Source organism: Marmota monax, unplaced genomic scaffold (assembly GCF_021218885.2).
Source record: "Marmota monax isolate L192 unplaced genomic scaffold, Marmota_monax_Labrador192_F-V1.1 WCK01_AAM20220418_F8-fsc00285, whole genome shotgun sequence".
NCBI lineage: Eukaryota > Metazoa > Chordata > Mammalia > Rodentia > Sciuridae > Marmota > Marmota monax.
The window spans coordinates 1,278,781-1,560,304 of record NW_026695045.1 but is presented as its reverse complement, the minus strand read 5'-3'; the positions used below and the strand labels follow the sequence as shown (position 1 = coordinate 1,560,304).

At 43.5% G+C, this 281,524-nt stretch overlaps 13 protein-coding genes, 1 long non-coding RNA gene and 1 pseudogene across 33 annotated transcripts in view; 6 read left to right on the top strand and 9 right to left on the bottom strand.

Moving 5' to 3' along the window:
• Map3k3 (mitogen-activated protein kinase kinase kinase 3) overlaps positions 1-57,516 on the top strand; it is a 73,906-nt gene extending 16,390 nt beyond the window's left edge. For all 3 annotated transcript variants that reach the window (XM_046427715.2, XM_058573720.1, XM_046427714.2), the window contains exons 4-17: positions 9,294-9,334; positions 14,311-14,410; positions 18,837-18,950; positions 24,513-24,633; positions 40,686-40,819; positions 46,753-46,826; positions 49,401-49,468; positions 49,661-49,753; positions 50,359-50,550; positions 51,078-51,226; positions 51,854-51,985; positions 52,482-52,611; positions 52,976-53,153; positions 54,829-57,516. In XM_046427715.2, coding sequence (XP_046283671.1) covers positions 9,294-9,334; positions 14,311-14,410; positions 18,837-18,950; positions 24,513-24,633; positions 40,686-40,819; positions 46,753-46,826; positions 49,401-49,468; positions 49,661-49,753; positions 50,359-50,550; positions 51,078-51,226; positions 51,854-51,985; positions 52,482-52,611; positions 52,976-53,153; positions 54,829-55,057 — 1,755 coding nt within the window. In that variant the 3' untranslated portion in view covers positions 55,058-57,516. The remainder of the gene's footprint in view (positions 1-9,293; positions 9,335-14,310; positions 14,411-18,836; positions 18,951-24,512; positions 24,634-40,685; positions 40,820-46,752; positions 46,827-49,400; positions 49,469-49,660; positions 49,754-50,358; positions 50,551-51,077; positions 51,227-51,853; positions 51,986-52,481; positions 52,612-52,975; positions 53,154-54,828) is intronic.
• Positions 29,271-29,950, bottom strand: LOC124081517 (interleukin-6-like). Its single transcript, XM_046427717.2, has one exon. It carries the CDS (start codon positions 29,948-29,950, stop codon positions 29,327-29,329), a length of 624 nt encoding a protein of 207 aa, XP_046283673.1. The 3' UTR covers positions 29,271-29,326.
• A 1,415-nt stretch (positions 57,517-58,931) lies between the features above and the next one.
• Positions 58,932-61,168, bottom strand: Limd2 (LIM domain containing 2). Of its 3 annotated transcripts, none has more exons than XM_046427718.2 (5): positions 61,059-61,168; positions 60,236-60,330; positions 60,056-60,100; positions 59,837-59,976; positions 58,932-59,759 (listed from the first exon to the last, which is right to left on the bottom strand). In XM_046427718.2, exons 2-5 carry the CDS (start codon positions 60,275-60,277, stop codon positions 59,600-59,602), a joined length of 387 nt encoding a protein of 128 aa, XP_046283674.1. In that variant the 5' UTR covers positions 60,278-60,330; positions 61,059-61,168; the 3' UTR covers positions 58,932-59,599. The 3 variants fall into 3 exon arrangements, with proteins under 3 accessions (XP_046283674.1, XP_046283675.1, XP_046283676.1); XM_046427719.2 differs by having other exon boundaries at positions 60,997-61,127; XM_046427720.2 differs by lacking the exon at positions 61,059-61,168 and adding an exon at positions 60,875-60,892.
• Positions 61,169-64,862: 3,694 nt separating this feature from the next.
• On the bottom strand, positions 64,863-96,660 carry Strada (STE20 related adaptor alpha). Of its 9 annotated transcripts, none has more exons than XM_046427748.2 (13): positions 96,531-96,658; positions 88,383-88,457; positions 86,702-86,759; positions 83,625-83,653; positions 76,474-76,576; positions 75,829-75,950; positions 74,196-74,304; positions 73,955-74,078; positions 70,635-70,806; positions 69,996-70,100; positions 66,282-66,523; positions 65,817-65,859; positions 64,863-65,546 (listed from the first exon to the last, which is right to left on the bottom strand). In XM_046427748.2, exons 2-13 carry the CDS (start codon positions 88,416-88,418, stop codon positions 65,394-65,396), a joined length of 1,296 nt encoding a protein of 431 aa, XP_046283704.1. In that variant the 5' UTR covers positions 88,419-88,457; positions 96,531-96,658; the 3' UTR covers positions 64,863-65,393. The 9 variants fall into 9 exon arrangements, with proteins under 9 accessions (XP_046283704.1, XP_046283706.1, XP_046283705.1 ...); XM_046427750.2 differs by having other exon boundaries at positions 88,407-88,457; XM_046427749.2 differs by lacking the exon at positions 96,531-96,658 and adding an exon at positions 96,244-96,466.
• Positions 96,661-102,073: 5,413 nt separating this feature from the next.
• On the bottom strand, positions 102,074-129,243 carry Ccdc47 (coiled-coil domain containing 47). The gene is made up of 13 exons (XM_046427730.2): positions 128,996-129,243; positions 122,777-123,045; positions 121,880-121,987; positions 120,849-121,023; positions 117,359-117,480; positions 117,062-117,127; positions 112,281-112,382; positions 111,977-112,087; positions 110,603-110,688; positions 106,994-107,052; positions 106,601-106,710; positions 106,206-106,373; positions 102,074-102,624 (listed from the first exon to the last, which is right to left on the bottom strand). The coding sequence occupies exons 2-13, from the start codon at positions 123,038-123,040 to the stop codon at positions 102,544-102,546; spliced, it is 1,452 nt and encodes a 483-aa protein (XP_046283686.1). The 5' UTR covers positions 123,041-123,045; positions 128,996-129,243; the 3' UTR covers positions 102,074-102,543.
• Positions 124,409-125,402, top strand: LOC124081524 (proliferating cell nuclear antigen-like; annotated as a pseudogene).
• Positions 129,244-129,335: 92 nt separating the features above from the next.
• Positions 129,336-173,258, top strand: Ddx42 (DEAD-box helicase 42). 4 transcript variants are annotated; one of them, XM_046427723.2, is made up of 18 exons: positions 129,336-129,754; positions 140,659-140,891; positions 143,533-143,683; positions 150,700-150,761; positions 152,662-152,698; positions 153,524-153,673; positions 157,253-157,357; positions 158,971-159,090; positions 160,060-160,236; positions 160,753-160,881; positions 161,520-161,619; positions 162,178-162,225; positions 162,970-163,067; positions 165,077-165,353; positions 166,759-166,985; positions 168,375-168,485; positions 170,214-170,315; positions 171,645-173,258. In XM_046427723.2, the coding sequence occupies exons 2-18, from the start codon at positions 140,671-140,673 to the stop codon at positions 172,329-172,331; spliced, it is 2,802 nt and encodes a 933-aa protein (XP_046283679.1). In that variant the 5' UTR covers positions 129,336-129,754; positions 140,659-140,670; the 3' UTR covers positions 172,332-173,258. The 4 variants fall into 4 exon arrangements, with proteins under 4 accessions (XP_046283679.1, XP_046283678.1, XP_046283677.2 ...); XM_046427722.2 differs by lacking the exon at positions 129,336-129,754 and adding an exon at positions 129,769-129,926; XM_046427721.2 differs by lacking the exon at positions 129,336-129,754 and adding an exon at positions 136,303-136,367.
• Positions 173,259-173,380: 122 nt separating this feature from the next.
• Ftsj3 (FtsJ RNA 2'-O-methyltransferase 3) lies at positions 173,381-180,934 on the bottom strand. 3 transcript variants are annotated; one of them, XM_046427728.2, is made up of 21 exons: positions 180,686-180,934; positions 180,510-180,602; positions 180,236-180,341; positions 179,848-179,894; positions 179,666-179,745; positions 179,139-179,238; positions 178,851-179,045; positions 178,423-178,538; positions 178,209-178,313; positions 178,024-178,124; positions 177,712-177,792; positions 177,473-177,622; positions 177,224-177,359; positions 175,512-175,693; positions 175,268-175,391; positions 174,909-175,186; positions 174,583-174,668; positions 174,401-174,500; positions 174,113-174,296; positions 173,939-174,033; positions 173,381-173,848 (listed from the first exon to the last, which is right to left on the bottom strand). In XM_046427728.2, the coding sequence occupies exons 2-21, from the start codon at positions 180,574-180,576 to the stop codon at positions 173,656-173,658; spliced, it is 2,526 nt and encodes an 841-aa protein (XP_046283684.1). In that variant the 5' UTR covers positions 180,577-180,602; positions 180,686-180,934; the 3' UTR covers positions 173,381-173,655. The 3 variants fall into 3 exon arrangements, with proteins under 3 accessions (XP_046283684.1, XP_046283683.1, XP_046283682.1); XM_046427727.2 differs by having other exon boundaries at positions 180,701-180,934; XM_046427726.1 differs by lacking the exon at positions 180,686-180,934 and having other exon boundaries at positions 180,510-180,679.
• Positions 180,935-181,019: 85 nt separating this feature from the next.
• On the top strand, positions 181,020-186,244 carry Psmc5 (proteasome 26S subunit, ATPase 5). Of its 2 annotated transcripts, none has more exons than XM_046427731.1 (12): positions 181,020-181,147; positions 181,696-181,767; positions 183,635-183,704; positions 184,021-184,118; positions 184,453-184,509; positions 184,585-184,815; positions 185,040-185,166; positions 185,254-185,444; positions 185,541-185,639; positions 185,724-185,834; positions 185,944-186,030; positions 186,143-186,244. In XM_046427731.1, exons 1-12 carry the CDS (start codon positions 181,124-181,126, stop codon positions 186,194-186,196), a joined length of 1,221 nt encoding a protein of 406 aa, XP_046283687.1. In that variant the 5' UTR covers positions 181,020-181,123; the 3' UTR covers positions 186,197-186,244. The 2 variants fall into 2 exon arrangements, with proteins under 2 accessions (XP_046283687.1, XP_046283688.1); XM_046427732.2 differs by lacking the exon at positions 181,020-181,147 and adding an exon at positions 181,370-181,508.
• Positions 186,245-186,315: 71 nt separating this feature from the next.
• Positions 186,316-196,697, bottom strand: Smarcd2 (SWI/SNF related, matrix associated, actin dependent regulator of chromatin, subfamily d, member 2). Its single transcript, XM_046427729.2, has 13 exons — positions 196,199-196,697; positions 191,683-191,867; positions 191,447-191,489; positions 191,188-191,310; positions 189,453-189,608; positions 188,916-189,011; positions 188,682-188,783; positions 188,380-188,541; positions 188,126-188,223; positions 187,826-187,961; positions 187,546-187,668; positions 187,349-187,450; positions 186,316-187,275 (listed from the first exon to the last, which is right to left on the bottom strand). Exons 1-13 carry the CDS (start codon positions 196,412-196,414, stop codon positions 187,222-187,224), a joined length of 1,596 nt encoding a protein of 531 aa, XP_046283685.1. The 5' UTR covers positions 196,415-196,697; the 3' UTR covers positions 186,316-187,221.
• A 12,452-nt stretch (positions 196,698-209,149) lies between these two features.
• LOC124081535 (intercellular adhesion molecule 5) lies at positions 209,150-220,845 on the top strand. Of its 2 annotated transcripts, none has more exons than XM_046427745.2 (8): positions 209,150-209,353; positions 213,633-213,708; positions 215,671-215,937; positions 216,782-217,102; positions 217,348-217,626; positions 218,355-218,624; positions 219,275-219,517; positions 219,835-220,845. In XM_046427745.2, the coding sequence occupies exons 1-8, from the start codon at positions 209,351-209,353 to the stop codon at positions 220,041-220,043; spliced, it is 1,668 nt and encodes a 555-aa protein (XP_046283701.1). In that variant the 5' UTR covers positions 209,150-209,350; the 3' UTR covers positions 220,044-220,845. The 2 variants fall into 2 exon arrangements, with proteins under 2 accessions (XP_046283701.1, XP_046283702.1); XM_046427746.2 differs by having other exon boundaries at positions 209,159-209,270.
• Positions 220,846-235,684: 14,839 nt separating this feature from the next.
• Positions 235,685-239,583, bottom strand: LOC124081546 (somatotropin). The gene is made up of 6 exons (XM_046427772.1): positions 239,497-239,583; positions 238,140-238,339; positions 236,817-237,006; positions 236,500-236,616; positions 236,199-236,360; positions 235,685-235,917 (listed from the first exon to the last, which is right to left on the bottom strand). The coding sequence occupies exons 1-6, from the start codon at positions 239,581-239,583 to the stop codon at positions 235,717-235,719; spliced, it is 957 nt and encodes a 318-aa protein (XP_046283728.1). The 3' UTR covers positions 235,685-235,716.
• Positions 239,584-245,560: 5,977 nt separating this feature from the next.
• Positions 245,561-248,764, bottom strand: Cd79b (CD79b molecule). Its single transcript, XM_046427743.2, has 6 exons — positions 248,626-248,764; positions 248,112-248,162; positions 246,923-247,237; positions 246,567-246,685; positions 246,226-246,267; positions 245,561-246,120 (listed from the first exon to the last, which is right to left on the bottom strand). Exons 1-6 carry the CDS (start codon positions 248,690-248,692, stop codon positions 246,022-246,024), a joined length of 693 nt encoding a protein of 230 aa, XP_046283699.1. The 5' UTR covers positions 248,693-248,764; the 3' UTR covers positions 245,561-246,021.
• A 3,592-nt stretch (positions 248,765-252,356) lies between these two features.
• Positions 252,357-281,022, bottom strand: Scn4a (sodium voltage-gated channel alpha subunit 4). Its single transcript, XM_046427742.2, has 24 exons — positions 280,750-281,022; positions 280,544-280,662; positions 280,329-280,418; positions 279,907-280,035; positions 279,397-279,488; positions 277,576-277,908; positions 276,581-276,644; positions 276,219-276,360; positions 274,924-275,133; positions 274,184-274,337; positions 272,104-272,342; positions 270,255-270,428; positions 269,122-269,478; positions 264,087-264,575; positions 262,079-262,214; positions 261,432-261,586; positions 260,741-260,914; positions 260,136-260,258; positions 258,639-258,917; positions 258,322-258,375; positions 257,979-258,116; positions 257,436-257,540; positions 256,577-256,847; positions 252,357-255,699 (listed from the first exon to the last, which is right to left on the bottom strand). The coding sequence occupies exons 1-24, from the start codon at positions 281,020-281,022 to the stop codon at positions 254,423-254,425; spliced, it is 5,577 nt and encodes a 1,858-aa protein (XP_046283698.1). The 3' UTR covers positions 252,357-254,422.
• Positions 263,895-265,353, top strand: LOC124081534 (uncharacterized). Its single transcript, XR_006848070.2, has 3 exons — positions 263,895-264,143; positions 264,282-264,566; positions 264,666-265,353. It is a non-coding gene; the product is annotated as an uncharacterized LOC124081534 (long non-coding RNA).
• Positions 281,023-281,524: the final 502 nt, after the last annotated feature.

Below are 281,524 nucleotides of genomic sequence, written 5' to 3'. Positions count from 1 at the left end.
GGCTGGCCAGTTTGAAAATAAGACATAGCAGCACACAGCCTGGTGTGTTTTTTTTTTGTTGTTGTTGTTATAAGGTTGGTTTATAATCATCTCTTCCGCTGATCTCTTCTGACTTTTCTGAGTTACATATACAAATAAAATTTTTATTTTTGTTGCCCTTTTTCATTTATTTACAATCTCTGGCAAAATAAGGACTTCAGTTCCAAAGATGGGGGAAGCCATCAAAGGTATTCAGCAAATACAGGAAGAGGGAGCAATACAGAATCAGAGAGAGGATAAGACAAATAATGACTAACCGAGATCTTTGCCAGAACAAACTAGTTCACAAACCTTTGTTTAATAAACAGTGATTTTTTTTTTCTGGATTCTCAAGAGTTTTTTTGGATTACATGTTCACATATCAGTCCAGACTTTGAGAAATTTGCGTCTTCGTAAATTTGGTGTTACCGGTGACATCCATTGCCCCTGCTGCTTCCTGAATCTGTAGCTCAACTTTGAGGCCTGCCCTGTCCCTTTTCAGAGTGTGACCCTCACTGTTACCCTTACTGATTAACTGGTGAACAGGGGACTTGAATTTCCTAAACCTGAATCGTTATACTAATTTTCTTCCTTTTTTGGGGGGGGGTTGTTTGTGGGGGGATACTGGGGATTTAACCCAGGGTTGATTTACCCCCCTGAGCTACCTCTCCAGTCCCTTTTATTTTTTTATTTTGAGGCAGTCTCACTAAGTTGCTGAGGGTTTCACTGAGTTGCTAAGTCTGCCCTCCAAACTCTTCCCAGTGCCTCTCGAGTTACTGGGTAATAGTTATGCACTACTCTGCCAGCTCCAGAACATTTTTTCTCAGCTATGGCACCTCTATTAAATTTAACATATGAGTATAGTCCAGCTTCCTAAACACATAAAAGAAATGTAAGTTATAGTCCCTGAACCCTAGGATTTATGCATTCTTACTGGGAAATGAAGAATAAGAAGAAAGGCAGGAAGGAAGGAAGGCAGGAAGGCAGGCAGGCAAGAAGGAAGGAGAGCAAGCTGGAAGGAAGGAAGGCAGAAAGGAAGGCAGGCAAGAAGGAAGGAAGGCAGGCAAGAAGGAAGGAAGGCAGACAGGAAGGAGGGAAAACTACTGTAGTGTATGACTGTACCTAATCAATTATATGGTCCCAAAAATGAGTGCTATGGGAAACCAGGAAAGTGAAAGGTGTAAACTTGAGCCAGAAGAGCTATGGAGTCATTTCATATGGAGGTGGCACTTGAACCAGTCTGCAAAGGTTGTGTAACAGTTAGGTGGAAAGAAGGAAGAGTGGCACTCTAGGTCAGGAAACAGTTTGTTAGAGGCTAGAGGAAGGAATAAATATGGCAAATTTCAGAAAATAGAGTGAGCATTGACTGGCTTGAGGGGAGTTCCTTAGAGAACAAATAATATGCAGTGGTTAGGTAAACAGAATGAGTGTAAATCCCAGAGGATTTCAAATGGTGGTGGAGGATTTAAACTTTATTTCATAGTTGTGGGTATCACTGACTATTATTTGAACAAGGAAGGGACACCATGAAAGATAGTTGGGGCCAGGTATGATGGCACATGCCTGTAATCTCAGTGTCTTGGGAGGCTGAGGTGGGAGGATGGTGAGTTCAAAACTTAGTGTGGCCCTAAGCAACTTAGTGAAACCTTGTCTCTAAGTAAAATACATAAAGGGCTGGAGATGTGGCTCAGGTTAAGCACACCTGGGTTCAATTACTGGTACAAACAGAAGATACTTGGAACTGTAGAGGAAATGTAGAATGGGTAAGAAGTGGGGAACTGAGAAGCACAGAGGTAGCCTTCAGAATCCAGTATCAAGAGGTGACGTCAGAAAGAATGGGAAACAGAATCTCTTATCAAAGTCTTTTTTTTTTTAAGAGAGAGAGAGAATTTTTTAAAATATTTATATTTTTTTAATATTTATTTTTTAGTTTTCGGTGGACACAACATCTTTGTATGTGGTGCTGAGGATCGAACCCTGGTCGCACGCATGCCAGGCGAGTGCGCACCGCTTGAGCCACATCCCCAGCCCTCTTATCAAAGTCTTTTGAAGGGAGAAATTGGAAATTGCTATCTGTCTGTGAGCAGGGAAAGGAAGGAAAGGCTCAAATAGAACCCAGGTTTAGCTGAGAGAACAGAAGTACCAACTGAGAAATAGTGATACTGAGAAGGGAGATTCATTTAAGAGGGTAGTTGATGTAGACATATGTGGCTAGGTTAAGTGTGAGATTGCAGTGGGGAGAAAAACTGAGAGAATGTGATGGGTGGGTGTGTGTGTGCATGTGTGTGTGTGTGTGTGTGCTTGCACATGTGCGCTAATTTTTGCAGGTCTACAGTATCTTTTTTTTTTAATATTTATTTTTTAGGTGTAGATGGATACAACACAATACCTTTATGTGGTGCTGAGGATCGAACCCAGGCCCCGCCTGTTCTAGGGGAGCGCTCTACCGCTGAGCCACAATCCCAGCCCCTACAGTATCTTTTTTTAATAATTACTTTTTAATTGTAGTTGGACACAATACTTTTATTTATTTATTTTTAGTGGTGCTGAGGATCAAACTCAGGGCCTTACACAGTGCTAGGTGGATACTCTGTTGCTGAGCCACAACCCCAGCCCCTCCACAGTATCTTATCTGCAATTCTGAAATGCGGAGAGTTCTGCAAACTGAAGGGTTTTTGTTTTTTAATTTCAAGCAAACTCATTTGGGAACAAAACTTGCCTGAGTAGATGCAGGGCTATTTATAATTTTTCTCTATTCCACTTATTATGAATATTCATATTTTTCACTGCAAAAATTAGAATAACTTAGATAAATAGTTTGTATTGTGTAACAAATGAACTATGAATCTCAGTGACTTAACATAATATGGCCAGTATGAGGAGGGAGAGGAAAGTGTTCCCCACAGTAACTTAGCAATTTGAGTTGAGAGGGTCCCTGCTGTCTTGGGATGTTAGACTGCCAGGAAAGAGTATAGAACTCAATTCTGTTTCTAGCTCTTGGTCAGAAATAGGCACAGTGTCCTAAACTAACTTTAGGAAATGCACAAGAATGTAGGAAATACTTAAGAGCATTCTGCCTCTCCAGTGGGAGTGCTGCCCGCCACTGACCCAGGGATGGGGGAGGTATCATGTGGTATGCAGAGTACACACCATATTAGTTCTCTAAGTCCTAAATGTGCATTTGGAAACACTTTGGCTGCAAGGATTTTGGCTAAAGGATAGTGGACCTTTCTTAGTTCTTAAGTATCAGGTACTATTTTAATTTGTATAATTGTATAATTTAATTCTTTTGATAAATCTACATAAAAATACATGCTCTCATGATTCTTACTTTTCAGATGAAGAAATTGAGTCACAGAGAGGTTAAGTAATAAGTTAAAGGTCATACAAACTAGAGCCAGCATTTAAAGCAGGTGGTTTGACTCCACTGCTACATTTTAATAACTGCATATCTGCCTCAAATACATGGTAGGCAAATAAAGCTTTGATTCACAGATTGGGGCTGGACATAGAGATTTGAGAGTCTTTTATTTATAGGTTGACTTGATGAAATTTATCCCTACTGAGAAGAAAGTTGAGTAAAGAGGGAGAAAGCCAGAAACTGAAGATTTGAAGATTCATGGTCACATGGTGAGAGGGGTGAGAGAGGGCACGAAGAAGAGGAAACAGCAAAGAAGCAGAAGTAGTTAGTGTGTTAGGGGTTAGAGTGGTAGCAGGTTCCCAGAGGAAGAGTTGGCCACCAATGTAAAATACCCCAGAGAGGTTAAGGAGAATGGTTGGCAGGAAGGAATTGAACTAAGTTACCTTTATCTGAACCTTCTTTATCCATATTGTCAGCCTGACAGGAGAAACAGATTTAGGAATTTGGCAGATTTGGGTACACCATGTCATACATGGAAACCTGCATCTTGCTCTGGGATGGCTGTGGTATCATTAGACAAGGAATCTTTGTTTACACTATTTGCTAGTCACAGCCTTGGTTAGGCTGGAGTAGGAGTGATTTGTGGTTTGGAGCAAAAGTTTAATTCTCTCTCTCACTCTTTATTTTTGTACCAGGGATTGAACCCCAGGGACAATTAACCACTGAGCCACATCTCCAGCCCTTTTTTATATTTTATTTAGAGACAGAGTCTCACTGAGTTGCTTATGACCTCACTAACTTACTGAGGCTGACTTTGAACTCATGATCCTCCTGCTTCAGCCTCTTGAGCTCCTGGATTACAGGCATGCAACATCATGCTGGGCTTAATTCCCTTTCTAACTAACCTCATGTAGAAGCAATGCCCAAGTTATGACCCATAATGAAATAAATTTAGTTCCTTCAGTCCTATAAAGGAACTGAAGAGGTTCTTTCATATGTATGTCTAAATATATTGTTGTTCCAGTTTAAGCATGAGAGCTATTATTATGTCTTTTTTAAACTATCATCTTGTAAAATGAAAAAAAGAAGTAGATAAAAATCAACAAAAAACCTGAGGAAATCTGAATGAACTGTGAACTTAGTTAATACACGAATATTCGTTAATTAACTGTAACAAAAGGAAATGTGCCATACTAGCATAAAATGTTATTAAGGAAAGCTTAATGTGGGGGGAGAGGAATATATGGGAAGTCTGCTTTATCTGCTCAATTTTTCTGTAGATCTAAAACTGTTTAAAAACATCTATTCATTAAAAAATAATAATAATGAGAGCTACATCAAGGTATGCCAGGCTATAGGCAGAATTGGTGTAAGGATATGGTAATCCACCTTCAGGGGAAGACAGGTGAGCACTGAGGATACTTCAGAATCCATTGTGGGAATAGAGTGAAGCATGCCAGGGTGGACCATGCTTTGGAGGGATTGAACTCAGGGGCACTCAACCATTGTGCCACATCCCCAGCCATATTTTGCATTTTATTTAGAGACAGGGTCTCACTGAGTTACTTAGTGCCTCACCCTTGCTGAGTCTGTCTTTAACTCGAGATCCTCCCATCTCAGCCTCTCGAGCCGCAGGGATTATAGGTGTGTGCCACTGCACCAGCTTGAAGGTAACTTTTGTTATGGCAGCCCCTTAGCTTTTCAGGGAAGAAGAAAAGAAGACCGTGAAAAAACTGCTATCACTAATATAAATCTTGAATTCATATGGTAACTCCTCCACAGCACTGCTCCATCTTCTGGCTTTTATTTATATGTGTGTGTGTGTGCGTGTGTGTGTGTATGTATGTATATGTATGTGTGTGTGTGTGTATATATATATATATGTGCCCTTGTGTGTGGGGGGGCATGTTTACCTAGAATACAGATCCATAGGAGCAGCCTACCTTCCTGTTCTATCTCCTTTATCTCCATCTACCCATAATCTCAGCCAAAGGCTCCCCTCCTGGTTTCCCAGTTTGCTGCATGATTGTCTCCTGGTTCTGACTCCACTATTATGCCAGATATAGAGTTTTCCATCTCTTTCTTTATAAGTTCCAAAAAGTAAGTCATGTAACTTCCTTTGGTGTTCTTATTTATTTATTTATTCCAGGAGTACCAGTGATTTAACTCAGGAGCGCTTTACCACTGAGCCTCATCCCCAGCGCTTTTTATTTTTTATTTTTGATACAGGATCTTACTAAATTGCTTAGGGCCTTGCTAAATTCTGATCCTCCTGCCTCAGCCTCCTGAGTTGCTGGGATATAGGTGTGTGCCACTAAGCCCAGTGATAGTTTCCTTCCTCAGTACTTGCATTAAAGCCCTGCATCTGTGAGTGAAATAAACATTTACCTATGTGACACTTAAGTTGTAGCATAACATGGTAGTTAAGATAAGAGCTAGTCTTCCACAGATTTTTAAGCAGTGATAACTTGACCTTGGGGAGACTTCCTTAACCTTATTGTAACTCAATGTCTTCTGTAAAGTAGGAATAATAATAATACCTATTGTGCAGATTAGTTTAATAAACATATAATATGCTTAGGACAATATTGGTACATAGAAAATGCTCAAGCCAGGCATAGTGGCACACAAGTATAATACCAGCAATTTGGGAGGTTGTTACGGGAGAATTGCAAGATTGAGACCAGCCTCAGTAATTTAGCGAGACCATCTCAAATAAAAAATAAAAAAGGCTGGGGCTGCAACTCAGTGGCAAAGTGCCTATGGGCTCAATCCTTAAAGTTCAATAAGCTGGGTGAGGTAGCCCCTGCCTATATTCCAGTAACTGGGGGGAGACTGAAGCAGGAGGTTTGCAAATTTGAGACCAACCTCACTGATTTAGCAGACTCTGTCTCAAAATAAAACAAATTTTTTTTTGTACCAGGGATTAAACTTCAGGGGCACTAGACCACTGAGCCACATCCCCAGCCCTATTTTGTATTTTCTTTAGAAACAGGGTCTCACTGAGTTGCTTAGCACCTTGTAGTTGCTGAGGCTGATTTTGAACTTGTGATCCTCCTATTTCAGCCTCCGGATCCACTGGGATTACAGCCATGTGCCACTGTGGCTGCCCACTAAAACAATTTTTAAAAAAAGAAAACAAGAAAATGCTCAATAAATGTTAAAAATTATTGTGTTATTATTAATTGATAAAATGACTTATAGGTTATATGAAAAGAAAACATCAGGGCTGTATGTTTTGGGTTTTTTTTTGTTGTTGTTTGTTTGTTCTTATTTTTGTAGTACTAGGAACTGAACCCAGGGACACTCTCTCACTGAGCTACACCCACATCCCTTTAGTTTGAGACAGGATCTCACCAAATTGTTCAGGCTGGCCTCAAATTTGCAGTTTTTTTGCCTCAGCCTCCAGAGTTGCTAGGATTATGGACATGTGCCACTGTACCTAGCTCAGGGCTATATTTGAAGAGTTATCACATTACAGGCCTTGTCCCTCAAGGGAGCCTTGCTGTCTACTTTTTAGTACATGTACTTTCCAGGAATACTGAGCTATTTGAGCCTCACTTTCCTTGTGTTTAAAATAATGGACTAGAGGATGGTATTCTTATGTTCTAATTTAGTGATATAGTCTGGGTATCCTCTGGGAGGTTCCTAAGACTATTTCAGGGTCAAAACTTTTTATAATACTAGATGTTACTTGCTCTTTTCACCCTTATTCTCTTAAGAATATACAGTGCAGTTTTCCAGAGTAGCTATATATGTCATTGCAACAGAGTGAAAACAAAAACAAACATAAGAATCCAGCTGTCTTAGGTAAGGTGTAAAAGAGATTTGCATTTTCTCAGTATATTTTTTGGAAAATACTATTTTTAAGTAAAAATCTATATTAAGTATTAATATAAATATTATATTGAACAAAAAGTCTATATTTTTTATTTTAATTGCTGTGTGTGTGTGGTACTGGGACTTAAACCCAGGGCCTCACACATGCCAGGCAAGCATTTTACCACTGAGCTACACCCCCAGTCTTAATTGCTACTTTTAAATGAATAAAAGAAATAAGATTGGGGCTGGGGATGTGGCTCAAGCGGTAGCGCACTCGCCTGGCATGCGTGCGGCCCGGGTTCGATCCTCAGCACCACATACAAAGAAAGATGTTGTGTCCGCCGAAAACTAAAAAATAAATATTAAAAAATTCTCTCTCTCTCTCTCTTTCTTAAAAAAAATTAAAAAAAAAAAGAAATAAGATTAAGGCTGGGAATATGGCTCAGTTGGTTGAGTGCTTGCCTTGCATGCACTAGGCCTTGGGTTCTAATCCCCAGCACTGCAAAAAAAAAAAAAAAAAGATGTAAATTTTCTGAGCTTCTAATATGGTAAATGTCAATGGATATAATCCACAGAAACAAAAGTACTTTGGGGTCCTCAATAATTTTTAGGTGTAAATTAGAACCACTGTTTCAGTTGACCTAAAGCATTCTAGCCCCTAAAGGGAGAAAGGAGTTCTTTGTGTACTCTCCTACCTTTCAAGCCTTTTCTGTCATCTTTGATTTCTAAGTATTCTTCATCTTTTTAAATTTATTTTTATGGGTGCATTATAATTATACATAATATTGGGATTTGTTGTTGCATATTCATACATGCACATGATGTCTGTCTTCTTTAGATACTCTGAAGTCCTATTTTTCCCTCCCAAGCCACAATCTATTAATTTGTCTTGTCCATATAATTTTTATTCATTGAGCTTGAATTCTTTCTCTCCTTCATTTGTTATTTGATGGTTTCCTGATGATCAAACTTTCCTTTTCTTCTTTCATTTTTTCCTTCTGTAATATCTTATCCCCGGCCCCCTTTTTTTTAGTTGTAGATGGACACAATACCTTTACTTTATTTATTCACGTATGGTGCTAAGGATCAAACTTAATGACTTACATGTGCTAGGCAAGCACTCTACCACTGAGCCCCAGTCCCAGCCCCACCTTTTCTGTCATTTTTAAAACGCCTTCTGCACTATCTCTTTCTTGATTTATTCTTTAACATTTTCGCACTTATACTTTCCCCTATTTCTGACATTTACACTCAGTTCTGTTCTTCAATCCACTCATCCATTTAGCAAATATTATTAAGCACAAATATTATATGCCACTCCCTTTGTTGGGCACTGGGGATTCAGAAACAAGATAAATGTGATCCTTGCCCTCCCAGAGTTCGCATGCTATCCAGCATAGTTACTTCAGATAGATCTGGGGACAGTTTCTAAGGTAATTTGTATAGGGTCTTACTTTATTCCCACTAGGTTAGCCTTGGTAGAATCATGTGAAATCCATGATAGTAGTAACAGTAGCAACAGCAGATACAAAAACCATTTGTCACATGTCTATTACTTGTCAGTTATTTTACTAACATTATCTCATCTAATTCTCATAGCAACTCTGCAAGATGTGTTTAGCCCTATTCTACAGATAGAAAAACTAAAACTCACAGAGGATAAGTAACTTACCTAAGGTCTATATCTAGAAAGATTGGCATCTAGATTTCTTTTTCTATTTAGTTGCATCAGCCAAGCAGTAAAGGTATCTTGGTCAGGAGGTGATTTGGTAAGAGAAATTCCAGAGCCACTTGTAGAAATAGTGTATGAACCTAGAAAGTTGCTGTTTCAGAGCATGGCAGTTAAGCTGGAACAGCTACCTAGGAATTTTATCCCAAGAGCTTTGTTGCCCCTAAGGTTAGTACTAGAAGTTGTAACTCATTGGAAAGGAATGCCTTTATGGGTAGAAAAATTGGACCAGGAGCCATCAGGTGTTTGCTTAATGGTGATGTTTGCTTAATGTTGCCAAGGACTGCCCAAGGCTTACCTGGGAATGGCTAGAGGAACACAAGTCAGAGACTGCTCTAACCTATCTATCATTCCTTTTGACAGAGTGATGTCAGAATCAAATTTGAGCACAACGGGGAGAGACGGTAAGTTGCCTTCCGATTGATGGTTGTGTTCATGTGTATGTAAGCTATCAGTATTGACTTTGGGAAGCAATACCCTGTCATGTTCTCTGTGGGACCACTGGCTGGAGCATGGGGTTGATTGGGCATAAAGGGGAAAGTTTCACCTACCAATTGAACTTTGTTTCTGATCTTAGAATTGGAATCCATTTCAATTGCTGATGTTCTGTTATATTCTGTTATTGTGAGATCTGCCATTTTATTAGGGGAGGAAATGAGAATTCTGTTTCTACTCCAAGTCATGGCTTCTAGACAACTGGAACTTCCAGACAACTGCCACCTGTGAGCATTAGAGGGAGGTCAGGATGGTCCTGTGACATGATGCCATCCCTATCTTCTGTAGAATTGCCCTGGCTTTGTCTATATTGGGGCCATTGAAAGTTGGGTGAATTGAAAGTTTCTTCATGATGTGTCTTTAGGTCATGGGAAGCTATACTAAGTCCATCAGTTTTAAAAGATTTCAGATCCTTTAAGGGCATAGAAAGAGGGAAGGCTTTCTGTTTTTGTTTTTTTAAGTCTATTCTGAATTTTACCTCATTGGTGAAAATAATGTTACTCAACTCTTCTGTCTTCTCCATTGTCAATATTTTAGTAGTAGTTGTTGTTGTCATTATTGTTATTATTTTGGGGGAAGCCAAGGTAGAAGCTCTCAGTGGAGAAAAAAATGTGACTCCACTTACTTTCTCAGGTTATTTAAGGAAAAACATTTTAAAAACATACAGAACTCTGAGCAATATTTGGAACCCTGTTATGTGTATGCATATGGTCCATGTGTACCTAAGTGTGTCTAAGTGTGCCTTTCAGTATTTATTTCCCACTCTTTCCCATTGCTATTCCTCTTTTTCCCCTTGTTTGAGCATCTGAAGAGGTGAAGAGCATGCCAATGAGAAGATCTTCCTACTTTAAGAGGACCTTAGTACCTCCACACATCCTTCATTCTGGGAATTTTCTGTAGCTGGTACCTTTCAACCCAATTTGACACTAAGTCCAGAGGAGATTGATGGCTGCAGTTCTCCCTTAATAAGATCTAATCACAAGCCTGCAAGGTTGGCGGAGACTACCCGATAGAAACCTCCTAGAAAGTGTGGCCTATGGAGCCAGAGTCCTGTTCTCCCATGTGGATTTCAGGCCTGGAGGAAGGAAGGTCTTCTGAGATGTGTCCCCAGCTGCTCATTCTGCATTCTTCCAAAAACAAGGAAGTTAAATTGCCACTTCATAGTTGCTGCTTTTCACACTTTCTGACCTGACTGGGTTTTGGAGGGATGGCCAAATTTGGTATAGCAGAGAATTTTCAGAAGTAGATATGAAATCAAAAGCTCAGTTGTGTTGGAGCCTAATTATGCAGTTATGCTCTTCTGAATTCCCTGTTCCCAAAGTGGTGTGCAGTTACAGTGAACGGACTTACACTGAAAAAGTGTGTATGTTTGGTTTCAAAGAAGCTGCCAAATTGAAACCACAAATATTTAAGGTGGTCAGGCAGGAATGGCCTTCTGAAGCCCCAAGTGGCAGAATGTTGGTATCAAGGTTTTGAAAACTGTATTCTCTTTTTATTGAGCTGACATTTCCCTGTTTGTGTACTATATGTAGAATCGAAGACTTTATAAAGAGCACGGGGAAGCCAAGTTCAAGCTGCTCTTTGCCAGACAGCTCTAGTTGCATATATTTCATGTCAAGATTTTGTAGAGAAAGTTGTAGGTTTCTTTACTTTTTAAAAGGAATATGGTAGGATCTTTCTAAATGTAGGCCCTTACAGAATTAGAATTTACAGAAAAGAGGAAAAAAGTAGCAACTTTTCCCATTCATTCCTATCAGGTATCCAGGTTGGTCATTGCACTTTCCCTTTGTTTTAGAAGGGTGGGGACCAGACTCCTGACCCTCCTCCAGGCAGAAAAGGAGGAGTCTTTCCCTTTGAAAACCTCAATGGCAGATAACATAGGGTTTGTTGTCGGGATATAGATTCCTGGTTGAAGCACAGGCCTAAAAATGCCTACTAGTGCATGCCATGGCAGCAGCTTGGGCCCTACCAAATCTTAAAAAGTTCTGGTTTCTGATCTTGACCAGACTGTGGGCAGCTTTTAAGGGTTTTTAATTGCTCATTGCCAGACCAGGATTAGGAAGATTTAATCTCTGATCCTTTTCTAGTACTGTGCTATGGATATCTAAGTGGACTTCTGGCATTTTTATACAGAAAGGCTAGCCCCTTTTGACTTATTGCTGAGACCCTGATGAGATGAATACGATTTGATATTAGGAATGACAAGAAAACCATTCTTTCCAAAGGCTACATAAAACTCCTCTATCTAAGATAACATATCTAGCTAGCATCTAGATAGTACCTAACACTGCTTGGGACAGTTGATGTGGGGAGGTACGAATGGATTTTTCCCAGTGAAGACAAATGAATATAGTTGGCAATATAACTTCCAAAAGAAAAATTACGGGGAAAGTATCTTCCTAAAGGGTAGGTTATGGTGTATAGTAATATCCTATCAGAGTTGTCCAGTAGAACTTTCTGCTATAATGGAAATGTTCTGTATCTGTGCTGTCCAATATACTGGCCAATTAGACATGTGTGGCTAGTGAGACTGACAAACCAATTTTAATTTTAATTCAAATACTTTAAATTTGAAGCTGGGTGCGGTGGCACATGCCTATAATCCCAGCAGCTCAGGAGACTGAGGCAGGAGAATTGCAAGTTTAAAGCCAGCCTCAGCAACTTAGTGAGACCCTGTCTCAAAATAAAATATAAAATGGGCTGGGGATGTGGTTCAGAAGTTAAGTACCTCTGGATTCAGAAGTTAAGCACCTGGTACCCCCCTAATTAATTAATTAAAGTAGCCACACATGGCTAATGACTGACATTGAATAACAATTCTAGATGAAGGTTTTTTGTACTGCTCCTTGGAGCCAGTATAGTTCAGAGGAACATTAAAGAAATTTTATCTGGTCATATTTTATTAAACCCAATGGCTTAGATCCATCTTTCCTGTGGCTGATTGCTTCTTCCTCTGGTTATACCACTTCCCACTCTGGGTGAGCAGGGAAGATATGAAAGAGCCACATACTTCTTCCTGTCAGCATAGAGGATGGCAAAAAATGTAGAGTCTGTAACTGAGCCCTGCAGCTCTACCCCTAGTGTGATTTTTGTCCTGAATAAGTGTACTGAGAGATTTTACCAATTACATGGAATATCTTTTCATGTGTGCATTAGCCATTCATAACTCTTCTATAAATTCTTTTTCTATTTTTTGTCTTTTTGATTCTTTGTTAAGTATTTTCTCTAAGTCAATATTTGTTGTTGTTTTTTTAACAAAAAACAAAAAATTTTTGGTTTATTTTGCCATTGCAAGTTTAAATTTTTGTCTTCAAGTCTACCTTCTTCCTTGTTTTCTATATTTTATGTTACACTTAGGAAGGCCTTCCCCACTCTTAAGAATTTTATTTATTTATTTATTTTTAGTTGTTGATAGACCTTTATTTTATTTATTTATATGCAGTGCTGAGAATTGAACCCAGTGCCTCACACATGCCAGGCATGTGCTACTGCTGAGCCACAGCTCCAGCCCCTAAGAATTTTTTTTTGAGATGGGGTCTCACCATATTGCTTAGGCTAGTCTTGAACTGTTGGACCTAAGTTATCTGTGACCCTCCTGCCTCAGCTTCCTGAATACCTGGAACTACAGATGTGTGTTGCTGCACCTGGCCAAGATTTTACTTTTTAGTCCAATATTTTCAGGTGTGGGGGGGGGAAGAGAAATTAATTTTGATGTTCTCTTTTTAATTTTTCTTTTTGCCTATTTCAGTTAGTTTAGAACTTTGTTGGGTTGGACCTATTGGATATCAAAAATGATTGACTGATAGCAGCCCTGTATAATTTAGCCTAATACATTGATTAAAACATTTTACCCTGAAAATATCAAACATACACAAAAGTTGATAGACTATTATACTGAACCCCCATGGTCCTGTCATCCAGCTATAACGTTACCAATATTTTGCCAATATCGTTTTATCTCTCCTACTTTTTAATTTTGCTGGAGTATTTAATAACAAATCATATTTTAATACTTCTTTACTGAAGTTTTTACTCTATTTTATGTTTACAGAACTTGTTGTTTGTACTGACCTAATGAATCTCCCTAGAAAAGCTTCAGTATCAACACTACTTTCATGCCCAGATAGGACACTGGTTAAGACACTGGCATATCAAAAACTTAAGGGAATTTTTATAATTCCATGGTAGGAAATCCTAATTCTGAAAGTAGTCAGTATTGAGATTTCTGTGCCATCTCAAAAATGAACAATGGAAAAGATCTTCCACTTCTTAAGAGTTGAGTCCCTTAGGATTTAAGATCATGTTTTCAGACCTAGTGGTTTGATCTCTGAGTTTTTTTTTTGTTTGTTTGTTTTTTTAAGAGGGGGGGGAGAGAGAGAGAGAGCGAGAGAGAACTTTTAAGTATTTATTTTTAAGTTTTCGGTGGGCACAACATGTTTATTTTTATTTTATGCGGTGCTGAGGATCGAACCCAGCGCCCCGCGCATGCCAGGCAAGTGCGTTACTGCTTGAGCCACATCCCCAGCCCCAATCTCTGAGTTATTTTTAGCTTATTTCCTAACAAGAGTATTTAGAACATAGTTCTTAAGCCCAGTGGCCTGCTGTGATGCTGTCATTGGGAGAAAGGTGCAAGCTAAAGTAGTAGAAGGAAAAACTGAGATTGAGCAAAGGTTGCAAGAGCTATTGTCAGATTTGAGAGATGTTTAGGTGAAGGGTGAAAAGGGAAAGATAAATAAGAAAATAAAAGGAAACAATAGAAAAAAAGCAAACTTAGTGAAAGACAAAAGAGAATCCTATGTTGAGAAGAAAGGGAAAATATGTTCAGGTCATTCTAAAACCTACATTGTAAATATATAGTTAAATCAACCTGCCTGTTCCTTTTCAGAATTATAGCATTCAGCCGGCCTGTGAGGTATGAAGATGTGGAGCACAAGGTGACAACAGTATTTGGCCAACCTCTTGATCTACATTACATGAACAATGAGGTAAGAGAGATGAACCGTGCAGGGACAGGAGAAATAGCTGCTTAAAGAAATTAAAAAAAAAAAAAAAAAAAAGGAAGAGATGCCTACTTTTCTTTCTTTCTTTCTTTCTTTCTTTTTTTGTAAGAGAGAGAGAGAGAATTTTTTTAATATTTATTTTTCAATTTTCGGTGGACACAACATCTTTATTTGTATGTGGTGCGGAGGATCGAACCCAGGCCGCATGCGTGCCAGGCGAGCGCACTACCGCTTGAGCCACATCCCCAGCCCCCCTACTTTTATTTCTTACTGCTTAATTGAGCATTTTTTATATTTTTTAGTTTGTTCCTCTAATATCATCTGCAGGTTTTCATTTTCTGGAGCCCCTTTTCTTAATTCTAACAACTCTGGGATTTCTGGGTTTTTTTTAACTACGTGAGAGATAACATAGTTATTTCCATTCCCCCTACTCATTCAGTGTAGGTAGATCTAATATTTCATGGTGGAACCAGGTATGATACCAGGGCCAGAACTTATTCTGTCTCCTTTACATTTTATAGGTGTATCTTTCTTTTCAGCACAGACTTATCAAAAAATAGAGTATTAACTGAGCATAGTGACACACATCTATAATTCCAATGATGGGAAGCTGAGACAGGAGGATCGCAAGTTCAAAACCAGCCTCAGCAACTAAGACCTTTTCTCAGAATAAAAGGGCTAGGGATGTAGCTTGGAAGTTAAGTGTCCCTGGGATCAATATCCAATATCCAAAAATAAAAGAATTCCAGATGTAGAGTTGGGGATGTCGCACAGTGGAAGAATGCTTGTGTAGCATGTGCAAGGCACTGAATTCAATTTCTAGTACTGGAAAAAAAAAAAAAAGTCCCTAAAAAAAAAATACCACATGTTCCTAAATGTCCCTAAATCTATTTTGAAACTCTTTAGTCAGTTAACAACTGTTTAGAATATTGAGCATTCCCTATTTTAAATGTTTGTATAGATGTTAATTTAAAGCCAAATCTAGATAATTATTTTAGATCATGCATCTAAACTATTTTTTGCTGTCCATACTTTACTAATGTCAATGATCAGGAGTTGACCAATTTATATTTTGTTAATTTAAAATTCCTTGTTTTGGTTGTACTATTGGCCTTCATTGGCAAGCCCCTATGTGAAAGAGATGGAGATAGAAAATGGATCCATCTGGCTATAAGCCTGTGCTTATTCCATTTCAACACAGCTTTAATGCTGCATTCAGGGTGGAAACCTGAGTTACCAGAGTTGAGATTTATTGTAAGCAAGTGAGGATTTTCTCTGGCAGTCTAAGGACCAGCAGCAGTGGGTATACATTGCATAAGACAATAAATAAAGAAATCTTTTTTGTTCTTCAAAAAAATAAATAAATAAAATTCATTTTCTTTCTTTTGTTTTGCTCCTAAACTCTACCCTGTCAGGATTTGAGAATCCCAAGTGAAAAACTCATTGAGGTTTTATTTAATTTATATATATAAGGGGCTGGGGTTGTGGCTCAGCGGTAGAGCTCTCGCCTAGCACGGGCAGAGCCCTGGGTTCGATCCCTGGCACCCCACATAAAAATAAATAAATAAAATCAAGGTATTGTGTCCAAGTACAACTAAAAAATAAATATTAAAAAATTTTATATATACATCATATACATATATATTATATATATCACCCCCACCCCGTTACTGGGGCTTGAACCCAGGTATTCTTTCTTTCTTTTTAATTTTTTAGTTGTAGATGGACACAATACCTTGATTTTATTTATTTATTTATTACCAGTGAGTTATACCCGCAGCTCCTTAAAAAAAAACAAAAACTTTTTTTAGCTGTAGATGGACACATACCTTTATTTTATTTATTTATGTTTTGCTGATGATCAAACCTACTGCCTTGCGTATACTAGGCAAGCACTCTACCACTGAGCTACAACCCAGCCCATCTTTTTCTTAGTAGATTGAAATTGTGTGTCATCATGATTTAGATTTGCTTTATACTAATGACTACTGATGTTGAGCATCTTTTCGTGTGTGTTGGGCCATTTGTTTATCTTGGGACATATATCTGCTCAACTTCTTTGCCCATTTAAAAAAATTGATTGTTGTTTTATTGTTGAATTTTAAGAGTTCTTTGTGTATTCTGTGTACCAGACTCTTACGCATTTGTAAAATTATAGCTGTTTTGAAAGTTAATACCTATTCCAATGATCTCTTTATACTGTCTGCAAACAGTTCTTATTTATTCCTATTTTGACTATCCCCCAGGAAGGAATTATTTTGCAGTATGATATATTTGCAAAACATTCTTCCTTTCTATGAGTAGTTTTGAAATTTTTATTTAAATACTATTCTTGCAGTTGAGTACACCTATAATCCCAGCTACTCTGGAATCTGGGGCAGGAAGATCACAAGTTCAAGGACAGCTTGCCAATTTTGTGAGACCCTGTCTCAAAATAAAAATAGAAAAGGGCTGGGGACGGCTGGGGATGTGGCTCAAGCCGTAGCACGCTTGCCTGGCATGCGTGTGGCCCGGGTTCGATCCTCAGCACCACATATAAACAAAGATGTTGTGTCTGCCGAAAAACTAAAAATAAATAAATAAATATTAAAAAAAAAAAAGAAAAGAAAAGGGCTGGGGATGCTCAGTACACTCACATACACTGTTCTTACTATTTGTTTTTCCCAGTTTAGGATTTGGGGTTCTGTCATCTATCTGTATTTTAAATTGGAAAATGAATAAATTAAATGGACTTTGCTTGATTTTGTTTTTATGACACATGTGTAAGATCTGGCATTTGCTAGTCCTGGGCAAAGCATATTTTTGCATCTAAGTATTCAGTGCCCTCTGCATTTAACAGTGAGTGAGACTTATCTGTATCCTTAAAACCTTCTCTTTAATACTTCAATGGAATGAAAAGAGAGTAGGTAGTTTTCAGGTTCTAGTCACTGAATTTCCCTTTAAACATTAAGATATTAAACATTCAAACTAAATTTGTGCTCTTATTTAAAAAATTTTTTTTAGTTGCAGTCAGACACAATACCTTTATTTTATTTATTTCTATGTGGTGCTGAGGATCAAACTCAGCACCTCTCACATGCTAGGTGAGCGCTCTACCACTAAGCCACAACCTCAGCTCTTGTGCTCTTATTTTAATGAATTTTCATTCTCTTCCATTCCCCCATCCTCCTTATACCTTTCTCTTCCTGCTTGTTCTGTTTTTGTCAGCACAATGGGAGATAGGGTGGGACATGACTCAACTGCTTACTTTGGGTAAAAATATGGGACCTTTAACTGTTTAAGATTTGATGCTTTGGAATAAAGGGTATTTTTAGAGAGGACGCTCTTCTCAGAAAATATCTCAAAAAAAGTACTGAGTCTGAGCATGGTGGCACACACCTGTAATTCCAGCGGCTTGGGAGGCTGAGGCAGGAGGATTGCAAGTTCAAAGCCAGCCTCAGCCACTTAGCAAGGCCCTAAACAGCTTAGTGAGACTAATCTCTAAATAAAATATGAAAAAATGAACTGGGAATGTGGCTCAGTGGTTAAGTGCCACTGGGTTCAATCCCCAATACCAAAAAAAAAAAAAAGAAAGAAAGAAAAAGTACTGAGATGTGCTACAGCATGGATGAACTTAGAAACATTAAGCTAAGTGAAAGAAGATAGATGTAAATGATTGCAAATTTTTGAGTTGAATTGAATATGTATAAATTGCATGATTCCATTTAAATTAAATGTCCAGAAAATCTATAGACACAGAAAGTAGATTAGTAGCTGCCTGGGGCTGGAGGTGGGAAGAGGGAGTGACTGTAAATGGGTACAAGAAATATTTTGGTGTGATGGCAATCTTTTAAAATTTAATTGTGGGCTGGGGTTGTGGCTCAGTGGTAGAGCACTTGCCTAGCATGTGTGAGGCACTGGGTTTGATTCTCAGCACCACATATAAAAAAATAGACAAATAAAGGTCTATCAATAACAAATAAATATATATATATAAAAATTTAATTGTGGTACCAGTTGTGGTGGTGCATACCTGTAATCCCAGCAACTGGGGAGGTTAAGGCAGGAGAATTGCAAGTTCAAAGCCAGTCTTAGCAATTTTGTGACACCCTGTCTCAAAATAAAAAATAAAAAGGCCTGGGTATGCATCTCTCAATGGTAAAGTGCCCCTGGGTTCTATCCCTAGAACCCCTACTCTGGGGAAAAAAAATAATTATGGTAATGGTTGCACAACTCTGAAAAGTTACTAAAAAATATTGAATTGTATACTTGAAGGAAAAAAATTACGATTTCATGTAGATCTTTTAAGACCCATAGTATCCAATGAGATTGTTTTTTTCTCCAAACTTATTTTTAATTTTTATGTTTGCAAATTAAACATTGAAATAGAGTTGTATTTTATGATTTAATTTTTCTGTGTCCCATGTCACAGCTCTCCATCCTGCTGAAAAACCAAGATGATCTTGATAAAGCAATTGACATTTTGGATAGAAGCTCAAGTATGAAAAGCCTTAGGATATTGTTGCTGTCCCAGGACAGAAACCATGTAAGTAGCCTGTGTTATGGGCCAGCAACTGAAGACAAAGCTTGCATTCCTTCAGGCTTACCTTGTTGCTTGACAGAATCTTATATTCCATGGCCTCTGCCAAAGTATGGGCATAACACAGGCCAGCCCACTATTGTTGGTGGCCAGCAAACCTTCTGTGTTTGATTTCATAGAGAGCCAGATTCAGTTTCAAATTTACAACTAATGGTAATTTAGCTAATAGGGTGGGAGGAAGGAAAACACTTTATGATAAAGGAGAAAATTCTTTTCTCTATATTTGTTTTCAATTAGATTTTGCCCCCACCACAAGAGAGTTGATTAGTGTAGAGGTGATGTTTAGTAAAGGTTCTCAAGGACTTGAGACTATCACATCTTGTGAATCCAACTCCCACAGCTCAGCAGTCTGGCCTCTCCCTTGAGACACATCTAGGAAACAAATTTTCCATCTGTGCAATAGAAAAAAAGGCCATGGGCTGGAGGGCTTCTTGTAACTTGCCAGCTGCTGCCCTACCAAGTGGCAGGCAATCTATAGGGGCTGTCAGAAATGGGGAACTACACCATACACTTTTTTCCTGCTGAATTGTCTGAGAGCCTACATTTCATGAGAACACTTGCAGTTAGAATTTGTCTTCTTCACTAATTCCTCTGCCAGATTTCTTCAGATGTGTGTTCCTGAAAGTTTCTTGGCTCTCTTTCCTTGCCTTACACTTGAAGATATGCAACTGTGGACAACTGACACGGCTGCATGAGAACTATGAATGTACTATAGCAGGGTAGAGTTTAGGTGGAATGGTACTCATGACCATCTACTTTCTGAAGAGACTTGTGTAATCGGATGTCTTATTGATTAGGAGGAGACCCAAGAGAATGGGTATGTCCCTGTGCATAAGGAGAGTTCTTTTTGATCCCCAATGTATCTTTTTTTTTTTCTGAATATGTTTTGGGAAAGTATCATTTCATGTTATTATATTTCATTTCTCTGTTCAAGTTACCTCCTCCATATAGCCCTTCTTTATTGCCTATCATGTAAAATCTGAATTTAGTCTAACATCCAGGGTTCAACACTGAATGTCTCTGCTTTTATCTCCCCAGTCTTATCTATCTACATTCTTCATCATACTATAGAGCCCACCATTCTTCCTTTCACCTCTTTGCCAGTTCATTGCTATCATCTTTTATTTTAGGATCCACTTTGATTTACCTGCTATCATGTAGTCAGCATTTCTGACTGAGGCCATTTTGATTATTCTTAATTCCTTTAGTCATTGGATATAATTTGTCCACTGGTCTGTAGGTTGTTCAGTTGTTGCCATCTAGTTGTTGCACAGTTGTAAGTTTTGCCCTACAAGATTATAACTCCCCAAGAACAGGAACTATATCATTGTTTTGGAGCCCTTCCCCACCTATTCACTAAATAAAATGTTAGTGCTTCTTGAATTGTTAGCAAGAGTTAAGCAGAGATCATTTTTAGCAAAATCCTTCCTTACAAAAGAAACTAGAATTGAAGTGTTGTTGAATGATTGCTTGACTGAGGGCTAGCACTCCTGATTGTGATTGTGATCCTCTGATCTCCTAATAAGAAGTCATAAAAACTGGTTCTTTACATCAGCATTCCTGTCACTAAGGGGGTGCACATGGTTTCAGACATTGCCACAACACTCAGAGGTGTTTGAAAGATTTACTCCAAGTGACTTGGGAACTGAAGCAGGAAGATTGCAAGTTTGAGGCCAGCCTGGTTTACTTAGCAAGAACTTGTTTTAAAATTAAAAGGACTGGAGTTGTAGCCTAGTGGTAGAGTGCCCCTGGGTTCAAGCCCCAGTATGGATAAAATGACAACAATAACAACAAAAATTAGTTATTTAATTAAATTATGGTATATCTATTAAAGAGAAATATGTATGCTTATAAATTATAATTATGAAATTATATATTAGTAATGTTTTGAACAGCCAACAATAAAAAATTTAAAAAAAAAATTATATATTAGCATAGAAAAATGTTTGTGATTTAAGTGAAAAAATAAGTTAGAAAATTGAATGACTACCATGAAAACATTAACATAAATATATATACATATGGCCAAAACCTGAAGAGGCATATGCAAAAATAAATAAAAATAATAAATGTGTTATGGTGATTTTAAATTTTATAAAACTTATATTGAATTTATTTTTTAAAATTTTTTTTAGTTCTAGATGAACACAATACCTTTATTTATCTATTTTTTATGTGGTGCTGAGGATGGAACCCAGTGCCTCACACATGTTAGGCAAGTGCTATACCACTGAGCTACAACCCCAGCCCCTTATATTGAATTTATTATGATTTCTGAAAACAAGGTCCTTAGAAAAAGAGGCATCGATGTGGCATTTGTCTTTTTTTTTTGTTACTGGGTATTGCACCCAGCAGCACTTTACCACTGAGCTATACTCCTAGCCCTTTTTATTTTTTTAGTTTGAGATAGATCTTAAAATTACTGTAGTCCTTGGAAAATCTTGCCTGTGCCTCTCTATAGCTGTATATCATTAGTAGTCAGAAAGTATGATGTTACCTATGAGGAAAGCTTGTAAGATAATGTATCATTTTATTCCCCACATCTCAGAAGATAACTGACTAGAAAAAGTCCTAGAGAAGACAGAAATTTCAAAGGGTTGGGATCACTTTTTTATGTGAAAAGTTAAAAAGCTTGAAACTCTTTGGTTAGAAAGACAGTCTAAGCATGAATATAATCTAAAATATCAAAGCGTTTAAGAATATAGATAATGAACACACAGATTTATTCACCTAGGCTCAATTTGGTTGAATGTGCCTGGAATACTGGCAGAACTTGTATAATAGTTGGTAAACATGGCTTTGTATTCTGAAATTATGTAATTTCAAAATGGATTTTTTTTTTTTTTTTTTTTTTGAGATAGGGTCTCGCTAAGTTGCTTAGAACCTTGCTAAGTTGCTGAGGCTGGCCTCAAACTTGTGATCCTCCTGCCTCAGCCTCATGAGCAGAACTAAACCATTAAAGCAGGATGGTATGGATAAGATCCTGTGTGCCATTCCTTACCTTATATTTTCATGCACCAAACTAAAGCAACCTCTCTCCCTCCTGTTTTCCCTCTGCTTAGTTGAATCTACTTGTTCTTTTGTGTCTTATCTCCAAATCTTTTATTGAGATCATTCATGCGTCAACTTTTATAACTTACTTTTCTGCTGATCTCCTATCTTCCATTCACTGTTCATCTTGATGCATCTAGTTTCTTAGTAACTTTTCATATTATTTGTGTCAGCCACAACATACTGCTTCCCATAGAGTCCTTCAGTGAAATTTTCATGGAATGATCAAATACCACCTTCTAGCTGCTGTGTTTAGAATGTTCTGTTACACATGTCACACCTGTGGCTCCTATCACTCTATGACAGTCCCCTGTCATTTTTTTGGTATTGTCCCACCTTCCTCCTTTCTCTTTCCTATTTCTGAATCTTGTTCAAGTTTCTGTAATTCTTTGTAACAACTTCATTTTTGTTTACCATGTCATATTTCTTATTTCTTAAATCAAGGTTTTCAAAACTTGGCTGACTATTATAATCACCTGGAGACATTTAAAAATTATCAGTGCTTGAGCCCCATCCCTAGAGGTTCTTTTGTAGTCGGTCTGAGACATCGTAAATTCCACAGGCAATTCTAATGGGCAGCTAGAGGTGAGTAGCATTATCTGATATTGAAGCAAGCCTCAGCTCCTGAAACCTCACAACTAATAGTGTGGTCTGTGGACAGCAGCATCAGCATCACCTGGAAGGTCATTAGAAATATAGAGTCTGAGCTCTACCACAGACCTACCTACCCAAATCAGAATCTGCACTTTAACAAGGTTCCACGGTTTGTACATATATGTATTAGAGTATGACTATGAAACCTTCACCCAGTCCCTTCACCTGCTTTTCAGCCTGTTGCCAAATTTCAGCCTTTCCTTTCACAAATCTAAGCGTGGGCTGGCATGAACTTTCCTACCTCAACCTTTAAATTTTAAAACAGAAGGTTTAGCGTGGATGTTCTTTGGCACGTTTCAAATTTATACTACGAAGATTCAGTGAAGTCTCACAATGTGTAAAGTCCTTCACCCAAGCAGGTGCACTGGGGGTGCTCATCATGCAGCTCTTCTTTTTCTGACTGCAGAGCTATGGCCCTCCTTTGCCCTTTACAAACCTGCTTTCCCCTGTGTATGGATTTGATTGTTTTTACCTTTCTCTGGGCAGAACTATTGCACTTCAGAGGCTTCAGCAAGAATATTCACTTCCCTTTAGTTTAGACTTCCCCTTAGAGTAAGATAATTTGTCAAGACAGCCCTACATGTGATAAAATCTTGCATAGGGAGACTATAGAGAAGGCTGTTTGGCAGCTGGACATGCCCCTGGGAGCAAAAAAAGGGAAACCTTTTTTTCTGGGGGACAGGATATAGAGATTGTCTAGATCAGACTTTTTTTGTTTTGTTTTTTTTCCTTCTCCTATGGGTAGAGGACATAGAGAAGCAAGTAGAAATGTTGACCTAAATTGTTGATAAATCCTGAGCTCCCATTCAAACTTTCAATAGTGCTTTGCATATATTTGTAATTACACCCTGACATCTCTCACTCACTTCTGCTGTTCGGTTTTAAGCTTTCTCAGTGCAAAGCCCCCCATTATTGCTTTGATTTCTCTCTAGGGCTCCCTTGCTGACTTGACTGGGTTGGCACCTCATGGGGGTAGGTACAGGAAAGCTGCTGACCCTATTCTGAGGTCCTTGACCTCTAGCACAATGGTGCCTCCCATAGTTTTTCCTGGTTGAATGTGATCCTAAGATGATTTATGTGTAAACCTTGGTATTTTGAAGCAACCAAGATGTTTATACCTTAATTTTCAGGGAGTGATTATGATTGGGGAAGGAGCATATTAAGCTACTTTTTAAAGTATCGTTGTTAAGTATTTAGCGATGATAATTTTGTTGGGCAGGGAAGTTACCATCATTCTCTTTTCTGACCCCCTTGCAGCAGGTGATTTGGCTGCTGAAATAATTTCCTGCAATTCTTCCAAAGCTCTCTAGAGAATTTTATGAGAGGGTATTTACAGCTCTCTCTTCTGTTTGGTAGATTTTTACAGGAATGCCTGTTATTCCTCCATGTCTGGGTCATTACCCATTAAACTGGGCACCAGATCTCATTGCTTATTTATCACTGAAGCTGTAATACTACATTGAACAAATAGTGAATTGTCAAAACAGATTGAGGGAAAACCAGGTAGCTCATTTGTTTTAAAAGTATGAACATGGCTGGGTGTAGCAGCACACACCTGTAATCTCAGCGACTTAGGAGGCTGAGGCAAAAGGATCACAAGTTTGAAGCCAGCCTTAGCAACTTAGTGAGACCTTATCTCAAAATAGAAATTAATAAGAGTGCCCTTGGGTTCAGTCCCAAGTATTACCAATAAAAATGTATGAAGGTGGCTGAGAGAGCAGGGAATCCTAGAGAAAAGTCAGGGAGCCTTATAGGCCTGCCTGCTGAGAGATTTAGTTCAGCGTTTTTCCTCTTCTCTTACAGACCAGTTCTTCTCCCCACTCTGGGGTGTCCAGGCAGGTGCGGATCAAGGCTTCCCAGTCTGCAGGGGATATAAATACCGTCTACCAGCCCCCTGAGCCTAGAAGCAGGCACCTCTCTGTCAGTGAGTATCTCACTTCTTTATCCCCCTCCTCTCATTTATTTTATCGGCTCACACTTTAAAAATTCAACAAATATTTGGACAACCCCTGTTGGGTCCCCTCTCACCCTGCAGGAGCTTCTCTTCTCAGTTAAATAATTCCTACTCTTTTAAAAAAATATTTTGTTAGTAGTTAGTAGGCCTTTTTTTTTTTTTAATGTGTTTTTAAACAGTCATCAAGTATGTATCAACTACTACTCTGTGCCAAATAATCCTCTGTGCTTTTATTTATTTATTTAAAATATATATATTTTTAGTTGTTGATAAAGCTTTATTTTATTTATTTATATGTGGTGCTGAGAATCGAACCTAGTGCAATGTGTGCTACCACTGAGCCCCAGCACCAGCCTCTCTGCTTTTATTTGGGGAGGAGGGATGGGAAATGACTAGAATGTTATCCTGATCCTTAAGGATCTAACAAATATAATGATATAATGATCTGATTAAATTTCTTTTAAATATCCCTGAGAAGGTGATCTCCTCAGACATCTGTTTGGAGACTCCAATGGAGTCTACACTCATTTTTGATAATTCTTTCTCCTAAAGGACCAGAGACTTACAAAGTTAGGAGACAGGTCTGAGTTTGAGTTTTGACTTTCTGCTTATAAGTCCTGAAAAGTCCTTATACTTTAAGGAAGTTGCTGGCTAGAAGACTCTTGGAGAATCAAACTAAGTTGTCTGAGAAGGACAGAGTGTTAGCATATACAATTAATTAACTACTGGAAAAGCTATTTGAAGCTGGTGCCAAATTTCCCTAGAAAAGAAGCCTAAATCAGGTCTGTGAATTATACCAAGTAACATAATGTCCCTCTGGATCCCCTTTCCCCAGAGTTTGATTGGAGAGTTCATTTACTGAATTGTGGAGTTGTATCAAGAGGGAGGGAAAACTTGCTGGACATGGGGCTCACACCTATAATCCCAGCAAATCTGGAGGTTGAGCAGGAGGATGGCAAGTTCAAGATCAGTCTGGGCAATTTAATGAGACCCTCAAAATAAAAAACAAGAAGGACTGGGGATGTAGCTCAGTGGCAGAGCATTCCTGGGTTCAATACCTGGTACTATTAAAAAAAAAAAGTGGGAAATCTGGCCTTATCAAATATTTGTGTTATATCTGTTGCCCTAATGTTGAGACCCTGTGCTACTAAGGAACCAAATTTTCCCTTTTCCATATAAGCAGAATTGCATTAAACTGAACTACTCTGAAGATTCAGAGCTAAGCTTGGAGAGGTCTGAGCATTGGTCCTGCTACTAAATCTGTCTGTGAGTAATATGTCTCCTGAGGAAAGAGCAGGAAAAACTGTTGCTGAGGCACTGATTTTGCCTCACTGAGTAATTTCTGGAACTCAAGCAAACACTGATAGTGTTTCCAAATGAATTTCAGATTTCTGTGGATAATTATAGATAATTGGTGGATATGTTTTCAGTATGTTGGTTGAGGAGAGCCACCAAGGAGAACCTATCCAGAGCATCCCTGGAATCTGGGTACCCTGGAGCCTGGAAAACTCTGCCAGCTTGACTTCTTTTCCAGAGACCTTATAGAGATTAAAGGAATGGAGGGCAGCAGCATTGTTCTTTGTAGAACAATGAAGTATGACATGGGGTAGTAATTCAGTCTTCTCCCAAGCATGAGCCTGTGATTAATGTGTAGAGACAGGGGCTAAATGCTGAGCCATTTGGACTTTTTCTCCATGTTGCAGGGGGACATGTATGGAAATTATTTTCCTGGCTAAGAATGCTGAGAATAAGATTTCTATATAGATCCTGTTTCTCTAGAAAATGGACAACACAGACTTACCCCACCTAGATTCTGGCTTCCTTCATTCAGCAAGCATTATGTACCAATTGGTGGGCTGGGTGAATGTGACAGTGGACCATGTACAAAGGCAATGGTAGTAGGAGCACAGAGGAGGAAATCACTGATTCTGCCCAGGAGAGGAAGACTTTCACAGCAAAGGAAACATCTGGGCTTACACACTGTATATAGCGATAGACATTCCAGGCAGGGGAAAGAGTACCTTCTAGGTGTGATCATAAAAGATTGTGGTGGGCTTGAAGAACTCCAGGCACTTTGGAGCATGTGGAGTGGTATAGATGCATCAAGAGAAGGGGGCAGAACCAGAAAATTGTAGAGAGGACTTCTAACTGGGATGACCTGGGAAATGCCTTCTGGGGAGGAGCTTTTTTAGCTAGATTTGAGAGATAATGGAGGATTTCCATAGAAGGATGAGCCGAGAGGGCTTTTAGACTGTGCCTGTGGAGAGCTCACAATCCTTCACATCCAGATGGGTTCATGCATTTGGAGAAAGGATGCCTGGGTTGCTTTCTGGTGGTGCCCTGATTGTACTTAGTTATGCTTCTTTTTTGTTTTTGTTTTTTGTGTGTGAGGTATTGAGGTTTGAGCCAGGATCTTATTATTTTTTTTTAACAGAATGCCTTTATTTTGTTTATTTTTATGTGGTGCTGAGGATTGAATCCAGTGCCTCACACTTGCTAGGCAAGCGCTCTGCCACTGAGCTACAGCCTCAGCCCAAGTCTAGGGTCTTGCATATACTAGACAAGTCCTGTACTACTGAGCTGCACCTTCAATCCTTTTAATTTTGAGATAGGGTCTCACTAAATCGCCTAGACTGGCTAAAAACCTATGAACCTCCTAATTAGCTGTAATTATAGGCATGCACCACTGTGCCTGACATGCGCTTAGTTTTTTTTGGTAGTCAGTGGAAACTGCTGAAAATCTTCGTTCCTCGTACCCTTCACCATTATAATCTTTATCACATTATTATCTTATTTCTGTCCTATTAAACTACATTTTTGTTCATTCATTACCAAAGTATCTGCTATGTGTCAAAAACATGAAAAACAAAAAAGACTTGGGCTTTGTTCCTGAAAACAGACATTTACTTGTCATGATGTGATGAATGTATAATTCCAATATGTGACCAGAAGATGCATAGTACTGTGTGTTTAGATGAGAGATAGAACCTGACCCTGGGGCCTGGAAAGGCTTATACTTCTACCTAAAGCACAAACAAAGGGTTCCAGGCAGAAGGTACTACACATGCAAAAGCCTGATGACTGGAGGGAGTGTAGATTAGAGAAAGGGAAAGAAGTCCTGATAGCTGGAGAGCTAGGAACAGAGGAAGGAGGCCAGAATTTGGCTGAAGAGAGAGGCAGACCCATGTGGACTGTGGTTAAGATGTTAACCCTTTTGTCTAAAGCAGTAGAAAAGGAGTCTTAAGGTGAGGAGGAATGGGTGGTGTTACATATTCAGATTTGTATTTTGATAAGATTGCGCTGGCTGTAGAGTGGAGAACAGATTGGGTCAAGAATGGACCCAAGGGAACCATACTAGGATAATGCAGTAGTCCAGGTAAAAGAAAACAGAAGCTTGCATTAGGCTGATAATAGTAGTGGAGTAGAGGAACAGGAAGATTGGAGACTTCTAGAGGTAAAACTGACAGAACGTGGCATGTCAGTGGTTCTCAAAGTTTGGAATGAGAACCCTGGGAAGCCCTTGATACCCTTTCAGGAGATCTGTAAGGTCAGAATTACTTTCAGAATCATACTAAGACCTGATGCCAATTCTCTCACAAGTCAGCAGTGGAGTTTTCCAGAGGTTATGTGTCTGAGGTGATGTCATCCTTCTGATGACTAATGGAATATGTACTTGTGTATTGTGTTTTTAAAATTTCTGAGTTTGCAGGGTGTGGTAGTGCAGCCTGTAATCCCAGCTGGATCGCAAGTTCGAGGCCAGCCTGGGCAATTTAGTGAGACTCTATTTCTAAAATAAAATAAAAAGGGCTGGGGATGTAGCTCAGTGGTAGAGCATTTGCCTAGCATGAGTGTGGTTCTGGGTTCCATCCCTAGAACCACACACACCAAAGGAAAAAAAAAAAAAAAGAAAACTCTGAGCTTTAATTTCTTTTTTAAAAATATTTATTTTTAGTGATAGGTGGACTCAATATTTTCATTTTGTTTTTATGTGATGTGAGGAACAAACCTGGTACCTCATGCATGCTAGGCAAGCGCTGTGCCTCTGAGCCCCAGCCCCAGCCCCTGAGCTTTAATTTCTAATATGGTAAATATCAGTTGACCTTGTTGGGGCTCTGAAAATGATACCTTGAAGTATGGTGCTTTGGCATGCTGAGTACTTTGACCTGAAGGACATTGGTAGGGCCTCAGAAGCAAAGTGTCTTTCTGACATTTGTTTGCTCTTCTTATATCTTGCTCCCCATTCTCCTCTACAGTAGGCTACAGAAATTGGAATTCTCTTTCCCCCAAGCACATTATGGAATTTGTTTTTTTAAAAATGTATAAATTAGCAATTTTGTTGAGGTAAACTTATACATTCCAAGAAATGATCTGGCTCTGAAGCAGGATATTCAAATTGTCTAGATTTTTATATTATCATTTCAAAACCATTATATAAAATAATATTTCAAGTGGCACTTCATAAAATTATAAATATCAATCACATATAAATTAACGCAGATCTCATATTTAAATTATCAATAAATTAAAAATAATTAAAATAGTGTCCTAACGCTCATATTGTCAGTTCTTCGTAGAGAACAAGATAAGGTAGGCACCCAGTTGATAGGACATGTTTTCTGACCAAAGGAAGGAATACTCATGAACCAATAAGCTTAGATGCCCACTATGCTTTTCGAACAGCTCTCAGGGTGAACTGCAGGAAATCCTCAAAGTTGCTCAAGATGAGTTGCATGGTCATGACCTTCTGCCAATCATTCTGTGACTCCAGTTTTGCCAACAGGTTGATATTTGCAGTTCGGCTAGGGAAGACAATTTTACTGGGATCCTTCACCTCTTGTTTCAAGACCTCAATCAGGGCTTTGGAACTGAACTGCACATGTTCAGCTCTGTCCCTGTTCTTGCTTTCCTGAAACTTGTTCCGGATGTACCTCAGGTAGACCTGAAACTCCAGAAGCCCAGAGGTGATTCGCACAAGGCAGTTGTCCCGATTGTATCCAGTTTGGAAGCATCCATCTTTTTCAGTCATCTTTGGAAGGTTCAGATTGTTTTCGGACACTGTCACATGGCTCTTGATACAGGTCTCATCATTCTTGCACAGTTCTTTTCTCATTTCGAAGACTTCCTTGATGAGGTAGGAAATCTGTCCTGCGGTTTTTTCAGAAGAGGCACGTGTTGGTTTATTTCGAGTGACACTGTTCTCTCCATCTTCTCCTTGAAGTTCTGAGGTGGGGAAGGCAGTAGCCACCACTAGGAGCAGCCCCAAGGAGGCAATTGAGAAGAACTTCATGGCTGTTCCTGGAGGGCAGATGGAACTCTCTTTCTTTCCTGGTGGGCTCAAGAGCTGAATGTACATTATGGAAATTAACCCTTCTCCTTTATAATCAGCCATAAAACCTAAAACTATTCCTTTTCCAGCATGTCTGTGTAAGAGCTGGTCTTGAAGAAATTCTCTGACCTATTTTATCTGATAGTAGATCAGAATACCCTCATTCCAGAACAGGTGATGCCCTATACCACAAAGAGACACCAAGAAGCATCTGAATAGTCAGGGATTTACTGGGTTTCCCTCCTCAGTCTGTTACCATTAGGTACACCCATTTTATCTAATCAAAGTTCTACACTGGGGTTTACTGTGATTGATTCCTAAGTATAACAGTAGACAGTTTTCCCTGGGTCTTTGGATCTTCATTCTGAAGACTTTTGTGTCATATAAAACTTTGGTTAAATAAAATTGCTATGCTTTTCTCTTGTTAACCTGTCTTGTAGACATGTATATCCTTGGTTTTAAAGAGTTTAAGTATTCTAAGACCAAAAGACTTTAGGAAATACTTTGGTATTGGATTAAATTTTCAGATGTTGAAAAAGAAGTAAGTTGCTGACTAAATGGCACCACCTTTCACTAAGGCAGGGATACTGAAAGAGCCTGATTTCAGGTGCTGGGAAGGGGCAGAAGTAATGTTTTAATCATGGTGATATTAAAGTACCTTTAAGACAGCCAAGAGGAGATGTCAAATGGGCAATTAGATATATAAGTCTTAAACTGGGGAGAAAATCAGAGCTGAGAAGGAAAAACAGAAAAGAAATCGTCTGTTTGAAAGTATGATCCCAGAGTGACTAAGCAGACTATAGAATGAGAAGAGAAAGGGGCCTAGGACTGAGCCTTAGGAACCAACACTTAGATCCAGTTAGAGGGAAGAGAGGATGAACCTGCAAGGAACAGAGGAAAGGAATGACTAGAGAAGTGGTGAGGAAATTAGAAGTGTGAGGCATTGGCCTTACGTGGAACCAGCCAGATTGGAAAGGACAGAAGGGTAAGTTAGAGAAACTTGCTTAAGCAGGTACAGTATAAGGCTTTCTAGTAGTAAAGGGAAGCAGGAAGAAAGAGGAGTCAAGGTTATAACATGAAGGACTCTAGGAAAAGTGCTAGCAGTAGAAATGGGGTCCAAAGAGAAGTCACTGGTAAGTAGGCCTTCGCAATTCACCCCCCACCCAGTTCTTCTCCCTTCACCCTCCTTCGTCTTCAACATTAGCACACCTAACTATTCTGTGAGAGGACAATGTACAGGTCATTCAGCTCCCACTGCAAGGTTTCTAAGAAGCACTAGGTATCCCAGTCAATTTTAGACATCTCTATTCCTTACATTTGAAAAAATGGATTCCCTTCTCTTGACTACTCAGATAACATCTTTCAATAATAGTTTTTCAAATGTTTGAAATCAGCTATCTTGTTCGCCCCTTGTTTTTCCTATTATAACACACACCCCTTGAGTTCCACTTTTTAAAAGCCAATCTGTTACACTAGTTCATGCTAAAAACAAACAAAAAACAGGCTGGGTTGTTGGTTCATGCCTGTAATCCCAGCAATTCTGGAGGCTGAGGCATGATAATTGCAGTTCAAAGCCAGCCTCAGCAACTTAGTGAAACCCTGTCTCAAAATAAAATTAAGGGCTGGGGTTGTAGCACAGTGGTAGAGTGCTTGCCTAGCATGTGTGAGGCACTGGGTTCAATCCTCAACACCACATAAAAATAAATAAAATAAAGATCTATCAACAACAACAAAAAATAATAAATAAATTTTATTTATTTTTTTAATTTTTTAATAAATATTGTGTGTGGAGATATTGACAGACAGATGAATGGAATTTCCTTCCCTATGTGAAGATGTCCTTCCTGTCTTTGCATGTGGAAATTCTACCATCTTTGAAGCCAAGCTGAAGCAGCATTCTTCCATGAAGTTGAGTGATGCCCTTAAGCCATGTAGCCAGGCTAGAATTAAAGGACTTGTCCCTGAGTATTCTGACTCCTGTTTTTCATAGTGTATCTCATTAAGTGCCTTTGCTTGTTCATACACCATCTTTCTCTTTTTCTTGTCACTTTATCCCAAGTTGAGGCAAGCCAAACAGCAACCCCTAAAATGAGTGGAGGAAATCGGTCTTTTCAAGAAGTTGGGTAGTTGGGACTGGGGATGTGGCTCAAGCGGTAGCGTGTGCGGCCCGGGTTCTATCCTCAGCACCACATACAAATAAAGATGTTGTGTCCGCTGAAAACTAAAAAATAGATATTAAAAAATTAAAAAAAAAGAAGTTGGGTAGTAACAGAAAAATAGAGGTGGGCTAATAGCTTAGGGAGCAGCTGAAATATTATCAGGCTAGAGATCTGAGCAGTTTGTGAAGGGAGAGTAAAGATGGCTGGAAAGGAGAAAGCCAATGTGAAGAGACTGGGTAAGCTGGATCCTGCAGAGGGTGATCGCAGTCCAGGAAGAATGTAGTGGTGCCTTGGCAAGAAGGAGAAAAGCCTCTGATTCAGAGGGAAGAGGAGGAAATAATCAAGCAAAGGGAGAAAAGGATTGCTGACAGTGTGGGATAACTTATTATAGTGACGGCTGGGCAGTGGAGAGCTAGAGCCCTGTGTGTAGTACCAACTTCCAGTCTTAGGACAGGTTTGAAAGGGTAGAAGTCAAACTGCAAAAGTGGCAGTTATACATATGAAAAGAAAATGGTCAATCTCCTTCACTGCCAAAGGGTTTTTTCTCTTTTTCACTATAAATTCTGCTGCCATAGTAGATGAGACCAGAAACTGGTTGGTGGTGATAGCAAATTAATAAAATGGGGGGCTGAGGTTGTAGCTTAGTGGCAGAGCACTTGCCTAGCATGTGTGAGGCACTGGGTTCTATTCTCAGCACCGCATATAAATAAATGAGTAAAACAAAGGTTCATCAACATCTAAAAAAATAAAAATAAATAAATAAAATGGGAATTTTGAAAGTTGAAACACACAGATGTTCTCAGGGTCTTGTGGGATGAAAATGTTTAGAAGCACTGTTCTGCACAGCATAGTCCAGGGTGAGTATTTGGAGAAATATTGGTTACAATTTCTTTTTTTTTTTGTGTGTGTGTGTGTGGGTGGTTATTGGGGATCAAATCCAGGGACACTTAACCACTGAGCCACACCCTCAGCCCTTTCTTAATTTTATATTTAGAGACAGGGTCTTGCTAAGTTGCTTAGGACTTCATTAAGTGGCTGAGTCTGGCTTTGAACTTGTGATCCTCTTGCCTCAGCCTCCTAAACCACTGGGATTATAGGCATTCTTTACTGCGCCTGGCTGGTTACAATTTTCATTCTTTTTTTTTTTTTTGATACTGGGACTTGAACCCAGGGGCACTTAACCACTGAACCACATCCTAACCAATGAGCCACATCTTTAAAAAAAAAAATCTATTTTTTAGTTGTAGGTGGACACGGTACCTTTATTTTTTATTTTTATGTGGTGCTGAGGATCGAACCCAGGGCCTCACACTCTACCACTGAGCCCCAGCCCCAGTCCTCAGTCCCTTTAAAAATAAATAAATAAACAGATTTTTTTTTTTTTTTGAGTACCAGGGATTGAACCCAGGGACAGTTAACCACTGGGGCACATCCCCAGTCCATTTTTGTATTTTATTTAGAGACAGGGTCTCATTGAGTTGCTTACCATCTCGCCATTGCCGAGACTGGCTTTGAATTAAAAAATCCTCCTGCTTAAGTCTCCTGAGCTGCTGAGATTATTGGTGTGCACCACCATGCCTGGCTTCTTAAAAAAAAAAAAAAAAAAATGAAACAGAGTCTCACTGAGTTGCTTAAGGCCTCTCTGAGGCTGGTCTCGAACTTGAAATCCTCCTGCCTCAGCCTCAAAAGTCACTGAGATTACAGGTGTGCACCACCATGCCTGGCTTGGTTACAATTTCTATTGAGAAAGCAAAAAAACAAAAAAATTTAAAAAATAAGATTTAATTACCCTCCCTATATCATCTATCCCCCAAGAGAAAAAAAAAAAGATTTAGAAATATTTCTTGTACTTGCAATGACCTGATCTACACATTAACACTGACCCAAAGCCCTAGAACTCCCTGTGGAGGCAACTTCCTGACTGCATCAGTTTCCTGGTGAGTGTTCTCCTTTGAAAAGGGCCAGAATCCAAGAGCCTGACTTTCAGCTTAGAGCCCAAGCAAAAGAATCATCCATATCCTACCTGGGCGGGGGGGGGGGGGGTAGTTATCTGATTCTGCTTCTCTGAATAAGGAGGCTAGCAGAGAATAGCATACCCCAGCAAGAATTCAGACAGCTAGCAGCCTAACCCCCGTTTCTTCTCCTTATGTATAGAATGCTTTCAGGGGAAGCTGTGAGACACTCTGGACTGAGGACTACTCCAGTGCCCTTCTGCTTCAGCCAGTGCTAAGATGGGCCCCTTAGTATAAATGACCTGATGAAGCTAGAACAGCAAGATCAGGGTAAAATGTCAGGGAAGCATGGCCTAGAGAACCTGTTCCTCTCCCCCTGCCTGTGCTTGCCTCCTGAGATCTACTGAATGAGCTGTGCTTTGCACAGCAGAGTCTTCTGCCATCCAGCTCACTGTCATTACTGGTAAATATATGACCATCAACAGCACTTAGCCCAATATCCCGGCCTTGTTCAGTTCCCTGTCCCACTTGTTTTCAACTACTTGTTGTGCATCTTGTTGGCTCCCAATTTCTGAAATGAAGATAAAAACAAAACTGAAAATACCCTGAAGCAGTTCTGCCAACTCCTGGTTTTTCCATTCGCTTCCTCTGATAGCCATTGGTTTGGGGAGACTTCCCTTTCCTGCTCCAGGCCGTGGGCCTAATCACAATAGCCCCTGGCGTGTTGCCCATCAGATAATAAGGCTGGCTCTCTGCAGGCCATAGTGTGGATTGGAAAAAGTGAAAGTCTCTGGCTGGAAGTAAAAGCTTAGAAAACCTTTGCTCTTTTCCCTCTCCTGTTTCTTTGCCTTTGTATGGGCTACTTCCATCCCACCTGCAAAACCAGAAGATAGTTCAGAGGAGCTAGTGAAGGAGGGGATAGGTATGAGGAGGATGCTGAATGTTTGATCTCAGGGAGGTCTCACCCCAGACACTCTATAACAGATGGGGAAATTCATCCTGTTTAGGGATAGTTTGGACCAATGTCTGAGATTTCATCAATAAGAGTTTTTCTTTCTCTTTAATCAATCCCTTTCAGGAGATGTTTATTATTTGTTCTAGGTAAAATATATAATATCTTTTCACTCCAGAACACATTGACCAGGATTCAGTTGCACAAAAAAAGTATCCATTTTAGGCAAAAAAGATTTAGTGCACATTCTGCTCATAGAATGGACCATTGGGAGAGTGAAAGAAACAAGCTCTAGGTTCCAATGCACCACAGAGCTTCTCTTTCTTCTATAATTGGAAAGCCACCAGTCCAGAAGCCCTGTGCCTCTTGGTTCTGGTCCATACCACATACATACACAGGGATCCCTGCACTTCTGTGACTGTGTCCAGAAACAGTAGGAATGACAGGAAGCCTCTAAATCTCACACAAGTGTATTTGTTTGGCTGAACCTAAAAGGAGTTTTAGAAATATAACTAGCTAAATAGCTTTTGAAGAGCAGGAAGAGATACTAGACAGAATGGATCTAGAGTGTAACTCATACCTGCTATATAAGTTGAAAGAAATAAATGAGATTCTGCCGAATTCCTACTATGAGGTGGTGTCATATAGGTTACATATGCCACCACATTTATGACTTCCCCTAATCATAGATACTTCTCTCCATTTTTTCAGATGAGAAAATTTAAGATGAGAGTTTAAATCAGTCAGCTAATAGGTTAGCAAAGCCAAGTTCATGTAATCCCAAAGCTTAGGGCTTTCTTTGATACAACTTTCTTACCTTAGGGTTGCCTCTACTACTGACATATGTTACCAACATATGGACTGAATTGCCACAGAACTTGGGGACTACCAAAATGTTATCTACAGCCAAAAGCAAGAATCGGGCACAAATATTAGCAATATTAAATGTTCTGTGTTTTGGGACATGACAAACAAAGCTTAAGAAAACCATCCTTTTTTCATGGTTGCACTGGAATTTTGTGATACAGTGGTGAGGGAAGTGGCCAGGTATTTTGGTCTTTGACATCTGGGCCACTTGGGAAGTGCAGGCATTCTCTTTTACTTGGTCCATATTTCCCCTCCCCTCCACTGGGTCTTTGCCTCTGGGTTCTCTATTTGCCACATGGCATTTTGTATCCCTGACCCCCTCCTCATGAATGATCATGGACAAAATAACTTTGAATCTGAGCTATATAAAACATGGTACTGTGTTTCTCCTGTACTGTCAAGAAATTCCCATACTTGTTGGGCTTTGTGGCACATCCTTTGGTCCCAGTGACTAAGGAGATTGAGGCAGGAGGGTCACGAGTTTGAGACTAGTCTCAGCAATTTAGGGAGGCCCTAAACAACTTACTGAGACCCTGTCTCAAAAAGAGTTGGAGATGTGGCCAGTGGTTAAGTGCCCTGGTTCAATCCCTGTTACCAAAAAAATTATAAAGGAAGCCATACACAATGGCACATGCCTATAATCCCAGTGACTCTGAAGGCTGAGGCAGGAGGATTGCAAGTTCAAGACCATCCTGCCTCAAAAAAAAAAAAAAAAAAAAAATTAAAAGGACTAAGGATATAGCTCAGTGGTAAAATGTCCCTGGGTTCTATCCACAGTTCTGGGAAATAAATAATTTCAAAAAGGGCTGGGAGTGTGGCTTAATGGTAGAGTGCCTGCCTAACATGCATGAGGTCCTGGTTCCATCCTAAGTCTTGTGAAAAAGAAAAGAAATCCCCACACAAGCCTCTCCTGTGCCTTCCAGAAGACTATCACATTTCCCCATGGAAGGGATATCCATCCTCATGGGGGGCAGTTCCAGGAAAAGTTTTGCCTTTTGCTCCTATATTAAGCAGCATGCCTGCCCTTTTTGGAAATGAATGTCTCAAAATTACCTTGGCTGACCTGCATTGAGAGTCACAAAGCCTGTTTTCTAGCCACAATCCCGCTGCTAAGTCATTATATGACTTTGGGCCTCAGGTTCTCCTTCCGTGCAGTGTAGGTGATAGTCATACACCTCTGCTGCAGGGGTGTTGTAAGAGTTAAATGAGAGATAACAGAGTGTTGAGAGAGAAGAGAATTGCCTAGCCTGATTTCATTGCTCTGTTGGTTTCCATTTCAACATCCCTAAATTTATACTCAGAGCTGGTTGAGTTTCTGCTTGGGCTTAAGAAATCATGAACAGATACACTTCATTGGGCTGTTTGAGATCATGTGATAGGAATGGTTCAGGTACTGCTTTACCTCGGAACTGGTGGCCTCTAACCTGTGATGACATGTTGAGTTCCTATTTTTGGAGAAATGTTTCTGGCAGCTGCCGTGGAGTCAGGTGAGGAAGTCAGATTATTGAGGGCCTTATGTTAGCCTTCCTGCCCAATATACATCCTTGGATTGATGCCTCCAAGAAAGAGTTGGAAGTTTTGTTTGTTTGTTGTGTTTTTGGTAAAGGGGATTGAACCCAAGGGTGCTTAATCACTGAGCCACATCCTCTGCCCTTTTTATCTTTTATTTTGAGTCAGGATCTCTCTAAGTTGCTGAGGCTGTCCTTGAACTTGCAATTCTCCTGACTCAGCCTTCTGAGTCGCTGGGATTACAGGTGTGCACCATCACGCCCAGGCTCAATTGGAATTATTATTTTTTCTTTATTTTTTTAGTTGTAGGGGGACACAATAACTTTATTTTATTGATTTATTTTGTTGAGGATTGAACCCAGTGCCTCACACATGCAAGGCAAACACTCTACCACTGAGCTACAACCCCAGACCGGAAGTATTCTTGATGACAAATTTATCAAGTGTCTTCTACATAATTGAATAAGCTATAGGTCTGATCAACTGATATCATATAGAATAATAAAGGAGTCAGTCTCTTGATGAAAGAATTAAGCTTCTTAGATGCTGTCTCAAAGAGCAACCCTCTGCACCATTCTTCTTCCCTTATGAGGGCCCTTGGGATAGTAGAAGGAGCCTCCCTGACTCAGGGAATTTTGTTGAGCCCCAGCAGTTTGTCAGGCCCACTCTCCCCTCCAGGGTGTTCAAAGAGCCTAGCTGGACTTATTAGCATCTTCTGCAGGAGATATACCACCTCTCCTTCCAGAGCACAGTCTGTGCTCCGTATATCCCAAATTTTCCTTCTGAAACTGATTTCTATCAAGAAAGGAGGGAGTTGGCATTGGCTGTTCCCCCACTTTCAGAGTAGAATGAGTTAGATTCTTCCCCAAGTCTCCAGGCTACCATTCTTGTTCTCTGTTCCTTAGCCATTCCCACAGAACATCTTGCCTGCAGCTCCATTTCAGGAAACCTAGTGCTATAGCTCTGAACTAGACTGGAGAAACCGGTCACTGAGGAAAGTAGCCTGCTTCATTGAGGATTTTAACTTCTGCTATTCCCAGTGTCGGAATTGCTGAGTTATGGGGGAGAGGTAAGGAGTATAAGATATGAATATGGGGAAGGATATGGGGAGGGCTGTTTTGATTCCGGTTTTCTATATGACTGGATAAATTTGTTACCTGCTTGGTGATCTTAGAAAAAGAAAAAATTGGGGCTGGGGATGTGGCTCAAGCGGTAGCGCGCTCGCCTGGCATGCATGCGGCCCGGGTTCGATCCTCAGCACCACATACAAACAAAGATGTTGTGTTCGCCGAAAACTAAAAAATAAATATTAAAATTCTCTCTCTCTCTCTCTCTCTCTCTCTCTCTCTCTCTCTCTCTCTCTCTCTCTTTTAAAAAAAAAAAAAAAGAAAAAAAATTGCAAAATTCTAGTCTTGCTTTTGTTTCCTCTGATTATTGAAAGTAGAGAGTCAATCAGAAAAGGCTAGGGGTAGAGAAATCTGATTTCCCAGACTCAAATCCCTTATGACAGAACATTGCTTAATGATTTCTAAAGCATCTCTGTACACTTGTCATTCTATGATATTTGAATGATAAACTGTTCCATCTTACAAGCTGATGTAAGTCCACACACATTGGCTTTGTGTCCTCTCACCTGTAAAATAGGGATGATTTCTGCTTCCTAAAATTATTTATATTTTCCTAAGAAATGTAAAGCTCTCTGAGTTCAGTTGCCTCCTCTGTTAAGTAAAGCAAATGCTTATGTTTCAGGATTATTGCAAGGATTAAATCAAGAAACAAATGTAAAAGTACTATGCAGAGTGCCTGACTCAGAAAATGTTCCCCAAACCTCTGTTATATGGATGTTGAAAATCAAATGAAGTAATTACTATGAATGTCCAACAGAAAGTAAAACATTAAGATAATATGATTATTCATAGTAGTTAGGAAGGATAGAAGTGGTAGATCTGAAATAGGCAGCCCCTTGCTGCTGGCCAGAATGTCAGGGGGCCTTCTTACCTGATACAGATATAGAACAAGTAAGGGGAGCCGCAGACTGGGGGAATAGGGCAGGAGAAGGAGATGCCTAGGTATATCCAGTTACCTTTCCCTGGATCCCAACCCAAAAGTGCTGCTGGGACCTAAACAAAGCTCAAGAGAATTAAGCTGATGTATAGTAGACCACCGTTTTGCTTTCCACAATTTTATTTATCACTAGTCAGTTGCAGTCAGAAAATATTAAATGGGGAATTCAAGAAATATGCAATTTATAAGCTTTAATTTGCACACCATTCTGAGTAATGAAATAAAACCTTGCATTTTTCTGCCTGGGGTATGAATCTTCCCTTTGTTCATATGCTACCTGTTAGTTACTTATAACTATTACATTTTAACATTGCTTGTGTTCCAAATAACCCTTATTTAATAATGGTTCCAAAGTACCAGAGTAGTGACATTGGCAGTTTTGTTAGACTATTATTATAATTGTTCTATTTTATTATTATTATTAACCTCTTACCATGACTGATTATAAGTTGAACTTTATCATGCATATATATACATCTAGGAAAAAAACACGGTATATGTCAGGTTTAGTATTATCCAAGGCATCAGATATCTTACTTGGGGGTCTTAAAATATATGCCCCAACCATATATGAACAGACATATAGGAAACTACTGTATCAATCCTTTTTCTAGGTTCTTTGCAGAATGGGAGGAAATTGTTTTGGTGCTCTATAGGGAGAGAGAGAGGTATGGCATTATAAAGGAATAGTCATATACATGAATAAGAGAAAATACAAAGCTGGTCTGATTGTCAACTCAAAATGATTTTCCAGGGTTTATTCTGGTTCATGTTTTGTTCTAAGGTTCTTAGTTAATGTATGTTCTAGCGTATGCTCCTTTTTTTTTTTTTTTTTGTATTGGGGATTGAACCCGGAGCACTCTACCACCGAGCTACATCCCCAGCCTTTTTTTTTTTTTTTTTAATTTTGAGACAGGGTCTCATCAGGTTGCTGAGGCTAGCCTGGGACTTGCCATCCTCCTGCCTCAGCCTCTCAAGTAGGTGAGATGATGGACATGCACCACCACACCCTGCTTGCTTCCTATTAGGAAGGACTTTGCCTTGAGCAGCTGGAGCATGCTGGGCTTTGGTGCCATAACCCAAGTCACAGCCCTGACCTCTAGGTCTCAGTATCTCAAACTGGTCCCATGCCTGCTCCTCTTGAGCCACAAGTCCTACGCTCTGTTGTTAAAAGCTTTGTTTCTGTGCTTTAGGCTCTCAAAACCCTGGCCGAAGCTCACCTCCCCCTGGCTATGTGCCTGAGCGGCAGCAGCACATTGCCCGACAGGGATCCTACACCAGCATTAACAGTGAAGGAGAATTCATCCCAGAGACCAGCGAGCAGTGCGTGAGTATGGGGGCCCAGGGTATGCCCATGGACTGTGTTAGACCAAGGTTATGACCAGGGGTAGTACTCAGTGGGCACAGTGTAGACCGCAGGGAATTGAATCCCATCCAATAACTCTTTTATAAATCAGGCTTTCCCAAATATTAGTTATTCCTTTCTAGGAGCCAAATATTAATTCTTGCCAAAAATGAAGTTTAAACTACCTACCCTTGGTCTTGGGTGAGTACTTGACAGTTTCCCTCTTCTGCAGTCTTCTCGCAATCCCCTTACATTACACCACTTTGCTATTTATGATGATCTTTGCAATGCCTATCTTCATTTCCGCACAGTTTTTCATTAGCTGTGTTTTAGTTTTGCTATATCTTGATGAAAGGTAGAAAGTAAACTATATCCAAATCACCTTTTAGGATTGATTAAGAGTGACCTTCTGTGAAGATAAATAGCTGTGTTAATTACCTATTACAAAATAACAAATTCCAACAAACTTAAAATCTTTAAATGACATATACTTTTATTGCTTTAGTTTCCTTGGGTCAGTTGTGACTCATTGGTCACCTTGGGGGTTTGTCCACTATGATGGTTTACCCATTTTAATGACTGGCTTTTTAATCTTGGGGCTTACTTGATGAAAATGGCAATGTGACTTAGTGAACTCAGCAAGGGTGAGATCTCTGGCTTCATTCTGGTCTTTTAAATGAGCTTGCTTTAATTACAAAGAGAAAGATCTGCTTTTATAAGTTTCTGGAATTTGGTTTGAGAAGGGGACATTTCTTAAGGGTAAAATGTCCAACAGAAGGGCCAGTACCATCACATGTAGAATTTTACAACAACAATTCCTATAACTTTTCTTTTTTTAAGAAAAGAGACTGTATAGTCTATGAGAAGCCCTTTATACTCTTCTCCCTTCTCTACTCTGCCTGCTAGATAAATTCATGTTTGGAACAGTGACTTGGAATGCCTTTAGCTACAGATTTTTCCTAGGCATTTTACTAACTGCCCCGTTTCTCTAACCATTTTTCTTCTGCACACCTGCTGTTCTTAGAGGTGACTGAGTATGAAATCCCAGAGATTGCCAACAAGCTCCATTGCCTCTGTTTCTGTCTTTCCCCATGGAAAACATAGGAGAATTTGACTCTTATTGATTACAGACTTTTAGAAAGAGGCTGCTGGAAACTGTCAAGGTCCTACCCCCAGTTCCCACCCCTTTAGCCAAAGCAAATTGCTTCTAGTAACAGGCCATTCAAGATAAATCTACTTCACAGGGACCAAAACAACATAGTATATAGTGAAAAAAATATCCCATTGGGACTTTCTTAAAAAGTGAAACTAAGATAAGTTTATTTTGTTTTTTCTTTAATCAGATTTAGGTAACAGTTGCATCTATTTGCTGATTTTTAGAATGAACAAGGCATGATTCATGTTAATTTTTTGGCTTAATTTTTCTGACAGAAGTTAGCTAGCACAATGTAACTTCCTTCACTTCCCCTTTGACTTCTGTAGCACTATCATAACTAGGGTCATTGTTGCAAAAACATTCATGGGACTCAGCAGTTTTTCTCAAGGCCTCTTGAACCTTTGGTGTATTTCTCCATCACACTTGCTGTGTTGTTTTACTCATCCATTTTCTCTTTTCGGTTACTTGATCAAACTTTACCAAATATACACTTGCTGGATTTGGAGCAGTTCTTTCCCACTTTGAGAAATTTTGTATCCTGGCCAAATTTGTAATTTTACTTTGCAGTTAATTTGCCTTGATAGGCAGATTTTTAAAAATCATATATGATAATATGACCTAAAACATTTGAAATTATGGATGGGGATGGACCCTAGTATGAAATGGGAAAAGAGATTTCAGTTGGAAACAAATTATGTAAAATCTTATGTTATTGAATTCTCATAATTCTAATATTTTCTTCCCTGTGTGAAGTTTAACTTTGGAGCTCAGGTAATGCATATAGTCAGTCCTCTACCTCTGTGGATTCCATGTCTATAGATAAGGAACAGATTCAACCAACTGCACAATGAGTATATTCTGTCTGTACTTATTATATATAGACTTTTCTTTCTTTCTTTCTTGGTACTGTGGATAGCTCTATTTTTTTTTTTAATTTTTTATTGTTGGCTGTTCAAAACATTACATAGTTCTTGATATATCATATTTCACAATTTGATTCAAGTGGGTTATGAGCTCCCATTTTTACCCCATATACAGATTGCAGAATCACATCAGTTACACATCCATTGATTTACATATTGCCATACTAGTGTCTGTTGTATTCTGCTGCCTTTCCTATCCTCTACTATCCCCCATCCCCTCCCCTCCCCTCCCTTCCCCTCCCCTCCCCTCCCCTCCCCTCCCCTCCCCTCCCCTCCCCTCCCCTCTTCTCTCTCTGCCCCCTCTACTGACATTCATTTCTCCCCCTTGTATTATTTTTCCCTTTCCCCTCACTTCCTCTTGTATGTACTTTTGTATAACTCTGAGGGTCTCCTTCCATTTCCATGCACTTTCCCTTCTCTCTCCCTTTCCCTCCCACCTCTCATCCCTGTTTAATGTTAATCTTCTTCTCATGCTCTTCGACCCTACTCTGTTCTTAGTTACTCTCCTTATATCAAAGAAGACATTTGGCATTTGTTTTTTAGGGATTGGCTAGCTTCACTTAGCATAATCTGCTCTAATGCCATCCATTTCCCTGTAAATTCTATGATTTTGTCATTTTTTAATGCAGAGTAATACTCCATTGTGTATAAATGCCACATTTTTTTTATCCATTCATCCATTGAAGGGCATCTAGGTTGGTTCCACAGTCTAGCTATTGTGAATTGTGCTGCTATGAACATCAATGTAGCAGTGTCCCTGTAGCATGCTCTTTTTAGGTCTTTAGGGAATAGACCGAGAAGGGGAATAGCTGGGTCAAATGGTGGCTCCATTCCCAGCTTTCCAAGAAATCTCCATACTGCTTTCCAAATTGGCTGCACCAATTTGCATTCCCACCAGCAATGTACAAGTGTACCCTTTTCCCCACATCCTCGCCAGCACTTGTTGTTGTTTGACTTCATAATGGCTGCCAATCTAACTAGAGTGAGATGGTATCTTAGGGTGGTTTTGATTTGCATTTCTCTGACTGCTAGAGATGGTGAGCATTTTTTCATGTACTTGTTGATTGATTGTATGTCCTCCTCTGAGAAGTGTCTGTTCAGGTCCTTGGCCCATTTGTTGATTGGGTTGTTTGTTCTCTTATTGTCTAATTTTTTGAGTTCTTTGTATACTCTGGATATTAGGGCTCTATCTGAAGTGTGAGGAGTAAATTTGTTCCCAGGATGTAGGCTCTCTATTTACCTCTCTTATTGTATCTTTTGCTGAGAAAAAACTTTTTAGTTTGAGTAAGTCCCATTTGTTGATTCTAGTTATTAACTTTTGTGCTATGGGTGTCCTATTGAGGAATTTGGAGCCCGACCCCACAGTATGTAGATCGTAGCCAACTTTTTCTTCTATCAGACGCGTGTCTCTGATTTGATATCAAGCTCCTTGATCCAGTTTGAATTAACTTTTGTGCATGGCGAGAGAAAGGGATTCAGTTTCATTTTGTTGCATATGGATTTCCAATTTTCCCAGCACCATTTGTTGAAGATGCTATCCTTCCTCCATTGCATGCTTTTAGCCCCTTTATCAAATATAAGGTAGTTGTAGTTTTGTGGATTGGTTTCTGTGTCCTCTATTCTGTACCATTGGTCCACCCGCCTGTTTTGGTACCAGTACCATGCTGTTTTTGTTACTATTGCTCTGTAGTATAGTTTGAAGTCTGGTATCGCTATACCGCCTGATTCACACTTCCTGCTTAGCATTGTTTTTGCTATTCTGGGTCTTTTATTTTTCCATATAAATTTCATGATTGCTTTCTCTATTTCTACAAGAAATGCCGTTGGGATTTTGATTGGCATTGCATTAAACCTATAGAGAACTTTTGGTAATATCGCCATTTTGATGATGTTAGTTCTGCCTATCCATGAACAGGGTATATTTTTCCATCTTCTAAGATCTTCTATTTCTCTCTTTAGGGTTCTGTAGTTTTCATTGTATAAGTCTTTCACCTCTTTTGTTAGGTTGATTCCCAAGTATTTTATTTTTTTTGAAGATATTGTGAATGGAGTGGTTGTCCTCATTTCCATTTCAGAGGATTTGTCGCTGATATACAGGAATGCCTTTGATTTATGCGTGTTGATTTTATATCCTGCCACTTTGCTGAATTCATTTATTAGCTCTAATAGTTTCTTTGTAGACCCTTTTGGGTCTGCTAGGTATAGAATCATGTCATCTGCAAATAGTGATAATTTAAGTTCTTCTTTTCCTATTTTGATGCCTTTGATTTCTTTCGTCTGTCTAATTGCTCTGGCCAGTGTTTCGAGAACTATGTTGAACAGAAGTGGTGATAGAGGGCATCCCTGTCTTGTTCCAGATTTTAGAGGGAATGCCTTCAATTTTTCTCCATTCAGAATGATGCTAGCCTGAGGCTTAGCATAGATTGCTTTTACAATATTGAGGTATGTTCCTGTTATCCCTAGTTTTTCTAGAGTTTTGAACATAAAGGGATGCTGTACTTTGTCGAATGCTTTTTCCGCATCTATCGAGATGATCATATGGTTCTTATTTTTAAGTCTATTGATGTGGTGAATAACATTTATTGATTTCCGTATATTGAACCAGCCTTGCATCCCAGGGATGAATCCTACTTGATCATGGTGCACAATTTTTTTGATATGTTTTTGTATCCGAGTGGCCAGAATTTTATTGAGGATTTTTGCATCTAGGTTCATTAGAAATATTGGTCTGTAGTTTTCTTTCTTTGAAGTGTCTTTGTCTGGTTTAGGTATCAGGGTGATGTTGGCCTCGTAGAGACAGGGTCTCACTAAGATGCTAAAGCTGGCCTCAAAATTGCAATCCTCCTGCCTCAGCTTCCCAAGTCACTGGGATTAGAGGCAGGTGCCACTGGGACCAGCATGGACTTTTTTTTTTCTTGTCATTCCCTAAACAATACAGTATAACAATTATTTATGGAGTATTTACATTGTATTAAATATTATACATAACCTAGAGATGATTGAAAGTACATAGGAGTATATATATATGGATAATATGCTAATACTGTGCCATCTTTTGTAAAGGGACTTGAGGATCCTCAGATTTAAAAGGGAACCTGGAACCAATCCCCAGTGGATGTCAGGGAATGACTATACTGTGAAATTGAAGACCCCATAGCCACCTCCGCTCTGTAAAGAGAAAATGAAGGGGAGGACCTTCATGAGATTAGTTGGTGGGGGTGAACTATTGTGAAGGTTTTTTGTAACTGCATTAGACCAGGGTCCAGAGAAATACTTCAGTCTATGTAGACATCTATTAACTCTGTATTGGAACTAGGAGCTGGGAGATTGTATTCTGGTACCAGCTACGCATGGACTAGTTTTATGACTTTAGACAAGTCTCCTAACCTTTCTTTGGCTACAGTGCTCATCTGTGAAATGAAGCAATGCTTGTTTTCATAAATTATGAATTATGGAGTGTAAACAGAAGCATTAGGGTCCCACCCAAACTCACTGGAAGCCTCTGCAGGGTAGTACCATCTCCAGTGCCACGCACCAGTGTTGATAAGCCAAGAAAGTGCCAACTAGAGAAGCTGCGTCTCTGCTTTGCCCTCCTGGCAAGACTCCTTGGGATGCCAGCCAAGCATTTTTCTCCCTCCTGGAAACTTGCCTTTCAGACAACAGGGGAGAATGGTACCTTACTAACCATTCTTCCCACTGTATGGGGAAACAAGGGCACTTTCATATTTAAACAAAAAGACCATGTGCTGGCCTCAACTGGGTGATAAAGCCTGGGTCACCTGGCTGGCTGGGATTAGGGTTGGGACTGTGGTTTTATTGTATGACTTGCCTTACAGATGCTGGATCCCCTGAGCAGTGCTGAAAATTCCTTATCAGGAAGCTGCCAATCCTTGGACAGATCAGCAGACAGGTATGGGGCTGTGGGTAGCTTGAGTGTTATTAGATGGGCTTTTTTTATTTTTTCTTTCTTTTTTTTTTGGGGGGGTGCGGTCCTGGGGATTGAACACAGAGCCACTTAATCACTGAGCCAGCTACATCCCCAGCTCTTTTTTTTTTTTTGTAGTAGCAGATGGACAGAAAACTTTTTATATGTTTAATATCACGCAGTGCTAACGATCGAACCCAGTGCCTGCCTAGGTTTATTTATTTAATATTTTGAGATAGGGATCACTAAGTTTCTTAGGCCCTCGCCAAATTGCTGAAACTGGCCTCAAGTTTGTGGTCCTGCCTCAGCCTCCGAAGTCTCTGGGATTATAGACATGTGCCACCACACCTGACCAATGCATAGGCATTTTTTGAACTGATGGGTTGAGGAAGTAATGTTCGCTAGTGTGCATCTATGATCCAGCCACAGATTGACAGGCCCAGTGTTAGTTTTTTTGTTTTTAATATTTTATTAGATGTTGATGTCCCTTTATTTATTTATATGTGTGCTGAAAATCAAACCCAGTGCCTCACACATGCTAGGCAAACACTCTACCACTGAGCCACAATCCCAGTCCCAGGCCCAGGGTTAAAACAGCATGCATCTAGGGAAGCCCTCTCCTTAGTTTCCCAAACACCTTGAGAATGTTTTGCTTGCATAATAAAATGAATATAACAATAGCCTATAAAATATCAGTTCATTTATTAAGTGCTTGTTGTGTTGTTTTGAGTGCTCTACATGTTTTGATTTGACTCATAATACTTGCTGCTCTTGGGCGTTTGGGGTCTTTATTGTAACCTAGACTGAGAAACAATGGGCTGTTGAAGTTTGGGGGAAAAAACGAGATTTTCATCCATGGGTTTACTTTGATTTTAAATTTTTTTTGTCCAAATATTTCTGGTGGAATAAGAAACAGGGATATGATAATTGGAAAACAACATTCTAGGAGGAAATGTGTTCTCCTTTATATAGAACATGGCTCTTAGAGCTGGCCCCAGCACTGATCCCACTGCTCCATTATCTCAGCCTTGTTTTGGCCACCTCTGACTGGGTTTAGGGTTATGGTTAGAAGCTAAGGAGCAGGGGTTGGGGTTGTGGCTCAGTGGTAGAGTGCTCATCTAGCATGTGTGAGGCACTGGGTTCGATCCTCAGCACCACTTAAAAATAAATAAATAAATAAATAAAAGTAAAGGTATTGTATCCATCTACAACTTAAAAATTTTTCAAAAAAAATGGAGAGCAAGTTTAGTTTTTTTTTTTTTTTTAATTTGTGTATCTGATTAATTGTTTATGTGGGTACTGATCTTCTGACTGTGGCCAAATTTGACCTGAGCACTGATAAGTGTGATCTTCCTCTAGGTGTCATAGAATGTAGTCATAGATACGTGTTGATTCCAATATATATCCTTGATTGGGGCTTGCTTTCCAATCAGGGTAGCAAGAAGGCACAAGTGAAAGTGCTAGGAGTCCTCACTGGTTGAGGGCTCTGCCAGGACAGGGACTGACTCTGACTTTGGACTATCTTCTGAGCTTTGGGATAGGAAGAGAGGACAGAAGGTCTGGGGAAGGTCTTGGGAAGAAGGCGGCAGCCCCCAAGTCACTGTCTTGGAAGTTCTGACCTATGACCCTTTCAAAAGGTACTTGCTTATCAGTCAGGGAAAGGGCTATTCAGGTGGATGCTGGGAAAGATAGCCGAATTTACCTACTTCCCTGGTTTTGGGTATTTCTTCCAACCTTCTTTTTTATTTTGTTTTCTCCTTGTGAATGAAACCCAGTGATCTGAACTGACTTCATTGAGGTCTGGCCTGACCTGAGTTCAGAGCTCTTGTCTTCCCTTTTTGGGAAAGGGCAGACCTGGAGCCAGATAGACCTGTATCCAATCCCAGCTCCAGCAGATATTTCAGTAGCTTCAAATAAGTGCGTTAACTTCTTAGTTCCTCAGTGTCCCTCTCTCTAGAATAGGATAGTAATGACTAATTGAAAGGAAGATGCTTGGTATAACTGCAGGAACACAGACTTTGGAGTCACAGATGTGGATTTGAAGTCTAGCTCTGTTGCTTCCTAGCTGTATCCTTGGGGAAATAAATAAGAATGTTCATACCTAAACCAGTAGGGTGTCTGCGAAGACACATTGCCTACCTTGCAGAGTTATGAGGGTTAAATAAGAAAAAGCTCACTCTCTGTAAACTATGCTGTTGTTATCTTTGTTACTACTTGGGCCAGGGATTCTCTTGCAGCTCTTCACCTGTTACATAGGTGGAGAAAAAGGCCAAGAAGGTAAAGTAAAGGGGTATGCAGCCAAGGTGGAGCTCAGCAGGACTGTCACTTACCACCCAGGGTCCTGTCACATTTGGGCCTCTGACAAGTGAAGGGTGGAGAAAGCAGGGGACTAGACTAAGGAAAGGGCTACTTCCCTCCAGTTCCTCTTTCCACACCTGTGCACATGGGAGGCACTTTGAAGAAGAGATGATTTAGATGCCCTTGACTTCTATTCTGCCTTCTGAGCTGCACTGGAAGTACACTGAGGTCTATTTTGTGATTCCTTTTTGCTCTCTCTAGCCCATCCTTCCGGAAATCAAGAATGTCCCGAGCCCAAAGCTTCCCAGACAACAGACAGGAGTACTCAGGTAAATTCCACAGAGCCTGGGTTAGCAAAGCAGGGGAGTCTTTGTGGGTCCAGAGAGTTCTGAGTTGGGAAGCCAAAACTGTGTAGACAAATTTGCCTGGGCTTACTGCTCTAGGGTCTTGAATGACCTGGGACTTAAGTGGCTCACTCACATTGACCTGCCCAAAACCAGTGACTCCCTTGTTTTACTTAGATCGGGAAACCCAGCTCTATGACAAAGGGGTCAAAGGCGGAACCTATCCCCGGCGCTACCACGTGTCTGTGCACCACAAGGACTACAATGATGGTGAGTGCGCCTCCATGCTGCCCTCTGCTGGCTGCCTCACAAAAGACCATGCTTAATGCTTTGCTTTGGAAAAGCCACCACTAGTGGGTGGGACCTGGGTACTCCAGGATCTGTGTTTTCCATTAATCCTGGGAAATTGTGCCTTAGTCTTGAGTCAAGAGAGACAGAAGATAACCAGACAAGGAGTATTGCATTTTCAAACTAAGTAGCTGCTGCTAGGAACTCCGTCTTTTTGTCCATGGTGTACTCTGGAGTGCCGTCTCTCCAATGACCTTTTCTGCATCAGCAGCAGACACAGCGGAGCTGTGGCAGAGGGGGTCGGAGTAGGATGCTGAGGAGAAAAGAGACTTGTGCTGGGGATTGGCCTTATCAGTCCCTGTCCCCACTCCCTATGGCCATGGCTCCCTGAACTGGCTACTTCTTTATTTCTGCTTTTGTCTTGATTCTCAAGGTGCTTGGGACAGCAGTCTTTCTGGCATGAGTCAAGTGGAAGGGCAGACAGGATAGACCCAAGCCAGTGTTGTCTATCACTTCTAGCTGGTCTGCACATTCTATCTTGTGGCCAGAGGTCTGACTTGCTCTACTCTGGCCCCTTATCTTTTTAGGCAGAAGAACATTTCCCCGAATACGGCGTCATCAAGGCAACCTGTTCACCCTAGTGCCCTCCAGCCGCTCCCTAAGCACAAATGGCGAGAACTTGGGTCTGGCTGTGCAATACCTGGACCCTCGTGGACGACTACGGAGTGCAGACAGCGAGAATGCCCTCTCTGTTCAGGAGAGGAGTGTGCCAACTAAGTGTGAGGAATGTCCCTGGCTAGGAGAAGACTGTCAAGGGTGCTCAGACAAGCTTCAGGGTTGGGAGGACAGCCAGGCCACTAGGGTGTTTAGGCTCAGCATTCTGCTGCTCTGGCCCATCCTTTCCCCACAGGGACATCCTTGGAGAGAGCAGCATACCCTGGATCTTAGGCCTGACTCCACTGCTGTGTAGACAAGCCATTAATCTCCAGCCTTTAGTTTTTCCGTGTTTAAATTGAAAAGCATGCTCTTAGTCCCTGATGTAGTAAGGTATTTGGGAGCTTTGAAAGTCATGCAGAAGAGCATTTGACCATAAGTTTAGCAAGTCCTCTGTTTCCCAGGACTCTGATCTTAAGCTCCCTTTGATGAGGGCTCTGGGTCTACTTCAGATGGGGTACTGAAAGAGGTGATGGTGCTGGGCATGGGGGAACCTAAGCCAGAGGTCTCATGATCAAGTGGCTGGAGAACAAGGAGGGTCTCCATAAACAATGTGCATAATATAACACTCTTTTCCAATGTTCTCTTGTAGCTCCTAGTGCCCCCATCAATTGGCGTCGGGGGAAGCTCCTGGGCCAGGGTGCCTTTGGTAGGGTCTATTTGTGCTATGATGTGGACACAGGACGAGAACTTGCTTCTAAGCAGGTCCAGTTTGACCCGGACAGTCCTGAGACAAGCAAGGTACTGCCTTTCCCATTCTCTGACCTCCAGTTCTCGAGAACTCTTTCAATATAAGTGCCTGTCTTGTACTGCACAGATTAATAGCTCCAGGTGCTACAGGTTGCCTCCCCCCATCACTCTTCCTCCCAAGCTCTCTTGCTATCCACCCTGGTCCTAACTATGGGGTGAAGAGTTGATGGTCCAAGGAGCACCAAGCCCCTCCGGGAGGATCTAAGGCCATCTCATAGTCCCATGCAACCCAAACAGAGGTGATAATCATCGCCAGAAAGGGTACTCCCTGTCCCCACTCCCGAAGTACCTTTCTCCACTTACTTGGGCCAGCTCTAAAGGAGAAATCATGTGACTGACACCTCAATTTGAATAGGCAAATACAATAGCTACCTTAACTAAGCCCCCACAACCCCTCCTTCCTTCTCCCTGTCTGCCTTCCTCCAGGCCTGGGAGTGCCATATCCCAAGGACTGGCCAGCATTGTGGCCAAGGGTCAGACAGCGAACAGGCCTTCTTTTCTCCATACGAAGTTCCCAAGGCAGATCCCTGTGAAGCACAGTCTAGGGCAAGCTGAGTGCATCCCAGGCAGGCACACCCAATCCCCTAAGTGCCTGGGTGACCACTGGCCCTTCCCTAGGAGGTGAGTGCCCTAGAGTGTGAGATCCAGTTGCTGAAGAACTTGCAGCATGAGCGCATTGTGCAGTACTATGGCTGCCTGCGGGACCGTGCCGAGAAGACTCTGACCATCTTCATGGAGTACATGCCAGGGGTATGTGTGCCTTGGACATATGAATCTCTCACAAAAAGGAGCCTGATCTGGGGTGAGGCCTTGGGGAGTCACTCTTGACCTGGGTCTGACCTCCTGGGGCTCCAGAGGTTCAGGGGAGCTAGGTAAGGTTATGGCAGGACCTGGATTCAGGAGAACCGTACCTGTGGCTATAGTAAAGGTGTCAGGTGAGAAATGTCCTAGCCTAGCTTAACCCAAGGTTGGCGCTTGAGGTCTGGTTCTTGTCCAGTAAGCACAGACTTCACCTGAAGCAAAGTTCCCTTCTTCTGCATGTGGGTCATCCATTGCTTGAAGGAAGGATTGTTATTTATGTTTTTCTCCAAGCTGCCTGGCAGCTCCTGTCAAAGTGCCCAGCACATCACAGATGGAGCTTAGATGAATCACTGCTTTGCTACAGTGCCTGGGGCCAGGAAATAGCCTTGCCCCCTCCCACAGCCATCCCCTGAGGGGACTCCCTGTGACTCCTTGTGACTGCTAGGGCTCAGTGAAAGACCAGTTGAAGGCCTATGGAGCTCTGACGGAGAGTGTGACCCGCAAGTATACCCGGCAGATCCTGGAGGGCATGTCCTACCTGCATAGCAACATGATTGTTCACCGGGACATCAAGGGTGAGCAGGGCTTAGGCTGTATGGAGTCTTCAAGTCTACCATTTAGTGACTGGGTGGGCCAACACTGAACCATTTTGAACTTTCTATAAAGTGGGATCCCCAGTTGCTTCCCCAGCCATGTGGGATTAATATGAAGAACAGTTGAACAATTTGGGGAAATACTTTAGTCCAGTGTGAATGCTGACCACGAAGACCTGTGACTTCACACTGTAAGTTTGAGGCTTCCCTTCCCTGTGTGCCCTGTGCAGCTTATGTCGAATTCAGTGTAGCTCCCATCCTCCATAGCTCTCTGTGACCTGGAGGGAGGATGATAGAAAATAGAAGGGGGGGCCAAGGTGGAAGTTTCTGCTCTTCCATGCTTTAGGAGCCAACATCCTCCGAGACTCTGCTGGGAATGTGAAGCTTGGGGACTTTGGGGCCAGCAAACGCCTGCAGACCATTTGCATGTCAGGGACTGGCATGCGTTCAGTCACTGGCACTCCCTACTGGATGAGCCCCGAGGTCATCAGCGGCGAGGGCTATGGAAGGAAAGCAGATGTATGGTGAGTGCTGGGACATACCAGGACTCTGTCTCCCTGCCTGGGCTGTAGTCGCTCTGAATTGGAAATGATTTGGGGAACCTTGCATGTGAAAGGAGGGCCTGCCTTTTGCTAACTGGTGCACCCATGGACTAGGCTCCTTGTATGCAGCGGTGGTGGTGTTTGCAGTAGCACAAATAGGGTGTGTTTTAATTCCAAATAACAAATCTTGTTAGTGCTAGAAATTTAAGCCATGGAAAAAGTATCCTTGGGTTTGCTGAACCCCTTGAGAAGCAGAATCCACTCTGAAGACGTAAATCTGTCTCTAAACAAAAGCAGACTTATGCCCTTTCTCCTAGTGCTCAGATGGACTTGCCTTTGCCTGAGTTTATTTCTATTTTCAGAAAGGACCTAGAAGTCACAAGAACTTTTCTTGAATAGTTATTGTGGTGGGCTTAACAATGTCCCCCCATGTCCTGATCCCTAGAATCAGTAAATGTTACCTTATATGGTAGCAGGTCTTTGCAGCTGTTAACTTTGAGATGGAGGGGTTATCCTGGATTATCCAGGTGGGCCTGGCATACTCACAAGAGTCCTTATAAAAGGGGGTTCAGTTGGTGCAGTGGCACACTCCCATAACTCCAGCTACTGGGGAGGATAAGGCAGAAGGATCAAAAATAGTCTGGGCAATTTAGCAAGATCCTGTATCAAAAACAAACAATAAAAAAAATTTTTTTTAAAGGGCCAGGAAAACCTGGATAACTTGGCGAAACCCCATCTCAAAAACTAAAGGGCTGGGGATGTAGTTTAGTGGTAGAACACTTGCCTAGCATGTGCAAAACTCTGGGTTTGATCCCCAGCACTACAAAAATTAAAAATAAAGACGGAGGCAGGAGGTCAGAGTGGGAAATAGGAAGTGTGACAATGAAAATACAAGGCTGGAGTAAGCCACGCAGGTGCATGAGCCAAGAAACACAGGTGGGGCTAGAGTGTAGCTCATTATAAAATACAGCACATGCTTGGAGAGCACAAGGCTCAGGTTGATCTGAGTGTATACACGCATGCGTGCATGCATTACACACACACACAAAGAAAGAGAAGTGCAGGGGGCCTTCTTTAGAAGCTGGAAAGGTGAGGAAATGAATTCTCCCTTCAAAAGCCTCCAGAAGGAATAAGCCCTGCTAATGAATGCCTTAACTCTAGTCTGGGGAGACTAATTTTAGATTGGTGATCTCCAGAACTGGATGATAATAAGTATGTGTTGTAGTTATGCCACTAAGTTTGTGATAATTTGTTACAGCAGCAATAGGAAATTAATATAATTATCTTGGAGGTTTGGGGTTTTGTGTGTGTATGGTGCTGGGGATGGAACCCAGAATCTCCCATGTGCAAGGCAAGCATTCTAGCACACATTCCCAGCCCACTTGGAGCTCTGTCAGTGCCCAGTGGTTCCTTTTTCTCCAGTCTGAAGAAGTAAGTACCCAGGTGAGTGATTTGTGCAGGTTGATGAGGCCTGTATGGATAAGAGCAAAGAGTGTTTCAAAGTTTTCTGGTCTTGGGATTCAAGGAGTCTCATTCCTCAGCTTAGCACATCCTGCACTTCAGTGTGATCTGAGGAAGGCACCTCCTTTCACAAAGGTGGGTGAGGCAGCTGGGAGCCTAGAACTGGCCAAGGGGTGACGTGAGATTCTCTCTCCAGGAGCCTGGGCTGCACAGTGGTGGAAATGCTGACAGAGAAGCCACCTTGGGCAGAGTATGAAGCTATGGCCGCTATTTTCAAGATTGCCACCCAGCCCACCAACCCTCAGCTGCCTTCCCACATCTCTGAACATGGCCGGGACTTCTTGAGGCGCATTTTTGTGGAGGCTCATCAGAGACCTTCAGCTGAGGAGCTGCTCACACACCACTTTGCACAGCTCGTATACTGAGCTCTTAAGGCTACTGCTGCCAGCTGCCCCGTGCTGCACAGGCGGGGGCTGCTGTGGGGCGCAGTGAAGTTGCTGCTTCTCCCAGACCAGGCTGTGGACCTTGGAGCTGCAATCCAGCCAGCGTTTGTCTGTGCCCCTTCTGCCAATGGGGCTCAGCTAGGATGGGATGGCTGTAGCCTCAAGGACTGGGAGCCCCCCGCCTGCCAGACCCAAGAGCTCCAGTGTCTTAAGCTCAGTGTGGAGGGAAGGGGCTGGGAAAGTGTGTAAGGCAGCTGCGGGCCCTGCCCTTGGGGTTGTCCTGACACTGCCGTTGACTGGGAAGCCTGGGGTGGGGGGTACAGGACTGACTCAAGGGTATGAATAGTGTTATTTTCATTCAGAGTGTTATTTTGTTTCTCCTCCCAATGTCTGGAGATCACCAGGGTGTCTCTGGGCTGGATGAGCCCAATCAAGCCTGAGGTAAAGCCCAGTGTCCCACAAATGAGGGAAGACAGAGGCCCAAGTCAGTTTTGCCAGTCCTAGACTTTACCAAAGATGAATGAAGCAAATGTTATGCTGCCTTATTCAGGGAAGGAGGAACATATCCTGCCTGCCCCCATGACTCTGCACCCCCAAGCAGGAGCCTGAGACATGGCTGCCCCCACTGAGGGGGGAGACCCAGTTTTATCAATGCAATTGTCTCTGTTTTACAAGTTGGAGTCACTCTTATGCTGTATCCAGTTTCTAAACTGGAGACTGTGCCCTCTGGGTTCTGAGTACCCCTGTGTGAGCTTGGGCTTTGGGCTGGATTCTAAAGAGTTGATGGGATGACCTTTGTGCTTCTGGCCTGGCATGTTTCCTCACTGAAGCAGAGAGGAAGGTGGACAACTCAGTGGGCCCAGCAAGGCTGTTCAGGAGAGCCCAGGGGTTGTCTCTGCCTGTCAGTCATGTCCCTGCCAGGCCAAGCCCACTCCATCTAGTAGAAGGGAAAGCCCATGTGCTGCAACCAGCAGTGTCCAAAACCACCAGCTCTGTTCTTCCTTAGCCTTGCCCATCCCTGTGAGGTCTCAGCCTCTTTCCCTTCTTGTTCCTCCCCTGAGGGAGGAATGGCAGTGGGGAGCCAGTATCTCCAAGCAGCTTAGAGTTGGCCATATTTACCTCAGCCTGGGCGCTGGTCCTTTCTTCCGGCCCCTCCCCTCCAAAATGTGCCTATTGCTAGAGCTCCTCCCTCCCAACACCCAGTTTCCTTGGGAGTTATCATAAAAGAAAGAAAGGAAAAAAAAAAAAAAAAGCTAGTGCCCGTGGATGGGCATCTCCAGGGAGCTGGGGATTAGCGCCAGGCAGCTCACTGCCAGCCATGCCCACTACCCCACGGGCACAGAACAAGCCAAAGCCTTCGTTGTATGTTGACGATGCACTTTTATGAATGTAGTTTCTATCGCTGTTTTTAGCCTTTTCACATCATGTAATGTGAGGCCTTGTACTTGTTAATTTATATCTCAGATCATATTTGATGGTTTTTATATATCAATTCTAGACTGTTACAGGTGATGGACGCCTCAAGAGAGAGAAGAGAAAATGAAAGCAGCTGGTTTTGCAGAATGTGTGTTGCACGGTGCCAATTGGGCCTGGGCCCCCTTCCATCCCTTTTCCCCTGGGGCCTCTGTCAGGCCACCTTCTACCCATCACTGCCCTCTGAGGCCAGTGAGCACACATGCTCCTGCCTCTACCTCGGCCCTTGCCCAGGGTGGGGACTGGCCCCTCATCTTGACCAAAGCTGCCAACAGGCAGCTCGGCCTCTCCAGGACTCCATCCTGATGGCTGTAGCACTCCTTGGCCCATACCCTGTCCCCAGTCCCCATTTCCCAAGAGGAAACAGAGCATGGTGCCACTGATGAGACTAAGTGAGACGACTCTGCTACTCTGCATGACCCAGGTTCAGGCTCTTACAGAGCCCTACCCCTGGGGTCTTACCTCACAGGGATTATTTTTAAAATAAAATTTTAAAACTAGCCAACAAACCCTGCACTCCCCCCAAATCAAAAAAGACCGACTTTTGTGCCAAAAACTGTGGACATGCTGGATCAGCATCCTCAGGACCAAGCTGTTGCTTAATTTTAATTTATTTTTTTTATTATTAACTAATCAAGATTAAAAATTCTTGGACTCTAGGATGGCCTGGGCCCCAAAGTTCTGGAGGGCAGTTTCCTTGCAGTCCCAGGCTTGCCATGGCAAGGGGCCATGCTACCATTTTCTTACCATTCCATGGGGTATGTTTGCCTTGGCCAACCCCACACATAAGGGCCAGTTCGCGTGCTGCCACCCTTCTGCCCCTCTTGCCCTCCCAGCTCTGTGTGTCTGAATTGTGGATTGTGCAGAAGAACCTGCAGCCAGTTATTTGACTGTATCTTGACTGAGGGCTTGCAGTGCAAAGCCAGGCCAGTGTCACGCATTACTTACAATAAAAGGGATCATTTATACCAGGGGGGTCCTGTGCGGTGCTTTTGGTTGGGGGAAGTAGGTGTATGCCTGGGAGGGGCTGGGGATGGCACCTAGTAACAAGGTGCCTCAAGCAGGAGAGAACTTGATGCCAAGAGGGGCCTTGGCATGACTTGGTTAGGTACCACTGTTACCTCAGTGTGCCCTCCTTCCTCCACTCCCTCTCCCTTTCTAGGACCTCTCCTGAAAGTGATAAATTAGGGCCAATTTACTGAGGCGCTGTTGGCCTTTCTGACCTAAACATCACCAGTGGCTTAGTTCCTGGGACCCTCATGGCATCTAGTAAGGTCTTCTTTTGAGGCTCCCCTTGGACCCATCCTGCAGGGCATTATCAGAAACCACCTCCAGCATCTCTCCTTGGCTCAGCTGCTGCTGTTGCTTAACTCTGAGCGGAGACTGTCCTTGTCCCCAACAGAGGCCTCACTATAGGAAGTTGGGCTTTCCCTGAGTGAGGCTCTTAACAGCTCCCAGGATCCAGGCCTTGGGTGCTGTTGGCTTACTAAGCATTGTGTCTACTTCCTCAAGGAGCAGTGCTTACCTCAACAGAGCACAGTGGCTCATCTGTCACCAGGAATTGAGACCAATTCCTACACACTGCTTATTAGTAAGTCGAGTTGTATGGGGCAGTGGCAGCAAGTCCTAGAGGTGTCTATCCTCTTGTTCCACCACCTTATCTATCCCACAGGCAGTTTGGAGAAGTCAGGACAGCTGGGTCTGCGCAGGAGAACCCAATCTTCCAAGATTGCCTTGTTTCTCTGCTGTACACTGTCACCTCTCAGTGTGCCTGGGCTCTCAGAACAGCTGACAACCTCTCCTTGGATGACCTGGTAGGGGTAGCTGTGGTTGCCCCACTCCCCAGAACACAGCAATAAGAGGGGCACAAAAATGAGGAGGGACAAAAGGAAACCTTTAGCAACACTTGCCAGGTCTGTGGGTTCCCACCATTCCATGCAGATTTCCAAGGCAAAGGAATAGGATTGGGGAGCTGCACAGCTGGGAACAGCCCATAGAAAGGGGTTAGACAGACTCTGCTGAAGGGTTCTGCCTTGGGCCCTGCCCCCCAGGTGTAGCAAGGCAACCAGATGACATTGATGCTTCTGGTTCTTCTCTTCAGAACAGGGGTGTCGATGTGAGGCCATGGGCTTGGGAAGTCAGCCAACCCAAAGATCAAGGGAGAGTGGAGTTGCAGTTACAGAATCACACTGTTTGACCGTGCGGCATCCTGGCTGAGCAGAGAGCACCCCTTTTCTCAAGCAGTTTGTATTTCCTTGACACTGCTGCCCCTCCATCAAAGCCAGGAGTGCTCTGGGCTAACCCTGAACCCCTTCCCCTCCCTGTGGTCAATGGGCATCCTGTCACAAGAGCCCCCACAACAGGCCACATAATAGAGTCAGGATCTGTTTAAACATGTTTAAAACAGGGTTATCACAACAGTCAGAAGGCAGAAATGAGGGAGAGGAGGGGGCACGGCTGCTGCTGGCCCCCGAAGGTCTCAGAAGCGCTCAGCCTGGCGGGGACTTTAGCTTCATGGTGCAAGGGGGTCCCAGCCCCAAGGCAGTGGGCCCTGCCTTGCCTTCTACTTCCCCATTCCCTCCCCCATCAGCTGCTGTGGCATCCTTGAGGTCCAGCAGGTGACACTCTCACTTTCCTTCCTCCCAGTCTGTGGCTCAGGACCAGGCTAAGGGCAGAGGTAGATGGGGAGACATGGTGGCCAACATGGCCCAGGTGGCAGTAAGGGAGCTTGGGACCCTGAGGGGGGCATGCTGACTCCTTGCTGGAGAAAAGGCACCTAAAAAGGGAAGCTGGGCTTGGCGGCCATGTGGTGAGGTGGGGTGGGCTGAAGGAAGCAGGGTGAGCAAACCCCAATCCTGGTTCCCACCCCTTGACCCCCACTGAAGGAGAAGGAAGGAATCCTGGAGCAGAGCCCTGCCCCGGAACCTTCTGCCTGAGCAAGCCTCCCCCTTCCCACCCTGCCCCCTACTCAAACCCAGAGAATCTTTTTCCCGCCCTTCCCACCGCCCAGTTCCAGGCCCTCCACTGAGGGAGTGGATGGTCAGAGGGGCCTCAGGCTGTCTTGGTGCCGGGGTCCACCTCTTTGTGGGCCCAGAGCTCCTTGTGCTGTTTGCGGCCGAATCCCTCATCGTAGTTGCCTTTGCTCTTAAACAGCTGCTGAAAGTGGGGTTTGCAGTAAAACTCACCATGCAGCGCGGCATAGCTGCCCAGACTGCGGAAGCAGAGCATCAGGGTCAGGCGGGGTCAGGACTAGAGGCAGGGCAAGGGGTGGGCAAGGCAGGGTCGCACCTGAGCTTGGTATGGCAGTGCTTGCAGCAGAAGCAAGAGTTGTGGAAAATGAGCTTGTCTGCCACCAGCCGCTCCATGGGGTACACAGTCTTCTGGCAGGCGGCACAAGTCTCCTTCACCTGGGCCCGCAGGCTGAAGGACTGTTTCGAGGGACGCTCAGCCAGGAGCCTGGCCAGCGCCCACTCCTTCCTCCACCCTCACCCACCCTAAGGGCCCTACCTTGGAGCGCTGCACAACGCTGTTGCCACCGCTGCTTTTGGCTTCCTGAGAGACAGACAGTCAGGGCAGGCTCTGAGGCGGCCCAGCCCAGACCTAGGGGCAATCAAAGAGGGGGCAAAGGGTGCCCGGCAAACACACAGCTCCTCTCCCCTCGCCCCTCCCACCCGGCTGGTCACCTACATGAGAGGGGGTGGCCTGGGCGGCTCCCGCAGCCTGGAACATGGCTTGTCGGAGGTGATGGAGGCCCCAGGCAGAGACGCGGCACCGGCTGGGTTCTGCAAGGGGAAGTCAGTCGATGGGGCCCCACGAGCCTTCTCCAGGCTGCAGGGTGGGGGTGTTTACAGGCAGGGGGCTGGGGGGCTGTGGTTGGGACTTTCCCTAAGTCATTTCCTGTTGCTCTCGGTTTTGCCACTTCCGCCCCTCACCCACCCTCTTGCCTGCCCGTCCCCCACGCTGCTCCCCAAGGGGCAGGGGTCCTGGAGTGGAACCATGTGTGGGAAAAGAACAAAGTTATGGGGCAGCGGCCGGGCACAAAAGGTCCTGCGCAGCCTCCTCGTGCGCTCCGCGGGCTGGGACCCCTCCTGGGGTGAGGGGAGGTCAGGGGAAGGCCGGGCGGACGCGGCCGGGCGAAAACCCGCTGCCCAGCCTGACTCGCGCAGCACGCTGCCCGGCGCGGGGCCCAGGCACCCAGCCCCTGGACAGCGCCCCGGCCCAGGCGCCCGCCCCGCCCCGCCCCGCCGCGCCGCAGCCCCAAGTCGGCCCCGGCACCTTGGACCCAGGGAAACAGACCCCAGACCGGGGAACTCCCGCGGGCCCCACCCTCGCTGGGGAGCGGCCCTGAAGGCAGAAACAAGCCTCGGGGCCGACGGCGAGAGCGAAGCACAGAGTCGCTGGGCGTTGGGACCCCGCGGGCGGAGGCAGAGGCGGCCCCCGTCCCCCACCTCGGCGCCTGGGCCCTAGAGCCGGATGCTGGCCCCTCCCCCAGGGCGCCCGCGCGTCTCACCGGGCCCCGGCCTGGGCCGCGGGGCGGGGGTCGGTCTCCGGGGGCCGCCTCGAGTGGGAGGAAGGTGAGGGCGCGAGCTGCCGCCGCTGCCAGTGGTCCCCAAGCGGCCACCGCCGCCGCCGCCGCCTTATCGCGGCGCCGCCCCCGCCGGCCCCCGCCCCGCGCCCGCCCATTGGCTCCGCCGCGCCCGGAGCCGCCTCCGGGTCCCGGGCGCCGCCGCCGACCCCCCTCTGCGCTTTGTCTTTCTCCGACTCGCCGTTCCCCCGCCTTTGTCTGCCCCCCGCGCCGACCCCACGCAGCCTCTCGGGCTTGCTGGGCTCCAGGGACCGGCCGCCCCGTCTGCCGGCTCTCGACGACGCCGGGCCGTGGGCAGCCGCGCTTGAGGAAAAGACAGAGGTGGGGACCGGAGCTCGAGGTTCCACACCGCCCCTCCTGCGGGGACCAGTGCAGGCTCTGGTTTCAGGACACGACACTACTGGCACAGCCCCTTCGAGCTTGCCTGAGCCTTTCGCTGCCTCAGTTTGCCCGTTGGCCCTCGTGGTCGCAGGTTTCCGGCAGCTCCTGTTCCCGCCCGGCGCAGTGTGGGCCCCGCAGCCTGAGAGACCCCACTGGGGCGACCCCGGAGGCAAGGCAGGGACCCTGGGTTCGGCTCCCGCGCCCCCTCGGGTTGCGGGGTCCTCCCGCCGCCAGGGGCCGCTCCCGCGCCTGCACAGCCCGCGGAGAAAGATGGCAGCGGCACGCGGTCCCGCCAAGCCCCGCCGCGAGGCTGCGAGGCCAGTGTTAGGGGCCGCAGGGAGGGCTCGGGGCAATCGCTGTCAGTGGCCTTGGCTGGCCGCTTGCCACGGAGCTGACCTGCATGAGAGGTCGGGCAGGGTTTCTACCCCAATGCGCCTTCTGCTGCCCGGTAGACAGGGGCGGACAAGGCTGTTGGCCGCAGTTTCCCAGAGCACCCACTGTCCCAGAGCTGGCGTCTTGAAGCCTTTCTGTGGCCCGACTTTGTGGCATTACTAATGTTACTGGCAACCCGACCCAGGGCCCTTGCCTGTTTTCTGGCTGGTTGGATTCGGCTGCAGCCCGCATAAGAAAGAGGCAAAAGAAAAGAAAAAGTGAACTTTATGCAGTTTGACCAAACTGGAAAGAAACAGCTAGATTGCTTCTCTAGCCCATGACACTGAAGCCGCCACAATTTACAACAAAAGCCAGGTGATATGCATATGTAGATTTAGTTGGCCTGAAGAGAGGCAAAACGGGACAAAATACACATATATTTAGTGAACCCGTGCTCAATAGGCCAAGCAGGAGTCTCCCTCTCAGCTTCTTTGGCACCTGTTAGAGTGAGGGTTGCAGCCTTCCCTTTCCATTCTCCTCGAGGAAGTTCGTCTTAATCCAGCGGGTCCTCAATTCAGTCTGTTTCACTAACGTCTGGCCTTCCAAGGATACCAAGGGCAAGTCCTCAGGGAAAGAATCATTCCATCCCACCAGCAAGCAAATCTCTGAGCACCCAAACCTCATTCTGCAAAAGGGAGCTAAGGCCTAAAAGTCTGAGATGACATTCAGGGGAACAAAGTTAGTGCAGGAGCATTGCCTCCTGCAGGTGTGCCCTGCACAGAGCAGGTCTAAAAGTGACAGCCACTTGTGAGTGGAACTTCAGCTGTGCTGGGGTCCCTGTGGACCTCTGCAAAGAGGCTGGGGCTTTCTGGGTCCCAGCGACTCGTTTGGCTTTGCTTGAAACCAGGCTGAAGGCTGTTTCACAAAACACAGCCCTAAACAGCATGTTCCCACACTGTGGCAGGAATAGAACTGGTGGCTCCAGATTGGGCCCACACACTTGTCAGGGAACAGAACAGCTCCCTGCCTGCCGCCTGGCAGGGAAGCAAGGAGCTGCCCAGCCCCCAAACATTTTCCTGGCTGGCTGGATGCACCCACACTGTATTTGGTTTTTCTCTGTCAGTCCTCTGGCTTACCTCTAAGGGAACCTGTGTTTTCCTGGCACTGTGGGCCTGAGGATTCCCTTACAGGTGTGAGAACCCTCCACAACTGCATGTGTCTCTGGGGAAAGTGTCCACACCTGTCATCCAAGGGAGCTGTTTGATACAAGAAAGGTGAAGCCCTCCCAGACACTAGGAGCAGGCTTCTTGGCTACAGAGCACGGTCTGGGAGCCAGCCCTGAGGACCATATTCTGCCCAGGACAATCTGTGGGCTGAGTTGCAGGAAACTATCACAAGATCAGTAGTTCGGTGTTGAGGATGAGCTGACTGCGTGGAGAAGGCAATCTGGAAGGAAAGAAAACTAATATGGTGATATGTTAAGAAAAGGAAATTTAAGGCTGGTTACAATGGCACATGTTTGTAATCTCAGGGACTCAGGAAGCTGAGGCAGGAGGATCATAAGTTCAAGGTCAGCCTCAGCAACTTTAGCAAGACACTGTCTAAAAAACTTTTAAAAGGGCTGGAATGCAGCCCAGTGATAGTGGTAGAATGCCCCTGGGTTCAATCCCTAGTACCAAAAAACAAAACAAGGGAACTTAAGACTCCATGAAAAAATGAACTGGGTAGGGGTTAGGAGAAGGGCTGGAAACAGATGTGATGGAAGCTTCTCACTTGCATTTCAGGTCCTCTACCCCTATCTTCACCTCAGCTCCTGTAAATGCTCAAGGGAAGAAATATAAATGTTTTCTTTAAACTGGTGTTAAAATTTCTCAGGAAGTGGAAAGTAAGGGTGTTTGATAGTTCAGAGCAGGCTCAGGGAAAAGGGAGGGGCACTTCCTTAATCTGACATTTGCAGTGCTTGGGCCAGAGTCTTCATCAGAAAGGACCAGCAAGGCAGAAAGCACTGTGCTGGGGCATGCACAAACACATGCAAATGAATGTGCACATGTCTGTGAAGCACCACAAAGGAGACCAAGGTTGGAATCATCCTTTTGCTCCCATTCACTGGCTGACAAGAATGACAGGGCCAGGAGCAAACGCCTATAACCCAAGCAACCTGGAAGGCTGAGGCAGGAGGATCACAAGTGTTTGGAGTCCAGTCTGGGTAACTCAGTGAGAGAGACCCGTCTCAAAATAAAAAGAGCTGGGATATAGCTCAGTGGTAAAATACCCCTGGGTTTGATCCCCAGTACTGAAAAAAAGAAAAATGACAGGAGTGGGCAGGTCTTGTTCTAAGGTTTCTTGCTCTTTGGACATTAGTACCCATGGTAGGGAGACTCCACAAGTCAGGTTACAAGACAAAACCCTCCACCCTTTCCTGCCAAAGGTGAGCATCTTCTGCCCAGACCCTCAGTGGCCCAGAAGAGGTCCTGCAGAGGGCTAGTCTTTAGCACACAGACCCTTCCAGCTCCAGGTGGTTTGATGGCCACAAGCAAAAATTAATAGTCTTAAAATCTGGGGTATTTAAAAGACTATCTCTTATGGGTTTTAAAAGAAACTGGTCTATCTACCTAGTGAAAGGTGTCCCTTCTATGCTCCCACAATCACTTATAGGCCCATTTTTGGGTGGAATGGGAGAGCCTGAGCCTGGCCATCCTTGGAAGCACAAGTACCAGTAAGCAAGCCTATAGCTTCTGTGAGCTTGCAAACACTAAGCCATTCTCTAAAAGGTTCTCTGAAAATTTTAATTTGTTCTGACAACGAAACTAACACAGCATAAGGATTTTAAGCCTTCAGGCAAGGCAAGACATTATGGCCCTTGGAAGACGCACCAGGGCAGCTGGCAGGTGTTAAGATGGATACTTGGGAAAGGAAAGAGCTGCACAGATGAATTATGGGAAGGTTTAGGAGTCAAGGTCCAAGAGACAAGTGGAATAAGGATGGACTGCCCCAGCTTTATTAACTTGATGCTTAAAAAAGACAGACCCTTCCCTTCAGTTATTAAGGAGAGGCTTCAGAGCAAGGGAAGCAAACTGCTAATGACTTGGCCCTTTATGGACCAATAGGATCTGAGAGCAGAGGAAAAGAATACAATCAGGCTGGCAAGAGAACAAGTGATGGGAAGAGGAGGTGACAGTTCCCTAAGTTGATGAGTCAACTTAGACTTAGACTTCAGCCTCAAGGCCAGAGCAGCTTTTCTTTCTTTTGAGGATGCTGCTTGAGTTCGTAGGACAGGATATGTCAGCTTTCTGACCCTTCCCAATCCCTGGTGCCTGGGATTCCCTTGTTTCAAAAGCAGTGCAGAAATCTCTCCTGGATGCCCTTCTAATCAGTCCATAGCCTGCTCTGCTGACAGAAGGTCCTTTCTACCCAGTCTGTACCCACGAGGGTGGGAATGTGCCAGCCCTCAAGGGCTCCTGGGCCTTGCATGCCCTAGGTTGGAGAACATGCATAGTCTGCAGAGGCTCAGAATTCCCAGTCGTCCACCTCCAGCTCTTCCAGGTTTGTCACCAGGCCAAAGATTCCACTGTGATCTTGAGACTGGCTGCCCTCAAAATTGGTGATGGGCGTGACAGGACGAAGTAATTCAGGCAAAGCCTCTGAGGCACGTCGCTTGATCTGGGGAGAAGAGAACTGGGTGATGGATCCTGCTGCTCAGGCCCCAGGATAACACAGAGCAGGAACAATGGCCCAGTGACAGATGCCCTGTCATAGCCAAAATATGATAGAGAGGAAGGAGCAGTGCCTTTTAGTGGCTTCAGAAACATGGTCATTTCTCTAGTTCAAAAGGAATAGTAGAGAATTCCTGAACACCCCACAGCTAAAGGAATCATGGGCAGTAGAACAACAGGCCAGAAAAAAACAGGAACTGAGGCAGTGCTACTGTACCTGCTTGAAGAAGGAGTGGCTCAGGAGGGCGCTGGCACTTGGCCTGGAGAAGAAGGTGAAGAGATCCACATCACCCATGCCCAGCTCCACCTCCTGTTGCTGACATCCTATCCTCAGGTACCTCTACTTCTTCCCTCAGCTCACCAAAAATGACATCCAGAACTATCCAGGCTGGCTTTTTTAGCAAATTCATGAGCTGATCTCTCTTACTGTTTGGCCCCTCATTCTTCCAGGGAGCCCAAACCCATACAGATTCTTCTTCTTTAATGTTTCAGAACTTTTATTTTTATGTGGTGCTAAGGATTGAATCCAGTGCCCCACACATGCCAGGCAAGCACTCTGCCACTGAGCTACAGCCCCAGCCCCCTTATAGATTCTATGAGAGGTACATCTTTTAAAAGTCTTGCCCCAACTCTGGAGCTCCCTCTGCTACCCCAAAGCCTGGCTCCAAGGCCAGAGGGATACCTTTCATCCGGGTTGCGCTGAAGGCACTGCTCCACAAAATGATGAAAGTGGGGGGAGAAGGTTCGTTGGTAGGGATGGGAAGGTGAGTCGCCATTGGAGGGCCGGGGGTTGCTGGTGGTCAGGCTCTCACTCAGGCCAGGGTTGGCCAAAGAGCGTGAAGGGCTCATGTTCAGTTCCTCAGCAGGGATGGTGCTGGTGTCCAACAGGCAGGGCACTGTACCATTCAGCTTCTCCAGCAGCATCTGGGAAGGACAGAGCCAGGGCCTGGGCTGGAGGGGGCCTTGGAAGACCTAGGAGTCTCTTCATAAATAAACTCTTCCCCATAAGCAAATGATCTTTTGGGAACAGAGAAAAGACGGAAGTGGAATAAGTCTAACTTTTCCAAAGGAATGCTGGCCACTGACTCAGCAGCTCCCCACTACATAGGCTGACAGGAGAAGGAGAGGAGGGGTTGCAAGAAGTGCCCCTACCATTGCTGGAAGGGCCACCACTGCCTCTCTCCCTTTACAAGACATCAAATTTCTTTAACTGTAAAGCCTTCATCTCAGGGTAGAGGTAGCAGCCAGGTCACTTTCTCTGAGGCCAAGCCCATTTGCCATACCCAGGTGAGTCCAACTGGGTCCACAATGCAGAACCGATAGTACCATATCCTGGGTTTTTACAGTGGCAGGCTGCAGAAGCAGTGTGCCGGGGCAGGCCAGGATTGGGTGACTGTTCCAAAGCCTTCAACTCAATACATGTAAAACGAGTCCACTTTGAATACTGCTGTCCTCCTGAACTTCATGTGCTGCCCAAGCCAGAAACCTAGGAATCTCTCTAGGGCTGCACTTGTGTAGTAGCCACTAGCCACATGTAGCTATTAACATTTAAATTAACTTAAATCACGTTTAGAATTTAGCCCCTCAATCTAGTCACATTTTCAATGCTAATAACTGCAGGTGGCTGGTGGTTGCCATACTGAAAAGCGCAGTCATTGCACAAAGTTCTACCTGCATAAATGCTGCTTCTAAATCTGAACCTGAGGGCTGGGGATGTGGCTCAAGCGGTAGCGCGCTCGCCTGGCAAGCGTGTGGCCCGGGTTCAATCCTCAGCACCACATACAAACAAAGATGTTGTGTCCACTGAAAACTAAAAAATAAATATTAAAAAAAATTCTCTCTCTCCCTCTCTGTTTAAAAATAAATAAATAAATCTGAACCTGAGCATTCTTCTGTTACTAAATTATTTTTCTTGGGACTTTACCTACATTCATTCATTTATTGGTACTGGGGATTGAACTCAGGGGCACTCAACCACTGAGCCACATCCCCAGCCCTATTTTGTATTTTTATTTAGCGACAGGGTCTCACTGAGTTGCTTAGCACCTCACTATTGCTGAGGCTGGCTTTGAACTCTGAGTTCTCCCGCCTCAGCCTTCCGAGCTTCTGGGATTACAGGTGTGAGCCACTGTGCCCGGCACTTTACCTACATTTCTACACCCCCCTGACTCATCTACCAGATCGAATCCAGCTGCTAGAATGACCTTTCTAAAATATATGTGTCTGATGTGATTACCCCATACTTAAAATCCTCCAGTAGGGGCTAGGGATGTGGCTCAGTGATAAAGAGTGTTTTTGCCTGGCATGTATGAGGCCCTGGATTCCATTCCCAGAACCACAAACAAACAATCCCTCTAGCAAGTCTCCATATGCTTTGCAATAGGAGCCTAATTATACATTAGAATGGAATACAAAGCTTTTCATGAGATGCCCTTGAGCTTCCCTCGCTTCTTTCTCCAGCCTCATCACCAAGCAGCTTCCCCCACCCCAAAAGCACTTGTACCTTAGCCACTGACAACATTTTGCTGATGTTGTTCATCAGATCCTTTTCTTTCTCTCTTTGGTACTGGGGATTGAACCCAGACCACTTTACCACTGAGCTTCATCCCCAGGTCTTTTATTTTTTATTCTGAGACAGGGTCTTGCTAAATTGCTGAGATTGACCTTGAATTTATAATCCTCCTGCCTCAGCTTCCCAAATCATTGGGATTGCAGGAATGTGGCACTGTGCCTAGAAGATCCTGTTCCTTCCTGACTCTTGAGTCTTAAAGAGTCTGTTTTTGTTCCCATTCTTCACACAGTAAATTGATATTTGCTTTTAAGGCTTGACCCAAATGCCTCCTTCCTCAAAGCCTCCCTGGTCCCCTCCTCTAGAGGGCTCATCTGGTCATTCTTTTTGTGGCTTTTACAGTGCTGGGAATTAAACCCAGGGCCTTCAGCATGCTGGATAAGCTTTCTACTACTGAGTTACACCCCCAACTCTAATATTATTCAACCATATTGCCATGGTAAGTTGTGCAGGTCAATTTTTTGTGGGTAGGGGAGGTAGGGGATTGAAAACAGGGGTGCTTAACCACCAAGCCATAACCCTAGCCCATGTTTTATTTTTTATTTTGAGACAGGGTCTTGCTAAGTTGATTAGGGCCTGGCTAAGTTGCTGAGGCTATCTTTGTACTCTCAATCCTCCTGCATCAGCCTCCTGAGCTGCTGGGATTACGGGCGGGCACCACCATACCTGGCTGTAGGTGAATTTTTAAAGATGAAATAATAATATAAATATTTATTAATTGCTTAAAAATATATGTGTGTATGTATATACATATATTATTATTTTATATAACATATATTATTTTGTGTGTGTATGTGGTAGTGAGGATTAAACTCAAGTCCTCATGCAAGCTAAGCAAGGGCTCTACTACTGAGCTACATCCCCAGCCCTTGGTCTGGCCATTCCTAAGCTTCCCTCTCCCAACAGGGGGAACAGTTCGCAGATGGGAGAGAGAGAGGCTTACTGAGAGTTCATGCCTGCCCCCTCCTCATTCTAGGCCATGCTCCAGGCACTTGGAACCCAGGTAACCCTTGCCCAGATGACTCTTCTAGGTCTACTTTCCTGATTCTGATGGGGTCTGGATCAGCCTCTTCCCTGGGCCTGTCCAACCAGACTGTGGTACAGGCTGTGTATTCTAAGGCCAGAGGGTGGGCCAAAGGGTAGCCATACGTAGGGGCATGAATAGAAGGTGAACTTGCAGAATGGAGGTTCCAAAGGTGTGGGTCAGAAAGGCGGCACCGAACTCTGAAATGTTAGCCAGACACGGAGGTACACACCTATAATCCCAGCAACTCAGGAGGCCGAGACAAGAAAATCACAAGTTTGAGGCCAACCTCAGCAACTTAGCAAGATTCAGCAATTTAGTGATACCCTGTCTTAAAATAAAAAATAAAAAGGACTGGGGAATGCAGCTCAGTGGTAAAGTGCCTCTGGGTTCAATCCCCAGTACTACAAAGCAAAACAAAATTCAGATGTCTAAGAATTCCAAATTAGAAACTGACCTTTCAAGGTAGGAGACAGAAAATAGGTAGAAGATATTTTATAAATTTATAAAAATTGGTTAGCTTGATTTATACATTTTAAATAGACATATGGTAGGTGGGCCTCCATTTGCACTGCTAATTCCAGGCTCCACCTTCACTGGACTGGGCTCCATGACAACAGTATTTATCATGTAGAGAAGGACACGAAGAAGTACACAACCATCCCTGACTTCTTGAAGAAAAGGACCGTGTCTTTTCATCTGAGCTAACATTAATCTATGTCATTTATGTAGCAGGTATTCAGGAAACATTTGTGGAAGGCAGGAAGGTAGGTAAGAAGGGAACGACTGGGCTACAGGCTCACCTGAGTGGCAGGCATATCCTTAAAGGGGACATGGCCATTGGCCAGTTCACAGGCAGTGATTCCCACACTGTAGATATCAGACTTGGCATCGTAACCCTGAAGATTCTAAATCAGAAGAAAAAAGCCACAGATGACTTCATTTGCAATCCCGGTCTTTGTTTAGAAAAAGAAGATTTGAACAAAACTGAGGAGGAAAAGAATGCCTTTCCCACAATCAGAAGCAGCTGCTAATGACTCTCCTTGCCTGTACTGCTGAAGATTAGCTGCTATTTTACAAGGAACAAATGTTTAGTGCTACTATGTAGTACTCTGGAAGGAGCACTGGGGCCATGCTCCTGCTCAGCATAGGGGTCGCAAGAGCACCAAAATGCTCACTCTTCCATAAGGTAGGAAGGATTCCCCAGGGGGAGTTGAAATAGGACCCCAGCAAGTGGGAACAACATCTATCTGCAGTGGGTAGATAATATCCATGTTAATTTGAGTACCAATGCATATCTGGCCAATAGGGACCCCTTCCCTCCAGGATCCCTTTAGCCCACTCAGAAATACAGAGCATCCCACCCCATCCCTGGGAAATTCCTATAGCTTCCTTGGGAAATCATGAATTGATGGGGACTCCTTGGGACCCTATGCACAGACCTGCTGAAGGACTTCTGGGCTGAGCCAAGGGAGGACCTTGATACTGTACTTGGGAAAATCATGAACCACACGCTGCCGCTGCCCATGGCTGATCATGCTGAGGTTGCTGCGTAAACCAGACAAGTAGACCTTCCCGTCCACAGAGATCAGAATGTGGCTGGCTTTAACGCTCCTGGTGGGGAAGGAAAAGACAGATAATGAGCAACAGGAGCGCCTCACACTAAAAACCCTCAGTATTTACACACTACATCTATTCAGCTCACACCCAGGTGTATGTTATACATTTTATATATAAATATGTTTTTATGAAAAACTTCAAACATACAAAAAAAAGAGAAGATAGCATGAACCCATGTACATATCACTTTTTTAAATATTTCTTTTTTAGATGTTGATGGGTCTTTGTTTTATTCATTTATTTCTATGGATGCTGAGAATCGAACCCAGTGCCTCACACATTCTAGGCAAGTGCTCTACCACTGAACCACAACCCCAACCCTTTTTTTTTTTTTTTTTGGTACCAGGGATTGAACCCAGGGGCACTTAACCATTGAGCCACATCCCTAACCATTTTTATATTTTATTTTGAGACAGGGCTAGATTGCTTATAGCCTAGCTAAGTTGCTCAGGGTGGTTTTGAATCTGTGATCCTCCTGCTTCCTCCCCTTGAGTCACTGGGATTACAGGCATGTGCCACCACACCCAGCAATCAGATTTTAAAACTTACTATGTCTTGATCTGTTTTTTTTTTTTTTTTTTAAGTTGAAGATGGACACAATACCTTTATTTTATTTATTTTTATGCGGTGCTGAGGATGGAATCTAGTGCCTCAAATGTGCTAGGCAAGCGCTCTACCACTGAGCCACACCTCCAGCCCTCCTGTTCTGTTTTATGCACATCCCCCTAGCTTCCACTAATAATCTAATCTGTACTTCTTATTTGTAGGGATTCTTTTTTTAAAAAAAATTTTTATTCTTAAGTTTTAGATGGACACAATATCTTTATTTTACATTTATGTGGTGCTGAGGATTGAACCCAGTGCCTTGGGCATGCTAGGCAAGCCCTCTACCACTGAGCCACAACCCAGCCCCTTATAGGCATTCTTGTAAAGTATGCCATTGTTTTGTATGTACATTTTAAATTTACTTGTTTTGTATGTATATTTTAAATTTAAGAATGTTATGCAACTCATTCTTCCTTTCTCAGTGCTATATTTTCAAGACCCACCTGATAGCTCTCTTTATATATCTTACATATCTGATCTTTGCTTCTACTTGCCTCCTTGTGTCCAGGGTGGGAATCTAACACTTTATTCTCATTCTCCCAGTCTCCAGGGAGGGATACTCATACTGCCTCTACTCAGTACAAATATGACCAATGACATTGATACATATGTTCCCTCATGAGGCTATGTGACAGTTTCTTTGGGGCACACACCCCAGAGGCAGTATTAATTGTCTTGGTTCTGTGTACCTGACTGGCTGCATCAATCATCTTCTACTATCTGAAAAGAAGCTTTCAGGTTCCCACTGCACTGGGCTTCACCCAAACTCTGAACCACCACCAGTTTCAAGAGTATAAAGTGATATCTTAGTTTTATTTGCTTTTCTCTGATTGCTAGGCCTCAGTGCTGGCTCTTATGACTGTTTGCTTTTGGGGATTTTCTCTTTTATAAGCTTCATATCCTTTGCCCATTTTCCTATTCTTTGTTGTCCTTTTCTCATTGCTTTGCAAAATTTTCTTATTTCTAAGCTCCTGTGTATCTTAGACAAAGCTAACATCTTCTTCCACTCTGTTACCCATTTCTTCACTTTGTTCATGATATCCTTTATTGAATAGGGAACTGAGTCTTCATATAATCAAATTCATCTATATTTTTGCCTTATGTTTTATGTTTCTAAAACGTTTAAAAGTTGTTTTTAGTCTCAGATCATAAAACTATTTTCTTGCCAGGTGTGGTGGCGCACGCCTGTAATCCAGTGGCTCAGGAGGCTGAGGCAGAAGTTTCCCGAGTTCAAAGCCAGCCACAGCAACTTAGTGAGGCACTAAGTAACTTGGTGAGACCCTGTCTCTAAATAAACTATATATTAAAAAAGGGGGTGGGGATGTGGCTCAATGGTTAAGTGCCCCTGGGTTTAACCCCCTGGTATCAAAAAAAAAAAAAAAAAAAAAAAACCTATTTCTTCACATTGTTTTCTATTTAAGTCTGAGTTTTAAATCTTACATTTAGGGCTTTAATCCACCTGCAGTTCTCTCTGGGTATGAAGATAGATGGAGTTCCAGTTTTATCATCTTTCCTACTATAAACCAGTTTTCCTGACACCACCTATTAAGAAATCTGTCTTTATTGCAGCCACTCATCTTAGGACTGACTTGAAAGCACACTAGAAAGGAAGTAGGGGAGTGGTCCATGTCAGATGTTCTTTCCTCTCACATTAATACTCAGGACCAAGCTGCCCAGTAAACAGAAAACAGTGGCTTCACCACTAACAGGCTAAATGCCACCATCAGTGGCAAGGTCAGACCCAGATCCTTGATTTTATTTTATTTTTGGGTGCTGGGGATTGAACCCAGGGCCTGTGCATGTGAGGCAAGCGCCCTACCAGCTAAGCTGCATCCCCAGCCCCAGATCCTTGATTTTAAACTCTGGCTTCATTAACTCCAGTTAACTTTCAACTGTTTCCCTGAGGGCACATGGTCACAGGTTCTTTTTGCTTGTTTTGTGGACTGGGAATTGAACACAGGGCTACTCTACCACTGAGCTACATCCGCAGCCCTTTTTTATTTTTATATTGAGATGGGTCTTACTATGTTGCTGAGGTTGGCCTCAAACTGGTGAACCTCCTGCCTCAGCCTCCCAAGTTGCTGAAATTACAGGCATGAGCCACAGCACACAGCATTTGCTCTTTATTAATAGAGGATGAAGTCACTTAAGAGTGTATTACCAGGTGCAGTGGTGCATGTGTGTAATCCCAGCAGCTCAGGAGGCAGAGGCAGAAGAATCGCTAGTTCAAAGCCACCCTCAGCAAAACCAAGGTGCTAAGCAACTCAGTGAGATCCTGTCTCTAAATAAAATACAAGATAGGGCTGGGGATGTGGCTCAGTGGTTGAGTGCCCCTGAGTTCAATACCCAGTACCTACCTGCAAAAAGAGCATACCTGTGGGGGCCGGGGTTGTAGTTCAGTGGTACAGCACTTGCCTAGCATGGGTGAGGCACTGGGTTCAATTCTTAGCACCTCATTAAAAATAAATAAATAAATAAAATAAAGTATTGTGTCCATCTACAACTAAAAATATAAAGGAAAAAACAAAGAGTGTACCTGTGCACATAGCCCATATGGTGGATGTAGTCCAGGGCCTTTAGCACCCCCTGCAGGATATAAGCAATTGCTAGTTCATTCATGCCATCCATGAAGTGTGTGCCGATGAGATCCTTTGCAGAACCTGAAGAAAAGAATTGTGGGGAGGAAGCAAAGGGTAACAGAGGAAGATGATGGCACATAAGCAATCTGCCAAAAGAGTTCTTAGAACCCTCTATACCAGGAACCTTTTCCCACTCACCATATGCCATGAATGATGTGACAACCCACAGCTCATTGTCTGCAATAAAGGTAGCTCGATATGGCACGATATTGGGATGGTTGAAGAGTTTAGAGACATGAAGCTCCCCCTGAAAGCAATGGTAAAGCTGAAGTCAAAATCAAGGAGCCCTGAAGAATGATACCCAATGTGAAGGTGGGAGCATGAATAACATGGGAACCTACTTCTTTCTGGGTGTTCTTCTCAGAGTTCTAGGATAAGCCAGTATAGGAGAAGTAGGCCCTGCTGTGCCTGCAGTCTGTTTTGCCTGCTTAGGCCTGAGAGTGGCTCTGTACTGAGCCTCAAGAAATAATCCCCCACCAGACAGGGAAACTACTGTCAACACATTGGAAGGTTCCAGTTAGCCATCTCAGACATGATGAAAATAAACTGCTGATTAAAGATTTAGGAAGCCTGCAAGCAAGCTTAGCTCAACCTCAAAGACCAAGGTACAGAACTCCTCTTGAAGAAAACAAAAACAAATTTTTCTATTATAAATAAAAACCTAGTAACTGATAGAAACAACGTATGACAACTATGAAACATAAGATGTTTTTTCAACAATCTTAAACCAAGGGATCGCTTCCTCAGAAGCAGCTATAGAAGTGTTTAAAAAAAAAAAAGGGGGGGGGGGCTGGGGTTGTAGCTTAGTGGTTGAGCACTTGCCTCGAATGCGTGAGGTGAGGCACTGGGTTCAATCCTCAGCACCACATAAAATAAATAAATTATAAAAACAAACATATAAGTCTAGGGGCTGGTATTGTGGCTCAGCGGTAGAGCGCTCGCCTAGCACAGTCAGGACCTGGGTTCGATCCTCAGCATCACATAAAAATAAAGGCATTGTGTTGTGTCCATCTACACCTAAAAAATAAATATTAAAAAAAAAGAAAAGAATTACACAGTCTAGCAAGCACTAGAACAAAATTAGATGTGTTTTTCTAAAATAACTAAGCTGCTTTACTGGCAGCCTTGCTCCATCCTCAGCCCCACCAACCTACTCTGAACAAATGAACTGAGAATAGAGCACCATCAGTCAAGCTTGGATTCAGGGAAAACATTGAAACATTGCAAACAAAGAAGAGGAAAGGCTGCAAACAAGAACATTGAATATAACACAGAGCAGGCTCCTAATTCCAAGCCATGTTAGCCAAGGAGAGTCTAGGCCCCAGTCAGCTGCTAGACTTGTGGTCTTTCTCAGTTGAACAAGAATGCAACTACTTTCTTCCTAAAAAGGAAGGAACCTAAGGCAAGCAGGATGCTAAGAGCTAGAAGTTAGCCACTGGAAGCAGGGCAAGAAGCTCTGCATTGGAAACAAGACTGCCTGGGTCTGAATGCTGTCTCTGCCACTTACTACTATATATGACTGTGCACCAGTTACTCAGTCTTTTAAATAATGAATGAGCCACAAAGGAATATTTGAAGAAGGGAGCATAAAATACATATAATGGCCAATGCCTAAGATTCTCCATTGAAAGCTTCTTGACTTTTGAAGTCAAGAAGCCATCCATGAAGTGTGTGCTGATGAGATCCTTTGCAGGAACTTTCAGAAGATTGATGTGAGAGATGTCTTACAATTACTATGGAACTTCTAAGAGTCACATTCATTTTTTATTACCTGCAAAAATGTCACCATCTCATTGGAACAAGCTTCTAGGTTAATCCTTCGTACTGTCACATATTCTCCTGTTGGTTTGTATCTTGCCATATTCACTGTCATCAGGTCCTCAAATCCTTTGCCTAAAAGAAAAGAGGAATGCCATAAATAAGAACAGCTTCTAATCTCTTTAATGGAAAAAGAATTTGATTTCAACAAAAAATTTAATTAAAAATTTTCCCTACTGTTACTTTCATGATTGACATTTCTCTTTTTTTCCTTCTAGTTATCAATGGACCTTTATTTTACTTATTTATATGTGATGCTAAGAATCAAACCCAGTGCTTCACACATGCTAGGTAAGCACTCTACCAATGAGCCACAACCCGAGCCCGATGACTGACATTTCTTGGGTTTTCTCCTATCAGTTCCTTCTTAGTCAACCATTCTAGCTACTATGACCTGGGACATCAGAAGTATACAACTATGAAGAAAAAAATGGCAAAAGAGTTTCTCCTGAAAACTTGATTTCTTTGCATAGTTGGCAGAAAAAAAAAAACAAAGAAGATCCACAGGAGCCAGGTTTGTCATTGTGAATCCTACTAATTGAGCTAAGCTGCAGCAGTCCCCTGGAACAGAAAAGCAATGACAGTCTCTGGACATTACCTATAATGGTAAGCAGCTCATAACATCCTCCCTCTGGCAGGAAACTACTCATGATCTCTTGTTTAGAGAAGGATGCTATTGACTCTGAGCTTGCCTCATTGGTCTAAAGAAAAAGAAAAAAATAGGTTAACAAAGAAAATGGGGTGGGACTGGAGTTGGGTGAAGGTGGTAATTTAAACCCATGAGGAAACTGGAATCTAAACAAACACACAAATCCTGACTCTGGCAAAGAAACAGTACCAACACTATTTGAAGAGAAAACACAAGATGTACAGTGTAGGAATCAACAATGATACCTGAGCAAGTTAAGTGTTGCAATATCTACACATGTTGGGATATGACAAGGGGCTGTTCCAGTAAACTGTCAATCTGCTTGTCCTTTCATACAACTGATTCACTTGTTAAAAAAAAAAAAAAGAGGAATGCCATAAACTATGGCATATGGAATATCTATGAAATTCTTACTTGGGGCAAGGATGTCTAGAGAAAGGCATATGTAGAAAAAAGAAGGGGGATAGAAAGGTAGAGAGGTCTCTTGAATTTCCTTCTCTTTGAGGGTCTTGCTTTTAAGGACCTAACTGCAAGATCTCAAAAAGATCAAGTGCTAAATCTTGCTGTGTGGAAAATGTGGCCAGAAGTAGTCCTCTCTTAAATAACCCAAGAGCCCAGGCTAGTCATTCCCTGATTTTCCAAATAAAGCAAGGTGACAATGCAGGCACTGAGCTGCAGGTCAGGAACAGAGCTGCCAGTTCTCAGCTGTATCCCCAGCTGCAGAAGCAACCTGCTCCCTCCTTCTGTGCTCTCATGCTACAAATGAAGCCAGAGCCCTGCCCTGCCACATAGATGGGGGAGTTATGCCTCTGGACTTTTGAGGGCCTAAAGGAAGGTGTTCAGCAATGTCTGAGTGTTGAAAGCAAAACACACGGCAGACAACAGCTCTTCTTCATCTAAATGGCTTGGTTTTCTTCTTCTTGACTTAAATTTGTGTGGCTTGGGATCTATATTTCTCTTTCTTTTTGACACTCTTTTCTTTTTTGGAGGGAGGGAATAACAAGGGATTGAACCCAGGGGCACTTTACCACTAAGCTAAATTCTTAGCCCTTTTTATTTTGAGACAGGGTCTTGCTAAATTGCCCAGGCTGACCTCAAGCTTGTGATCCTCCTGCCTCAGCCTCCTGAGTCACTGGGTTTAGAGGTGTGTACCACCATGCTAGATCCTTTTTCTTCAGATGTGTATTCAACTAAAATGGAGAGACCCAAGGCCAGCTTATATGTCATATGCTACATTCAGAAATCTGGTCCCTAGCCAGGAGTGGTGGTGTATGCCTGTAATCCCAGCAACTCAGGACTCTGAGGCAGCAGGATCAAGTTTGAGGTCAGCCTCAGCAACTTAGTGAGAGTCTAAGCAACTTAGTGAGACCCTGTCTGAAAATAAAAAATGAAAAGGGTTAAGGATATGACCGAGTGGTAAAATACCCTTGGGTTCAATCCCTCGTGTCAAAACAAAAAGAAAAACCTGGTCCCTAGTCAGAAAAAAAAAAAAAAATCTTTGTGAATACATGAAGGGTTGTTGGCTCAGCACTAGCTAGAAAGATCCAAGTAGAGAATGTTCTGACAAGGCAGTATTTGAACAATCACCAAGGAAGTGGCTCTGCATAGGAGCCCATAAAAATGGTCATGCTTAGCTGGGCGTGGTGGCGCACACCTGTAATCCCAATGGTTTGAGAGATTAGAGACAGAGGCAGGAGGAGCTAGAGTTCAAAGCCAGCCTCAGCAATATAGCGAGGCGCTAAGCAACTCAGAGAGACCCTGTCTCAAAATAAAATACAAAATAGGGCTGGGGATGTAACTCAGTGGCCAAGTGCTCCTAAATTCAATCCCTGGTACCCTCAACCTCCCAAAAAATTACCTTACAAAAGAAAGTCATGTTTAAATCTGTTATTTACATATAATATATTTTTCAGAGCATTTCCATATTGTATTTGATCTTCCCTATAGCTCAGTGAAGTAGATATCTCTATTTTTCAATACCAAAAATAAGGGCCAAGGAGATGAAATTCAAAATTCAAAATGTGAGTACATAGCACAGACAAGATCTGGGCCCAGGCCAGGGAAATTAATATAATCCCTTGATAGGTTGATGTTTATGGAACATCTTATTTCAAAACAGTTGACAATATCTATGGGGAAAGAAGTGAAGTAGGATTCTACTCCTCACCACTTATGCTGACACTAAGAACTAAGAACAAGTTAGTCAAGCAAAACTGACCACTTTTAACAAATTCCATTTCTAACTTGGTCTATTTTTAGTATTGCTAAGACTTAGCCATATAGCTGTTCACCACTTTCACTGTTGTGTTATTCCTCTAATTAGTGAGACCCTAGGTAACTTAGAATTAATAAGTTGAGACACATCCCCAGCCATTTTTTTTTTTTTTTCGATAGGGTCTCATACTCCCATACCCAAAGCATAAGGAAGTACTAAACTACTTATTCAACTTTTTTTAACCCACCATTTCCCAATTATGGCTGTCTAAGAAACTTTTGATGCCTAACATCTGCTAATCTTTGGGAAAGAAAATGCTATTTTAAGTGAAACATATGGTATAACACAAAGATCATAGCCTCAGGAGCCTGACAGAGGCAGAATTTGAATTCAGGTCTATCACTTGCCCTGCGAACCAAGGTAAGTCATTCTTATCTCTTGGTGGTCAGCTTTCTCAGCAGCAGTATAATTCCCATCTTGCAGGCTTGTTGTAACTATAAAATGATATAAAATATATCAAGAGGATAGCTGCCTGCTATATAACAGGTATTCAATATGTGTTATTCTATTCTTCTCCTTCTGTTGCTGTTTACTTTTGATGACTTGCCATTCAATAAACAAAATGGCACAGAAAATGGAAGAAACAGAATCCTAAGTGGAGCTTCATCAATAGTTGATTTATTTTGTTTAAAAATTTTTTTTTAGTTGTAGATGGACACAATACCTTTATTTACTTATACGTGGTGCTGAGGATCAAACCCAGTGCCTCACATGTGCAAGGCAAGTACTCTACCACTAAGTCACAGCCCTAGTCCCTGATTTATTTTGCTTCTTACAGTTATCTCTGGAAACCAATTCTAGGATCATTTAATGTCACTGTAACTCTTTGAAATGAGCTTGTCTTTTTTTTTTTAACTTTATTTATTTATTTTTAGTTGTTGATAGGCCTTTATTTATTTATTTATGGTGCTAAGAATCGAACCTCATGTCTTGCACATGCCAGGCAAGTGTGCCACCACTGAGCCACAATTCCAGCCCCCATGATCTTGTCTTTAAAACAATCTTAAAATACTGGTTACTACCTGCCACGTACTTCACACAAGTGAGAAAGATACAAGAGAAAATTGGAGCAGCAATTTGAGCAAGAAGTCTAAACCATGAACTCTGGAATGACAACTCCCCATGTGTTTAGAGTTTATGATGTTACGTCAGTCTTTAAGTATCCTATTCTCAACTTCTAGCCTCTGCACATACTCTTGCTCTCAATAAAATCAATGTCACCTGTTACCAGAAAACTCAGTGGGTTGCTTTCAGACCCAAACTTCTTATTCTGGCCTATGATTCTTCACATGATCTGACTTCTGCCCACCTCTCTGATCTCTTCCCTTACCACTCTCCCTGCCATTTTCTCATTGCTGTCTCAATTCAACATAGAGGTGTCACTTAAATGTTGTCTCTTCAAGCCAGGTGTGGTGGCACATGCTTGTAATCCCAGCAGCTAGGGAGACTGAGGCAGGAGGATTGCAAGTTCAAAGCCAGCCTCAGCAATTTAGCAAGCACTAAACAGCTCAGCAAAACCCTACCTCTAGATATTAAAAAAAGGGGGATGGTGAGGATGTGGCTCTGTGGTAAAGTGCCCCTGGGTTCAATCCTTGGTACCAAAAAAAAGTTGTCTCTTCAGAGAAGACTGTCAGGCAAAGTAGGCTCCTAATTATTTTCCTTGCTTTACTTTCTTCATGGTAGCCATCACTGCAGTTTGTTTATCTATTTCCAATCTTCTCCATTAGAATGCCAAGCTTCACAAGAAAGGAACCTTGTCTGTCTTGACACATATTTATTTATTTATTTATTATTGTTTAATATTTATTTTTTTTAGTTTTCAGCGGACACAACATCTTTGTAAGTGGTGTTGAGGATCGAACCCGGGCCACACGCATGCCAGGCGAGCGTGCTACCGCTTGAGCCACATCCCCATCCCTGTCTTGACACATATTTAAAAAACAAAAATCATTCAATCAAAGTTTGAAATGAGGAGGTTTTCTGCCTATAATCCCAGCAACTCAGGAGGCCGAGGCAGAAGGATCAAAATTTGAGGTCAGCTATGACAATTTAGTGAGACCATGTCTCAAATTAAAAAATAAAAAGTGGGGCTGGTGATATGGCTCAAGCGGTAGTGCGCTCGCCTGGCATGCACGGGGCGCTGGGTTCGATCCTCAGCACCACATAAAAATAAAATAAAGATGTTGTGCCATCGAAAACTAAAAAATAAATATTAAAAAATTCTCTCTCTCTCTCTTAAAAAAAAAAAGAGTTGGAGATGTAGCTCAGTGGCAAAGCTCCCTCGGGTCCAATCCCTGTACCAAAAAGTAAATAACTGCCTTTGGAAAAACTACAAATAATTCACTGTTACTACCTATGTCCTTCCATGTCAGGGACACTTAGAAAATATACTGTCTCACTAGGCTTCACATTAAGATGTGCTCTTTTTGAGGAAACAAACAAACCAAGTCAAAGGCAAGTCAAAGCTTTCATCAAAGAGAAATTCCCAGTCACCATCATCATTTTTCATTTAACCTGGGGCTGGCTACCTCAACACATTCACTAAACTATTGATGTGCTTAGTTAGCAACTTGACAAATATTTCTACTATCCTGGAGTACAGAAAACTATTCAAAAGTGTTAGTTTTAGAAAATAAAATTCTTGGGCTGGGGTGTAGCCCAGGGCTAGAGTACTTGCCTGGCATGTATGAGGCCCTAAGTGCAATCCACAGCACCACAAAGAAAGAGAGGGAGGGAAAAAGAAGGAAGGTAGAAAAATTCTTTAGGTAATTGGGATTACAGTTCATGGGCAATTGGGAATTGCATGAAATCATCTACGCTAGTGATTGCTGTGGTTCCTCTGCCTCACTGACCCCAACTCACTAGAAACAATCCTAAAATGGAGGCTTTCTACTTTGTGAATATTCTTTAGGTCTGAAGTTAGACAGCCTAACTTTCACTTATGAAAGCAAACAAACTAAGAAACAAAGGCAAGATGGGTGTGGTGGCACACACCTATAATCCTAGCAACTCAGGTGGCTGAGACAGGAGGACTAAATCTAAGGCTTACCTTAGCAATTTTGCAAGAACGTGTCTCAAAATAAAAAAATAAAAAGGGATGGTGATATAGCTAAGTGACAAAGTACCCTTGTGTTCAATTCCCATTACCCTCCCCTTCAAAAAAAAAAAAGAAAAAAGAAAAAGAAAGGCAGTTCTTTGTTTTTGTACCAGAATTGAACCTAGGAATGCTTAACCACTGAACTACATCCACACTTCTCTTTACTTTTTATTTTGAAACAGGGTCTCTCCTGCCTCAGCCACCTGAGTCACTAGGATCATAGTGCCAGTACACCCAACACAAAAGCAATATTATGAAAGATGTCTGGTCTGATATTGACACAAGAAAGGGAAGTTAGTTCATTATACTATTTGAGACTTAAAAAAGGTCTAAATCAATAAAAAGAATGAAATATTTAGCCTATTGTGTTTAAATGCAGCATGCATAGTTTTATTAGTATGATGTATAATCTCAAACTGTTCAGGCAAATAAACCAATACTATTAAGATCTTATTAGTTTCCTATACCATGAAAAACATTTTATTCACTTCCAAGTATTTGAAAAATATATAAAGTCAGATGTGGTGGCCCACATCTATAATCCTAGTTATTCTGGAGGCTGAGAAAGAATGATCACAAGTTGGAAACCAGCCTAGCAACTTAGCATACCCTATCTCAAAATAAAAAAGGTTTGGGGATGTAGCTCAGTGGTAAAGTACCCCAGGTTCAAACCCCAGTACTGTAAAAAAAGGAAAATACATAAACTATTGACATCTAGAAATGATCATACAATGATAACTTTGTTTAAACAGTTTAAAACAAAATACAATAAAGCATACAAAGACAATACTCATGAAATGCTTCCAAATGAACACATTCAACTTTCCATAGGTTTCACCCAGGATAGCTTTTGGCATAACACTGACAGATCTGAATATATAAAAATTATATACAACTGGCATGGTACTCTGGAAAAAAAAATCATCCTACAAGGGAACTTTTTGGATCTCCTGAATGGAAAGTATTTGGATCTGGTAGAGAAGTGCTCCTGACAGCCTCCATGAGCACAGTCAAAGCTTTAATCAGAGAAATTCCAAGTCACCACCATCATTCTTCATTCACCCTTGGGGCTACCTGCAAAAGGTACAAGAGTCTGTAATCCTTACTGAGTTAGAACTCTACTTAGACTGTTTCTTAAAGACACTGACTCACATTTTCCAAAGCATCCTGGTACACTGCACTCATCTGGTGCTATTTACTTAGGTAAAATAAACCAGAAGAGGAGGAAGCAGAGCAAATCTTGCAGTTTTTGCCAATAGAAAAAGCAAATTATTAGTTTTGAAATTTTTAATTTCGGCTTTATTATTTAAGGTAGGAGACTTGAAGTCCTGACTTATAATCTAGACAGAGATTTATATTATTTTCAAAGACTGTAATCTATTATTAATAGACTAAGATTGGAGAATTTAGCGTCACCAGCCAGAATTCAGACTGGAGAAACTTATTTTGGGGGCGGTGGGGGGTGGACAATTAGGAGGGTGGTTAGGAAGAGAACTTAATACCAGAAGAGAAAAAAAGTGTCTGAGACATTTTCACTCTTCGAACTGTACATCAAAGTCCTTCCAGGGTGAAACCTGAATCCCAACAAGTAAAAGAATTATACTACAAATAAAGCTCAAAGATAGAGAGGCAGAAACTTAACATAATAAGCCAATAAAACACACAAACTTTCACAATAAGTCATCTTCATGCAACAGCCATGGTGCAAGAGCCTAGAAAATCACTTACTTTTCTCCGAGTGTCACCCGGAGGCTGCTCTGGAGTAAAGAAATTGATTGTTGGCATTTTGTTGTTTAGCAAAAGACACACCCACATTCAGAACAGCATTACTGAACTTAGGACTACATTTATTAATAGAATCCACTTAAGAGTCATTACAGCAAAACTGCCTACAACGCTACAAACACACAGAGTGAAAATGCTACAGCTAGACAGGATTTTAAACACGAATCTTCCACTCTTCAAAACTTGGCAAGGCTACTACTCTATGGGTATTCTTTACTGGGTATGACTCAATTGCCACAGTTCTGTCATACATTTACTTGTCATCAGCACACAATGACTCTTTGAATTGGCTGGTTTCAGTCTTATACTAAACTAAAAGTTATTTTCTTTTGGTTTCTTTCTTTCTTCTTCTTCTTCTTTTGTTTTTTTTTTTTTTCCTTTTCATGGTATTGAGAATCAAACCCAGGGTGTAGCACATGTTAGACAATTGCTCTACCACTATATCTGCACTCTAAAAATTAATTTTAAAGTCAGAGATGGTTGGCTATTTCCTAGAGTATAGGGTCTAGAAAACAATGTTTGTTTTCAAAGTAAAAAGCCCTTTAATACAGAAGCACATGTATGAGGGGTAATTTCTGATTTTGATTCTACAAAGTTAGATATATTCTCTTTTCAATGCAAATAAAGCAAGGGCTTTTTATCACTCTGCTATTCAGTGAAAGTGAACAAATTACAGGACAACTGAAATAATTTTCTGCTTTTCTTTTTTTAAATTTTTTAATATTTATTTTTTAGTTTTCGGTGGACACAACACCTTTATTTTATTTTTATGTGGTGCTGAGGATCGAACCCAGCGCCCCGCGCATTCCAGGCAAGCGCCCTACCGCTTGAGCCACATCCCCAGCCCAATTTTCTGCTTTACAATTAGACAAATTCTGTACGTGCTTTTGATTTTTCCCATTTCATACAAGTGAAAAAAAAAATCATTCAAGTGGGAGCTAGGATGACAGCTTAGTGGTAGAGGGCTTGCCTAGCATGCATGATCTCCTGGGTTCGATCACCAGCTTGGGGAAAACAATCATTAAAGATTTTGAACTACAAAGTACTCAGGTAATATACAATGCCATTATCTTAAATTACACAGTTTTAAATATCTTAAACAAAATCAGAGGAATAAGTCTAGTCACCAAGAAAAATGCTTCTCATAAGATATATTAGAGCATCTAACTATATTACTAGACATTGCATTAGATATCAGTTTTCTGGTATACAGACAACAGAAAGAGTTGCTTTAAGTTAGAGTGTCCAAGGTAAAAAGCCAGGTGAATGGATTAAAATAAATCTAATTCAACCTTCCAGAGTAGAAGGCAAATTTGAGATTGTATGAGACTTGGTAATACAGAATTCATCAGGCTATAAGAAAAACCTTTTCCTATTCCTTAGATCAGAAACTAAGGCATAGTCAAAAGACAGCAAGAGCTCCAATACTCAAGACACTAAATACCAAACTCATTCATTTAAGTCACTATACTAGAATATTGTAACTAATTCACTGTAAATTACACTTGGAAACTGATTTTCATTAATGTCAACGTTAACTTTTATTTATTTTTATTTTGGGGGGGATGTGCTGGGTATTGAACCCAGGGGGTGCTCTACCACTAAGCTATTTTCCTCAGCCCCTTTTTATTTTTTACTTTGAGACAGGGTGTCACTAAATTGCTGAGGCTGGCCTTGAACTTGAGATCCATCTGCCTCAGCCTCCGCAATTCACTGGTATTACAGGTAAGCACCACAACATCTGGCCTAATGTTTACTTTTATTTTTATTTATTTATTTTTAATACTTTTTTAGTTGTAGATGGACACAATATCTTTATTTTATTTGTTTATTTTTATGTGGTGCCGGGGACTGAACCCAGTGCTTCACGCATTCTGGGCCAAAACCCCGGCCCCCAATGTTTACTTTTAAACAATTTTATAACCATTAATTATTGGAAGAAAATGAGAATAGGACCAGAATGTACTGTTTTTTTTCCATTAATCTTTCCTTTACTGTGTAGCTAATTTCTACTCTTTGTAACTCACACAAAAAAAGAACTTATCATCTTCTAAATTCTCATTTGTCTGAAACAACACTTTGACAAAGTTCACAAATAATACTATTTCAGAATTTCTTTGAGATGCCTTATGAAAAATTAATAGGTACCACCTAGTAACAAACAAGTTTCAATTTCCAATTATTTAGCCTATTTGGGGGTAATGTGAACCAATGCACTCAATCTGATAACCTGTTTCTTTTGCTATTAGAACCTAAGAGACTATCTTGATATTCACACATAAAAAATGGAGCTCTACTACTATTATTTTTATAGAAAGCAATTTTTTTGCCCTAAATTAAAATCATCATTGCACAGAAGGCTCACTTAGCACAAATGGCCAAAGAATAATGCCTCAGTCTATTAAACCTCAAAGTTGCAAATGTACTTTACTTCTGAAATCTACATTTAGGATAGTTGATATTTTTGCCCTGATAGATTTTCTCTAATACTCTTAAGTCTCATAATTTCTACCACAAAAAAAATGCCTCAACTAAATGGATCAGTAAAACCAGAACTTTTATGTTATTGCTACCTTCGTTGTGAACCATCATTTTATTTTTAGAATCTTCAATGGTATAGAATTTTAAACATTTTTTTTTCCTTTAAGAATAAGTACTTCAGGGGCTGGGGATATAGCTCAGTTGGCAGAGTGCTTGCCTTGTATGCACAAGGCCCTGGGTTCAATCCCCAACACCATAAATAAATAAATAAATAAAGTGTACTTCAATAGGACAAACACTTAGGAAAAAACTTATCTGCCTTTAAGTAAATACTGTACTGGCTTTCTAACAATCAAGACAGGTCAAGGACAATTGTCAGACTAGACCTCAAATCTTTGGGAAGTAATACACTCAAAAAGGAGCCAAATAAATCTAACACTTGCACTAAGAATTGCTAATTTATATATAAACTGATCTAATCAATTAAAGAATAGTGATGTTTATCCTGAAGTGATGGCTAAGTGTCATACCGTACTTACCTCCAAATAGTTCCAAATCTCTTAAGCCCTCAACAATGAACTTTTCCGAGACCCACCGCTAAAGAGGAAAACCCCAAAGAGAATTAGTATTTCTTCCAAGCCAGAACAAATTAGCTATCAGCCTTTAGAAAGACAAACAAAACCACAACTACAAAAACAACAACAACAACAACAACAAGCACCACCAGAATCATTCAGTATAGTTAGGATACATTTCTATAGAAGTTTTGAAAGAATCTTGAAATCAGCTAAAAACAATAGACTAATTCCTTTCTCAATTCCTCTTTACCTAATATTAGGTAAAAGGTCAACTAATCCTAAAATCTGAGAGATGATAAATATATATTACTACTAATGAAATATGCCTTTGTCTTTCCTATATGTAAAAACTACATTTTCTTCCATCTTATTCATTCTATAACTATCTATTTACAGATGACTTGAATCATTAATGCCAATCTGAAAAGTGTTACTGGAATCAAACATAGAAAACAAAAATGAAACAATAGCTCTTCACAAGCCTCCATTAGTTTGCAAAGGAAACACAGTAAGTTGCATATTCTTTTATCCACTGGGGTTTCTGAAGACATCCAAGCTTACATTGTCTACCATTTTCCCAAGGACCAAACTAGCAGGATCACTCTATGGTTTGCTTAACTGGCCCACTTCAAGTGAGTATTAGATTTCCATCATACTGATCAGTGGTTTCACTTGGTTAAAATGGAGAAGTAGTTCGTATTTAAAAGCAATGGAATTAAAGATTGTATTTCACTTAAAGACTAGTGTTAAAGTTTGGCATGGATGCATTCTTTCCGCTGAACAGAGTTTAGGCTAAGGAGAGAGATACTTTTTCTTCTTAATTAACACCAATGTTTAGTTTTTACAAAAATAAATTATTCTTATATATACATAAACATAAAATAAAAAGAGCTAGACTTGGTGGTACACCTCTATAATACCAGTGACTCTGGAAGCTGAGGCAGGATCACAAGTTTGAGGTCAGCCTCAGTAATTTACTAAGACCCTGTCTCAAAGAAAAAAATAAAAAGGGTTTGGGGAATGTAGAGTACCCCTGGGTTCAATTCCCATTACTGGAAAAAAAAAAGATTAACTAACATTAACCCATTAAAAAAAAAAAAAAACAGGAAAAGACTGATTGTTAACAGTATCTACATTGGAAAATAGTATCTACTTTAAGTCATTTAGCTTATAAGTGATATTTATTCATAAATATGACACTATCTTCCTTCTTTTTTTGGTACCAGGGGTTAAACTCAGGGACACTCAACCACTAAGCCACATCCCCAGCCCTATTTTGTATTTTATTTAGAGACAGGGTCTCACTGAGTTGCTTAGTTCTTGGATTTGCCAAGGCTGGCTTTGAACTCACTATCCTCCTGCCTCAACCTCCTGAGCCACTGGGATTATAGGTGTGTGCCACTACATCCAGCTCACACTTTCTTATTTTTTTCCCATTAGACAGGCTGGCAGTACATACTGTGTCTCTTGCCTGCAAGTTCTTCTCTCAGGAGTAAAGATTGCAACATCTACCTTACTTCCTACATTCCTCACTTCTGCATGATTCTGAGCATCACACAAAAAACCCACCTATGACATCTGCCAAAACACTTTACTTTTTAAACAAGAAAACTAGTAAAGTCAGAAAAATGGAAACACTCACCCTAATTCTCTCTGGTTTACTTACAAGAAAAGACATGAGTTCTTAATATGTAGTTCTATTTTCAAAAACTTAAACCTAAAAGGAAAACAGAAATAGGTTGAGTTAGTCAAATATCCTTTCATAGAAATATCTTTTGAGGGGCTGGGATTGTGGCTCAGCGATAAAGCACTCACTTAGCATGTGCAAGGCCCTGGGTTCGATCCTCAACACCACATAAAAAATAAAATAAAGATTAAAAAAAAAAAGAAGAAATATCTTTTGATTAACAAAAACTTACACTAGATCTATAAGTTGCTAGCTTGAGTGACAATAAACTTGGATATACTTTGGTCAAGTACATCTTGAAACTCTAAAATTTCTTTCTTTTCTTCTTCTTTTTTTTAATACTGAGGACTGAACACAGGGGTACTTTACCAATGAGCTACATTCCCAGTCCTTTTTATTTTTTATTTTGAGATAGGATTTTGCTAAGTTGCTGAGGCTGGCCTAGAACTTGCAATCCTCTGCCTCAGACTCCCAAATCACTGGGATTATAGTCCTACGCCATCATGCCTGGCTGAAATTCTGCAGTTGCTATGAGAAAAGAGAAGCCGGTTATTATTTGGTTTTCTCTAATTTTTAAATTTCTCTTGACCCAATCTCTCACTTACCTGTTTCCAGAAGGAATTACCTTCAATTCTTTTGGCTATTTATTTTCTTTTTATCACCTCCTTAAATAATGTCTATATGACTATGACTTATCCGTCTTAGACATTAACCTACTAATTTCTTATCATGGTAGATGAAAACTAAGTTCTATTCACCTTCCTCAACCTTACTGACTGCCCTCAATCTCCCAACATCGTTCTAATATAATTTTTTATTAAATTAACGATTCATAGTCAAAAGTTTCCAAGAAGTTTTACTCTTTCTTGAATGTATCTTCTCCCCACTATCCCATCTTATTTGATCTGTCAGTCATAGTTTAAAAATTTATATCCAGAAGGGCTAAAAACATAATGCACCATGACCAAGTAGGGTTTATCTCAGGAAAGAAAGACTGATTTAACATTCAAAATGAATAAATGAACTAGGCACAGGGGCTATGCCTGTTAATTCCAGTGGCTCAGAAGGCTGAGACAGGTCAGCCTCAGTAACTTAGTGAAAACCTGTCTCAAAATTTAAAAAAGGGCTGGGGATGTAGCTCAGTGGTAGAACACCCCTGGATTTGATCCCCAAAACAACAACAATAAAAAAAAAAAACCCAAGAATTAATATATAAAAAAGTGGGTTTTTTAGTTGCTGATAAAGAAAGAATATTTTAAGGAATCAAAAAAATAATTAGCCAGTGCAGTAACGCATACCTATAATCCCAGTAATTTGGGGGGCTGAGGCAGGAGAATTGCAAGTTCAAGGCCAGCCTGGGCAACTTAGTGAGCCCCTGTCTTAAAAATAATTAAATTAAATTAAATCTTAAAAGGTCGGGGATGTTGGCCTGGGGTTATGGCTCAATGGAAGAGCACTTGCCTAGCACTGTAAGGCCCTGGGTTTGATTCTCAGCACCGCATATAAATAAATAAAATAAAGGTCTATTGACAACTAAAAAAATAAAATAAAATGGGGGAGGTGGGGATGTAGTTCAGTGGTAGAATGCCCTGAGTTCAAGCCCCACTACTGCCAAAAATAAATAAATAAAATAGTAATTTAATTTTACCTTATTAACTAAGTAAATGAGAAAAAAATACAATCATCTCAATAGATGAAGAAAAAGCATCTGACAAAATTCAACAACATACCTCTCATTCCAGCTACTTGGGAGGCTAAGGCAGAAGAACCGTAAGTTCAAGAGACCTTCTCTCAAAATAAGATAAAGAAAGAGCTGGGGGTGCAGCTCAGTGGTAAAACACTTGCCTACCATGTGTGAGGCCCTGGGTACAAGGCCCAATACTGTAAATAAATAAATAGATAGATAGATAGCAGGATCAATACACTTGACCTTGAATGGCAAGGTTAAAACAATGGAACTATAGTGAAGAATACCACTTGGCTCTTTAGTGAACAATGCTTAAAAAATTGTAATAATTCATTATTAGCTTTCAAGTTTTAGAATGGAACGACAAAGCATGATGCTTAATTATAGTTATAGAACAGAATTGGAATGTCTTTGAGTTTGATAATATGAAGGGAAAGGTTTGGTTGACAGAGATGTGAGATAAAAGGGGAAGAGAGTAAGAGGAACGACTAGCGAAGCTAACATACTTCTTTCCAAGGAGACACTGCTTTTATTAGCTCATTGTACCATTATCTTTAAAACTGCATGCATGTGTTTTCTTTGATACAGTTACTATATATATATATATATATATATATATATATTTACCTACCTGAGATGGCTGAGAGAAGCTCTACCTAAGGACTAAGAGTATACGTTACATAAATGTTAAAGGACTTTCCTAGTTCATTTTTACAAATAAACTTTGTATAACATTAAAATCATTATGCTGAGCCAGGCATGATGTGTACAACTATAATCCCAGCATCAGATGGCAAATTCAAGGCCATCTTGAGCAATCTAGAGACACTGTCTCAAAATTTTAAAAACGGTGGGGGATGTAACTCAGTAAAAGAGCAGTCCTGGGATCAATCTCTAGTGCAAACACATGCACGCGCACACATGTTAGTTAACACCATAAAACATGAGCAAAGCAATATTCCTAGTGAACAGATACAGAAATAGCTTCCTTTCTTTAGCAATATTACTACTGGACAGACACAGAAACAGTTCTGTTTGTTCTGCAGTGCTGGAGATTGAATACAAGGCCTCACACATGCTAGGCAAGCACTTTACCATTAAGCTATACCCATCCCATAAATAACTTCATTACTTAAAAGCAGATTTAAATGATATTTAAAAGATTCTACTGGTATTCAAGGCTATGAATATCCTGAAGAAAAGTGAAAAGGAGGCCTGTCTTGACCAGCATGACTAAATCCTATATACTTTCCACAAACTGTCTCTAAGTATTAGCACTAGAATAATGTGATATTTACATTAAGAGCACTAATAGAAAGAATAACTATTATGGAGAAGCTTGTACACTTAGACTGGGTGTGGCATCTCTAGCTAATCTTAAAGACACAGAGTGTATGCTGAGGACGGGACTTAAAGGATAACCACACAGTTTCATCATCCTTAAATGTGTACATCCTCTGACAGGGCCCTGGTACCTGGCCTTAGCAACACAAAAAGATATGACATGACACATTCCTGGAAAGTAAGGAGCTTATAAATTAGTGGTAGAAACAAATAGCAGGACAGGGAAGTATATAAGTAGAAATTAGCAATGGGTAATTTCTTATAGAGTTCAGCAAAGAGGAAGAATGCTATCAACTGTAGTGAACCTGGAACGTCAAACAGGACTTCAAAAAAGTGGGAATTCTGCTACACATGCCTGTCATTCCATCTACTACGAGGCTGAGGCAAGAGGACCCCTAATTCAGGGCCAGCCTGAGCAACTTAGTAAAACTGTTTCAAAAATAAAATTTAAAAAAGCTGGGCATGGTGGCACATGCCTGTAATCCCAGTGGCTTGGGAAGTTGAGGCAAGAGGATGGTGAGTTCAAAGCCAGCCTCAACAAAATAGAGGCATTAAGCCACTTAGTGAGACTCTGTCTCTAAATAAAATACAAAATACACTGAGGATGTGGCTCAGTGGTCGAGTGCCCCTGAGTTATCCCCAATAATAAATAAAATAAAAAGGCCTGGGGATGTAGCTTAGTGGTAAAGCACTCCCAGGTTCAATCCCCAGTACTGGAAAGGAAAAGAGAATGAATAAACACGGGACTTCCAAGCCAGAACTAGCATAAGCTCCTGATTTATTTAATGCTTATGTTGTCCTGTCTACAGGTGTGCGTCTTCCAGTTTCTACAATAGTGCCTGCCATACTGCAAACACCTTGCATGTATTCTCCAATTAACGTGAGGGCAGTTACAGAAGCAGAATTCCACATATATGAGGACAATCTATAGGCCTTCAATGCATGCTGGAGTATGGATTTTATTCAGCAGGCAGTAGGAAGCCACTGTAGGTTTTGAACAGAAAGATGACAAACACACACAGTGGTATAAAACAGTGTCTCTCAAACTTTACTGTGTATGCAAAACATATGGGGGTTTTATTAAAATGCAAATTTTGTTTCAGAATGAGGCCTGCCAGTTCTAACCTGCTCCCAGGTGGTAGTAATGCTGATATGTGGATCATCACATTAACTAATATTTGAGAAATCTTGTTTCAAAAAACATTCTAAAGAATGTTCTGCACAAGAATGGGGAAGGGGAGAGGTAAAAATAACTCAGAGAAGTCAGTGTGGTGGTACAACACTGTAATCCCAGTGACTCTAGAGGGAGAGGCAGGAAGACTGTAAATTCAAAACCAGCCTGGGGGGCTGGGATGTGGCTCAAGCGGTAGCGCACTCGCCTGGCATGCGTGCGGCCCGGGTTCCATCCTCAGCACCACATACAAACAAAGATGTTGTGTCCGCCGAAAACTAAAAAATAAATATTAAAATTCTTTAAAAAAAAACAGCCTGGGCAAACACAGCAATACCCTAAGCAACTTAGCGAGACCCTGTCTCAAAAAAAAAAAAAAGGGGGGGGGGGCTGGGAATGTAGCTCAGTGGTAAGCACCCCTGGGTTTAATCCCCAGTACCAAAAAAGAGGGGGAAAAAGAGAGAGATGAGCCAGATGCAGTGACATGTCAGTAACCCTAGCTATGCAGGAGGCTGAGACAAGAAGGATCACAAAATTGAGGCCAGCCTAGACAACTTAGCAAGACCTTGGCTCAAAATATAAACAGAAGGACTGGGGTGTAGCTCAGAGACCTCTGGGTTCAATCCCCAGTATTGCCCCCACCTCCAAAAAAAAAAAAAAAAACCAAGAAAGAAAAGAGAGATGAACAGGGGAGCAGGAAGTAATTATAAATTACTTATTAAATATAAAGTAATTTAGAAAGAACACCATCATTTAGCCCATTCCCTACACTTTGGAGAATATGTTTTACAAGATCCTGGATATATGGTTATCCAATCTCTATGTGAAAACTTGCCATGCCAGAGACCTAGCACCTTATCAGGGAGCCCATCCTACCTATAGACAACTGATCATTCCAATTTTTTTTTTTTCTTTTTGAGTGTGCACCCAAGTGATTGGGAAAGAAATAGTGTTTCAATGACAGGAATAGAAAAGTTCAGAGTAGAAGTAGTTTGGGTGTAGGGCTGGGGTTGTGGTTCAGTGGTAGAGTGCTCGCCTAGCATGCATGAGGCACTGGGTTACAACCTCAGTACCACATAAAAGCAAAATAATATGTCCACCTAAAAACTAAAGATACATAAATAAATAAATGTTTTTTTTTTTTAAAAAGTAGTTTGGGTGTAAAGATGAATTCGAGTTCTTATTTTTGAGGGGTGGAAGGGGTACCAGGGATTGAACTCAGGGACACTCAACAACTCAGCCACATCCTCAGCCCTATTTTGTATTTTATTTAGAGACAGGGATTCACCGAGTTGCTTAGCACCTTGCTAAATTGCTGAACTGGCTTTGAACTCAAGATCCTCCTGCCTTAGCCTCCTGAGCCACTGGGATTACAGGCGTGTACGACTGCATCAGGCTGAATTCAAGTTCTTAAATCATACTGAGGTTAAACAGATAGATATATATTACAAGAATAAATAGGTTGCAGTATTCACTTAGAAAAATAGGACAGATGATTGAAAGGTTAGAGATGACTACATGGACTTAGGGGGTCAGCAGCTGAAGCTGTGAGAGTGACTGAAATTCACCAAAGGAGAAAATAATCAGAGAAAAGCAGAAGGATGGGAAACAAGAATTGAGAAGGAACACTTTTAGGGTAAGGCCCTTGAAAAGAAAGAAATGAAGCCCAAAGGAAATGTTTGAGATATCTTACTTCCCCTATGGGACCACCTCCTGTCCCCAATCTGGCTAACTTTGTCCTGTCCCTCTGTACTCACTTCAGGTATCCTATGCTATAGGAAGTAGCAAACATTTATAGCAAACTTACTATGTACCAGGCACTAAATGTTTTGCAGACATCAGCTCACATTAAATATTACCATGCTGCATTTTATAGTTTGGGAAATTAAGGTTCAGGAAAACTTTAGTTCAAAGTCAGATAGCCAAATGATAAAGGACTAATGAAATCTGTTCCAAAGCTTGTGATGTTAAAAATCACAGTGAGAGCAAAACCTAGGCTGAAGCTCAAGATTGGGTGTGCAAAGATAAAATGACATCAACTGATTAGCAAAAAGTGGCTGACCAGCTACCAAATGGTACAGAAAAAACATTTTTGTTGTTCTCAGTGGACCTTTATTTAATTTATTTATTTATGTATTATATGTCGTGCTGAGGACTGAACCCAGTGCCTCACAATGCTAGGCAAGCGCTCTACCACAGAGCCATAGTCCCAGCCCCAGAAAGAATTTATTTACTGATTATGTTTTCCCTTATTCTCTATTTTTGTCACTGGTTCTGAAACTTCCTCCATATCTGAGATCACAAAACACTGAATTTGAGCCAGAATACTCTAGGAAACTGGGTTAAAGAGTGTGCAACAGGCCAGGTGCTGGGGCACATGCCTGTAATCCCAGAGGCTGGGGAGGCAGAGGCAGGGGAATAGCAAGTTCAAAGCCAGCCTCAGAAACGGGGGAGGCGCTAATCAACTCAGTGAGACCCTGTCTCTAAATAAAATACAAAAGATGGCTGGGGATGTGGCTCAGTGGTTGAGTGCCTCTGAGTTCAATCCTGATACAAAAAAAGAAAAAAGAAAAAAAAGTGTGTAACAGATTTGACCAATTCAGCAGAGTAACTAATATGTGAATTAATAAGCTCCTGACATAAAGCAGATATCAAATTTGATTTCTCCATCAACTTTCTGGTAAAAGTCTTTGGTGTATCTAGAAAGTATAATCAGTCCTTGAAGAGAAATGTCTGACCCAGGTGTGGTTGCACACACCTACAATCCAGCTACTGTGGAAGCTGAGGAGGCCAGCCTCCTCCAGCAACTTAACAAGACCTTCTCTTAAAATGAAAAAAAAAAATAAGAAGACTTGGGATACAGGTCAATGGCAGAGTGCCCTGGGTACCAAATTCCAAGTACGAAAAAAGAAAAGAATAAGAAAAAAAATGTGTACACATTGGAAGACAGTTCTACTTCAACATATCGCCTTAAGAAGACAACTCCAACGGCTTTTCCTGTATGTGTGTGTGGGGAGGGTCAAATTAAAATATATATGCTAGGATCTTTGCAAAAGCTGGGCGTACAGGTTAGTTCCCGATTTCCTGAAAACTAAGAACAATTTTATTTAACCTATCCTGCTCATCCCCCCCCACCCCCGGTCCCCACCTCCGACCTCAAAACTACTGTGGATGTTTAAAATATTCTTTAAAAAAGTAAAAAGAAGCCGGGCACAGTGGGCACGCCTGTAATCCCATTGGCTTGGGAGGCTGAGACCGGAGGACTGCGAGTTCAAATCCAGCCTCAGCAATTTAGCGAGACCCTGTCTCTAAATAAAATACAAAAAAGGGCTGGGGATGTGGCTTAGTGGTAAAGTGCCCCTGGGTTCAATCCCTGGTACCCCCCCAAACCCAAAACCAAACCAAGTAAAAAACTAAAAGGACAATGATCATCCCTCTTAGTTTTGGCCGATTCAGGGAGCCGTCCGGATCTTGTGTCCTTAATGGGGGCTTGACTCGCTGCCTGTCCTGCCTCGGAAGAGATTCTGGTGTGGGACGGAGCACCAGGATCTGCTGCTACTTTGCAGAACAAAAATGAGCGGGACAAAAATGATATCTGGCCTTATGTTCCCCACCTGGAACCCGTGGTGGAGAGGTAAATGGGAAGGGAAGGCGGGAGTTCGCTTCTCCTAATCCGCAACTCCGCTCCGGCGTCTCCCGGTCGGGCCCAAGCCTATTCTGCTCTCGGGCAGCGGCCCCTCATTTCGGGAACCCAGGACGCGGGTTAAAAGGGGCCGGCGGAAGGCGAGGGAGAGCAGGGATGACCACTTTGGCCAAGGCCCGCCCCTGAGGAGATGGAATCGGTATCTGGGCGAGAAGGACTGGTCCCGGAAGCGCACCAGGCGGCCCCGCCACCCAGTACCTGGTCCTGGAGTTAGAGCGCAGTCCCGACTCGGTCTCAGCTCCGCCTCCCCAGTTTTGTGGCCGCGCCGCCACCAGGCCGGTTGTTGGGAGGGAGACACGCAACGTGCCATGCGCAGTCGAGGGACCCGGGGAGGCCGGTCGAGCTCCGCCCCGCCCCCGGCGGGTGGGGAAGCTCCGCCCCGGCCTGGCCCGGCCCTAGTTGAGTAAGCGAGGACGCTCCGCCCCTCCCCGGAAGTAGCGCACCGCCCTTTTACGGAAGCTCCGCCCCGGCGCGCGTTAGTGGGAATCACTGCCTGCTTGCCTTGGTTTCCGCTGGTACTGTGATCTCCTAAGAGCTGTAGCTCAGAAGTCTGTTCCTAGGTTCCCTGTTGCCCCTTTCCGCGCAGTGCCTGAGGGTATTCCGTTAGGAGGAGGGTCCGTTTCCCTAAGTGTGTGAAATCAAAGACATACCTGGTTATTTGTGCGACCTACAGGGTCCGAAAAGACCCCGGCCCCCAGGCTTTGCTCCCACAGAAAGGGAAGTAGGGTTGTTTCTATAATGGAGTGTCAAGGGGACTAGAGAAGGGCAAACCAACTCTGGCTGCTGACTGGCTACTTTGAGGATTCCCCCACCCTGAAATCATTCTGTCTTTAGGACTTTACGTGGAAAGACACGTCTAACACTTTTCTATAAAGACATCTCAATTGCCTCACTTTGGCTTCCAGAAGAACTAGGGAAACTGTAAAGAGGAAACTCACTCTTTCTCTGTGCTCCAGAGGAAAAAAAAAAGCTCAACTAATGAGAACTACCTCCCACCACCATCACCCCCACCCCCTTCTGGGTCTTTCTGTTCCTGAATCCTTCCTCAAACCACAACTCCGAGATATATCTGGTTTGTGGAAAGCTATAATAAGAACCACGCCTGGTGGTATTTGGTACATGCCTGAGGCAAGAGGATCAAAAGGTCGAGGCCAACGTGGACAACTTAGTGAGACCCTGTCCTAAAATTCATTAAAAGGGTTGGGCTCAGTGGTAGAGCGCCCCTGGATTTTCAACCCCCAGTACCACAAACAAACAAAAACCCTATGACAGCATTTGCCATGATGGGGAAGCTACCCCAAACCAAGTTGTACAGGACTCTAGAAATTAAGCAATCATGGGATAGAACAAGACTTCCTCTTGTGAGGCTAGGTTTTTAGTGACTTGCTCAGTTCACTGAGGGGTGACTTTTATTTTATTTATTTATTTAGTTAGTTAGTTTTCGGCAGGCACAACATCTTTGTTTGTTATGTGGTGCTGAGGATCGAACCCGGGCCGCACGCATGCCAGGCAAGCGCGCTACCGCTTGAGCCACATCCCCAGCCCTGAGGGGTGACTTTTAAATAAATTTTAAAATTTGATTAAACCCATTAGGTGAATTTAAAGAGGACAGTTTGGTTTTGGTACCAGGCATTGAGCCCAGGATCACTTAACCACTGAGCCACGTCCCCAGCCCTCCCTCCTTTTTTAAAATAGAAAGACAGGGCCTTGTTGAGTTGCTGAGGGTGGCTTTGAACTCTCAATCCTCCTGCTTCAGCCTCCCAAACCGCTGGGATTATAGGCCTGTACTACCATGCCTGGCTGAGTTCAGTTATTTTTAAAAGATAAAGTTAGCCAAAAAAAAAAAAAAAAAAGTATGCAATAAAGATAATATCTATTTAAAAGTGGTGTAGTAGTAGCCAGGGTGATGGTGCCTGCCTGTAATCCCAGCTACTGGAAGACTGAAGTTGGGAGGATGGTTTGAGCCTCTGAATTAGAGACCAGCCTAATGGTAACATGTCGAGGCCCCACTCTCAGGGAAAAAAAAAAAAAAGTGATATTGTAGCATGGGCACAAAGTTCTCCCATCAGGGGGAAAAAAAAAATTAACTTTCTTCTGAAATTATTCTCAATTCATGTAGATGAGAAGACAGCATTCAATTTGTACAAATACAACGATACAACCACATACATGGCACACACATGTTGCTTCAGTGATTTGGGAGGCTGAGGCAGGATTACAAGTTTGAGGCCAACCTTGGCAACTTAGTGAGACCCTGCCTCAAAATAAAAACTAAAACCAGATGTGGTGGTATGGGCCTGTAATCCCAGCAGCTCGGGAGGCTGAGGCAGGAGGATCATGAGTTCAAAGTTAGCTTCAGAAACTTATTGAGGTCCTAAGACCCTGTCTCTAAATAAAATATAAAAAAGAGCTGGGGATGTGGCTCAATGGTTAAGTGCCCCTGAGTTCAATCCCTCGTACCAAAATAAATACAAAATAAAAAGGGCGGAGGCTGTAGCTCAGTGGTTCAGAGGTAGGTGCCAGACACAGATATCACATTATCTTCCTTACATAATGAAAAAAAAAAATCTTTTTTTTTTTGAGATAGGGCCTTGCTAAGTTGCTAAGGCTGACCTCAAATTTGCAATCCTCCTGCCTCAGCATCACTGAATTGCTGGGATCACAGGTATGTGCCACCACATCTAGCTGTAATGAAATCTTTTGCTGACTACCAAACACCAGAAACTGGGAAATACTTTTGGCTGTTCTGTTTTAGCAGTTTATAATAGAATTCACTCCTGTGGGTATAGCTTTTCTCCCTTTTATATTCTTTCATATCATTCAAAATGAGTGGAAGGGACTGGGATATAGGTTAGTGGAAGAGTGGCTGACTGAGTTCAATCCCCAGTGGGATTGGAAAAAAAAAAAAAAAAGAGTGGAGGCAGAAGAGTAACAAAAAGAGAACTTGGTGGGGCTGGGGATATAGTTCAGTTGGTAGAGTGCTTGCCTTGTACTCTACCTTGGTTTAAGCCCCAGCACCACAAAAATAAAACAAAATATATGGGGCTGGGGCTCAGCGGTAGAGTGCCCACCTAGCATGTGCGAGGTCCTGGGTTTGACCCTCAGCACTACATAAAAATAAATAAATGTATAAAAACAAACAAACAAAAAAAAAAGAGAACTTGGGAGCTGGGATTGTGGATCAGGGGTAGAGTGCCCGCCTAGCATGCATGAGGCACTGTTTTTTTTTTTTTTTAATATTTATTTATTTGTGTATCTTTAATTTTAGGTGGATATATTAGTTTGTTTTTACGTGGTGCTGAGGATCGAACCCAGTGCCTCATGCATGCTAGGCAAGCACTCTACCACTGAGCCACCATCCCAGCCCGAGGCACTGGGTTTGATCCTCGGCACCAAATAAAATAAAGACATTGTGTCTACCTATAACTAAAAAATAAATTAAAAAAAAGAGAACTTGGGAAGTTAATACAGTATTTCACTCCTCTCCACCAAATCCAACAGATCCTTATACAACAATAATCTTCACATTGCTAATTTCTACTAGATGGGTAGAACGAGAATATCAGTGTTTTTCTTTGGTGTAGGTTCCATGTAAAGAGGTCTACGTCTGGGACTTGACAGAAGTTTCCTATTAATAGAGAAAGAGAATCATGAAGGATTCCTCTCTTCCCCCCAAAATACCCTATCAATTTTGGCAGATCAATTCAGAGAACTCTGAAAGGATCTCCTTGGTTTCCACTGGGAGAGAGAAAAACAAGTAAAGCTAAACTGAAATCACTTGGAAAAAAGTCTTAGAGGATACCATTTCTTTAAGACTTGTGGTGTTCCATCTGGAGGTGTTAGAGTTATTAGGAGGTGGAGCCTACTGGAAGTAAAGTTAGGGCATTGGGGGAGTGTCCTTGAATGGGATATTGGGACTCCAGCTCCTCCTCCTGCTTTTCTTTGCTTCCTGGTCACTATGAAGTGAGCAGCTTCACTCCACTGTTCACTCCCTTCCATGTTTTGCCTCACCATAGGCCCAAAGTGACAAGGATAAGCAAGCATGGACTGAAATCTCTCAAACTATAAGCCAAAATAAATCTTTCCTCCTTTAAGCTGGCTATTTCAGGTGTGTCATAGCTACAGAAAGCTAACACAGAGACTGCAGGAAGGAACACACTAGTATATGCGCTGGGCCCAGAGACACAAGTCTGTAATACCAGTGACTTGGGAAGCTGAGTCAGGAGGATTGCAAGTTTGAGGCCACACTTGGAAACTGTCAAAAGGGCTGGGCATGTAGTGATCTTCAATCCCCAATAACAAAAAATTAAAAATTAAAATTAATAAAGGCTGGGGATATAGCACTGGTAGAATATTTCTGGATTCAATCCCTAATACCCCCCACAAAACAAACAAAAACAAGAGGCAGCTCTAAGAATATAAAACACTTTAAAAGGGATAAATGAACAACAAAATGAATATTCAAGATCAATACTTTTAAAGGAAAAGCATTTCAGTGCTGACTTTCACTGATCAGAAAAAACTTTCCTATGGGTGTATACTCTTGTAAGAGAACTCTAGAAAAGTCAAGGCTCACTCTTGAGATTTTGTCAATCAGTTTAATATATGTCCATAGGTAGTTCATTAGAATTAAATTACAAAATTAGCTGCCATGGTCCAAATGTGTGGGACTTTAAGAAAGCTTATATTATTAAAAGATAGCTAAGCATATCAACTTTGATTTCTAAAATGTACTTTAAAGGCTTGTAGTACAATGCTAGTTCTAGAATTATATAGCACTAAATTAAATTTGTGTTATTTTTGTCATTTTAATAACTTAAATTCACATACTGTTAAAAAATATTACATCTGCATCTCCCAGTTTACACATTTCTGTATTAACCTAGAGAAAACCCATGTGAAAAGTTCCCATGCAGTTACAAAGGCAGCGGTACATGCTGTTTTCACAGCAACTCATTGTTATTGCCCCAGAACAGATCTGCACATAAAGCATCAACAAAAATCCCTCCTCCCACACCCACCAAAACACCCAACCCTTTCCCATCCCCAGCAAAAACTACCTGGTGCCAGCAGTGACTTAAAAAATGCTTTCTTAGTAGGAAGCATTTATAAAATGCAGAGATCTGAACAAGCCAAATGCTTGTACAGATAGATGGGCCTTTCCCACAAGAGTTTCTTCCTCAAGAGGCAGAAAGAACTCTCAATAGTTTAGGAAGGCTCAGTTTTTTAAGTATTATTTATGCATGTTTTTGGCTATTTGAAAGGACATACCCAGCCCCAACTGTAGAAGACAGAAAGCAGAAGGAGAAGCAAAGGTACACAGCCATAACACAGCAGAGCTTCTCCATGAACATCCAATAGGTGGCATTAATGAAGAAGAAAAATATTTGTGACTTCACATAGACCAATGATCTGATTGCTGATCTGATATGGATGTAGCAATTAATTTTTCATGCACTTGGTACTCAAAAAAATAACATAAAACCTTTGAAAATACAGCATTCACATTGTCATTAGCTCATAGTATCAGATAAGGAGAAAACCATGCTCATGTACTACCTACCTCTAGAATTTTCCATGTACATATCAGTATCCTAACACCTACAGATTTCCTATAATACTGCTATCAGCACCTCCCACCTACAAAACATACTGCATATGTACTGAGTTTCCTGAAATTTCGTCACCACATATAATGTTCTAAATTTTACTTTTTCACAAGTTCAATGTACACACAGAAGAAAACATCAAGCAATGTTTATTGTGCAATTCCAGTAGTTATTTGTGGAATCTTGGTTTAGAGTCAGGTTCCATAGCTACTCTATCTGCTTAGTTTAAACAAAAAGCAACAACCTAATTATTTACCTGTAAATTTCATGATATTTCTTCAAACTTTAAAACATTAAAAGGATTGATGATTCATGTTATAATTTAAAAAATATTTGAAAACTACATTTTATATATCATTTCTTTTATAAAATAATCAAAATAATTTGATTATCTGGAAGAAAATTACTGAAATAGAGCCCTTTCAATGTATCTACAACCTCTGTAAAACTCCAAACCAAGAGCAGAATAGATGATGAAATAAGGATTTCTCAGCACAGAGAGTATCTGAACTTTAAAGTGAGAAAACGACTGGTGTTTTTTCATGTTTCCTATGAACTCAGAGCTTATAGGTGGAATTAGGACTCGGATCTCTGGGATGATTTTACATGGCTTTCACTTTGATTTGTTTCATTTTCATTTGCTTCTTCTCCAATTTCTTCTGTTCACGCCTCAATGCAGCTTCCTAAGACAGGAAGGAGAGAAAGAAAGAACCCAAACTTAGTTCTAAGCACATTAAAAAAAAAAAACAAAAGCAAAACCTTAGGCCTGTAGCACAAATAACATTCTAGAAGAGAGTTAACTCTTGATAGTATAACAAATTGTTTCAAAGAGTGATTTGTAAATTCCTGGTCTGGGAACTAATGACTGTGTTAGGTTCCCCCACAAATAATAGAGAACTACCCACCAATACTGCAGTAAGTGAGAATGTTTATTAATTCATAGGTGTCCTATCATCTAAATAGTTGAAAAACTGAAATATCAATATTAATGCCACTTTAATGGAAACACATTCTGAGTTTGGGTTCACAAAGGAGGAAAGAACTCCCCCTCCCCTGCTCTGCCTACTGTGGGGGCCTAGTAGCAAACAGCTACAGCATATATGTCAAAAGCTATATTATTCTGGGACATTTATATAAAGTAGTCAGATATTCTCCCAACATCCTCTTCCCACACTTTCAATCTCTCTCTCCACCACCATCCAATCTTTCCCCAGCATTATCCATCCCTACTTTTCATATTACGTATTATACCCACATGTACATCTGCATCTCCCAAGATACTAGAATATAGTATCATGATTTAAAAACATATTTATGTTAATATATTTAAGTGACATCTTATGCCAAGACCATGTGAAAAATGCTCACCTTCAATAATTAAAAAATTGTAAAGCAAGAAACCATTTCCTATCAGTTTACAACTTCAAACAACTGATGTTTTTTCATAAAAGATGTTAGTGAAGAGATTTCATACAATGTTAAAAGTGTAAGATACAACTTCTTATAAGCAATATCCATTAAAAGTATTTTTCATAAACAGGTGTATACGTGCATACCTACATATTTATATATTTTTTATTTTCTGAAACAATCTTAGAAGAAATATATATTCATGTGTATGTACATATATACAGATATCTCCCAGGACTCTTTTCCTTAAGAAGTAAAAAAGCTCATATGTGGGAAGATATTACCTTCTTGAAAGACTTGTATTTATAAGCTGATTTACTTAAGAAAAGATAATATATACACTTAGCATATGAATGGATATATAAACAAAGGGAAAACTATATAAACAGTGTTATCTTTAATAGTGTTTATAGTGATTACCTTTAGGGATAGGGGGTGTTTGAGGGATTATTATATTATTTTTATGTGGTAATTTTAACTTCTATGTATATTTTTCTCATTAAATATATAAGAAAACAAAACAAACAAAAAGCATCCTGGCAGTGGCAGGGAGGTCTAGCTCATTTCTATGAATGAGCCATTCAAGTCAGAAATTGGCCACAGTGGCACATTCTTTTTTTTGGTACTGAGGATTGAGCACACAAGCCACATCCCTACCCCTTTTTTATATTTTATTTAGAAACAGGATCTCACTGAGTTGCTTAGGGCCTTGCTAAGTTGCTGAGGCTGGCTTTGAACTCACGATCTTCCTGCCTCAGCTTCCCTAGCTGCTGGGATTACAGGCATGCTCCACTGTGACTGGCCAGTGGGCACATGCTTCTTTTTTTAAAAATTTTTTTTTAGTTGTCAATGGACCTTTATTTTATTTATTTACATGTGGTGCTAAGACTCAAACCCAATGCCTCACACATGCTAGGCAAGTGCTCTACCACTGAGCCCCAGCACCAGCACATGCTTTTAATCCAGTTACTTAGGAGGCTGAGGCAGGAGAAAAGCATGTTCAAGGTTATCCTTGCCAAGTTCAAGGCTAGCCTCAGCAACTCAATGAGACCCTATCTCAAAATAAAACATTATAAAGGGTGTCGTAGCTTAATGGAAAAGCACCCCTGGGTTAAATCCCCAGTATTGCTAAACATATGAATAAGTAAGTCAGTCAGAAATTGATTATGAACTGGGCAGGGTGGTGCACACCTGTAATCCTAGCAGCTGGGGAGGTTGAGATAGGAGAATCCAGAGTTCAAAGCCAGCCTCAGCAAAAGCAAAGCACTAAGCAACTCAGTGAGACCCTGTCTTTAAATAAAATACAAAATAGAGTTGAGGATGTGGCTCAGTGGTTGAGTGCCCCTGAGTTCAATCTCTGGTACCTCCTTCCACCCAAAAAAGAAAAAGAAATCGATTATAACTTTTTATCTCAAATGTAGCTTCTATTCCATTTAGTTCATTAGATCTTCTCATAAGGTTTCCAGACCAGACATTATAAAGCAGTGGTTCTAGGGCTGGGGTTGTGGCTCAGTGGTAGAACACTTGCCTAGCATGTGTGAGACACTGGGTTCAGAAGCACCACATACCAATAAATAAGTAAAATTTAAAAATTCATCAACAATAAAAATATTTAAAGAAAAATAAAATAAAGCAGTGGTTCTAAAAAAAAAAAACCCAAATGGTTTACATTCACAAGAAGCTTACAATCTAACTCAAGTTCTGGGTCTCCTTTTTCCTTTAACCCACTTTAGATTCGAATCTTAGAAAGAACAGAACTTCCTTTTTCATATAAAAATGAAAGGCATTACCTCTTAATGATTCCTATATATATATTTTTATGTGTATACATTGAAGAGTCATTTCATTTATAAAGAAGACTGCATAAACATAGCTAAATTTTTAGGGGGAAATGCCCATCAGCTAACCCAAACCAAACCAAATGAAGCATGATGAAATCCAGGCACAGTGGCTTATGCCTGTAATCCCAGTGGTTTGGGAGGCCAAGGCAGGAGGATTGCAAGTTCAAAGCCAGCCTCAGCACTTAGCAAACTAAGCAATTTAGTGGGACCCTGTCTCAAAATTCTAAAAGGCTGAAAATGTGGTTCAGTGATTAAGTGCCCCTGGGTTTGATCCCCAGTACCAAAAAGAAAAGAAAAAAAAAAAAAAAAGAAAAAGAAACACAATGAGAGAGATGCAGGCAGAGTTATATCCTGGGCACTTCAGTTATCCTTGCCAAGTTAACACCTCACTGGCAACTGCAGTGCACACAGAAGCTCACATTTTTTTGGGCAACATGTGCCTTTTGCTCTGAAAGATTTTCTTCAATCTTCAAGATTATTCTCATTTAAATTCACAATTTCCAGGACTTTGTTCTCTTCTTTTTTAACCAGATGTATAAGTTTTAGTGCTGGATTAGGGCATCTTATTTCATAAAATTATCAGAATATGCTTATATTTAAATAACACACTAGAGCCTAAGAAGCTTACATTTGAGATAATAACTTGAAAAATACACACAAAAGTATTAGAATTCTCTGATTCTATGATTAAATCTTAAACTTTATATAGCAACTTCATTTAGTGCTATTAATAATCCTAATTTCTGGGGCTGGGGTTGTGACTCAGTGGTAGAGTGCTTGCCCAAAATGTGTGAAGCACTGAGTTCGAGTATCAGTACCGCATATAAATAAATGAATAAAATAAAGGTCCATCAACATCTAAAAAAAATTTAAAAACAACCATGAAAAAAACAAAACTTTTAGCTTGTATACATTCCAATATAGGATTACATGAACAGCCAGTGTGGTACAAACAGGAATCCTTATAATAAAAATCTTAGTATTGCCCCAGTGATAAGGTAAGTCTGTCTTACCTCCAGTCTGCGTTGTTTCTCAGGATCTTCTTCGTTCATGATGCGCTCCTTCTCTGCTCTTTTCTTTTCTTCACGCCGGGACTGTGCAGCTTCCTGTCTCTGTACGTGTGTTAGTTTCAAGAAGTTCTCTTCTACTCGTGCACGGTTCTTATCTGCTTTTTGTTTGCCCTTTCCCAAAAAGACAAAGTCTTTCATAAGAAATCCATCTCTATGCCGCAAAAGTAAAATTTCACTCAGAATTCTTGCATTAAACTATTTCCATCTGGCACTTTCAAATCATCTAGCAAAAATTCAATCATTGATAGCTGCTCCCTCTAGAGTCCTACCCAGAAAACAAACAAACAAACAAACAATAATTAAAGGTATCAGTTTGTAATAAAGGCTTTCTGTCTTACTTCTCTGTTGAGTCGAAACTTTTTGGCTTTATCAATAGAATAAATCACCATGTTCATCAAGGGTAGCAAAGCCTCCATATCCTTTGGGTAAGTGTTACCTGATCCAGGCACTGGAAAACAAAGTCAATTTTCTATTGAGTTAATGGCAGCATTAATACCTGAGTCACCAAAAAAAAAAAAAAAAAATTTAATGTTAATAGACTCCTTTCTCCAAGTTTTCTAGCAGAAAATTAAAATATATAAAATGTGATCTTCTTGAAGAAACTCAGAAATCAATCAAATCAGGCATAAGGTTATTAGTTTTAATGTAATTTTACATCTATCAGTTGCAAAAGAACTATATCTCCTTAAGGTTATCTCATAGAAAACCAAGACAGGACCCAGAACACTTACCATTAAATGTAAACAATAGTGTCCTCTTAGTGTCAGGCAGCTTTAAAGGCTGACCTTCCCTGTCATAAAAGAAAAGTCTTTTAAGACACAACATAAGAAAGACATTTTCCATGTTCACAAGTCATCTGATTCATTTAGACAGATACCTGCAAATAATCAGCACAGTAAGTGCCTTGGCATCCCCAAGTCAAATATAATCTCTGGGCCTGAAGGAGACTTAAGATCATCTGGTCTACTTGGCTATCTGATGAATGCATTCCCAAGTGACCTTTATCTTTCAATTTGAATACTTCCAGTGGTGATGTCCCCTGCAGGCAGGATATATTCCATCTCATCTGGGAAGTCAGAAATGAATCTACATTTAAGTATGAGGTCCATATTTTATATGACACTCGTAGTTTTGTGGGTTTTTTTTTTTTTCAGTATTGAGGATTAAACCCAAAGACACTTTACCACTCTGCTAAATCCCCAGTCTTTAAAAAAAAAAAAAAAAATTAAAATAATTTGGAGACAGGGTCTTGCTAAATTGTCAAAGGTGGCCTGGAATTTGTGATCCTTTGGCCTCAGCCTCCCAAGTACCTGGTATTACAGGTTTGTGCCACCCTGCCTGTCTTATTTATTTTGATGAATTATATTTTATTTCCAACTTCTATGCTATCTTCCCACAATAAAGCATCTTACTTGAGTTAGCCTCTGAAGAAATTTAGAGATAATCTACTATAACATATAATTGGCCCTCCATATCTACGGGTTCTATAAAATATTTGGGAAAAGAATCTCATCTGTAATAAACATGTATTGTGCAAACTTTGTCATCATTCCCAAAGCAACAGCTATTTACATAGCATTTACACTGTAATAGGTATTATTAAGCAATCTACAGTTTAAAGTACATGGGAGGATATGCATAGGTTATATTCAAAGAGTACAGCATTTTTATGTAAGGAACTTGAGCATCCTTCAATTTTGGTATCTGAGGGGAGTCCTGGAATCAATCCCCTGTGGATTTGGAGGGAAGACTATATAATTTAGTTCTGTCCTTGAAGATTCATTCATAGTCTTTGACTGCCAATCATCCCCCCTTTCTACAATTCAAAATGCTTGATAAATATTCTAATGTGATATTTTGTCCCTGGTGTTGCAAGGCAAGGATGATACAATACCATCTAGAGGGATATGATCTGAATAATCCCACTTACAACTAAAATCCAGAATGAGTTTTTTGTTGTTATTGTTTAGATGCTGGGGAGTAAACCCAGGGCCCCCAGATACCTTTATTTATTTACTTGGTACTGATGATTGAACTTAGTGGTATTTTATCACTGAGCTACAACCTCAGTCCTTTTGATCTTTTGGGAGAGGGTCTTCCTAAATTACTGAGGCTGGCCTCAAACTTGTGATCCTCCTGCCTCAGCCTCCCCAGTCACTGGGATGATAGCCTTGTAATTGTACTCAACTCCATAGCCCATCAGAGTAGTGTGCAACTGAAAATTTAGATTGGAACCAGTTCTACATGACAAGGAAACTTAAGGATGCCCTCCTGAGACAGACTGTAAATTTAAGAATGAATCCAAGCCCTGAATATGTACACCTGGACAATATTACTATAAAGCTAAAAACCTGATTGGGAATAACTGATAATATGCTCGGAGAAGATATAATAATCACCTGTTTAAAGAAGGAAGCCAGAAAAGGCTATAAATGACAAAATACACAATTACATAGATTTGTAATCAAACAAAAGTCAAACATCATAGACAGATTAATATCATAAAATTTGGGGAAAAAAATGCTGGGTGTGGTGGTGCTACTTGGGAAGATGAGGAAAGAGGATTGCGAGTTGGGGCCAGCCTGGGCAATTTAGCAAGACCCTGTTACAAAAATTAAAAACCAGGCATGGTGCTACATGTCTACAATCTCAGCGAATGGGAGGTTTGAGAGATTCCTAAGTTTATAGCCAACCCTGGCAACTTAACAAGAGACTATCCCAAAAATAAAAAATAAAAATAAAAAGCCTTTTTATAAAAAATAAAAAAACCGGGCTGGGGATGTGGCTCAAGCGGTAGCACGCTTGCCTGGCATGCGTGCGGCCCGGGTTCGATCCTCAGCACCACATACAAACAAAGATGTTGTGTCTGCAGAAAACTAACTAACTAACTAAATAAATATTTAAAATAAATAAATAAACAAACAAACCTGGGGGGGCCGGGGTTGTGGCTCAGTGGTAGAGCTTGAGAGCTTGCCTAACATGTGTGGGGCACTGGGTTTGAACAAATAAAATAGAGGTATTAAAAAAAAAAAAAAAGACAGGGGATATAGCTCAGTAGTAAAATGCCCCTGAGTTTAATCCCCAATACCAAAACAATGAATGATGAATGAATAAAAGAAAAAGGGTCAGGATGCAGCATGGTGGTAAAGCACTCATGTGCAAGGTCCTGAATTCAATTCCCAGCACCAAAAACAAAAACAAAAGCTGGGCACCAGGGCACACATCTGTAATTCCAGTGGCTTGGGAGGCTGAGGCAGGAGGATCACTAGTTCAAAGCCAGCCTCAGCAATGGTGAGACGCTAAGCAACTCAATGAGACCCTGTTTCTAAATAAAATACAAATAGGGCTGGGGATGTGGCTCAGCGGTTGAGTGCCCAAGTTCAATCCTGGTACAAAAACAAGAATTTCCATTTTCTTAGTATCAATCATTTCTGTAAGATTCTCATCAACCTTACTGAGTGTGTGATGCAAATAGGCACAGACATATGCAAAGTAGGCTAGGCTAGGCTCATTTGTTTGTCTCCCATAGATTTTCTTTCTTGATGCTTTTGGTCCTGCTGAGGATTAAAACCAAGGCCTGTATATGCTAAGCAAGTGCTGTGCCACCTGAGCTACATCCTCCTCTCCCATGGGCTTTTCTTTCTTTCTTTCTTTAATTTTTTGTTTAGTTGCTGAAGGACATTTATTTTGTTCATTTATTTATATGTGGTGCTAAGAATTGAACCCAGTGCCTCACACTTTACCACTGAGCCATGACCCCAGCCCTCCCATGGGTTTTCAATGACACCTCTCTCTCTTTTTTGGTACCAGGGATTGAATTTAGGGGTGCTTTGCCACTGAGCTACATCCCTAGTCCTCTTTAAAATGGTGATTATTTGGGCTGGGGATATAGCTCAGTTGGTAGAGTGCTTGCCTTGCATGCACAAAGCCCTGGGTTCAACCTCGGTTCAATCCCTAGCAACACACACGCACAAACACGTCTAAAATGGTGATTATTTGAACTCAGGGCCTAACACATGCTAGGCAAGTGTTCTATCACCGAGCTATATATATATATATTTTTATTTGAGATAGGGTCTAGCTAAATTGCTAAGGCTGGCCTCAAGCTTGCAATTCTCAACTGCCTCAGCCTCCCCAGTTGTTGGGATTAAAAGTGTGCACTATCTTGCCTGGCTTTTCAATGACCTCTTGTGATGCATACAACCAAAGCAAAGGAAAACTTGGATGCCATCACCAACTTCTCTCACTCATTTGGTAAGAAAACTCAGAGAAGCATTTTGTGGTGTTTCAACACAGAACTAGCAAGAAATATTAATACCAACGTTTTATCTTATACGTACTCTTGCATAATTTTTGGACCAGAGAACTGGTCTGAAAAATGAATGGATTCAATCTTGTCAGCATAGTGTGTAAGAAAGTGAACCATCTGAAAAACAGAAAATAAAATTATTTTTTTTAAAGTTGATTTTGATGCATTTCCCTTTTTTCATAAATATTTCACCCTTCAATCCCCTGCAATGTTGCTCAGACCAAAATGTTTTAAAATTAAATTTATTTTTTTATTTTATTTTATTTTTTGGAGAGAGAGAGAGAGAGAGAGAGAGAGAGAGAGAGAGAGAATTTTAATATTTATTTTTTAGTTTTCGGCGGACACAACATCTTTGTTTGTATGTGGTGCTGAGGATCGAACCCGGGCCGCACGCATGCCAGGCGAGCGCACTACCGCTTGAGCCACATCCCCAGCCCTAAAATTAAATTTAAATAAGGAAGCTCTCTAAAGTGAAATTAATATTGTTCTTATACAGTAGCTGAAAATATGTCACAAAGCAAAATTGTAAACAAGAACGAAAGTTATGAAAATCTAAAATAATTCAGGGGATTCTTTGAGCTTCATTCTCAGTCCTTTTAATTTTGAGACAAGGTTTCATTAAGTTGCTTAGGGCCTCCCTAAATTGTTGAGGCTGGCCTTGAATTTGCAATCCTCGCCTCAGGCTTCCTACCTGCTGGGATTACAGGCCTGTTACTACACCCAGATTCAAGGATTCCTTTTTTTTTTTTAATACCAAGGATTGAACCCAGGGGCACTTAACCAGGAGCTACATCCCCAACCTTTTTAAAAATATTTTATTTAGAAACAGGGTCTTGATGAGTTGCTTAGGGCCTCACTTAGTTGCTGAAGCTGGTTTTGAACTCAAAATCCTCCTGCATCAGCCTCCTGAGCCACTAGAATAACAGGTATGTGCCACCGTGCCTGGCTCAAGGGATTCTTTATAAACATGTCACCTTGAATTTACATTTGGAACTATCCCTGAGTTATTCCATAATTTAATGTAAGTAAGATATACTGTTACCATAACACAACCAAAAGAAAGAAATGGTTCTCTGAACACCCTCTTCTCCTATTCTGCTAATTGAAGATCAAAATTATAGACCAAATGGCATGGTGAAAAGAATTGAAGTTGTGTTCCTTCTTCAAAAAACCTGAAAGTCATTAGCAATCCCAGAAACAATTTGCTATTCATTCAGAGAACTTCTTGACTAATCAAACAGTACTTCTGACAAGTTGAATTATTGCTTAAATATGGTATTTCAGAATTGATGTGAGAAAAGAATACATAATTAATGCATTAACATTAAGGATTCATACAGGGTGACTTTTAGGAAAAGCCTTCTCAATGCCAGGTCTGGCAAATATAAGTCTTTTTTACATTTACCTTTGTATCCATCATTCCCTCTGTGACTTCTCCCATCTCCGACAGGATGGCCAAAGAGTCTGGCAGTCCATACTTCGCTCCAGACTTAGGTTTATCACTACAAAACTCACTCTGGAGGAAGAAAATTTTGAAAATAAGATAGGACATTTGATTATGCACAAAGATTTCCCCCTCAAAAAAGCATCTGTATTAACATATTTCAAAACTTAACAACATTTGAGTAAGGTAATTGTCTGTGCAATGAAAATCTATTTAATAAAGAAGCAGTTTCTATACATATTTCAGTTGGAAAAACTTGACGTACCAGATCCTGCATCTCTTTCTGCAGTCGAACTAAAGCTTTCCGTGTGCCAACAGCAAACACATAGGTATCCATGTCTTCATCATTCATAGTTACTTTTATTTGCTTTTAAAACAAAACAACAAAGCTTACTATTGGGTTCTACGGTAGATAGATTTCTAAATGGTCCCTAAGAACTCCCTTGAGTGAGATTTGCAAGTATGATGTGTCATCACTCCCATAATTATGTTGTTATAAGGCAAAAGGTCCTTAATTGATTGATTCTGAATTAACCAAAAGGGACATTATCTTGGGTATACCCACTAAGCATGCAAATCCTTAAAAAGGATGAGACTCTATGAGAAGAAAAGAATCAAGGAGTGAAAGGGCTTAAATAAAGATGAGTGATAAAGAACTGAGGGTGGCCTCTAGGAGCCAGTTGGTAAGTAGAAAGAAAATAGAGATCTACAACTACAAGAAACTGAACTATGCCAACAACCTGAATGATCTTGAGAAAGTGATGCCCAAGAAGGAAACTTTAATCTTGCTGATACCTTAATTTCAGCCTGCAAAGACCTGAGCAGAGAACCCATGCTTGGACTACTTATTTTCACAAACTGTGAGATAACAAATGGGTGTTATTTTAAGCTGCCAAATTTGTGTTAATTTGTTCTGCAGCAATAGAATACTAACAGATTCATATAGGAATACTCAAGTCCAAAATTCAGCATTAACAAGATCCTAATTGAAGCTGGGTGCGGTGGCACACACCTAAAATCCCAAAGGCTCGGGAGGCTGAAGCAGGAGGATCGTGAGTTCAAAGTTAGCCTCAGCAAAAAGTGAGGTGCTAATCAACTCAAGTGAGACCCTATCTCTAAATAAAATACAAATAGGGCTGGGGTTGTGGCTCAGTGGTGAGTGCCCCTGAGTTCAATCCCTGGTACCCACCCATGCAAAAAGATCCTAATTGGAAATGTGCTATAATAAGAAATACATTTGGTTTTTGTCCCAGGTTTCAGGCACCAAGCTCCTAAAACCTTTAGAATCACATGAATGATTGGAGTATCTTTTGTTATTGAGAAAAGAAATGCAATGACTTTGGTTGGCTCCTAGATGGCATCAGAAATAGGGCTAGTCATCATAATAATCAAGGGCTTAGCGGGTGTGATCTTTCAGCCCTATTCAAGATATCTGGGAAAGAAAGGAAAAATGGAAATTGAGTTCTACAAAGACTCCAGAACAGGAATGGGGATTTAGCTCAGTGAACAGCACTTGCCCAACATGCTCAAGGTCCTGGGTTCAATCTCTAGTACCACAAACAACAACAAAAAAATCCTGAATAAGATACAGAGGGCTTCCAAGTTAGTGAACTCATCAACCTGTTGGAAGAGTAAAATGCTCAGAAAGGTCATGCTCCATGCATACCCCTCTCCTATGTACCACCCTTTATTTCTCTTTTATTTGGCTATTCCCGAGTTATATCCTTAAAAATAAGCCAGTAAATGTAAGTAAAATGTTTTCCTGAGTTCTGTGAGATAATCTAACAAATTAATGAACCTGGCCAGAGGTTGTAGAAATGTCCAGTTTATATTTTGATCAGTCAGAACTGTACATGGCAATATGGATGGCCTGGGATCTGCAATTCCCTCTGAAACAGGAATAGTCTTGTGGGATTGGACCCTTCAGCCTGTGGGATCTAAGCTAACTCCAGGCAGATAGTATCAGAATTGAATAGAATTGTTAGCACTCAATTGGTGTCCAGAGAATCAAAGAACTGTTGGTGTTGGAAAATACCCCCAAAGCAAGTAAACAACTATTAATATTTTGCATTGGGCCAAAATTAAAAGCCTAAAGAGTCTGATATGACAAAACATGGCCCTACTTGACATCTTATTTATATTTTTAAATGTTTGAGTCAAATAATTATCAGTTTTTCCAATAATATGGAAAAAAGAAATGTTACTATTGGGTAAGATCTGGCAAAATAGCAGCCGTAAAAGAAAAATTTTCTGCTCTTTCAACATTGACAGAAAATTATACAAAGTTAACACTTTAAACAGAATCCTATAAGAAAAAAAAAAACTAAATGTAAAGAATCATGGGTGTGGGCTCAATGGGCTCAATCATGGGGGTTATGGCTCAATGGTAGAACACTTGCCTTGTACATGTGAGGCACTGGGTTTGATCCTCAGCACCACATAAAAAATAAATAAGCGGGGCTGGGATTGTGGCTCAGTGGTAGAGTGCTTGACTAGCATGTATGGGACACTGGGTTCGATCCTCAGAACCACATACTTGTAAAATAAAGATATGGTGTCCACCTAAAACTAAGAAATAAAATAAATATTTAAAAAATAAATAAGCAAAATAAAGTTATTGTGTTCATCCACAACTAAAAAATACTAAAAAAAAAAAAAAAAAAAGAATCATGAGTTTATTAAGGTAATTTCTCTTTGAGAGGTAGGGGAAAAGGAGGGAGGAAAGGAGAGAAAAAAGGATGACTGGCCCAGAGGAAAAAGAGAAGAGTAAATACACTCCAGGAAAGAAATGACATGATTCAAACACTAAAGAATAATTTCTATGAAAGATGGCTGGGGAGGTTACAGCAAATTTTCTTCTTCTTTTTTTATTTTTTTGAGTAGTGGAGATTGATATGACAAAACATGGCCCTACTTGTCATCTTATTTATATAAGGGCATTTAATCACTGAGCCATACCCTCAGCCCTTTTTTATATTTTAGAGACAGAGTCTTGCTGAGTTGCTTAGTGCCTCACTAAATTGCTGAGGCTGGCTCTGAACTTGAGATCCTCCTACCTCAGCCTCCCAAGTTGCTGGGATTACATGCATGGGCTACTGTGTCCAGCTTCTTCATTTTTAACTAATGTTTGGTGGGAAAAGAGATGACAGGAACATTAACTGATGAGGCTCTAAACTTTAGTGGATTAAGTCACCAATGGCGACATTAAAAAAAATTAAAAGATGTAGATTTACAACTAAAATTGAAATCTTTAAAATAATGAGTTTCAAGGAGAGGCATGGTGGTGCATTCCTGTAATCCCAGCAGCTTGGGAGGCTGAGGCAGGAGGACTGCAATTGAAAGCCAGCCTCAGCAACTTAGTGGGGATGTAAGTAACTCAGCAAGACCCTGTCTCTAAATAAAATATAAAAAGGGCTGGGGATTGTGGCTCAGTGGTTAAGCACCCCTGGGTTCAATCTCCAGTACCAAAAAAGAGGGAGAAAAAAGAGAGAGATGAGCCAGATGCAGTGACATGTCAGTAACCCTAGCTATGCAGGAGGCTGAGACAAGAAGGATCACAAAATTGAGGCCAGCCTAGACAACTTAGCAAGACCTTGGCTCAAAATATAAACAGAAGGACTGGGGTGTAGCTCAGAGACCTCTGGGTTCAATCCCCAGTATTGCCCCCACCTCCAAAAAAAAAAAAAAAACCAAGAAAGAAAAGAGAGATGAACGGGGAGCAGGAAGTAATTATAAATTACTTATTAAAGTAATTTAGAAAGGACACCATCATTTAGCCCATTCCCTACACTTTGGAGAATATGTTTTACAAGATCCTGGATATATGGTTATCTAATCTCTATGTGAAAACTTGCCATGCCAGAGACTTAGCACCTTCTCAGGGAGCCCATCCTACCTATAGACAACTGATCATTCCAATTTTTTTTTTTTTCTTTTTGAGTGTGCACCCAAGTGATTGGGAAAGAAATAGTGTTTCAATGACAGGAATAGAAAAGTTCAGAGTAGAAGTAGTTTGGGTGTAGGGCTGGGGTTGTGGTTCAGTGGTAGAGTGCTCGCCTAGCATGCATGAGGCACTGGGTTCCAACCTCAGCACCACATAAAAGCAAAATAATATGTCCACCTAAAATAATAATATAATCATAATATATAATATATAATAATAATATAATAATCCAATAACATTTGAAAGTACTAAATTTATAAAACTAATACAACACTTACTTAACACTACTTTGTACTTTGACATACACTTATATATCTCTTATTTTATTAATTCATATAAAAGAAGAAATTGTCCTTTTCTTGTTTTTTTTTTATTGTTGTTTTTCAGTACTAAGGATAGAATCCAGGATGCTCTACTATGGAGCCACATCCCCAGTCCTTTTTATTTTTCGTTTTGAGATCCTTGCCTAGGCTGGCTTTGAACTTGCAACCCTCCTGTCTCAGCCTCCAGAGATGCTAGGATTACAGGTGGGTGCCACCATGCCCAGCTATTCTGTATATTTTTGTTTCTTGTACCAGTGGGAACCAACACAATTATTTACTGAAAGAATTAAGGAAGGAGGAATATGGCATTTCTAATAAAGGATACATTGGCAGATTAACAAGTTAATTTAATAAAGGAAAGAAGGTATGCCCAATAATAAAGTTCTTAAATCATGGTTTGAGCTCCTTCAACCAAAATTAATTATCTGAAGCAAAAAAATTTGAGAAGAAACCCAGCTTTTTGCCAAAAACAAAGACATACATAAGAAGCAGAAGTAGATATGAAGGCAAACTATTTGTGACAATTCTTCTTCCCTCTATCAAGGCTAATTTAGCTGATCTCTGTGGTGGTAGAGTATTTCTCCTTCCCTCCAAAAAGCACATTAAGGCCTCCAGATAGTTGTACACTGAGTGAAAGAAGATCTGCTTAAATAGAAAAGGATCATTTTTTTTTTGGAAAGGGATATAAATTGCCAGAAATTCCAATAACAATCAGGTAGAAATGGAATAAGGTCAAAGAAGTAACAAATTCAATCTGTAACCAGCATGTATAATACATACCACTTGATCACTCATTGGCCTCATCATTCGTGCCAGGACATTCAGTAAGTCTTGTCTCTTAAGGAACTAAAAAAATAAGGAGTTAATATAGTTTTAACTTCTACTTATTATAAAGAAAGGGACTTTGAGAGAAAATCACTTGCTTTATCAAATATCCTCTATAACATGCTTGTCAGTTAGCAGAATAGTTGAACCTTATTTTAAACCAAACATGAAGAGATGAGACATTGAATTTAGAACATTAGGAACCACATTTAGAAAAAAGGGATGATATACATTGGACCAAAAGTTACTTACCCTCAGCTGGATAAGCATTCCCTCACAGCACACTCTACCAGAACACCACAAGTTATAGATATGCTCATTCTCCTGGTTCAACTTTCCCGTGCTTGTAGCTTCTTTGTTAGTTCCATCATCTCCTAGGGGTAAAACCACTTAATGTGATTCACTGAAAATTTGGGGCCTAATTATCACACCCTTCCTCTATCCTGACTCCAACATGATCATAGCTTTAAGGTAACAATAATTTGTTCTCTTATAGAATCTCTTTTGGAGAGAGATTTATATAGATTGGCACTGTTCCTTTTACTACTACTTATTTTTTTAAATATTTATTTTTTAGTTTAAGGTGGACACAATATCTTTATTTTTTATTTTTATGTGGTGTTGAGGATCGAACCCATGCCAGGTGAGCACACTACCGCTTGAGCCACATCCCCAGCCCACTACTACTTATTTTTTTCTAGTTTGTTTAATGTTCCATTTTCACACTTTAATAGATTTGATGTATTTCTTTCTTTCTTTCTTTTCTTTTTTAGAGAGAGAGAGAGAGAGAGAAATTTTTAACATTTATGTTTTAGTTTTCGGCGGACACAACATCTTTGTTTGTATGTGGTGCTGAGGGTCGAACCCGGGCCGCACGCACGCCAGGCGAGTGCACTACCACTTGAGCCACATCCCCAGCCCAGATTTGATGTATTTCTTATACTTCTTTACTCATTAGTTAATCTAGTTCTTGAGGGTTACTGAGTCATCTTGATGAACCAACCATCCTTTTTAAAAGAACTGTTGACAAATCCTAGATATTCTTTAAGAGTTTCATTAACCTCAGTTATCTCTCCTGACAGAGGAAAAAAAAATTCACTAGCTTTCACACTTTCCAAAGCACCAAACTTTTCCTTTTTTTGTACCAACTTTAGACAGACTATAGTAAAAATATCTCCCACTGAGAGGCAGAGCAGAGGGATGGTTAAGGGGAAGTAATGCAGAATGAATTCTTAAAAAAATCATGTTATATATGCAAATATAAATATACCACAGGGAATTTTACCTTTATGCATAAGTAAAAAGAACCAAAGAACCAATCAAATACAAATAAATAGAGGAGCGAAAGAAGTCTAATAAAGGAAGAAAAAAAGGGGTGAAGGGGAGGAGGAATGATCATAACCTGAAATCGAATTCAATGCATGTATGAGTTTGTTAGTATGAACCCAAATACTATGTATAATTATAAAGCTATAATAATAACAATAATAATAATAATAATAAAATAATTTCCCAAAGTTTCCTGCACAAAGTTGATTCCTACCCACTGTTCCAATACTATTTTCTGTTGTCATCCTTTCATGTTTCTCTGTGAATTTATGCATGGAGAACAGAGCAGATGGCATTTGCCCTCAGATACCAGCATGTAGTAGGCATGAAAGCTGTGGGAAGGCTCCTCATCATTCAGTGGGACTTGTATGCTATGTGGCCATCCAGACTGGAAGAAACAGGGGCTGCTTTTCACTTTTAAAATGTTTGTCTCCATGAAAAACAACAGACTCTGGTAACCACATGAAAATGGAGCAAGAGGGAGGGCAATGAGTCAAAAAACTGCTTATATTTTTCAATGTCCTGGTCAAAAAGTACTCTGAAAAACCACTGCATAGAGGTGAAAGTATCATAGAGAGCATGGACTTTGGCAATTTAATAGTTCAGCCATGTTTTAATATTTCTGCTCTCCAGTTAACTTCTAAGGAAAACAAAAATTATACCCAATTGATGGTGTTGTTACAAAGAGCAAATAAGAAACAATGTATGCAAAGTACCTAGCACAATATATAAATAGTCTGCTAAAGAATAGAGTTGATGGATCCCTATTTACTATTTTTAAAAATATTTTTTAGCTGTAGATGGACACAATATATTCTATTTATTTACTTTTATGTGGTGCTAAGGCTGGAACCCAGTGCCTCACACGTGCTAGGCAAGCACTCTACCACTGAGCTACAACCCCAGCCCCCCTTTTTACTATTAAAGTGGAATAAAGTGATACCGGGGTACGGTGGAGCATACCTGTTATCCTACTACTTGGGAGGCTGAGGAAAGAGGATTGCAAGTTTGAGGCCAGCCTGGACAACTCAGTGAGATCCTGTCTCACAATAAAAAAATGTTGGGAGTGTCACTCAGAAGTACTTTCCTAACATGTGTGAAGCCCAGGAATTAATTCCCAGTATAGCAACCACCCCCCACAACAACAAAAAAAGTGTTAAAATGACAAGTAGAGGTTCATGTGAGGGGAGTCCACCCCACTTCTTATACTGCACAGTTACAGATATTCCTCCAAGTACTTCAGTGTATATCTCATCAGAAGATTCAGTACCTTAGAACTGGAGAGAAATTTAAGGGGCTTCCAACTTCTTTTCTTTTCTTCCTCCTCTTTCTTCCTTTTTTTTTTGGTAGTACAGTACTGGAGATTGAGTCTAGGTCCTTGAGCATACTAGGCAAGTGCTCTACCACTGAGCTACATTCTTAGACCTTTTTAAAAAAGACCCTAGGTTTCATTAAGTCACCCAGTCTGGCCTCAAACTTGTGATCCCCTGCCAGAGCCTCAAAAGTGGCTGGGATTACAGAAATGTGTCACTGTGCCCAGCAGGACTTCCAATTTCTTTTTTTTTTTTTTTTTTAAAACATATTTATTTATTTATTTATTTATTTTTAGTTATTGGCAGACACAACATCTTTGTTGGTATGTGGTGCTGAGGATCGAACCCGGGCTGCACGCATGCCAGGCGAGCGTGCTACCGCTTGGGCCACATCCCCAGCCCAGGACTTCCAATTTCTAAAGGTGAATTGAAAGCATTTATCGAGTTACTTATAATGTCAAAATTTCATAGTTTCAACCAGAAGTTTATCAACTTTTTTGGGGTGTGGGGAGGATACCAGGGATTGAACTCAGAGGCACTCAACCCCTGAGCCACATTCCCAGCCATATTTTGTATTTTATTTGGAGGCAGGGTCTCACTGAGTTGCTTAAGGCTTCCCATTGCTGAGGCTGGGTTTGAACTCATGATCCCCCTGCCTTAGCCTCTTGAGCCACTGGGATTACAGGGGTGCACCATCATGCCTAGTGCAATTATACTATTGTTTGATAAAAGATAAAGAAATTATTACATAAATGCAATATACTCAGTACATTAAACTAAAAAAAAATATGTATCCTCTTCAAGCAGTACATGAAAGCAACTGGACGCTTATACTTAGAAAAAAATGCACGAAGGTAAGTTACTAGGGAACAAAACTGAACAAATTACATTACTCTATTATGTTCATGTACAAATATGTAACAAAGAATCTGAGAATTACATATAATTATAATGGACCAATTAAAAAAAAATGTGTGACAAGAAAATGCATCCTCTTTAGCATTTACTGAAAGCAGTTAGATGCTTATGCTGAAGGGAATAAACACTTCTTACCAGACTATTTTCAAGCAGGGAGCTGGACATATATTGGCCTAACTTACCCACTAAGGTAAAGTTGCTCTCCAAAAGCTCTCTATGAGTGTTAAACCAGGCCTGTGCTAGGCGACTGTTTTTATTCTTTCCAATAATGTAGTTCATGATATAGGCGAGCAGACCAGTCACCATCAAAATTTCTAGATAATAACTCTCCCAACTGTTCTGGAGGTGTGCAGGTACCTAAAGAATCAAAATTATTCCATTTAATATTAGATAAGGCTGAATGATAAGAGTCTAATAATGGTATGAAAAATGAGAAAACCCATAAGTAGAAATAAATCTCTTATATAACTGTCACTGAATATGATTATACATCGAGAAATAAGCCTATTTTGGTTTTTTAACTTAGTTTTGTAAAAGATTCTTTAAGGAAATGTTAAAGAGAATCAGATGAGATGAAAAGCTGGCAAATTCTTTGTATTAACTTGGTTCTGAGTCCCACCCCAAAATATATCCAGTGTATGGTATACCTGTTTATTTATTTCTTTTTTAGTGTGTGCTGGGGTTTGAACCCAGGAACACTTAACCACTGAGCCACATCCCGAACCCTTCTTATATTTTACTTAGAGACAGGATCTCACTGAGTTACCTAGGGCCCTGCAAAGACACTGAAGCTGGCTTTGAAATTGTGATACTCCAGTCTCAGCCTCCAGAGCTACTGGGATTACAGGCATGCACCACCATGCCTATTTATTTATTTATTTTTATTCTAATTAGTTATACATTATTTATTTCTTGATAATAAAACCAGGAGAACTAGAATAAAATAGCCGTTCTTTTTCCAGATATGATCCTTTTTTTTTTTTTTGGATTGGTGGTGCTGCTGCGGATCGAGCCCAGGGTCTTTGCATGCTTAACTGGTGCACTACCACAGATTTCTAGGTATAGATGTTTATCAGAATAACTGATGTTAAGCTATTTCTCAATTTCCACTATAACATCAACACCAGCCATATGTCACTAATTATATTTCTGGGATTAATGACATCAAGATGTTTTGTTGGTTAATTTAGAATTCAGAACCCTGTATACCTACGTCAACAATTGTTATTGGGTCTTTATTTTTGCTAGAAGTAGTATCTGGTTTGTCTTCATAACCTTCAAATTCTTCGTCATCATAAGGTTCATTCTCCGTATCTCCCTCCTACAAAAATGAGGCACAATCTGTTTTTCTCTACAAATGTCACCAGCAATAGTGTCTCATTTTGCAGGCAACGTTTGTAAAGGAAAAGAGAACTTGTTAACAGAAAGCCCAGAACAGAGATATTAGATGTTTTTAGCAAAATATCAAAGTGTTCAAACTTTCAGTCCTAAAATAAATAAGTTCTGGAGACTTAATGTACAATATAGCATGGTAATAATTAGTAGAATATTATATATACTTAAAATTTGCTATGAGAATAGATGGTAAGTATTTTCATTACACATACAAATAAAGAAAACTATGTGAGGTAACAATATGTTAACTAGTTTGTGATGATCACTTCACAATGTATACACATATCAAAACACCATGTTGTACAATTTAAATATACGTAATCTTCATTTGTCACTAAACTTCAATAAAGCTGAGACAAAAACCCAAAAACACAAAAATGATGACTCCCCATACTTTAGAACCCAAAGTTCTAAACCTAAATGATGACAATCCTCACCCATACACAATATCTATTCTCTAGCCCCTTCCCTAGCCAGGATTGCCATAGAGGAGGAAAACACAATTTACCATATTTTTTAATGTAAAAGATGGAAACATCACAAATTGTTTTTCAGTAGGGAAAACTCTTATCTACTGAAGAAAAATGAAGATTCCAGAGAGTAAAGGTCTCCCTAGATCTATGTCTTATTTCTAATATTTGAGAAGTGCTAGTTATAAAATTTCCCATCCTCCAAATTGGGGGAAAAAAAAAAAATCAATGAAAGAAAACCCCACCTGGGTATCTGCATCTTCAAAATCTCCTTCTTGGTTTTCATCTTGCCCTTCCAATTCCACAGTTGTCTCATCTTCGTCGTCTTCAGTAGTTATTACCCGTTGAGGAGATTCGGTAACAGAATCTTCTAGGACATCTTCAAATTCAGCAAAGTCATTATCATCATACTCTACTATGTCCTCCTCATCCTCAAAATCATCAAACTTGGCTTCAGAGACACTCCCGAACACCAAAACAACAACAAAGAAAGCACAGAAAGCTTTCATTGCACCTTAAAAATAAGATTAAAAAACAAAACAAAGAGCCTTAAAATGAACTCTATTCTACAAATAACAGATTTTATAAATAGTGAAAATAAAAATAAAAAACCTCTCCTGCTTTTCTCTTACTCCATACTCTCAGATTTCAAAAACATTATACAAAAAAAAAAAAAGTCAGGTCAAGAGGCTTAGATCTAGTTTAGACCTTGTTACTAGTCATCTGTAAAATCTTGGACAAATCATGTAATTTCTTTAGGGTGGGGGTCTCTGAAAATTTTTTTCCATTTAAACTGAGTGTTCCATAAAGGAAATTTTTTTCTTTTTTTCAACATACACTTGAGGGCTTATACAAAGCTTTCTAAAGACAATGAAAAGGACATATCATGAAAGAATAAGATACAACTATTTACCTATTAGTGATAACAAAAATAATCTGTAAACAAGCTATGCAAGGATGGGGATATCGCTCAGTACATGTCAAAGGCCTTGGGCTTGATTCCCAGCACTGCACAAACACACAAAAACGCCATTTGCCCTTAGATCAATTTTTTATATGTGCCTGCACATGTTATAAGAGTATTCACTTAAAACATTAAGTGCTAGGTACTGTCCTAAAAGCTTTATGAAAAGCAACTGATTTAATCCACAAAAAGCAAATGTTTTAATCCTCATAACAATCCTCTAAGGAAAGCATAATTACCCAAATCCCAATTTCACAGATAAGGAAAATGAGGCAGAGATGTTAAATAATACAACTACCACATGACACAGACATGTGGATTTGATTCCAGAGTTTTGACTTCAGAATATGTGCTGAGCCATTCTCAAGTTACTTCTCAAATGTAAGCTGGCAGCTGTGGCTTTATATTACTTAGAGTAGTAATTTACTAACAAACTGTTTCTAGTGTATATGGTAGAATGCAACATTACCAGCATTTTATAGCTTTCAGAAAAGAATAGTAAGTATTCTAACATTTGAACAAGTTTGTGAACTAACAAAAATAATGAAAAAATATCTGTGACAAACAAAAAATCTTATATGAAAATATGAAAAACAATGCAATCATTTTATCTAACAGTTAAGGCATTTATGCTGCAATGGAAGTAGCTAAGGGGGCTTGGGATGTAGCTCAGTGGTAGAGTGCTTGTCTAGTATGTGTGAGGCCCTGGGTTCGATTCTCAGACCACATAAAGGTAAATAGATAAAATAAAGGTAGTGAGTCCATCTATAACTTAAAAAAATATATTTAAAACAAACAAACAGGTCGTCTTCTCTGGTCTCAGTCTCTGCTGTGTTCGCCCACTCTCTCTGGGCCTTGGGAAGCCTAAACTCCGAATAGGCCTTACTGCTTTCCACCCAGCCGTAGCTTCGTCTTAGACTTCACCACCATGTTCGAGGAGCACCTGGTCCAGGGGTCCATCCTGAAGAAGGTGCTGGAAGCCCTCAAGGACCTCATCAACCAGGCCTGCTGGGACATCAGCTCTGGTGGTGTAAACCTTCAGAGTATGGACTCGTCCCATCTCCTTGGTGCAGCTCACCCTGTGCTCCGAGGACTTCGACACATACCTCTGTGATCGCAACCTGGCCATGGGTGAACCTCACCAGCATGTCCAAAATACTAAAATGTGCTGGCAATGAAGACATTATTACATTAAGGGCTGAAGATAATGCGGATACATTGGCGCTAGTATTTGAAGCACCGAATCAAGAGAAAGTTTCAGACTATGAAATGAAGTTTTTTTTTTTTTTTTTTTTTTTAATATTTATTTTTTAGTTTTTCGGCGGACACACATCTTTGTTTGTATGTGGTGCTGAGGATCGAACCCGGGCCGCACGCATGCCAGGCAAGTGCGCTACCGCTTGAGCCACATCCCTAGCCCCATGAAATGAAGTTAATGTTGAACAATTTTGGAATTCCAGAACAAGAGTACAGTTGTGTAGTAAAGATGCCTTCTGGTGAATTTGCACATATATGCCGAGACCTCAGTCATACTGGAGATGCTGTTGTAATATCCTATGCAAAAGATGGAGTGAAATTTTCTGCAAGTGGAGAACTTGGAAATGGAAACATTAAGTTGTCTCAAACAAATAATGTTGATAAAGAAAAGGAAGCTGTTATCATAGAGATGAATGAGCCAGTTCAGCTAACTTTTGCACTGAGGTACCTGAACTTCTTTACAAAAGCCACTCCACTCTCTCCTACAGTAACACTCAGTATGTCTGCAGATGTACCCCTTGTTGTAGAGTATAAAATTGCTGACATGGGACATTTAAAGTATTATTTGGCTCCCAAGATCGAGGATGAAGAAGGATCTTAGGCATTCTTAAAATCTGAGGAAACAAAACTAAGCTCTTTGAGAACTGCTTCTAAAAGACTGAAAGTCTTTTCTGTCACCAAATTTGTAACTGAGTACATATGTAGATAATGTTTTCTGTAAATAACCTAATTTTCCCTTTCCTTCCTCTACAGCTTAAGAATAAAATCCAAAATCAAATCTGGTTTTGTTAACCTAAAAATACTTCTTTCTGCCTTACTTAGAAATACTTCTGGTGATTTTTATAACAAAAGGGTCTTGACTTTAAATGCAGTTTTAAGAATTGTTTTTCAATTTAAATAAAGTTATCTGAATTTCAAATGTCAAAAAAATATATAAAAATAAAACAAACAAACAAACAAACAAAAAACATTTAGGGGCCAAAAGTTGTGGCAGACACCTGTATCCCAGCAGCTCAGGAAGCTGAGGCAGAAGAATCCCAAGTTCAAGGCCAACCTAAGCAATTAAGTGAGGCCCTAAGCAACTAAACAAGACCCTGTCTCAAAATAAAAAATAAATAAGGCTGAGGATGTAACTCAGTGGTTGAGTGCCCCGGGTTCAATCTGTACAAGTACAAAAACAAAAACAAAACAAAAAACAACCACCACCACCAACAACAAAAAAAAAAACCAAAACCCCAACCATCTAGGTTTATTTTAAAAGTCCTGCCCTCTTATCTAAACAGGAGACTTACATCATCTGCTATCTAAAAGGCATGTCCATTTTCATGCTCTACAATCCCCCCGCTACCCCATACTATACTTGGTAACTATTTTAGGCTTGTGGAGCAGACACTGTTGGGTACCCTTTAAAAATAACTCTTTAAAAATGTAAGACATTCTTAGTTCAAAGGCCACCTCTAAGGCTTTGTTTGCTGACCCCTGCTCTATGGTCATCTTAAACTCAGCAGGTATCTGAATTTTCCTGTTTTTATAATATCAATATCATTTTTTCCAGTCTTGTTTTTAAAAATGAGATATTTAATTTCTCATTTCTTCTGCATTTGAAATTTAATCAGTCATCAAACCCCCATGTATTCTTTGATTCTGTAAGCCACCATGATCCAAATTATCACCACCTGCTAAGAAACCACAGCATTATCCTAAACTGAATTCTTTCCTACTCCCTATTTCTCTTTCCTTGAAACCACTGTCATCTTTCTAATACAACTTTGGTTACATAAGTCATCAAAGGCCAACCAACTCCTGCAAAACAATATAAAAATTCTTCTGGCTTTTTTCACTGTTTTCTATAAAATGATCCTACTATATCAACTATACCTTCACTAAGTATACTACCATGCCACTAAGCATATGATCATGCCAAGATAAGTAAAATGTAATTCCTGACATAAACTTGCTCAGGTATTTAGCTTAAAGAATATGTATTACAGTATTACTTATGACAGTACAAGTTTTGAAACTATTTGGTTAAATTATGGATGTATCCAAACAAACTTACTTTTGCCCATTAAAATCTGTTACAAAGAAGTTAGAAACCATGTTGTTTTAGGAGCACATGGACATAAAGGAAAAGGTTTAAAAGTACATATATCTACATAGAACAGTAGTTAGTGTGTATGGTATGTTTATTGGTATTATCTTTCTTTTTCTTTTTCTAACTTTCCTATGATATATGCTTGTAATTAAAAGAAATAATTCTTTGTAAATAAAAGTATATTTTCTGCATTAGGGAAAGAAGACAAGGAACAGCTATGACACAAAGGCCTGAAATAACACATTTCACTTTTCTGAGCATTGGGTTTGCAGACTTAACTTGCTGAAAAGGACAGCAGTGGCCAGATATGATCTTTATATGACACACCAAGAACTTTGGATAACTAGAAACAACTAAAGGATTTTAAATAGGAAAACTATACAGATTTGCAACCTAATCTTCATAGTTTATAGGCAGCATGAATCTTAGAAGGGTACTTGACACAGGAAACTCAGAACTGGCTGAGATAATTAAACAGTATTTAACTGGAAGTGGCAGAAATGAAAAATAAAAATTGATTTGACAGATACTAAGAATTATATTTGGCAACATAAAGTAACCAGATGCTGGGAACATGAGGAAGAAAGATCTGCAATGATTCCAAGTTTTGTTTAAATAAAAGTGAATAGCTGGACAAAGCCATCCTTCATTGAGATAAAAAGAACAATGAAGGAGAAAAATAATGAGGAAAAAGGTAATAAATTCAATCTAGTACTTATTTAAAAAGAAAGTAAATGGAAATATAAGAGTTCAGGATACAGACTTGAGCTTGAAAGAGACACACTATGGGAATGCACAGATCACCAGAAAGTACTGAGCTGAGTTGGTGAGGGGTTCAAGAGAGAAATCACCCAAAGAAAATGTGGAAACAAATCATAATAGCCAAGAGGTGGGCTTATATCTCCTGTAGTATCTACCACAGAGAAGGCACTCAACAAGTATTTGTTCCTTCATTATTAATTACCTTTTTAAGAGTTAAAAAGTATTTTAGGGCACACCTTTTCAGATCAAACAGATGCTGTCAACTTGACTAATAGACTGCAAATCGAAATGGTCATTTTAGACTGAATTTTAACTTGGAACTTTTAAGAATACACACACAGAAGCATTTTTTTTTTAAGAGAGAGTGGGAGAGAGAGAGAGAATTTTTTAATATTTATTTCTTAGTTCTCGGCAGACACAACATCTTTGTATGTGGTGCTGAGGATCGAACCCGGGCCGCACGCAAGCCAGGCGAGCGCGCTACCGCTTGAGCCACATCCCCAGCCCCACAGAAGCATTTTTAAGATAACTCAGCATGTGACAGTGCTCCTTCAAGGTTATTTAGGTTAATATTATACAAGCCATTTGTGTATTGGCTTTTCCTCTCATAAGTCTCTGCTGCACCTGTCAACCCATTTCTCAAATGCACAATTCCGTGCCAGGTCACCCAGTCTCTAGGACTCCTGAAGCTAGGGAACACTGAACCAAGGCAGGGCACAAGCACTAACAAGTCTGGTTTGATTATTATCTATAAACTCACTGGGTAGTCTCTCAGTGACGGACTCTGGACTTAAAAACGAAAGAGTAAGTAAAGCAACCATTCTTTGCTGTTATTTTAGAAGAGGCCTCTGACATTAGTCCTCTGTCTCCTTAAAAGTTTGGTTAAAACCCCGTTTTATGTTAACAATCTTCAGAGAAAGAAGGCTGACTACAGAAAGTAGTTGCATCTATCAAACCACCCTTGTTTAGTCTCTCTCCACCATGGAGAATCCATTCATCCCAATGTTTATGCTCCATTTTTCCTGCCTCATGTTGTAAATTTCCTCTAACTTTGTCCTTTAGGTTGGCATTTGCTCAGAGCTTTGTGAAGATTCCAAAACACACTAAAATTACCCCAGTCCCCAAAAGACCAATAGAAAATGAGCCAGAAGAGTGAACAAAGATTTAATATTTAATATAACATATATACGTATGCATGTATGTGTGTGTGTGTATATTCTTAAAAAAAGGGTATATAAGAAGTCGCGGGGATGGATGCATGTCACCATTGGCAGGGCAGAAGGGCTGGTTAGGTGAAAAACAGGACCGAATTATAGGCCACGCAACTCAGTCGCCGCTCGGCCTGACCCAGCCCCACCGACTAAGGCATCACGGCCCGCTACCTACCTGTTCCCGAGCTTAAAGCCCGCCGGGCGCTCCTGCGGCCTTGCTTCTCAGCCTGGCTACCACCTTTATCGTCGCCGAGGTTTACTGGCGGCTACGCCAGTAAGACAAGGCAGAAGCAGGTAGCTCAGTCACACCGCCCCTCTTTTCACGTAATCTCTGCCGTCCGTTACGTAGAATGCGTGTGGTTCATCCGCGCCTGCGCTGGGCGTGAGGGGCGTAACGCGAACTCAGTTACAGCACCAGACCTACCCCTCCACCGCCCAGAAGAAGCGAGATGGGACTTCTGGGAAGGTTACATAATCCCCGCCCGTGGGCCGTAAGTGCCCTCGCCGAAGCCGGCATTTTCTATTAGGGTCCAGTCGGGTTGACGTCACTCTGAACTGGTGCTCCGGAAGCTAAAGGTGGCCATGCTCTATGGGACCATGTGGTCACAGGCATGAGAGGAAATGTTGCCCAAGTCTTATTTACAAAGGAGCTGATTTGGGATCGACTTTTTTTATGTATACGTGGTTTTCAGCCAACCTCCTTTCTCTTTGAATTTTTGAGCGACTCCCTGTTACTGCCACTCTTTCTTCATCCCAGACCCCCTTTCTTGACGGGCCATGAACACTTCACCCAAGCAGCAGCTTCCCGTCAAAGTGCCCAAGGAGCCTGTGAGGGATTCTGGAACTTCATGGGCGGGAAGTAGCGGAGCCTTCCGGCAGCCGTAGCCCCCAGGCCCCGCCCTTTGGCCCGCGCTCTCTTTACTGCGCATGTCAGGTGTGTGTTCCCCTCCCCCCCTCCAGCAACGGGCCGAGAGGCGGCGGCGGCGGAGAAGGGGGCGGAGAGGGAGGAGCGCGGCGGGACGGGGCCTGTACCGCGCGTACTTTGGGCCGTGGGATTCTCTCCGCGCCGGCGGTAGTAGCAGCTGCCGCTGCAGCCATAGCAGCAGGTTTGTGGCAGAGGGGGAAGGGGGAGGCAGGACGCGGGGTCGCTAGCCCTTTGAAGCACTAGAGGTAACTGTGGGGCCTAGCGAAGGCTGAGGAACCCCGGCCTCGCTTAACAAAGAGTCGGCGGAGCCTCTGGGCCCCGGCAGTCCTGGGGCCGGGGAGGGATGGGAGTGCAGTCTGAGGCCTCGAGGGAGCCTTCGGAGCTGCGTCGCCCTCCCACGGCTCCCGCTGCTAGCAACTCATGCCGAGGCCCAGTTGGCGGCTTTCCGGAGGCGGCGCCTGCCAGGTTAGGGAAGGGATTTGCAGGGTGCTGGGCTCCGAGGCCGAGAGCCACCGGGAGGATTCTGACTCAGGTAGGCAGGGAGATAAAAGTCCCGGAGTAGGTGTTCCCGGGAGCAAAAGTTGACAAACAAGAAGATTGTAAAGACAGTGATCTTTGTGAAACCTTGGGTAAATCAGGGGTTAGCATCACCATTGTCACAAACTTTTTGCGGCCTGCTTGAAAGCTTATGTTAGTAAATAATTTATGTGGATTGCAAGCACGCACACCAAAAATATAGGGAAAAACATATTAGTGAGAGTTTGGGGGGCACTATAGATTCCTTATCCTGTGAGCATTTCCTTCTTTGGCCCTCAGTCTTTTAGTTTGCCTTTTAATTTTCTGTGGCTTCCCTGTATGTTGTTTCGTAAATGATTTTTTGTATATTTGCACAGCCACATATACACGCACGAGTTCCTACGGGGCAAAGAACTGTATATTAATTCATTTAAACTTTTTAGAGTCCCGCCCAGTTCTGGCAGGTAGAAAGTGAGCGGTGTTTAGAATAAAAATTTGTCTTTAAAACTTTCATCGGTGAAAAAAGTATTTTTCTGTACCCAGAAGGAAGATTATGTAGCATAATATAACTCATTCATTCAAGGAATATTTCTATTGATGCCTACTGTGTGCCCGTTCCCTGGGGGGGGTTTTAGATATTGAGAGGTCTGTGACCTCTGTCCTCATGAAATTTTCTTGTGGGGAGGGAGACAGATATATATTCTGATGTATGTTAGAAGATAATCAGTGCCTCAGGGGAAAAATAAAGCTGAACAGCAGGATGGGAAGGTGGTTTCAAATTGCAATAAAGTAGTGAGGGAAGTCCTTTCAGACAAGTTGATATTTAAACAGAAGGAGATGAGGGAGTGAGCTGTTGAAGTATCTGGGGAAAGGAACATTCCAGTGGAAGGAATGGCAAGAATAAAGGCCTTGAAGAGGATAAAGCTGGCCTATTAGAGGAACAGTGAGAAGACTGATGGACTTGAAGTACTGAGCAAAGGAGGGAGTAATAGGAGATAAGTTCAAGAAAGATGGGTGGGGGAGAACCAACACATTTTAGGGTGTTATGAGGATTTCACCTTTACTCTGCATAAGATGGGAGCCATCCCCCAGCAGAGAACATAAAATTTGACTTGCATTGTAATAATGTAACATAATTTGTGGAGGCTCTCAGTTCTCCAGAAATGTGTTCTATCATAAGGATAGTCATAGTACTTAGTTTTATTAAATAACAAAGAAAGGGATGTTTTTAAAATAGCTAATCCAGCAATTATATTTGGTTTTAGAAGAATGTGATGAAATTCTTGTTTTTTATACAGATTTTCATTAAAGTATAATTAGTATAGAGTGTGAGATTTCTCAAAGCAGATCATTAGGTAAAGTAGATGCTCATCAGGTGCCACTACTCCCCAAATTTTCCTCCAAAAACTCTAGTAATAAAATAACAATTTTTATAATCAGTTGTTGTTTTTAGTCTACTACTTTCTTTCTTTATTGTACTAGGGATGGAATCCCCAGGGGTGCTGTATCATTGAGATCCACCCCCAGCCTCTTTATTTGGAGATAGTCTCTCAAAGTTGCTGAGGTTGATCTAAAATCAACGTGTGATCCACCTGCCTCAGTTTCTCAAGTTGCTGGGATTACAGGAGTGTGCCACCGCACCTGGCTCCTTAATCTACTACTTTTAAAGTCATTTAGTCCATATCGTATTTTCACCAAAACACAAACTCTAAACCAGATTTCATCCTTACGTTGTACTCTTTGGTACTTCCATCATTTCTCTTTAAAATGTCTTCTTTCTCAGCACATCTCTATCCTGCTTACAGACCTAACCTAGGTTCTAGATCTCTTAAGAGGCTTACCCCAACTTGTCAATTTCTTGCAATCTCTGTTATCTTCAGTGTCATAAGGTATTCCAATGTGAGTCTGAGTTGAAAGATACCTGATATTATCAATTTACCAATGGACAGATTGATTTCTGGAGAAATGATGATGATAAACATAATGTCTACCAATATGCTTTGAAGACTTACTATATACCAGGCTTTGTCAAATGTATTTTTGTGTATGAACTCAGTTTTTCACTCCAACCCTTGAGGTAGGTGATATTCTTACCATTTTACAGATAGAGAAACTAAGACCCAGAGAAGCTAAATAACTTTCTTGAGATTTGGTATCAAGTTAGTGGCAAAACTATAGTTTGAACATAGCCTGTGTTACTTTGCTGTTCTGTTGATTTCCTACTAAAGTATAGCATTTTAGAGCCTAGAAATATACCAAATAGGACTTTATGCCATTTTTATTTTTTCTCTTCAGTCATTTTGTAGATCTCTTTGAGTATGTTGAGTAAGCATGAATAATTATTGAGTAATATACTCTGGAAAATATACTATAAAAGATTTTAAAGTATATAACTCTGCCAGGCATGGTGGCATACACCTGTAATCCCAGAAGCTCGGGAGGCTGAGGCAGGAGGATCATGAGTTCAAAGCCAGCCTCAGCAACTGTGAGGCTCTAAGCATCTCAGTGAGACCCTGTCTCTAAATAAAATACAAAATAGGGCTGGGGATGTGGCTCAGTGGTTGAGTGCCTGATTCAATCCCCAGTACAAAAAAAAAAAGTACATAACTGTTTCTTCAACCATGATGCCTGTAATGTAGAGTTCAAGAAATAAAACAAGAACATAGTTCTTGTGTAACTTGTTTAATTACAATTAAATGTCAGGTTTGTTTGTTTTTTTAAATCAGTTCCAAGTTTCAAACTTTGGATTCTCTTTCCTCGACCTCCCTAGTTGCTGGGATTAAAGGTGTGCACCACTGTGCCTGGCAAATGTCAGAAGTTTTAAGACCAGACAGGGAGTTTGATGGAAGAGATACTACTTCTCTAGGAAATTATATCCATGTCATTGCTCTAGGAGTTGGTATTTTATATGGTCTTTGAAGGATACCAAGGATAAGTAGATATAATGAGAGATTTAGAAGGGAGAGAATCCAAATAGCAGGAAAAGCATTCATCAGAGTTCCTGGTTTTCTTGGGAAACTGAGTGCATGTAGGAAATCTTGGTTAATATGAATGGTAAAGTAGTTTGCTTATTCCAGCCTGATTGAATAACTGTAGAGAGGTACTGAATTGTAAAAAGTAACAGAATCAGGAATGTGTGTTTGGAAGGCCTGAGGCCAGGATCTGGAAAAACCTGGAGGAATAGGGTTTTCACTGAGCCTATCAGTGCTCATCTCTCTGATATGAGTAGTTCCACTATTCCCACAAAATGCTATTCTGCCAAATGAAGTAGATATTTGGGACGCCTCCAGAACTGCAGTATCTTGGATGGGCAGAAGGTAGGGTAAAGCATAGATCTGTTTTCGTTTATGGCTGTAGATGCCTTTTAACACTGTTCTTGGCCTTCAAAGCTTTGGCTGTAGTTTTGCTTTGAAAGGGGCAGGAGCTTCCTTCTTTGCCTTCAGAGTTACTTTGATGAAAAGCCATTCCCCTGCCCACATTGATTAAACTGAGGAGTGCTCTACCCTGAACTACATCCCCACCCCCCACCCCTTTTGATTTTTCATTTTGAGACAGGGTCTCAGTTACCAAAGCTAGCATCTAACTTGCTGTCCGTCCTCTTCCTCTCAAGTAGCTGAGATTACAGGCAGGTGCCACCATGCCTCATATATTTTCTCTTTCTTTGATAGTAACCATTCTAATGGGTGTGGGGTACTATCTCATTCTGGTTTTGATTTGCATTTCCCTATAACCGAGTGATGTTGAGCATCCATCTGTTCCTGTTCTTTTTTTTTTTTTTTTTTTCAGAGTAGAAATTAGAAGTTTATTAAAGGACAGCAGAAAAGACTTCTCCCGGAGGAAGAAGGGGACCCAAGAGGTGGAATCCCACTGTTCCTGTTCTTATTGGCTATTTTTATATCTTCTTGGGAGAAATGTCTATTCAAGTTCTTTACTCCTTTTTAAATTGGATTGTTTTTGTTGAATTTATTGTTTTTAATGAAATCTTTGAAGTTTACTTGGGTGTAGGAAGAAAAAACATTGAATATATACCTGGAAGCTACAGGATATTTCCATGTTTACCTTCTCTGTCATCAATCTGATAAGTGTTTACAGAGGTAGAGGTGAGATTTTAGATCTATTTGTTGAGTTGTCCATCTTGGTGGGCTGGATGATATACCAAGCATATTGTTAACCTGAGAGAAGACTGAGGCCAGGGGTATGTACCAAAAAGGGAGCTTTGAACAGACCCACATGTAGTGGGACTATAGTTTAACATTTTAATATTTTTTTATTTTATTTTAGCAGATATCTCTTAACATGAAAATTAATTTTTATAGCAGAGCAGTATTCATCTTTTTTCTTTATTTCTCTTTTTTTGTAACTTCATATGACCACATAGAAATTAGAGTGGTAGCTGGTCACCATGATGCATGCCTGTAATCCCAGTGACTGGAGGCTGCGGCAGGAGGATCATAAATTCAAGGCCAGCTGCAGAAATTTAGTGAGGACCTAAGCAGCTTAATGAGGCTGTCTCAATAAGGGTGTGGGAGTGGAGATGTCACTCAGTGGCAAAGTACTCCTGGGTTCAGTCCTTAGTATCCCCACAGCATTCCCCCACCAAAAAAAAGAAATTAGAGTGGTTATCTTCTTCTCTTAACTAATTCCCCGAAGCTTTGTCTCTGTCAAGGTTCAGTAGCTATATACATGGCTTTATAGTAGGGAAAAAAATTGTTAAAGAGAGCAAGAAATTAATGATGTGTTGAGGATGTTCTGGTTTAGCTTAATCAGGAAGGACAGCTAGATAACAAGATTTAGAAGATATTGGATTTCACAAATTCTAGGGTGAATTTTGGAGAACTTGGATGCACATTTATTTATTCATTTATTTGCATTACTGGGGATTGAACCCAGTAGCACTTTACCACTGAGCTGCATCCCAGCCCTTTTTATTTTTTATTTTGAAACAGAGTCTCACTGAGTTGCGTAGGGCCTCACTCAGTTGGTTAGGCTGTCCTCAAACTTATGTTTCTCCGTCCTCTGCCTCCTGAGTTGCTGGGATTACAGGTGTGCACCACTGTGCCCAGATTTGTACTTTATTTTAAATACATTTTTTCCATCTTGTGGTATAATCCTAGTGCAACTTCTCATCAAAATGAACTTTCGTAATTGAAAATGACCCTTCAGCTACCATTAAATTTATCAACCTCACTTAAATGAAAAAGAATTGGTGGTTGTCATCATAAACAAAAATAAGAAGTACTGTAGCACTGTCTACATTGCTTTTTGCAACACAAACTTTGAAAGACCTAGTGATGCTTTATAGAAAAGTTTAGTTGGTCTTGAAAAGGCACATGGTGGGCTGGGATTGTGGCTCAGCGGTAGAACATTTGCCTAGCACGGGCGGGACCCGGGTTCGATCCACAGAACCACATAAAAATAAAGGCATTGTGTTGTGTCCATCTACACCTAAAAAATAAATATTAAAAAAGGTACACGGTTTTTGTTTTGTTTTGTTTTAAAGAAGTGATTTATTTTATATATATATATGTAAAAATTTTAGTTGTAGTAACACAGTGTATTTGTTCATTTTTTTGTGGTGCTAAGGATTGAACCCAGTGTCTCACACGTGCTAGGCAAGCACTCTACCACTGAGCTACAGCCCCATCCCTTGTTTGTTTTTTAACATTCTGGAAGTTTTGCTACCACTACTCTTTCTGTTGCAGAGATGGCACCTGTGATTATTGGGATAGACTAGAATGTTGTTCAAACTAAAAGCCAGAGCCAAAATTTAACTGCACAGTAACAGTACACTTTTCTTCACCCAGCCTTTTGTTTCCTAAATATGCAATTTTATATCATGCATTAGAATACATAAACTGTGTTCTAATGATTTACCTCTAATTTTATAATAGGAAAGAAAATTAAGGAAGGATATGACCTGGGAAAGAGAAAAGGGTGCCCAAGAACCCTTATTGCAGTGAAAATAGACACATTTGTACCCCAACTATATAATAAGAAGATAATCCATTTGTTTCCAGAAACACTGCTCAAACTTTCCTTCATTGATGAGAAAGATCCTCCTTTGGCGTTAACTGGGATGAGAGTACCAGTTTGTTTCGAAAGAAAAGTTGAGTACAACAGAAAATAGTTTTAACTTTGGTCCACATGCCTGTTAGCTTCTTCTTTTTTAATTATTTATTTATTCTAATTGATTTGTTAACCTGTTAGTTTAAGGATAGTCATACTTCTCATAATCATTTCAAAAACACGTGAGCTGGGCACAGTGGCACACCCCTTAATCCCAACCGCTCAGGAGGCTGAGGCAGGAGGATGGGAAGTTCAAAGCCAGCCTCAGCAATTTAGAGAGGCCCTAAGACTCAGTGAGACCCTCTCTTTAAATAAAATTACGAAAAAGGACTGGGGATGTGGCTCAGTGGTTAAATTCCCTTGGGTTCAACACCCTATAGCCCCTACACCCACCCACCCCCAAAAAAAATCCCAACATGTAATTATAGAAATGTATTTCCATGTATAATCAACATAGCTGTTCTGCCCTCATCCTCTGCCTTTTCCGCTTAGGAACCCGCTGTCAGTTTGCTTTTTAAACCCTCAGCACCTCATGATCTTTCTGGCACCTTCAGCAGCATCTGCTTGATTAGGCTCTCTCTTGGCTCAGAACCTCAGCAATTTCTTTGTTATCTTTGTCTACTGTCTCTCATTCAGTCTTTTAAAACGTGTGCCCTTTTTGCTTAAAATCAATGATTATTTATAGTTGACAATGTATTTTTGTATGGTATGTTGTTAAGATACATACTGAGCTGTTCATCTTGCCCTATGTGTTTTTCCAAACATGTATCCTGCAACTTTTCCAGATATCCTACTAACCTGTAGCTTCAGTGAACTTTGGGTACTACTTGCAGTAATTTCAATTTAAAATGCCTCCTGTGCTGCCTCTTTGCTTTTAATACCTCTTTAGGCTTCAAAATTTAATATCATGCCATCTCCAGGAAAACTTATGTGACTTCAGTTTTCCTCATCCTAATCCAAAGAACCCTTTCCTAGACCACTAATGAGTGAACTTTGTATAATACTTCTGTTAGAAGGCATCATATTTTATATATGGGGGTTTTTGTTGTAGTTTTGGTGGTGCCAGAAATCAAACCCAAGGCTTCAAGTGCTAAGCATATGCTCTACCACCGATCTGTGTACCAAGCCTATCATGTTCTTGGTGTTTTCATTTTTTGTCTTTAGTGGTGCTAGGGATTGGACTCGGGGTCTGCTAGGGAAATGCTCTACCACTGAGCAACTGTTGGTTTTTGGCTGGACAAAACTACTACGGAGGCATCTCCTAGAGAATAGCCAGATGTATGTTTAATATGCAAATGCCCAGTGCCTAACTACTTGTTTTCTTACCAAACTTGCGGTAAACTGTTGAAACTTTCCTTGCTAGGAGATCTTTTATGTGATTTATTTATTTTGGCAGCGGGGGTTGGGGGGACGGTCATGGGAAGTTCTGAGGATTGAACCCAGGGATGCTTTAACACGGAGTTATTTTATTTTTTTACTTACTTTATTTATTGAGACAATAAATTGCTGAAACTGGCCTTGAACTTTTGATCCTCTAGCCTCAGGCTTCCTAGCTACTGGGATTACAGACATGTGCCATGTGATTTTTAAAATCCTGTCTTGTGATTCTTAAAATCCACCTGAGGACTGGGGTTGGGGCTCAGCAGTAGAGCACTCGCCTAGCATGTACCAGGCCCTGGGTTCCATCCTTAGTACCACATTAAAAAAAATAATAATAATAAATTAAATAAAGGTATTGTGTCCGACTACAACTAAAAAATAAATATTTTTTAAAAAATCCACCTGGATCTGGGGTTGTGGCTCAGTGGTAGAGTACTTGTCTAGCGGGTGTGAGGCACTGGGTTCGATTCTCAGCACCACATATAAATGAATGAAACAAAATAAAGGTCCATCAACATCTAAAAAAATATTTTAAAAAATTAAAAAAAAAACCCACCTGAATCTCAATGTCATCTTACCATTCTTCCTTTGCCTACTTTCTGGTTTCTAGTGTACATATATATACATTGTATACACTAGGAAAAATGAAGTAAAAATTTAGGGTCCATCATTTTTGTTTATTTAGAACAATTTTTGTAAGCATAGGGATACAGATTAGATTAAAAACATTAAATACTAAGATTTTCTTGCTTGTAAATAGTCTTAATAAATTTCATTTCAGTAAATTACATTGATTCCCTGGTTGAAGTAATCCCTTATGAGACTCCTAATTAAGTTCAAGTAAACACTAAGTACCTACTTTTAGCTATATTTACTGTGTTGGAAAGTCTAAAATGAGGAAAGATAGTCCCTGTCTAGAGCTTAGTTGTGGTCTAAGAGTAGAAATTGACATAGTTTAACTTAAATTTCATACTAAGCTGACTAAACTAAATGCTATATAGTTCAAATAAAACCTATAAGATGGACACATGTGAGGGGCATAGAACCAGAAAGGTACAGAATATTTTATTCCTGGTCCTTTCACCAATATTACTGTAAAATGTGGTTTTTGGAACTTTTTCCATCTCAACTTCAAAGCCATTTTAGTCTAACTAATGGTAAATATCAAAACAAAAAAAAAAGTGAAAATCAAGTAACTGGTATTAACGTTTTGATATAGACTTCCAACTATCTGTTTGTAATGTGTTTTTTGTTGTTGTTGTAGATGGACATAATATATTTATTTATTTTTATGTGGTGCTGAGTATTGAACCCAGTGCCTCACATGTGCTAGGCAAGTGCTCTTCCACTGAGCTACAACCCCAGCCCCTATAATGTGCTTTTTACATAAATTGAATCATACCACCCTCCTTGTTTTATTTAGTATGTAACGGGCATTTCCATAAATATAAGTAGTAATTAGAACTTTACTAAGCAATTACATTTTAAAATTTGATACTAAGGAAATAATTAAGGGTATACACAAAGATAGAGCTATAATATGTTTTATAACAAAATAGTAGTGAAAAAATATTGACATTGCAAGGTATTACAGTATATCAGTAGGTGAAGAAATCAATAAAATACTCAGTATGGATTCAGTTTTGTCTTTAAATTTTGTGTATGTATGTGTACACACGTAGATATAAAAAAAACTACATATGTAGGAGAGGGAATTTCAGGCAGATTTATTTATTTATTTATTTGCTTTCTGAGTTGTTTTTCTCCGCCCCCGCCCCAATACTGGGGATTGAATCTGCACTGGGTAAGCATTCAATCATTGAGTTACACCCCAACTCTTTAAAAAAATTTTTTTTTTTATTCTGAAACAGTCTCACTAAGGTACCCAGGCCATCCTTAGACTTGTGATCCTTCTGCCTCAGCCTCTTAGGTACCTGGGGTTTCAGGTGTGTGTCACCGTGCTGAGCTCCAACTTTCTGAGTTTTCTGGTTTTCTATGAAATTTGAATAAATTATGTCATTGAAAAATTTTTTTTTGGATTAAGCGGGGAAAGGCTTTTTGGAGCCACGACTAGTAAGATTGAGATTATAGAATGATTTTAATACTAAGGAAATTTCTTTGTAATCCTTAACCATATGCTAACTGAATACTTAAGGGAATTTGTCAGTGGATTATGGTTTCTTCCTGGATAGTGTTCTTTCTAATAGGGAGTTGTCCAATAAATGTATGGTTAATAAGTACCCCTCAGAGATACATTCATAGATATTAACTACAAATACTTGATTATGTCTTTTTTTTTTTTTTTTTTAAACAGTCTCACTGTTGCCCGGGCTGATCTCCAACACCTCAGCACTAGTGATGCTCCTATCTTAGCCTCCTAAGTAGCTGAGGCTGTCAATGCCTATCTCCATTCCTGGCTCTGATCTTCTCTTTTAAGTTTCAATTCTTTGGTTCTTTCCTATGTCATTATCAGAGGATAATTTTTGTTTTGGGGACAGTGTTGCCGATAGCGTCTCAGTCTTTGTTATTGTAAGCATTATATTATAATGTGTGGGGGCGGGTGTTGGTTTTTGGTTTTTAAAGTGTTTTTTTCTCCGGGTGACTAACTTCTGTGAGGATAAAGATTAAGAGATTATGTTTTTTAATCTTGATATTTTTAATTACTAATCTAATACCCAGCCCATATTAAGAGTCCCCAAAATATTTTATAAATATTTTTGGCAACTTAAATGTTGATTAGCAATGAAATCCATTTGAAGAGGGTAGTACTGCATTCCTATTTGAAATCCCAATAAAATGAATAATTCCTCAATATTTTAGGAAATAATCATTTGGTTGAGGTTATTATATCTATCTGAAGTGCAGTGTTATAGTTTTGAGGGACAAAGTTTAAAATTATGGATAGCTATTTATAAAGTTAATTTTATATTTGTGCATCTTATTCCTAACAGATTATTAGCACCATGAACTGGAATAAAGGTGGCCCGGGCACTAAGCGGGGATTTGGTTTCGGAGGTTTTGCCATCAGTGCTGGGAAGAAGGAGGAACCTAAACTCCCACAACAGTCCCATAGTGCCTTTGGGGCAACTAGCTCATCTTCTGGATTTGGGAAGTCAGCTCCACCACAGCTTCCTTCCTTCTACAAAATTGGATCTAAGCGAGCCAACTTTGATGAAGAAAATGCGTAAGTGGTAATTCTTGGTGTTTTAGCAAAGTTTGGGCTTTAAGTTTCTATTCCATTAGCAGAAATTAAGGCAAAGAAACTTTGTTTCCCAAGTAATAATGACTTCCTAAATTGGTTATCTCACTGAATTGTATTGTTCCTAGTATGTAAATTGTTAAATCTACTTATTTGTAAGGAATATAATGTTTATATCTTTGTTTCATGAATAATGATTTCTCCCTGGCTGGCATTCTAGTGGGCAGTTACACAATAAATGCATGGTTTCAGGGTGGGAGACCATTGAAGCTTAAGTATGATTGAAGAGTTTTATATAATTTGAGTTTTGGTGGTCTTTACTGCACCCTTTTATTAATACCATATAAATCATTTTGTGAAAACACGATTGTCAGATCTGGTAGAAACGTTATCTTAGCATCTAAGTCCTCAAAATCATTATATTGTATCATCTTACAGTGATAGAAAAAATCTACTCAGATTTTCCCCACAGTTTTTTTGTTTTGGGGTACTGGGGATTGAACTCAGGGGCACTGGACCACTGAATCACATCCCCTTTGTATTTTAGAGACAGGGTCTCACTGAGTTGCTCAGTGCCTCGCTGTTGCTGAGGCTGGCTTTGAACTCATGATCCTCCTGCCTCAGCCTCCCAAGCTCATCCTGTCTGGCTCCCCACAGTTCTTAGGAAACATATTTATCAATTATAATTTTTACCTTGCTTGTCTAATAAAATGTTGTGAAAAGCTGGAATTTAAGTGTTTGAGCTCTAATTCCTAAGGATAATTTTTCCTGAATTTGAAGAAATTTTCTTTCTTTCTTTTTTTTTTTTTTAACATTTGAAAATGTTTATTAATCATTGATGACAGGTGTAGGGTAAATTTTCTTATTATTATTTCCATCCTGGTTCTGATGCTGCTTGAGTTTGTTTCGTTTTGCTGTACTGGGAATTAAACCCAGGGCCTTGCACATGCTAGGCAAAATGTTTTTCAGCTGAGCTACCTCTTCAGCCATTTTTGTTTATTTTGAGATTGGGTCTCTAAGTTTCCCATGCTGGCCTCATACTTGGGATCCACCTGCCTCAGCCTCCCATGTAGTGCTAGGATTACTGGCACACCTCACTGTTCCCAGCCATAAGTTTTTTTTTAATAATTAGGATTATACTCTAAAATTATGATAAATAGTATGTTGAATACATGAACCAGTAACATTTTATCATTATTAAGTTTTACTTGCTATACATAATTGCATGTGCCATATTCTTGTATTACTGGTAGCACAGTAGGTTTGTTTATACCAGCATTAGCACATCACCACAGACATGTGAGTAATGTATTGTGTTACAGTATCTGTAGGCATTAGGAAATTTTCAATTCTTTTATAATTTTATGGGACCACCACTATATGTATGTGATCTGTTGCTGACCTAAATGTTGTTGTGAAATGTATGACTATAAATTAGTATGTACATAATTACTACATTAGTGTACATATATGTGTATATATGTATGTGTAGCATAAGTTGTTGGAGCTTTTTAAAATAATTTCTATGAAAACTTGAAATGCTTTAAATTTTTAAGTTGCAGATGTTTGAACTAATATTTGTTTGTATTTTTTTTTTTTAAATTTTGAGGTAATGTCTAAACAATGTTTTATTTTAATATATCAAGATCTATACTGACATCCTTTTCTGGAATGTTTGTTGTAGAAAGAGTGATGGTTTCTCCAGGCTTTGAAGATGTCCTCTCTCAACACTTTCAAGTAGTGTGGTGAATGATTGTGGACTGAGCAATTTTTTGTTACCAGGGATTGAACTCAGGGCCACTTAACAGCTGAGCCACATCCCCAGCTCTATTTTGTATTTTATTTAGAGAGGGTCTCACTGAGTTGCTTAGTGCCTTGCTTTTTCTGAGGCTGGCTTTCAACTCACAATCCTCCTGCCTCAGCCTTCTGAGCCACTCTGTTGGTTCTCAAGAAATAGTCCAGAACTTCTAAAGAAAATCCTTAGACTTGAAAATATTTTTTAATTTTTTAAGGATTATAAAGAATGTTTTTTTAATATTTCAATCAAAAGGTTTATTTTTTCCTTTTTAGCACATACTCTTTAATATTTACCAATCTTATTCCAATGTAAAATATTTAATTTATATTGAAAATTCATTTCTTTTAACAGAACTGGGGATGTGATTTGAACAGACACTCTTGAAATGGATTATCTGCCATGACTGTTTTCTTGTAATATTATTAGAATTTTTGCACGTACTTGGTAATACTTAATTAAGTTTTTAAGTCTTAAAGCCGTGAAGAGTCGCTTAATTTGACCTGAATAGAATTTTTTGTTGTTGTTTTCAGACAGGGTTTTGATAAGTTGTTGGTCTTGCTGAGCTGTTGAGGTTGGATTCAAACTTAAAATCCTCCTATCTCAGCCTCCTAAGTTGCCAGAATTACAGACATGCAACACCACACCTAGCTAGAAAAAAAATTTTTAATAGTAAGATAAACCATAGTACCCCAACACACACACACGCGCGCGCGCGCGCGTGCAAAGGTTGTATAAAAAGATGTGCCATAATAAAAATTTCCGTTAAATGTCAGATTCACTGAACCCAGACTAAATAGTCACTTTACCACTCTACATTTTAATTTTCAGCTATTTTGAAGATGAGGAAGAAGACTCTAGCAATGTTGACTTACCTTACATTCCTGCTGAAAACTCACCTACCCGCCAGCAGTTTCATTCCAAGCCAGCAGATTCTGACAGTGATGATGATCCCTTGGAAGCATTTATGGCTGAAGTGGAGGCAAGTATCAGTTTATTTCTTCATTAAAATATGTAACAATTAGCTAGGCATTGTGAAACTTACCTGTAATCCCAGCTCTTCAGGAGGCCGAGGCAGGAAGATACAAGTTTGAGGCTAGCCTGGGCAACTTAACAAGACTATGTCTCAAAAAATAATAATAAAAATTGGGAGCCAGGCACAGTGGCCAGTGTTTGCAATCCCAGCAATTCAGGAAGGCAAAGCAGGAGGATTATAAGTTCAAGCCTTGCCCAGGCAACTTTAGTGAGACCTGGTCTCAAAGATTTGGTGTATAGCTGAGTGGTAGAGCAACCCTGTACCACTACAAAACAAAAACGAATTAAAAATTAATCAGAATTAGTTGACAATTATTAATAACTTTAGTTATTAACAGTAATTAAAAACTAGTTAACAAGGGCTGGGGTTGAGTGCTTGCTCAGTGGTGGAGCGTTTGCCTTGCATGTATGAAGCACTGGGTTTGATTCTCAGCACTGCATAAATATATGAATAGAATAAAGGTCCATCGACAACTAAAAAATATTTTTAAAAAAGAAAAGGAATAGTTAACAAACCCTGTTCATATTTTGGATTCTGCTTGTTTTATTTGTTTAATTTTGCTCTCAACTTCCCTTGCCCCATAATATTTTTTAGTTCTAGATGGACACAATACCTTAATTTTATTCATTTATTTATTTATTTTTGAGTTTGACTATTTTAGGTGTTTGTTTAAGAATCTTTACTCATCTTTCTATTCTTCCGATCTTTTTTTTTAATTAAATTATTTTTCTAATTTGTTATGACAGCAGAATGAAATTCATTTCATATTACACATATAGAACATAATTTTTCAAGTCACTGATTGTACACAAAGTATTTTCGCAGCATTCGTGTACTCATTCATGTACTTAGGGTAATGATGTTTAAGTCATTCCACCATCATTCCTACCCCTTTGCCCCCTCCTATCCCCCTCCCTCCCCTTTGTCCTATCTAAAGTTCCTCCATTTCTCCCATGCAACCTGCCCATCACCATTATGAGTCAGTCATTTTTTAAAATATATCTTTTTAGTTCTATGTGAACACAATATCTTTATTTCATTTTTTTTTTTTTTTTAATGTGGTCTGAGGATTGAACCCAGTGCCTCACATGTGAGGGGCAAGTGCTCTACCAGTGAGCCACAACCCCAGCTATCACTTATTTATTTATTTATTTATTTATTTATTTAGAGAGAATTTTTTAATATTTATTTTTTAGTTTTCGGCAGACACAACATCTTTGTATGTGGTGCTGAGGATCAAACCCGGGCCACACGCGTGCCAGGCGAGTGCGCTACCTCTTGAGCCACATCCCCAGCCCCATTTATTTTTTTTTAATGTGCTGAGGATTGAACCTAGTGCTCCAATAGTGAGCCACAACCCCAGACCTGTGTAATCATAGTGTTCTTAAATAACTCTTATTCAATCTAGCACTTATTAAGTACATGTTTATGTAAGGCAATTAAACTTCCAGCTTAAATTACAAATTTTGTAGTTTTAAATGTTACTTCTTATTAACATTAGTATTAGTATTTATAACCTCCCCATAGGAATTAAAACTTATGACCACTCCCATCTGGAAATTCTTCTCACTAGGTTTTTATGATTTTTGCATTTTTTCCCATCTCTGTGGCTTGCTTGCTTTCTTTCTATTTAGTTGCTTATTTATTTTTTTATTATGGAAAATTTCAGACATATAACATTAGAATAATAAAATGAACTTTTCAAATTTGTCAATTAACTTTTAACCAGTCTTCTGTGATCAAACCCCTCCCTCATCATGTCATGGTGGTGCACATCTATAGTTCTAGTGACTCAGGAGGCTTAGCCAGGAGGATTGCAAGTTTGAGGTCAGCCTCAGCAACTTAGCAAGGACCTAAAAAATTTAATAAGAACCTATCTGAAAATAAAGAAGGATTAGGGATGTGGCTCAGTGATTATGTGCCCATGGGTTCAATCTCCAGTACACAAAACAAATACAAAAACCCTCCTTCCTCAAAACCTGTTTTGGGTAGTTTTAAAGTAAATTCAAGACACATAATTTCATCTGTCAGTATTTTTGTATGTATAAGATTACTTTTAAACATAATCACTATATCATTGTTACACCTAAACAAAATCCTTAAATATATATCTATGATCTTTCTTCTTATGATCCTCTCTCAGTTCCTCAAATAGAGAGGCCCTTTAGTGTTCTCTACATTAATTTACTGTCTCTCTCCTTTTTTTTTTTTTTTTTTTGCTTTCATTACTGGGGATTCAACTCTCGGCCTCATGCATACTAGCCAAGCACTCTACACACTACTTTACTCTTTATACTTTTGTTAGTTACCTTATCCACTTATAAAACTTAACTTCTGTGTGCATAATTCACGTCTTTAGTCCCATGCTTTGTTTTTTTTTTTTTTTTCAGTTTTAACCCTACTTTTCTGGAAGCATATTGACCATTTTTACCTGGGCATGTCCCAGTGCCACCTTAAACCCAGTTCATTATCTTTTCCTCTTTAACTAGTTCACTGTCTTGTCTTATTCCTATTACTAGCACCAGTACTCATTCAATATAAAACCTTGTTTTAGCGTCTTTCTTTCACTTGCCCCCACCCACTTTTTTTTTTTAAGCAGATTTTCAAGCATATATATTTCTTGTGTGGGGGGGTATTGGTACCCAGAGGCACTTAACTGAGCTACAACCGCATCTCCTGATCTTTTATTTTTTATTTTGAGTTGCTAGGGCCTTGCTAAATTGCTAAGGTTGACCTCACACTTGATATCCTCCTGCCTCAACCTTCCAGGTTGCTGGGATTATAGGTGTGCGCCACTGAGCTCAGCTTCAAACATATTCTTACTATAAACTTACTATAGGACATAGAAAAAAATATATATGTAATTTTTAACATCAGACAACTGAGCCCTATGATAGTATTTACTCATTTGTGTATGTGTATGATGCTGGGGATTGAGTCCAGCACCTCATGCATGCTAGGCCAAGCCCTAATATAATTTATATAGCATGCCTTGCATCATATTGACAATATTTGGATAGCAGGAACTCAAATCTAATTTTTCTTGCTTTAGTAGTCCAAGAGCATAACTTTTTCCAGTATATAACACTGCCCTTCTTCATTTACTAAGTGGGTTGATCTTCACAGTATCCCTTGCATCTTTTCATTCCTTTCTGTTTTCACTATTATTTATTCTACTCTATACTCTATTTAACCTGTTGTCTGATTTAAATATTTTCTCTCCTTCAGACTCTCCCCTCTCCTGTTTATGTGGTCTGTAGCTACAGGTTGATGAGACCAAATCACATTTCTTATTAATTCCTTTTGTTTAAAATCTCTCCTTTGTTGCTTATGAAATAACATTCTCCCAGATTCCTAATTTGTCTTCAGTCAGAATTCATCTCTCCTCTAAGAAAAGAGGGAACGGATACAATATGGACGTGTTTTAGTTTGACCTAGATGTTGTTTGTAAAAATAAGAGCCACCATTTTTAAAATCAGGGAATTTTGTCTTAATTTTCAGGCTCCATGAAGTGGAATAGCTAGCAATACTAAGCCTGCTTTCTTGTGTGGCAAAAATAAGCTATTGCTGAGTAAGTGGCTCTCTACTTTATAGACAAGGCATGCATTTTTCTTGTTCACATCAATCCCTGTTTTCTTGATGTTTAGGGCTTGCTTATAGTCAGTTATCATAACACTTGCTTTGTAATTTTTCTTTTAGTAGAGGAATATTTTTCCAAATTCAGTTCTGTTACATAATCAGAAAATAAAAGACTGAGGGCGATTCAAGAAAAATTAGCATGCTTCTTGAGAAGATTATTCCTGTTTACTGGAGTGCAAGAAAAGTATGTTTATGTGGCAAAAGAATACAACTTTTTATTTTTTAACATTTATTTTTTAGTTGTAGGTGGACACAATACCTTTCCTTTATTTTTATGTGGTGCTGAGGATCGAACCCAGTGACTCATGCATGCTAAGCAAGAGCTCTACCTCTGAGCCACAACCCTGGCCCCAGAATACAGCATTTCTTATCGTGGCTTTATTCATTTATTACCAGCTTGGCACCCATTAGATATTTGAGTTTCTCACCTTTGATTTAGTCCAGTTCAAGTACTTGTTGAAAGTATGTACCTAAAAGGAGACAGGGCCAGAATTCACTTCTAGCTCTCAAATTCTTCATGTTGTTTTATTCTTTATCTGAGTTCTAGCACTGTGTATTTCTGCCACATGAACTATTCAGGACATTCTCATATGCTTCCCAAAATTATTCAGGACATACATGTACCTTACAATGTAGTAGGTATTTAAGTAAATATGTTAAATGATTCATTGTGAAAGTAAAGACCATAAATGATTTGCTATGTTTGAGATGTCTTGAACCTATTGTGTTTTTTTCCTCTTCTTGAGATGTGTATGTTTCCTAAGAGCTGTGTTTCCAAGAGAACCTTGTCATTGTTTCTTGAAATCCCTAGTGATGGATTAAAAGAAACATCAGTTCCTGATTTTCTAGGTTTAAATTTAGATTTAAATTATAGTAGTGGCAGCTGACATAGCCCCTTTTGAATGAAAGTAAACAAGAACATCCCAAATTCTCTTGCTTGGCATTTAAATAGTGAAGTTGTTTAGAGGTTAAATCTTTTTTGGTACAGTTATCATTTCTCCTGGGTATCTTTTTGGTGTGTGGTATCAAGGAGTTTTGCTTGTTTTAGAGATTGAATGTTATCTGATCTAGAAGAACATGTTGATGCCTAAGTGCCACAGTCTGGCTGGACCTACTTGGCTAATGGCTCCCAGCACCTAAGTGGTTGGTTTTTTTGTTTTGTTTTTTGGTACCGGAAATTGAACCCAGGAATGCTTTACCACTGAGCCATATATCTAGTCTTATTTTTTATTTTAAGAACATAGTCTCACTGAGTTGCCCAGGCTGGTCTGACTTACTGTTGTCCTGCCTCAGCCTCCTGAGTTGCTGGGATTACACATGGCTGTTTGCATTAATTCTTTTTTTTTTTTTTTTTTTTTAGTTGTGATAGACCAAATGTTTTTATTTTATTTGTTTATTTTTATGTGGTGCTAAGGATCAAACCTAGTGCCTCATGTGCTAGGCAAGCGCTCTTGTCACTGAGCAACAGCCCCAGCCCTGATTGTGTTATTTGTTTATTTCACATGTCAGTTTTTCTAAAAAGTCTAAACTTTTCTATTACTTAAACTAGATGATTTATTCTTAGGTAGTGTTCTAAAGGAAGATTTAGTCTAAAAAAAAAAAAAACAGTCCTTCAAGTGTTGTGATCTGATCTATTTAATATGTTACATTGTATCCTGTTTAATTTATAATAATATGTATATCTTGTATCTGACAGCTTTCAATTCCTTGAAAAGTAGATTGTCTGTGTTTAATACTTTTTTAAAAAATAATTACTCTCTATTGGGAACATTTGATTGGAACATTTGATTTAGTAGAACATCTAACCATGCCATTTTAAAAAATCAAAGATAGAAAAATTTACATTGCTTTATGACAAACAGTTGTGCAGAATATGTATAACCTTAGGAAATCATGTAAATCTTTTGATATTGATTTCAAATGTATAAAACAAAGGAACTATTTAGTAGTGAATGTCAGTTTACTGTGCATAAGAATTGGCTAAGGAAAATGAAAAAAAAAATACATATTTAACTCCATCCCCAGGAATTCTGATGTTGTAGGTCTAGAACGGAGTTTTCAACTACAGAATTATTAGTGTTTGGGGTTGAATATTTTTCTTGTGACTGCTATTCTGTATATTGGAGAATGTTTAACTGCATCTCTGGACTTTGCCAACCTGTAACACCAACCTCCCTCGCTCCCCAAGTTTTGATAACCAGAAGTGTCACCAGACCCTACCAAATGTCAAACCCAGGTTAAGTACCCCTTTCCAAATGGTTCTCAGATCCAGAAAATTATATTTTTTACCAGGCCCACTGGTAAACTAACATAAGTGGTCTCAATTTACACTTGGAGAAATCCTGATTTGCCTGAATTTTAGGCCCTTTAAAGCCATAGTTAAATCATTAACTTAAAAAAAAGTGACCCATTGTTATGTGTTTGTGAGTCAAGTGTTTTTGTTAATTTTTCTGTGCATGGTAGAAGTATATATATATATATTACAGATTAAAAAATTTTCAGTCTAGCTGGGTGTGGTGGCTACTTGGGAGGCTGAGTCAGGAAGATCACAAGTTTGAGGCCAGCCTGCAGAACTTAACAAGACCCTGTCTCCAGAAAAAAAAAAAAAAATGAAAAGGGCTAGATACCCAGCTTGATGATAGTACTTGCCCAGCATGTGTGAGGCCCTTTGTTTAATCCTCAGTACTCCCAAAATAATATTGAAAAAAAAATCACACAGTCCATGTATAGCCAAGATTTTAGAATATTTGGATTTTTCTCTTTCAAAAATAATTATCAAAAGTGGACTTTGATTATATCAAAATGCAGTTGTCAGAAAATAACTAGGGATTGGGTTGTTGCTCAGCAGTAGAGCACTTGCCTAGCATGTGTGAGGCACTGGGCACTGGGTTTTAAGCATAACTTAAAAAATAAAGAAATAAATAAAATAAAATAAAGGTATTGTGTCCATCTACAACTGAATTTAAAAAAATAACTAAAGCTATGACAATAGTTGTTCCAATCTGAATTCTTTTTGTTTGTTTATTTTTATATGGTGCTGAGGATCGAACCCAGTGCCTCACACATGCTAGGCGAGCGCTCTATCACTGAGCCCCCAATCTGAATTCTTTATAAAAAAAATGTTTCCCAGGCTAGGGTTGTGACTCAGCAGTAGGGCGCTCGCCTCGCACCCTGGATTCGATCCTCAGCACCACATAAAAATAAATAAGTAAAATAAAGGTATTGTGTCCAACTACAACTAAGAATATATATATATTTTTTTTAAATTTCCCTTTCAGTGTTTTTAGTTGTTGTGATTACATGTGATCTTTTGTTTTCATTAGGATCAGGCAGCTAGAGACATGAAGAGGCTTGAAGAAAAGGACAAGGAAAGAAAAAACGTAAAGTAAGTTGTTTTCTTCTCCCTTACCATGGTTACTTGAAAATTACTAAAGTACTGCCAGGTCTACCTTCCCAAAGTTTATAGTGGAAAAAAAAAATAAAGTATATAAGTATCTTTACTTAGTCTTGGGTTGTAGCTCAGTGGTAGAGCACTTGCCTAGCATGTGTGAGGAACTGGGTTCGATCCTCAGCACCACATAAAAATAAATAAAATAAAGGTCCATCAACAACTAAAAAAAATATTTAAAAAGAAATATCTTTACATGAACATATTCCTATATCTTGAATATTTTTATAGGTATAGAGATGGCAAAAAATCTTTGCGTTTCCAGTAATTAAGAGGTATTCTGTTTGAAAGAATAGCGTTTGGTCTTCAACTTATAAATAATTGTGGTAAACATAAGAAATAAATTACAGTGGGGTTTAGGAGAACATAATTACTGAAGTTTTGGTTCATTGTTCTGAGTTTTGTCCCATAATTAGTATAAAATAGATTATAAAAAGTAACATCATGAGGGCTGTAGTTGTAGCTCAGTGGTAGAGTGCTTACCTAGCATGTGTGAGGCACTGGGTTCGATCCTCAGCACAACATTAAAAAATAAATAAAAAAAATAAAGGCATTGTGTCCATTTACAACTGAAGTGACATCATGCTTTAGTAACCATAGTCAGAACTTGAATACTTTATTTCCTGGGAAAGAAGAAACTTCTCTTTCCCTTGCTAAATATATTCCTAAGGCTTTTTCTATCAGACATGGTTGGATTTTTCTCTCTATTTGCTTGCCAGTCAGTGGTTCAACCTCTTCCCAGAGTTCCTGTGCCATGTGGAGGTTCAGCCCTCTTTGGGTGCTCATGATGTATTGCATTCTCCTCCAGCTGCCCTAGCCTGGTGGTGTTGCTTTGCTAGTTGCCTTAGGAATACTAAGTGTTATAGGTAGGCAGAAAGTCTGATTAGAACGAGATGGTGGTAGGGGCTGGGGTTGTGGCTCAGTGGTAGAGTGCTTGCCTAGCATGTGTGGGACACTGGGTTCAATTCTCAGCACTGCTTATAAATAAATGAATAAAATAAAGGTCCATCAACAACTAATATATTTATATATATATGTGTGTGTGTGTGTGTGTGTGTATGTATATATAATATATGTGTGTGTATATATATATATATATATATATATAAAAAGATGGTTGTGGATAGGCTGGGAGTATAACTCTATGGCAGAGCTTTTGCCTAGCATGCATAGGCCCCCCCAGTTTGATGCTCAGTTACCCCGCCTCCCCACACACACACAATTCTTTGAGGAAATAGTTGGATATGGGAACTAAACAACCATAGTTTGTGTAACTGCAAGAAATGCAGCAACTGGCAGTAGTTCCCTTCTCTATATGAACTGCTTAGGAGATTTAGTTCTAAACACATAAAGGAGTTAATGTTAGTTTTTCTCTCTCTCCCCCATCCACAAGGTAAATGATTTTGGCTCAAAAGTTTATTCTAGAGCTAGAAACACTGAGGGACAGTAAGAAATTTGTGACATTCTTCCTACTATTTACTAAATGCAGGCTTTTTATATAATATGAAATATTTTTCACAGCTGCGTTGTGTTTGTTTTATGGGTTGCCAAGGCTAGGATCCTTTGTCTACAGAAAGTTTTTACTTCTTATATTAGTAATTGATATTTCTAGGGATACCATGTCATCCCATTCAAAAGAAATGCCAAGTGTAGCTCATAGAGCAAAACCACACATATTTGATGGGTGGATAGTTTACAGTGTGCTCATTGCTGCTTTGTTATTGTTAGTGTTGAGAGTTCCTGTTATGCATGGAATCCAACACTAATTTACTGTAAGTATGGAGCTGGGTATGTGGAACATTTGCAGGGAAGTTTGTTTCTCCGCTTGTTTTTCCAGGGGTATTCGAGATGACATTGAAGAGGAAGATGACCAAGTGAGTTCCTATGCAGTATTTCTATCTTTTATTTTTACCCCACAAAGTCTGTACTGGGAACAAGCTAGAATTTGCCTTTACTGAAATGGCCATTCCTTACATTGAGCAGGGAATGTCATTTGACTTGCTTCTTTTCTACCTCTGTGATCAATTGGTAATATACCATAAAGATTCACATGACTTTTCCCAATTTTGAAGATGGAACTTTTGATCAGCTGACATCAAAAACAAACATGAGCTTCATTCAGCGTTCTTTCTTTAAATCCAAAATTAAAGTTTATTTTGATAAATCAATAATAAATAGGAACTATTGATGGCCTTTAGAATATCTAACCTCTACCTCTAAGGGTTCTGTTTATGATTCTTATATTTGAAAATGGAACATTAATGACTGTCCGTTAGTATTTCTTTTTTCCATTGTTGAGTTTTAGGGTGGTGACAACCAGGGTAAGCAGTAGCCCTTTCCAGGTTTGTGACCTTTCTGATCAGTGTCTACTTCCAAACTTGGATTGGTAAAGCTCCAGCATGTGTTCTATAACTCTGGACAGTTAGATAGACACCCCACCCCAGGAAGGCTATAGAATACACAGATTTGTAAATATTCTGCTAGACAAATTATTTTGTAGTACTAATTGCTTTGTTCATTTCTTATGATTCTTCTCCTAAATACTGCTATTATAAAAGGATTATTACTAGTAAAAGTCTTGCCTTATTTGGTAGGTATTTAAACTGTGCAGTCTTCTGGTACAGTGTGCACTCGTTATTGGAAAAGAAACATTTTTCAATTGTACTTGGGTGTGATTATGTCCTTGTGCTTTCCTGCAGGAAGCTTATTTTCGATACATGGCAGAAAACCCAACTGCCGGTGTGGTTCAAGAGGAAGAAGAAGACAATCTGGAATATGATAGTGATGGGAATCCAATCGCACCTTCCAAAAAAATAATCGATCCTCTTCCGCCCATTGATCATTCAGAGGTATGGTGTTTCTTGCTGAATTTATTATTATTTCAAAAGGATACAGTTTTCTTTAATTTTAATATTTAGGTTTTCCCAATATCTGAATACTCTAATGCCTTGAGAATTTTTGTACTTGGGGATCTTTTCTCCCTGTTGAGGCTTTCACAGTCTGTGGTGTTACCAAAAGGTATAGCTGAATCACTTGCTCTCGTTTAATTTTAGAATTTTAAGAGTGTTTTTCCAAGCAACTGTATTTGTTTTCCAGAAACAGTGCTTAACTATCTTCCTTTCAAATGGGCCTTGGGTCTTCATTTGTTTTTTAGTTGCTATAAATATTATTGCCCCCAAATAGTCAGATCAGAGCCTATTTATTCAAAGTAGAGCCAGGAATTATGAGTTCCATAAGTCAAAAAAAGGAAAAGAGACTGTCAGTGTACTTGAAAAAATATCAGTGCTTTTTCCAAGTTAAATATCAGACTAGAATTTGCATATCCTAGTGACTAGATCTAGAGCAATGGTTCTCAGAATATGGTCCTAGACCCCTGAAAGAGCCATTTCAGAGTCTATAAAAGTCAAAAAAGAATTTTTTTGATACTAAGAATTTGTCTTTTTCATTGTATCAGCATTTGTACTGATAGTATAAAAGCAGTATAGGTAAAACTATTGCCACCTTAGTATGGATTAAGATAGTGGCACCAAACTGCTCCAGTAGTCATTATATTATTCCCTACAAGACCATTGCAATTTATATATTTATTTATTTTTTAGTTGTAGTTGCACACAATACCTTTATTTATATGTAGTGATGAGGATTGAACCCAGGGTCTCGGACATGCTAGGTGAGCACTCTACCACTGAGCTGAGCTACAACCCCAGCCCCAAGACCATTGCAGTTTAAAAACGAGGTGGGGGAGGTGCCTGGCATGGTGGCTTAGTGGTAGCGCGCTCACCTGGCAAGCGCGGGGCCCTAGGTTCAATCCTCAGCACCACATACAATCAAATAAAAGTATTGTGTCCAACTACAACTAAAAAATAAATATTTTTTTTAAAGGGGGCGGAGTTCGTCTAAGAATACCCTTATGGAACAGATTAAATCTGATCCTTGAGTTACATGTCTTTTTATTTTTTGGTATTAGGGATTGAACCAAGGGGCACATAACCATTGAGCCACATCTCCAGCCTTTTTATTTTTTTATTTGAGATAGGATTTCACCAAGTTGCTTAGGACCTCACTAAATTACTGGGCTGGCTTTGAACTTGAGAATCCTCCTGTCAGAGCCTCCCAGGTCAATGGGATTACAGGCATGCACCACCGTACCCACGAGTTAAAGGTCTTTTTTTATTCTGTGTGTCCAAAAGGGAAGAACACATAAAATATTTCTATTGGCATACCAAAATATGATAGTTGACTCCGGGGAAAGCATTTATATGTTTGAATTGTAGGCTGAACTAGCTGTTTTATTTTCGTGGAACATTATTTGTAACTGAGAAAATGAATGATACCTCAAGGAAAACAATTATGTTTATTACCAGTGCTAGAAATTAAAACTTTCAAACAAAAATTAGAATTTGGAAACTTATATTCACCATAGTGAGCTTGACAGTTTCTTAAGACTGTGGTGATAAAATTGATGATGACATTAATGAATATGAATTTTAAAATTCATAATGAGCTGTGTCAGCATTTAGATGATCTGCATACTATCTTAGTGAACCAATATTTTCCATGTGATCACTATTATAAAATCATCAGAGTCCATCAAAATACTGTCATGAGCAATGTTTTTTTTGTTTGTTTGTTTGTTTTTACACCTAGGAATGTTTTACCTTTAAGCTACACCACAGCATTTTGTTTTGTTTTTGAGACAGGGTCTCTCTGAGTTGCTGAGGCTGGCCTTGAACTTGTGATCTTTCTGCCTCAGCTTCACTGAATTGCTGGGGCTACAGGGAACACCAACATGCTGACTAGATCAATGACTTTTAATGTAATTAGTATAAAAAGTTCAGTGATTTGGTATCAGATTACACAATGAAAATAACCTTTAAGAAGTGACCACTAGTGGGCTGGAGTTGTGGCTCAGTGACAGAGCGCTTGCTTAGCAAGTGTGAGGCACTGGGTTCAATTCTCAGCACCACATATAAATAAATAAAAAATAAAGATTCATCAACAAATTAAAAAAAAAAGTGACCACTAGTCAAGTTTTAGTGTGGTATCAAAAAAGAATAGAAGCTGGGCATGCTGGCACACACCTATGATCCTAGCTGTTGTGGAAGCTGAGGCAGGATCAGGAGTTTAAAGCCAGTCTCCACAACTTTTCTAGGACCTAAGCAACTTGGCAAGAGCCCGTCTATAAATAAAATATTAAAAAAGGCTGGGGTTGTGGCTCAGTGATTAAGCATCCCTGGGTTCCATCCCTGATACCAAAAATATATATATAATTTTGCTTAAGAAATGTATTATAAATAATTTGTTGGTAGAGAATCATTTAGGCAAATTCTATTGAACAAAGGGATGCTTTATTACTGAGCTACATCTCCAGCCCCTTTAAAATTATGAGACAGATTCTCACTAAATTGCCCGGGCTGATTTGCAAGTCTGTGATTACAGGTTTGTGCCACCATGCCCAGTTAGCCAAATTCTCATGTGGTGGTATGCTTATGTTTTGTATCCTAAAGTAATCTATGGAATGAGCAGCAGAAATGACTGCTGCTCTCTTTGGAATTAAAAATGTATAACTGATTTTTGTTTGTTTGTTTAATCTTGCTAGGGATTTAACCCAAGAGTACTTAACCACTGAGCCACATCCCCAGCCCTTTTTATTTTTAATTTTGAGATAAGATCCTGCTAAGTTGCTGAAGCTGACTTTGAATTTGTGATCATCTTGCCTCCACCTTCCAAGTTGGTGGGATTACAGGTTTGCTCCACTGTGGCTGGCATTACAGGCAATGCAAGCAATTCCTTGTTTTTAAACAGAGTAGAGTGCCCTCTAATGGCTAAAGCTTTTCTCTTAATTATTAGGAGTGTTTCTAAATGCCTAGAACTAGGTGAACAACTTAATCCAAAACATATTTAAATGTTAGAGTGAACTATCATCCTTAAAATATGTGTTCTCTCAGGACTTTGGCATTGTAGAAATTCTGTGTTCTGCTTCTAGGTTGTTCAAATCTAAGTTGTCACTAGGAATATTAGTTTATACCTATAATCTTGTATCTTTGTGTTGGGTGTGGGGGGTGCTGAGGCAGGAGGCTCACCAGATCAAGGCCAGCCTCTGCAACTTAGACCCTGTCTCAAAATAAAAAGGACTGGGGTAAAGCTCCCTTGGGTTCAATCCCCAGTACCCCCCCCCCCAAAAAAAATAATAATAATCTGAGGTGGTATTAAATGTTGGTCTCTTTGGGAAAGAGATTGATATTTATAAGAAAAGACAGAGGCTGTACTTTCTGGAATGTGTGTCAAGAATAAATGAATTCCTTTGTTCTTTCTAGCAAGAAAGGGATTATTTGTGTTATATTTGTAAAAGATTATTTTGCACTAAAATCAAACTTACAGGATTGACTCTTGAATTCTAGACTAACTTTGAATAATTGGACCTGCAGATTGACTACCCACCATTTGAAAAAAATTTTTACAATGAGCATGAGGAGATAACCAACCTCACTCCACAACAGTTAATAGATCTCCGGCATAAGCTCAATCTTCGGGTAAGACACTCATTTATCAAGTATTTTTATGTTAACGATAGTTAGTCTAGGTTTGTATTCTTGCTTTTTCAAACTAATAACCTTGGATTTTTTTTTCTAATGGTCTCTGAACTGCCTTTGCTAGAATAATAATTATATCGCTTGGGCTTACTTGATTTGATTGTTTTAGTCCTCCAGATGACCTTTTAGGATAGGACATTTTTTTCTTTCATGTATTCAGTCAACTTTATATGTACTGTCCTGTGTGGTATATCAAAGAATGATTAGAAAGCCTCCTCTTTAGGAAGAGGAAACAGGATTGTTAGATGTGAATAACATGAAGTCTTAGAATATTTTGAAATTATGATACACTTTTTAAGTCACATATTGTGTACCTTTTTTAAAAAGAAGAAATGAGGGGCTGGGATTGTGGCTCAGCGGTAGAGCGCTCGCCTAGCACGGCGGGGCATGGGTTTGATCCTCAGCACCACATAAAAATAAAGGTACTTGTGTTGTGTCCATCTACACCTAAAAAATAAATATTTAAAAAAAAAGAAGAAGAAATGAAGACCTTGTAAAAATACATATGCACTACTTTCAGAATGAGATGGCTTTAATTGCTTACCAAAATGTTTTGGGTTGCTCATTGGCTATATTGTTTAGAGTCCTTCTCATGTTAGTTAATGAAACTTAATACACTCATCTACTTTGATGTGAATAACTTTCCAGTTCCTCTGCCTTATTGGTTGCTACATGAAAACTCCTGCTTTTAAAGAGGTGTATGTATGTGCTTGCGTACATGCACATGTGTGCGTATGCACATTTGTTTGTGTTTATTTTCCCAGAGATTAACAATCCTCCATAAAATGTTTTTTTTTTTTTTGAATACTTATTTTTTTAGTTTTAGTTGGACACAATACCTTTATTTTATTTATTTTCATGTGGTGCTGAGGATCGAACCCAGGGCCTCACACATGCTAGGCAAGTGCTCTACCACTGAGCTACAACCCCAGCCCTCCATAAAATTTTTAATGAAATTCTTTTTGAAAATGTCAGCATCACTGGGGAAGCATTGAAAGGTTACCACTTTGGGAGACAAAATAGAGATAATAAACCCTGTTCTTGACCTGGGCATAGTTGTAACAGAGCTTGATAGTGGCTAAAACATCACTAGGGGATACAGTAACTCTTCTGGCAATATTTTTTGTAACCAGTGGGTATAGACTTGCCTTCATCTGAGTTTATATGTAATTTTTGTTTTGAGTAAATTTTATTGTTTTTTTTCCTCCTACCTGGTTAATATTTATGCAAAACTAGAAAAAAAATTCTTTTTTTTTTTTTTTACAATTCATTGAATGGGTTTTTGTTTTATTTTGTTTGAGATAATTTTTATTTAAAAGATTTTTAGGTACTTAGTCATTTAAAACCAAGTGACAGTTATCTCGGGAGTTGTTTATATGAAATCCTCATATTATTTGAGGTTTTGCCTTTTCAGTGCATACTTTTGGCTACAGATTTATGTTATCACTTTTTCATACTCAAGCTAAATGTTAGATCCAGGTAAGTGTTGTTGAACTTCAAATACTATTTATATTGTTGTACAAGTCATTCCTGGAGGTTGTCTCTATCTCTAGGTTTCTGGTGCTGCACCTCCTAGACCAGGAAGTAGTTTTGCTCATTTTGGATTTGATGAACAACTTATGCATCAGATTCGGAAATCTGAGTACACACAGCCCACTCCAATACAATGTCAGGTAAGTAAACATAATGAAAGAAAAATGAAGAAGAATGATATTTAGTGACTGTATTTAGTTGACAACAAAGTCAAAACAGTAAAATAATGTTTAAGGTAGAACTATATTGACATGGGTAGATGGTACAAATATTTCTTCTGACTTTGTCCTTAATTTTTCCTCTAATTAAAAGGGGGTGTGGGACATAAATAAAATCCAAGAGGATTTTTTAAACTTTTAAAAATTAAAGAGCAAGTGTGAATTATTCACCCCTCTAGGAAATTTTAAGTGGCTAAGAAATGTTCTTTTATATCTGATAAATACCTTGAAAACACGATATGAAGAAAATAATCAGTTCTACCTTAACAAAAAGATTTGTGGTGGACTGGAGTCGTGGCTCAGTTGGTAGAGCGCTTGCCTAGCATGTGGGAGGCACTAGGTTTGATTCTCAGCACCACATATAAGTAAATAAATAAAGGTCAATCAACAACTAAAAAAAAAAAAAAAGATTTGTGCATGGACATCTTGAGCACTAACAATGATTAGAATTGCTTTGTCCATTAGTTGAAAATTCTCATTTATTACTGAAAGATAATAGCTTCTGTTTCCCCTTCATATATGTGGTTTACTTATTCCTAAACAATTGTCTGTACCTTCTAAAGGGGAGAACATTTTTTAAAATTTGAGCAGCTACTTCCATTATGAATTGCAATTTTGTATTTCTGCATGTCAAACAAAATGGAGTCAGTTATATTCCATAAATGGTAACTGAGCCACATGAAGAAAATGATGATTTTTTTCCAATAAATCAAGAAGCTTGTGGGAATGTCAGACTTTTTTCAGTGTTGGCAGTCAGTATGCATAGCCCAGGATATTTTTGTTTCTTTGGAAATAAATGTCATTAATGATCATTTGTCCTTTTTAAGGATTTCCTTCAGTTCATCTTTAAAATAGAAATTTTAGAGTGGATATACTTTACTTTTTCTCCAGGGTGTGCCTGTGGCATTAAGTGGTAGAGACATGATTGGTATTGCCAAAACAGGCAGTGGAAAAACTGCAGCCTTTATCTGGCCCATGTTGATTCATATAATGGACCAGAAGGAATTGGAACCAGGTGATGGACCAATTGCAGTGATTGTGTGTCCTACTAGGGAGCTTTGTCAGCAGGTATGTGCTTTGTATAGAATGCCTCCTTCCCAAAGTAGATTAGCAAAAGACTACCCAGTCAAGTGGATAGAATAACCAGGAAACTTTTTTTTTTTTAAATTATGATAAGTACACACAAAATTAACCATTTTAGGAATATTTTAAGTGTACAATTTGGTGGCATTAAACACGTTCATACTGTTGTGCTACAAGTGGATACACCCTTTTTTACTGTTTTTAGAGGGGAAAAAGATATTACAATATGGGAATTGTCCAAGCTCACAATGTTTTTCTCTAAGTGTATTCATTTTTCTTGATAGAAAGGCAATTACAGAATCAGGAAGAAAAGTTAATTTAAAAAAAGAATAATCAAGGCAAGATTTTAGACAGCTTGATTTTATGAATAAAATTTTAAGCCATGTTTCAAGTTTTCATTTTCTTTATTACATTCTGTGTTTTTCAGAACTCCCTCTTGGGTTGTGATAGAGGTATTTATTAGTGTCACAGTTTGTTAATATGTTATTAACAACTTTGTAGATCCATGCAGAATGTAAGCGGTTTGGGAAAGCATATAATCTTCGATCAGTGGCTGTGTATGGAGGAGGGAGCATGTGGGAGCAAGCCAAGGCCCTTCAGGAAGGGGCAGAGATTGTTGTGTGTACCCCAGTAAGTATATCATGTCTAAATGGCTTCTCGGCCTCTCTTCGTATGGAAAGCATGGTTAGTTTTGAAGGGAATTCTCCCCCAAATTGTGGTAAAGCAGGGTTGAGACTATCCTGATGAATGACAGCCTCTGGTTTTGGTTTAATTTTGATTGGTTGACTAAAACAGCAATCCATTAGGAATATCTGTAACATACAAATTAGCAGCTACAAGTTTCTCTCTATTTCAAATAGTTTTTCTTATGCTCTCCTAGGAAGTGGATCGTAGTAACTAAGATCTTCAAGAATCAGAAAGATACTCAGAATGGTCAGTTACTAAGATCTTCAAGAGTCAGAAAGATACTCAGAACTGCCTAGAGGATTGTGATTTAAACATTAAAACCCATCAATAAGGCTTTAAATCAGATAATTTCCAACTATCTTACAAAAATTGTTCTGGCCACAAAATATAAACTACATTTAGGTAAAGGAAGATTCTAATTGAGTTTTCAAAATGTCTGCCCTCTTGAACTATATAGTACATAAAGTTCCAGGCTGTCAGACTATATTATCTATTATTATTTAAGACTTTGCCAGGCATGCAGTTTTGGAAAGTTCTTGTGTCTGTAATTATATTTATTATTCACTTTGTGCATTTTATAGGGTCGACTGATTGATCATGTGAAGAAGAAAGCTACTAATCTTCAAAGAGTCTCTTACCTTGTATTTGATGAAGCAGATCGAATGTTTGATATGGGATTTGGTATGCCTTGAATACCAGTTTCTTCTCTCTATCTTCATACTAGTTTTTTCCATTTTTCTAGATTTAGCCAATGATTTTCAGCATAAGAGAATCTAAAAATACTCCTTGCTTGGATTAGATTATAGAGTTATAACTAAGAGATAAACTGTTTTTTAGAGTTTTCTCAGGAGAAGTATGTTAGTCTTGATTGGGTGAAGGAAATTTGAAAGCAGCTTTGTATAGGGAGGAATATTTTCCATTATTTTTATTCATGTGCTGTTGATGTGGAAGTCAAGGTCTGTATTCTTGGGTAGGTGAATATCAAGTCCTTTGTTTTCCTATCCTTGATTTTTCTGACAGTGTAAACTTCTAAATAACCATCTTTGCTAATTGATATACCATGTAGCTCAGCTTCATGGAGGGAGAGTTTTTTGGAGTTTCATACTGAATGATATGGCTAAGAGTTTCAGTTTCTTAATTCTTACAACTTCTCATGAGGATTTTACTAAAATGACTTTTTTTGGGCCTCCTGAAATGTATTACAGGGTTGTAATATTAACTTTACTGTTGTTCTTCCAGAGTACCAGGTTCGATCCATAGCAAGTCATGTTCGTCCTGACAGACAGAGTATGTATGAAGCAGCTTTATCATAAATCACATTTATACTTAGAATGAACACCTATTTTTATAGACATAGTTATGGAAACAAAACCAACCATTTGCATACTGATTCAAGTTTTACACAGCAATAATGGCTATTTATCTGAGCTGACAGAACCTTAGCAGTTGTAGGCTATAACTACCCATTTTCTTCGATGATAAAACCAAGATTCAGAAATTGAATGACTTGTCCTAGCTTGCACAGTATTATCAGTGAGTAGAAATTGCATAATATAGATCTGATTTGAAATCAGAAGCCTTTTTCCTCAATCATTTCTTGACTGAAAAATGTAATAAAAAGTAAAATAAAGGAAAATCTTTTTTCTTTATTGAATCAGTTTCTAACTAAAAGTTAAGATGAAAAAACAAAACAAAAAACTGATTCTGGGTTTTTTGGTTTGGTTTGATTTGGATTTGTTTGGTACTGGGGATTGAGTCCAGGGATGGCTTAACCACTGAACAAGTCACTTCCCAGCCTTTTTAAATATTTTATTTAGAGACAGCATCTCACTGAATTGTTTAGGGCCTTGCTAAGTTGATGGGGCTGGCTTTGAACTCACTATCCTCCTGCCTTAGCCTCCCGAGCCACTGAGATTATAGGCATGTGCTGCTTCACCTGGCAAAGCTGAGTAATTCTGAATATTAAGGAAGCTTAGTGGGTATTCAGTAAAATCGTACTGTTTCTTTAACAGAATTTACTTTACTTTTTAGCTCTCTTATTCAGTGCAACTTTTCGGAAAAAGATTGAAAAACTGGCAAGAGATATCCTAATTGACCCTATTCGAGTGGTGCAGGGAGATATTGGAGAGGTAACCTTAAGCAAGGCTGGATGGGACTCCAGGGGGTTATTTCTTATATTATGGAGACATAAAATTGATTCTTCACTATGGAGATTTTGAAAATTAATGCATATTTATAGATGAGGCAACATGTTTTAGATTTGCTTTAAAATACATAGAAGTAGTAGTTGAAATAAGATTGGCAAAATGTTGATAATTGTTGAAGAAGCTCAGTGACAGGTACATGGGAGTTGATTCTGTTCATTTTGCTTTTTTTGAATGTTAAAAAAATTCATAATAAGGGCTGGGGATATAGCTCAGTTGATAGAGTGCTTGCCTCACATGCATAAGGCCCTGGGTTCAATCCCCAGCATCATACAAAAAAAATTCGTAACAAAACTTTTTAGAAAAAGCTTTTAAAGAAACAAAAAGGTCTACCTGAAAGACTATCAGTGAGTTATGATAGAACTGACATTTTAAATGATTATGTGAAGAAGTCTGTATAGGATGTAGTGGGATGTCTTTTAGGGCCTGGTGTAAATAAATTACTGTTTGATTTCTTACCTATACACATGGCCTATGTGAAAAATTTCTCTGGATTGGATTTCATAATTCAGTTAAGCTGCTCAGAGAATTCCTTAAGTTGCTTGTCATGTTTTTGGTTTGTATTAAAAAATTGTGGGTGTGGGTATATCATATGTATATATAATATGGGTTTTTTGTTGTTGTTGTTGTTGTTTTTGTTTTTCTTGGTACTGGGGATTTAACCCATGGGTGCTTTACCACTGAGCTACATCCTCACTCTTTTTATTTTATTTTATTTTGAGACAGGATCTCACTGAGTTGCTGAGGGCCTTGCTAATTAAGTTACCAAGGCTGGCCTTGAACTTATTATAATCCTCCTATCTCCCAAATTTCTGGGATTACAGATGTGTGCCACTTCACCTGGCAATTTAAAATATATTTTGAATAATATTACACAATAATTGTACATATCTATGGGGTACAGCATATTTCAGCATGTATACACACAAACACACGATATATTGAATACAGATCAAGGTAATTGGTATTTCCATTCCCTTGAACATTTTACATTTTACCATTTCTTTTACTTTGGAAGCATTCAAAATTTTCTCCACTAGTTTTTTTGAAATACATTTTTAGTTGTCAACCAATTATTTCTTGCTGTCTTTATTATTCAAGAAATTTTTAGTGTAGTTGATATTTTGACATTGTCCAATTTTCATTTTTGATTGCCTTCTATGTATATGTATGAATGGTGCTAGGAATAGTGAGTGGGAGGGATCCAGAAGAACTCTCTTCGTTAGAAACAATCAAAATAGGTATATGAAAAAGTATTGCCAAGAATTAGGACATACAACCTAGATAGTATGTGTACATAGAGGGAGAGAAGTGTAGGATGATTTATAAAGAGAGGTAACTTTTTTTAAGAGAATTTCTTGATTATTTGATTTTATTTTTTTAAATACACAACAGCAGAATGCATTATAATTCTTATTACACATATAGAGCACAATTTTTCATATCTTTTTATATAATATAAAGTATGTTCACGCCAATTCCATGTCTTTATACATGTACTTTTTTTGCATTACAATTCTTATTATGCATATATACCATAATTTTTCATATCTCTGTTTGTATACAAAGTAGGTTGACACCCAATTCGTGTCTTCATACATGTACTTTGGATAATGATGTCCATCACATTCCATCATCCTTGCTTATCCCCTGCATCCTTCCTTTCCCTCCCACCCCTCTTCCCTATCTAGAATTCATCTATTCCTCCCATGCTCCCCTTCCATATCCCAGTATGAGTCAGCCTCCTTACAGAAAACATTCGGCATTTGTTTTGGGGGGATTGGCTAAGTTCACTTAGCATTATCTTCTGAGAGGTATCTCTTAAGCTGTACTTGATATGCTTAAGGAAGGACCCAGAGAGAACAGGGATCATTCAGGATTCTTCAGATGCAGACAACAATGTCACAATCACCTATTTTATTTCTTCTTCCCAGGCAAATGAAGATGTGACACAGATTGTGGAGATTCTCCATTCTGGGCCTAGTAAATGGAACTGGCTTACCCGGCGTCTGGTGGAATTTACTTCTTCCGGGAGTGTCCTCCTGTTTGTTACTAAAAAAGCTAATGCCGAAGAGCTAGCCAATAACCTTAAGCAGGAGGGTCATAATCTTGGGTTGCTTCATGGGGACATGGATCAGAGTGAAAGAAACAAGGTCATTTCCGACTTTAAGAAAAAGGACATCCCAGTCCTAGTAGCCACAGATGTTGCAGGTAGAGTATAAATTTCAAAGTAACTATAACCCACTTCTTCTGTTGTGAGACCCATATTCATGAGCAGGCTGAAAAACTCCAGTAGCCTGGCTGATTTCACCCCATAGAGCAGCAGTTTAGTACAGTGATAACAACATGGAGTTTGGGATACCACTTTTCCCTTAATGTTTCTCTCAGAACAGAGTATCGCTACAGCTAGAAGACACCTGGGGAAAAAAGGTTGTTCCCTTATTGTGTGTCTAAATATGGTAGGTGTCTTACATTGATTGTTATTAGTTGGGCATACTTCAGTCAAGATCAGAAAAGTAGCCAAGTGCAGAGGTGCACCCCTGTAATCTCAGCTGCTCGGGAGGATATCACAGGAGGATCTCAAATTCAAAGCCAGCCTCAGCAACTTATCAACTCAGCCTAAGCAACTCAATGAGACACTTGTCTCTAAATAAAACATAAAACAGGCTGGGGATGTGGTTCAGTGGTTAATTACCCCCAAGTTCAATATTCAATCCCTAGTACAAAAAAAAAAAAATCAGAAAAGTTTTTGGAGTTTTGGGGGACTGAGGGAAGTGGGGCAGGGGGCAGGGTGTACCAGGGATTGAATCCAAGGGCGTTTAACCACTCAGCAGCCACATTCCCAGCACTTTTTTAAATTTTTGTTTTGAGACAGAGTCTCACTTCTTAGCTTAGAACCTTGTTAAATTGCTGAGACTGGTCTCAAATTTGCAGTCCTACCTCAGCCTCCCAAGCCACAGCAATTACAGGCATGCACCACCACACCCAGCTGGAATGTGATTTTTTATTTTGTTCTGCTGTTTTATTAGCTACCCTAAAAACTGGTATTTTTCTCTCAGGAGAGAAAATGCTCAGCTTTAACACAGATTTGATCCTGGGTACAGTGGCATGTGCCTGTAGTCTCAGCTACTCTGCAGGCAGGAGAATTGTGAGTTTGAGGCCAGTCTAGGCAACATAGTGAGACCCTATCTTCAAGAAACACATTTCATACATGTATGAAGACATGAATTGGTGTAACATACTTTATATTCAAACAGAGATATGAAAAATTGTGCTCTGTATGTGTAATAAGAATTATAATGCTTTCCGCTATCATGTATTTAAAAATAAAACCAATTTAAAAAAAAGAAAGAAACACATTCCATGTCAGTTTGTTTATATAGTTCAGATAAAGGAGAGAGGCTTTGGCAATTTATTGATGGCAAACGATAAGCCATTGCATTAGTGGCCCAGCATCATAGAATCTGTGGGGGTGATATTTGTTCTAGAAGGTAACTTATGTGCCTATATTGCAGCTCACCAGACTCATACACTCTGCCTAAATAAGGGAAATTAGTTAGTTTGATCTTCTGGCTCTAGGTAAAGAATATAAGAATTTGATTGCTTTTTATTCCAGCCCGTGGTCTGGACATTCCTTCAATTAAGACTGTCATTAACTATGATGTGGCACGAGACATTGATACCCATACTCACAGGATTGGCCGCACAGGAAGAGCCGGTGAGAAAGGTGTAGCCTATACCCTGTTGACCCCTAAGGACAGCAATTTTGCTGGTGACCTTGTGCGGAACTTGGAAGGAGCCAATCAGCATGTTTCCAAGGAACTTCTGGACCTGGCAATGCAGGTGAGGGGATAGGCACACTAAAGATTGCCTCAGGTTATACAGCTAAGTTATATTTCAGCAGGCAAGGAAAATAACATGGACAATTGACAAGAAAATGGGTTACAAGGTACAGATTGGAATTATGGGATATTAAAATTCATCTGGTCTATCCACTCATCCTCTCATTTTAACAATGTCTGTGTTGAAAAGCTACTCCTTGCTTTGTGCTGAAATCTGTCCTTGTAATTTCTACCTGTTTACCCCATGGCACGCTTATGAACAGTATCTGCTTTCTTAATGCTGCCTTCACCCCTAAAAAAGGGGGGGCTTCTCTTTTGGAGACCTAAAAATGAGTGGTGTTTTTAAGAAAATAATTGTGTGGTGCTTCTAAAGTGTTCCTTACAAACTGAGATCTCAGACCTTTGACTACATGTTGATTGCCCTCTTCCAGAGATGCCTCAGTCTAAAACCAAGTGAGTCATTCTACCAAATCAAATGAGGCATCTTAATGCAATTCCCAAATTACAGAGCAAATTCTGATATTGGAAACTGTTTTTAAATCTATGTTAGATTCATGGACCAGCCCATAGCTGTGTCAGCCTATAGGTAGTGTACCTGTAGGGTGGCACTACCTGCATTTCTAATCCTAGAATAAAGGATGGAGGAGACGAATAATACTTCCTCCTCATTTCCTTGGTGGAAGAGAGCCAATGCTAAACTAAAAATTTGAACTGGATACATTTTGTCTTTGGCACTTTCTTAACATTTCGTTTTGTACTTCATGTTCTCTCTGTTTAGCACTTTTCCCAGTCCTGGCTACCTCTCAAGTACTTTTCTTTTTTAATAATATATGAATGTCAGATAAAGCTTTAACTTCCCATAGGTGTTTGTATTCTTAAGATAATGTGAATAAATCTAGTGAACAGTTTTTAGGCTGTGGTCAAGTTCATGAAAACTTTTAAGACACTGGGTAAATAAAATTTTCAGTTATGGGGTTTCTAGTCCTTCCTGAGAGTCTGTTCCTAGAGTTTACTCTAATAAGCCAAATGAGCCTGGCATTTTTTTTTTTTTTTTCTCTGAACCAACCAGTTCTTTAAAGTTAAGTGGCCAAAATGGCAACTCTGTCTTTTAAAACTTACCTAATCGCTTCCCTTCCCTCAGAAGGAGGCCTTGATGGAAGGACTAATAAAGGAAGCCTTAGATATAAATGTGCATCTAAACCTCCAACAAATTTGGTGGATTAAACTACTGAAAACATCCAGGTTGTGGGTTCTATGAATAGTTTCTTCCTTGCCATAAATAAATTGGCAAATAGTTCTTACCTCCCCTTAATTTTCCTCTTTGACCTTGTCTTCTTCCTCTGGGCTTTTCTCCCTCTGCTGGCTTAACCTTGAATTGTGTTCAATGCAGAATGCTTGGTTTCGGAAATCCCGCTTCAAAGGAGGAAAAGGCAAAAAGCTGAACATTGGTGGAGGAGGCCTAGGCTATAGGGAGCGACCTGGCCTAGGCTCTGAGAACACGGTGAGTTCAGACTGTGGTAGTGCTCTTAGAGTCAGTCCATGTCTTAAATGATGGTAGGACTTTTCTGATCTACCTAAAAAAGCCCCAGAGTTTGGGGCTGGAGCTGGGCTCAGTGGTAGAGTGCTTGCCTAGCATGTGTGAGGCACTGGTTTCGACTCTCAGCTCTGCATATAAATAAATAAAATAAGGATCCAATGACAACTAAACAATATTTGGGGGGGGGGACCCAGAGTTCAAAATCTTGCCTGGCAGGTAGCATCTATTTAATCTACTGATTGAAGTAAATGCGGTGCTGGCTCATAAAGAAGCATCTATGTGTACTTGGCTGACCAGTTTTGCTCAGGAAATTAGTATAGATTTGTAGTGGTTCTCAGATTATAACCCCTGGACTAGCAGAACATAGACTACTCTCCCACCACAGACTTGGTGACTCAAATTCTTGAGGTGGGGACCACCAGTCTCTCTTTATAAGCCCCCCAACAATGACCTATAGCCTGCTGTTAAAAACATTGCCAGAGAGTCAGTGTATAATCTCTAGCTCTATCTTGTCAGGAATGATCATACACTGTTTGTTGTTTCTCCTCTCTCCACCACCATCCCTCCCAGATAAAGGTCTTGCAGTGTTGCCCAGGCTGGTGTCCAGCTCAAGGGTTCAAGTGTTCATATTGCCTTAACCTCCCAAGTAGCTGAGTCTACAGGCAGGTGCCACTATACCTGGCTTATGCTTTGTTTCATTTTGTTAGAATTTCTGAGACAGGGTCTTGCTAAGTTACCTAGGCTGACCTTGAACTGGTAAGCTCAAGCAGTTCTTCCACCCCAGCCCCTGTAGTGGACAGGACTCTAGATGTGCACCAGTAGACTTGGCTTCTGCTTGATTTATGTCTTGTTGATTCCTAAGCCATGGAAGAAAGTTGCCAGTATACTTCTAGAACATTATAGCTAACTTGGCATCTTTGGTATATAAATACTCTGTTCCCACAGTATAATAATGATATTGCAAATAATAGTGATAGCTAATAGTTACTGAGCCTTTGTGCCAGGGCCATTCCAAGTATTAATCTTCAACCCAGTGTAAAAATACAGATACTAAAACTGAGGTGTCCAAAGTTACACACTGGTAAGTATTGAAGTAGAAATTCAGACTTAATGGTCTTGATTCAGAGCATAAACATTGTACAGTATGCTGTACTGGTGGCTTTTCATCTTTAACATTTATTTTATTTAATTGAATGTTGTGTAAACAATTCATGGTCGGGCTGGGGCTATAGCTCAGTGGTAGAGCATTTGCCTCCAATGCATGAGGCACTGGGTTCAATCCTCAGCACCACATAAAAATTAATAAATAAAACAGATATTGTGTTCATCTATAACTAAAAAAATATATTAAATAAAAATTCATGGTCAATTTTGGGCATAATTAATCTGATGGAATTTTTTTCTTTTTTTTTTTTTTTTTTGGCGGTGCTGGGGATTGAACGCAGGGCCTTGTATATGTGAGGCAAGCACTCTATCAACTGAGCTATATCCCCAGCCCTCTGATGGGCATTTGTAGAAATAGAATTACTGGGTTGAAGGGCACGAATATTTTTAAATGGCTTTCTGTTACTGCATCTTTTCTTACAAAGTGTTAAGTAATTTAAAAAATATCCAGTTCCCATTCCAGTCTGTGGCAGTTGGCTCTTCCACCTATTTTTCCACCTATTTCTCATGGATACATTTATTTTTTAGGACCGAGGAAATAACAACAATGTAATGAGCAATTATGAGGCCTATAAGCCTTCCACAGGAGCCATGGGAGATCGGCTGACAGCAATGAAAGCAGCTTTTCAGGTCTGAAATAAACATTTTGTTAAAATAGCTTTCAGTAGTAACTCGTGAGCAGTGATGAGGGGGCTGGTCTTCCTGAGGGTAGTATATGAGCTGATAAAGTTCATGTACAATAAGGCCTTTTCATTGCTTGGGTTGCACATTAAACTAACAGTACCTTACCTGGGGATCTACATACAGAGCAAAACCCTTTGTGCTGGTCATCTGTATCTGTCCTAGCCAGAGTCTGGGACTATTGTACTACAGCAGTATTTTTTCTACAACCTGTGATGTTACCCACCTCCAAGACTTTCCCAGTCTAGTTCAGAGTAATTGCCATGTTCTTGGCTAAAACCAGTTTGATGCTGTTCATCACTCTACACATTTTTTTCTTCTCTTTAAAATGTAGTCTCACTATGTTGCCCAGACTGGTCTCAAAATTCATGAGATCAAGTGAGCCTCCCTAGTAGCTGGGATCACAGGCATGTGTCACCATGCTCAACTTTCTGATTAACTGGCTGGGCTTTAATTTTAATCTACAGATTAATCTGTACCAGACTGATGGTTCCAGTTTGGGCCCATGATTGTTTTTCTGTTTTTCACTAATAGAGGGATTCAGAAACCCTTGTTTAGGAATCTAGGAATTATTATTCAGATTTGAGAAACAATGATACATAGTGCACATATTGTCACATCAACAAGGTCTATAGCCACATTTTACATAATTAAGTAGAAGCTAAATAATAGCCTTCTATCCGTTCAAATTAGGTTTTGCTGTCAAACTTTCTTTTTTGGTATTGGGGATTGAACCTTGGGGTGCTTTACCAATGAGCTACATCCTCAGTCCTTAAGACAGGGTCTCCCTAAGTTTCTGAAGCTGGACTCAAATTTGCAGTTCTCCTGCCTCAGCTTCCCAAGTAATCAGGATTGTGAGTATGGTGCTAAGGATTAAACAAACCCATGGTGTTGCACATTGCACATTCTAGATCTACTTCCCATCTGCATTCCCAGTGCATTGCTGTGAAACTTTTTCAAAAATGTTTTGTTTTTTGAACTTGTGGTATTTTTGAATTGTAAATAGCAGACTGCAGACCATAAATATATTGAATTACTATACACGGGCTTTATTCTAACCTGTCAGGCAGTAAGTGTTGATACATTGAGGTCCATCTATCCACAAAAATCTGTTTTCCTTTACAGCACAAGATCAAAAGGGCCTGTGCTATGGGGGCCATCAGGATACTAAAGTCATAGAGCTTGGATAGCTAATTTCTGTGTGATTATGACCAAATTTATATGTATACTCATTTCTTGAATTTGTTAACATAACTACTACTGGTGTCTTTCTTTCAGTCACAGTACAAGAGTCACTTTGTTGCAGCCAGTTTAAGTAATCAGAAGGCTGGAAGCTCTGCTGCTGGGGCAAGTGGATGGACTAGTGCAGGGAGCTTGAATTCTGTTCCAACTAATTCAGCACAGCAGGGCCATAATAGTCCTGACAACCCCATCACCAGTGCCGCCACCAAGAGCATCCCAGGCTTTGGCAATACAGGGAACATCACCAGTGCTCCAGTGACCTACCCTTCTGTCGGAGCCCAGGGAGTCAACAACACAGCTTCAGGAAATAACAGCAGAGAAGGACTTGGGGGTGGCAATGGGAAGCGAGAGAGATATACTGAGAATCGGGGTGGTGGCCGCCATAGCCATGGAGAGAGTGGCAATCGGCATGGTGATAGTCCACGGCACGGAGACGGTGGTCGACATGGAGATGGATACCGCTACCCAGAAAGTAGCAGCAGCCGCCATACTGACAGCCATCGGCATGGGGAGAACAGGCATGGAGGAAGTACAGGCCGGCATGGGGAAAGCCGGGGTGCAAATGATGGTCGGAATGGAGAAAGCAGGAAAGAAGGTTGTAATCGTGAAAGCAAGGTGGACAGCAGCAAGATGGACAAGATGGACAGCAAGACAGATAAGACAGCGGATGGTTTTGCTGTCCCTGAGCCACCCAAACGCAAGAAAAGTAGATGGGACAGTTAGAACATATGTGCTATAGCGTGAAATCAGTTGTCTTTAATTTTATTTTTAGAGATTTTTGGTAACTAGGTGTCTCAGGGCTGCATTGGGGCCCAAGGTGTAAGGACCCCTGCCCTTAGTGGAGAGCAGGAGGGCAGAGACATTACACCTTCATCTGAATGATTGTTCAGATGCTTTCTTGGGAAGCTATTTTGGTCCCAGCAAGCAGCAAGAGCTGGGTAGCTTCTGTTGGCTCTGGGTGAGTTTCATGAGGGTAAGTGGAGGGTACTTCCAGAGAAAAGGGCCTTGTAGGGCACAAAACTCACTCTAAGTTTATATTATAAGTAGCTTCTATTTTTTACTAAAATGTCACCTTATAAACATCTATAAATTGAATTTCTTTTTCTTAGCTATGTGGCCAGGCAGTCCCCTTTTTAGGAGTTGGTATCTGCAAACCTAATCCATTGAGCTGTTAGGGATGTTTGGGAAGGAATTTGGTGCTTTCAGACATTCACAGGGAAGGGAGATGCCCAATTCCAAACAAGAGTTGACTCTCAGGTCCCCTAGCGAGGTTTGTATCCAGCCCTGAGACATGTAGGAAGAGGCAGCCTTCCAGACCTAGGCTTTTGAGATTTCCAGAGATACTATGATTGAAAAGAAGTGATTACTCCTGGAAAGGGTTCCAGGAATGCTCCAGGTCTGAAGCGTTGTTTAAAAAAAAAAAAAAAACCAACAGCTTTTGAAGTGTCTTCTTCTATTTCATTGTATTTTTTTTTTAACTTGCCCCAATGGTAGAGATGTCTTTTGCTGAGATGATTGATGATTTTTGTTCTATCTTGTTTATAAAAGGAAAAGAAATATACAAACTTTGAATTTTGTGACTTTGTGAAGGTTTCTTTAAGATGTGCATTCCTCTCTGCTTGCTCTCTAGTAAATGTTTTACTACTGGGACCTATGGATTGTCTGTCATTTCTACTTTAAAATAGTTGGTACCTATTAAATTATGATTTGACATAGTAGATGGTGGGAACACTCAGATGTGGGAATGTATTTATTAAATCTAAGAAAAGGTATCTGTGCTATCATTTTGGTTTTTATTCAGAAGACTCAAGAAGCCCACTTGCCCAAGAATAGGCTATAACAAACATGGCCAATGCTAAAATTCCTTAAGATTTAATGATCTGACTCTTCATTCAGCACCATGCAGGAGTATGGGGTCTGAGGGACCATCCTCCAACCATAATGACATCATCTTGTAGCTCCACCTCCCAGCCTACTCAGTCAACTATGATGTGAGCAGCACCATATCTTCCCTTAGTTTTATAATCTTCCTAGAAGGAGATAGCTCTCACTTCCGCTTCTGTTTTTTCTTCTGGTCCTTACGTTGTTGTGCTCGCTGATCCTTCTTCATCCTGGAGTCCACCACCTTAAAATGACCTCTAACTCCAGCTGGCCGCCTCACCTTGCGGCCCACACCTTTTTTAGCTACAACATAGGTGACTTGGCGTTTCTCCTTGCCAAGCCCAGCCTTCTTGTAGAGACTACAAAGGGGAAAGCAGATGAGTTAGAGGTCTGATTTCTGCTGTTCTTTTACCCTAATGTGCCTCTATGCATATACTCTCCTCAATTACCTTCTTAGCTGTGCCACCTTCTCTCGTTCTGAGATATCCACTGTGTTCACCACAGCTTCTGCCTTCTTCTTGGTTTGCTCCAGCTTCTTCAGCATCTGGGAGGGAGCCTCAGTCAGGTGACCTCTCTTCCCATATTCTGTCCACACCTAACTCCAGGCAGCCCCTACCACTTACCCTCCGTTTCTTTCTAGCCTTGGCCTCAGCCACTTTCTTGATAGGACGTGCATTAATTTCCCGCCAGCGTTTCCGGTAATACTCCACCTCCTTCTTATCGATAGGCAGTTGTCTTATCCGGTGCTGCTTCTCTTCCTGTACAAACCACTCTGGAAGCTCCTCCTCATCTTCATTAAATGTGTACCTACGTGGAACAGACATCAGTCCACCAACCAACCACTCCAGGCTTCTTTAGGAAGAAATCACCCATATAACCAACTACACCTGATGATTTTCTGTCCCCCTTACCGGTTGAAGGAGTTGTCTATAAGGTCTCTCTTGGCCTTTTTGGAAGAGGCAATTACAGCACCTAGAGCAAGGCCTTCAGGATCTAGAATCCGATGTTTCACTAGAGGAAAGGACAAAAGTCAAACCCTGATTCCCAACATAGATTCCCACTGGTCTCATTCCACTCTGTATAAAGCTCTCACCTGGGTCCTCGATAGGCACTACCTCAAACCCGTCGTCATCAGGCTTAGATCTCCGGCTTCGCTTTTTACCATGGGAAGACTCCCAGCTGTGGAAGATGAAAGGATTATATTCTACCCTCTCCTGTGCGTCATCATTGCTTCCTACTTTAAGCCACTTAAAAGAACTGTGCAGGAATTCAGGTTGTGCCCTAGGCCAGTTAAGTCAGAAACACGTATTTTAAAGCTCCCTAAATATAGCCAACGTTATAGGGAATGCCCATACTAGAGAAATGACCCATACTACTGCTTCCTCTTCATCCAGTTTCCCATCAGCTGTACCCACTCACCTCTCTTCATCCTCGCTGCTACTGCTATCACTCTCTGAGCTGCCATCTCTTTCTTCCCCTCCAGGATGAGTGGCACTTTTTGTTCCGGAGGGAGCCTCTATCCTCTTAGGGATCTCATCCTGGCACTGAGGAGACTTCTTCTCAGTCTTTAAACTGGAAGGTGGTGGTGGCTGCTGGTTTCTTTGCTGCTGCCCCTTCCGGCGGCTCTCATATAATAATTGGGCCTGACTGATTTCCAGGGCCTCATCAGCATCATCCTCAATCCCACTGAAGCCATCCTGTGGTACAAGAAATTTTCAACTCCCTTTATCCCTGGGAATTCCAGTGTCCCATCAGCCTTGCTCCCAGCTTCCTCTTACCTTTGAGAACCACAAATTGGCTTGTTCTTCCTGCAGCACTGTCTTTTCCTCCAGTGGTACCAACAGTGGATTTTCTTCTTCCACCTCCTCCTCTTTATCATTATCTACTTGAGTAAACCGCACACTGCAGACCCCAAAAAAAGTTGGGGGACGCTTAGTACCCCCACGTGGACTCTGCCTCAGAAGTTGAGCTAAGGGTGGTGGCACTTCCTTTGGCACGCGCACACACACAAACACCCCTTACCTCTTTTGGTCCTTTAGACCTTGATGTCTACTGACTCCTGCCAACTCCTCTGAATCCAGATCACTGTCCAGAGATGCATCATCATCGTCCTCGGCATCTGACACATAGATGTCATCTCTTGGCAAATCAGCCAGAAATGTGTCTGCAGCACTCATGTCACCTTGTGTTACTTCCTCTAACAACTAAAGAAAAACAGATCAAATATTCAAGGAAACCTACTGTGTTTTCTCATATCCAATATCTTAGTTCATCCTCAGCAACACTAGGAATATAAATACATGATCTTCTTTCACAGACAGGGCAGCTATACCCCTGGAATATGAGTGGCTTGTCTAAAACATCCCACTCAGGTCCAGTCCCACTTACTGGTTTAAAAAAATCACTCTTCCAGAATCCAGTGGCACACAATTCTAGCAACCTGGGTGGCTGAAGCAGGAGGATCACAAGTTCCAGGCTAGTCTGGTCAACTTAGAAAGACCCTAACTCAAAAGGGCTGGGGATATAGCTCTGTGGTAGAGCACCCCTAAGTTAAGTCCCAGTATTGCCAAAAAAAACCCAAGGGGCTGGGGTTGTGGCTCTTCGGTAGAGTGATTGTCTAGCATGTGTGAGGCACTGGGATTGATTCTCAGCACCACACTTAAATAAAGGTCCATCAGCAATAAAATATATATTTTTTTAATTCCTCTCAGAAAGCACCTGAATTACTTGAGAATACATCTATACTTTGATTCCACTGAGAAAAAAAAGCAGCCCAGACAACCTGTCTGTTTCACTTCAAACATCAGAACCTCAATCTTTTGTGTGGTACTGCGATTGAACCTGAGGCACTCAATCACTCGCCTATGTCCCCAGTCCTTTTTAGGGTCTTGTTAAGTTACCCACACTGGCCTGGAACTTGGCAACCCTCCTGCCTCAGCCTCTTAAGTAGCTAGGATTACAGATATGTACCACAACACCAAAATCTATTTTAATCATGGCAAAGAGCTATTATTTCTTCAGTGTTCACCACAACAGGGACTGCACCCAACGATATTTTTAAAAAATTTCTCATAAAAACACTTAACATATTCTACTACTGTTGTACAGATGAGAAAACTGAGGCAGAAAAAAGGTAAATGGGAATGAGCTCAGAGTCACACAGTTCAAGTGGTAGATCTGGATCTGAGACTAAGCCTGTGTCTGCTCTAGGGCCACCAGGCTCTACTGTCTTTCCTAGGCAATAAAGATGGTCTGTATTGTGTCATTCCCACACAAAAGTCACAAAAACTTGTTTGGCTTGTGACAGTTTTTAATAGGAAAAAGCTTGTTCCTCAGTGCATGACCCAACAGCTTAACATGAGGTACTAACTTGGTAACAAGGAACTAAAAAACACTGCTTCCTGCTAAAGGACACCCTGTTTTCACTTGTGCTGGTAACCAGATGCCCTGGCTGCATCTAATATAACCTGAACTTGTGGTCTTAGTATTCTCATTCCCGAATCATAAATCTATAACACACAAATCTTCCTCATTCATCACTGTTTCTTTTTGGCCTTTGTGTTCAGATGGCTCTTATTTTATCTCCGGTCTCCCCACTGCCTGCCAATTCTTTTTACAGATGAAGTCAGCAACCAAAGCTCATGATAATTCAGCACACTTAACCCAATCCTCCCACCTCCAGGTACCCAAACTGACCACTGTTTCCTCAATCTCTACCCTCAACCCCACCTCACCTGGTGACCCCGAATGGTGCGCAGGGAGAACATGCCTGTCTCCCCCTCATCCGCAATGGAAACCCCAGGCAGATCCATCTTCAGTTCTACTCGTTCCCGCTGCTTTCTCTGCTCACGTAGCAACTTCTTTTTCTTCCTGAAGGGATGGGTTGAGGGACTAAACCTGCTGGGCTCTGAAGATTCCCCATCCATGCCTTCCATTCTACTACCTTCAGGCACTGAGGAACTGTGTATTGGATTTCCCCTCACCTCCTTAATTCTGCTACCTCCTGGGCTTTCATCTCCGCCAGGGTTTGGTTTAGTTGCTCCTCTTCTTCCTCCTCCTTGGAAAGCTGCTTTGTGGTTCCACCTGTTGACTCCTCCTCTTCCTCACCTTCCTCCTCCTCTCCTGAGCTGAGACTGACAAAGCAGTCCAAGAAGTTTGGTTATTTTGCCAGAAACTTCCTTCAACACCCAGTTTAGCTATCTCAATTTAGTTCCCACCTCACCTGAGGTCTAGTGCCTTTGCTTGCTCTTTTAGCTTCTTGGCCACATATCGTCGAAGTTTTGTTCTCCAGTTCAGTAGTGACCTGCCCCAGAAATATATTAGCATCTCTTCCTTTGTCCTTGTCCCCTCTTCTATTTTCAGCCCATGGTTTAATTTTTAGGTTTCAGCCACATAAATGCTAAAGCTCAGGTCTCAATCACTAACTTCCAGCACAAGAGTACACTTTTCCCAGAAATCCAATGTCATGGTTTCAAAGAAAAGACCTTTTCTTGTCCTTAGGGCTCCTGGTCCCAATGCCCACTGTACTGCATACCTGAGCTCCTTGCGCCCCAGCACTCTGATGTCCTGACAGCATGCCTGTATGTCTTCAGTGGTGGCTGGATGCTGTGCCAATTCTTCATCATTTATTGAAATCTATTTGGAAAGAAAAGGAGTCAAGGGAGATTTTCAGGTCCTGTGACCAGAGCTCCCTTACATTCCTGGAGTCTGAAAACTCACTTCGCTGGCCTTGGAGAGGAAGTCAACAGGGTTGGCAGCTCGCAAGAAGTCAGTGACTGAAGTGCGGTGATAAAGAGTAAGGTCACCCTCAGCATAGCCTTCAACCTTATGGAGAGACAAATGGGTGAGCAGTCACTTCTGAGCTATCTGAATGACCCAGAGGGGCACAGCCTCCCCAGAGTTCCAGGACCTTTGGCCCCCACCCCAAACATACCTTTGGCTTCTTCTTGGACACCAACTCAGTAACAGTCTTAGCTTGAACTTCAACCTCCTTGAAGGCAAACTTGGGATCGAAGAATTTACTGTCAACCTTGTCAGGAGCCAGAAATCCTAAAATAGTTAAGACATATTTCAAAATGTGGTTTGGAGCTGGGTGTAGTGGTGTACTCCTGTAATCCCAGCGACTCAGAAGGCTGAGGCAGGAGGATAATGAGTTCAAAGCCAGCCTCAGCAAAACTTGGTGGGAACTTAGCAACTCGGAAAGACCCTGACTCTAAATAAGATACAAAACAGAGCTGGGAATGTGGCTCCGTAGTTCAGCGCCCCTAGGTTCAATTCCTGGTACCAAAACAAAACCAAAACAACACAAAATGCGGTTTGGCAGTTAGAAGGCTGGATCAAGATGAAGGAAATAATACTCACCCTGGCAGACTACAAAGATTTCTGCAGATTCATGGCGAGAGGCTTGGGGTTTTGTGGCCTGGACCCGGCGGAACAGCTGCTGGAATATCCACAGCAAGGGCTGATAATCTCGAGAACGAAAAACCTTTGTGATGAAGCAACCACCACGAGCCAAAAAATCACAAGCCAGACGTAGAGCCATCAGTGTCAAGTGGGCTATAGGACAGAGACAGTCAATGAGGACCCATGTGGCCTGCAGGCATACCACCTCCACCTCCACTCTCCTCTCCAAGCCCACACACCCTGCACCTTGTGAGTAAGCATCATGGACCCAGCTGGCCCCAACATTGGGGGCCCCATCATTGAGTACAACATCAACCTTCCAGGTCTTCAGCTCCTTCCTCAGGGCCTACAGAGAAGCAAAGGGATTATGGCATCAGAAACACAGAAAAGGCTAAGAATACATTTCCCAGTTTACTATCTATATCATCCAGTTATTTACTGAGTGGCCTCCATGGCCCAGATCCTGGGCCAGACACTGGGGAATACAACAGGAAACAAAACTTACACATCTCCATCTTTATGAAAATTGAAGTACAATAGTACACTGGAAAGCACTTCACTAAAGTCTCTGCCCTTCCCCCAATTCCAATCACCTTCATCCCTGACTCTTTAAGATTGAGGTGCACACTGGGATTCTCATGGGCCTGTCAGAGATGTCATGCAGACACTTGCTCACAGTACAATAAACAAGAAAAAAAAAAATGCCTTTAGGGTGACTTGAAGGATGTGCATACTTGCATATAAAGGGACAGGGAGAGAGAGATTCCTATTACCTGCCTACATCGTTCTGTAGTGATGTCCTCCTGGAGAGTCACCACATTGGGGAGAGGCTTGATTGGAACCAAGTCCACTCCTGGGAGAAATCAGATCAGAGTACTCTAAAGGGCTGCCTCAAGCAAGTAGTGGTACCTCATACACATCCCCTAAAATACCAGGAGAATCGCCTGTTACTCACCCACAATAAGGCTGGACACAGGCATAAACTTGGCAGCCACCTGAAGCCTATGAAAAAGAACAGAGATTAAAATACCTAGGACTGTTCCTTTCCCTCCCTTAGCAATGAGATTTCTCACTCTCACTGTTAATGGCAATTACCATAGAGTGGACAATCATGTCATATACATTACAATTACAAGCCTTTTCTCCAGTCAAGAAATGACCCTTTCCCTGGCACTTGATTATCCCTCAAGGTTTAGAAGAGACCAATGGCTGGAATGCACAAAAATCTGAAGCTGGAATTATTGCACTGCGGGTCAGGAAAGCTCCGAATCCCGACCTTAACCAATGCAACTCTAAGCCAGTCAGGGCCAGGAAATTGCCTTCGAGAGAATGGTGTTACGCACCAGCCTCCTGGCGCAGCACACAGATCCAACAAGGCTCGAGCTTTCTGCAGGAACTGAAAGCGGCGATTGAGTTGGATCAGCTTGAAAGCAGAGCGGGAACGATAACCTGGGGTTGGTGACAAAACAATAAGGTTCGCATAGCGCTTTTCCAGGACTTCCCCAGATTCATAACCCACCACCCCTTCTGCGGAAAAAGAACCCAATATTCGAAAAGGCAAAACGATGAGGATCAAGATCATTCTCTCGTTCTCTCCAAGTACGTACCCTCACTTACCAGTCTCCTTTGCCAGGTGATAAAACTTGTCCCGCCGACTCTTGCCGACTTTGCTCTTCTTGCCCATAATGAAAAGGATGAATGTCACTCAATCTGGGGAGAAAGCAGGAGTTGGGACGTATCTTTTAAACAAATTCCGCTCCCATTTCCCACCTCTCGCAACAACCACAACCCACCCCAGCTTCCCAAACCTCAACCCAGCGCCGTTCACAGTAGCAGCAGCACATGCAGGCAGCAAGTGAACTTCCGCTTCCGTTTGCGCCCTCTGCGTCTCAGTCGCCAACTCTTTCGCCATCTTGAGTGTGTCCATTAATCTTCAAATTTTGCCCCTAGATGTACGAGTTGAAAGTTGGGACCAGAAGAGCATATTACAACGAATAAATACCTAGTTTCTAAGAAGCAATAACTAGGATCTCCCTTTCATGTACAGTTCCTAACAAATTTCCTGACCTCGACAAACCACCCTTCCCATCAGCTCCCTTTCGCGTCTCCCCTCACACCCCGCCCATTGACCCGGAACTCTTCTCTGTTGAGTCCTCAGGCCTCAAGCCCTCGCTTCCGCGCCTGCGCAATAAGGCAGCGCGGATGCCGGCGGTCTCCGTTGAAGAAAGAAGATGGCGCTTGACGGGCCAGAGCAGGTATGGTGACGGTGTCTGCGTCTGCAGCCGGGTAGAGACCGTGGCAGGGTGTGGAGCAGGCATGATTCTAGGTGGGGAGGGGGCCGGGACAAGAGGATCAAGTGGGCCGGAGTTAGGTGGACCAATCCAAACTGGGCCTTGCCTGAGCCCGGATTTGCTGTGTCAGCGCCGCCACCGGCGAGTCGGGCAGGGGCTGGGTAGAAGTGGAGTGTGGAGAGATGGGATAAGTCACAGTAGACCGTATGCCAGTCCTTAATGCTGGCTCTGTGTAGTAATAACACTTTGGATGTATATGGCGCTTGCCACAATGTGAAGCATTCCGGTGTATACAGTTTCTTGATCCTCCTAAAAGTCTTAGAAGGTAGTTGGTATCTGCATCCTGACATTTTGGTCTTGGGAAATGGAGAGAGAAAAGGGAGGGAGGAATTAGGGATTTCTCCCACCCAGAGCTGCCTGGTGACAAGCCTTATGGAGAAGTGCCCAGAAAGTGGCTTTATCTCTTGGATGTTTATCCTCACATTTAGTAACTACACTGTGTCTGTCTTCAGATGGAACTGGAAGAGGGAAAAGCAGGCAGCGGACTCCGTCAATATTATCTGTCCAAGATTGAAGAACTCCAGGTAAGAACAAACTGGGTGGCAGGGTGAGGGGAGTTGGAAGGGAAGAGAATTGAGAGAACCAGAGTTCCATATAATTCCATCAGGAATGCAGTGGAAGAAGCTATTTTCCTAGTTTTTTTTTTAGTTTTCAGAAAAGTGCAAGAAGTAACAAACCGTTTAAAGTATATCACATAAGCCAGTCTCTTGTTCCCTTTAAGCCCCTCCTCTGTGAGGACAGTAGTATTCGCAAATGTTACTTTTCTGCAAATGTGAAATTTTAATAGAAAAGGAACCCCTAGGGCTGGGGAGTGGCTCAAGCAGTAGCGCCCTCACCTGGCCTGCGTTTGGCCTCAGCACCACATACAAACAAAGATGTTGTGTCCGCTGAAAATAAATATTAAAAAAAAAAAAATTCTCTCTCTCTCTCTCTCTCTTTAAAAAAAAAAAAAAAGAAAGAAGAAAAGGAACCACTAGCCTAAGGCTGTGGTTTTTGGAAGAAGTGTAAATGCAAGGATTTCTTATAAAATGGAAGGCATAGTCCCAGGATATCAAAAAGTTTGGGGCTGGTGAAACTTTAGGAACTTGAGGAAGGACAGTATTGAGAAGTCTGAACAACACTGATGTCATGGGGACTGAATGAAAGGAACAGGGCAACCCAGTGCTCTATATTAAAGAGCTAAACCAGAACCAGCATGATGATGGACATCTGTAACCCCAGCAACTCAGGAAGCTGAGGCAGGAGGATTGCAAGTTTGGGCCCAGCCTCAGCAGTTTTGCAAGAACTTTCTCTCAAAAGAAATGAAAAGGACTGGGGATATAGCTCAGTGGTAAAGTGCTGCTGGATTAAATCCTTAGCTCCCCACCACCACAAAAAAAAAAAAAAGCTAAGCAAGAGAAATAGGTGGGATAGAGGGGCACGAGGACAATTTCCAAACTCCAGGTACATTTGCAGATACTGTATTTGGTTTATCATTTATTAATGCTTCTACATGTGATTTTATTTGTTCTTCCAAGTAGTCTTGAAATGAAGCAGGTTTGTTAATGCTGTGCAGTTTGGTGACAGGTTTTTTTAAGTGCCTTACCCTTGATTTACTATTTTTTTTTAAATAAATTTATTTTTTTATGTGATGCTGAGGATCGAACCCAATGCCTCACACATGATAGGCAACCACTCTACCACTGAGCCACAACCTCAGCCCCTGCTTTACCTTTTAATTGACAGTAGCTGGGCTAGAATTAAGGCTTCTCACTTAAAGCTGTCTTTTGCTGGGTGCAGTGGCTTATGCCTGTAATCCCAGCAGAGACTGAGACAGGAAGATTGCAAGTTCAGAATCAGCCTCAGCAATTTAGTGAAGCCCTCAGCAATCTAGCAAGATTCCATCTCAAAATAAAAATAGGACTGGGCCAGGCACAGTGGTGCACACCTGTAATCCCAGCAACTTTGGTGGCTGAGCCAGGAGGATCGCAAGTTCAAAGCCAGCCTCAGCAAATTAGCAAGGCCCTAAGCAACTCAGACCCCATCTCAAAATAAAAAGGGCTGGGGATCTAGTTCAGTGGTTAAGCACCCCTGGGTTCTATCCCTGGTACCAATAATAAATAACAAAGCTCTCTCCATTGCCTCTTCAAAAGAAAGTCACTATACAAGCCAGCTGTAACTTTTCTCTATTAGATTCTTTTTTCCTGGACCAGTATTACACAACCTTTTGTGGTGGCTGCCCTAGACTCCTAAGGGACTCTTGGAGGACTGAACAGGGTCATTAGGATCCTACTGGAGAATCTGAAATAACATGCAGGTGATTTTCCCATGGTTCACATCTGCCTGTGAGGGTCTTAGCCAAGATCCTGCTGTTGCTCTGGGGTAATGGAATTTGTCTCTTGCCCTCCACAGCTGATTGTGAATGATAAAAGCCAAAACCTCCGGCGGCTGCAGGCACAGAGGAATGAACTAAATGCAAAAGGTGAGGGGGAAATACGGAAAGCTACATGTATGTGGTTTGAGGTGTGGCTGTTCCTAATCTCCTTGACCTGCAGACTCATAACAGTTCAGTTTCCTTCCCTTCCATGGAGATGCTGCCCACCGTCATTATGTAGTTGTTTCCTGTGTACATCTCTCTCAAGAGCTCTGCTGTAAACCCCTTCAAGATGTGAATTTTATCTTTTGTGACTGTGACCTTCCCTTCAAAACTTTTGTTAAAGTATTACTTGGTTTGTCCATGTTGAGTTTGAGTTCAGGGGAGGGGAAGCAAGGTCACCACTGTGTCTTTTGCCATCTAGTTCGCCTATTGCGAGAGGAGCTACAGCTGCTGCAGGAACAGGGCTCCTATGTGGGAGAAGTAGTTCGGGCCATGGATAAGAAGAAAGTGTTGGTCAAGGTAAAAGCAGAATGGGACCAGCATGTTGTCCACTGCACTCCCACTCTTTGTATGAAGCCTTGGGAAGACAGTGTTCTGTCATGTTTTTTTTTTTTTTTTTTCTTTTTTAATATTTATTTTTTAGTTTTCAGTGGACACAACATCTTTATTTTATTTGTATGTGGTGCTGAGGATCGAACCCAGCGCCTCTCGCATGCCAGGCGAGTGCGCTAGCCGCTTGAGCCACATCCCTAGCCCCATCTGTCATGTTATTCTAGGAATCCCATGGGTCTTCCTGGGTGAGGTTGGTGAGTTGGTGGCTGTCAGGGAAGGTCATGAGCCCCTGTTTCTTCAGGTACATCCTGAGGGCAAGTTTGTCGTAGATGTGGACAAGAACATCGACATCAATGATGTGAGTGGAGCTGGTGAGGGTAGGGGTGGTCAGTTCTTAGGGCACTACTTCCTGAAACTTGACCCCTCCATTCAGGTGACACCCAATTGTCGGGTGGCTCTAAGAAATGACAGCTACACTCTGCACAAGATCCTACCTAACAAGGTGGACCCTCTGGTGTCACTGATGATGGTGGAGAAGGTGCCAGATTCAACTTATGAAATGATTGGTGGGCTGGACAAGCAAATCAAGGAGATCAAAGAAGTGATTGAGCTGCCAGTGAAGCACCCTGAGCTCTTTGAAGCACTGGGCATTGCACAGCCCAAGGTGAGGCTTCTCCTGGAGATGGACTATCCTCCCTCCTCTCTTGGCTGGGGGAGAGGTTTCTAGGCCACTAAACTGGTTTGGATATAAGCTCTGAAGGGACCTTGATATTTATTTTTTTGTATCTCCAATCTCTAGTAAGTGAGCAGATACAAACCAGCACTCACTAAACGTTCACTGAGTGAGTTAGGCTGGCTTTCTGCCCTGAATCCTGCTATTTCCCCCAGGGAGTGCTGCTGTATGGACCCCCAGGGACAGGGAAGACACTGTTGGCCCGGGCTGTGGCTCATCATACAGACTGTACCTTTATTCGTGTCTCTGGCTCTGAATTAGTACAGAAGTTCATCGGGGAAGGTAACTGGCTAAGAATGGGCAAACCAAGTAGAAGGGTGGAGGGTACAAATCTCAGTAGCTCCTAACACCAGGTTGGCCTCTGCACAGGGGCAAGAATGGTGAGGGAGCTGTTTGTCATGGCACGAGAACACGCTCCATCTATTATCTTCATGGATGAAATTGACTCCATTGGCTCTTCACGGCTGGAAGGGGGCTCTGGAGGGGACAGTGAAGTGCAGCGCACAATGCTAGAGCTGCTCAACCAGCTGGATGGCTTTGAGGCCACTAAGAATATTAAGGTGAGGTGGTGGCCTCAGAACAAGCCAAGGGAAGGCCTGGGGTGACAAGCAGTCTAAAAAAGAATTTAGCTAAACCTCTTCTCTTTCTTTGCTCAGGTTATTATGGCTACTAATAGGATTGATATCCTGGATTCTGCACTGCTTCGACCTGGGCGCATCGACAGGAAAATTGAATTCCCACCTCCCAATGAGGAGGTCCGTAATGGGCGGTACCTTGAGTGGCTCTGTCTATGGGGGTAGGGAGTGGAGCTCAGGGCTTTTTTTTCCTCCTGTTTCTAGGCCCGACTGGACATTTTGAAGATTCACTCTCGGAAAATGAATCTGACCCGGGGGATCAACCTGAGAAAAATTGCCGAGTTGATGCCAGGAGCATCAGGGGCTGAAGTTAAGGTAATTAAAGTCCAGAGAAATGGGATAATACCAGGAAGTTCTGGGTTCTGGACTAACTCGGGGATGAGGGGGCATAGCAACAGGGCCTCAGCTTCCTTTTCTTGCTCAGGGTGTATGCACAGAGGCTGGCATGTATGCACTACGGGAACGGCGAGTCCACGTCACCCAGGAGGACTTTGAGATGGCAGTAGCCAAGGTACGTTCCTCCACCTTTCTCTCTTTGCTGATGGTGGCTGTGGAGCAGGGGTTTAGGCTTGTGTTCATTGAGTTTGTGGCTTAAGGCTCATATGCTTGCTCTCTTTCTCTAGGTCATGCAGAAGGATAGTGAGAAAAACATGTCCATCAAGAAACTTTGGAAGTGAGGGATATCTTTTGTGTGGATCCCTTAAATAAAGGTCTGTGGGACAAGCCCTCTAGAACTTCATTACATTATGTTAATGAGTGGTCACACTGTTCAATGACCAGGTATGGACACCACGAGTAAACAAAAGAATTTATTTGGAAATTTCCAAACCTGCCAGAAGTGGCATTTTTGCCAAGCCCTAGGCCCACCCTCCTGACTAAGCTTCAAAGGACAACAATCCTCCCAGCCTCCCCTAACCTTATGATGCCCTCCACCACGCGCAACATACCCCTACCTCCGGCTGGGCTAGGGTAGTGGTGTGTCCCCTCCTCTCTGTAGGAGGCTCCAGCTCCCCCAGCCTAAGCACCTGGGTAGAGGGGCAGCCCCCTGGCACCCCAGGAGATGATGGCGGCTATAGCCGCTTGCATAGATTGAGGAAAGAAAATAAGAAAGGAGGCGCCAAATAGGGCTCCTTGAAAAACCCCAGCTTAACCCCTGTACAAAAAAATGGCTCCCACATAGAAAATCCTGCTCCCCAAATAGTGCAAATACCCAAAAGAAAGGAAAATACCAGCAGCAAGGCTGGGTTGTAGGAATGGCAAAGAACTTTGGTTTAGAAAGGCTAGGAAGAGTCTGGGCTGGGCCTCCTCCTCTTCCTCACCCAGCTCCTCAGAGCCAGCTCTGGCCCAAAGGGGGAGCCTGTAAACAAGCAAACCCAGCAGCCTTTGGTTCCAAATGTCTGTTACGACAACAAAGCACAGCCTCCAGCAGTCCTACTTGGGCCTGCCTGCAGGGAGCAGAAGAGGCTTCTATCTTGAGAACCCAATTAAAGCCAACGCGAAAAGTAAGTAATAAGGCTTTGGGGACCAAGCAATGAGGAATCCTATCTCTACATTTATGAAACTAAAACTGGGGAGTAGAGGTTAACAGGAGACACTGTCACCCCTCACCCCATCCTACATGTCTTCAGCCATAGCCAGGTCCCAGAAGATGGTCCCCTGCCAGGCTCTGGGGCTGGGATGGAAGGAAGAGATCCCTGAGCAGTTAGGTCAGGCGAATTCCCAGCACCTGTTCCAGTTCCTGCCTTCGCTGCTGCACCTGGAGAAGGAAAAGAATGGCTCAGGCCTCTGCCACTCACAACAAAAGGAGGACAGACTGGGCAGAGCCTCACCTTGGCAAAGATGTGCCTCCCCACTGCTTCTTGGGCCCAGGGCTGATGGTAGAAAGCAGCCCGTCTCTCTTCCTCAGGATTTCCGATCACATCAGTGATGATCTGCAGAGAGCCCAGAATAACCCCTAAGCCAATCTGCCTTTGGGACTGAAAGAACAGTACCTGGGGATAAAAATCACCCAGAAAGAAGACCATACTTTGAGGTCTCGGCGTTGAGAACGGAGCCATTCCTGGATGAAATCCTGGGGGTCAGTGCTAAAGCTGAGCATGAAATCCCTCTGAGTCTTCAACTGGTTGATGGACTCAATGGTCTCATGGATCTGGGGAAGGGGTGCATGTGTCAGATATGCTCTACCAATGGGGTCTGTTCCCACTTCCTGAGCCAGAGATTTTATCCCCAACATGCTTTAAGTATGAAAATAACAGGCCCACTCTCGTCCTGGGTCCCAGAGGAGGTGGTGGAGGCAGAGGACCTACCTTGACGTCTAAAGAGGCAATCTCCTGCTGGTTGGTGGTAGAGGCCAGAAAATTGCTCATCTGAGCTTTCAATGGGTCATCCACCTCCACATCAATGTCATAACAAGCTGTCTTCTTCTGGTCATTGGGGTCCACACTGCAGGCAGTGCACAGGAAAAGAAGGGGAAGCATGTAGCCATGTCCATCATGCCTTCCTGGGGCCCATTCTGTGCAATAAACCAACCTGCTGTGCCTCTGGCTTTATATCAAGCCATGGGTGAATCTGCTCTTCAAAGAGCTTAAACATCTCCTTCCACTTACCTGATGACATGGTTGATGACAATGGGATCTGGATGCTGCAGCAATCCAGCCAATTTCATGGGAATCTCAGAGAAACGGAGTCGGCCACAGCTGAAGATCTGGAAAGAGCACCAAAGGTGGTGATGCCTGAGCACAGGAGGTGTGGACCATTCCAGGGCCAGCAAGGACAGCAGTCAAAATACTGACCAAGAACTAGCCCATTGGGGGTCCAGGGCAACAGGGGCTGGGAGGACAAAGGATGGCACCCAGCTAACCTGGCGGAAGTAACGGTTGCAGTTGATGTATTCGCGCTCATGCCCATCTTGCAGCTGATTGTGCTTGATATAAAGCCACAGGGCCTGCATGATGGCAGCCCTTGTCTGTGTGTGCACTCCCAGCAGCCTTGCCAGCCGAGGGTCCAGTTTATACTGGGGAGGCTGGAGATGAACAAAGGGGGGTCAGGAGGGTTCTTGTGGAAAAACAAAGCAGAACAGCAGGGACAGGAAGGGTTAATAGAAACCTGCCCTCCCCCACAAGTCCCTAAGACCCTGGACATGACCCTAAGGGTATCTGTCACCTGATGATCCAGCATGAGCAGAAGGGTGCATTTGACATTTAGGTCCCCTGGTCGTTTCACCTGGAAGCCATCTGTCTCCTGGGTGGTGGGCATCCGGTGCCACTAAACAACAAGGGAGGGAATCGTGCTTATCACCAAGGAGAAGGCTCCAAGAGTACTTGACTATTACCCAAATGACCCATCAGCCTGTGGCTGGTGTACTAAGTTCTCCCCAGGCCTGAGAGCCATTCTTACCTCCACCAGGTGGTTGTCAGGTCCATATAGTTCCTTGTCCAACTCAATGACGAGACTCTTAAAAAATGAAGAAAACTTCCTCTTCTGTTTGCTAGGCTGGGAATGGGAAGGAATTATGAGATGGGGGCAAAGGGATGTTGCTGAGTTCTTGAACCAAAAGCTATGCGCTAAGCCCCCAAAAGGAACATTGTTTTGGCCCTGGAATTTAGGGCACTGGTGAATCCTGAGCCCCAAAGAAGCTGTCAGTTTGGGTAGAGACCAGTACAGGAAAGATGCAGCCCCACTGCCAGCCATCTCAGGGAGGTTCCTGTAATAACTACACATCTTCAACCTGGGGCTAGGGGTGGCTTAATGGTAGAGTGCATGTGTGATGTCCTTTCTGTTCTTAGCACCACCAAAACAAAAACTTGAGCGTCTAGTTAGCTGGGGCTGTGTCCTCTCCCTATGGCAGGACTTCTCTGGGAATGCCCATTTCTGGTCCCAATCTTAAACCCATACAGGCTTCCTCCCCTCCAGACACTTCCATCCCCAACTCACATCATCCAGCAGTTTTCCCTCCACTCGGAGTTCCCAGGAAGCCACCTTGTCCCCTGCTGGAGTTCCCCCAGGGGTCCCTGCAGTTCCTGTACTATCACCTTCTGCCTTGCTGGGACTGAATGTATTGGAAATGTAGATCCGAAGCTTCCGCTTTTGCTAAAGAGGGGAAAACAATCAACTAGAGGTGGACCAACAGTTGGAAATTGTTACCCAATCTTCCCATATGAACTCATTCAGCAATCCATACTGAGTGCTATGGGCCAGGGACCTTGGTAGGCACGGGGAACTGGAAGCAGTAATCCTACACAATTGTATGGGGAAAACAGATGTATCACCATTCATGCCAACACAGTGGGACTGGCAGCATGATGGGTACACACAGGGTGCTGTCAAGCAAGTCAGACGCCCCTGGGGCTGGGAGTCTGGCTTAGTGGTATAGTGTTGCCTAGCATGTGCGAGGCCCTGAGTTTCATCCATAGCACCACAAAAAAAAAAAAAACCAACAAAGAAATAAAGACTCCAGCTCATATTTTAAATGAAACCCAAATAACCACCATGGCCCCCCAAATATCCTAGTCTCTTGGAAAGCATTCACCACTCAGGAGACTATTCTTTAGGAGAACAGAGAATGAAAGAAAGCTTCTCTAGAGATGGTAAGGAACTATCCAGGCGGGTGTGATGGTGCACCTATGAGCTCAGCAATTTGGGAGACTGAGGCAAGAGGATCACAAATTTGAGGCCAGCCTAGGCAACTAAGGAAGACCCTCAGCAACTTAGCAAGACCTAGTCCTAAAATAAAAAAAAATAAGGCCTAGGGACATAGCTTAGTGGTAAAGTCTCCCTGGGTTACAAAAAAAAAGGAACCACCCTACTACCTTTATCTACTCTTTGGCAGCTTTCAGACTTTTGACCACATGATCCATAACTTTTTTTTTTTTTTTTTAATATTTATTTATTTTTTTTTTTTTAGTTTTCAGTGGACACAACATCTTTGTTTGTATGTGGTGCTGAGGATCGAACCCGGGCCGCACACATGCCAGGCGAGCGTGCTACCGCTTGAGCCACATCCCCAGCCCACTTTTTTTTTTTTTAACTTTTATGTTTTGTAACTGGGGAGTGAACCCAGGGGCATTTACCACTAAACTACATTCCCAGTCCTTTTTGTTTTTATTTTGAGACAGGGTCTTACTAAGTTATTAAGGCTGGTCTTGGACCTCCTGAGCCATACATTTACATTTTAAATAATCACCCAGGAGTTGGGGATGTGATTCAATGGTAAAGCATTTGCCTAGCATGTATGAGGCCATAGGCTCAATCCCCATTTCAATCTATGAAAGAAAAAAAAAAGTACTTAATTACTATGACATATTTTTATATTTTATACTATATTATATTCATTTAAAACATGATGACCCCAACACATTAAAGTGAGTTCATGTTCTACTCTTGAGCTGCATCTTTTTTTTTTTTTTTTAATATTTTTATTTTTTAGTTCTCGGCGGACACAACATCTTTGTTTGTATGTGGTACGGAGGATCGAACCCGGGCCGCACGCATGCCAGACCAGCGCGCTACCCCTTGAGCCACATCCCCAGCCCCATTGAGCTGCATCTTGCATGTGAAAAATACTGCTTTAGTTCATTGCAGACCCTCACTTGACCCTGGAAACAAGGTGAAGGCAGGAAAGGGAGGAAAGTATTTTGGGAAAGCCCCAGATAATCAGAGTTGCACATACTGTCAGAGGCTTTTTGATGGCCTCCTGGATCTCCATCCGCTTGCGAGCAATGGTCTGGTCCAGCTTCCGCTCAAAAGCTAAGAGATCCATGTATGCCTGAGACTCTGGGACAAGCTCCCGAATCTGAGGGTGAAGGAATTCAACAGCTTGCTTCTAGCAGCTCTGGCTCTTTCTTTCTTTCCTTCCCCATCCCTGGGTAGGTGGAGATGGCCTCCCACATGGCCAGACAGTGGGGAGACCTCCCTCCCAACATACTCACTCGCTGAGGTAGAACCTTATCTGCCATCTTCCTCCTCTTTAACCTGGGGAAGACAGAAACTCATTTGAGAGATTAGCAGTCCAAAGGATTCTCGTCCCCCACCCACCCCTCTAGTCCCCAGCAACCTTCCCCAGGGAGCCAGAGGTCTCCCTCAGTCATCAAAGCTCTTGGGATAGAAGGAAATCTGCTACCACCAGAGCTAGACTAGGCAGAGTAGGAGAAATTAATGGTCTTACCCCCGGCGCTGGGCAGGAATCGGGGGCTGGGCCTGGGGCACAAGCAGGCGTTTTCGGAATGGATCCATCATGGTGGGTGGCATGCCAGGTCGAAGTGGAGCAGCAGTACCAAATGGGGAGCCAGTAGGGGGTCCCACCTGCAAGCCAGCCATGGGCATCCGGCTCCCTGGGGATATGCCAGGCCGCTGGGGAAAGTAAGCCAGTGGGGGTGCATAGGTCAGTGGCAGGAACCTACAAGGCAGGTAGCCTATGCCCTCCATCCCTCTCTGTAGTCAGGCCTGGCCCTGAGCACCACATGGGGAGCCCCACTGGAGGCTGGGAACAAAGGGGAGCTGGCGCCTAAGCACAGGGTGTAAACCACACCTGCCCTGCCCCTGCAACCGCCTTTGCAGCTGTGCCAGCAAATGAGGCTGCCAGAGCCAGGGGTGGGAGGAGAGTGCTGCCTACAGAGGGAAAGGGAGCTTCTCAGGATCCACTGTTGCCTTCCAGCCCCAGCATGCTGTGACCCTGCTCCCTGAGGCCAGCTGGCTTTGAGGCACTCAGAGGGTCCCACTAAGCACTCCCCTCCTTCTCCCTCCATCTTGAGAAAGTAGCATGGAGGGGAGGCCTGGGGGCAGTGTCACAGTCAGAGGGGTGTAGGAGTCCAGTGTCCACTCCTATCACCAGCCTTATGGTGACTGAAAGAGGCTGTCAGTATGCTGGCAGGACTATTAGGCAGAGGTACCCCAGGTGGCAACTACAGGAGGATGGCATGGATGTGTCCCAATAGGTGGAGACAGCCTCAGGCAAAGTACAGAGACCATTTGGTCACAATATGGCCCCTACCCACAACCAGAACTTAATCCTTCTCTCAACTCCCTACTGTTAACCCCTACCTGCCTCTAAGCCAGAAGACCCCAAAAGGGAAGCTATGGCCCCTGGGTAGCCTGTGGGAATGAAAGCAGCTGGCACCTGGACTCTGCCCTTGACCCAGGCACCACCTGGCGGCCTGGCTGATGCTGTCTCAATTTAACCCTAGCAATCCCAAACTAGAAAATGGGGATCAGATTATCTTCAGATGTAAGAAGCAGAGTCACAGGGTCAGCAGCCACAATCTGGATGACAAAAATAGTTCTTTAAAAGCCTGCAGAAACATCTTCCAGGAAAGGCTCAGCTCCCTAGCATTTCTGTAGAGCCCATCTGGGAGTCACCTCCACCCCTCAACCCCCTTTCCATGGCTGCTGCCTGCAAGGCCTGTTTGGCAGCTCTGCTTCGCACACACTGTCCCTGGCAGCTTCCCGGGACTGGCCCCAGGGCCCAGATTATGCAACCAGCATGACCAGCCAACCAACCCAGGCTGGGTGGAGACTCTCACCAAATCAAAGGATCTTTCCCCACCCCAGCATCCTGGAGATGAGTCTCCCCTGCCTCTTAACGGAGCACAGAACCGATGTTCCCAACAGAACAGTTGCCCTGCCCCTGCAACTCTGATTTGTGACCAGATACGAAATGAAGAAAACTTGGCCCAGAGACAATGGGAAGGAAACAGGGGAAGTACAGTAGGAGAGTTTGTAGAATGAGGAGTTAAAAATAGGGGGCCCTGGGACCTCAGGAGTCCTGCCACAAGTCTCTCCCTGTCAGGAAGAGATTCATCAGAGCTGTTGAAAGGCAAAAGACAGCCTGGTTTTTCTGCCTTAATGAGCCATAGCAGGAGATTACAGAAAGAACGGGGTGGGGGTGGGGGTGGGGGCGGGGCGGGGACGGGACTCAGTGTGGCCACAGCTGTAAACCCAGACCAGCTCTCTCAGGTTTGAGTTTTTCCCAATGCTTAGGACAAAGGTAAGAAACAATTGCAAAGTGAGCTAGTGAGATGTGGTCCCCAGGAAACTACTCACTAGGGTTCACAAAACCTGGAACACCACACAGTTCTCCTGGGCAGGTGCTCAGGTAACAGGAAATCCCAAGACTAGGCAGCACAGGAGGGCCTGTAATAGGCACCATCTTATTAATCTGGAGATATCCTCTAGACTTCCTGGGCTCTGAGCCTCTAGCTCACCCAGGGCCCCCAAAGGAAGACTGCTTACAGTTCAAGTCCTGGCTCAGCTTTGCAAAGCTCCACACCTGAGCTTGAAAGCGCCAGTAATTCCTTCCCATTCAGAACAACTCATGTTTTTTTTGTTGTTGTTGTTGTTTTTTAACAACTCAGCCTCCCAGCCTCCCTACCTGCATCAGAGTTAGGTTGGTCTGGTTCATTCCTCTGAACCCCAGAAGGTACAGCAATTTCTTTTCCTTTGGCCCAGCACCCACCCATATTCCAAGCTTAACCACCACCCAGGAGAACAGGGCAGGAGGCTGGGCTACAGCCTCTAGGGGAGCAGTCTAGGGCTCTGCTCCATCCAAAACCTGTGCCCCTAATACACCTGGTGGCTGGACCTAAGAGCCTCAGTTGGAGAACATAATCCCCCAACCCATGAATAGGAAGCATTTTGAACTCTGGAGTAAACGCAGTGATACATGTTTTTTTTGTTTTTTTTTCATTTGGGTTTTTTGTTTGTTTGTTTGTTTTAACTTTTCAGTTGATTGTGATCCAAAGCTAGAACCACTCTCTGGAGGGAGATGGACTGTCACATCCCTTCTTTCAACAGGTTTACCTGTTTTCCCAAATCCTTGTTCTTCCACTTACTCCACAAAGACTTAACAGACAGGAACTCCTTTGTTCCCCAGACCTCAAGTCCTTCTCTTGGAAGTCATACAACTGGGCTTAGAAAGAAAGCAACAAGATTCCCCTTAAACTTAACCAAAGTTAGCTGGGTGGTTCTTCCATCTATCTCTTCTGCCCCTCTGAGGAGTAGGATGGGGAGATGATGATGGGAAACTTGTGAGATGGGAAGTCCAGGCTCAGAGCTATCTCCTGCCCTATACCTAGCACCCGAGAGCTATCCAGCCAGCTAGCCTGGGATTGTCACAAGACCCAAGGCCATTCCCCAGAAACACTATGGAATCCATCCTTGCAGGGGCTTTCCCAAGGGCACATTTCCTATGGGTTCCATGCCAAGGAAACTGAAGAGGCTTTTGTCTGTTCCAAGTCCTCCAAGGCCAAAAGCCCACAAGAAGCTCCCAGGCCAGGTCTTAGCTAGTAGGCCCAATGACTAGAATGACAGATGCAGGGACACTCAGCAACACTCTGGAACCATGAATCACCATGGCGGAGAACAAGATGGGAAAGATGGACAGCATTTGCAGTCCTTGGAACCAGGTTTGTCTCTGTTCATATTCAAACCCATTGTTTTCTTTTGAAAAAAAGGGGAATGAAGAGTAAGGGAAAAATCACTATCCCCAGTTAAATAAGCATCTCTTTTGAAAGTGAGGGCTCAGGGGCCTTAGCAGATTATGTGTACCCCTTGAGGATCCACTTCTGGGACCTCTACCTGAGAACACCAGGAGATAACAAAGGAAGCCACAGTGCACACCTTCGGACATTAGCACAACATGGGTTAGGATATGGCATTGTCAGAACCTGGAAACTAAATAAAAGCGGAGTGGGGTAGAAAAAAGGACGGACACAATTCCCAAGCATTCTGGGACAATATGAAACTGGGGAACTGGCCAGTCCCATAACAGGGTCAGGCTGACCACAAGATCAACTCTCTGCCTCTTAATGGCCTTTGAAGCTGCAACTTGAGATGCTGTCTTCGAGGGATCAGGACAGTACCCTCTGAAAGCAACTCCTGCAGCTGCAAGCTCCTCCAGCCCAGAACAGCAAGACTCCATGGAGCCATTCAGCTCCTCAAGACTCATCAATTCCTGGACAATGACACCAGGCAGGAAGCCCAGAAGAGTCTACCCAGAATGCTGTTACTGGGCTGGGTCTTCCTCAGGCCTGGCCATCACTGTCTCTGGTCTAACCCAGAGTTATCCTGGCTAGAGCCTGGACCTGACCAGGGAGTCCAGCCTGCTCCTGCACAGGCTAGAGTCCCAGAGCCCTTCTGCCTCCCACGCTGTGGGAAGCCTCCTTCCTCTTTACTAGCTAGCAGCTGGGAGCCATCTCAAGACAGGCTAGGGCTCTGCCAGTTCTCAACTATAAAAAACAGGGCAGACCTAGAGTGGGACCGAGGCCAATGCTGGGTAACCCTGGATTCTCAGTAAGGACCCTTTTCCAAAACTTCATCAACTCTCAGGACTTCCCACCCCAGAACCTGCACTAGACTTCTCAACGCAAGCGCCCACAATTCCCTGGCTGCCAGAACGCCTCCATCTCTCACGCAGAATCCCTGTGCAAAGAAGCCAAGAGATTCCTCCAACTGCATCAAACCTTCCACCACCGTAGGGTTCCTCTCACCCTTTTCTTTAACTCTGCCACCATTCCTTAGACGCAATCCGAGAGTCCCCAACCTGGCCCTTCACTGGCTCCTGAGAATTCCTCCTACAAGGCCCCTGCGCCTTCCATCCACAGACTCCTCCTGAGACCTCACTCAAGGACCCCAGGCAATATAACCTGGCGCCCTCGCGGCGCCGACCGCCCGCCGGCCCGCCTCACCTGGTACTGAGCAGCGGGGCCCGCGGGGCCCATAGGGCGGAAGGCGGCGGTCCCGGGTCCCCCCACGCCTCCAGCGGGCCCCGGGCCCCTAAGCGCCGGGCCGGGCAGCATTCCGGGTCCCGCTGGGGGAGGCGGCGCTCCCAGGGCCGCAGCCACGGCGCCGCCGCCGGGACTCAAAGGGGGCAGCGGGAACCCGCCCGCGCCACGGCCCGACATAGCTCCGTCCCGTCCCGCGGTGCTCGGATCCGGCCTCCGGGTTCCGCGTCGAGTCCGCTCCGCGCGCTATGCTCCGCGATCCGGGACTTTCCAATCTTAATTCCGGGTTCCGAGGTTTACCAATCCGGGTTCCGGGATTTCCTAATCCAAGTTCGCGAGTTCCTCACAGACCCGCTTTGGGTCAGGGCCGACCCTGCTCCTGCACGGGAGATCCGGATCCGGGATCTCCTGCAGGCCCGCCTGCCGCCGCGGGCCTCGGCAGGTTTGATCGCTTGAGTCTAGTTACCAGAGGCGGTCACTCACTCCAAGCCCCGCCCAACTCGGGGCGAGCGCTATGCCCCGCCTCTACTTAGCAGCCCAATGGAGAATGCCTCTTCAAGTCCCGCCCCTCGTGAGACCCGCCCCTAACAGACACCGCGCCTAACCGCCGGCATCAGAGCCCCGCCCACACTCCTTGGGCCTGCCCCTTGCTGGAGAGGCGGGAGCGGAAATTGCGCATGGAAGCGCCAAGCCAGGGGCGGGGTCAGAGGTCGAAGGTCAGCTGGGGCCTCTACTGCTACAGCATTCTGCTGGTTGTAGGTGCCTTCCCAAAATGCCCAGCTGTACTTCCTGAAAGTACTTTTGTCAAGTGTTTCTTATTTTTCTTTCTTTTTTTTTTTGGCACTATGGATTAAACCCAGGGGGTGCTCTACCACTCAGGTACAGCCCCAGCCCTTTTTGTTTTTTAAGACAGGATCTCGCTGAAGTCAGTCGTTCTTCATTTTCAGCGTTAAAGAGCTTTTAACTGTTCTCTGGGGCAGAAGAGCCACCACCTGGGCTCTTTTAAAAAAGCTCATCCTGGTTGCTCAGAGCTGCCAGGGGACATGAGCGGCTCCGGATTTGATCCAGCTGTGTGAACGGTTGACTTGGCCAGACGCCTCGGTCTTATCGCACATTTGTCTTTCTTCAAGGAAGCCTGGTACTTCACAGGAAATATTTCTAGTCGAAGGAAATTTGCATAAAAATATACCTCCCAGTAGTTTTTCTTTAAGTTCTTTCACCAGTATTTATAACACCACGTTTTCAAAAATTAATTACTTTTTCCGAAACCACTGGCCTGTTTTCAGGAGGTGTCTAACATAAAGTGCTTCGGCTGTGCTAGGGACCAACCCTGTGGTGGTGTGGAGTTTCCTTCCCCAATACAGATCAGTGCTTCTTATACTTTAATGAACATTATAAAATACAAATACCTAAGGCTCCTTGTTAAAAACAGTAGGTGGGCCCGCAGGAATATAGCTCAATTGGTAGAGTGCTTGCATCAATGCACAAGTCCCTGAATTCAATCCGCAGCATCACAAAAAAAAATTAAAAATGAAGTTTATGATTCAGCAGGTGGGGGCAGGACCCAAGATTTTGCATTTCTAATCAACTTCCCAAGGGGTGCTCTGAGTCAACTACATTTTGAGGTAGGGTAGCCACTATAGATATTTTTTTCCCCTATGAAAATATTTGCTTTTTCATCTCCAGCCAAGTGATTGATTGCTTTCTTCCTTTCCTGCACCATAGCACCCCAGATACTGTTTATAGCAGTCTTCCAGCCCTTTTTAGAAATTAGTTCTCACCTGGACCTCTTTTTATCGTTGTTACAGTGATAAATTCTGCTGTGACTGTGTTTCTGCCTCTTGACTTCTCAGAGATCCCTCTCCTGTTTTTCCCTGAGTTGGTTACCTGTCATTCTGGGAACAGGCCACTGAAATTGTTTCAGTCATTGAACCATGGCCCTTCCCCAACCCTGTAAGATGGATAATTAATGTCTATTTCCACTCTTTCAAGCTTCTAGAACAATAGTAGTTCAGGAGAAAGTGCTAGGGGCAGTAGGGAATCAGAATCCTTTGGGGAGCTATTGCAAATGATCCCTGCCAACCTTCCCTCCAATCCAATGGCTTCCATTGTTGCATTATAAAAATAAGCCAACCCAGTAATTCTGATACAGTCCCCTTTGTAGACAACCACCACTCTGGAAAAGAGGCAAACTAATGCATACAATTAAGAAAAGATAAAACAGGGACTTCAGTGGTGGCTCAGTGGTAGGGCATTTGCCTAGCACCTGTGAGGCACTGAGTTCAATACTCAGCACCACATAAAAATAAATGAATAAAATAAAGTATTTCTAAAAATAGATAAAACAGTTAAATATAATCCAGGCCCTGTTAATTGTTTGCTTAAAACCCTCCCAGCTCCCTATTGCTCTTAAATTGAATATATAAAGCTCTGCAGCCCCTGACTCCTGCTTACCTCTGTAGGCTCATTTTAAATCACTGCCTTTGACTCTGGAAACAGCCCAGATGGTATCTTTACAATTTCTCAAACCACCATCCCCTGCTCTTCCTTAACTTTTCTGCTGTTTCTTTACTTCCCACCAAGTGATTATCACATGTAAGTATTTATGTGTATACTGGCTTACCATCTGATCTGGCTCCCTCACTAAAATATAAACTCTATGAAGGCAGGATTCACATAACATAAAATTAACTATATAAAAGTGAAAAACTCAATGTGCATGTATGAGTATGTAACAACAAATTCCATTATTATGTATAATTACAGTGCATCAATAAAAATATGGAAAAAAATTTAAAAGTGAACAATTCAGTGACATTTATTACATTCACACTGTTGTGCCACCACCACTTCTATTTAGTTCTGAAACAGCTGTTATCAACCCAGCTGTTCAGAACTAAATAGAGGTGGTGTGGCACAATAGTATGAATGAAAATTAAGCATTAAGCATACCCATTCTTCCCTTCTTCCCAATCCTTGGTACCCACTAATCTGCATTCTATCTCTGTGATTTACCTGTTCTGGATATTTCATATAATTGGAATAATAGTATGTGGCTTTTGTGTCTGTCTTCCTTTACTAAACACAATGGCTTCTTTTTTTTTTTTTTTTTTTTTTTTTTTACTATTGGGGATTGAACTCAGGGGTGCTCTATACTGAGTTACACCCACAGTTTTTTTTTTTCTTTTTTTAAATATTTTTTTAGTTGTAGATGGACATAATACCTTTATTTTATTTATTTACCTTTATGTGGTGCTGACACATGCTAGGGAAGCACTCTACCACTGAGCTACAACCCCAGCCCCCACTTTTTTCTTTTGAGACAGGGTATTGTTAAATTAAGAAGGATGGCCTTGAACTTGCAATCCTCCTGCCTCAGCTTCTCAAGTTGCTGGGATCACAGGTGTGCACCATCATGCCCAGCTAAGCATGTTTTTGAGGTTAATGTATGTTGTAGCATGGATAAGTACTTTACTTCTTTTTATGGCTGAATAAACTCCTTTGCATGTGTATAGCACAATTTGTTTATCCATTTATTTGTTGATGGACATTAGGGTTGTTTCCACTTCTTGGCTATTGTGATTAGTGTACATCTGTGAACATGCATGTGCTTGTATTTCTTTTTTCTTTAGTACTTGTTTTTAATTACTTAGGTTATATACTGTGTCTCTCCTGGTCATTATTATAATGTATATGAATAAACAATCTTTGAGCATAGTAGGAGAGAATGATAAATAAATAATATCAACATTGAGTTAATTGCTATGATAAAATTTCCTGAAAGTGTTAGGGAGAAGCCACATGTAGCGGCACATGCATGTAATCCCAGTGGCTAAGGAGGCTGAGGTAGAAGGAAAAGCCAGCCTCAGCAAAAGTGAGGCACTAAGCAACTCAGTGAGACCCTGTGTCTAAATAAAATACAAAATAGGGCTAGGGATGTGGCTAAGTGGTAGAGTACCACTGAGTTCAATACCCAGTACAAAAAAAACCAAAAAACAAACAAAAAAAAAACAGTGTTAGGGAGAAAACAGAGACATCTAAGACATGGAAGGGATAAAGAAAGATTTCCTACACAGTATGCAAAAAGTAACTTAACATTTATTAAGCATTACTGCACACAGTAGCTCACTGAATTGTCACAACACACGAGTTAGATACTACATGAGGTACATACTATTTTTACTTCTATTTTAGAAATCAAGGCAGAAAAATTCAATTGCTTGCCTACCCTCCCTATGATGGTGCTGGGATTCAAACCTGGTTCCCACATGGCTTTAGAATTCACACTCCAGGAACTTAAATCACTAGACACCACAATTTGTCAGTAGCTATGTGTCTGCTTTTTTACTTGCAGAGAAATAGTGTTAACCTAAAAATAAAGTGCCATGAGGGACTCAGAGATTGATAGGTCCTGATTAACCAGTTTTCCTGAAACACTTTGTTTTGAAGGTTGAGATACTATTGATAGTTACTCAAGAGGCAAATAGGATCTGATGTCTCACTTCAGACAATTAGGAACTTGTGAAAAACAGAGCTGATTAATGGTGAAGAATCAATAGCTATAGGGGACGGGAGAGATTCCCACTGCTGGCTGCCCATATAGGACCTAATGGTGCAGCCACTAATAGGTCTTGCAGTCACAGAAGTGGCAGCATTCCTGTGCCTTTGTCCTCTTAGCTGGGAATGCCTTTTTCTCTTCCTTCCTTCTTTTCTGAATACTTATTCTGCTCAGTGCCTACTTTTCAGGGATTTCAATAATTTTCATTGAAAACTTCTATGATCCCAGTATAACTCTAAAGGAGGGACTTTCCTATAACCTCTGGACCCTATTGCATCTACATATGCTCAGAGAGACTGAATGGAACTCGAGTATTTAATTGAATAAACTATTTAATAGTAAAGAATTTAAAATAATCAGAGCCAAAGGGGCAAGTCCCAGTATGGGCCCTGTGGTTCCTTGCCCAGATATTTGTTTGGCCAAATAGTGCTTCTTGGAGTTCACAAGAGGAAGGCCCTTGGAGCAATATAGCTCAGTACTTCCCCTAGACCAGGTCAGCAAAGGATCATTCCTAAGAATGGATGTCCCTCAGGAGGTCAGAATTTCAGGAGAAGCAATGTGGATAATCAGATCATGATAGGAAATATTTATTGAGATGGCAGTACTGTTGGAGCTGTACCAAAAGTCTGTCCAGTGGAGCATCCAGACAACTGAAGTATCCAACTGCCACATGGATATGATAATGGTAGCAGGTCCAGTGCATTGGACAGAGGAGCAGAATGAGGGAACACCAGGACAAAGCAGCAGATGTTGTACTCAGAGTTTGAGAAGCATTTATTGAGCACCTTCTATGTGTCAATCTCTGATATATGTTAATAAAGAAGATGAATGCACAAAAGATCATTTCCCCATGTACTATAATTTGGAACTTGAATGTTCCCCAAAGAACCATGTGTTAAAGCTTGGTCCCCCAGCTTGGTACTATTGGGAGGCAGTAGAGCCTTTGAGAGGTGAGGCTTAGTGGGAAGTCCTTCAGTCATTGGAGGCATGCCCTTGAGGGGATTGTTGGACCCTGGTCCCTTCCTCTTCCTCTTTGTTCCCTGGTGTAAGCAATTTTTCCCCACTACATGCTCCTGCCATGATATGTTGCCTTGGCACAGTCCCAAAGCAACATGACCAGTCAATCACAAACTAGAACCTATAAAACTGTGAGCCAAAATAAACCTTTTCTCTTTATAAGTTGATTGTCTCCGGTATTTTGTTATACTGATGATAAGGTACTATGTGGATACTTCAGGAGGCCATTAATGAGGAAAAACCATCAATGAAGACTTCTTGAAGGAGGTTATATATGAGTTAGGCAAAGAAGACAGAGTATGACTCAAAGAAATGAAACAGTACTGGGTGAATCAGAATGAATCAGAATCAGTGTTGCTGGATCATCTTCTGTGTACACATTGTGGTCACAATTCTCCACACATACTATTTTCACAGTCAACACAGTCTAACAGATAAACATCAAAAGTGTAGAGACTTCCAATGGTGGGGACAGATAGCAGTATAAAAGCAGAGGGCTTCAGCCAAACATAATGATGTATGCCTATAATCCCAGCTACTTGGGAGGCTGAGGCAGGAGGATGACAAGTTCAAGGCCAGCCTTGGCAACATAGTGAGACCTGTCTCAAAATAAAAACTAAGAAGGGATGGGGATGTAGATCAGTGGTAAAAACAAAACAACAACAAACAGGGGGCTGGGGATGTGGCTCAAGCGGTAGCACGCTCGCCTGGCATGCGTGCGGCCTGGGTTCGATCCTCAGCACCACATACAAACAAAGATGTTGTGTCTGCCAAAAACTGAAAAATAAATATTAAGAAAATAAAATAATCTATAGCTTTAAAAAAAAAAAAAACAAACAAACAACCAAACCTCCTGGGTTTTATCCCCAGTACAAAAAAGGGGTTGGGCTTCAGCCCTGGGAGCCAGTCTCTTAACCTAGAATACCATGAGAAGCCTCAATGGTTTCATATTCTTCGGGTATTGCTGTGACAAGGAGTTGGCAAAGAGAACCTAGGAAATTTGGAAAGACTCCTTTGGAAGGAAAAATTGACAGATGGTGTTTACAGCTCTGCTTTGGTTCTTCCATCAGAGTGAATGCCAGATGTTTTCTTCTGGTTTCTAAGCTAGTGTGTTACATCTAAAAAGCTCTTTTGCCCAAAGATAATGAAATGTGGGTAAAAGTCTGACTTGCTGCTATATGAAGCCAAGATTTGATGTTACCATTCTAATCTTTTCTTTAAGTCATGTAACAGCATCACAATCTGACAAAAGAGGACTTTTTTATATTTATTTTTTTAGTTGTACACAATACTTTTATTTTGTTTATTTATTTTTATGTGGTGTTGAGGATCAAACCCAGGGCTTCGCGCATACCAGGCGAGCGCTCTACCACTGAGCCACAACCCCAGCCCAAAAGAGGACTTTTGCAACCATTAAAAAGGATGTTATAGGGCTGGGGTTGTGGCTCAGTGGTGAATTATTTGCCTCACACATATGAGGCACTAGGTTCGGTCCTCAGCACCACATTAAAAAAAAAAAAAGAATAAAAGTAAAATAAAGTATTGTGTCTATCTACAACTAAAAATATAGTAAAAAAAAAAAAAAAAAAAGGATGTTACAAGCTGGACATGATGGTGCCATGTCAGTGATCCCAGTTACTTGGGAGACTGAGGCCAGGAGGATTGCAAGTTCCAGGCCAACCTCAGCAATTTAGTGAGACCTTATCTCAAATTTTTAAAAAAGCGCCAAGAGTGTAGCTCTGTGGTTAAGTGCTTGCATAGCATGCATGAGGCCCTAGGTTCTTGGAGAAAAAAAAATCCACAGAACTATGTAACACACAGAGGGAACTTTGATGTAAACTAAGAACTTGAGCTGATAATAATGCATCAATATTTGTTCCCATTGGAGCAAATGTACCACATTAATGAAAGATGGTATTTTTTTCCCCGTAGATCTAAAATTGTTTTTAAAAAATAAAATCTAAAAACTGGGGTTGGGGAGTAGGGCTACAGATAGTTTGTAACACTTTTACAATCTCTGGAGCTAAGGTCTGGGACATGATTCTGCAATTTGTTCTCTCTCCAGTGAAAGATTAAGACCTGCATGGCATTGTGGTCTCAGAGGCCTCTTCTGGTCACTTCTTAGATCTTTGAGGTTACCTCCTGGCTTTTGAACTTGGATCCAGAACTATTGGTATAATTAATAAACAGACCACTACTGTAGTGAGACAACAAGGGAAGGGCTTCTACTGGGATTCTGTCTCATCTGTACTCTCCTGCTGGCCCTAAGTGTCCTTGTCCTCTCACTTTCTATCTTTAGCTCTTTTCTCTATACCTGATGTATTCAGACGTACTCATCTTCTTCCATCCTTTCAATTACTGTTTTCTGATGACCCTAAATCTCCATCTCCAACCACCACCTTTCTCTTGAGCTTTAGATCTATATTTCTAGCTCCCTGCTAGATGCTCTGTAAGTCATTTAAACCCATCTGCTCAAAATCAATGTCTCATTGTCTTTCCAGACTGCCCCTCCTTCTCTGTATCAATCTTGGTGAAGGGCATGGGGACATGGCAAAGGGCCAACCCCTGCCTTGCTGAGACAGTCACACTGGTCTTGCAGGCAAAAGAAAGCTAAGGAAGATGGAGTGACCCAGCCAGATGCCCAGGGTGCCTACTACCAGAAGTAAAGAGAACAGAGAAAGTCTTGAGGACTTTCATTTGAAATCATCTTTCATTCCACTTTCCTTCTCCCCCTCATTCTCAATCACTGTGTTCTGTTGATTTTACTTCCTAAATCTTTCTGGGATTCATTCTACCCAACTTAAGTCCTCAATATCTCTTCTCTAACCCATGCAACTGGCTTCTCTGCTAACTGGCTATCCCACTTTGTCCTCCCAGATAAGTTTAGTCAAGGACAACAAAGCAGATCCAAACACTCCACTCATTGTTTATGTGCCCTCCATTACCTTCATCAGGGGGGTTAACTCATGATCCCTTAGGTTTCTCAGAAATTCCTCAGGAGCAGGGCATGGAGGTACACCCCTGTAATCTCTGCAGCTCAAGAGGTTGAGGCAGGAGGACTGCAAGTTCAAAGTCAGCCTCAGCAATTTTGCAAGGCTCTAAGCAACTCAGTGAGACCCTATCTCTAAATAAAATATACAAAGGACTGGGGATGTGGCTCTATGGTTAAATACCCCTGCGTTCAATCCGTGGTACAATTTTAAAAAATTTAAAAAAAAAGGAGAAAAAAGAGAAATCCTTCAGGAACTTTATGGAGAGCTGAGGGTGAGCTGGAAGAGCAGAAATAAGGGTTCCTCTGAAGTCCACCCTGATCCCTGCTTTGACCAAGCAGCTCTGCTTTTGTTTTATATACTGAGTGACTTAGGCAGGATTTCCTCTGAAAAAAAGAGTCCCACAGCTCTAAAATGCTTAAAAGTCAATGACTAGGGCTGGGAGTATAGCTCAGTGGTATAGCATTTGCTTAGCATATGCAAGGACCTGGGTTTGATCCCCAGCACTGCAAATAATAATAATAATAATAATAATAATAATAATAATAATACAAGCTACTGACTTACAGAAGAGTAAGTTTAAAATTCTTAGCATGGAACAAGTGGCTCTTTATTATCTGTCCTCATGCTATCTTTTTTTTTTTTTAAAGAGAGAGAGAGAGAGAGAGAATTTTTAATATTTTTTTTTTTTTTTTAGTTTTTGGCAGACACAACATCTTTGTTTGTATGTGGTGCTGAAGATTGAACCTGGGCCGCACGCATGCTAGGGGAGCACGCTACCGCTTGAGCTACATTCCCAGCCCCTCATGCTATCTTGATAGCTTCATTTTCCACTGATAAACGATGTATTCTACCATCAGGCCACAATGAACTCACCTTCTCTGAACATACCAAGCCCTTCCATAGTCTGTTTTCTTTCTGTCTACCATGTCACTAGGCTGTATGTCCTGTATGCTGCTGTGTCCCTACTACCTAGAACCATTCTTGGTATAAAATTAAGTACTCAAGTGCCTCTGAGTTCAATCCCCGATATCAATCAATCAATCAATAAATAAAATTAAGTACTCAATACGTATTTATTAAGTGAATAATCTTCCCATATTCTGCCGTGGAAGCATCAGTTTATCCTTCAAGGTCAACACAAATGTCATTGCCTCTGAAATTTTCATGACTTATTATTCCCACCTTCTAAATGACATCATCAATTTGTTGCTGCCTTTTGTTTTTCACAATACTTGGTCCAAGGCTCTGTAACAATATGTAACATATTATGCTGCAGCATTTTTGCGGGGGACTGTCTCCATCCACAAATCCCTCCAGTGTGAACTCCAAGAGTCAAAAGGACTTTGCAGAAACCATGAGGGCTCAGGAAATAACTCTGATAAAAGTTAACTCCATTCCCCACCCCAGAACTCTGTTTCACTGACCATTCTGATCAGTAGTTAACCTATTAGGACAGGTTGAAAACATCTAAACAATTCAACAAATCCTTGAGCATAACCTTTGCCAGAGCACTTATCCATTTAAAGGAACAACTTCTCTACTTCCCTAGGAAAGCATCTTTTATATAAAGTCATGGGTTAGCCAAGTAAGCCTATTTACCAAAATTAACTCAGGGCCAATTTATAAAATTAACAGAATACTTAAAAATTTTTTTACATGGTACAACTATTTTTAAAAAAATATTTAGTTTTTAGTTGTAGTTGGATATAATACCCTTAATTTACTTAAATTTTATGTGGTGCTGAGGACTGGAACCCAGGGTTGCCTTGTATCTGTTAGGTGACCGCTGAGCCACAACCCCAGCCCGATACAGGGGCTATTTTAATGCCTTGAAATTTAAGTTTTTCAATAAAAAAAGCAAAGTTTGGCTGATATGCCATTGAGGAATTGGAAAAAAGGAAAATAAAATTATAGCATTTGACAAAATAAAAAATTACATTCAGGGGCTGACAGCATAGCTCAGTGATAAACTGCTTGCCTAGCATTTGGGAGGCCTTGGTTTCTACCCCCAGCACTACAAAACAAAAACAAAAAAAGAGACACTCAAAAAGGTATCTGAAAGAAATAAGTAGCCAAAAAATCCTGCCAAATATGAGTACGGAAATTTTGGTTTCTGACCAAGAATGATTAGGATGTTGATGTGTAGCAGTTTGGCGAAATGAACATAAAATGAGTAAACCATTCAAAGCCACAAAGGAGAAATAAAGGTACCTTGAAGCGTTACTACACTATATCTTAAGGACTTGGCTCAGATTTGCTTTTGGTTTTGTTGTTGTTGTTTGTGGCTTTTCTTTCTTTTTTTTTTTTTTTTTTGCCCCCAGTACTAAGAATTGAACCTGGGGCCTTGCACATGCTAGGCAGGTGCTCTATAGCTGAGCTACATTCCAAGGTAGGCTCAGATTTAACATGCATTAGTCAGAAATGTCTGTGAAGGATCCAAAAAATAAAAACAAGAAGTGAACATGGGGGCTGGGATTGTGGCTCAGCGGTAGAGCGCTCGCCTAGCACGTATGAGGGCCTGGTTTCGATGCTCAGTACCACATAAAAATAAATAAATAAAATACTACAACTAAAAAATAAATATATATTTAAAAAACCCAAGAAGTGAACGTGTTAAAAAGTAATTTAACATAGGAAATTTACTGAGAAGCAATAGGAGCAACCACATGATAATACATTTTGCTAGAAGTAACTCATAAGGAGATATGCAAATGAAGAAACTAGCAAAAAATATTTTTCTGCTTATTAAGAAAACAGCTGTGTTAGGATATAGTTGACAATTAACCACACATTTGAATTTACACAACTTTATAAATTTTGACATAAACTCTATTCCCCACCCCCTCCCTTGGGTACCAAGCATAAAACCCAGGGGTGCTTAACCACTGAGCAGCATCCCCAGCATAGAATAGAATGCCTTTATTATATTTATTTTTATGTAGTACTGAGGATCGAACCCAATGCCTCACACATGCTAGGCAAGCGCTCCACCACTGACCTACAACCCTAACCCTCCCCAGCCTTTTTTATTTTTTGAGACAGGGTCTCCATAAATTGCTGAGATTTTAGATTCTCCTGCCTCAGCCCTCCGAGCCACTGGGATTATAGGAGTGCGCCACTGCCACAAACTTTTATTTTCTTAAAGACTTTAATTACCTTATGACTTAACTTCACACAAACTGAATAATCCTTGCAGTGCTTCCAGGAAGATAAATAACGACCCACCAATTAAATCTTTCCAGTTGGGCGCGGTGGAGCAGGCCTGTAATCCTAGCAATTTAGGAGGCTGAGGCCGGGGGAAATCACTGGCTCGGAAACAGTGAAGTCCCGTCTCAAAAAATAGAGAGGGTTGGGGATGCAGCTCGGTGGTAGAGCGCTTCCGGATTCAATTCCCAGTATCACAAAAAAACAAAATATCCCAAATTTCCCAGAAATCTCCGAAATCTGTCAAAACCAGGCCCTACAGTAGTTAAGTGCTGGCAAGTTTATTAAGAGTTAGAAGAAACACTACGTTTTGAAGAATTGGTTATCAGGAGTCCTCCCCATTTTGCCCTGTTGAGCTGTTTGCGGGATTGGGATGTCGAAGGTGTGTCTCTGATAAGCACAGTTCCTCATTCCGCTTCTGACCGAGGATGCCACGGGTGGGGATGTTGACCAACGTTACCAGCCAGAAGAAGGTGGTGGTAACATCTTCTCTGGACAAACTCCAATTTTCATTTGGAGAAAAATGAGCGAAAGATGATCGCTTAAAAGTGTTATTTGCATGTGGAATGGGGCATAAAAATGGGAGTAGGGGCTCGAGGAAAGAAGGACTTTTCGAATACTGCCAGAGCCTCGCTAAACCTACCTCCCAACTCAAGCGGGGGTAGCCGTGAGTGGACCCCGGAGAAAATTTGAAAAGTAAAACCCTCAAGCCTAAGGACTTTCAAGATGTAGGGTCCTAGGAACGAATACGGCTGCGCGCGCATCTAACTGCAGCAACAGGACGACTCACGGGTTTAGGCAGAACCACCAGACGAACAGGCCCAGGAGAGGACAATCTCTTGTTTTTCTTTATAGAGCCACTATTTGTTGCAATATACAGTTACTTTTCATTTTCACTTTATTTGATTAAGTAATCAATATTTGAGTCAAATATGTGCTCTCAGCCACACAGGATACAGGCCTCCCTACCTTTATCTTCCCTACGCACCCCTACGGTCGTTTTTACCTTTCTGCTCGCCTCATTTGTTTCAACCAATCCCGCTGAGATTTCGCGTTTGCGTCACGAGTTTCTAGGCGATCGGGAAAATCCTCTCCGCGGCTGCGCGAAGACGCGCCCCCTCCTGGTGGTGCAGATCAAACGGTCCAAGCGCGCGCGAGTTGTTGAGAGCGGAGTTTGTCAGGCGTCTAGCGATCTAAGATTGGTGTCCCTTGAAGCGAAGAGCGGCCCCGCGAGGGCAACGGACGTGCAAACGGCCCCGGCTCAGTGAGGACTTAGGTCTTATTTGGTTTGTGTTCATTCTGGGTTCTGCCCCGGCTTTTCTGTCAAGTCTGGAGGCCTCGCTCATGGTGAGCTTCGCCCCTCACACTAGTGAACTGGACTGGGTGCCGCGAGGAACACTCGTTTTTTTCCTTTTCTATTTTTTTTTCCGTGCTGGGAATTGAACCCAAGGCCTTTCACATATTTTTAAAATGTTTAAATGCCGTCTGCCTTAAAAAGAAAAAATATATATTTTAATGGAGCTGGCGTGATGACCACGCTTGTAATCCCAGAAGCTCAGAGGGGAGGCTTAAATTCGAGGCCAAGGGCTGGCCAAGGGCTCACTTGGTAGAGCGCTTGCCTTCTATGCACAGGGCCCTCGGTTCAACCCCCACCACCACAAAAAAAAAAAAAAATCGAGGCCAGCTTCAGCAATTTAGCGAGGCCCTAAGCAATTTAACGAGACCCTGTCTCAAAATAAAAATGAAAAGGGCTGAGGCTGTAACTCAGTAGTAGAGCACCCCTGGGTTTAATCCTCAGTACCCCGCCCCCCCGAAAAAAAAGTCCTTCAAGGCTGCAGTCAGGTACCGCCCCTCATCCTGGAAGCTCCTCCCAGCCAGAACTGGTCTTATGTCCTCCATCCTGCCGGTGGGCTAAGTTTCTTTGCATAAGATGTATCTTATCTATTTCATTTGTAATTGCTGAACGTCTGTAAAAATTCTAGGCTCTTGGGATCCAACATTGGATAAAACAAAGGGTCCTGCCGGTCCAGGGCAGGGGAGGGAGAGACACTGATGAGAGACACAGGTCTTTGAAGTAAAGAGTGTGTTTGAGGGTGATGTGAGCCATGGGAAAAGAAAGTAACAAATTGAGGGTGGGTCTTGAGGCTCTAACAGAGGGGAGATAAGTTGAACTTGGGTAGTGTTGGGGAAGAAGGAAGTAAATCACAGGCAGAGGAAATAGAAGGTGGTTTAAAGGGCAGACTATAACTCCTGCATATATGAGACCCTTGTATGTAAGAGGAAGGTGTGGAAGGTGGGAATCCTGAACTTGTACCGGGGGTCCAGTGCAGGCCATTCAGCCAAAGCAATCCACAGCAGGGACTGGGGTGCTGGCCTAGACTTTCAGACAGTTTAATCTTTAAATATTTGGCATAGAATCTATGGAAAAAGCCAGAGATCTAAAAATTGTTTTCTCCTAGGGATGCTGATTTAATTAACAAAATGAATATAAAATCTTATGTTTGAAAACCTGATCATAACCTTCCACTTGAATGCAAGGTTGGAAGATTAGAGCTGTGTGGATAGTGCATAGTTGGTGGGGAGGGCATGAAAAAACAGAACAAAATGTATGTCAATATATGAATGTGAAAACAAAAAGAATCTCCATCTCTCATCCCTGCACCCTGTTTCTTATGCCTACTTATGGGCATAAATATGTACTAGTAGTGATTACAAGGAAAAGCCAATAAATTTGGTTTAATAGTGATCAGAAATGGAAAATCTTTGTTTTACCTAAGATTCTAAGAGCAGAACATAGTAATGAGATAAATTCACAGCAAGGTCAGACTTTGTAGCAGAAGGGTATCATCAACAAGCTCAAGAGAGATTAATAGAAGGAGCTCTGATTAACTTCTGGAGAATTGTGACAAAGTGGTCCCATCAAAGCACAAATAACTTGTATTCATGGAAGGTACAGAAGCAGTGAAGGACTGAGCATTGGTGAACATTTGAAATGTCTAGATTTGAATCCTGGCTTCCCCTATTATTGTGTGATCTGAAGCAAATTAGTTTATCCCATGCTTGGATTATAATGTATGTTTACTGAATGTTAGAAATTATTACTCAGAATATAATAGTCATTGAAATAAGATACAGAACAGTAGAGTATTAAAGCCTGAAGTAGTTATGAAGAGAGTACTTTTCCCTCAAAGACTTTAAAAGTTCATTTGGATTATATCATGTGCAGATAGATAACGTGACTGATATATTATTTTAAAAATTACATAGCATGGACTGAGGGTATATCTCAGAGGTAGAGTTCTTCTCTAGTATGCACAAGGCCATGGGTTCAATCCCCAGCACCAGAACAAAATGAATTAACAAACAAAATGAATATTAAAATGTCCATCAAGCAGTAGGAAATCCATTTTCTTTTGTCCTGCCCATGCCACTTCCAAAAAAAAAAATTACATACGAAATTGATTGTCTAAATTTTATGTAAGGTGTAGAAAATATTTAAAACACTGCTATTTTATTTATATAGTTGATTTGCACTAACTCATTTGATCCTTATCTCCTTTTTTAATATTTATTTTTTAGTTTTCGGTGGATACAACATCTTTATTTTATTTTTATGTGGTGCTGAGGATTGAACCCAGCACCCCGTGCATGCCAGGCAAGCATGCTACCGCTTGAGCCACATCCCCAGCCCTTCCTTTTTTATTATAACACTTAGAATTGTTGTTGTTGTTATTTGCTATATCCCTAGCCCAGAATTATTATTTTTTACATTTATCTTTCCCAATAGACTTGTAGGAATTATGTGTCACAGGACAAAATATCTTCAACACTTCAAAGAGCTTGGCATGTTGTAGATGCTCAGTGATTGTTGGAAGAAAGAATATATAATATAAGCAGTCCCACTTGGGACTTTTGTACTTTTTCCATCTCTGTTGGCTGAGTTAAGTCATATGTGTCCACTTCTTTGTTCACTACCAGTTCAGGCCAAGTTGATGTTCTTTCAGAACTCTATTCAAGCTATTTTTTTCTAAGAAAAATTTCTTTTTACTTTCCTTTTTTCTCTCCCCAGAGTATGCTTGGAATCACACTCAACTCTCATTTTGTATTTGAATTTTCAAACATTGTGTTTTGTACAGGTCTACTTTAATGCATAAGATAATAGTCATCTAAATTCATACTTCTAAATGAATGCTATCCCTCAGAATTACACTTTGGGAGGATCCCACTGATGACACCTTTCACCTTTATTTAAAACTTCTTTGAAAATGATTTTTAGAATTTCCAAGATATAAAATAAAAATCTTTTTCTTTTTTTTTTTTTTTTTTTGGTAGTGGGGATTGAACTCAGGGGCACTCAATCCCCAGCCCTATGTTGTATTTTATTTAGAGACAGGGTCTCACTGAGTTGCTTAATGCCTTGCCATTGCTAAGACTGGCTTTGAACTTGAGATCCTCCTGAATCAGCCTCCCTAGCTGCTGGGATTACAGGCATGTGCCACTGTGCCTGGCAAGAAAAAATCTATTTATTCAACTATCTTAATATTCTTTGAACAAAAATATTACTCAGTCGCCTTATTTGCCAAACTTTGCTCTGAGTGACATATATCTTTTACCTAGGAAGATCTGTTTATCATTGAAGACATTCTTAAACTCATGTTTTGAAATTTTCTTCAGAGTCCGAGTGTTTTATTTAGAATATCTTCAATGATATTTTTCTTAGAAAAAATTAGCTTGAATAGTGTTTTGAAAGAAAAATCAATTTGGTATGAATTGGTGATAAACAAAAAAGTGGACACATAAGACTTAACTCAGCCAAAGCAGTAATCCAAAGTTTTTTTGGTGAATGTGGAGGCAGGTCAAAAGGAGGTGAATTATTTGAGGAATATTTCTCAGAGGTCCTGAAGACAGTGTCCTGATGAAACATTTCTCCCTTTTTTCAGAGAACAAGATTGTAATGACCATGTTCTCTAGATTGAGGGTCACATTCTTTTACTGAATAGTGCCAGAGAAACACTACCAAAATCCATCTCTAAACTGTTTTATATATAAGTTTCCATGTTGGCTTTCTGTGGACTCAGTCTAATAGATGGAGGCAAACTAGTAAAAACATAAGTACAGTACAATTTTATATAAGAATCTTGCTAAACAAATATTCCTTCATAGCTGGGTGTGGTGGTGCATACCTATAATTCTAGGTACTCCAGAGGTTGAGGCTGGAGGATTGCAAGTTTGGGGTCAGCCACCCTCAGCAATTTAGCAAGAATACACCTCAAAAATTTAAAATAAAATAACAGTTGGGGATGCAACTCAGTGGATGAACTCAGCATCCCTGGGGGATTAATCCCCAGTTCTCCCAGTATTGCCCCCCCCCAAAAAAAATCAAGTATTTCTTTGTTCTTTTACATATTTTCCCTCATCTTTATCCTATGCTTATAAGCCAAACTTAAATAAATACATGCAAGAATTTCTTTTAGTACACTCAAATTATTGATATTTTTGCTATAGACTCTCCAGACTACATGAGGTATAAGGAAAAGGACTGACTTAACAATATCAAAAAATAATTTTCTCTATCTTTTTTTTCATCACTTTTCCCAGCACTACTGATGTTTTTCTTTCTTTCCAGCTTTTAGCCTTTCTCCCAAGGATGGAAATGCTTCTGTTTGGTATCTGGACCCTACTGACATTGATCCCTTGCCCAGGTGAGGCTATTTGGGAAAGTTTCTTTAGGCCAGTATGTGTATGGATACACATGTCTGGTCAGTGAGCAAGGGGTGGGGCAACACTTCAGTATTTATTCATCTTGACTCTTGGGAGAAATTATCCTATCTCTTGATTCACTGGAACACAGAATCTCCAGGTGTCTCTGGGTTGTAATTGGGTAACCTAAATTAATAGACCATCAGAGAGAACTCTGTCTAGGAAATGTGTCTTTTTCTGCAAGGCTCTCTGCTACTCTACGACTCTTCTTGTCTTGGTAGGATCATGTAGTAGAACAGAATTGCTCGCTTTATGGCAGCTGGGAAGTGAAAGGAGGGAGAGGAGAGGCTGGGATTCCAATATCCCTTGTCTCAATGACCTGTCTTCTACTAGACCCCATCTCCTGAAGGTTTCACCATCTCTCAGTAGAGAGATATTCCCTTCAAGAACATTTTACTTGGGCTGGGGGTGTAGCTCCATTGGTAGAGTGCTTGCCTTGCATGCACAAAGTCCTGGGTTCAATCCCCAGCATCACACACACACACACACACACACACACAAAGAATGTTTTACTTCTTTGTTGCCACCCTTTGTGTCATGACGAGCCATAACAGATTCCTGGCATCACACATACTAGGCAAGGACTCTAACACTAGCTACATCTCCAGCCCTATAATAGGATCTTGTTAGGACAGGGCCTGTTATAGCTCAGTTGCAAAAAGTTGTTGCATTGGTAACAGGAACTCTGGAGCCTTATCAGGTAATATTTCTACAGGTGTTGTGCAGAGGGAAATATTTGGTAGATATAGTGGATGGTGGACATGGTAGCTAAAAGGGACTATGCACCTTACCTACATCAGGTATCTAAAATATATCTGATGTTTCCATCAATGCATCTGAGACTGTTTCCCTAACATTGTGTTAGCTTTCCATTGCTGGGACAAAATACCTGAGGGAAAAAAATTAACTTGAGGAAAAGCTTTTTTGGCTCATAGTTTCAGAGGTTTCACTCCATGACTACTCAATCATATTGTTTTTGGGTCTGTGGTAAGGCAGAACGTCATAGTAGGATCATGTGGTAGAACAGAATTGCTCAACTTATGGCAGCTGGGAAGCAAAAGGAGGGAGAGGAGAGGCTGGGATTCCAATATCCCTTTCTAGGGCATGCCCCAATGACCTAACTGTCTTCTACTAGACCCCATCTCCTGAAGGTTTCACCACAATCTGGCAACCAAGCCTTTAACATATGGGCCTTTAGGGGTCATTTAGCTCTAAAGCATCAGAGAACAAACTTGTAAATACTTCAAAACATTTGTTGCCTTAGCATCAAAGCAAAATGGAATATTCTCACTCTAAGAAGAGGTGGAAAGTTCCATAGGAAGTGAGTGACCATGGTAGTCACCTTTAGGCCAGTGGTTCTGAGAGTTTGGTGTGTAGAAGGTCCCCAAGAGGCTTGTTTTGACCGCTAGCATGTTTCCAAGTCCTGCCTTCACCAGTTCATAATCACTCAGTCTGACATGGAGTTGGAATCTACAGCATTCCAGTTGACTCTGGTAAAGGCAGTCATTAACTACAATTTGAGAAAAACAGCTTTGAGGTATAAGTGACAAAGCTCTTTCACTTAGGGATCTGTATGCTAATCCCATGAGGGTCCTCAGTAGCCAGTCCAGGGGAGCTTCTCAAAATTCTGAAAGCTTAGGAAAAGAATAGATTTGTGGACATGATTTTTAGCAACTCCAAAATGCCATTGTGAAGTCAAGATCTCAAGAAAGAAGATGGGTGAAGGAGTAATGGTTGAATTGGGACTCTCAACCAGTGATTAAAGTTCTTTTTTGTTCAGTCTCCTGAACCTTTTATATTCAGGGCAGGTTTTCCTTTACCTAGAACTAGATAAAATAAGCCTTGGATTTTGTCTGGGTCTCATGATCTTCACCAAAGTCTTCAGCATATGTGGTTCATTTCAGGGGCCATAGAAGAGCTTTTTGAGGTTTCTGTTTGGCCAAATCAGGCCCTAGTGGAATTTGGACAGTCTCTAGTGATCAACTGCAGCACAACCTGCCCAAATCCAGGACCCAGTGGAATTGAGACGTTCTTAAAGAAAATCCAGGTGGGCAAAGGGCTTCAGTGGAAGGAGTTTCTCCTGGAAGATGTCACAGAGAACTCTGTCCTGCAGTGCTTCTTCTCTTGTGCAGGGATTCAAAAGGATACAAGCCTGGACATCATTGTGTATCGTGAGTGGGGCAGAAAACTGGGGAGGAAAGAGGAGTGGAAAAACGGGAATCTGTCTTATTTAGGGGAGAATTAGGGCCCTTATTAAAGATTTCTGTCATACTGGAAGATTCCAGAGGCAGATGCTTCTTTTTCCCTTTGGCAGAGGCTGAGTTCTGGGTTTTGTATTAGCAGACTGTCGAGGGCATCCAGACATAGCTTCTGGAGGACAGGAAGCAGATGCTAATAATGCTAACTTCTGAATCATCAACAGAATATGATATTAGTGCTGACTATTTGCTACAAGTTGTTAGAATAACAGAAAGGAGAGTCATTTTGAGCTGGGGTAGTTAGAGAAGTCTACGAAGAAGGAGACCCCTGATTTGAAGAATGGGTAGACTTTGAATTGTTGGGGAAGGTAGTGAGGGGGATCATTCTGTGGGGCAACTAGCAGTAGTAAAGGTTGGTCTGTAAGAATAAGTGAAATCTCTTGTAGGTGAAGAACTTAGTTAGCTAGAGTGATTTTTGTGTGATGCTAAAAGTATTTTAGAAGTTGCTCAGCCTCTGAACACCCCTGGTAAAAAATAAAAGCTCTCCAGAATGGCAGCAACAAAGCAAAGGACCTCCCTTCCATTGTCACATTTCTGGGTTATGGCTCTAACCACCTTTGATGAGCAAGAAGAACTAGAAGACTAACTCATCCCATCTATGGTGGGGGCAGCAGGAAATTGACACTATATCAGATAATTTAAAGGTAGTAGTCATCTTCTGTCATTTGCATATTCACAGGCTTCCTGTCCTATGTCATTTCTTTCTGGAGAAGTGGGTAGCTCTCACTCATCAAGCCCTACCTTTTTTGTTTTAAAGAGCCACCAGAGCAGGTGATCCTGGAGCTTCAGCCTGCATGGGTGGCCGTGGATGAAGCCTTTACAGTGAAGTGCCAAGTGCCCAGTGTGACACCCCTGGAGAACCTCACTCTTACCCTTCTCCAGGATAATGAAGAACTGCACAGAAAGAACTTTGTGAGCATGACTGTGGCCTCTCAAAGAGCTGAGGTCACCATCAGTGTCAGAGCCCAAAGGGAGAATGACAGGTGTAATTTCTCCTGCCATGCAGAATTGGATTTGAGTTCACAAGGTGGAGGGCTCTTTCATGGCAACTCGGCTATCAAGCTACTCCGGATCTTTGGTGAGTTTGAGGCCATGTGTGAAAGGAATCCTGGCACTCATTTTGCTCATCTTGCCTTGGCCTTTGAGTTCTCGTTTTGGTTGAAGCTGTGAGGTTAATTGAACTCCACCTCTACTTTTTAACTCACCTTGAGAGAGAGAGAGAGACATTTTAGCCCCACTCCCATCCTACATTGTATGGTCCTACATAACACATGATTTATCATGACTTTCCTCTTTTCTTGCCTTTTGCTAATTTCTTGGCAGAATTCTCTCAGAGCCCCCAGATCTGGATCTCTTCCCTTCTGGAGGTTGGGATGGCAGAGACTGTGAGCTGTAAGGTGTCCAGGGTGTTTCCAGCCAAAGAAGTTATATTCCTCATGTTCCTGGGAGATCAAGAGCTGAGCCCCTTCCTCTTCTGGAGAGAGGACACAGCATGGGCCAATGCCACTGTTCGGGCCATGGAGACTGGTGATCAGGAGCTGTCATGCCTTGTGTCTCTGGGTCCAATGGAACAGAAAACAAGGAAGTCCGTGTATGTCTACAGTAAGTGACCTGCCTCTTCCTTTCCCATGTGAGTTCTCTGCTCTTGAAAACTAACACAGAAATGGGTTAGTAATTCAACTGTAGATATCTCTGCTAACCTTTGCCAGGTATGCTCTCAAGTGAATATTAGTCTTCATCTTTCTCTGTATGTGTAGGCAGGTTGGGATGTGCATCATGACAGTTCTAGCCAGCCTTCACCCTCTGCTTCCTAAGGCCATCCCGTGTACAGAGCAATTACTGGTGTTTGAACTTCACTCTAGAACAATTATTTGAAGGGAAATCTAAGATGAAAAGAGATATCTTACTGTCCTTTCAATAAAGACATATAACCAAATATGTGTACACTGCATTTGTTATAAGAGAAGCTTTCAAATCCCCAAACTCTTTGTTGTTCAGCCTTTATAGAAGCATAATGGCATCCAAAGTCTTTTTTCCTGTTGTCTGCCTATCCAAGGGAGACCTCCAGCAGAAAGTACAAAAATAGCTGCCAGTTTTGAAAAATGAATTTTCTTTATTCTTCCTTTTTTTCTTTCTCCTTTCTTCCTTCCTTCTTCCTTTTTTTTTTTTTTTTTTTGTGGTGCTGGGGATTAAACCCAGGGATATTCAACTACGGAGTCACACCCCAGCCCTTTTTATTTTTTATTTTGAGACAGGGTCTTACTAAGTTGCCAAGGATGGCCTTGAGCTTCCTTCCTCATCCTCTTGGGTCCTTTTTCCTTTCTTTATAGGTTTCCCTCCACCCATCCTGGAGATAGAAGAATTATATCCTCTGGCAGGGACAGACATTAATGTGACCTGTTCAGGCCATGTATTAACATCACCCAGCCCTACTCTTCAGCTACAGGGAGCCCCAACCCTCTCTGCTCCTGGGGAGACTGTATGGCTTCTACTTACTGCCAGGGAGGAAGATGATGGCCGAAATTTCTCCTGTGAGGCCTCTTTGGAAGTACAGGGTCAGCGGTTGGTTAAACACACTGTGACACAGCTTCATGTCTTATGTGAGTAGAGACCTGGTCTTTCTTAAAATAAGGATTATTTGTTCCCCATTCCCAGAGATCTTCTTGGCCAGTAACTTCATTGTTAACATTGCCACATTTTCCTCATTGAAAAATTAAAGAAAATACAGTGAAAGCTCTCCAAGCTTACTTGCCCCCAAGAAAGTGAGTGGGTAGGAAGATGAAGGGAAATTGGAACCCGAAAGGAAAGTGGTTGCAGTGATTAAACAGCAATAGTTGAGAGCTGATGACTGGGAGAACATAGGAAGGGGAAGTTGGAGCTGATGCTAAGGAGGAAAGTTTCCAAATATTCCATATCAAAATTTGTAATTTGCAAAGTGGGAAAATCCTCATTTCTGAGTTCACCCCTGCTCAACTCCTTCTCCATTGGGAAGCTAAATGGGTAACAGAACAGTGTTACCATTAGTCTGAATCTGTAAACATACTCTAGGCTGCATCTCAGACTCCTTTTCCACAAGGAGGGAAAGAGGAGCTGGCTCAAACAGGGAACTAATAATCTTCCTCTTGGGAAAGAAAGCTGTTAGGTGGAGGGAACAGCATTTGGGTGGTGTGGGGAGAGGGAGCTCAGCATGGAGGTGAAAAGGGGAACAAAGCATACTGAGTTGGCCTCCTTGGGGACTCTGTTTTTGCAGATAAACCAAGGTTAGAGGAATCTGGTTGTCCTGGAAACCAGACATGGGTAGAAGGAATGGAGCAGATGCTTACCTGTGTCCCAGAGGGAAATCCAGTTCCAGCTTTGGAGTGTACTTGGAATGGGATGATCATTGACCTTGAAGTGCCACAGAAGGCAACCCAGAACCACACAGGCACCTACTGCTGCACGGCCACTAACAAGCTGGGCTCTGTCAGCAAAGACATTGATGTCACTGTTGAAGGTAACTGCTGCTGCCCTGCTGTCAGACCCAGGGGTTTGAGATTTTACATATATATATTTTAGCTGTAGATGGACACAATACCTTTATTTATTTTTGTAGTGTTGAGGATCTAACTCAGTGTCTCACACATGCCAGCTAAATGCTCTACCACTGAGCTGCAATTCCAGCCCCTTGAGATTGTTACTCAAGCATGGAAAGAAGAAAGATTTTATTGGGCTGGGGAGGAAGAGACTTAGAAGTGGGCCTGGTGGTAAGGGTGGGGTTATTCTCTTGTCCTCAAACCCCTCTCAGTTCTCTGTCTTCTGTGCTTGGACTAGGACTGGATAAAGGAGTCAACTCTACCCTCTTCATCATCATTGTCATCCTTGGAGTGGGTGGCATCACCTTAGCACTGTATTTAAACTATCGGCCCTGCAAAATGAAGAGGAAGAAATTGCCCTATAAGCAGAAAAAGTATAACAAAGAAGAAGAAGACAATCAGTTTGCTGTTCAACAAGCAGAAAAGTGTAATTCACATAATTGTTGACTAGAAACAGCTCTTTGGTTGACAGAATTACTACTGGGGTTCCCCAGGGAGGGAAGAGTGGACAGAGGAGAAAGGAAGAAACAACATGAGGCTACATTACCCTTTGTGTTATGTTGTCCCATAAAACAGACATGTTTCAGGCCCCCCATGTCCTTTGTGTCCAGTCCATCCACAAGTTCACTTTTCTCTTTGAGTTCACTCCAGTCAATAGGATTTTCATTTTCAGTGTTCAGCTAGTGAGAGGGTCATAGAAGGCAACCCAGAACCATCTTGCTATGTGCCTAATTGCCTAATTGGATCATTCTTAGATCTACAAAGATCCTGCTTTTACATCTTCATTCCCACTACCCTTTTCTCTATGAAATTTGCCTCATAGGTTAAGGCTGCAAACATCTCTGAATTTCTTTTCATAAGCAATTGCAGAGTAATCTATGAGTTCACATTTGACATATTTACCTATATGAGATCTTGGGTTTAGTTTCAATGTTTAGCCTTAATTTCCTAAAGATGTATAACATTCATCTGCCTGAGAACTATTTCCTTAAATGTCAGGAGGAATCATCTTGGGCTGGGGATGTAGCTCAGTGTAGAATGCTACTGGGTTCATTCCTCAGTCCTGGGAAAAAAAAAGTCAGAGAATGAAAAAATCTCTTGTAAGATTTTATGATTTGGCTTTCTGTTTTGGAAAAAGTTTATTCACTCTTGGAGAGGCATGAGGAATCAGAAAACGAGATCTTTTCTCTCAGATCAGTCTTGAAATGTTGGCTCTGGTGAAAATAAATGTGATTTGATGATATCTGAATGTACTTTTCTTTGTATCATTCCTGAGAGTTTTTTTAAATTAAACCAAATAGTTGCATTTTAGAGCTTTGAACATAATTTCTAAGGTCAGAATATCAAATCGATAGCATGAACAGTGACCCTGGGGCAGGTAGTGCAGTAGCCTATCTGACCTGCCCTCAAAACTAAAGTTCAGACTTCCAGAGAGAGGCCTACAGCCTTCCATATTACCTACACTAGCTAGAAAGAATGCAGCATCAGATACCAAAGGGGAAACATTTTCCCCTTCCTCCCAGATCTCCCTGAGTTTTGGGAAGTGGTACAAAAGCAACATTTTGGTTTTACAACATCCTGGCAAAGGGAATGCCATTGTGAACAAATCATTGTTCCTGCCATCCACAAGATTATAGTTGGTTTGGGAATGTGTTAGCTTTTCATCACTGTAACAAATACCTAAGGTAAATCAAGGAGAACAGTTTTATTTTTGCTCACAGTTTCAGGGGTTTCAGTCCCTGTTGAAATAAGCAAACTAGCTGTTAGTCTTAGAGGTTAACAGATAAACCAGAAAATTAGGAGTTAGAAAGTAGACTAATCTTCAAGGCTGTGAAATTATGAACATATCAGGTGATGCGAGGTCAGGAAGTCATCTCAGCCTTCTTGAGACTATGCACTGTGTGGGCAGCAGAAATACAAGAAGCCAGAGCCTGACAAGGTCACTAAAACAGAACCGTCTATACAGGACAATAGTCTGCCCTATTTTCAAAAAAGAAGCAAGTTCTAGGTGATTAGGGGCAAATACATGTAGAACAGTGACTGCATAACACACAGTTACCTTTATTAGCATAGTAAAGCACCCCCAAAGTGGAGACAAGATGGTAATGAGATACATAGCATGAAGAAACATGATGAAGGGTTGGGGTTGTAGCTCAGTGGTAGAGTGCTTGCCTAGCAAGCATCAGGCCCTGGGTTCCATCCCCAGGACCACATACAAAAACTAAATAGACAAAGGTATTGTGTCCATCTACAAGTAAAAACATAAAAAAAGAAACATGATGAAGAAGAGCACAGATGGAACTATACTCCCATTCTACATGTGATGACATCAAATCTAGTTAAAAATATGTGCATTAACTCTTATGATCATGAAAGGATAGATTATTAAGAGACAGCCTAACTTGGGTGGGGGGGTGCTTATAGTTGATTAGAGAATGTGTTAGCTTTTCATTACTGTAACAAATACCTAAGGTAAATCAACTCAAGGAGGACAGTTTTATTTTTGCTAACTTGGTGGGGGGGCGCTTCCTGGAGGGAGAATATTTTGAGTTTGCAAAATAGCATTTCTCCAAGTGACCTTCTCAGCCTCAATTTTCCCACTAAATATGGTGGTTCCTACTCCTTCATCATGTGTGTCTTAATGTAAAGTATTCATTTTCTCAAATTGAGCGCTTGAGGAAGAATCTGGGAAAAAGCAGGTTTAAGAGAGCAGAGTATGAATAGCCTTATCCAGGGATCTCCAGCCATTTCATAGTCTGGATTGGCTGCATTAGGCTTGTAGTTAGTTGGTCCACATCTGCAAATGCCACCCTCTGACCCCAGAGCCCTGACTCCCAGTGATTAAAATAAGGAGGCAAGAAGGGGGTCATTTGTACTTCCTACGCTCTTCAAGGAGAGCTTTTGCTCTTCATTGCCACTGGGTGTCACTGTTGACAGAGGGTTTTACACAGTCCCACCAAATCAAGGGTTTCTGCAGATCCACATATTTGATTGGCTACTGTGAATCTTTATGGGAGGATGATCTACTACCTTAGGTCTCAATACGGCTGTAGATGACTCTTTGTTTGTGTTTCCAGGGTTACACCTTTTAGAAGTCAGTGCTTTGGATTTTCCATCTCACCAGGCTTTTCAGATTTGGTCTAGCCTCTTCCCCTCATAGATTTTTCTCTTCTTTCCTTCCCAGGATCTACCCAGTCAGGGGTTGGGTAGCCCCTTCTTGCCAATTCTCAAAGCACAAAGGATCTCAGTACATCTCTTTTCCAGAATAACAGAACTCCTAAGGGTAGCTGCCTTCATTGTCTCCAGGACTCCCCAGACCCTGAAAGGTTTTGATAATATCTTCCTCTAAACAACTGTTCACAGTAATTAGTAGCTGCCCATTCAGAGGAAGAGTGACCTTTAATACCCCAACATTTGTACTCTTAAAGATGGTTAAGGTTGATGAGCATGGTGGCACACGCCTGTAATCCCAGAGGCTCTGGAGACTGGGGCAGGAAGATCGTGAGTTCCAAGCCAGCCTCAGGAAAAAAAAAATTCACTGAGGCACTAAGCAACTCAGTGAAATCCTGTCTTTTGTATTAAAAAAATACAAAATAGGGCTGGGGATGTGGCTCAGTGGTTGAGTGCCCCTGAGTTTAATATCCAGTTACCCCTTGCCCCCCCGCAAAAAAAAGATGGTTAGGGTAACTTTTTGCCATCTTTCTAGATCTGAGAAAGGATAAGTTAAATATTCAGTGGGGCTTCTTACTAAAGTGGTAGTAGTATTTACAGGATTATAGTGAGAAAGAAATGAAACAGTATTTGGAAAACATGAATATGGTGCCATACACGTGCTCACAAATATTGTTTTTTATTATGTGAATAATCCCAGTGGTAATTATGTCCTTAATTATAATCATAATGAATTTGAGGCAAGAGTCAGAAACCTGTGACAATTGTTAAGGGCCATCATAAGTTGCACATTCCATACACGTTTCTCTTTTCCATTATGTTATTTCCTTTGACTTTCCTAGTCTTCTTCCTCCTCCTTCCTCTATTTTTCTCCTTTTTGGTTTCCCAAGATTTAGGAATAAAAGTTGGCTAACCAAACTTACTAGCTCATTTGCATTGAGTTGAGGAGTTCTTAAAATCAGGAAAGCTTTATGTCAACTGGGACTGGCTAATAATCTTGATACTAATCACCCAAAGTGTTTCTCGGCCATGCCAGGGCCTTCTGTGAATTTGGTGGTGTGAGGGATCAAACCCAGGCTTTAATCTTCTAGGCAAGTGCTCTACCACTGAGCTGCACCACCAGGGGCTTTTGGATTAAGGAAACTTCAAGGCTTGTCTGGTCCAAAAGCCCAGATCTTGTTCCAAGTAGAACTTATGCAGAAAGAGGGGTGTCACTTCCACTCTAAGTGTGTATGCAGGGACAAAACTAGCTGTGTATGTTTTGGCAATGCTGATGGAAGACATTCAGAATTGATTTTAGATTAGGGTAAATTCAAAAGATTGCATGAAGCCAGGTGTAGTGGCACATACTTGTAATCAATCCTAGCTATTTAGGAGGCCAACGTAGTAGAATTGAAAGTTCGAGGTGAGCCTTAGCAATTAGTGAGACCCTGTCTAAAAATGAAAAATAAAAAGGGATAGAGATGTAGCTCAATGTTAGAGTCCCAGTGAGTTCAATCCCTAGTAAAACAAACACACACACACACACACATACACACACACACACACCCCAGATTGCATGAAGTCAGAAAATATTCTTAGGGAGCAACAATTGCTTGAGCTCTATTGAACTCTTCCTGGTGGGAGTCCTCTTCATCTTACCCTTGAGAAGATTTTTCATTTGAAAATATTGTTTACATTTGTAAAATTATGATAAGACAGACATAAAATTTACCATCCTAACCATTTTTAAGCATACAGTTTGGTAATGTCGATGTGTTGACATTACCAAACTGTATGCTTAAAAAGATGTGTAATCATCTCCACCATCTAGCTCCAGAACACTCTCCATCTTGTACCAGGGAAACTTTATACCCATTATATAATTCCCGGTGCCCTTCTCTCCAGAGTCCCTGGCAGCCACCATTCTACATTCTGTCTTGATGGATTTGACAACTCTAAGTACCTCATCTGAGTGAAATCACACAGTATTTGTCTTTTTGTGACTGGATTATTAGAAAAAAAAATTAATGATTGGTTAGAATAAGAACAGAGAGTTGCACAATGAACCTGGGTCTCTCATCTCCTTTTGTTCCATTTTGCCTATACAACAGCTCTGAACACGTGCTATCTAGCTCATCTTTAAAAATCTATTTTTTAAAAATTCCCTTATTACTAAGCAAGGTTTGACTCTTTTCAATGTGTATGGTGCTAGGAATTGAACCTAGGGCCTCACACATGTGCTGTCCTCTAAGCCAGACTTCAAGCCCTATCATCTTTGTGATCTTGTTTGCATTCTAGAATTCCCTGGGAAACTTTTTTAAAAATTCTTTTTCCAGAACCCTGTTCCAGAACAATTTAATCAGAATCTCAGGGTGTGAAGGCCATTGCTGTTTAGAAAACAAGTGTTAGGCAGTTCTCATTTGCAGCAGAGGCTCTGTGCACTGCCTAATTGAAAGAGCTTAGAGGCAGAATAACAACTGGAAAATTGAAGTGTTTAGGGTAAATGGTCTTTTTATTTATTTATTTATTTATTTATTTTTTAAAAATATTTTTTAGTTGCCAATGGGTTTTTCACTTTATTTGTTTATTTATATGTGGTGCTGAGGATTGAACCCAGGGCCTCACACATGCCAGGCAAATGCTCTACCATTGAGCCACAACCCCAGTCCCGTAAATGGTCTTTTTAAATTCTAAAATTTTGCAAAATCAGCTATCAGCTTTGTAATTCTCAATGAGTGGCGGTGTCTTTGCTCCCACTATTATCAAGCTGGATCTGAGTGGACACTCCAGAGTGTGGTTCCCCCTGCAGTCCAGTGCTGTCATGATGATCTCACTTTAGAATCTTCTTTTTTTTTTTTAATTTTTTTATTAGTTGCTCAAAACATTACAATGATCTTGACATCATACATTTGATTCAAATGAGGTACGTAGAATCTTCTTAATACAGACTGGCCGCCAACTTAGGATGGGGCCCTTTTTAATACATATTCAGCAGAAACCATACTTCAAAGTTTGTTGTTTCCTGGCTTAGCAATATGTGGTCCAACATCTCGCAATGCTTAACAGAGAGAGTGAGCCATAATTTTTGTCAGCAACATAATCACTGGGGTGGGGTGGGGAGCGTACTCTACAGTGTACTGTGTTTCTAAGCTAAGCTATGGTGGTCAGTAGGTTAGGTGTATCAGGTGCACTTCTGACTTTCAATATTTTCAACAGACGATGAGTTTATCCAGATGCAATGCCATTGTAAGTGGAAGAGCACCTGCAGTTACAATACTCCTCTGTGGGCATTGGACATTGTAGTTCCCCTGCCACATTCATTCAGCAAATACTAAGATAGCTCCCATTTTCTTTCTTTTTTTTTCTTAAACTTAAACCAAGAGATTTATTGGTTTTATTATATCAACTTAGCTAAAGACTACAAATTTTTAAATAACTCCAAGGTCAAATGAGGAATGTTACAGGGATATTGGTTCCAGCTTAATGTGTGAAATACTTTTTTTTTTCCTTTCTGAAATCAGAGTGGTTTAAGAGAATGAGTTATCTTATGAAGTCTTAATTTCTTTGGTCCTAGTGCCATACAAATCATAGTCAGGATGCCGTCTGTAAAGGGTATTCTAGAACAAGATTTCTAACAGAAGGGAATAAGAATCCCCTGTGAGCTTCTAATTCCAAAATTTCTTTCTTTTATTTATATATTTATTTATTGGTTATACTGGGGATTGACCCCAGAGGCACTACACTAAGCTACATCCCCAGACCTTTATTTTTCATTTTGAGACAGTTTCAAACTTGTGATCCTCCTACCTCAATCTCCTGAGTCACTGGGATTACAGAGTTGTACAGCACTGTGTCCATCTGCAAAATTCCATTATTTTAAAGCCAGACCAAAAAAAAAAAAATGATCTAAGAGGAATTTTTATTTATGTTGGAAAAAGAAGAAATTAGAATTAGAAAACTGGACTCTGTTTAAATTATCCCAGCAACATCCAAAGTACAATCAGGAGCCAGTTGAATGCATGCCTTCTTCTCTCCCTCAGGCCTGACCAGGGTGTTAACCTTGACCACAAACAATGTCATAGAGCTTCTTTACAGCTTGTTTGATCTGGTGTTTTTGGTCTTGACATCCACAGTGAACACAAGTGTTTTGTCTTCAATTTTCTTCATGGCTGACTCAGTGATCAGGGGGAACTTGAGGTGGTCTAGTGGTCAAGCTTGTTTCTCCTGGGGGTGCTCTCACAAGGAACTTTGGGTTGCCTCTGGAACTGCAATCTCTCGGGCCACCTGAAGGTTGGTGATGTGCGGGTCTTCTTTTTATGGCTGTGGACACCCTTCAACACTGCCTTCTTGGCCTTCAAACTTTAGCTTTGGCTTCAGCCTTAGCTTTCGGTGCATCTTGGTGAAAAGAAGGAATTTTTTTTGTTTTGTTTTGTTTTAATTTATTCTGATTAGGTATATATGACAGAAGAATGCATTTTGATTCATTGTACACAATTGCAGCACAACTTTTCATTTCTCTAATTGTACACAATGTACTGTTGCACCACATGTGCAGTCCCATATATGTACCTAGGGTAATGATGTCCATACATTCCACCATCTTTCCTGCCCCCATACCTCCTCCCCTCTTCTCCTTCCCCTTTGCCCAATCACAGTTGAAGAAATGGTTTTGAGCTCAGAAATGGAGCTCCACTTTCCAACCAACCCTTTATTTTATTAAATGTAAAATCTACAAAATGCACAGGTGGACACTATTTTAAAGAAGATTCATTATAACACATAAAAATCTGAGCTTCTCAAGAAGATTAATTAATTTTTTATTTGCATTAAAAAAGAGTTAATGACCTCACAAACCGTTTATGGATGATAGAGTTACTTGGACCATCTACGTATTGATTTACAGATCAGTGGTCACTTAGCTAAGCTGCTTAGAGCCTGAAAATTTAACTGTCCTTTTGAGCTTATTTGGAAATAAGGAACACCTGAGATGCCATCAGGAAAACAGAATATGATTTTTTAAAAATATCTATTTCTTTTAGTTGTACACAGTACCTTTTTTAAAAACTTATTTATTTTTATGTGGTGCAGAGGATCGAACCCAGGGTCTCTCACGTGCTAGGCGAGTGCTCTACCGCTGAGCCACAACCCCAGTCCCAGAATATGATTTAATAACAAGTCTTTAGACGCTCTATTAAAAACATGCAGCACCTCAATATTCAATGCAAAAATAACCAGGATTTCTTGAGTGCTGTAATATGTCAATTACTTCAGAAACATCATTTCATTTAATCCTTGCATAAGCCTTGTAAAGCAGTATTTATTATCTCATTCCTGTCAAGTAATTTGTTCAAGAGCACAACTTCCATAGAGTCCAAATCACTCTTTTTCTTTGCCTCATACCAAGTTATTCTAATCCACTGATCTGTGAACAAAACTGCTGACAACTTGAAGATCAAATGAGTTTGGGTTAATCTCTGCCCTTAAAATATTTTCAATATGTGCTTGTTGCCAATGTTTAAAAATTAGATTTTGTGTAAAAGTCTGGATGTCCCCGCTGTCTTAAGGAATCAGAAGGGCTGGCAGCCCTATTCCTGCATCCCTCACAGGAATGCTGGGTGTCAGTTGCAATTTGCCCCTTCCCACCCAGCCCTCCTCATCCCTTCTGTCAGTGTCCACATGGCACCTGTTGGCATGGTATTGGCAACCTCCGATTTAGAATCTCTTCCACTACCCTTGCCCCATTTCAGAATCCAAACACACTGGTTTTGTTTATCCCAGACTCGTTTTTGTGCTTTTTTTTTTTTCACTTCCCAAGGATAGTTTGACTTAGTGAATATTCACCTTACATTTTTTTGTACAAAGGTAACTATTGACGTCAGGAGGAAGAGATAAGGCTGGGAGGATACAGAGATGGGCTGCTGGATGAATTCCTGGCAGCAGAGCACAAACAAATATTTACTAAGAAACTTTCAAAAAGGCTATTTTTAAATCAGGATCTACGTGACTGGAGTCTATATCTCTCCAAAGAAGGGAACATGAATGATTGATATTTTGAATGGACTAAAGCCTGCATGAATAACTCGTGGATACTGAATGCCTTACCCAGGGTTGGGCAGAGGGCCACCTTCCTTAACCTACAGACCTACATAAATCCCTAGACAATAGCCACTCTAGGGTATCCCTCTCTTGGGACCCCTCCCTCCTTGGGAGCTCTGCTTTCTTTCTATTACTCTAATAAATCCTGCTACTTTGCTCTCACCCTTGTATTTTTCATGGATTTTATTTTTCAAATTCATGAGACAAAGGAACCAACCCCACATTCCATGCTACATATTTGGGGCTTTCCCTGTATCTATGGAAGAGTGAATAAAATGGACCAATGGCTTTTCTGGGAGCCCCAAGTTCCATTCAAATGTTTAGTCCTCTCTCTGGAACAAAAAAACTGGGCATCTGTCAGACACTTACTCAGGAGCTCACTAAGTCCAGTCTTCTCTCAGTCTCTGGCATGTTGGAAACAGAGACTTATCATAGATCATGACCACACTGGGAAGGCAGCAGTTAAATCCAGTAGGTCACATGGGAAGAGGGGTGGGAACTACTGACCCCTAGATTCTCCAAAATCAGGGAGGCGTCACTAGCCAAAGAGACAGTTTTCTTGGTGCAGAGATTCATGATCTGTTCTCTTTTGTTTGTCTTTCATTTAGGTGGGAGCCTGGGCCTCAAAAATAAAATATGCCGCGCATTTAAGAAATTGGGATAGGCCAGGTGAAGTGGCGCATGCCTGTAATCCCAGTGGCTCAGAAGTCTGAGGCAGGAGAATCATAAGTTCAAAGCCAGCCTCAGCAACAGCAAGACGCTAAGCAACTCAATGAGACTCTGTCTCTAAATAAAATACAAAATAGGGTTGGGGATGTGGCTCAGTGGTTGAGTGCCCCTGAGTTCAATCCCTGGTACCTGCTCCCCCAAATTGGGATAGATTTAATCCTCAAACACTAAAAAGAAAAAGCCTGATAATTTTCTGTACCCAAGCCTGGCCTGATTACCAGATGGAGGATAAAAAAAAATGGCCTTTGAAGGAAAATAAACTTTAACACCATCTTATAGCTAGACAGGTTTTACAAAAGGAGTAAACAGCCAAAAGTGCCCCATGTAGAAGATTTTTGCTTTTCATGCTCAAAATGGCAGCTTTCCTTGCTCCTTAGCTGCCTGTCTGATGCCCATCTGAAATGTAAGCAACATGAACAAGTGCCCAAATCAGCTTGAGACCAGAGAAGGAAAAGTGTCACTTTTAAATCCAAGCTGCTGTGAGACATAAAAGACTGTTCTCTCTCCTTGCACTCTGGGATTCTGCTCTTTTAATAAGTTTTTCCCTAAATTGTTTTCTTTTCTTCCAGATAGGCATGTGGTGTGTGTGCGAGTGTGTGTGTGCGCGCACACACACACACACACACACAATCCCATAGGTACAGTTTTTATTTTTCTTAAAATCATTTTTCTGAGGACTTCATGGTCTTCTAAATTCTTTAAATATTTGTACTGACTCTAATCTGATCCAAAAGTGACCCCTGGTCTGATAAACAGGTTCCATGTCCTCCTTTAATAGAATAATTGTGGTGTGTCATCTTTTTTCAGTTCTTTGTCTTATTCTAAACTCAAGTTTTTCTGATAAATTCATCTTTGTCCTGCACCAATTAGTCTGGTTTTGTCTAACTGGAGTTTCTAGCTCTCTGTTTTTCTTTCTGTTGTTTTTATTCAGAGGTCATTTTTTCGAGGATTAACTCAAATACATACAGTGGAAAAGGAAAGAGATCTTCTCCTTTGAAGAGTACTAAGCAGGAAAAATAAACAGTGGTACTGGTGGGGTGGATCTGCCCCCATGGAGGACAAGTGTCCACTGAACCTTTAATTTCAGTGTCCACCATAGATAACAGACTATACTTCTTTTTTTTTTTCAGTTGTTGATAGACCTTTATTTATTTATCCATGGTGCTGAGAATTGAACCCAGTGCCTCACACATGCCAGGCAAGTGCACTACCACTGAGCCACAGCTCCACCCCCCAGACTCTCCTTCTAATGTCCCCAATTGTACTGGCCTACCCTCTAGCTGAGTCATACTGCAAGAATATGTGACAGATTCTGTTTTAATTTCTAAAGGATTAAACCTGACAGCGTGTATAATTAAACATCTGTAACTCTTTTGCTTCCTGACTGTGGGAATCTAATACTTGAAAAGAGCTATAATATCTTTGTTTCCTATAAATTTTTATGAATATGTATGCACACATGTATTGTAGGTTTTGTACTTGTATTTATAAATTGTGTGCATGATATCAATAATGGCACATAGATAAATGAGTGCTCATAAGTTTAAAAAAATAGACCCAAATGCCTTTCGGGTCTTGTGACTTAAATTGGTTAAAAAAATGAGAAAAGATATCTTTAAAAATTACTAACCTACATGTTTTTTTTTAAGTGGCCAGCCAACCAAGAAAACAGTAGTATCTATAAAATGTTCAAAAGTACAACATCCATTGCTTTTTTTTTTAACATTTATTTATTTTTTTTTTAGTTTTCGGTGGACACAACATCTTTGTTTGTATGTGGTGCTGAGGATCGAACCCGGGCCACACGCATGCCAGGCAAGCACGCTACCGTTTAAGCCACATCCCCAGCCCATCCATTGCTTTTAAGGATTTTCCTTTGCAGGAATAATTGACTTAAAGGGTTAGCTAGATTTGTCTGATATCTTGGTTTTCTTGGGTAACGTAATGTTAACTAGAATGAATAAATTAGATTTACATAAATGGGATTAATCTTCATAAACTCGTTTGTTAAAAGAGATACCTGATTAATTTACAAAGTTAAAATACTCAAACATCAACTGCTAAATACTAACCTAAGTACTTTTGGCTTTTTAAGTTCCATAAGACAAAATATTTGGGGGTTTATTAAATGTATTTTTATAAATTGTTGGTAAATGAAAAGTCAGTTTTAGATGGCTTTGTTTCTGAGCCTTTACTAAAAAAAAACAAGATGATTAAGTGTTAAAATTCTATTTATATGTGTTGTTCTAATGCAAGGAATAACAACAACAACAAAGAAAGAAAGAAAGAAAGAAAGACAGACAGAAAAAAAAACCCAAGCTAGTTTTGATGAAGAAAAAGAACTACAAGAAAAGCATAAAATATTTTATTTTTATTGAGAAAAAGAGTAATTTTGTATGTTTTCACAAAATATTAAGTACTGTTTCAAATTATGAACTTAAAAGATCAATAACTAAGGGCTAGGGATAAAGCTCAGTTGGTAGAGTACTTGCCTCAAATGCCCAAGGCCCTGGGTTCAATCCCCAGCACACCCCCCCCAAAAAAAGCTAATAACTAGGAAAAAATATAAGAAAGTTTTAGATATGAAAATATGTTTTCTTAATATGGAAAAAATGTTTCTGAAAGAGAAACTATCTGGCATGGTAAAGAAATATTTTTATCCTAAAGTTCAAAATAAAAAGTGAGACAGGACAAAGCTAGGGATGTAAACAAGCTAGAGTATCTAAGTAAGTTACAGAAGATTTGTAAAAGGCAAATCTCAAAAAGTTGGGGTGTTATTAAATGGCATATCCTCAGTGCAGTCAGTTAAGGTTTTTTTTAAGGAGTTTTCTAAGGTCAACTTTTCACATACCAATATAAAACAAAGTCTATTTCTTTATTCTTAAAAATGACAAGATTTTTGGGCTGGGGTCGGGGCTCAGTGGTAGAACAATTGCCTAGCATGTGTGAGGCACTGGATTTGATTCACAGCACCACATATAAATAAAGATCTATCAATAACTAATAAAATATTTTTTAAAAAATGACAAGATTTTCTTTTCTTTTTTTCAGTTGTTGATGGACCTTTATTTTACTTATTTATATGTGGTGCTGAGTCTTGAGCCAGTACCTCATACGTGCGAGGCAAGCGCTCTACCACTGAGCTACAACTCCAGCCCCAAGATTTTCTTAAAACTTAGTCCTGATCTTATTTATCAAGATAATTTCCTGTGTCTATTAGGTTTTGTTAACTAGGGTTCATACCTATTTTAAAGTTTTTTTTTAAGATTGTTTTATGGCTCTGGTTAAATAAACAACTGTTATTTTAGGATATTACAATAGAGTTGACACCTTAAATTTATGTGACCAGAGAATGTATACAAATGAAAACTAAACGTTTGTCCAAGCTTTGTCTAAGTGTTATGTAAAATCTTGTAAAATGAAAACTATATAGATTTAATACAAGTATGATAACTGATGAAGGCTCTCTTTTGTACATTGTACCTGCCATAAAAGAGCCACACTGCCATTTAAAAACCTGGTTTACATTTGTTTCCTTTATTTACTTGATGTTTCTTTTTTTTTAATGTTTATTTTTTAGTTATTGGCAGACATAACATCTTTGTATGTGGTGCTGAGGATCGAACCCGGGCCACACGCATGCCAGGCGAGCGCGCTACCGCTTGAGCCACATCCCCAGCCCCATTGATGTTTCATTGTTTTATAAATGAGATGCTTTAATACATCAGATAATAAGTCTATTTCTGATACCTCACCCGAGTTAAGGCTCTACCTCTCACCTTACTCCATGTTAGGATAGCTCCAAAGTAGGCCAGGATTAAGCTCATTTAAAGTTATGTTCAAAAGGGAGATTTTTGTTATAAAGATTACTGTGATTTCAAAATAAACAAGGGATATAATGCAAAACTAAGGAAAGATTTGGGGGAATTATAAAAGGTATATAAAGTTGTAAAAGTTGCAAAAGAAAACAAAATTTTAAAGAATTTCATATGTGATGAGTTAATAAATTAATGGGTCTTTGTATATTCTAAATAGATATTAAATATACCTTAGTGTTATTATAGACACTATGTTTCTTGGTTTGAAGCTATTATACAAACTAAATCATCATACAACTTTATAACTGCTGTTAGTATTTTACAAAATTACTACTTCTAACAAAACAATATGAGCTAATTTAAGACAATAAACCATCAACTACAGGACAGATAAGATATAATGCTGACTTTCAATACTACTACTGACTCCAGTTAAATAAAAAGGTAACAATAAAATTATAGGCATTAAAGTTAAAACCTAGTGCTCCTATTTTAAGAATGGCGAAACTGGCCTACTGGTGTTTAAAACCAAAACTTGGAGACTAAAGTCAAGGAAGTAAAAGTTGGGGGTGGGAGAGCAACCCAAACACAACAACAACAACAACAAACCAGCCAATATTTTGGTCCTTGCCCTCTAAGGTCAGCCTGAAGTCATGGAACAACCGAACTTCTTTAAGGGCTCTGCAACTCTGATAAGTCACCAGACCTCTTGATCAAAGGGATCTACAGGTTCCTAGAGAACAGGAAGCCAACCAGTGCATATTCTGCAATGAGGAGGATCTGTAGAAAGGGAAAAGTCCCTGATGCTTCTGAGAAAGCTAGTTTACAAAAATCAAAGGGCATTTCACAGCTCAAGGGGAAACCTGTGCTGTTATAAAAATTTAAAGTTGTGTATATGTTTTTAGCAACTCTGTTGATGTTTCTAAAGCCTTAAATGACGTCCACTCACAAATGAATGACATGTCAAACCACACCTTAAAACTCTAACAAAGTTGCTATCTTTGTGGTCTTCAGAGGCTACCTGATAACACTGATTGTTTTTGTTCTAATTGTTTGCAAAAAACCAATACTTTGCTGTCTTGTTTATTGCTGTACTGGCATGATCCTTACCCTCTGTACACCTTGTCTAGTCACCTGCCAACTGCTACCATGGACCTCTGTACTGCAGACAGCTGCAGAGTCTATTAAGCTCCAGATGGTCATGGAGATGCTACCTACCATGGAAGTACCATCTGACTTTTATAGGGGTCCATTAGATAGGTCTCTTTGGGAGGACCCTGACTGCTGTTCTTCTCTCAACACCCCTTTTCAGCCTGAAGCAGCTAGAGTGGTCATTGCCCAAATTCCCTAACAGTGGTTAAAGTTACCTCTCCAGAGTGGGGAAAAACCTCAGGAGGAAGAGATAAGGCTGAGAGGGTAGGGAGATGGGCCCCTGGGTAAATTCCTGGGTGAAAGAGCACAAGCAGCACCTACAGATATTTTCTAAGAAACTTACAAAAAGGCTATTCTTAAATCAGGACCTACGTGACTGGGTCCATATCTCTCCAAAGAAGGGAACATGCATGATTGATATTTTTGAGTGGACTAAAGGTGCACAAATACCTCATGGATACCAAGTACCTTACCCAGGGTTGGGCAGCGGGCCCACTTCCTTAACCTATAGATCTCTGTAAACCCTGAGACAATAGCTTTCTTAGGTATCCCTTATCCCTTTCTTGGGACCCCTCCCTCCTTGGGAGCTCTGCTTTCTTTTTATTAATCTAATAAATTCTGTTACTTTGCTCTCACCCTTGTGTCTGTGGACTTTATTCTTCAAATCTGTGAGACAAAGAACTCAACTCCCTGCTCCGTGCTCTACTGACTTGACATATTTTTCTCCCATGGAGACATTTATTCCTATACTTAATAATCTGTCTTGTTTTCATTTCTTCTGGCTCTTGGGGGCCTAAGTTTGGCATTGCCAGTTTTGCTGGGTAGAATGCCTCCAAGTACCTATGACCTTTCTGAGCTATGACTACCCAGAAAGCTGGGACACCTACTGGAGGGTATGGATGTAGTGTGTGAAGCGAGTGGAGTAATGTGTCAGCTTTATTCTGGCCCAAGAAAAGCCAGGTCTGGGTCCTATTAGAGCCCACACATCCCCACGGTAGTCTTCCGGGCCTGCCTCTCACCCCACACTGCCCACCTTCTGCCCACGGTATGAAAACATCTAGCGAGACAAAATGATGCAACTTGACTTTATTAGGACAGGATGGTGGGCACTGGAGTGGCACTGCCCAGGGCAAGGGGAGGTGCTGGGGCAGTGTGACAGAGGTGCCATGTCACTAGAAGGCACAGCTGCTTTCCACAAAACGGCGACATTTCATGACCCGCAGGTAGGTCTCGGCCTTGTGCAGGTCTTTCTTGAAGCAAGAGAGTAGCCCGTAGTTCTTGAGCAGCGCGTCATCACTGCGCAAGTTGATGTCAAACTTGTCATAGGTTTGCTTGAGGATCTGCCCAGCCCGGGGGCTGCCATCTTCCAGTTCCTACAAGAGGAAGAAACGGCAGGAGAGGCCGAGTCCCCAGGGAGCTCTGCCCTCCCTCTCCCAGCCATTTTCTTCCCTCCTCCCCTTGGAAGCCAGAGAAAAGCCAGAAGGATTTAAAAAGAGAATTGAGGAATGAGATGCATCCTCCTGCCTCAAGCCCTGACTGGTAAAAAGAGAGCAGCAGCGTATCTGTCCCCAGCCCCATGGAGCTCCAGCCCTCAGTCCAGCCAGCAGGGCCTCCAGGCCCAGGCAGAGGTTGGGGATCCCGGTGTCCTCCTCACCCGCATCAGAGCCTGGATGCCCTCCTCCAGGTCCTTCAGTTTCTCATAGACGCGGTCCGAGGTGCCAAACACCAGGCTGTTGGTGAAGACCCTGCTGAGGAACTGCACGGGCCCCAGCCACGACTGGATGAGTAGCAGTGAGAAGCGCAGCAATTCCATGTCCTGCAGGGGAAGGGCTGGGGTGTGGGGCTGTGGCCAGGGTGGCCTCTGCCTGGGCCTCCAGCACCACCCAGCTTTGGGGAGAAGGCTGCTGGGCAGGAAGAGAGAACTGTGTCTAAGGAGAGCCCAGATGGCCACTTACGGATCTCTGCTGAGCCTCGTCCTTGCCCGTGGGGGCAGGGATGGTCTCTGAGAAGCAGAAGGCAGCCTGGGCGTTCTGGATGGAATACCGCTGTCCCTCGGGGATATAGGCACGCTCCTGGGGAAAGCACGTTTCTGAGGTTGGAGTTGGTAACCAGCTCTCATGGCTATTTTTCGGGAACCCCTTCCATTTCTGCTCATTTGATAGCACTTCAGCCCTGAGCCCCTCTGTTTTCTCCCATTGTTTCCCGGGGGGGGCGGGGGGGGGACTTGCCTCCTCCTGCCACCCTGCCCAGTGCTCATCCTTGGGGAGCTTACAAACTCTTTGTAGGTGTCTGCAGCCAGCTGGTGCAGGTGTTGGGCTCGAAGTACAGCATTGGTGAACAGGCTGGACAAAGGCATGGCTGGGAAGGTGCTGGCCTTCTGAGGCCAGGACAGGCAGAGCAGCATGAAGGCCAGGAGCCAGGCAGTCCGACAACCTAGAGAAATGCCGGAGGGCCAGGAGGCCCTAAGCAGGGGGCCACTCTGTCCAAGCCCCTAGAGCATTTCCTTCTCTTCCCACTCTCCCCGGGGACTGAGACCATTCTCAACATGGCCAAATGTTAGGCTTAGATGGCTATACTCATATTAAGAAGCCCTAAATACCAAGGTTAGTGTCCCTATTGCACCTGCAGGGCCCCTTCCTCTCCTCTCGGTCTACCCCAGGCCAAAGGGGGATTGGGGTGCTTACCTGCAGCCATTGCACCTGGGTGAGCTATCCACAGAACCCTGAGCAGTTTGAGGAGCTCGGCCCTAGGATCCTGGAGTTGGTCCCTTGCAGGCCCTTTTTATACCTGGCCCCTTCTCCCCACTCCAAGGCCCCCACCTATTTTCTCTATACATTTATGCATGGGGGCACTGATGGCTGTGTTGATGGATAATTTAGAAGCTTCTTCCACTCATCCTGTTCCCGCTCCTCGCTGGGGTCATGTCCCCCATCCTATCACCATTCCCTCACCACTCTGACCAGGCTTGTGAGGCCGGGCAGGATCTCAGTGAGGGACCACCTCATCCTTCCTCTTTGTAAGTGGAAGGTCGTAGAGGAGAGAAGCCTGAGTCCAGGGGTGCTGTGCCAGGATGTCATTGTGGGATTGTCTGTCACATTGAGGATGGCCCAACAGGGACCCTCCAAAAGGAAGCAATGTCAGCATGGCTTTTTTTTTTTTTCTGTACTGAATGTTGAGGCCAGGGCCTTGCACATGCTAGACAAGCTCTCCTCCACTGAGCTACATCCCCATCCCTTTTTATTTTTTATTTTGAGACAGAGTCTTGCTACATTGCCGAGGCTGGCCTTAAATTTCTGATCCTTTTGCTTTGGCCTGACTCTCTGGGATTACAGGTGTGCAGCCCACAATGCTGGGCTAGGACGATTTTCTTGAGAGCAATGCTGACCTCTTCCCACTCTCTGCATGGTTCCCCTCCACTTACCAGAGAAATCGTATGTGCTGGGGAAGGGGGCCAGGGACAGCTTATAGATCTTGGGGTCTCTGGGCTCAGTTCAGCCCCAAATTCCATTTTTGCTTCCTTCATCCCATCACCTTGGCCAGCTGTGGGGTGCTGGATGCAGTGCTAATTCTGACCACTAGGGGGCACAAACCCTACATATTGCTCTCCCCTTCCCCAAGTTTCTGGGTCTCCCTCAGGTCCAGGTCTGTGGGGCAAAGAACCCAAACTTCGGGCATTGCCTCTACTCCTTGGACTGCCACAGAAATGCAAACTAAGAAGCAGAAATTCCGAGGACAGACCACAAGTGCTTCCTTCCACAGCCCCGAAACCTCAATATCAAAGTTGAAGTCTCCTCCCTGTGTTAGAACTCAAGAGTACAACAGCCTGAAAGATGCCCTCCACTGAGCTACATCCCCATCCCTTTTTATTTTTTATAAAAAGAAGGAGTCATTGTAGTCTCCTTCTCTTCCTTCTCCAACTCCTTTCAGTGTCTTTGCAGAGCTCATCAGGTGACGAGAGCCTGCCTCACATTCAACCCCTGCAAGCACCTTGTGAATGAGAAGTTACCATCACACCCATTTTCAAGAGGGAGAGACTGAGGCTTCAAGAGACCGACTTGCACAAACCAACTCAGCAGAGGAGGCAGCTCTGCACAGACTTGCTTTCCTGTATTTCATTGTACCTATCCTCCTCGCAGTCTCTGCAGTGCTGCTCTGTTATTTAATTAATTTATTTATTTTAAATATTTATTTTTTTAGTTGTACACAATACCTTTATTTTGTTTATTTATTTCTATGTGGTGCTGAGGATCAAACCCAGGGCCTGGCATGTGCTAGGTGAGCACTCTACTGCTGAGCCACAACCACAGCCCAGTTATTTTAGCTTCTAAGGATGCTGGCATCCTCTCCCAAATTACAAGAATGTCTTTACATCATTTGTCCTCCCTTAATGAGCAGATTCCCCTGCCTCAGTTTTCAGGAGAGAAAGTCCCGGGGCACAGATTCATGTGGGAACCTTAGAGGAGGGCAAGGTGAGGACGGAGAAAGCAGGACTGGGCCTTTTGGCCTCCTGGTGCCCAGGTTGGTGCTGTTTCAGCATCTGAAGCAAACCAGCCTCCTCCAATGCCCCCAAATAAAACACTGCCCTGCTGTGCAAACCTCCCACTCCTGAGTCTCAGAGCATTCAGCACTCGACTATGTAGAATAAACAAGTCAACCTTCCCAGAAATGATTGGTTCTATGGTTGGGTATAATGTTGGCACCAACATTGAAAAATCACACCCCTGTGGTCCAGAGTGTCAGAGCTCAGGCTGCTCCACCTCCCTGATTTTAGGACCAGAAGGCAGAGCATCTTTCCTTCCCAGCATTACCTAAGCATTGCCCAAGCAGTGTCCCCGACTCATTATCTGCTGAGAAGTCACCAGGATGCTAGGGGTTGTTCTCCTGGTCAGTCTGGAAAGACCTGGGCAAGGTGCTGGTTCTAGGAACAGGGGCCACAGGGAACGAGGGGATACCCTTTCTTCTCCTCCGTCCAGCTCCACTGAAGAGGAGGAGCCAGGTGGGAATTGGAGGGTCTCTGAGCCCACATAGCCTTCTGTCATGTTCCTCCTACATTCCCAGGAGAGGGGACAGTATACATGGAACTCCCATAACAGAGACCTCTAGCTAAGACTGGGGAATTATATATGGACTTTGGATAAGAGGGAAAAACCTCTGGCCTCCTCTGGGAGTGAGGACAACAGGAGCCGGAGTTGACTTTGATGGTCACATAGGAGGACATAATTGAGGTGTGGCTGAGGCACCAGAGAGGTTACTGCCAAGGACAGGGTGGGACCAGCCAAGGAAGAGGAGCCTCTCCTCTCACCATCTCATAACTGAAGTAATCCCAGAACCGTGGTGGCCAGGGACATGGAGCTCCCTGGGGATACACTTTTCAACTACTGGATCCAGAAGGAAGACCAGAAGGCAGCAGAAGTTGGTGATCTCTAATCCAGACCTTTTCAGGGCCTCTGGTGACAGAGACTACATCTGTCATTCATTATGTATAAAAACAAAGCTTTGAATTGGACTTGAGATTTTCCCTTCCAGTCTTGGGAAGTCACCCAGTCTTGGAGTACCTCTGAGACCCCTGACTCCTCCAGGTTCAGACTGCCCAATAATGATGTCTATCACTAAGGAGAGGCTATGATGAGCATCTCTCATGTCAGCCTCCAAAGACTCAAGTTGGACCCCCAGGCATCTCCAAAGATCACCCCATTTATAACTTGGAATCCATTAACTTTTCAGTGTATTTGGAAACTCTGTGCCTGTCCAGAATTGACCATCTCTGGGGTTCTCTGTACCTACTGAGAAGGTCACAGATCTGCTCTTGATCCTAATGTGGCCTTTCAGGCTTCAAGAGCCCCCTCTTAGGTTCAAGTGTGTGCACTGAGGGTGATTTCATTTGCTCACTCTGGTCATAGGGAGGATGGTGGTAGAGAGATGGGTGGCCCATCTTTCCACTCCTCATTGGTGATGTGAGACCCACACTTCCCACCTCTAGCTCTGTCCTCTCCCTGAGGTCAGAGGCTGGTAATCACACTTGGGACATACTCTACCTCCTCTTAGCTTCCAGTGTCCTATGCATGAGTTTCAGCACAATTGATCCCCCAGCCCCTTAGGTCAAGGTCTTTAGAGAGGATTATGTGGGGATTCCCAAGGTCTTTTCCAAGGAGGTGTGTTTCTGAAGGCCTGCACGTGCCTGTACTATTCTCAACAATAAGATGTTTAAGTCTCATTTCATAATTGAGGATGCAGAGGCTCCCAGATGAAGCAGACTGCCCAGGCTCTCCCAGTTCCTAAGGGATGGCTCCTCGAGGCCCCCAGTCTCCCCATGCCAACTGCTTCAGAAGCCCCATCTAGTAAAGAGGGTGGTGTCCTTTGATGTGGGCAGGACTCTCCTGGGCCAACCAGGATCAAGTCCCCGCGTGGAAGGTGTTGAGTAAAGGTGGTGGAATTGAAGGCAAGGGACCTCAGCCCCAGGATGTGCTGTCTGCCTGCATTCAGGACAACAGAAAAAAACAGCCCACCATAGCCAGATTCAGTGAACCAAATCACGCCGCCCTTCACATTTGTATTGCACGTTTCATTGTTCATCTGTGTTTTCACTTCCTGTATCTCAATGGACCCTTGAGTTTGCCCCACGATGTAATCAGAGCATGGAGGAAGCTCCATGGGGAGGTGCTGGGGGAGGATGGGGCAGACCCTGTGTGTCGATGGGGTGTTGTTTACACTGGCTGACAATCCCGGAACAATCTAGAGCAACAGGACCGTCTAGGTAATTCCCTCTGCTTTGGGAATTATTCTCCAGGGATAGTGCGCCATTGAGAAAGAAGCGCCACGCTCTGAGGGGTGTTCCAACAGCTGTAGGAAGCCCGGGGTGCTTTTCCTGATGTGTGCCCTTGCTGGAAATAACCACGCCCACCTTGTGCTGCGGTTAGATGTGGACGTCTTATCCCCTTTACTCCCGCTCGGTAGGCTCTTAAAAGTGAGGCTGGGTTTCTGCCATTCATTCATTCACTCACCCTCTCACGCATTCTCTATTCAGGCATTAACTGATTCAATAAGGAGTTGTGCCAGGCAGACGGGCACACCTAGGTGAACAGAGACACCACACTCTCTTTTCTGGAGCTTACAATCCACTGGGGAGAGAGACAATAGCCAACAAATATAAAATTTCAAATTGAGGGAAACTACCATGAAGGAAATGGCAGAGAGACTGAAGGGGAAAGAACAAACCAGGAGTGGAGAGAGTGGGCAAACTGGTGCAGGCGGGGACCCCAGGATTAAAAGCATCTGCTGAGTGGAACAAATGAATGGAGGACAGAACTGAGAGAGGAACTCAGGGCTCTAACCAGCCAGGGACAATGAGGTTGATATGTCCTACCTAGATGTCCTCCTGCAAGTAATTATTTTGAAATAACAAAGGCACTTGAATGTACGGCAACATATACATGGAAAAAAAAAGAAAGAAAAGAAAAGAAAAGAAAAAGTGAACAAGGCTGTATGCTCGAGCTGTCTCCAAGTGCACACCAATTTTCTACTAGACTCGGGACTTGCAGAACCTGGACTGAGAAGAGGTGTCTTGCCTTCCCTTCCTGCCCCACGGAGAAAATGGGTTAGGTCCAAGGGGAAAATGTCTCTTTCTTACTCTTGAATATTGGGATCAGTCAAAACATGTTTCAACAAACTACACTCGGGTTGAATTCAGGATTTAATGCCTGTTAATTTTTGTCCTTTGCAGTCATCTAAGAGAAGGCTTTTGGGCAGGGTAGGGCAGTGGGGTGTTTCAAGTGAAAGGCTGCTGTTTCCATGACAATACAGGACCCAAGGATGTCATACCAGGGGCAGCTTGGAGACCTGGACACACCCAGAATTCCCCAGATTGGGTTCTGACTCCAGCTCTGAAGTGGACTAACGGGAACAGACAGAGGTCAGGAATCCCAAATTCCATGTTCCTAGATGGCCTTTGGGGCCCTGTGTAGGATAAGGATGAATGCTACCCCCCACTGTCACCCTGGCAGATTTTCACATTTTGTTTTTCTCTCACCTCTGGTTCTGCTGGAAAAACACTCAAAGCCTCAGGTCAGATGGCCCCAGCCCTAGCAGCACCTGCAGCAGGAGGGCCGGAAGTCAAGCTAGGTCAGAGGAGGAACCAGCCTGTATTTAAACCAAGGTCCCAAGGGACCCAGCTGGATTTCCCCCAGTGGGCAGCGGGGCATGAGCCCACCAAGGGTCTCAGAGCTGTTCTGGGGAGGGGGAGGCTGGCAGGAGCTGGGATCCTGCAATGGTGCCCAGGGACAGACTCTCGAGCATGTTGGGAGGACTGTCCAGGTCTTGTTAACAAGGGGTGGGTCCTGTAGGGCTTCAGACTTTCTGAACAACAGGAAGAGTGAACCTCTTCAAAGCACAGAGCTTTGAAGAAGTCAAAGTTGTCCCGGGATCTCCTCTCCCTTTTCTTTCCCTTCTCCTTTGATTTAAAGTCTTACTGCTGGGCTGGGGATGTGGCTCAAGTGGTAGCGCGCTCGCCTGGCATGCGTGCGGCCCGGGTTCGATCCTCAGCACCACATACAAACAAAGATGTTGTGTCCGCCAAAAACTAAAAAATAAATATTAAAATTCTCTCTCTCTGTTTAAAAAAGGAAAAAAAAAATAAAGTCTTACTGCTGCAAAATCCTGCAAGGGAGAAGGTGTGCTGGGGGGCAAGAATATTGCATCTGGAGTCGGGAGATTTGTGCCTGACCTTTGGCCAATTCAGGTGATTCCTTGTTTGTAAGATGGGGATGAGGGGTAAGCTGGGTCTTAACCCAGATAATGTAAATGAGTATGGGGTGCTCAATAAAATTTTATTGATTATTAAGAGGTGTGTTCATGGGCTGCGGTTATGGCTCAGTGGTAGAATGATTGCCTAGCACACTTGAGGCACTGGGTTCAATCCTGAAATAAAGATATTGTGTCCACCTACAACTAAAAAGTAAATATTTAAAAAAGAAAAAAGATGTGTGTTCAATAAGAATTTGCACCCGCAGCTCAGGAGGCTGAGGCAGGAGGATCTCAGGTTCAAAACCAACTTCAGCAACTCAGTGAGACCCTGTCTCAAAAAAATAAATGTTGGGCCCAATAAAAGTTTTTGTCTACATTCTGTCTCCTGATTTCGGAGGTAATTATACAAACCTATAGATATCTATACATGTTCTAGAATTCGTAGAACTATATACCAAAAGAAAATCAACTCAATTTTACTATATGATTTTAAAAAAATCAGCATCTGGTTCAACTTCTGTCCTTCAGATAGTTTTTTTTTTTTTTGAGATAGGGTCTCACTATGTTGCCCAGGCTGGTCTTGAACTCCAAGGCTCCAGCGATCATCCTGCCTTGGCCTCCATGTAGCTGGGATTATCAGTGTGCACCCCCCCCCCCAGCTTTAATAGGTTTTATGATTCCCAGTTTACAGATAAGACAACTGAGGCTTGGGACACTCCTCATCCCCTCCACCAGCACCCTGCTAGGTTTCCGCGCCAGAGTCAGTTCTGGGGCCAGGAGCCCATGAGACAAACGAAAACACCCACATAAAGCCCCTAAAACAGAAAAACAGCCGGGGAGGGCTTCTCCTTCATAACCCATGAAGACCAGCACCCCTGCAGGGTGTCTGGTGGAGGGGACAGTCCCCTGCCCAGATGATCTTCTGTCAACAGGCCCTTCAAGGCCATAGGGAAGCCCAGGGTTTCAAGGGTGTTAAATTGTCTTCCTGTTCAGCCAAGGCCTTCCCCGACCCAGGGCAGCCCCAAGCAGGGGGAGACCCTGATTGGGGGAAAAGTGAAGACTCTACAACCTCTGCCGGCTACCCAGGTCTCTGGTGGAGGCAGGTGGACAAAATTAGTGCCGCTATGCAAAGCGACAGGAAAGCACAGGATCCAGCTCAGCGGAGGCAGATGCCAAAACAAGCCAGTTCCCTGTGGCGCCCGGGTCAGGAAGGGAACTGCCCAGCCCAGTTCGCCCAGTCCGGCCCCCAGTGTGTCCTGCCTGGTGACACAGACCGGCCAGAGACTCCAGGTGTGCCTGCCTTACCCCACCCCCTCCTGGCCCCCAGGCTGTAGGGGGATCTGCTAAAAATTGGTGCTTCTCTCCGGCCTTGGTTCTCCGGGTAAACTGGAAGCTCCCTCAGGGTAGGGATTGGCCTGCCTGAATCAGAGAGTGGACCACAGAGAGGTGCTTTGGATCCCCGCCAGGTCAACAGGAAGTGGCACCCAGCCTGGCTTTGGTGGGGGTTCTGGGCACAGGTTAATGGCACTTGACCTCCCGGCTGTGAGGCACTCCCAGTCAGTCTCACACTGATAGATTTGGCCCTAATCTGTAGGGCCCTAGGGCCATTGTGGGGATAACCAGGGCCCTCAGATATGATGCTGGGGAAGTCTGAGGGGTCACCTGACTAAGGACCCCAAACTTCACCACACTATAGACTCCCTCTTTATGAATCTCTTGATGGCTTTGGGTCAAGTTTAAAAGAAAATGTCCCTGGCTTGCTGGGAGATGGGTAAGGAATGTTGTAGAGGCAGAAAACTCCCAACCCTCAGGAAGCTTCCAGTCTAACTGGAGAACCAAGAGTGCGTGAGCAGCCTGGGCAGCAGCCGAGGCTCTGAACAGGGCTTGGCACTGCCTGGGGTGCTGTGGGAGGACTTCCTATAAGGAGGCCTTGATGGACAGGATTGGGATGGGGTAGATAGGGGAGGACAAGATCTTCCAGGGTTGAGATTCTGGCCCTAACGGCATCAAGGTCAGAGGAGGGCAGGGTGACAGCAGCCTTGGCTGGATCTGCCTTCTGTGGTGGCTGTAGGCCCAGCCAGGGCCAGAGGTAATGGGCAAAGACGGGGGATGTGACCACAGGCCCCAACTGGGCCTTCAGAGACAAGGGGAGGTGATCATGGTGGTCCTCCCCGCCCCACAGCCTCACAGGCCCACAGGTGCCACCTTTGGATGCCACACCTGACCACAGGGCCACACTCATCCAGTCCACCCCACGAGATGCCGCATGCCTCTGGGTGGGTTGTCAGATATTGTTTATTCCGTGGGAGAATGGGCTCCAGGCTCGACGCCCCTGGGAGGGAGAGGATGGGGGAGGGGAACAAAGTTCTCACCACCCCTTTGGGGGCCATGGCTCTTCCCAGGTTCTGCAGGAAGTGGGTCTGTTCTGAGTCCATTTGCTGGTTCCAAGTCTCCGCTTTCCAGTCCCAAACCTGGGGATGACCGTGCGTAGCCTCCCCGGAAGGCTGGGTCCACTCTGTCCCCTGAGGACTCCCACTCCCAGTCACTGCCCTCTTGTCCTACTCCAGGTCCTTTGGCAGGAGCTGGGGACCTGGGGCTGGAGGGGGAGGTGGCTCTGGCAGGCCAGCTTTGGAAGCCATCTGAGGATCCAGGAAGGAGGGGTGGGTGGCGATCCAGGCGGCTCTGAAGCAGTCAGTGAGGCTCGGGAACTGTGCTGGAGCGTGGGGGGGGGCGGCTCCTCACTCCTGGCCTGGGTGCTCCCCAACAGACCACTTTACCTCCCCTGTCCGCAGAGTCACTATGTCCTCGTAGGTGGCTGTTTGGTCAATGTCCAGGCCCTGGAGACATAAAATGGAGCTCAGGCCCAGGCACACCCCCACCGAGCCAACAGACGGCGGCCACTGGCCTCTAGGCTCAGAGCCTCGGGGGCCTGGACTCCTTACCTCATAGGTGTGGTCCTCCTCCATCCCTGCCTTGCTGTCATCCTGAGGAGGGTGGAGGGAGGGGTCGGAGTTAGTGTGCCCTAGCCCCTACCCCTTGCTGGGCCAGGCTGGAGAGGGCTGGGGACATGGGCTTGGTGGGGAGGGCTGGGGAGGGGGTGGGGAGCAAGGTGTACCCCCCAAGAACAACTGAAAGGGTGAGTGAACAGGTGAGCCAAAGGGTGGGCCCTGGGGCTGAGCTGGGCCCAAAGGGCAGCCCCGGGTGCTGGTGAGATGGAGACCCTGCCTGTGTCTGGCTTGCCCTGTGGCTGCCTTCCTGGCTGTCTCCCCACCGCTGTGGTCACCTTGTCCAGCAACAGGAAGATGGGCACGATGATGAAGAGGATGATGAGGAGGGTCTGGATCATGATGATGCCATCCTTCAGTGTGTTCCGCCTTTTCAACTGTGCCAAGGTGCTGAACCCTGGGGGAGGTGGAGTTGAGGCCGTGAGGCTGGGGCGGAACATTCTTGCAGGAGCCCATCCTAAGAGCTTGCAGTGGTGGCTTCTGTGCACCCCTAAGGACCCGCTTCCCAGCATCTGTCCTGGGTGTTCTAGGGCCATGCCACCTCCATAGGTGGCTGCTCCTCCCCGGTGGCGGGCTGGGCTGAGGTGGGTATGGCTGGCTGGCTAAGTGAACACCCGGTCTACCCAGCACACACCCATGACTCGCAGCTCCGTGCCACAGCTACAAAACACAGGCTTGGTGGTGCCATTCTGCTGGCAGAAGTAGATGCCGTTGTCCTCGAACTGGGCGCCTTGGATGGTGAGGGTGTGGACAGAGCCATTCCGGAACTGCAGAATGTGGCCCGGTTCTGGGGGCAGCTCCTGAGGGTCCTGGTCCTTAATCTGCTTCCGGAACCAGGTCACACTGCTGGGGACGCTGGTGGTGTGTATGTAGCAATGCATCCTCACCACAGAGCCCCGTTTCTTGGCCATGAAGCGTGGATGATGCCATATCTGGGCACAAGAACTTCCTGTGGGTACCAAGGCCAGGCTCAAAATCCTCCTGGGCATTTTCCTGACTGCCAGCCTGTCCTGTAGGTCCCCATCCTGGAGGGCACCTCCCCTGGATCTGCCTATCTTTGCTTCTCAGGGTGTGGGGAGGTCAGGAGGCAGGTGTTGGGGAGCCAGGCCATGTGAGAGGCCACACGCCAAACCACTGGACCCCACCTCTTCCTGACCCATTTGAGTTTTCTTCAGAAGGGCTCTGACCCATTTCTTTTCATGCTCATTACAACAGCCAGGACCAGGCCTCACCCCAAAGCCTGGAGGGCCACAGCTAACTGGCCCTGTCCTTCCAGCTCTCCTTCCCCTGGGCTGTCCTGCACCTGCCTGAAATCCTCAAGGGCTCCCTACTTCCCCCAGAGGATAAAGGCCAAATCCTCAGCCTACCAACTGAGACCCTCCTCCAGCACCGTGGTGAGCCTCCCCTGTGTGAATCTGTTCTACTGTCTTCCTGAACCCTCGGCTTGGGAGGGTCTCCCACCTGCTCTAAGGACCTCCTTGGTCCCAGTAAGCAGCCCCTAGGAATCTGTGAGCCCCTCACAGATTGCAGGAGCCCTTCCTAATTATCCTCATTACGAGGCTGAGCCCAATGCCCCAGCTAGATGGGCCTCGGTAGAATCCTCTCTGACTCCCCTGATCTGAACTCGGCACCCCCAGGGGCCAGGGCTGCAGCAGCTGGTCTGAAGAGAAGACAGCTGGCTGGGGGTGGGGGCTCAGAGGGAGACCCTAAGGAGGCCTGGGGATTGAAGTCCAGGCAAGGATGGAACACAAGGTCAGCCCCGGAACAGTGACCAGACTTGAACACAGACACAGTTGCCCACAGGAGTGGGCAAGGCGACTGACCTTGGAGACTCTGGTACAAGTCCTCTGCTTTCACTGCTGGCATGGGCTCACCTGCAGGGGGGAGTGGGCAGGCCCAGGTCAGGCCTCTGCACCCTCAACTGGCTGCCCCACCCCTGCGCCCTCTGCGTGCCAAGGTCCACTGCCCCCTTTCGCGCCTGCTGCTTCAAGACCCCTGGGCTCTCCCTGCCCCCTGTGCTGGGAGACACAAGTGGAGAAGAGATACCAGAAGTGGGGCGCCTTGTCCCCAGCTCCCCTCCTCCTCCCAGGCCCAGCTCGTCCACAGCCACAGCTGCCAGCCAGGTCTGTGCCTTGTGCCTCACCCTCCAGGCAAGTCAGGGGCTGGGGCTGCAGACTCCAAGCTGCTCACCACTGCTGGGACCCACAGACCCGGGCCCCAGGGCAGCCAGAGGGGGACAGGGAGGCCGAGAGCGTGAGACATAGGAGGAGGCCGAGAGCAGAAGACTCAGTCAGCGACACAGAGCAAACCCAGGAGGCCTCGCCATGGCCGCCATACCTGAGAGAAGCAGCAGCAGCACCACCAGCCAGTTGCCAGGCACCGGAGACAGCACCAGCCCGGCCATGGTCACAGCTCTGTCCCAGAGCCTGAGCCCGTGACCGTCCGAGGCTCTTGGGGGAAAACGTGTAACTGCCTGGCTGCAGCCCATCACCACCCCGCCTCTTCCCCTCCAGGCCCCTTCCTGCCATGCAAATTGTGACCCAGGGGAGGCCTGGGCTCTCCTGGGACACTGGGGGAGGGTGGGCTTTCATCAGCTGGGCCACTAAGGCTTGAAGGTCGCCTGGGTTGGGCAGCACAGCTGGGAGCCTCGGAGGAAGTCCTGGAAGGGGGGCTTCTGAGTCTTGTGGGGACAGCCTGTGCTTCCCTTCCTTGGTCCCCACCCCGTTATTGGTCATCCCCCGTCTGCAGGCCGCCAGTTCCTGGGAGTCTTCATGCTAGGCACTTAGCTAACACCCAGGAGTGAATCTAACCCGTGCTCCCTCTGCTCTGGACCACTTCACCCTGTGAGAAGAGGAGAACTGAGGAAGGGCAGTGCAGGAGCCAGGCACCTGGCAGGAACCCGAGCAGAACCCCTTGAAGGACATGCAGGTGATTATGTTGGAAGTTGGCCTGTGGAAGAAGGGAGCCACAGAGGTTCTTGAGCAAGAGCACGGCAAATGAGGCAGCCACTCGGGAGAAGATGCATATTTGCTGCCAAAGTGAGTGAACTAGGTAGAGATGCTTAGAGGAAACCCACCACTTAACAACCCAGGGGGCTTTGCCAGGAGCAGTGGCACATAATTCCAGAGACTTGGGAGGACGAGGCAGGAGGATCGCAAATGAGAGGCCGGGCTCCGAAACTCAGAGAGGCCCTAAGCAACACAAAAACAAACCCCCCCAAAACTGAAAAAAAAAACTATCAGGGAGCTTCTTCAGGGAGTTGTGTGAACCGGGAGGGCACCGAGGTGTTGTCTGCAGCTCCAGGGGGTCTTGGGCAAGGGACAAGGCTAAGGACACCCTCTCAGGTTCTGGAGCTAAAAGGCCCTCTGGCTCTATCCTGCTGTCAGTAGGGCAGGGGACGGACATGCAGCTTTCATGAGTTCATGTAAACCCAGCTTCATGCCCCTGATCCGATCCAGGGTCCCCTGTAACCCTTGCCCCATGTGCAACCTGCACAACCGTGTGGACTTGCGAACCTCAGCCCCACCGCCGGGTCCTCTCTGAGTTTTGTGTCTCCTGGTGGCTTCGTTCTCTTTCTCATCCCTTTACTCTTTCTCATACAGTGACCCCCAGGAGAGGAAGACAGATGCTAAGTCCTCTGTCCACATCTCACTGTCCCCATGACCCTCCATTTCTCAAACAGCCTGTGTGGGTGGCAGACCTGCCTGTGTTTGGGGAGCTGCGACCCCTCATCCCACAGCAGGGTTGGCACACAGAGGGTCTAGGCGCTCCACCTCTGTCCTGAACATGTGTGTCATCTGACAGGTAGGGCCTGTGCCCGAGGGGAGCAGGCCAGGAAATCGGGGATCCATGGGTTAAGTTTGCATCTGAGGAACAGCTTGTTCCGAGCAGCCTCAGCTATTCTTGCTCATTTCCAGATGTTCCAAATGGAAAAACATTTCTCTGAAAAGGTGTCAGACATTCAGCTCACAGAACAAACAGCCCAGGAATAAGAACATCACCTGAGGTCAGCCATGGGGACCACGGGCCTCTGTGCGACTGGGGGGAGGCTGGAGAGGACGAAATCCAGGGGTCTCTCTCCAGCAAATTCTACCCCTCCCGAGCCACTGGTGAGGGAGGCCTTGGTTAGCCTTGGTACTAGTGTCTCCCAAATTTGGGAGGCTGTTGGGGAAGGAGTGGGGCCGTCCTGTGTGTTGGGGGGTGATCTCACACCTGTGTGCTCCCTGGGCTGTGTGGTGTGGGGCCTGCTCAGGAGCTGGTCCTGGGGCCCAGGTGACTACAGGAGGTTGGCAGAGGGCAGCTAGAAGCCTGCAAACTCACAAACATCAACATCCCCCGCGGCGGGAATGCAGATGTGTCCTTTGGGCTTCATCCCCATTCATGCCAGGCAGGGATTCACTTTCAGGAGGGCTGGAGGCAGTGGGGCCCCCACTGCCTGCAGGGTTATTTGTCACAGTTGGGGGCCGTGTTGTTCCCTGGCTGGTGACAACAGCGCGGAGCCCTGTCCTGGGCCCAGGATGATGCGCTTTCCTTCCCAGAACAGGAGGCTTCGTAAGCCCACCCCCGCCTCTGCCCCCGCCTGTCCCTGCCTGCCCACTCTGACATCTGGTAGCCCCCCGCCTTCCAGGAAAACAGCGTCAAAACAAGAGAAGGAGGTGGTGGGGTGGGGTGGGGTTTGGAATGGGACCAGGGGTTCAGATGCGGGGGAAACAAGAGGACAGGGACCCCAGTCACCCTGGGAAGGATAGGAGGGGAAGAGCCTCGGGGAAGGAGGAGCCCTGATCTCTCCGGGCTGCCCGCTCAGGCGCCCTGGGCCCTGGGTGCTTGTTACTGCTGGCTGGGAAGGACTCGGGTTCAAATCCTACCCCCGTATTAACCAGCCCAAGCTGCCCCAGGTCGTCGGTGGTTCTCCATGGAGGCCTCACCTGGAGGCATTAGAAAATGTGCCAGGGCAACTGAGATGGTCACAGTGGGCACCCCTGGCCTTCATGGGCCAAGGGCACTGAAAGCCCCAGATGGGTGGACAGTGGCCCACAAAGCAGAGTTCCCCCGCCCCCAGGCAGGCAGCACCCGTTCTTAACCTCTCCGGAGACCAAGTGTCCTCCTCTGTGTAAAACAGATGATCCCAATGGAGTGTTCTTCACAGGGCCTTGCGCGGGGAAGGCCGTTGTGTTTCTGGAGCACTTGGGGACGTGGGAGCGCAGCACCTGCAGGAGGGGAGCAGCCCCGATGGGGTGGGAATAGCTGAGACCGGAGCCTGTGTTTTCTGTTCCCTGCTCAGAATTTTGCCTTTTTTCTTCCACTGGTCAAGGCTCAGGAAGAGTAGCCAGACCCCTGCGAGCTTCCTGTCCTCTGGGCCAGGAAGAAGCCCCATCCCCAGGGAGGGAGGTCAGCGGCCTGTGGGGCCAGAGAACCCTGTGGGGTACTCGCTCCACCACCCCAAAAGCCAGAGAGAACTGAGAGGTGGGAAGGGGCACAGGAGCAGTTGCGGGACGTCGGTGGGGGGGCAGCCTGGGAGACAAGGCTTGTGAGTGTGCCTCATCCCTCAAGCTGTGTAACCTCAGGATCTAGGAAAAGGGGGCATAGAAACCCTTAAAAGGTGCAAGTATTTACTTGGAGTAACTTGGTCCTGGGATCCAGAAGTCATTACCAATAATAAAATCAATATCAAGCGCTTGTCACCCACTGGGTCTGTGGGCTGAGTTTGTTTTGTCAAATTGCTCTCTGTTGCACAGAGGCCCATGTGACACTGAGCTCTGTGGGGCGGGGGTCAGTAGTCCTGGAGGGACAGCATCTCTGAGGAGAGGGAAGGGCTGCCCGTGAGCCCCACAGGCCTTGAGGTCTCTCAGGGGTGGAGAGGTGAAGGGGGCTCCCGGAGGGTGTGGGGACACAGGGGCTGCGTGTTGGAGGAGGGACTGGACTCTGCTCACCCTGCTCGGTCCCCAGAGCTCCCTGCACTGACCCCACTTGGCACCAGTACCCGCGGGCCTGCCTTCCCTCTTGCTGCCCTCGGCCCTCGCCCACATCCACGCACGCACAAGGGAGAAACCACACCAGAGGCCGGGGAAGGGTTTATTGTAGGAACTGTACAAAGAAGCTCATTTGCTGGGCTGGCTTGGGGCCAGTTCCCACCTGGACCAGGTGGGAAGGGGCGCCAGTCTGCAGGGGAGGGGCCACGAGCAGGGAGAGGCCAGACCCCACCCATCTCCTCTCTCCCTGCAGTGGGTGCAGAGTCTGCGGGGAACATCCAATCGGACAGTCCTGAGGCTCGGGGCCCACGAGGGGAAGACAGAGGGGCAGGTGCTGGGCAGGGGGAGCTGACCCCCTCCTGGAAGAACCTTCTGAAAGAAGAGGCAGAGTCACTACAGAAAGAGATGGAAGGAATTGAGTCCTTGCACAGAGGAGACACAGGCCCTGGGTGTGACAATGAGAGGCCCGGGAAGAGGGGAGCTGAGGGAGGGCGGCAGGCTGGGGTGGGCAGGGCAGACAACAGAGAAGACTGGCCCGTGGACACGCACGCATGTGAGTACACGCATGCACACACATAGACACGTGCATACACACAACTCGTTTTGGAGGTTTGGCGGCTTCCTGAGTTTTAATCAAATGGCGTATGAGAAACAAGAAGGAAAAGAAGATGAACTTAGGCCAATGTGCAAGTGTTACCACAAGTGTTCACACCCTTGTGGCACAGGTTCACTCTCCCACGTCCAGGCACTCACATGAACAGGCCGGAAGACACAAACATGCACGCACACCAGCTGTACTCACACCCAGTCTGACACTCCAGGGCACACTGACACACACACACAAAGATACCCAGACACACATGAATCTGCTGGCAGGCCCCGCAGTGGCGCGCGCGCACACACACACACACACACACACAGAGTCACACACACATAGTCACACACACACAGTCACCCACAGAACCCACATACAACTACCCACTCGGGCAGACACAGCCACAGAGGCCCACATACGAGTGACTGAATCCTGACAGCCCTGAGCAGGACTCTCACACCCTCCTCCAGGTCCAGCCTCTGTTCTCCGGAAGACAGCAGAGCCCAGTGCAGCCATGTCCAGTCTTTGGTGCCAGCTGAAATGGCTTTCCAGGCAGCAGGAGGTCAGAAGGTTGAGTCCCAGCTGGGTTAGCCTTCCCTGCTGCAGGCCCCAGGATTGACATCTTTTAGGGTCACTTTAAGGAGGTGGGGAAGGGGGAGGAGGGCATAAGAGATGGGCAGGGGGAAGATGAGAAGGAGAGATCTCCAAGACTTGATGGGGCACAAGGCACCCTGGTGGCCTAATGAAGGTGTCAGGAGGGGAGAGAGGGAAGGAACAGAGTCTTCGTACTGAGCATCAGGGTCCCCGGCCCACCCAGGCCTGGACACTCAGACCGAGTGCGGTGACTTGGCTGGCAGGACCCAGCCTGTTCTACCCATTCATTCTTCTGAGAAAAGGGCAATTCCTAAGTGGAATCCTTCTTTCTGCTCTTCCCCTGGGGGCCAGCCAGGGAAGCTGTCCATGGGAAGGATTTGAGGAGTCACAATCCCAGCCTGATGCAGCAGGATCCAGTGGCCAACTGGGCTTGTGGAGCAATTTCTGGACCAGTAACATTTCCCTCTTCCAATGGAATTCCTGAGCTGGCAGAGGAAACTGCATCCAGAGTCAGCGGGGCAGACGTCCACACTCACTGAGGTTAAGGCATCTTTGCCCAGGCTGGAACTGGGGGGCCTGGGCCACTTCATGGGGAGAGGCCAGTAGCCCTTAAGACTCTGGTGACAAGAGGGCAGCCAAGCCCTCCATTGTAGGCTGGTTCCTCCCCAAGTGAGGGACAGAGATTCTGAGATTGATCTCCCCCTGACTAAGAGGAGGGGTGGCGGGGCCCGTGGGGAGGTAAGAGCAACTTGAAGATGAACTCACCAAGGTAGGGGCTTCCACCCATCCTGGGCCCCGAATGCACTCCCACTTGCTCTGGCCTAAGTGTCAACCCCAGCATGGCCAAATCCTATCCCCCCAAAGGGAGCCGGACGCAGTCCTGGATGCAAAGCCCAGCTCCGTCACTCGGCCCGCAGGCACCTTGGGGGAGCTCTGGGCCTATGCCAACACTCGCCGGCCACCTCCACGCTGCCTGCTAGACGAGAGACTCTTTGACCCCTGGCCTCACTGTCTGCCCTGGTGGCGGGGAGGAAGGCAGGGCGGCCTCTGAGGGGCTCACAGGAGTAGGCGGGGTGGTGTCTGAGGGGCTGACAGACGTGAGCCCGGTGGTGGTGGGCCCCGTGGTGGTGGGCCCCGTCTCCCCTGAGGGGCTCTTCTCCTCCCCCTGGCTCTGCGCAGCGCTGTTCCCGTTCTCGGGGCCGTACATCTTGCTCATGGTGCTGGCGATGAGCCCCTCCTTCTCAGGGGCCCGGTCCCCGCTGCCGTCCTGGCTGTGGCGGTACATGTAGGAGGCCTGCTTCACAGAGCGCTGCAGCAGGTGCCGGCGGTAGGCCCTCTGGATCTTGATGGCGCACACCTCCTCGTGCTTCCTCTTGAGGGTGGTGGTGATGGGCTCGTAGGAGACCTTGGAGGGGTTGGCCGCCATGAACTTCTCCTCCATGGTCTGCTTGAGAGCGTCCATTTCCCCAGAGTCGCCCAGCACCTCTTTGGTCAGGGCAAAGAGGATGTCCAGGCAGTGGATCTTGTCCCCCGGTACCATGGGCAGGTCCAGTGTGATGAGCTTGATCTTGTTGGGCTTGGCGATCCTCAGCGGCTCCTGCAAAGTGTCCACGAAGTCCGAGAGGCGGCTGTAGTCGATGAACTGCGTGGCATCGGGGTCAAACTTCTCCCAGGTCTCATAGAACATCTCAAAGTCATCCTCGCCGAGGGGCTCGCTGCTCTCCTCGGTGGCCACGTTGAAATTCTCCAGGATGATGGCGATGTACATGTTGACCACGATGAGGAAGGAGATGATGATGTAGCTGCAGAAGAAGCAGATGCCGATGGACGGGTTGCCACAGTCGCCCCTGACACTGGTGCCTGGGTTCTCAAGCGTGGGGTCGCAGTCCGGGGGTCCACTGTTGAGGATGGGGTTCAGAAGCCCATCCCAGCCAGCCGACGTGGTGATCTCAAAGAGGCAGATGATGCTGTTGCCGAAGGTCTCGAAGTTGAACATGTCGTCAATGCCCGATTCCTTCTTGACGTAGGCAAAGTTGGACATGCCGAAGATGGAGTAGATGAACATGACCAGGAAGAGGAGGAGGCCGATGTTGAAGAGGGCAGGCAGCGACATCATGAGGGCGAAGAGCAGCGTCCGGATGCCCTTGGCTCCGCGGATCAGCCGCAGGACACGCCCGATCCGAGCCAGACGGATCACACGGAACAGCGTGGGTGACACGAAGTATTTCTGGATCAGGTCCGACAGTGCGAGGCCTGCAGGGAGGAGTGGAGGTGTGTCAGAGAGTGCGGGGCGTGTGGGGCTCAGGGGCCTGGCCTGGTGCACCCTGCCCCAGAGGGGCAGGTGGAGCCAGCCCTCCCAGCACAGGCAGGACAACCTGAGCGGGCCAGGACAGCTGGAGGTAAGATGTATTAAGGGTGACGGGCGAGGGTAAGGCCCATCTTAAGGCTGTTTGCAGATGCCACGGGTGGCAGTGGGGTGGGGAGGACAGCTCTGCGATCTGGGCATGCCACTTAACTTGCTGTGACTCAGCTGCCTCCTCTGTAAACCGGGGGTAATAGCCCGACCACCTGTGGCATTGCTGTGAATGATTGCTGTAAAGCGCATGGCAGAGCCAGGCTTGCAGGAAGCGCTAAGCGGTGGCTTGTACTGTCACGGTTAGGCACATTCCGTGCTCTTCTCCGTGTGAGCAGGTCCTGGAATCACCTTACGTTTTCCACCCCGTATGTGGACAGCTGAGCACAGGTACGTCAGGTCAACGTGTTTCTTGAGTTGTATTCATGTGTGCACAGGTGACAGGCTGCCTATGAGCGTGAGCGTTGAGAATGAATGGCAGGTGCACGCACGTGTGTGTGTGTGTGTGTGTGTGTGTGTGTGTGTGTGTGGTGCTGGGGACTGAACCCAGGGTACCACACCACCGAGCTTCATCCCCAGCCCTTGTTATTTTTTGAGACAAGTCTTGCAAAGTTGCCCAGGCTGCCTTCAAACTTGGAATCCTCCTGCCTCAGGCTCCCAGTGCTGGGATTACAGGCATGTGCCCCTGCACCGGCCACATGTGTGCTTGCGTGGGTTTGTGTGAGTGTGCCAGGTGCACGAGGAAGGCTTTCATCTCAGTGCTGTGGCCCAGCTCACCCACAATGGACAGGATGACCACCACGAAGTCGAAGATGTTCCAGCCGACGGTGAAGTAGTACTGGCGCAGGGCGAACATCTTGAGCACGCACTCCCCCGTGAAGATGATGATGAAGACCATGTTGATGTTGTACAGGATGTCCACCTTGAGCTGGCTCTGGTCGTCCGTCTCCACCATCATGGTGACCATGTTGAGGCAGATGAGGACCATGATGGTGATGTCGAACACCTGCTTCGTCACGAAGTCATACACCATGCCCTGGATCTTGTTCTGCAGCACAAAGGGGTGTGTCGGCATGCATGTGTGTGGGCGTGGGGTGGCAGGGCACAGGCAGGGTCAGGACAGGATGGGGACATTCAGGAGACACAGGATGGTACGATGGCACCACACAGAGGACACACAGAAAGGAGGGGGTCAGGGCCGATGATGGAGTCTGCCACAGGAGGGAAAGGCCGTGACCACACCATCCTGGAGCATCACTCTGGGATCCTTCCTCCTTTCAAAGTCCCCCTCATTCTTCTCCCAAAGCCATTGCTCACTGGGGAGGGTGTCTGGACATCCTCTTTCTCTCCCTTGTCAGGGTCTCTGCACAGGGGCTACTGAGGGTCCCAGGTGAGGAGGTGGATGGCTGGGGTCCCGTGCAGGACCGGATAAGGGGTAAACTGGTAACTGGAGTCTAGTGGCAACTGCTGTGTGTGCATATGGTGTCTCTGTGCACTATGACTCCCAGCAGGTGGGCTCACTTCACCCAGGGACATAGCCCGACAGGCAGAGAGCAGGCTGCATTTGGCCCCCAGAGACCCCCTGGGGCAGGAGCCTGGTACAAGCCACAGGAGGAGGGGTCCAGAGGGTTGGTACCTGGGGCCGGGGAATTGGCTTCTGGGGCTTCTTGGAGCCAAGCTTCTTCATGGCGTTATAGTACTTCTTCTGTTCCTCTGTCATGAAGATGTCTTTCCCTCCAAAGTATAGTGGAATAGGGCACATAAGGTTGGGCTGGAGCCCCCTCCCTGCCTTCAGGACTCCCCCCACCTGCATCAGGCACCACCATTAAGGCAGACCCTGTTCCTGCAGAGGCCTCTGTGGGGAAGGGGAGGGGTTTGGGAAGGGCCAGAGATGGAGGGATGGGGCGGAGGGAAGAGGACCCAAGTTGCCTTGAAGCCTAGGTTGGGTCAATTTCCCGGTTGTATCCACCTCATTTTATAGACCAGGGAATCAAGGTTGAAGGGGCCGCGTCACTGTTCAGGGCCCCTGGAGGGATTTGGAATCAGGCTTACTGCCCCAGTGCAGCACAGGGCCTGCTCAGGCAGCGCTGGTGACCACAGGAAGGGATGAGTGGACACGGAGGGGAGGCGGGAGCCCGGGAGGCTGGGGCGGGCCAGGGAAGGTGGGCAAGGTACTCATCTTCTTTTTCTGCTGGTTGAAGTTGTCGATGATGACGCCGATGAAGAGGTTAAGCGTGAAGAAGGACCCGAAGATGATGAAGATGACGAAGTAGAGGTACATGTAGAGGTTCACCTCGTACTGAGGCTGCTCCTCCTTCTGCAGGGGCCACGGGACAGGACAGAGTGGAGTGCATGCCTGGGGTTCTCCCCGCTCCCTAAAGCACTATGAGCAGGGGTCACCCAACCCCAGGTGGCAGGGGCTCCCGAGGAGACAGAATGGAAGGGAGGGATGGCAGAACATGTCCCTGGGCCATCGTCTGCCCTGGCTTGCTCACCAGTCACATCTCTGAGAGCTGACTCACCTCCCGGGAGTCCACAGCTGCATACATGATGTCCATCCAACCCTTGAAGGTGGCCTGGGGAGGTGGGGTGCTGTGTGAGGGGTGGGGGCTTCACCCAAGGGTTTCCCTCCCCTTCCAGCCTGGCTCTGGAGGCCACCTGCCACAGCCCCATGGGGCAGGCATCAGAGATCAGAGAGATCTGGACACTACTTTGGGGTCCCACAGCATTGGAAGCAAGGTGGGAAGTTCCCTTACAAGGGGTGACAGCAGATTTAGGTGCAGAGACTTGTGGGCACTTCTGTGCCAGTTCAGGTCCAGTGGCAGTAAGTGACACTCACCACCTGCAGGAGGGAGAGGTAGCCCAGACCCACGTTGTCGTAGTTGACCTTGACATTGAGCCAGCGAACCTGGCCCGTGTGCATGAGGCTTTCGCATTCAGACTTGTTGTTGACCTCGGAGATGTCGAACCTCTCTGAGGTGGTGGTGTTGATGCAGTAGTAGAACTTTCCAGCAAACAAGTTGACACCCATGATGCTAAAGATGAGCCAGAAGATGAGGCAGACAAGCAGCACGTTCATGATGGAGGGGATGGCGCCCAGGAGGGCGTTCACCACCACCTGGGGGCAGAGTTGGGGGTCACTGCCAGAGCCTCTCCCAGGCCTCCGAGAGAAGGCCCCCCCACTGCACCCCAACAGAGGACCAGGCTGAGCTGGGCCTTGTCATTTAGGGAGGGCTGATTTGAGCCAGGCCTGGGGGGAAGCTGTCTGATGGGTGTCTGTGGGGGTGGAGTGAGGGTAGTAGGCTTGGGGAGCCGCCATATGGGGGGTTGGGGAGGCTACTCTGCTTGGCTGGAGCTGCCAAGAAACCACTGGGCTTCTCTGGAAGCAGTCTTGTCACGGGTCACCAGGCAGGAGACAAACACTTTCCTCGGCCCCCATAGGAAACTCAGCCACGTGACCTGGCCCTGCTCGCAGCTCAGTTAGTGATACTACACAGAAAGGCCTAGAAGAGAGAAGGCCCGGGGCTTTGAAGCAGCAGGACCCCAGGGCTGGACCTCTGTCCCTTATATCCCTGGTCACACAGGCCCACCAAACTGTTTGGTGGTCTGACCTGAGAACCGTCCCTTTCAAGAAGGAGCCATTTCATGTCCTCCAGACAGAGGGGATGGCAGAAGCCTGGTGTGCTGCCCGGGAGAGCTCTGCTCTTGGTTGAAGCACCACCCAGCTGTGTGGCCATCGAGAAGTTATATCCCTCAGTGGGGAAGAGTCCTTGGTCTTGGGGTGGGAGGGCCTGGCATCGGGCTGGCCTCTTGAATGAGCCCGGAACCCACCAATTCCGAGGGGTCCTTGTGGAGCAGGTCTTTCTGGTGGCAGTCCTTCCTTGGCGGGGAAGTCCCGTTTGCCTTGCCTAGACCCTGTGTTTACCTGCCACTTTCGGCTGTCAAGGGCCTGAGGGGATCTTCTCTAAAATGACCCTAAACTAGAGCTCAAGGGCAGGTAGCTCAGGGCCAGGGAGCCAACACCTTCACACTTGCTTATGTTTCATGGCCCTTGGGGGCCCAGGCTGAGGTCAGGGAAGGACACCCAGAAACCCACAGGCCTTCCTTCCTCTTCTCCCTGCTCAGCCTTCCTGGGTGCTGCCCCCTAGTGGTGGTGCACACCAGCTGAGGGGGCTGAGAGTGGGGACCAGGCAGGCACAGGTGTCTCAGGGCCCCACTCCCAGTCGTCAGCACTTTGAGCCCTCTGCCTGCTCCTGGTGGTGGCTGGGGTACAGACACACGCCCTCCACCCTTCCCGCAGGTGGCTGCTCCCCCATCCTGAGCCCTCTGTACCCACCCTCATGCCCTCGAATCGGGACAGTGCCCTCAGGGGACGCAGGGCCCGCAGCGTGCGCAGGGATTTGATGGGACCCAGCTCTGAGTAGCCCAGCCAGTTGGCCACCAGACTGATGATGGAGACCTGCAAAGGAAGAATGGGTGGTCAGTGAGTGCAGGTCGCCCTAAGCCCAGGGACACAGCCCCTGGGTACAAGCCCTTCAGGGTGGGAGGGTCTTCCTGAGCTCACTGTTCCTGGTTGTCTCCCTCTAGTCCCTTCCCTAGTGGGAGCAGCAGTCCAGGGACCTGTCCCAGCATCCCTAGAGCCTGGGCTCCAGCCCCATGATGCCACCAGTTAACTGGGGATGACAGTAAACAGGAGGGACGGTACCTGCCTCCTTCACGGACCTGTGTGCCCATTAAAGAGGATATGGAAATCCTCCACACATATTGGCAGACCCCCAGCCTGAGGACAGAGATGGCCTTTTGTTCCCCAGCCTGGTCAGCTGTGTCTTTGTGAGGAGCAGGGCTGACTGGAGCTTGGACTTCCCATGCAAGGGCCCCCTAAAGTCCTCGGCCAGGACAGCCTCCAGAGCTGGCTGTGGGTCCAAGGCAGGGCAGACTCACATCCACGATGAGGAAGTCGAGCCAGCACCAGGCGTTGGTGAAGTACACCTTGAAGCCGTAGGCCACCCACTTGAGCAGCATCTCCAGGATGAAGATGTAGGTGAAGACCTTGTCAGCATATTCCAGGATGGTGCGGATGACCCGCCGCTGCTCGATGTAGATGTCCTCGAAGGCCTGAGGGGCACCAGCATGACCTGTGGGTGGCCAGGGGCCCAGAGGCTGGGGCAGCAGCCACATCCCCTACCCTGCCTGAAGCCACTGGTTCCCAGGGGTCTGCCATGGGAGCCAGATGGGCAGCTGTGGACATCTCCCAGCCCTCTCTCCATCATGGGGAGGGGTAGGCTTCCCGGCGGGGAGGAGTCTCTTGGTTGTCAATCATCTGCCAGAGGGTTTCACAGTGACATAGGTTCAGTTTTGCCCCCATGTTCCCGGGGGCCCACCTGCCTCCTCTTTGGCCGGGAGAGCATACAAGTTAGAACCCACAGAACAAGGGGGCCTGTCTGTCACTTTAAGAAGCTGACCCATTCTAGAACCTATTCTGGAGGTCGAGGTGAGGCGCTTTAGGATTCTTTGGATTCAGGACTGTCTAGGCCCCATCCATTCCTGGAATGGAGTGAGAGCGCCCTAGGGGGACCTGCTTGGGACTTGGCACCTGCCTCTGCCTGTGCCCCATCCCCTGGGGGGTGCTTACCAGGGCCCCACTGCTGAGCAGGATCATGAAGACAATGAAGGTCTCGAACCAGTTGTGCTCAACAATCTTGAAGCAAGCCCTGCGGAGGGTCCACCACATCTTCCCGCGGCCCTGGGAGATGTCCACATAGAGGCAGGGGCAGCGCTGCACACAGGCTGGGGGACAGGGACAGGGCACCGCGTCATAAGCCTAGGGCCGCCTCAGGGTGCCTCTCCCCAGCCTCCACCTCACTGTCCCCAGACCCAGGGTTCCATCTGGCTCATGTGGGGGGCTTAGGTCTTCCCTTCACAACCCGTTCCACCATGTATCAACTGCCGCCAGGGATGCACACGCAGAGGGAGGATGCTCTGCAAACAGGGCTCAGGCCACCTACTGTCCCCGTCCTCCCCCAACCTTGCCCAAGCAGGCTTCAGACCATCCAGCCCAGGACCTTTGAACAAAAGTGTTTCTCCAGGGCTGTCTCCTGAGGCCCGTGGCTCCAGGGTCAGCTCCCCAGAGTGAGGCAGGGGAGGGCAGCACTGGCGAAGAGGGCCGCTTGCTTTCCTACGGCCTCCTCTGGCTCTGGTGTGGCCTGCCCCTTACAGGGACGCTGGGCTGGGGGAGGCGCCCAGGCCAGGTGAGGGTGCTGGCTGTGGGTGTATCCTCACCCTCCGTGAAGCACTCCTCAGGCTGCTCCCCCTCGGGGTCCTCCTCAGCCTGCTCCTCGGGGTCCTCTTCGGGGGGCTTGTAGTCAGCCGTGCTGCAGACGGAGGAGTTCCCATCGTAGAGGGGCTGCGGCGGCTTCTGCAGGGGCCACAGGGGCTCATGACCCCTGGGTCCTGAGAGAACCCCTCATCCTCCCACCAGGCAGGGCAGGCCAGACCTGTCCACCCCCATCTGTCCACTCAGCCCTGGTTACTGAACAGACAGTGCGGAGGTGGCCTTGGTCCTGCCTGTGTGCCACATGAGGGCTGGGAGGGGGAAGGGGGGCATGAAGAGACAGGTAAGGGTCTCGGGTAAGGGAAGAACCTGGGACAGAGCTGGGGAGGAGGGTGGCTGCGTGGGGCTCAGGCTGCTGGGTGATCTGGGAGGTGTTGGGGGCACGAGGGGCCTGGAAGAGGAGAAAAGGCCTGTAGGTCCTTCTGCGAGGGCAGGAGTAAGAAAAGCGGTCAGGATGGAGCTGGACCTTCACAGGCCGCAGAGAATAGGCATGTGGTGCCCCCAGTGTCCGAGACCTCCCACCCCCAGGGTCTGTTTGGCTGAGGGATCCAGGAAGGATGGAAAACTTTCCCCAGCCAAGGCCCCAGTCTGGCGCCAAGGGAACCTGATCGGAGTGGGGGTGGGGCGGGGGCTGGTGCTCTGGCCTGGCCAGGCCTCCTCCCACCTCCTCCTGGTGCTGTCCCAGGCCTGCTTCCCAGTCCTGCCCTGACTCTGCAAGGAGACCCTTCATGGCTGGGCGTGAGGCCCCTGAGGAGGAAGACCAATTGGGCAGCTTGGTGGAGGACAGTGACCAGAAAACCCCAGATAGTGGTTCTTGTTCCCAGCCGGCAGAAAAGGAAACTGAGGCACAGAGGACTAGGCCTGTGCACCCACAGAGCTGCCGGCCCTGCCCAGCTTACACAATCCCCCTGGGAACCATGTCTGTCCCCCTTTAAAGAGTCCTCAGGCCCCCTCCCCTCCCAGAGCCTTGGACCCAGCCCTCTCCAGCCCCTCCCCCACCTAGTTCCTCCTACCGAGGTTGAGGTCGGTGCCACATTTCCCAGGGTATTTATAGCTCGGCAGGCACTCGGCCCCCTGGTAAGTCAGCGTGCCACATATTTGGGGTGAATAAGGAGTCAAGAGCTTTCAGGGCAAAGTTCGCTAGGCTCCCGTCTCCAGCCAGCCAGGGCTGGTGGTGTGGGGTGGGGTGGGCAGGGCCTGGCCTCACTCCTGGGTCAGTCTTTTCCCTGCCATGGCTGGAGAACAGGTGAGGGTGGCTCAGAGTCAGCTCCCCTGGAAGGTCCAAGGCAGGGTCCCAGCCTCCACGGCAGCCTCTGGGAGACCACCACCTCGCTCCGGTCCCTTCCCACCCTCACCAGAGAGAGACAGGACTAGGGGGCAACTTGGCCCAGCAGCAAGGGCCCTGCCTGGACCGGCGGGTGGAGTGTCAGGGCTCCTGCCCTGAGGCTGTGTGATAGCTCTCTGCTGTCCTGGTCCCCAACTCCCCTTGACCCTCTGGCTCCTCTGCTCAGAGACCTTGACCTGGATCTGGCACCTTGGCCAGATGGGAGGTTGGGCCCAACCTTAGGTAGGGTCTAAGCAGAAATAGATGATTGTATCAAGCACTTGGCAGGGGCTTTAAGCCCATGGGGGTATTTAGGAGAGGCTTTTTTGGCCCCAGTCCTGGAACTAAGGTGCCAAAGGTAAGAGCATCCTGTCCAGGAGCGCCACCTGCTGGTGCGAGGGCCCAGGTAGCGTTTTGCCTGGCCTATCATCATAGTCACATCAATGAGGATAAAACAGTCACCATTTACACAGCGCTTTCTAAGTGCTCTGAGCATAGCATGTCATGGGATGCTTACAACCAGCCATGGTCTGGGAACCATCACCCCCATTTTACAGATGGAGCAACTGAGGACTGAAGAGGACTTGTGATTTGGTCCACAACCCCGCCAGCAGGGCCCTGGATGGGCTCACCTTGACATCCTCAGGCTCTGAGAAGGTGTCGGTCTCCTCCTCAGTGGGCATCTCCAGGTCAGACTCCTCGGAGGCGATGGGCACCTGGATGGTCAAGTAGGGGTTGTTGATGAAGTTGAGGTGGTCCAGCTCGATGCTGGAGGGAGGGCCGTCCACCAGGCCCATGTGGTTCAGGATGTGATTGTCCTTCTTCAGGTCCTTGTCCCCCTCCTCGGGTGGTGGCTCCTTCTTCTCATCCTTGGGGGCACCTTCCCCGGCCTCGCCAGCCTCCTCAGCGCCTCCAAGCTCCCCGATGCTGAGAATGATCTCCTTGGGGCTCAGGATCTTGCCGTGCAGCAGCCCCAGGAGGAAGGTCTTGGCGAAGCTGATGCCCCACTTGATCCGCGCGATGGCGATCTGCAGGTTGTTCATCTCGCCGTCTTCGTCTGAGGCCGCCAGGCTGTCGGCACTGAAGGAGCTCAGCAGGAGGGCCAGGAACAGGTTCAGAACCTGGGAGACAGGCGTTGGGGGAGCCTCAGGCCAGCCTGCGAGTCCCTGGGGGCTCCACCTTCAGCCACCAAGGGGGGCTCCTATCTACAGGTCAGACCAGCCACACACTGGGCATTTGGAAGGACGTCACCTAATGGAATCTCACAGAGGCTCCTGGAGGGGAGGGCTGCCAAGATCATCCCCATCTTGCAGATATGGAAACTGAGGCTCGTGCCTGTGAGAGGACTCTGCTGCCATGGCAGGTTTGGAGAGGTACACTGGGGGACAGGGACTCTGCACGGGTCTGTCCTCTACCTCTACTGTCAGGGGCTGGAGAACAAAGGACAGGGCTCAAGTCTCACGTTTCTAGGAAACAATCCTGGAGCCTTCTTTTCCTCATCTGTTAAGTGGGACTTTTAACAGACGCTGGGTTCTGTCCCCTGTTGCTCTGGAAAGAACATTTGGCCTGCTACTTACTCCTTCCCCCCCTTGGGGCTCCCTACCACACCTATTCCTATTTCCCTTCCTCCTTTCCTATTGATGGGGACCTAGAGGCTACTACTACTGGCCACCTCTTGTCCTCTCCCCACATTTTATTTTCCAGCGGACAATTACTGAACCCCTGCCACTGTTGGTGAGCAAGTGGCCTCAGAGAGCCCAAAGCCTAGTGGAGACGGACGTCTGACCAGAAAAATACAGGGTGGGTTTGGTGGCAATAGAGACTGGTGTGCACAGGCTTTGAAATGAGGCTGAATCCCAGTTTACTAGCTGTGTGTCCTAAGGCAAGCTGCTTCACTGCTCTGTGCCTGTTTACTTATCTGTGTACTTATTACTATGATTTCAGTAATCCTCACAATGCTTTGATGATTAAAAGATCAATACAAGTAAGTGCTCAAAACATATTGGTTGTTATTATATGAGCAATAATAGAAAGCTCTACACGGTATAGGGAAGAACATGATTAATTTGGCCAGTTCAGCGTTTTACAGATGAGGAAACAGAGTCCCAGAGGTAGAGTGGTTTGCCCTAGGACACACAGCAAAGTCTTGACTAACACCCAGGTTTCCAGTCACAATTTTAGAGAGCACCATTTGCTTAGACTACAATGTGAATGATATCCCCAGAAGTTTGCAAAGCAATGACCTTGCCTCCCCCCACAAACACCCCTGGTGCCTGGGCAGTGGAGGAAGGTGACACTGGCTGGGGTGGGAGGTCCTGGCTGTTGTCCACCAGAGGCAGAGCCAGGTTCTTACTGTCTGGGGCCTGGGGCTTGTCACTGTGTGAGTGGATAAGAGGGAATCTATGCCCTTGACCGTCTTCCCCGCGTGCCTCGCTGTCTGGCTTGACCAACGTCCTCCAAGGGTTTTCAGGATTGTCTTAACTACCATGTCAGCACAGTATCTTTAAAGAATACATTAAAATCCCCTTTGAAAGAGTGTGCTGGGGGGATTTCCACCCTGTGCCACGTCCTCCCGCTCCCTCTCCTCTCTGCCTGAGCCCACCACCCACATTTATTGGTCCTTTTCTCCCCGTCTCAGGGGGAGGCGTCCAGTTGCCAGAAACACATCTGAGATGGGAATTAGCTGCTCTCTGGCTCTGCAGGGTTTGCACACGGCTCCTGCCTGGGACAGAAATAGCCTCCTCGGGCAAGGGGGAGGGGAGAGGGGAGGGGGACAGAGGTCATGTTCCCCGGGGGGCTCTGTGGGGTGGGTCATCTGTGACCTAGTCACTTCCTCTTCTTCACAGTAACCCAGGGGAAGTGACCAAGTGTCAGGGATGCAAGGGGCACGGGTCCCCACAGTCCCTGGCAGGGTGCCCTGGCGCCCTCTGGTAGACACCTGCTTCTCTGAGGCATGGGGGTGTGGTAGGAGGGGACAGTGCCCAAGGAGCTGACCGTGCCGCCTCCTGGGCAGCTTCACTCCCTCTGAGCAATCTGGGAGAGCCACAGAGCTGGGCTAAAAAAGAGAGAGAGTAGGAGAGATGGGGAGAGAGACGGGGTGACAGTCTCCGGAGGGGACGGTGCAGTGGCTGTAGGCCCTAGAGCCAGACTACTTGGGCTCAAACCCTGTACTTCTCACTAATCACCTTCCTGAGCCTTCGCCTCCTCCTCTATGTAACAGATAAAGCCGTCCGTCCTCCATAGGAGGCCATGGGTATAGGCGAATGGACAGCTCTGGGCGCTACCACTGAGCATGCTCAGAGTGCCGGCTAGGGCTGAGCAAGTGCCACCGTCCTCAGCGTCACAGCTGGTATCATGGTCATCATTATCACTACTGCTGCTCTTATTGCAGGTTCTTGTCCTAATTCAATTTCTTTTTTCTTTCTTACTTTCTTTGTTTTTTGGTACTGGGGATTGAACCCAGGGGCACTTTAACACTGAGCTATGTCTCAGCCCTTTATATATATATATATATAAAGCCCTTCATATACATATACATATACATATACATATACATATATATATATATATATATATATATATATATTTTTTTTTTTTTTTTTTGTGGAGACAGAGCCTTGCTAAGTTGCTTAGGGCTCCACTATGTTGCTGAGGCTGGCTTCAAACTTGCAGTCCTCCTCCCTCAGCTTCCCGAGTCTCTGGGGTCATGTAGGTGAGCGCACCCAGTCGGGCCCAGTTTCTCATTGCTGTGTGGCTCTGGGCAGTGCCACCTCCAGGACGTGGAGGCAGCACTGCAGCACTGCCCACCTCAGGGTGTTGAGAAGACTAGGAACAATGCACAGAAAGCCCTTGCGCACAGGTTTGCAGAGGGCAGGAAGGTTATGCCAATAGCTGGTGCCCTAAGCAACTTAGCAAGGCACTATCTCAAAAAAAAGGGGGGGCAGGGGTGTCTCATTAATTTTAGAAGTTATCAGCTTAATTACAATGATTAACACAAAACCACCTGCTTGTAACTTCTGACGTCCCCTGGCCTGGTGGGCCAAGCACTGAGACCTGTCATGTAACCTGCAGGACCACCGCCATTAGCATCCCCATTTTCCAGATGAGAAAACTAAGGCCCCAAAGAGGTTAAATTTCTTGTTCAAGACTTCCCAGTCAGCAAGTGGCAAAGGGGGATGAGAAATATAGTTTTGGGTTTTTTTTTTTTTGGTACTTGGGATTGAACCCAGGGGCACTTGACCACTGAGCCACATCCCCAGCCCTATTTTGTACTTTATTTAGAGACAGGGTCTCACTGAATTGCTTAGTACCTTGCTTTTGCTGAAGCTGGCTTTGAACTCAAGATCCTCCTCCCTCAGCCTCCTGAGCCACTGGGATTACAGGTGTGAGAGATGTTTTTGAGTGTCCACTCACAGAGGCAGAAACCTCCCAGACTCTCTCCAGGCATCTATAGCCCTTAAATGTACATTCAGAAACTTCTACTCAGAGCCAGTGACCCACCCCACCCAATCCTGCCCCAAAGTTCAACCCAGGCACCTTCCCTGTCTCTCTCCACTCACTCAGGTGCACCCGCCCCTCAGGGACAGCAGTCTGGGTTCTTCACTGTAGCTGTCCCACAACCTCCTCCTCCAGAAGAGGTGACACCCCTCCCCCATCCGCCCCTGCCCCCTGCCGGAGCTCAATGATATCCGAGAACGCTGACCCAGCAGCTCAAGGATTCCACTGGTCTTTTTGGAATGTGGGGACGTGCATGCGTCTTCTACCCCGTTGCCCAGGGCAGTGCCAGCCACCATAGGGGGCAGCTGGGCACAGCAGTATGGGGCTCTGAGGCTGTGACCCCAGAAAGGGAAGGATTTGGGATGAGCAGGGTAAGGAGAGATGCCTCCACAGGCCCTGGCCACAGAACTGGTGTCCAGCTGGACCATGGACCCTGCCCTTCACCTTGCCACACCTCCTCCCCTGCACAGCTCCCAGCCCAGTCCTGAACCACAGGAAGGGGTGGGATGGATGAAGTTTATGTCACCTCTGGAGTCTCCGTCTCCCAATGCCAGGCTCTAATTCTGTTTTCCAGAGCTCAGGAACAGAGAAGAATAAGAGGGTAGTAGAAGGTGACTGGGTTATACTGTGTCCACTAGTGAGGCCAATTTTCCCAGAGGCCCCTTGAGGTACCTATTATTTTCTTCTATGTGACAGTTAGGAAACCCAGCCTGACTGGTGAGTGGTCACTGGCTCAAGGTTACACACAAGATGCCCAGGGAGCTGGGACCGTAACACGGGTCTGCCTGACTCATTGGTGTTACTCAAAATACTAGAGGCCTACAGCACCATCCCTGGATGGAGCCTGGAGCTTGTCTGGAATTCAGATTCCCAGGTTTGGTTGGGCCCAGGCTGCTGAATCAGATTCTCCAGGGGAGGGGCCAGGAATCCATGTTTTAGAAACTCCAGGTAATACTTAAGCAGCTTAAAATTTGAGACTTGCTGGGTGAAGCCATATAAAATTGCCATTTCAGGGGGGTGGGGAATAGAAGATAGAAAACATCACAACAATTTCCTAAGATCTCTCTACCAGCAACAAGGCCCTCTAACGACAGCCTTGTAAAGGCACTGGACACCCCTTGAACCCTTCCTGGGTGAGGGTGGGGAAGCTCCGCAGCCAGTCTCACTCACCACCAGGTTGCCGATGACCATGACCATGAGGAAGACGGTGAGGCACATGGCCTGGCCAGCCACCTCCATGCAATCCCACATGGTCTCGATCCACTCCCCACACAGGATGCGGAAGACGATGAGGAAGGAGTGGAAGAAATCGTGCATGTGCCAGCGGGGCAGGCTGCAGTCGGCAGCGATCTTGCACACGCACTCCTTGTAACTCTTGCCAAATAGCTGCATGCCCACCACGGCGAAGATGAACACGATGATGGCCAGCACCAGCGTCAGGTTGCCCAGCGCCCCCACGGAATTGCCGATGATTTTGATGAGCATGTTGAGCGTCGGCCACGACTTGGCCAGCTTGAAAACCCGCAGCTATCGGGCATGGGGAGGACAAGGGCAAATGAGGCCCCGTGACAAGTGGCCCAACCCCAGAGCCCCCGCCTCAGCTGCAAGAACAATTTCAAGTAGCCTGAAGCCCCACCCCTGAGTGATCGGAGGCCTCTTTGCCTCCTGGTTAAATGGGACTACTCATGTTCTACCGCTTCCTGATGTTAGTATGTTAAAAAGAGCAAAAAGCCCTTACCTGCTAAGAATACAAAGCATTTTACTAGTAACATTTTATGTCAACACTTGCTTTAACGTACTTCCGCTGCCAATAAAAACTAGGGAAGGGGGTGAAACAAGAATTGTAGAATGTGGTAGGTACTTGGAGGTTCATTTTCCTTTGTCTTTATTTTTGGATGCAGGGAAGTTCCCATAATAAAGTTAAAAAAAATAACATAAGGGGCTGGGGTTGTGGCTCCGTGGTAGAGCCCTTGCTTAGCATGTGTGAGGTACTGGGTTCAATTCTCAGCACTGCATAGAAATAAATAAAATAAAGGTCCATTGACAACTAAAAAATAAAAAATAAATAATAATATAAATATCCTTTATGGGATTGTCCCCAAGTCACCCAATGTCAGCTCTTGGGGTTGTCAGTTTGGTAGCCCCAGAACTGTGTGATAAGGAGGGAGGGATCCCTGGCTCCCTGTTTACAGGTAAGACACGTTCCTGGGCAGGGGAGGGGCGCCTCATTTCCAATCTTCTGGCTTCCTGAAGTTTCTCCTCCCACCCACTCCGCAGTCCCTGGCCCTGTAGTTCTCTCGTACCAGTCGGAAGGAGCGGAGCACAGACAGCCCCTGCACGTTGGCCAGGCCCAGCTCCACCAGGCTGAGGGTGACGATGAAACTGTCGAAGATGTTCCAGCCCTGCTGGAAATACTCGTAGGGGTCCATGGCGATCAGCTTCAGTACCATCTCAGCCGTGAAGATGCCTGTGAAGACCTAGGGGGAGGGGTAGAGGCCCTGTCACAAGGCTTCAGGGAGCACAGGGCCTTTGGAATCTTCCAGCCACTCCCACCTCCTGGAAGAGGCTCTGTGGATTGAGGGGAAGAGGTCCAGAGCCTTAAGGGGGAAGGGAGTGGTACCCATGGCCCATATGTGTGTATGTCAGGGTTTTTTTTTTTTTTTTTTTTTGGTATTAGGGATCAAACCTAGAGGCACTTTACACTGAACTATAACCCCATCCCTTTTAAACAAAAATATTATTTTGAGACAGGGTCTTGCTAAGTTGCCCAGGCTGGCCTTGAACTTGTGATCCTCCTGCTTCAGCCTCCAGAGTGGTTGGGATTACAGGCAGGCGCCACCATGCCTGGCTGGGATCCTTATCTCCACAGAGTTGGCAGGGAACATCACACTCATCCCACAGATGAGCAAACAAGGTTCAGCCAGGTCAGCAACCAGCAGCCAGTTCTTAGGGTGCTGAGTTCACGTTCTTTCCTTTATCCCTAATCCTATCTACTGGATCCAGTCCCAGGACTTAGCAAATCTTGGTGGACTCAGGGTCTAGGGGGAAAAAATCAATGTGGGGAGGTCAGAGCTGCTTCCCCAACCTTGGAACAGGAGCCTGAGGGCTGCATAGCCCTGAAAACTCCCTGGATCTGGTCCCCCTGCTATTGGGCACCAGCTGCCCTGGGTCTACAGTCTGCATGGGTACATGCTGAGCCCCTCCCAGGGGCTGCCCCTGGCCACAGCAGGTGTCCAGACAGTAGCACAGTGTCGGCAGGGGTTGGGCAGGCAGGCGGGCCCTGACCATCATGCACACCCCAGCAGCTGTGCCATGAATCTGGGGCCCGCCCTCACCCCTCTGGCCCAGCCTGGCCATGCTGCCTCATACATCTCCATGGGAGAGATGTGCCTGGCCCTGAGGGCCTGATTCTTGTGCCACCCACCCAGTCTTGGTCATGCCCAGGGCCCATATCTCAGTCTCCCTGAGTTGGCCTCCCTTTTGGGGTGGGAAGAACACCTTGACAAATGCCACCCTGGAAAAATTGTGAAGAGGATGGGGAAGGGTGGGTGGGGCTAGAGGAGGCAGCGGCTTTCCCTTTGTCAGGCTCCACTGGGGCTGGCAACGAGGTGATAATGCTCCTAATGGGCAGGGATAAGCGGGTGGATCAGGGCACGTCAACAATAGCGGAGCAGCAAAGAGCTGGAGAGGGGAGCAGCAGGGCCAGGCTGGCGATATGGGGGAGTGGGTGGGAACAAGTCCCTGAAGCGCTCAGGGTGAGCTGAGGCCTTTTGGGCCTGGATTTGAGTGGCTATATGCCACATCCCCAGGTCCCTTTCAGGCCCATGCCAATCTCAGGAACTGGAGAACTTTTTATCCAACTAAGGCTTCCATCTCCACATCCCTACTTCCAGAGCAAGGCCTGGATCCCTGACCCCAGGAATTCTGATCTCAATGAATTCAGAGCCTCACCCGGCTCTCCCTTAATGCCTTGAAATCCATATTCTACACCCCACACATCACCCCAGGTACCTCCCCATACATGTCTTAGCCCCATATACTAGGAAAACCCTATCTGTCCCCAGATGCCCCCCTAATAGTGCCCCATATTTCCAGACAGCCCCACTGGGTCCTGCCCCCTAATGACCACCCTCCCCTTTGGCCCCTCCCTACCAGGTTTCCCACAGAAAGCACGTTGTCGAAGTGCTCCGTCATGGGGTAGTGCTCCATGGCCATGAAGAGGGTGTTGAGCACGATGCAGATGGTGATGCCCAGGTCCACGAAGGGGTCCATGACGATCAGGTAGATGATATGCTTGAACTTCACCCACGGGGTGCAGCAGTTCCATATGAGCACTTTGTGTGCGCACTTGTACCACCATGGTGGGCACTTCTGGTGGGCCTCCTCCAGCTCTGCGAGAGGGGTTTTAACAGGTGCCTGGCGAAGATTCTCCCACTGGAGCGCCCCTTCCTTCCTCCACTAGCTCTTGGGACCCCCCCTCCCAAGCCCCACCCCTTAACGCTCCACATCTCAACATTCCAGCGGGTTGGCGGGTTGGCGAGGCCTAAGCCAACCTTAAAGCCCCCATCCTCTACGTTCGAGAGACCCCACCCTCAACTGGCCTTCTCCAAGCCCCGCCTCACACCTCGTCACTCCAGACCCGCCCCCGAAGCCCCACCCACATGACCACACCCTCGGATCCCCCTCCTGAAAGCCAGGCCTCTTAGAACTCCCTCCAGGGCCCACCCCTGCGAGCTATTTCAAGTCCCGCCCTCTCGGCACGCCCCGCCCCGCCCCGCCCCGCCCCGCCCCTCAGAGAGCTCGGGCTGGACCTTAGCCCTCTGCTCTGTGCCCAAGGCTGCCATTCTGGCAGGAGAAACGCCCAGAGAAGAGGGAACTCAGGCCCACCAAAGTCTGGGACCAGACTGAGACTCCCTTAGGACTCTCCCTCCCCACTGCCGGTAAAGTCTGCCCTGCAGGAGTGTGTCCTCAGCCAGATCCTCCTTTCCCTCCAGAGTGGCTTTCTGAAAACAGCCCCTGTTCTTGCAGCCCCAAAGCCATGAGGCTCTGTCCTCTGTAAGGACCATGGGATGAAGGTGCTCCTGCCCCTGGTCTCTGTGACCAATGGGAGCTGCCTTGGCCTAGGTATGATCTCACTGACTCATATAATTAATGCCACCTATTTTGTAGATTAAGGAAAGGGACTGGAGTGGGTGGCAGCCCCTTGGAGATCCTGGGTGCAACCCCAACTGTACCGAGGAATGAGAAACCTGAGTCTCTCAGAGACAGCAGTGGATTCTAGTCTGTTGGTGACCTCCCTCAACTCCATGTCCACTCCTAGGACACTGCAGTGCCCCAGCATCTGAGGCTGGAAACTCATGGTGAAGGTCCCAGCAAGAGTAGGGGCCAGCTCTGTCTGTCCTGCATTCCCTAGTCCATTCTCTGGCACACAGTCACCTGAATGCATCATGCAAGATCACGAAAGGTGAGATGATATGTACCTTCTAAGGGTTTGCAAAGTCCTGTAATCTCACTCCCCCCCACCACACACACCTTTCTAACTCCCCACTTTTAGCCCAGGCAGGCTGGCCTGGAGAGGGACCAGCTCTCTTCTCTGGGTGAGACTTTCTTTCTGTGTCCATTCTCTCTTCTTTATTTCCTCCTTTCTTCCTGCTTTCTATGTTCTTCCCGCCCCCCTTCCCTCCTTCCTTTCTTCCCTCTCATTCATCTACACTCCCAACTGTCTCTTTCCATTCAGGAATCTTTCAGCACATCCATCCATCCATGCACCATCCACCATCCATCATCTTTCATCCATCTCTCATTCTGATATCCTTATTCTCCTCCCAGGACCTGGGTGTGGTGCAGGGATTGGGAGAATCTCTGAATTTACTCTGGGAATTTGATGTTGACCTTTAACTTTTATCCAGAGAACACTGGAAGAGCAGGCTCTTCAGTTTCCGGAACACAGGGCCTTCCTGGTTAGTATTATTAGCCTGTCCTTCCCCGTTGCCTTGGCAGCCCCCAAGGTCCTCCCGGAAGCCCCTGGTTCCCGCAGCAGCTTGGCCTCCTAGCCACAACTTGGCCAGGTTAAGACAGAACTATATTTATCACAGTTTATTTCCTCAATGCCAATATTAAATTACTGTCCTCCTGAAGTTGGGTCTAGTCAGGCTGCACCCTGCCCTCAGGAGGCTAAATGGCCTATGGGAGGGCAGACAGGGCAGGGGGGATTGGGGTACAGGGCACTCACCCTCCATAGCATCAGAGATACCACTGTCTGCGCTGCAGCTCGGCCTCGGGGGCCCCTTCTCTCCTGGCGATGTGTCCAGGCTGCCATTGCAGGCCTGACTGTGAGCCGGGTCCCCGTCTGCCTCCACACCTTCCAGAGCCTGGGTGGCCTTGGCCTGTAGACCAGCAAGGGTGACGGGTGTGAAGCCCAACTCTGAGCCAGGGGATGGATCATTGACTCTCAGAGCCTCTTGTCAAGTCCTTTAAGATGACAGCCCCTCTTCTTGGCCTGTCTCAAACCTAGCAGGTGGGAAAGGGGCCAACTTTGGTGGTGGTGAGATGACAGGGTAAGGACCAAGCGACTGAGGACCCAAACCCTGAATACCCTCCACTTTCAGAGGCCCTGACTGAACCTACACTTCATGAGATTGAGAAAATGGCCAGCGACTCTCTGCAGCCACCTGGGGACCCTGCCTCTCCTCGGCATAGACCTGGAGAGAAGCATGAAGCCATATGTCTTTGAGCTGAATGAAACTTGAGGTTTCACAAGAATAAACTCCTTGTTGTGGATGGGGAAACTGGGGCATTGAGCAGAGAAATACTCTTTCTACTGCCTAGATGGCACCCATCCCACCTGGGACCTTCTACTCCTCCTGTCTGCAACCCCTACCCCCTGCCCTCCCACCCCCTCAGCCGGCAGCCAAGCAGCCCTGGCTGAAGGCAAGGGGAACCCTGGGTCTGGGCCCCTCCCTGGGTTCACACCTTTTCTAACTCCTCCTGGTGCTTTTTTAATTTCTCGAGCATCTGCTGAAACTCCTCCTCTTTCTCCTGATCCTCAGCCAGGGTGGCCTCGTTCTGCTCGGCATACGCCATGGCCACCACGGCCAGGATCAGATTGATGAGGTAGAAAGAGCCCAGGAAGATGATGACCACAAAGAAGATCATGTAGGTCTTGCCGGCCGCTCGAAGGGTCTGAGGGTGGGAAGAGAAGGAGAGAGGGGGTCTGGTGGCACCCTCCCTCACACGCCCATTGCCCAGACCCATAAGCAGAGGGTGTCCCTTGCAGAGCCTGGGGGTTTGCGGGCCTTTGAGGCAGAGGATGGCCATCCTTGACAGGCTAAACCATGTTCTGGGGAACTCCGAAATATATACATGGGATCTAGGTGATCCCAGTGACCTGACAGAGACCCCTGAGGACCCTAGCCAGGCATCCTGAGGTCAGGGAGTCAGGACAAATGGTGAACATGGGCTTTGGGGCCCGGTTGAATCCTACCTTTGCCAAAGAGCCTGATACCTAGTAAGTGCTCAGTAAATACTAGTTGCTATAATCACTGTTATTATTAATATCACCAGGGATCAGAAGGCACCATCCCTCAAATGCAACCCTCCTGCCCTGCAAACTGTAGACATTAAATACAGGTGTCCTTCTGTATCCATAGGGATTAGTTCCAGGGTCCCCCAGATACCAAAATCTGCAGGTGCTCGAGTCCTGTACATAAAATGGCATGGTATTTGCATCTAACCTAGACACATCTTCCCTGTGCTTTAAATAATTTCCAGGTTACTTATAATATTACATCTAATGCAAACGAAGTGCTTTGTGAAGAGTGTCATACAGTATTATTTAGGATATAATGTCACAAAATTTTTTTGTACATGTTCAGCACAGACACAATTTTTTTTTTCACAAATATTTGGATCTGTGGTTGGTTGAATCCACAGAGGTGAAACCTGAGGCTACGGAGGGTCAGCTGTGATGGTATGGGCAGAGCTGCCCTACTGCTTTCTGTGAGGCCTGGGACTTCCTGGGCCTGAGCCTGTGCCAGGCCCAGACTCCAGCTCATGAAGCACAGGTGGGGAATGAAGATAGGCTGTTGCGTGGCTCTGAGCAGGAGCCTGGCATCATAAGGCTCCAGGAGCTTTTAGGGGGCACTGACAGGGTCCCATGAAGGAGATGGCCCAGCTGAGGATGTGGCCATCCTGGGGTCGGCCCTGCGAGGCCCTGAGGAGGCAGTGGAGATGGAGGGCTGTGGATGTGGGGCTGGGGGCAGCTGTACCAGCTGGAAGAGGTTTTCCCAGTAGTCCTGTGTCATGAGGCGGAAGAGAGCCAGGAAGGCCCAGCTGAAAGTGTCATAGCTGGTGTAGCCGTAGTTGGGGTTCCGCCCAGCCTTGATGCACTCGTAACCCTCAGGGCAGTGCCTAAGGATAGGATGGGGGACTGGCTTTAGGGAGGAGAACTCCGGCTAGGGACAGATTGAGGACCCCAAGGGAAAAATATCCCTTGGTCCTGCCTGTGTCCCCCAAACAGAAGGGTCTTCCACCCATGCCCAAGGATTTTCCTTATGTGCCCATGCACCCCACAGCCCCCATCTCCCAGGACTCTTGGGGCTCCTTTTCCCCGCCCCTGGACATCACTCACCCAGCATCACTGCTGTTCCCACAGAGCAGGGCATCATTGGCACCCTCCAGGAAATAGTAGTTTGCTTCGGAAGTCAGAGGTCACAGAGAAGGCACATCACCCACATGGACACACGCAGGTGCATGCACCCATTCCACACCCACGGGTAGGTCCAAGTGTACCACATACACCAAATAGGTTCCCTGGGGACCCCTCTCCCTCTTTTGAGTACAGCCCTGAGTTCCAAGGTCCCCGGGTGGGTAGACCATATGGAGCCCAACTCCATGCAGGGTCTGCTGGGTGCCTAGTGTGGTTACGGTCAGGATTCAGCAGGGACACAGGGAGAGCCATAGGGACATGTGTGTATGTGTGTGTGCAAGAGCAAGGGGCTGCCAGGAACCTGCACAGGACCCTGAGGGAACGTGGGGGCTAGAACCCAGGGTGCAGGTGAGGAAAGGGCACCTTCTCCAACATGCAGGAAGACGCTGTGGGAGAGTGGCTGTGAGGGTGTGGGACTCACGTCAAGGATGGGTATGGGACAGGAGGAGGGTGTATGGGTGCCTGATGGTGACCCTGCCAAGATGGGAGCCCCGAGTGTGATGAAGGAGAACTGAGTGCACAGGTTAAGAACCTGTCTCTTTGTATAGAGAGAAACTCAGGATTTTTAAAGCAGTTTGCCGTTTATTGTCATAGCAACCCATTGAAGCATTGTCATCTCAATTTTATAGGCAAAGATTCTGAGTGCCGCAAGTCACAGTGGGTGATAAGTGATGATTAAGATCAGGCTGGGGCTGTGGCTCAGTGGTAGAGCACTTGCCTAGCATGTGTGAGGCACTGGGTTTGATCCTCGCCATTACATAAAAATAAGTAAAGAAAATAAAGGTATTGTGTCTATCTATGACTAAACTAAAAAAAAAAAAATCAGGTCCCTTCAGACCATGTCTTAGAAGAGGCGGGGCAGGGGCCGCTCTAGGGGCTGGGGGGGGTCCTCCCTTACCGGTCGCCCTCTTTCCTACCTTCGTCATTGATGTAGGCATCCCAGTCAAAGGTGTAGTTGCTGGCCCAGCTGTCGTTGAAGTTCCACGTGTCGTTGGCATACCACCTGTCATTGGTATTCCATGTGTCGTTGGCGTACCAGGTGTCATTGGCGTACCAGGTGTCGTTGCCGTACCACGTGGTGTTGGTGTCGTTGAAGGGCGGGGGCCAGCGCACGCACTTCTGCCGCAGGTTGCCCATGAAGAGCTGCAGCCCGACCAGGGCAAAGACGCTCAGACAGAAGACGGTGAGGATCATTACGTCCGACAGCTTTTTCACGGACTGGATCAGGGCCCCCACAATCGTCTTCAGCCCTGACCACAGAGAAATTAAGAGCATTGGCAGGGGCAGGGTGGGGTGCAATGGACCCCCCTCCCCTACCCTGACCCTGGCCCCAAGCCTTTGCCTACCCCATCTCCAAGGTTCCGCTTAATGGGGCACCACTACCTCTCCCAGCCTTCCCAGATGAACCCTGCCCTTTCTGAGCACATCCTCAAGGTGGAGCCTTGGAATTGCCACAGATCCTCACAGATTCATTCCATACTGGAATGGACTCTAGGAATCACTAGGCTGATGCTGTGCAGCTACACATGAGCATACAGAGGGCTGAATGAAGGTCTCTGGTTAGCATTCCCAAGTGCTCTACAGAACACTAGCCTCCCAAGCTGTGTCCTTAAAAAGGTGGTGGTGGTGGGGCGGGGGTCCATACTGTTGGAAAAAGATTACTTCTATTCAAGGCTTTGAGAAGTCCTACAGAGATAAACAAAAACTTGAATGCCACGTTTCTTTAACTTCTTTGACCACAGAACCCAGGGTTCACTCTGAGAAGCTCTAAGAGCATTCTGCCCCTTCAGACAAAGGCAAAACTGACCCTGATGGAATCCCAGCATTTATGGAAGAATCATAACTTCTTGGGCCTGATCCCAGTATCTCTCTCTTCATTTCCCTCTCTTGCCCTAGAATGGAAACCAAATGCACAGCAGCCTCCTGTGAGGGCTGGGGTTGTAGCTCAGTGGTAGAGCGCTTGCCTCGAACACGTGAGGCCTTGGGTTCAGTCCTCAGCATCATTATATATATAGTGTCCATCTATAACTAAATTTTAAAAAAAGAACCCCTCTGAGCCTGGGGGGTGCTGGCCCAGAGCGAGGCAGCTGTGGCCTCCACTCAGTGGCCTGTGTGTGGCAGGCCCTCCGTAAGCACTTCCCATCTTGGGTCTTGCCTTCCTTCACTCCATCACAGGGCTTTGGACTAGAGAGGACTAAGGCACTTTCTAGCATCAGGATTTAACTGTTTCCCTCCTCCCACGGCCCTTTCTCCATCCCTTTCAGATCATCTTTCCTCCATGAAGGAACCGAGTCCAGTTTCTCCATATGCATTTATTTTTGTTTATTTGACTCGCCCACACTAGGCAACCGGTCCTCAGAACAACCCAGCGAGTGGCACTGTTCTTATCCAGTTTGCAGAAAAGGAAACGGAGGTGCAGACCGGGTAAGGCACTTGCCTAGGGTCAGTGGCAGACAGTGGCATGGGGAGGATTGACCCCGGGCTGTCTGGCCTCAAATCTGTGCTCTTTCCCACCTTTCTACCCTGCCTCTCAGATGCCCAGCCTCCCACAGAGGGCCTCTTCTGCTCTCTGGCCATGTGGCCCTTCTGTGTTCAGGCTGTGGCATGTGTCCTCCACTAACATGAGCGCAGGATGTGACCCTGGGTCAGGGTCCTGGAACTCGAGTGTCAGGTTCTAGGCTTGGGCATGACAGGAGACCTATTGGCTGAGGCCAGGGGTTCCCGCACCTCTCCAGTACCTGGGATGACGGTGATGGTTTTCAGGGCCCGCAGCACCCGGAAGGTCCTTAGAGCTGAGATGTTGCCCAAGTCCACAAACTCTGTCACGTACCTGGTGTGGGAGAGTCCAGTGGGGGTGTGTCAGAGCCCAGTGAGTGGTGGGACAGAAATCAGGGGTTCTCCCTAGGATTCTTGTGGTCAGGGTTACCACAGGGGCCTTGGGGCAGGTCAGACACCCTGAGGTTCCTATTGGGGTACAAGTGTTGGGGAGGACAGTATAGTGGTCTTGCTGCTGGGGCATGGCTAGCCCACTCGCCCAGTGGCAAAGCCTGGGTCAGGCTGCCTTCTGTGGGTAAAGATGATGTATGAAAGGGACATCAGCAGAGAATCCAAGCCAGGCCCTGGGCAGGGCCACCCCGAGAATGGTGTAGCTCACAATCTGCACTACTGGCCAACGGCCCCTGTGGTCCACACCTCTGAGAATGCCAGCCGGTTGGCTGCCCTCCCCTCACCCTCAGGCCCTTGCTCACGCCATCGTGATGACACTGAAGTCCAGCCAGTTCCAGGGGTCACGGAGGAATGTGAAGTCATCGATGCAGAAACCCCTGGCCAGCATCTTGATGAGGGACTCAAAGGTGTAGATCCCTGTGAAGGTGTACCTGAGGGCAGAGGGCCAGCCAGGGCCAGGCACGTCACCCAGGCAGGGGTGCGTGTGGCAGTGATAGACCTCGCACAGAGGGAGGGATGCAGGCAAAATGTGTCACCCAAGGGCAGAGGACATTGGTGAGAGTGACAGTGTGCCTTCCCCCAGGGGACTTAAGGTGTTGATGAGGGTCATAGTGACAGTGTGTGCCCTCCTGGAAGACAAAATCTGTGTCACTAAGCATCCTCAGAGGTGCAGATGCCTGGGATGGGCCGTGCCAGGGCTGGGGCTCTGGGAGGGGAGACTTACTCCACGTCCTTGGACCAGGAAGGCGGGTCACTCATGGTCATGAACACACAGTTGGTCAGGATGGTGATCATGATGAACATGCTGAAGAGCGTGGGGGCAGTCAAGGAAAGTGAGAGCAGGTGGGAAGGGGAGGGAGGTGGACGAGGGTCTCCTGTCCCAGAGTGCCCCGTCTTGCCCACCCCTGGCCCCCCGCCGCTCCCACTCAGGCAGGATATGAGTGGATTAGCACCTTGATGGCGCCACGCCTGACGATGCTAAAGGGGCTCAGCATGTAGAGGGCAGGCGTGGCGGAGAAGCGGAAGATGGACTTGCCCTTGTTGAGCACGATGAAGGTCTAAGGCAGGGAAAGAGTCTGTGAGGCCAAGGGACAGACAGATGGGCAATAGACAGACAGATGGAGGGAGCCCTCCCAGGTCCCAACCTTCTTGTCACTGTAGTAGGGATCCAGGTCCTCCAAGGGGATGCCGATGACCTCCGGCGGGGGGTCCCCATAGATGAGGGGCAGGTTCTTGCCGGCCTCCAGGTCACTGCGTGGCTTCTGTTCGGGCTCCTCAATCTCCATCTGCTTGTTCCGCTGCAGCCGGGCCTCCTCCTCCGCTGCCCGCCGTTCTATGGCTGCCAGGGACTCCCGGGTGAAGGGGCGCAGGCAGTCGGGGCCGATGGGCACCAGGGTGGGCAGAGATGAGCTGGCCATCCTTGCATCCTGGGCTCAGGGGCCAGCTGGACGGTGGGCAGCCAGCTGGCTGCAGCGTGCAGCCCTGGGGTCCTGGGTGGCCACCCCTCCCTCGGTCTGGTGTCCACTCCTCACCTCCTGCCTGCCCAGGGGCTGGGCCAGGAAGGTAGGTGTGCAGGCCCTGGGATTGGGAGATGTGTCTGCAAGGCCCAGGTGCTGCTGCTGCCCAGGTGCTGGGCACAGAGCATCCCCCTGGGCCTCGCACCACACTCTCCCCAGCAGTGATGTGGCCCCCTTCAGGACTGACAGCAAACCAACAGATCCTCTTCTGCCTCGGGGACTTTTGGCCAATGCCCTCAACTGTCTCCTGGGCCTGAGCTCTGGGAACTGTGTGGCGTCAGCCTACGGGGACAGAGAGAGAACTTCAGCGGGCTGTGTCCAGTGACCTCTAGACAGGCCAGGACAAGGGGCCTGGTGAAAGTCACCTAAAGCATCTTAGAGGCCACGTGCATTGGCTGATACT

What these genes read in the sequence shown, in the direction of transcription:
- Psmc5 (XM_046427731.1), top strand. Translation starts at nt 181,124, where the DNA reads ATGGCGCTTGACGGGCCAGAGCAG. An exon ending in CGCTTGACGGGCCAGAGCAG is followed by an intron (nt 181,148 to 181,695) that starts GTATGGTGACGG and finishes GTCTGTCTTCAG; the next exon opens with ATGGAACTGGAAGAGGGAAA. An exon ending in CCAAGATTGAAGAACTCCAG is followed by an intron (nt 181,768 to 183,634) that starts GTAAGAACAAAC and finishes TGCCCTCCACAG; the next exon opens with CTGATTGTGAATGATAAAAG.
- Strada (XM_046427748.2), bottom strand. Translation starts at nt 88,418, where the DNA reads ATGTCTTTTCTTGTAAGTAAACCAGAGAGAATTAGG. An exon ending in AGATTTGGAACTATTTGGAG is followed by an intron (nt 83,654 to 86,701) that starts GTAAGTACGGTA and finishes TCTTTACTCCAG; the next exon opens with AGCAGCCTCCGGGTGACACT. An exon ending in CATATGGGCTATGTGCACAG is followed by an intron (nt 70,807 to 73,954) that starts GTACACTCTTTG and finishes CTTCCCCACCAG; the next exon opens with GAGCGTTAAAGCCAGCCACA.
- Scn4a (XM_046427742.2), bottom strand. Translation starts at nt 281,022, where the DNA reads ATGGCCAGCTCATCTCTGCCCACCCTGGTGCCCATCGGCCCCGACTGC. An exon ending in TGCTTTCTGTGGGAAACCTG is followed by an intron (nt 270,429 to 272,103) that starts GTAGGGAGGGGC and finishes CCCTCCCCCTAG; the next exon opens with GTCTTCACAGGCATCTTCAC. An exon ending in ACCTCTCCCTCCTGCAGGTG is followed by an intron (nt 258,376 to 258,638) that starts GTGAGTGTCACT and finishes CCACCTCCCCAG; the next exon opens with GCCACCTTCAAGGGTTGGAT.
- Limd2 (XM_046427718.2), bottom strand. Translation starts at nt 60,277, where the DNA reads ATGTTCCAGGCTGCGGGAGCCGCCCAGGCCACCCCCTCTCAT. An exon ending in CCCAGGCCACCCCCTCTCAT is followed by an intron (nt 60,101 to 60,235) that starts GTAGGTGACCAG and finishes TCTGTCTCTCAG; the next exon opens with GAAGCCAAAAGCAGCGGTGG. An exon ending in GCGTTGTGCAGCGCTCCAAG is followed by an intron (nt 59,977 to 60,055) that starts GTAGGGCCCTTA and finishes CCCTCGAAACAG; the next exon opens with TCCTTCAGCCTGCGGGCCCA.
- Cd79b (XM_046427743.2), bottom strand. Translation starts at nt 248,692, where the DNA reads ATGGCCGGGCTGGTGCTGTCTCCGGTGCCTGGCAACTGGCTGGTGGTG. An exon ending in CTTGTACCAGAGTCTCCAAG is followed by an intron (nt 247,238 to 248,111) that starts GTCAGTCGCCTT and finishes TGGTACCCACAG; the next exon opens with GAAGTTCTTGTGCCCAGATA. An exon ending in CACGGAGCTGCGAGTCATGG is followed by an intron (nt 246,686 to 246,922) that starts GTGTGTGCTGGG and finishes CACCTCCCCCAG; the next exon opens with GGTTCAGCACCTTGGCACAG.
- LOC124081546 (XM_046427772.1), bottom strand. Translation starts at nt 239,583, where the DNA reads ATGACAGAAGGCTATGTGGGCTCAGAGACCCTCCAATTCCCACCTGGC. An exon ending in GGGGAAGGGGAGAGCAATAT is followed by an intron (nt 237,007 to 238,139) that starts GTAGGGTTTGTG and finishes CCCCCTGCTTAG; the next exon opens with GGCCTCCTGGCCCTCCGGCA. An exon ending in ACGAGGCTCAGCAGAGATCC is followed by an intron (nt 236,361 to 236,499) that starts GTAAGTGGCCAT and finishes CTTCCCCTGCAG; the next exon opens with GACATGGAATTGCTGCGCTT.
- LOC124081517 (XM_046427717.2), bottom strand. Translation starts at nt 29,950, where the DNA reads ATGAAGTTCTTCTCAATTGCCTCCTTGGGGCTGCTCCTAGTGGTGGCT.
- Ccdc47 (XM_046427730.2), bottom strand. Translation starts at nt 123,040, where the DNA reads ATGAAAGCTTTCTGTGCTTTCTTTGTTGTTGTTTTGGTGTTCGGGAGT. An exon ending in GGCCAATGAGTGATCAAGTG is followed by an intron (nt 112,383 to 117,061) that starts GTATGTATTATA and finishes TTGTTTTAAAAG; the next exon opens with CAAATAAAAGTAACTATGAA. An exon ending in GGTCCAAAAATTATGCAAGA is followed by an intron (nt 107,053 to 110,602) that starts GTACGTATAAGA and finishes CTTTTATGACAG; the next exon opens with GGAAGGTCAGCCTTTAAAGC.
- LOC124081535 (XM_046427745.2), top strand. An exon ending in GAAGTCCGTGTATGTCTACA is followed by an intron (nt 217,627 to 218,354) that starts GTAAGTGACCTG and finishes CTTTCTTTATAG; the next exon opens with GTTTCCCTCCACCCATCCTG. An exon ending in CATTGATGTCACTGTTGAAG is followed by an intron (nt 219,518 to 219,834) that starts GTAACTGCTGCT and finishes TGCTTGGACTAG; the next exon opens with GACTGGATAAAGGAGTCAAC.
- Ftsj3 (XM_046427728.2), bottom strand. Translation starts at nt 180,576, where the DNA reads ATGGGCAAGAAGAGCAAAGTCGGCAAGAGTCGGCGGGACAAGTTTTAT. An exon ending in CTGGGGCGCAAGGAGCTCAG is followed by an intron (nt 177,793 to 178,023) that starts GTATGCAGTACA and finishes TTTCTGGGGCAG; the next exon opens with GTCACTACTGAACTGGAGAA. An exon ending in GGTCTAAAGGACCAAAAGAG is followed by an intron (nt 175,392 to 175,511) that starts GTAAGGGGTGTT and finishes TGGGGTCTGCAG; the next exon opens with TGTGCGGTTTACTCAAGTAG.
- Ddx42 (XM_046427721.2), top strand. Translation starts at nt 136,338, where the DNA reads ATGAGAGTACCAGTTTGTTTCGAAAGAAAA. An exon ending in CAGTTTGTTTCGAAAGAAAA is followed by an intron (nt 136,368 to 140,658) that starts GTTGAGTACAAC and finishes TATTCCTAACAG; the next exon opens with ATTATTAGCACCATGAACTG. An exon ending in TGTTCGTCCTGACAGACAGA is followed by an intron (nt 162,226 to 162,969) that starts GTATGTATGAAG and finishes TTTACTTTTTAG; the next exon opens with CTCTCTTATTCAGTGCAACT.
- Smarcd2 (XM_046427729.2), bottom strand. Translation starts at nt 196,414, where the DNA reads ATGTCGGGCCGTGGCGCGGGCGGGTTCCCGCTGCCCCCTTTGAGTCCC. An exon ending in GCAACCGTTACTTCCGCCAG is followed by an intron (nt 188,224 to 188,379) that starts GTTAGCTGGGTG and finishes TGCTCTTTCCAG; the next exon opens with ATCTTCAGCTGTGGCCGACT. An exon ending in GGAGGCACATCTTTGCCAAG is followed by an intron (nt 187,276 to 187,348) that starts GTGAGGCTCTGC and finishes TTCCTTCTCCAG; the next exon opens with GTGCAGCAGCGAAGGCAGGA.